This window comes from Leucopleurus acutus, assembly GCF_964270905.1.
Source record: "Leucopleurus acutus genome assembly, chromosome: 4".
Lineage (NCBI taxonomy): Eukaryota > Metazoa > Chordata > Mammalia > Artiodactyla > Delphinidae > Leucopleurus > Leucopleurus acutus.
This window is the reverse complement of record NC_139146.1, coordinates 113,663,615-113,951,972: the sequence shown is the minus strand read 5'-3', so window position 1 is coordinate 113,951,972 and position 288,358 is coordinate 113,663,615. Positions and strand designations below refer to the sequence as shown.

The 288,358-nt window shown below is 36.9% G+C and overlaps 1 protein-coding gene across 1 annotated transcript; it reads left to right on the top strand.

Annotated features, from left to right (window-relative positions):
* Positions 1–56,107: 56,107 nt before the first annotated feature.
* NAA11 (N-alpha-acetyltransferase 11, NatA catalytic subunit) lies at positions 56,108–56,724 on the top strand (the record flags this gene model as incomplete). Its single annotated transcript, XM_082838019.1, is given in 5 exon segments — positions 56,108–56,218; positions 56,222–56,258; positions 56,261–56,514; positions 56,518–56,616; positions 56,620–56,724. Coding segments are annotated over 5 exon segments (606 nt in total).
* Positions 56,725–288,358: the final 231,634 nt, after the last annotated feature.

Here is a 288,358-nt window from a genome sequence, read left to right as displayed (position 1 = left end):
TTGGAGATGAGCAGAATTGACAGCAAGGAGAGAGGCCTAAGGTTACACTAAGAAAAAGCAGAGGGTGAAGCCAAATCCAGCCTCTGTACCCCGACATCGAATTAAATCTCTGACACAGAGTTTTGGGTGAAGTCTAAAGAATAGCTTTATTGCTTTGCCAGGCGAAGGGGGCCACAGAGGGCTAATGCCCTCAAAATTGTGTGTCCCCAAATTGGAGAGGTTAGTGAGAAGCTTTATAGTAATGGTTCAAAGAGGGCATGGTCAGCTCGTGGACATTCTTCTGATTGGTTGGTGGTGAAGTAAGTAGGAGTCAGCATCATCAACCTTCAGGTTCCAACTGATCTGGGGTCTACGTGGAGCATACCACCATTAACCATTAATTTCTTCCACCTAGTGAGGGTTTGTGTCTGCAAAACAGCTCAAATATATTGTTCTATGTATCTCTTGATGGGGAACCAGGACCTTGCCCCAAGGCTGCACTATTGTTTCTCTTGACTGTTTGTTTCTCCTTTGTCTCACATCCTCTCCCTTCCCTAATTAACAAACTGCTTGAGTCTGCCTGTTGGAACTCAGGGACGTTCATGGTGGCTGAATGAAGCCTATTTCCTGTAATCAGAGAAATGGGGGACACAGGCTTTTGTGCTTTTGTGCACAGGAGCCCCATAGGGCCCTGTTCAGTATCAACGGTAAGAACTGGGCAGTTGTGAGCACTTGGTCAGTATGAAATTCATTTTATTTGAATTGCAATGGAAAAATAATTAAGTGAAACTATACAGACTGATGAAATTCAGATGCCTCTATTTTTCAAACTTTTGTTTTTTTATTTTGTTTTGTCTGTGTGTGTGTATGTATGTGGTTTATTTTTTTATTTGTAACTGTAGTTTCTAGTGGAGTTCGACTAAAAAACTGAGAAAAAATGTCTTACTGTATAATTTTTAAAAGACTTTTTTTAAATGTAAAAAATATACTGGCTTATCAAAGCTGGTATACTTGTAAGGTCTATATATCTGGTCCTTTGAGTAGGTACTTGAGTTTGCAATTCCTGGTCTAAGATTGAGGTTGGTTGAGAAAAGAAGGGTCTGTCACTGCTAGAGAAAAGAATCTGTCACTGCTAGAAGTGTGATAGAGTAAGGGGAAAGAAGAAATTAGTGAGGGCCAAGTTGCAATGGATATAAAGTGCTTTTCTGTATGCAACACTGCAAGAACACCGAACAGAAATGTTCCCACTGTATAAGAAAATAATATATTTTGAGAGACTGTGTTGGAGACAACAAGCCCAGTAGAGTCTGTTGCCAACTTCAGTGTACTCTGCAATTCCCTCACGACCATAGTGCTTTACCATCTCCTGTAAGTAACTTGTTCCAGTCCTTCAAACTTGACTAATAATCAGAAAGAAATGTGAAAGAAGGAAAAGGAGGAGTTGGAGAAGGAGAAGAATAAGAAGTAGCAGAAGTGGGGGTCGGACAATAGCATATGTAAAAGCAAATGAAGCACTTACATTAAATGAGAGAATTAGCATAAAGGGCTTAGAACTATGTCTGCAAATAGTAAACATTCACTGTATTAGACATACATCACAAAAGTAATCATCCAAAGAGACACAGAAAATTGTCTGACAAATAATTGCCTACACTCTCAAAGAAATTACAACTGTCTCTCAGAGAGAGCGGGGAGAGAGAAAGAGAAAAAATAAAGAGAGAGAGAGAGATTGCTGCTATGCTCTGTTTGTGTCCCCCCAAAATTCAAATGTTGAAATCTCAATGCCCAATGTGATGGTATTAGGAAGCTACGCCTTTGGTACCTTATATTAGTGCCCTTATAAAAGGGACCCTATAGAACTCTCACTCCTTCCTTTCTGCCACATGAGGATATAGAAAGAAGTTGGCAGTCTTACATCCTAAAAGAGGGCCCTCACCTGACCATGCTGGCATCCTGATCTGGGACTTCCAGTTTCCAGAACTGTGAGAAATAAATTTCTCCTGTTTATAAGCTACCCAGTTTGTGGAATTTTTTTATAGCAGCCTGAACAGACTAAGATATATATCTTATATATACATACCCACACAGAGGAGGGAGCTGAAAAAGGAAACACAATGATACAAAGGACATTACAAAGCAACAAAAAGATTAAAATTTATGAGGCAGAGCTTAAAATAGAAATGAGAGACAAAAATAAACATGACTAGAGACATGAAACTGTGGGAAACACCAAAAACTAGAATAAATGTGACTAAAAAAGGTATTGACACAAAACATGGGTGGGCTTGAAGAGCTCATTCAAAACAAAATTGAAACAAGAAAGCTCTATCATACATGAACTACATTGGAAGCACCAAAAACTAGAATAAACACTAATAAAATAATGTTGGGGACACAAGTAGGCTTGAAGGGAATAGTCTTGAAGAAAGCACTCAAAATTGGCAAGAATAAGAAAATGAAAATGATTGTAAAGTTGATAATAGAAATAAAAATCCATCAATAGGTATCCAACAAATGAATAGTTGGTACCCGAAAAGAAGAGGACAAAAGAAATTAAATAAAAATAAACAAACAAATATATTAATTGTCTTTAAAAAAAAGAATTTAATTTGCTGATAAAACAGCACACAGTGCCCTTAGGACAAACTGATATCTAGTGTTGCATACTGAATTGTGTTTTGGGGAATTTAGTAACCTAAAAGAATAAAGAAGCAAGAGATCTCAATGAAATAAGGAAGCTACCACAATGCTAAACCACAGACTATTAAGCATACCAACCAAACACCGAGAAAGCTTCAATAAGCAGAGGCAGCATGCAAAGAAGCAACACAGCACATTTCTGACCTCAGGCTGGACACAGTTCTTCCCACGATATAAATGTCTCATCCTGAAAGGCATAGCCAATAATCTACCTATCTCTATATCTTTCTATCTATCTATGTATCTACCTACCTACCTACCTACCTATTTATCTTTAAAAATATTCTTCAGTGCTTATTCTTATTGCTATGGTTTACATAGTCACACTCACCTCTTTGGAAAAACATTTTCTTTTTCTTAAGGTAGGGAGGAAAAGTAATACCAACCATTAATTCTACTTATCCTTGTAAAGCGTGACTAAGTGTTATCTGCTAGCATAGTAGTGTCAATTTGTAGGTCTCAGAGCTGTTTCTCATGTGTCAACATGTGGCAGGTAGATCATGAGCTTTCCTGACAAATTACACAGTAACAAATAAACATAACCTTTCCTTTCACTTTGGATGAAATATTACTAATTCAGGGCAACAACACTGATTTCTAATGTTGATCTGAAAATCTGGACTGCAGTTATATGATTTTGATTAACTTTTAAATGATGTGGCATCTGAATTATTTGTTGACAAATTCAATTTGTTTTATAGCTCAAACTTTTCAAAACATGGGACCCATATTCATTACAGTACATCTCATTATAATAAATGAAATTTAAAATCAATATAAGGCAGCTTCAAGACGGTGGAGGAGTGAGATGTGGAGATCGCCTTCCTCCCCACAAATACATCAGAAATACATCTACATGTGGAACAACTCCTACAGAACACCTACTGAATGCTGGCAGAAGACCTCAGACTTCCCAAAAGGCAAGAAACTACCCACGTACCTGGGTAGGGCAAGAGAAAAAAGAAAAAACACAAAAGAATAGGGATGGGACCTGCACCAGTGGGAGGGAGCTGTGAAGGGGGAAAGGTTTCCACACACTAGAAGCCCCTTCGCGGGCGGAGACTGCGGGTGGTGGAGGGGGTAGCTTCAGAGCCGCGGAGGAGAGCGCAGCAACAGGGGTGGAGAGGGCAAAGCGGAGAGATTCCCGCACAGAGGATAAGTGACGACCAGCACTCACCAGCCCGAGAGGCTTGTCTGCTCACCCGCCGGAACGGGCAGGGCTGGGAGCTGAGACTCGGGCTTCGCAGGTTGGATCGCAGGGAGAGGACTGGGGTTGGCGGTGTGAACACAGCCTGAAGGCGGCTAGTGCGCCACAGCTAGCCGGGAGGGAGTCCGGGGAAAAGTCTGGACCTGTCGAAGAGGCAAGAGACTTTTCCTTCCCTCTTTGTTTCCTGGTGCGCGAGGAGAGGAGATTAAGAGCGCTGCTTAAAGGAGCTCCAAGAGACGGGCATGAGCCGCGGCTATCAGCACGGACCCCAGAGACGGGCATGAGACGCTAAGGCTGCTACTGCCGCCACCAAGAAGCCTGTGTGCGAGCACAGGTCACTATCCACACCTCCCCTCCCGGAAGCCTGTGTAGCCCACCACTGCCAGGGTCCCGGGATCCAGGGACAACTTCCCCGGGAGAATGCATGGCGCGCCTCAGGCTGGTGCAACGTCATGCCGGCCTCTGCCTCAGCAGGCTCTCCCTGCACTCCGTACCCCTCCTTCCCGCCCCCCCTCCCCTGCCTTAGTGAGCCAGAGGCCCCTAATCAGCTGCGCCTTTAACCCCGTCCTATATGAGCGAAGAACAGACACCTTCAGGCGACCTACACACAGAGGCGGGGCCAAATCCAAAGCTGAACCCCGAGAGCTGTGCGAACAAGGAAGAGAAAGGGAAATTTCTCCCAGCAGCCTCAGGAGCAGCGGATTAAATCTCCACAATCAACCTGATGTGCCCTGCATCTGTGGAATACATGAATAGACAACGAATCATCCCAAATTAGGGAGGTGGACTTTGGGAGCAATGATATATATATTTTTTGCCTTTTTTCTCTTTCTGTGAGTGTGTATGTATATCTTTCTGTGTGTGATTTTGTCTGTATAGCTTTGCTTTTACCATTTGTCCTAGGATTCTGTCTCTCTGTTATTATTATTTTTTTTTTTAGTATAGTTTTTAGCGCTTGCTATCATTGGATTTGTCTTTTGGTTTGGTTGCTCTCTTTCTTTCTGTTTTTAAATTACTTTTTAATTTTTAATAATTTACTTCTTATTTTAATAACTTTATTTATTTATTTTCTTTCCTTCTTTCTTTTTTCTCCATTTTCTTCTGAACCGTGTGGCTGACAGCTCCGGCTGGGTACCAGGCCTCTGACTCTGAGGTGGGATAGCCAAGTTCAGGACATCGGTCCACCAGACACCTCCCGGCTCCATGTAATATCAAATGGCGAAAGCTCTCCCAGAGATCTCCATCTCAATCAAAGGCCCAGCTCCACGCAAGGACCAGCAGGCTACAGTGCTGGACACCCTATGCCAAACAACTAGCAAGATAGGAACACAACACCACCCATTAGCAGAGAGGCTGCCTAAAATCATAATAAGGTCACAGAAACCCCAAAGCACACCACTGGATGCGGTCCTGCCCACCAGAAAGACAAGATCCAGCCTCATCCTCCAAAACACAGGCACTAGTCCCCTCCACCAGGAAGCCTACACAACCCACTGAAACAACCTTAGCCACTGGGGACAGACACCAAAAACAATGGGAACTACGAACCTACAGCCTGCGAAAAGGAGACCCCAAACACAGTAAGTTAAGCAAAATGAGAAGACAGAGAAACACACAGCAGATGAAGGAACAACGTAAAAACCCACCAGACCAAACAAATGAAGAGGAAATAGGAAGTCTACTTGAAAAAGAATTCAGAGTAATAATAGTAAAGGTGATCCAAAATCTTGAAAATAGAATGGAGAATATACAAGAAACTTTTAATAAGGACTTAGAAGAACTAAAGAGCAAACAAACAATGATGAACAACACAATAAATGAAATTAAAAATTCTCTAGAAAGAATCAATAGCAGAATAACTGAGGCAGAAGAATGGATAAATGACCTGGAAGATAAAATAGTCGAAATAACTACTGCAGAGCAGAATAAAGAAAAAAGAATGAAAAGAATTGAGGACACTCTCAGAGACATCTGGGACAATATTAAATGTACCAACATTCGAATTATAGGGGTCCCAGAAGAAGAGAAAAAGAAAGGAACTGAGAAAATATTTGAAGAGATTATAGTTGAAAACTTTCCTAATATGGGAAAGGAAATAGTTAATCAAGCCCAGGAAGGGCAGAGAGTCCAATACAGGATAAATCCAAGGAGAAACATGCCAAGACACATATTAATCAAACCATCAATAATTAAACACAAAGAAAAAAGATTAATAGCAGCAAGGGAAAAACAACAAATAAAATACAAGGGGATCCCCATAAGGTTAACAGCTGAACTTTCAGCAGAAACTCTGCAAGCTAGAAGGGAGTGGCAGGACATATTTAAAGTGATGAAAGGGAAAAACTTACACCCAAGATTACTCTACCCAGCAAGGAACTCATTCAGATTCGACAGAGAAATTAAAACCTTTACAGACAAGCAAAAGCTTAGAGGATCCAGCACCACCAAGCCAGCTTTACAACAAATGCTAAAGGAACTTTTCTAGGGAGAAAACACAAGAGAGGGAAAAGACCTACAATAACAAACCCAAAACTATTAAGAAAATGGTAATAGGAACATATATACTGATAATTACCTTAAATGTAAATGGATTAAATGCTCCAACGAAAAGACATAGACTGGCTGAATGGTTACAAAAACAAGACCCATATATATGCTGTCTGCAAGAGACCCACTTCAAACATAGGGACACATACAGACTTAAAGTGAGGGGATGGAGAAAGATATTCCATGCAAATGGAAATCAAAAGAAAGCTGCAGTAGCAATTCTCATATGAGACAAAATAGACTTTACAAGAAAGACTATTACAAGAGACAAAGAAGGGCACTACATAATGATCAAGGGATCAATCCAAGAAGAAGATATAACAATTGTAAATATTTATTCACCTAACATAGGAGTACATCAATACATAAGGTAAATGCTAACAGCCATAAAAGGGGAAATCGACAGTAACAAAATCATAGTAGGGGACTTTAACACCCCACTTTCACCAATGGACAGATCATCCAAAATGAAAATAAATAAGGAAACACAAGGTTTAAATGATACATTAAACAAGATGGACTTAATTGATATTTATAGGATATTCCATCCAAAAACAACAGAATACATTTTCTTCTCAAGTGCTCATGGAACATTCTGCAGGATAGTTCATATCTTGGGTCGCAAATCAAACCTTGGTAAGTTTAAGAAAATTGAAATCGTATCAAGTACCTTTTCTGACCACAGAGCTATGAGAGTAGATATCAATTACAGGAAAAAATCTGTAAAAAATACAAACACATGGAGGCTAAACAATACACTACGTAATAACCAAGAGATCACTGAAGAAATCAAACAGGAAATCAAAAAATACCTAGAAACAAGTGACAGTGAAAACACGACGACCCAAAACCTATCAGATGCAACAAAAGCAGTTCGAAGAGGGAAGTTTAGAGCAATACAATCCTACCTCAAGAAACAAGAAACATGTCAAATAAACAACCTAACCTTACACCTAAAGCAATTAATAAAAGAGGAACAAATACCCCCACAGTTAGCAGAAGGAAAGAAATCATAAAGATCAGATAAGAAATAAATGAAAAACAAATGAAGGAAATGATAGCAAAGATCAATAAAACTAAAAGCTGGTTCTTTGGGAAGATAAACAAAATTGATAAACCATTAGCCAGTCTCATCAAAAAAAAAGAGGAAGAAGGCTCAAATCAATAGAATTAGAAATGAAAAAGGAGAAGTAACAACTGACATTGCAGAAATGCAAAGGATCATGAGCGAATACTATAAGCAACTATATGCCAATAAAAGGGACAACCTGGAATAAATGGACAAATTCATAGCAAAACACAACCTTCCAAGACTGAACCAGGATGAAATAGAAAATATAAACAGACCAATCACAAGCACTGACTGAGACTGTGATTAAAAATCTTCCAACAAACTAAGGTCAAGGACCGGATGGCTTCACAGATGAATTCTATCAAACATTTAGAGAAGAGCTAACACCTATCCTTCTCAAACTCTTCCAAAATATAGCAGAGGGAGGGACACTCCCAAACTCATTCTATGAGGCCACCATCACCCTGATACCAAAACCAGACAAAGATGTCACAAAGAAAGAAAACTACAGGCCAATAACACTGATGAATGTAGATGCAAAACTCCTCAGCAAAATACTAGCAAATAGAATCCAATAGCACATTAAAAGGATCATACACCATGATCAAGTGGGGTTTATACCAGGAATGCAAGGATTCTTCAGTATATGAAAATCAATCAATGTGATAAACCATATTAAGAAATTGAAGGAGAAAAACCATATGATCATCTCAATAGATGCAGAAAAAGCTTTTGAACAAAATTCAACACCCATTTATGATAAAAACCCTCCAGAATGTAGGCATAAAGGGAACTTACCTACCTCAACATAATAAAGGCCATATATGACATACCCACAGCCAAACTCATTCTCAATTGTGAAAAACTGAAACCATTTCCACTAAGATCAGGAACAAGCAAGGTTGCCCACCCTCACCACTATTATTCAACATAGTTTTGGAAGTTTTAGCCACAGCAATCAGAGAAGAAAAAGAAATAAAAGGAATCCAAATCAGAAAACAAGAAGTAAAGCTGACACAATAGTATATATAGAGAATCCTAAAGACACTACAAGAAAACTTTTAGAGCTAATCAATGAATTTGGTAAACTAGGAGGATACAAAATTAATGCACAGAAATGTCTGGCATTCTTATACACCAATGATGAAAAATCTGAAAGAGAAATTAAGGAAACACTCCCACTTACCACTTAAACAAAAAGAATAAAATACCTAGGAATAAACCTACGTAAGGGGACAAAAGACCTGTATGTAGGAAACTATAGGACACTGATGAAAGAAATTAACGATGATACAAACAGAGGGAGAGATATACCATGTTCTTGGATGGGAAGAATCAATATTGTGAAAATGACTCTACTACCCAAAGCAATCTACAGATTCAGTGCAATCTCTATCAAACTACCAATGGCATTTTTCACAGAACTAGAACAAAAAATTTCACAATTTGTATGGAAACACAAAAGACTCCGAATAGCCAAAGCAATCTTGAGAAAGAAAAATGGAGCTGGAGGAATCAGGCACCCTGACTTCAGACTATACTACAAAGCTACAGTCATCAAGACAGTATAGTACTGGCACAAAAAGGGAAATACAGATCAATGGAACAGGATAGAAAGCCCAGAGATAAACCCACGCACATATGGTCACCTTACCTTTGATAAAGGAGGCAAGATTATACAATTAGAAAAGACAGCCTCTTCAATAAGTGGTGCTGGGAAAACTGGACAGGTACATGTAAAAGAATGAAATTAGAGCACTCCTTGACACCATACACAAAAATAAACTCAAAATGAATTAAAGACTTAAATGTAAGGCCAAACACTATAAAACTCTTATAGGAAAACACAAGCACAACACTCTATGACATAAATCACAGCAAGATCCTTTTTGACCCACCTCCTAGAGAAATGGAAATAAAAACAAAAATAAACAAATGGGACCTAATGAAACTTCAAAGCTTTTGCACAGCAAAGGAGACCATAAACAAGACGAAAAGACAACTCTCAAAATGGGAGAAAATATTTGCAAATGAAGCACCTGACAAAGGATTAATCTCCAAAATTTACAAGCAGGTCATGCAGCTCAATATCAAAAAGACAAACAACCCAATCCAAATATGGTCAGAAGACCTAAATAGACATTTCTCCAAAGAAGATATACAGATTGCCAACAAACACATGAAAGAATGCTCAACATCACTAATCATTAGAGAAACGCAAATCAAAACTACAGTGTGGCATCATCTCACACCAGTCAGAATGGCCATCATCAAAAAATCTACAAACAATAAATGCTGGAGAGGGTGTGGAGAAAGTGGTACCCTCTTGCACTCTTGGTGGGAATGTAAATTGATACAGCCACTGTGGAGAACAGTATGGAGGTTCTTTAAAAAACTACAAATAGAACTACCCTATGACCCAGCAATCCCACTACTGGCATATACCCTGAGAAAACCATAATTCAGAAAGAGTCATGTACCACAATATTCATTGCAGTTCTATTTACAATAGCCAGGACATGGAAGCAACCTAAGTGTCCATCAAGAGATGAATGGAGAAAGAAGATGTGGCACATATATACAATGGAATATTACTCAGCCATAGAAAGAAACGAATTTGAGTTATTTGTATTGTGGTGGATGGACCTAGAGGTTGTCATACAGAGTGAAGTAAGTCAGAAAGAGAAAAACAAATACCGTATGCTAACACATATATATGGAATCTAAAAAAAAAAAAAAAGAAATGGTTATGAAGAACCTAGGGGCAGGACAGGAATAAAGATGCAGGTGTAGAGAATGGACTTGAGGACTTGGGGAGGGTAAGGGTAAGCTGTGATGAAGTGGGAGAGTGGTATGGACTTATATATACAACCAAATGTAAAATAGATAGCTAGTCGGAAGCAGCCACATAGCACAGGGAGATCAACTCATTGCTTAGTGACCACCTATAGGGGTGGGTTAGGGAGGGTGGGAGGGAGCTGCAAGAGGGAGGAGATATAGGGATATATGTATATGTATAGCTGATTTACTTTGTTATAGATCAGAAACTAACACTCTATTGTCAAGCAATTATACTCCAATAAAGATGTTATAAATAAATAAAATTTTATTTGTATTGAAGGTACTGAAGCAAATGTTAAATAGCCATTAAAAATACTGGTTTTGAAACACTTAATAAAATATATAATGTTCAGGATATAATCATAAGAAGAAAGAAAAATAGATACAAAGTCATATTTATAATATCTCAATTTTAGAAAAAAATATATAATCTATACCTAAAGTAACTCTGACAAGAAATATGTTAGTCTGTTAATTGTGAATATCTCTGGGTTATGAAATTATGGTTGATCTTTAATTTTATTCTTTGTTTTTGTTGAATCTTCTAAGTTGTCGCCATTATACATGGGTTTGATAATAAAGACATAAAATTTTATAAAAAGTGATCTATAGAAGAAAAAAAGGAAAAATATCCCTTGATAATGAAAAAGTTTGGAAGAGTGCCTTAATGCTATAATGGAAATTAGCAAGGTAAAAAGAAAGGTAAATTGATTACTCCATTTCTTTCTTCCAAGATGACACGTGAGCTTCTCTTTAGGCTTTAACGCTCATTAACATTAACCAATCACTTTGTTACTTGACCAGCTAGAAGAATATTCAAGCTCAACGTAAAGATGTGACATGCCTCCTTTAAGTCTGAAAACATAAATGGTAAAATGAATAAAACTAATGAAAATAAACAGAGGAATTATAATTTTTTTATGTTAGCATGTTTTTCCTCTATTACATTTTATCTTTCAGTCTACTGAATAAAATATACTCAGGTAAACTCTTTTTTTTTTTTTTTTGGGGACTACTTTGTACTTATTTATTTATTTATTTACTTATTTATTTTTATTTTTATTTTTTTTAACATCTTTATTGGGGTATAATTGCTTTACAATGGTGTGTTAGTTTCTGCTTTATAACAAAGTGAATCAGTCATACATAAACATATGTTCCCATATGTCTTCCCTGTTGCGTCTCCCTCCCTCCCACCCTCCCTATCCCACCCCTCCAGGCTGTCACAAAGCACCGAGCCAATATCCCTGTGCCATGTGGCTGCTTCCCACTAGCTATCTACCTTACTACGTTTGTTAGTGTGTATATGCCCATGACTCTCTCTCGCCCTGTCACAGCTCACCCTTCCCCCTCCCCATAACCTCAAGTCCGTTCTCTAGGAGGTCTGCGTCTTTATTCCTGCTTTACCCCTAGGTTCTTCATGACATTTTTTTTCTTAAATTCCATATATATGTGTTAGCATACGGTATTTGTCTTTTTCTTTCTGACTTACTTCACTCTGTATGACAGACTCTAGGTCTATCCACCTCATTACAAATAGCTCAATTTCGTTTCTTTTTATGGCTGAGTAATATTCCATTGTATATATGTGCCACATCTTCTTTATCCATTCATCCGATGACGGGCACTTAGGTTGTTTCCATCTCCGGGCTATTGTAAATAGAGCTGCAATGAACATTTTGGTACATGACTCTTTTTGAATTTTGGTTTTCTCAGGGTATATGCCCAGTAGTGGGATTGCTGGGTCATATGGTAGTTCTATTTGTAGTTTTTTAAGGAACCTCCATACTGTTCTCCATAGTGGCTGAACCAATTCACATTCCCACCAGCAGTGCAACAGGGTTCCCTTTTCTCCACACCCTCTCCAGCATTTATTGTTTCTAGATTTTTTGATGATGGCCATTCTGACTGGTGTGAGATGATATCTCATTGTAGTTTTGATTTGCATTTCTCTAATGATTAATGATGTTGAGCATTCTTTCATGTGTTTGTTGGCAGTCTGTATATCTTCTTTGGAGAAATGTCTATTTAGGTCTTCTGCCCATTTTTGGATTGGGTTGTTTGTTTTCTTGTTATTGAGCTGCATGAGCTGCTTGTAAATTTTGGAGATTAATCCTTTGTCGGTTGCTTCATTTGCAAATATTTTCTCCCATTCTGAGGGTTGTCTTTTGGTCCTGTTTATGGTTTCCTTTGCTGTGCAAAAGCTTTGAAGTTTCATTAGGTCCCATTTGTTTATTTTTGTTTTTATTTCCATTACTCTAGGAGGTGGGTCAGAAAGGATCTTGCTGTGATTTATGTCATAGAGTGTTCTGCCTATGTTTTCCTCTAAGAGTTTGATAGTTTCTGGCCTTACATTTAGGTCTTTAATCCATTTTGAGCTTATTTTTGTGTATGGTGTTAGGGAGTGATCTAATCTCATACTTTTACATGTACCTGTCCAGTTTTCCCAGCACCACTTATTGAAGAGGCTGTCCTTTCTCCATTGTACATTACTGCCACCTTTATCAAAGATAAGGTGTCCATATGTGCATGGGTTTATCTCTGGGCTTTCTATCCTGTTCCATTGATCTATCTTTCTGTTTTTGTGCCAGTACCATACCATCTTGATAACTGTAGCTTTGTAGTATAGTCTGAAGTCAGGGAGCCTGATTCCTCCAGTTCCTTCTTTCATTCTCAAGATTGCTTTGGCTATTCGGGGTCTTTTGTGTTTCTATACAAATTGTGAAATTTTTTGTTCTAGTTCTGTGAAAAATGCCAGTGGTAGTTTGATAGGGATTGCATTGAATCTATAGATTGCTTTGGGTAGTAGAGTCATTTTCACAATGTTGATTCTTCCAATCCAAGAACATGGTATATCTCTCCATCTATTTGTATCATCTTTAATTTCTTTCATCAGTGTCTTATAATTTTCTGCATACAGGTCTTTTGTCTCCTTAGGTAGGTTTATTCCTAGATATTTTATTCTTTTTGTTGCAATGGTAAATGGGAGTGTTTTCTTGATTTCACTTTCAGATTTTTCATCATTAGTATATAGGAATGCCAGAGATTTCTGTGCATTAATTTTGTATCCTGCCACTTTACCAAATTCATTGATTAGCTCTAGTAGTTTTCTGGTAGCATCTTTAGGGTTCTCTATGTATAGGAGCATGTCATCTGCAAACAGTGACAGCTTTACTTCTTCTTTTCCGATTTGGATTCCTTTTATTTCCTTTTCTTCTCTGATTGCTGTGGCTAAAACTTCCAAAACAATGTTGAATAATAGTGGTGAGAGTGGGCAACCTTGTCTTGTTCCTGATCTTAGTGGAAATGCTTTCAGTTTTTCACCATTGAGGATGATGTTTGCTGTGGGCTTGTCATATATGGCCTTTATTATGTTGAGGAAAGTTCCCTCTATGCCTACTTTCTGCAGGGTTTTTATCATAAATGGGTGTTGAATTTTGTCAAAAGCTTTCTCTGCATGTATTGAGATGATCATATGGTTTTTCTCCTTCAATTTGTTAATATGGTTTATCACATTGATAGATTTGCGTATATTGAAGAATCCTTGCATTCCTGGAATAAACCCCACTTGATCATGGTGTATGATCCTTTTAATGTGCTGTTGGATTCTGTTTGCTAGTATTTTGTTGAGGATTTTTGCATCTATGTTCATCAGTGATATTGGCCTGTAGTTTTCTTTCTTTGTGACATCCTTGTCTGGTTTTGGTATCAAGGTGATGGTGGCCTTGTAGAAGGAGTTTGGGAGTGGTCCTCCCTCTGCTATATTTTGGAAGAGTTTGAGAAGGATAGGTGTTAGCTCTTCTCTAAATGTTTGATAGAATTCGCCTGTAAAGCCATCTGGTCCTGGGCTTTTCTTTGTTGGAAGGTTTTTAATCACAGTTTCAATTTCAGTGCTTGTGATTGGTCTGTTCATATTTTCTATTTCTTCCTGATTCAGTCTTGGCAGGTTGTGCATTTCTAAGAATTTGTCCATTTCTTCCAGATTGTCCATTTTATTGGCATAGAGTTGCTTGTAGTAATCTCTCATGATCTCTTTTATCTCTGCAGTGTCAGTTGTTACCTCTCCTTTTTCATTTCTAATTCTATTGATTTGAGTCTTCTCCCTTTTTTTCTTGATGAGTCTGGCTAGTGGTTTATCTATTTTGTTTATCTTCTCAAAGAACCAGCTTTTAGTTTTATTGATCTTTGCTATTGTTTCCTTCATTTCTTTTTCATTTATTTCTGATCTGATTTTTATGATTTCTTTCCTTCTGCTAGCTTTGGGGTTTTTTTGTTCTTCTTTCTCTAATTGCTTGAGGTGCAAGGTTAGGTTGTTTATTCGAGATGTTTCCTGCTTCTTAAGGTGGGCTTGTATTGCTATAAACTTCCCCCTTAGAACTGCTTTTGCTGCATCCCACAGGTTTTGGGTCGTTGTGTCTCCATTGTCATTTGTTTCTAGGTATTTTTTGATTTCCTCTTTGATTTCTTCAGTGATATCTTCATTATTAAGTAGTGTATTGTTTAGCCTCCATGTGTTTGTATTTTTTACAGATCTTTTCCTGTAATTGATATCTAGTCTCATGGCGTTGTGGTCAGAAAAGATACTTGATACAATTTCAATTTTCTTAAATTTACCAAGGCTTGATTTGTGACCTAAGATATGATCTATCCTGGAGAATGTTCCATGAGCACTTGAGAAAAATGTGTATTCTGTTGTTTTTGGATGGAGTGTCCTATAAATATCAATTAAGTCCATCTTGTTTAATGTATCATTTAAAGCTTGTGTTTCCTTATTTATTTTCATTTTGGATGATCTGTCCATGGGTGAAAGTGGGGTGTTTAAGTCCCCTACTATGAATGTGTTACTGTCGATTTCCCCTTTTATGGCTGTTAGTATTTGCCTTATGTATTGAGGTGCTCCTATGTTGGGTGCATAAATATTTACAATTGTTATATCTTCTTCTTGGATCGATCCCTTGATCATTATGTAGTGTCCTTCTTTGTCTCTTTTAATAGTCCTTATTTTAAAGTCTATTTTGTCTGATATGAGAATTGCTACTCCAGCTTTCTTTTGATTTCCATTTGCATGGAATATCTTTTTCCATCCCCTTACTTTCAGTCTGTATGTGTCTCTAGGTCTGAAGTGGGTCTCTTGTAGACAGCATATATAAGGGTCTTGTTTTTGTATCCATTCAGCTAATCTGTGTCTTTTGGTGGGAACATTTAGTCCATTTACATTTAAGGTAATTATCGATATGTATGTTCCTATTCCCATTTTCTAAATTGTTTTGGGTTCGTTATTATAGGTCTTTTCCTTCTCTTGTGTTTTTTGCCTAGAAAAGATCCTTTAGCATTTGTTGTAAAGCTGGTTTGGTGGTGCTGAACTCTCTCAGCTTTTGCTTGTCTGTAAAGGTTTTAATTTCTCCATCAAATCTGAATGAGATCCTTGCTGGGTAGAGTAGTCTTGGCTGCATGTTTTTCTCCTTCATCACTTTCAGTATGTCCTGCCACTCCCTTCTGGCTTGTAAGGTTTCTGCTGAGAGATCAGCTGTTAACCTTATGGGGATTCCCTTATGTGTTATTTGTTGTTTTTCCCTTGCTGCTTTTAATATGCTTTCTTTGTATTTAATTTTTGACAGTTTGATTAATATGTGTCTTGGCGTATTTCTCCTTGTATTTATCTTGTATGGGACTCTCTGTGCTTCCTGGACTTGATTAACTATTTCCTTTCCCATGTTAGGGAAGTTTTCAACTATAATCTCTTCAAATATTTTCTCAGTCCCTTTCTTTTTCTCTTCTTCTTCTGGAACCCCTATAATTCGAATGTTGGTGCGTTTAATGTTGTCCCAGAGGTCTCTGAGACTGTCCTCAGTTCTTTTCATTCTTTTTTCTTTATTCTGCTCTGCAGTAGTTATTTCCACTATTTTATCTTCCAGGTCACTTATCCGTTCTTCTGCCTCAGTTATTCTGCTATTGATCCCATCTAGAGTACTTTTAATTTCATTTATTGTGTTGTTCATCGTTGCTTGTTTCATCTTTAGTTCTTCTAGGTTCTTGTTAACTGATTCTTGCATTTTGTCCAATCTATTGTCCATTCTATCTCCAAGATTTCGGATCAACCTTACTATCATTATTCTGAATTCTCTTTCAGGTAGACTGCCTATTTCCTCTTCATTTGTTAGGTCTGGTGCATTTTTATCTTGCTCCTTTATCTGCTGTGTGTTTTTCTGTCTTCTCATTTTGCTTATCTTACTGTGTTTGGGGTCTCCTTTTTGCAGGCTGCAGGTTCGTAGTTCCTCCTGTTTTTGATGTCTGTCTCCAGTGGCTAAGGTTGGTTCAGTGGGTTGTGTAGGCCTCCTGGTGGAGGGGACTAGTGCCTGTGTTGTGGTGGATGAGGCTGGATCTTGTCTCTCTAGTGGGCAGGTTCACGTCTGGTGGTGTGTTTGGGGGTGTCTATGGCCTTATTATGATTTTAGGCAGCCTCTCTGCTAATGGGTGAGGTTGTGTTCCTGTTTTGCTAGTTGTTTGGCATAGGTTTTCCAGCACTGTGGCTTGCTGGTCGTTGAGTGAAGCTGGGTGTTGGTGTTAAGATGGAGGTCTCTGGGAGATTTTCGCCGTTTGATATTATGTGGAGCTGGGAGGTCTCTTGTTGATCAATGTCCTGAAGTTGGCTCTCCTACCTCAGAGGCAGAGCCCTGCCTCCTGGCTGGAGCACCAAAAGCTTTTCATCCACATGGCTCAGGATAAAAGGGAGAAAAAGTAGAGGGAATTAGTAGAAGTATGAGGAAAGAAAGAAGGAAAGGAGGGTAGGAAGGAAGGAAGAAAGAAAGAAAGAAGCAAAGAAGGAAAGAAGGCAAGAAGGAAAGAAAGGAGGGAGGGAGGGAGGGAGGAAGGAAGGAAGGAGGGAAAGAAGGAAAAAAGACAGAAAGAAAGAAGATACAGTAAAAATAAAATAAAGTATAATAAAGTTATTGAATTAAAAAATTCTTATTTAGAAAAAAAAAAAAGGGACGGAAAGAACCTTAGGACAAATGTTGGCAGCAAAGCTATACAGACAAAATCTTACACAGAAGCATACACATACACCCTCACTAAAAGAGGTAAATGGGGAAAAATCCTAAACCTTGCTGTCAGAGACCACCTCCTCAATTTGGGATGATTCGTTGTCTAAAGGAGGGAAGGAAGGACGGAAAGAAAGAAAGAAAGAACGAAGGTAAAGTATAATATTGTTATTAAAATTAATTATTAAGAAAAAAAAATTAAAAAAAAACATGGACGGATAGAACCCTAGGACAAATGGTGGAAGCAAGACTATACAGACAAGATCTCACACAGAAGCATACACATACACATTCACAAAAAGAGGAAAGGGGAAAAAATCATAGATCTTGCTCCTAAAGTCCACTTCCTTAATTTGGGATGATTTGTTGTCTATTCAGGTATTCCACAGATGCAGGGTACATCAAGTTGATTGTGGAGCTTTAATCCGCTGCTTCTGAGGCTGCTGGGAGAGATTTCCCTTTCTCTTCTTTGTTCTCACAGCTCCCAGGGCTAAGCTTTGGATTTGGCCCTGCCACTGCGTGTAGGTCGCTGGAGGGCGTCTGTTTTTTGCTCAGACAGGATGGGGTTAAAAGAGCCGCTGATTGGGGGCTCTGGCGCACTCAGGCCGGCGGGGACGGAGGGGCACAGAGTGCGGGGCGGGCCTGCGGTGGCAAAGGCCGGCGTGACTTTACACCAGCCTGAGGCGCGCTGTGCGCTGTCCCGGGGAAGTTGTCCCTGGATCCCGGGAACCTGGCAGTGGCGGGCTGCACAGGCTCCGCGGAAGAGGGGTGTGGAGAGTGACCTGTGCTCGCACACAGGCCCCTCGGTGGCGGCAGCAGCAGCCTTAACGTCTCCCGCCCACCTCTGGGGTCCGCGCTTTTAGCCGCGGCTTGCGCCCGTCTCTGGATTCCGCGCTTTCAGCCGCGGCTCGCGCCCGTCTCTGGGATCCGCGCTTTCAGCCGCGGCTCGCGCCCGTCTCTGGGGTCCGCGCTTTCAGCTGCGGCTCGCGCCCGTCTCTGGAGTTCCTTTAAGCAGCGTTCTTAAACCCCTCTCCTCACGCCCCAGGAAACAAAGAGGGAAGGAAAAGTCTCCTGCCTCTTCGGCAGGTGCAGGCTTTTTCCCCGGACTCCCTTCCGGCTAGCTGTGGTGCACTAACCCCTTCAGGCTATGTTCAAGCCGCCAACCCCAGTCCTCTCCCTGCGCTCCGGCCTCAGCTCGCAGCCCCGCCCGCCCCGGCGGGTGAGCAGACAAGCCTCTCGGGCTGGTGAGTGCCGGTCGGCACCGATCCTCTGTGCGGGAATCTCACCGCTTTGCCCTCCGCACCCGTTGCTGTGCAGTCCTCCGCAGCTTCGAAGCTCCCCCCTCCGCCTCCCGCAGTCTCCGCCCGCGAAGGGGCTTCCTAGTGTGTGGTAACTTTTCCTCCTTCACAGCTCCCTCCCACTGGTGCAGGTGCCGTCCCTATCCTTTTGTCTCTGTTTTTTCTTTTGCCCTACCCAGGTACATGGGGGGTTTCTTGCCTTTTGGGAGGTCTGAGGTCTTCTGCCAGCCTTCAGTAGGTGTTCTGTAGGAGTTGTTCCACGTGTATATGTATTTCTGGTGTATCTGTGGGGAGGAAGGTGATCTCCGCGTCTTACTCTTCCGCCATCTTCCGCCTTCTCCTCTCAGGTAAACTCTTGTGTTTTCTATATCCTCCAACATTTATGCCATAATTGCTAGTAATAATAACAATACCAATAATAATAATAAACACAGTATGTCTAAAGCAGTTTTGAAATGAAAATCATATTATACAAATTAGTTTTTATTTAATGAACTGACTAGAAATTATTAAATGTAACATATATGGTCTCAGTTGTAACACAAAACATTTAGTAAAGAAATATTTTAGTTCTGAGTTTAAAGTGCCCTAGAATGATAATATAGACATATTAAAATGAGTAAGCCTTCCAAGTTAATAAGACTGTTATTACATTTCCAGGTTTTAGGTAAAAAAGTTGCCTAGCCTCTATTTTTAAGCATTACCAATCCTCACAATTAAAAGAAGAGATAAAATTGGTAGCTGAGGCAAGGGAGAAAAGTTAGCGCCCTGGTGAGTGCTCTATTTATTACTGCCTAATAAGTCAGAATTTGTTACAGTTCCAAAAAGCTCTCTGAGAAGTATTTGATTAGGTATCTGAAAGAAATTCTTTAAAGAAATTATTCTTTAATAATTTGGAGAAAGCATCTAAACTATATTTCTAGTAGGTAAGACACCCTTTAATAATGGTTGTTTTGTTGCTGGACTTGCTTTAGAAAAAGTATATTGAACCATTTCACTGTTAAAACCATATGTGTGTATATATTTTGTTCTTACATGAACTCTTTTCCAGGGAAAGCCTGTACCTTGAAGCATTCTGGTGTGTTTCCAAGGCTCTTGTTCTCAGTCAGAAGCAAAGGTGAGGTCAGTAAGAGAACCTCAACCCACTCAGTATTTGGGTCTTTGTCAGCTATCACCAATGGCATTGTTTATGACAAATGAGGAGCCAGGCTTCCAGCTGAATTTCAGTGCAGTTATTTTTGTTTTAATGTATGTGTGAATCAATTAATCCTGTCATAGAAGGGCATCGTAAACTGTGTGCCAGAGTTAATGAGTCAGCCATTATCACATCATTACACCAGCTGGCATAATGTAGCATGTGTTGTTTGTCATAATATACACTGCCATGCTTAACAACCATTAATTGTTTACACGAGCCGTTGTATTTTTCTTCAAAGAACCTTCAGCGTAATATTTTGAAGTCTTTTTAAGTGAATAACTATTACAGAGAAAAGATATTCTCACTAAGAGAGCCCACAATGTAAGAAACTAAAATGAGGGGAAGACATTTGGAAGACAATGAAAGTCTTGAAGACCTTTCAGATAAAATCTCAATGCTGCAGGCTCAACTAAATCGTTAAGACTGACTTGCAATGCTGATTCAACTACCACTAGAAACGACCCCCTAAATGAAAGGAAAAATAGGGTCTTGAGAAAAAGTTGGTGAGGTGGAACTCCCTATTAGTATGAGTCAATGAGGTTTGTACCCATGATTCAGGTATTACCACCAGGACTTCCTGAGAGAAGATACCATCATGGGTTTATAGTTATTTATTTATTTTTTTAATCATTATAAAAAGCTTGGCTGTTATGGTCTTCTTGGCTGGTGAAAGGCAGCATGTGACCATCACAGTTCAAAGTTATAGTTTACCAGCTTTCTGGGCATTCGTTTTAGGCAACATTTGAGTGTTTTCATTGACCATATGGCTTTCTTCAGCCAAACATAGATACCACAAAATAAAGGTAAAGTTTTCGAAAGAGTCAGAAATAGAAATCACAGTAAACTTTATCTACTTTAACTCAAAACTTATTTTCTCAGTGGAGTTTTGGTTATAGGTTAACAACATCTGATAGCCAAAGAAATTTAAAAGGAACACAAATTTAATAAAACCATGAGTGATTTCACAAGTAAAAAATTAAACTGAATACAAATAAGGAATTAGACCGAATATAAACAAGGAAACAAAAATCTAATAATGTATAACAAAGCACTTTGCAAAGTGTATATGCTACAAGCTACTACAATTATTGCTATAATTGTATTCAGTTTTTTTTTTTTCATTGTTGGTTATGTAACAGTAAAATTGACCACAGAGGCTTTCTCTCTGTTTGGGAAGAACTACTCCTGTTTTTTTGAGAATTTCACTTTCAGGCACTTAGTTTTAGAAATATACATCCCATAATATATATTTTTATTTTTATAAGTGCAAACATGCATGTATCTTTACATTTTGAAGTGGTTTTAAAATAGATAACTAATAAGAACCTGCTGTATAAAAAATAAAATAAAATTCAAAAACAAATAACATTTTGAAGTGGTAGAGCAAGCTTTTTTCTTATCATCTATAGCTGCTACTGTATTTAATCCTCACCTGCATATATTCCTCAGTGACACCGCAGAAGTACTTAAAATAAACAAAGGAAAGCCAATATACAATCATCTATGATTTATTTGGTTGGAGAAATTTTTGTTTGTTTCTAAATTTACATTATTGAAGTATAGTTGATTTACAATGTGTTAATTTCTACTATACAGCAAAGTGATTCAATTATACATATATATACATTATATACATTCTTTTTTTATATTCTTTTCCATTATGGTTTGTCACAAGATATTGAATATAGTTCCCTGTGCTATACAGTAGGACCTTGTTGTTTGTCCATTCTATATATAATAGTTTACATCTGCTAATCACAAACTCCCAATCCATCCCTCCCCAACACCCCCTCTCTCGACAACCACAAGTTTGTTCTTTATGTTTGTGAGTCTATTTCTGTTTCATAGATAAGTTCATTTGTGTCATATTTTAGATTCCACATATAAGTGATATCATATGGTATTTGTCTTCTTTCTGATTTATTTCACTTAGTATGATAACCTCTAGGTCCATCCATGTTGCTGCAAATGGCATTATTTCATTCTTTTTTTATGGCTGAGTAGTATGGTTGGAGAAGTTTTTTCACACTTTAAAGTAAGGAAGACTTACCTATGATGATTATGAAAAATGTAGATTCCCAACGATTCTGATTCAGTTGATATCAATTATATATTAACTGGAACCCAGAATCTATCTTTCAAGAGCTCCCTACATGATTATGATATACTGATAGAGATTTCTAGGGTATAAATAAAGAAATAATAATAACAATAAAGTAGAAATGTGGTAGAAATGAAGGATAATAATAATTTTGAACTTAACAAAACTATAGAACTTCAAAACTATTTTACATTGCATTAAAAATGTCATATTCTGAAATATTAAAAATATTTCAAAACACTATGTTTTTAAAATGTTTTAGTATTGGAGTTTTGATAAACTAATGTATCGAAAATATAAAAAGTAAAAAGGATGCATAATTCCCTTCCATAATTTGATGATCTGAAGTTAGGTAAAAGTATTTCCATAGAGCCCATTTTCTTAGCAACATCAATACTTTCAGAAATTGAGGTGGCGAATAACATTCAAAATAAGTCTATGCTCTCCAATTTATTCTCCAAAAACATCCCGGTGATCTAATTACTACTAGAGATCTTCTAGGATCCATAGAACAAAAGGCGAAATGCGGACGGAACCAAGTGAAACTGCCAGCAGTCGTCTGGTTTTGACCCACAAAAAAATGGTGATTTCATTTAGTTCAACCTATTATCAGTAGTGGAAAATATCTAAACCACATATTGAATCCTGAACTAGAGTCACTAACACTGGAGGCCACACTGACATTTTAAATAGGATAAGCCATGAAAAAAGGATTGATGAAGGCAAATTAGTCCTTTAGCTGCTCCAGATATCTCACACCGTGAGTGAAATAGAAACGGAAATGTGAGCCTTCCCTGGAAATATAACAAAAAAGTTGTAAGACTTGCTTTGGGGCCTTTCCACGTTCTGGTCTTTTGCCTGGAATACCCTTCAGGTCTCAGATTAAATGTCAGTGCTTCAGAGACTTTTTTACCCATCAGATTTAAAGTAAGTCCTCTCCAGCCCATTCTCTCTCACAGAACCTGTTTCTTTTCCCTCCCACCACACATCACAATTTGTGATTATATATTTGTGTCTTTGCTAATATCACAACAGTCTGTCTTCCATATGCTATTCTAAGTTCGAGGAGGACAAGAGTCATGTCTGTAGGTGCACAATAAAAATTTGTTACATGAATTATCTAGTTAAATCTACTTCTTTTTCATTAATATACAAGCATACAAATCCCTGTGGGGTTTTTTTTTTTTTCATTTAAAGAGTTAGGGATATCCCATGTAACTAAATAAACATAATGGAAAGGTAATCTCATTTTCAAAAGTAACTTCAAATAATTAAATTACATGAAAATAACTAAGACGGTCAAAAGAGAAATCACTTTGAAAACTGTTAACGTCATACACCAAATAGTATTATTCTGGTTGGCAAGATATTTTGTCATATTCTACAAACAAGATACTTTACCATCAAAATTCAGACCTATATTAATTTTGAGGAGGTTTTTAGAAGCTTAAAAGAAGCTATCATATTTGACCAAGTAGAAGGGTAAACTTATTGGTTGGAACAGAAAAAATTAAAATTTATTGTTTACACAATTATCAATTGGTTAAAGGGTACTGATTGCCTAGCTCACCTCTTATGGGATACTGCTCTTGGAACATTCTATAATATTGCTAAATACACAATGCTGGAGTGCATGCCAGTCATGAGATTGTAGTTCATATAGCTGCCCTCCTAAAGATTAAACAAATCAGGTATGTTGCACAGATAAAAATAAAAACACATAAAAGAAAGAAAAAATGAAGAAAAGAAAGGAGACAGGGAGGAAGAAAAGGAGGGGAAAAGGGAAGGAAGGCAGGCTCTAGAAATGTATTAGCAGTAAGAAAAATACATTCACAAGTAAATGGTGTCACGTATAATTTGCTGAGAATTATTGAACTAAGATTTCAATATTCATTGAATTCAACAAGAAAAAGAATAATGATCTCAGTGCAGTGAATCTGATGCTTTGTTTTTCTATTTAGGCAGATGGATTTTTTCCAAACTGTTCTAATAACTCTTGCTAACCAATTTTCATCATGGTATATTTCAGTAATCACTGTAGTTCTTCTGACGTGTTTCATAATCACTCCTGCAAATGTTTATGAAAATATTTTTATTGGAGTTCTCAGAAAATCATTACCCTTTTAGAAGGATAGTGAAAAGTTGCTCTGAGCTAGATTAATATCAATTACATGGACATGATAATTTTCAAAAATCCCACCTTCAAGGTAATAAAAGTGGTTTGTAGAATCCTGACCAATAGTCTTATTGCTTCTTTCTTTATGAAGATCACATTTATTAACATACTCAATTGTATCAGTTGAATAAATAGCTAATTTTGTTAACAGGTTATTCATTTACCCAAATAATAAATGTATGAAAACGAACACTAAGAGAAGAAACTTGGAAGCTACAGCACCTGGTAATCATCATCTGTCTGTGGCTATAGGTCACCATAATCAGCACAGGGCTTTTTACCTCCCCTGTGAACTTTGGAATACTAACACACTGAATTCTAACAGACTCTGATACAATTATTTTCTTAATTTTAAACTATGAATAATTCAGTGCCCAGGAAATAAAGTAACCCCCCACTTTGTGTGTGTGTGTGTGAAAAGGTGGAAACAATTTATCTCTCATTCCTGATCACAGGTCACAACTTTGCCTGTGATTTCAAATTGTCTCAAAATCATCACAGAACTCTTTCAACGTCTAATGAATGTAGTGTCTACAACAACAACATTGATGTCATCCCCATCAAGCGCTCCCTTGCCTCCAGATCTGTGCTCTCTCAGTCCCCCTGCCTGGAGTGCTCATCTGTATGTAGCCAGGGCTCCTTCCTCATCTTTCAGGTCTCTGCTGAAATATTACCTTCCCACTAAGGTCTTTTCTGACCACAATAATGAAAGTTGCAAACGACCCCTACTCTCCATCTGCATTCCCAAAATTATTTTTCTCCATGGTGTTTCTTATCATTCAACTCTCTCTGTCTCTTTCTCTCTCTCTCTACTGTGTGTGTGTGTGTATATATATATATATATATATATATATATATATATAGTGTGTTATCTGTCTCTCCTCCACTGGAATGCAAACTTCATGTAAGCAGGGATTTTTTTGACTGGTTGGTTCACTGCTGTTTTCCTAGTGTCTAGCAGATATACAACTAATATTTACTGAATGTATAAATGAATGAATGGATGAAAAATGAATGAACACAAACAGTCAGCAAACAAAATTATACCCTTTGATGACAAAATATAAATGTATGTGAAAGGTATGTATCACAAGCAAGTTTGTGTTATGTTAGGGGGCAGCAAGCAATAATACAAATACATTTGGTGTAGACTGGTTAACACAAGTTTTTATAGAAGGAAAAAGTTTGAAAGTTACAGTTGACCACAGGCAAATTTGAATGCAGATAAAAAGCCAGAAAGAAATTTGCATTTGTTATTCATTATTCAGAATTAATCAGACCTGTGTTAGAGACTCTTTTAAGTATGAAAAAAGTCTAAAAACTAAATACCAATAACCTGCTTAATTAAGAAGTGTTATTAAACTTTAGTATTTATGAATCAAAATTAAAGTGTTATTAGAATTTACTGAACATTTAGTATTCTGCTAAGAAGTCTGGCTGCCACACAGCATTTGGCAATATCACAAAGATCCTACTGTGCATACACATGCAGATAGTTGGAGTTCCCACAATTTCATAGAGAATTCTTTGATTTTGCTTTCAATGAATCATCAGTGTTATTCTTCCTGTTTAGCTATACATTTCTATTACTTTTATCTTCATCATTATCAATTTAGTATCATTTGCACAAATGCTGATACATATGTTTTTTCATAGACAGTCTTTTTGTCCTTTTAGGTTCTTTTTCTGATAATGTTCCATTAAGAGATGTGTTTTATGTATGGACACCAAGGAGGGCAAGTGGTGTTGGACGGGGGGGTGGTGTGATGAATTGGGAGACTGGGATTGACATATATACACTAATATGTATAAAATGGATAACTAATGATAACCTGCTGTATAAAAAAATAAATGAAATAAAATTCAAAAATAAAAAGAGATGTGTTTTAAAAATATGAACCAGTGTTCATCCAAAAACACCATTAAGAGAACAAAAAGGCCACACACAGAGAGGGAAAAGATATTAACACATAAACCCAAGAAAGGACCCATATCTTCAGAATATATAAAGACTTCCTATAAATAAATAAGAAAAATACTGGCAACCCAGTAGAAAAATAGCCAAAAGACTTGTACAGACACTTCAAAAATGGATATCTAAAAGTCCAACAAACATGTGGAGAAGTGTTCAATTTTATTTGTCATCCAAGAAGTGAACATTAGAACCACAATGTGGTACTACTACACACACACCAGAATGGCTAAAATAAAAAAGGCTTCAATATCAAGTGTTGACAAGAATGTGGAGCAATCAGAACTCTCATACATTGCTGGTGAGTGTAAATTTGCATACCTTAGGAAAACTGCTTGGCAGTATCCATTAAAGCTGAACATATGCATACCCATGACTCAGCAAGTCCACTCCTTAGCATAAACCCAGTAGAAATAAATTCAATAAAGTCCTAGCATCTCAGTAACCAGAGCAGATATATACATACCTAACGACCCCTCAGTGTTCATGTTCAGTGACACTTCGTGATTATCATCAAATGTTTTTTTCCCCTCCACTGGAAAGTGGAGTAGTTAGGTCTTTCACTCTGCCTATGTGGTAAAAGAGCTACTTATCGAGGCTACAAATGAAAAGGCTGTGGGTAACTCCAGGGCCCACTTCATGGGTATGCAACCCATACCCTCACATGGGTATGCATACCCATACCCTTCATGGGTATGCAACCCATGGGTATGCAACCCATACCCTCATACCTTCATGGGTATGCAACCCATACCACTTCATGGGTATGCAACCCATACCCTCCATACCCCCAACCCATACTCACTTAGAAGGGCCCTGAACTTGATTTAATGCTCTCCTGTCACCATCTTGAATGTCTTCATAATTTTTAAACAAGGGGCTCATATTTTCATTTTGCGCTGGGCCCTGCAAACTATGTGATAGTCCTAGGTAACTCATTTACCTTTTTTAAGTATATGAAGTGGTCTCCATAGTAGAAATTAAGAAGCAATAAACTTATATTTTGGTAGGAGAGACTTTGTTTAGAAATAATAAAGGCCCAGCAGTTCAGTAAATTAGTGCCTTACATATGGACACTAAAATAGACGCCCCAAAATGAATTGATTTTTAAAAAATGGCAATTTTGAGACAGAAGAGAATAATTATTAGGTAGTTTTTGTGAAAAGATAAGTAATCAAGCCGAACAATATGGCATATGCCTCCTACCTGCACAATTCTAGGATATGTTTCAGTACCTTCCCATTAATTTATCTCAGCACATCAGAAAAACATTTCTACAGAAAATATTACCTTGGGAATGTTGAAAACATGAGTTAAGAGTGTGAATTAGTTCGAAAGCATGAGATTCGCTCATTCATCCATCCGTCCATCCTCTAATCATACATTCATTCTTCCACCCATCTATCCACTCATCCCACTGGCAAAAAAAGGAATACAAACATAAGTCAGACCTGGATTCCATCTGAAAAGAGATACAGCATATCTGTAAGCAAACATCAGATATGACAGCACATATATTCTAAAAGACATTTATTGTTCAGGAAATTCAGAAGAAAGCAATTACTTCAGGGTGGGGAAAATCAGAACTGTCTTTATAGAAAACATCTCTATATTGGGATTTGAAAGCTATATAGGATTTGGATGGGCACAGAATTTTGAAAGATATTTTTCGTTTGTTCTTTCTACAATACCTAACTCAAGTATCAGCTGCTCTAGAAGATTTTTCGTCACTTTTTTCTACCCATTATAGGTAGACTGAGTCTCACAGTTAACTATTAAATGGGATAATTTTAAGGACAAAAAATAAAGAGCTTGTACCTACACATCAAGAATCCAATAAAATGTAATATGCTTAATAGTAATCCAGTAAAAATGAAACAACTGACAAAGGATTAATCTCCAAAATTTACAAGCAGCTCATGCAGCTCAATAACAAAAAAACAAACAACCCAATCCAAAATGGGCAGAAGACCTAAATAGACATTTCTCCAAAGAAGATATACAGACTGCCAACAAACACATGAAAGAATGCTCAACATCATTAATCATTAGAGAAATGCAAATCAAAACTACAATGAGATATCATCTCACACCAGTCAGAATGGCCATCATCCAAAAATCTTGAAACAATAAATGCTGGAGAGGGTGTGGAGAAAAGGGAACCCTCTTGCACTGCTGGTGGGAATGTGATTTGGTTCAGCCACTATGGAGAACAGTATGGAGGTTCCTTAAAAAACTACAAATAGAACTACCATATGACCCAGCAATCCCACTACTGGGCATATACCCTGAGAAAACCAAAATTCAAAAAGAGTCATGTACCAAAATGTTCATTGCAGCTCTATTTACAATAGCCCGGAGATGGAAACAACCTAAGTGCCCATCATCGGATGAATGGATAAAGAAGATGTGGCACATATATACAATGGAATATTACTCAGCCATAAAAAGAAACAAAACTGTGCTATTTGTAATGAGGTGGATAGACCTAGAGTCTGTCATACAGAGTGAAGTAAGAAAGAAAAAGACAAATACCATATGCTAACACATATATATGGAATTTAAGAAGAAAGAAAAATGTCATGAAGAACCTAGGGGTAAGACGGGAATAAAGACACAGACCTACTGGAGAACGGACTTGAGGATATGGGGAGGGGGAAGGGTGAGCTGTGAGAGGGCGAGAGAGAGTCATGGACATATACACACTAACAAACGTAAGGTAGATAGCTAGTGGGAAGTAGCCGTATGGCACAGGGATATCGGCTCGGTGCTTTGTGACCACCTGGAATGGTGGGATAGGGAGGGTGGGAGGGAGGGAGACGCAACAGGGAAGAGATATGGGAACATATGTATATGTATAACTGATTCACTTTGTTATGGGGAAGAAACTAACACACCATTGTAAAGCAGTTATACCCCAATAAAGATGTTAAAAAAAAATTCAATAAATGTCAGGTACTTAACTGAGACCTTCCCCCAAGGTCTTCTTTGGCTTTGAAGTATAGTGTAGTGAATGGTTCAGAATACAGACTCTAGAATTTCAGGTCTGCCTGGGTTTGAACTCCAGCTCCAATTCTTACTAGCTATAAAACAGGGGTAAGTTACTTAACCTCTCATTTCTTCACCTATAACATGGGGTTCATAATATATTTTTTCATACAGGGTATTGTGAGGATTATATGAGTTAATACATTCAAATGATATGTATAATTTTTATTATTATGCTATTTTCCCAGAAACTGTAGTCAGTATTTTATGCATAGTTTATGCACTGTCTAATTTTAGGGACATTGGTAATGATCCTGGTCTTAAAAATCACCTTTTCTTATTCACTTCTTGTTGCCTTAATATCCACCATCATAGATCCATTTCTTTGCTTTAAATCTTGTATGTCTCTTAAAATTAAATTTACAGTTTAAGCTTGAGGGAAGGGATTATGTTTGATTTGTCTTTATGCTTCTCTACCTTCTCCAATTCCTATCATATTTTCCCTACCCTTGCCCCTTATAGACAACCTTAAACAAAATAGCTAAAGTGATCCTATTAAAATGGTGCTTATTGGCTGCCATTGTGAGTCAAAACTTAGTGACTTAAAACAACAATGATTTATTATTTCTCCTGATTCTGTGGGTTGGCTGGGCTGTTCCTCTGATGGTTTCATCTGGGCTTACTCCTGCAGCTGCATTCAGCTGGAGACTTCCAGTTGGGCTGGAAGATCCAAGACAGCCTTACTCACAGGTCTGAGGGTTGGTATAGCTGTTAGTTAGGGAACTTCAGTTTTCCACACATCCTTTCATTCTCCAGTAGTCTAGACTAGCTAGACCACACATGTTGATGAAAGGCGATACAAAATAATGCAGCCATGTTTTTCAATTGATCACAGTCTACCCTCTGATTACAATTATTTCCATTCCTCACACATGCAAAAAAGTTGCTCACCCCTCTCCTCTAACTCTCATCCCATTACTACAGCATCAGGCTCAAACTCCACTATCCCACAATCTGCACTTGGTCTAGATATAGATATGACCCCTTAGCTGCATTCCTTGTGATCCAGAGATCTGCTTACTAAAAAGACAAGTTATTCAAATTATTAAGACATCTGTTTCTTATACAATGGTGAGCTAGAGACAGGAGCACTGCATTAGACACTCCTCTTCATTGAGGAGAATAACAGAAATCACACAGCAGTCCTCATGTATAGCAATCCTGAAATATAGCTGAGCACATACCTCTAGTTCCCAATGGGAACTGACAGATCCAAGATGGCCTCTGGGATGCCTTGGCTCTCCTTCATGTGGCTTCTCATCCTCTAAGACTTTATAGACTGGCTTCAGTACATGGTGATCTCAAGGTAGCAACCAAAGTGAGCAAAAGTAAAAGCTGCCTCTTGAGATTACCTTTGACAATCAAATAATATAATTTGCCAAATTCTATTGGTCAAGCAAGTCACGTAGCCAGCCCAGCTTCAAGGGTGAAGAAAGAGAGTTGTGTTGATTGTGGGCAATTTTCTCTCAGATCTCAACTCACTCTTCTATACTCCAGTTTGTGGTGATAGAGCTGGGTTACAACAGATGATGATATTAGATTTGGTCAGTAGGGGAGAGAGGTTCCTAGGGGGAGACTGCAAAGTGAGAGGAAGAAGGAACTTGCTTCTACCCATTTGGTTAAAAGCACAAGTCCTTCCAATGGCCACAATGGTCTCCTTGCTGTTCTTTGAATATGCTAGTTGTACTCCTGTCTCAGAAACTTTGTTTGCTCTTCCACATGCCCAGAAGAGTCTTCCCCCAGATTTCTAGAGAGCTCACTTCCTACCTCCCCACGTCATCGCTCAAATGTCACTTTCTTATCAAGGCATTCCTTGAATACTTTATTTAAAACTCAGCGAATCTCAACCAAAATCTGGTACTCCTTATCCTCTTTCTTCTTGCGTTTTTTCTATAGCATTATAATCAATATACCATAGCATTCAATATACTTTACAGTTTATTTATTGACTATCTCCACTTCACCTGACCCTAAAATTTAAGTTCCAAGAGGGCAATATATTTTAACTGTTCTGTTCCGTGTTGTCGTACCCAAAATCTAGAGAAGTGCTTGGCATATAATAGATTCTCAATAAATTCATAAATATTTGTCCATTAAGTTTGCTGAAGTAAGATTACTTTGTAGTACATTAAGTCATAAACATTGGAGCACAAATGAGTTTATAAGATCTTTTTCTTAAAACAAGTCAAAGAAGTGAAATAGAGAAGAAATTAAAATATTAAGAATATTAAGTGATGGAGGGAAAAAGGCTACATAAGGGAGCCCCAGAAGAGCTTGGGGAAAGGGGTAAAAAATACAAAAACACTGATCAGCTGTAATCTAATTTGCAAAGCTAGGATGGAGGAGATAGGGAAAGCATCTTGGAGTAGAGGAAAGAACACCAAATTTGGAGTAAACTGTAGACTATCCCAGCTTTTTTTCCCCCAACTTTGCTTCTTACTGTAAACATATTTCTGGGGAAATTATTTAACCTCTCTTGCTCTCAGGTTCTACATTGCTGAATTAAGGAAAATAATTTCTTGTTATTTCCCTCAGAGGATTGATGTGAAAATCAAATGAGATCATGTATGTACATGTACAAATGTTAAAAATGCAGACTGATGATAATGATGACGATGATGTGACCTCTAATAGATGTGACTAGGAGAGCCAGAAAGGCAGGATATGCCAAAGGAGTCCCTAGCAAGCCCTTTGTCAAGAAGAATTGAGGCATAGCCATCTTCAGCTTCAGGGTTACTGGCTCTTCATCTGGAATGCAATTAGAATGATTGGTTTTTAAATCTGTTATGTATTTTGTATGTGTGTGCCATGCCCTTCCCATCGAGTTGGAATTCAACTGTAGTCATGTACCCTATTTAATTAATTTTATTTTACTTCGCATATTTGGAATTAGGGGCTCAGGAATGTCATATGTAAATGTATGCAAAACAGCATGCAAATTGGTAATGAGAGCCAAAAGCCCAGATTTTTTTTTTAAACAGTTATATATCATTAGGGGAAAAAAAAGGTTCTTCTCACAGGCCTACTGTGCTGTAGCTCTTTAAAAGAGTCTTCATTATTTAATCAGAACTTCTGGCTACAAACAATACCAATACAACTTTATATAATATTTCATGTTGGAGAAGCTCGCAAAAATTAGCAACTTTGGTGTATTTGACCTAGTTCTCCTTATTGAACAAACATATTTCTGTACTTTTAAGAAATTAGCTGGAGAAGTCGGCGAAATGGAAATAGGAGGTGAAGTGGCTACTGTCCCTCACACCTGACATGCCATATGTCAAGCCACTACTTCACAAATTTCTGTGAGATGAAATGAGAAAAGCTTTTTGTTTATTTTCCTAATTAAATGAGGTCTAGAGGGAGAGATATCAAATCAGTGGGCTTTTCTGTCCCATTTTAAATAAATGATTTATAGTTAAACCTAGAGTAATTCTATAAAGGCTCTCAATCTCTGAAAATTGTGAAGAATCTGTAATCCTAACTTGCTTTATGCAAGTTAAACTAGTATTTGGAGTATATTGTAATAAATGATCCGTTCTCACAAAGCTCAAATTAGTGCAGGCTTTTGGTACAGGACACACAAAACACTGAATATGATCATAGTCGTAAAAGGAAAGAAATGCCTGAATTCAGAAAAGTCCTTTAAGATGACACATCTTTATTATTTTTTTTTGGCCATACTAAATCCTGTTGTGTTCTGATTACTAGTAAAAGAGGGTTTGTATATCTACTCTAATGTAGATATACATTAGAGTAGATTTCAATATGCTTTTGAAAATTTTTCAAATTACAAAAAACTGGCTTCACATAGCACTTCATAATTTCCCTCATCAAATCCTAAAGACTATATTAAAACATCTGTTTTTGGAATATCTTGCTGACAGTAGAATGCTATACCCCCAGGGGAGTATCTTCATTTTGCATAAAATTTGCATACTCATAAATAAGTTAACATTGGGGGGACAAGTATATCATCTGCAAACAATGCAAGTATTTTGCATATATCCTTTTTATAACTGGATTAGAGCAGAGAAAGACAGATTTTTTGAAAAATAATTTTTTTCTCATTCAATCACATTTTAAATGAGACTGAATTCTTTATAAAGATTTTTCCCTCCCAATATTCTTTATCCTGCCCTCAGAAATGCAAGGTAGCACAAATTGATTCAATATTCAGAAATGAAATATATTGCAGCTGTGTGCAAATAATATTTAAAGTGTGGCATATATGATAAACTCACAAATGGAATTTTATAGTTACATATGCATACCCTGGATTATAAGACGTATGAAGACATATGGAGTAAGGTAGATGTCCATCTTTTTCTCTTATTCTGGCACAAAACAACTTTATACTTAATGCAATCTTGGTAATTTACACACCCTAGTCAAGTACCTAGAAGTGCATTATGAGTTTTTTGTTTAATTAACTGTATGCCTTCAACTCTTTGAGTCTGAAAGGAAACTAACCTTCTCCAAGGTTTATTCTGGTCTCACACTAGCCTGGGGAATAATGGAGCACAATGCAAAAATTACTCCATATAGACAACTGTCAAATCTGTTTGCTACAGAGTCAGCATTATTACATTATTAATGTAGTACATTATTACAGAAGACTATTACTCCAATATAATGACTAGGAACTAGCTCTCTGATTCCCATTAATGCCCAGTTTCACATACTAGGCCAGTGAGAATACAGTAGGTAAGGTTTTGAACGAGTGAGGTTTCAGGAAAGACAGAAGGTGCCTTCACCCAAATTACCTTATACCAACCACTGGATAGTACACAGAGTTACACAGTTAGAACTGTATCTTTTATTTAAGATTCTAACTGTTGTGCAAATAAAAATATTTGGGGGAGGGGTTAACACATAAAGGTATTATCTGTTATTTATAATTTAATGAATGGGCTCTTAACCTGGGACCCCTGTACCATAGACAAGATTTAGAGAAATAGTAAGCCTTCTTAAACTATATGCAAATTTTTGTTTAAATGCATTTGGGTGAATATTTGGAGGAAAAGGACTGATACATTTTTGACATATTCTCCAGGGAGTTCACACACACACACACACACACACACACACACACACACACACACACACACAGGAACAAACACTTCAGTATGAAGTCTTTGAGAACTAGATTGGACAGGGGTCTGGAAAGAAAGAATATAAGGTGCCTGGCAACTAAGCAAGATATCAGGAGTCAAAGTTTCCAGAATTCTGATAGACAAAGAAAGAGGGTACATAAAAATGATACTGAATCCATAGGACCAACTCAATTGGCTACAAAATTTTACTCAATCCAAGCAGAGGCAACATGAATTTACTGGGTCAACTTGCATCCCAAAACCATGGTATTTACCAATACTCTTTTTCTATTTCCATTTTTTAAAAATCTTTCTCCAGAATATTGTTAACACCACTTAAGAAGATCTATATTGGCTCAACCAGAACAATGATTCTGCCAATATCAAGAACTGAGTCTTAAAGGACTGAATCCAGGGCAGTATATATTATCTTTATTAATTAGGATATTTTCCATTGCTTATATCAGAAAACTCAACCCCCAAAAAGAATGTTACAGTATTATTTGAATGAAAAGTCCATCAATAACATCAGACAATAAGCCTTGATCCAGCATGAAAAATTATGTCTCCTCTATCCTGTCAGGTCTGTTTGTCTCCTCTATCCCGTCAGGTCTGTTTATGGCTGCTGCAGCAACCAAAACTGTGTCTCCTTGGTCAGCTCCATCAAGATCTGATTAAGAATAACCAGCAAAATACTTGAGATTAATGGATTGGTTAAGTTATGTCCATCTTGGAATCATTGTAGAGAGAAGGATAAAATATGCTAATTAACTTCACAAAAGGAACTTGGAATGGAATTGTTCTGATCCAAGTATGTGGCTGAGAATAAGGGGAGAATGATCTGTCAAAGCTAAGCTTGTGGTATTTTTACCAGAAAAAAGAAAAAGAGAGTGATAGAGAGACAGAAAGAGAGAGAGAGAGAGAGAGAGAAATATACCACCTATCTAAAACAAAAACAAAAACAAACCAACAAATTTCTAAGAAAATATCCAAGAAAAAAATGAAAGAACACCTCCTAACCAAAGTGTGTTGATGTTCGTAGTCAGAAAAACATCAGGTTCAAACTGAAGAAACAGGGAATTAACCAGATAATAATGTTAAGATCTAGGAACTGGATGGGAGATGGATGGGAGCAAGTCAGCAGGAGAACAAGCAACTTCCTGCGCAATAGCTATGAACCATATTAGAACTGTTTTGGTTTATGATCAGAAGGTATTTGCTGTGTGGTGGGTGAAGGCAGGTTAAAGGTACAGAATCAGGAATTCATTACCTATCTCTCTCCACAAGAAACTCCTATTCCCAACATCATCAAGTTTGTACTTCATTTAAACCTTCCTTTATCGACAGCCTGGCATCAGCAGGAGTGAGCACTGAACTTAGACTCCTCTCCATTCATTCTTTCTTTCCTTGTAATTCCTTTATTTCAAGGTCAGTTTCCCCCAATCTCTCCTCATGGAAGAGGTAACTACTTTGGGACAGTGGGGTTTTTTTTCTAGAAGTATCTACCAAGAATTGCGAAGGGTCTGAGATTTTACTGTACTTGCAATCTAATAAGTTAGCCTACTACAGTTTTATGAATGCTAGCAAAAGCGTCCTGGGTCAAAGATGAAGGATTTGTTTACTCGCAATAACAGCAGTGGTCATAGAACTATTATTTGTGCTGAGCCCCAGTTCCAACAGGGCCACAGAAAAAGGGCCAGATGATATCTGCATGTGCAGTTGGTTGCATTACAGAGAGGAACTCTGAGCTCGGAAAACCCAAATCTTTTACACTGGACAGTAAGCATGTATGCCCACTGCTCTGGAGGAAAATGTTATCTTATCTTCCAAGGCTATTCACTACAGAAACAGTATTTAAATAATAGTCCAGAACAAAAGCAGTCAGTTCCTCTGACCACAAGAGGTGAAGAAACATGAGAGAACCAAGAAGAATTTTCTCCCAGTAATATCCAACTCCTTTCTTCTAAGCAGTGAGTGTACCAAAAATTTTTTTCTAAGAGCCACAGACACCATTCAAGTTTCTGAGTGTTTGACAATCAACTTAGAAATAAGAATGGAGTGGAAAATAAGACAGGTTAGCTAGAATTACTGGGAAATTTCCTAGATCCTGTTGTTAAAATGCAAATAAATATCTCCAGAGGAATGTCATTATAAGAGCTATTAGCTTATAAACAACTATTATAGATATTAAATAAGTGATCTGAATTTGTGAAGCATTTTTACAGCTACTGGTTTATCCTACCTGTACAACAACGCTGCACAGCAAGCAAGTACGCCATTTAACAGCAGAATAAAACTGAGACACAGAGAGGTTAAGCAACTTGTTCAAATATAACCACAGGAGTTATACTTGAATCATTCAATTAAATAGTAACATCATTAGTATATAGCAATCACATCTGCCCCAGAATTACAAATATTTATATATCATTCGACCCTTAATAGATAAACATAAAACTATAAAAAATAATAGGTAAAACTTGAGTGTGAGCTATAATTTTGTGAGGTTTTGGGGGGTTGTATTACAATAGCAACTGCTTCAGAGTAGTATAAAATATTCAAGTGATGGACTCTAGAGTTGTTATTCTGGAGTATATTTCCTGTTTGATAAGAATATCCACAATGTTCTTGTTTAAATTCCCCAATAACTTTAGAAAAGATTACTGATATAAGCGTTATTTTTCGTAAGGGTGCTTCAAACTCCCCCAATTAGAGACATTATTTTAGTGAAGTAACATCTAATAATCTGCCAAATTGAAATCACTTTACAAATGAGGAGACTAATTCTGTTTTTACCATTTAACTATAGGATATTAATCATCTGATGAAACAGAAAGATTTAACAAAATGAGCGTGTTCAAACCATTTGGCAAATATCTGCTAAAGAGAGCAGATAAAAACTCTTCGGTGGAGGGGGGCGAGATGATTTATTTTTAACCTAAAACAAAAGCCAATCACAAAATGTAATAGTGTTGTATTTCTCTTTTATACCTGTAATACAGTAGTAGATCATCAAAAAGGTTAAAGACAATGTAGGCCATGACTTCTTTCAGCTTTTGAGGTGACAACGTGTATTATTTGGCATAATGATGACACAGATCTTCATGTGTATGTCTTCAATAATTCATGTTGCAGCTTGTCTCACTGTGGGGACAGATGTCAGTGAAACCAGTGACAGCCGATCATGCTGATCCCACAGTGACACTGAACCTTGAGTATATGCCCACCAAGTTCGATTGGAGTGAATAAAATATGGGCCAGCAAGTTTGGGTGTAGCTATTCATTTTGTAACTACATGAATGTACATATTTTTATGTATGTATAAAAAAATCTTACTTCCATATAATTTCCTAAAGATTTGGAAATCTTTATAATTTGGACTAGTTATATGTGGAAACATTCCTTACATTTGAATGTCATATATATTAGATCACTTAAAATATACATAGAAAATGTTACTGACAAAATTATTTATTGTTATGTATAGAAATGTATATCTCTCCTACAGCTGATATATAGAATTACCAATTCTATTCTTTTTTAATAACAAATCCAATCACTTTTATTTTTATTTATTTATTTTAATAAATTTATTTATTTATTTTTGGTTGCTTTGGGTCTTTGCTGTGTGCGGGCTTTCTCTAGTTGCAGCAAGCAGGGACCACTCCCCACTGAGGTGTGTGGGCCTCTCATTGCAGTGGCTTCTCTTGTTGCGGAACACGGGCTCTAGGCACGCAGGTTTCAGTAGCTGTGGCATGTGGGCTCAGCAGTTGTGGCTCACAGGCTCTAGAACACAGGCTCAGTAGTTGTGGCGCACGGGCTTAGCTGCTCGGCAGCATGTGGGATCTTCCCGGACCGGGGCTTGAACCTGTGTCCCCTGAATTGGCCGGCAGATTCCCAACCACTGTGCCACCAGGGAAGTCCCTAGAATTACCAGTCTTAATTAATCTTTCATTACTAATTCATGTATAGAATAAATTAATGTGACACATCCAGAAGATTAAACAAGCCTGATGTTTTGTTCTCAAAGACTTATCTTTGTTTCTTACAATGATAAGTATTTTCTTTTAACATTTGGCAGTAATCAAACAACTATCCTAGATACTCTAAAAAAAGTATAAATGTATATCTGTCAGTATCTATGAACATTAATTAGAATATAAAATATAGATTGGTTAGAATATAGAAACAGTCTCCCTGCCCAAAGTTAGTCTAATCGTTATGCCTTAACCCATAACAAGTTTCATAGCAAGGGACTAGAATAAGAGATGTAGCTGGAGCTGTGCAAGTCTATTGTTTTTACTAGTAGCAATAGTAGCTTGACATACTTACCTTCTATTTGTGCATAAAGAAATACAGAGTGAGCAGTTCCAAAGCCTTTTAAGAGTCAAAATATTGTGTCATATTTTTAGATCCCAAGATGAGCTCCATTTATCCATTTCTTGAATAACATTAGGGAAAAATGTCAAGCTCTACTTATAACCTGCAGAATCTTTGATTAACAACTAGAAAATACCATGTGTATGTTTGTATGTGTGGATAAATACGGGTGTGTGTATATATATTACATTTTGAAATATTCAACAGAACAAAACATTCATCTTTATGTTTTTTTGAGTAACACAATATGTTCTGCAATTTTTGACTTGCTCTTAGACATATTGCTTAGCTTTTAGAGTCATTATTCTTGGTAATTTTATTGTTTCAGAGAAGTTCCTGGCTTATTCCTAATGACTTCTCTGATCTGTCCTCTCCCCTCTAAGATCAGTACATTTAGGAAAAGGCATTGATTTTTCATTATACCAGGATTAGATTATTTTCAAGATACACTTGAGTCAGGGAATCTCGTCATTTCTACCATGCATAGTGTTGCCTAACAGTGGGTACCATTTTTCTTTGAAGGTGCATTTACATAAACATTTCTAATCACAGCTCTGTAAAGAGACACGGTATGATAATTCATGACTTTTAGGTAATATGTCATATGAATCTTAACATATGGCATTACACTCTACAGTGGCAATCTTGGCTTCCAAAGGGACCTGGAAAACATCCAGTGAGATGAGAATAAGCCAAACTTGATAGAAAACCGTATCGATGCTAATCCAGGTTTACACCTTTCATTCAGACTCAGAACTCTCCAGCAGATGGTTCAGTGTTGAAGCATTAATGTTAGCAAAATGTCAAAACTATTTTGCTAGACTCCTCAATTGTTCATACAGAGTATTTTTCAAGAGCTGGATATCAAAACAGTATTAATGAATGGTAGCACTAAGGTCTCTGATCTCAAGTCCAGGGTTTTGGTTTCAATTTCCAAAGATAATCTGGCTTTGCTCCCTTGGAATATAGCCAGTCAGCTTTTACAAAGAAAATCAAATTTTAGAAGTTTCTTCCCTGATTCTTTAGCCAACAGTGACATAATCAAAGAAGACAAAGGAATGCAGACCATTTGGCAGATAGCATTATTAGTGCTGCTATATCAATTTAATCATCCAAACAAATGTCATGAAATAGAGGCTCTGAATCAAAATGTCTTATTCTAGGATTTGTGGACATAGAGAAAAAAAAAACAAATGGGCTTGAGAGAGTCCATAAAGCACCTGAATTGAGAGGCGAATATGGATGTGGGTGTTCATATGCATACTTTTCAATGTGCACACCTATTTACTGAATATGCAACGTGAATGAATGCATAGGTGTAACACTCATACTAGGATAAGCAACGGTTTCAGTATGTTACAGAAAGTCAGAATTACATTTATAAAACAAGAATAAATATGTTTGCATCTAGATAAAAGCATATTCAAGCACTAATTGATCACTTAATGCCTATTAGGATATATGCTGTCTTTAATATATTTTTTCTAATATTAAAAAGTATCTTATGAAGTAGGAATTAAGAGCCCTGTTTTGCAGAACTCTAACCACAAATGTCTCAGAGAGAGGTTTATCTGGACCCTCCCAATGGGTAGTCTGGAATTAGCTTTCCTGACTCCAAATTCCACTCTTTTTATTTTACATCACTTTTACTCCTTTAATAATGGTTTCTACCTTAGTGTAAACAGACTACAATCCCAACAGCAAAAGATAGCGTCTATGATAACACACGAAGGTGGATGAATGGATAAAAAAGTTGTGGGGTGTGTGTGTGTATATATATATATACACACACAATAGAATATTAGCCATAAAAAAGAATGAAATCTTGCAATTTGCAGCAACATGAATGTACCTGGAGGGTATTATGCTTAGTGAAATAAGTTAAGACAGAGAAAGACAAATACTGTATGTTTTCACTTACATGTGGAATCTAAAAAGCAAAACAAATGAACAAACATAACAACACAGAAACTGACTCACAGAGAACATAGTAGTGGTTGCCAGAAGGAAGGGCAGCGGGGGATGGGAGAAATAGGTGAAGGGGGTTAAGAGGCACAAACTAGCAGTTAGAAAATAAATAAGTCACAGGGAAGTAATGTACAGCACAGGCAATATAGTCAATAGCATTGTAGTCACTTCGTATGATGTGTAATCTGTAAAAACATTAAATCACTCTTGTACAACTGAAACTAATATAATGTTGTAAGTCAACTCTACTTCAATTAAAAAAAAAAGACATACGAGTAGGAGACCACTTTCAGGTAACATTCCTTCTCTCAAAATTTCTTTATGGAAGTCTAATATCGCTATTATTATCTTCAAGATGAATTTTCCTTTGCAAACTTCTTGTAGCAGCCACTATAGTAGTAACTCAATCAGCATAAATTGATAAAACAGCAATGAGACTTCCCATCACATCTGTTTGAGTCCTGACCATTAGCCCAAGGCAAAGCACGTGAGCACTCCACCCAGGAGCCAGTTCATACCAGGACAGCTATTTGTCATGTTCTTCCGTGAATGTGCTTCTGGTAGTGAGGTCACTGATAGAAAGATACATGTTTAGCCCCTAAGAGGCTAGGCCAGATCAGAACTGAATAATGATCAGTAAAAATTGACCTGAGAGATTTAAGACAGCTGAAAAGATATGTCATGATCAAATTAAGTCAAGCCATTCAGGACTAACCCTGTGAAGAGGACCTGAATCAGTAGGTGCCACTGGTGTGTCATCGCTTAAAGGATTGTCAGGTTGGACTAAACAACATTGTTCCAATTATATAACTCTTATAAAAGTGACTGCTTATAGGTTTTCCTCACTTCCAAACCCTAATTTTACTCTTCTCACTATGTCTTTTATGATTAACCATGGTTTTATTTTCATTTTTGTTCACTATCAATTTCATTGCTGAAGACTGTCCATATTTCTTTAATGTGGTGACAAGAATTCTTTGCTGAATCTAAAAAAAAAACACAAAAAAAACAAACAAGAATGAAACAAGCTAAGAGAATAACACTGTATTCCATTTTTCCATTTAAAATATGTTACAAAACAGCTTTCAGTTTAAAAAATTTTGACAGTGTATATCCAATTTTTCAACTAACAGATGCACATACATAAAATTATATGATTGAAATTCAGTGTCAGGGGCTTTAGTCATTTAGTTTGGGCAAATTCAATGTACTGGTTCATAATATAACTCTTGAAATATCTATTTAATAATGAGAGAGTGGAGTTTCTATGAAATAGTGATATGGAAGTGCGTTTAAAAAGTATATTTATAGTGCATTTAAAAAGGATATTTTTTGTGAATATCTAAGAAAAGAAATTACTATGTTTTATTTTTAAATGAAAAGTGATGTTCTTTTTTCTTTTAAGAAATCAATTCATAAGGAGATTGAGTGAGCAATACGTGGCTATTCAATGAAAGAAGAAACCAAGCCATGTCCTTGGACTCCTAGTTCAGAGTTCTTCATGATAACTTGCATACACCTGCTTATATTAGCTTAGACTTTCTTGCTTGTGTAATGATAATAAAGTGAATGACATCTGTTTTATTCCGTTCAGGCTGCTATAACAGAATAACATAGGATGGGGGGCTCAAACAACAAACATTTATTTCTCACAGTTCTGGAGGCTGAGAAGTCTAAAATCAATGTGCCAGCAGATTCAGCATCTGGGAGGGTCATCTTTTTGGTTTGTGGAGAGCTGCCTTCTCACTGTGTCCTCACATGGGGGAGAGAGAGAGAGAGAGAGAGAGAGAGAGAGAGAGAGAGAGAGAGAGAGAGAGAGGTTTCTCTGCTCTCTCCTTATAAGGACACTAATTCCATCATGAGGATTCTACACTCATTCTCTCATCAAACCTAGCTACTTCCCAAAGGCCTCACCTTCAAATACCATCATACTGGGGGTTAGGGTTTTGTGGGGAGACATTTACTCCACAGCAGTAAAGTGACTGTCATCTAATATATTGTTCTCCAGATAGTACCAAATATATGTCTAAAATATTTTCAAGATAGAGGTGGGTTATGATAATTCTAGGATGGAAATGCAATCCTCCTACAGGGAAACATAGGCTATCCATTGTTCTTACAAATTTAGTGGGATAATTGAGTGTGCGCCACAGAAGCCAAAGACTTTTATCCTTTAATTGACAGAACTACCATATATATCATTTATATAAGAACTAAGATCATCCCAAAAGACAGCAATTTGGGAAATCCAGATTCCTTCAGTATAGTGCAGTAATGAGGCACCCAGAATCAGATGAGCTGGGTCTGAGCTTCATTATCTGAGCTCCAACACTGACTGGGTAACCTTAGGCAAATTACTTGGTCTTTCTCTGTCCAGTTTACCAATCTATAAAACAGAGATAATCACAGGATTTATCTCCAGAGTAAGGATTATATGAGATAACCAAGTAAAGAGCTTAGCACAGCGACAGTGGTAAGCACTCAATAGATGCTACTATGTATTGCTATTTAGATAGGGTGATTCCATCTAACCCAGGAGGCTCGATTTTTAAAATGTGTCAGGGTTAGCTAAGATTCCAGTGTCTTGAGTGGTAGCAGGCATTGTTAATTTTAAGGATCCATTGACCTTAGGGAAATGTGTTTTCCTTACAGACCCAATACAACCACTAACAAATATTACACATGTAATATTTTTAAAGAAAAAAAAGAAAATATATTTTACCTTTAGCTGGACCTTTTGTTCAAGACAAGAGTCTATCAGAAACAATAGCTTTGTTGTAAGACATTTTATTCTAGGAATGGTGGTTTTGAATATTCAGTAGGGCTCCAGGCTAGTGATTTTGTGGTTAGGTTTCCTGTCTTCCAGGAAGCCCTTGACAAAGGTCACAAGCAATTTGCTCGTTCCTCTTATTAAAATAAAGATGGAAAGCATTGATGATAACTCTGCCCAGCAGCTAACTTCATCAGCTGTAGCGGTTTCAACATATGCTTGTGAGATAATGAAAAATATAGCATTAAACACTGTGGCAGATTGAATCTTGTTTCAGGGTAAATATAGTAAGTCATTTTTTTCCCTCTTCATTTCCTCAGAACCTGTTTAGCATTAGACTGTTAATATCATCCCTGATACATGACAAAACCATTGCATAATATACTGCATTTCAGACCAACCTCCATATAAAAGTGAGCAACGGAAAACTATGAACATTAATCGGGCATTCAAAATAATGAAGTGCCTCATGCCAGCCCTCTTTAAAAGCCTTCCACTCTTATAGTTTTGTAGGAATAAACAGTTTTATAAATCTGACACGCTTTTCTGGTCCCACTTAGTGTTATGAAAATGTCATTTTTCTGAGGTACCGTGAATATTACAAGTTTTTAAAGATATATCTTATAGCCAATAGTAAAAATATTCTATGCAATCTTTATGACACAATCGTTTTTTAAAAGCAAGTTTTGAATCTAAAAACAAGTTTATCAATATTGGGAAGGAAGGATTATTTACACTTTAATCTTCAAGGACTAGGAAAATACATATAATGATTTGGGGCAGCAAATATTTTGTTATGGTAAATATTTGCCTGGGGGAATTACAGCTATATGAAGACTATATTTTTTATCCAAAAATAATTAAAAATTACCAATAAAAAATCATGTAACCATTAACTTCAAAGAAAAATCTAATAAATTAACAATGGTTCAATTTGCGCTTGTGTTGAGGAGCATATCTCAGGAAAATTCTTTATACACACAATTCCAAAAAATATCTCATATTAAATTAAAATATGATTTAAGAATGAAAGTATTTACTCATTATATTACGATAAAAACTGAATTAGGAGCTGACATTTTACTGATAGTTATCCTTTGGTTGCTGACTCTAGTAAAATCTGAGTTTGTCCTGCTTTTACATCGCAGTTTTTGTCCCCACTTCATATGCCTTGCTACCAGATGTTGAACATGCTGCCTCTCTTTAGTTGTTTCCATTACATCAGAGGTCAGTCTAAGTTCTTCACTCTGGGTTCTCCCACCTATGCTGTTACCATCATGTTCCCCTTTCAAAAGTGACGTTAGGAAAATCATCTTCCCTCTATTGCCTCTGGTTTACAGAAGCAATAAGTGGCTCAGCTGCAGTAATTGCTTCAGGATCTAATTAAACAAGGAATTGCAGATGCTGTGGATTTTTTTTTTTCTTTCCTAATGATACAAGCAACTGCACGGAGCACATATGTTCCTTTTCTATTCTTTGACAAAGACTGCAGAGAACCTGAACTTGCAACAAGCATGGGATGTGGTATGTTCTTAAGTGTTATTCAAGGTCACATGTTTTTAGAAGTAAAAATAGCAACAATTAACCAAGTGACTTTATGTAATGTAGCCTGAGATTTAATGTCCTTTATTATTTAAAGTTTGAAATTTATCATATGGGTATATTTAGCCCCAATCCACTTTGGATTATGCCTATACAGTCTTTCTTCAGAGCATCTTCCACATGTTTACTTCAGACAATTTTACATTTATCTTTTAATTGTATATTTTTAATAAACTGAAGTATATATGTAACATATATTAAAGCCTTAAAGAATAATAACAAGCAAACACTTGTGAACCCACCACCCAATCTAACAATGATGACATTAGAAATACCATTGACATCTCTCTTTTTTAAGTATTAAATACATTCAATTCAAAATACTGCCCAATTGCCCTTGTGATTTCTTCTTTGACCCATAAGATATTTAGAAATATGCTGTATAGTTTCCAAATATTTGGTTATTTTCCAGTATCTTTTGTTATTTATTTCTGACTTAATTCCATTGTGGTCAGAAATGGAATTGTATAATTTAAATATTCTTAAATGTATTGAGTTGTTTTATGAACCAGAATATGGTTTATTTTGGTAACTGTACCATGTGCACTATAGATTCTGCTATTTGGGGATAAATTATGCCATTAGTTCAATTAGATAGAGTTGGCTGATAGTGCTGTTCAAGTGTTCTATATATTTAGTGATTTTCTGTCTATATGTTTTATCAGTTACTAGAGCAAGACAGTGAAATCTTCAGCTATAATTGAGAACTATTTCTGTTCTATCAGTTTTTGCTTCATGTATTTTGAAGCTCTGTTATTAGTTGCATAAACCTTTGGAAATTGTTCTATCCTGTTGATGAATTGATCTTTTATCATCATGAAATGACCCTCTTTATCTCTGATAAGTAGTTTTGGTATCTAGTAGGTCATGTCCCCACATATTTTTTCTTTTTCTTCAGTGGCATCTTGGTTATTCTGAATCTTTTCATCGTTCATATACATTTAACAATCATCTTGTCAAACTCCTCAAAGTCCCTATTGAGGTTTTGTTAGAATACCCTTGAAATTTTACATCAATTTGTGAAGACAAGGACAAGGACATCCACCCAAAACATATAGTAAGCATCATATTCAATGGCTAAACATTAAAAGCTTTACTTCTAAAATCATAAAGAAAAGATAATGCTTATTATTTCTTCTATTCAACATCATATGGAGGACCTACCCAGCTCAATAAGACATAAAAAGGCAGTACAAAACAGAAGGATTGAAAAGGGGGAAAAGTTGTCATTATTAGTTAAATGACACATTTGTCCACATAGAAAAAATTTTAAAACCTACAAACAAATTACTAAAAACAATAAGATAATCTAGTGAGTTCACTGAATATGATTAATACATAAACGTTTTTAGCAAGAAAGATTTAGTAAATGTAATTTAAAAATAATAATATGAGTGATCTAGGAATAAGTCTAATAAATGATGGACAAGACTTTAATAAAGAAAATTATAAAAATTAATTGAAATATAAATTCTAATTGTTACTGAACATGCATAGAAGAGAAACTCTCTTAATGGTGGCTGCATAGATTAAAACCATTTTGAAACAATTCAGCCAAACTCAGAAGAGTTAGAAAACATATAAAGAACTTCTACAATTACAAGAAAATAAACAAGAGACATATTCAAGATTATTCATTTACGGAATTGTTTATGTGGTAGGCAGAATTCTAAAATGGCCCCCAAGATTTCCACTCTCTGGTATCCTGTATAATGCCCTCACCTTAAGTGTGAGCAGAACTTGTGAATATGATGAGATATAACCTCCACGATTGTTACATTATATGACAGAGTGGATTTCACAGAAGTAATTAAGGTCTCTGATTAGTTGACTTTGAGTTAATCCAAATGAATGTCACTCTCAGTGGGCCTGACCTAATCAGGGAGCCTTGAAAAGAGGTAGAAAAGATTCAAAACTAAAGATATTACTTTTGCTGGCCCTGAATAAGCAAAATGCCATGTTGTGCAACAGTTCACATGCCAGGGAAAGGTGGGTGGACCCTGAAGCTGAGAAAGGTCTGCAGTTGACAGACAGCAAGGAATTGGAGACCTCGGTCTAACAACTACAAAGGACTAAATTCCACAAACAACTGAACTAAACTTGGGAGAGGACCTCTGAGGTGACTGCAGCCCTGACCAACATCTTTATTTTTGCAGTGGGCCTCTGAGGCGACTGCACTGGGCCTCTGAGGCGACTGCAGCCCTGACCAACATCTTTATTTTTGCAGTGGGCCTCTGAGGCGACTGCACTGGGCCTCTGAGGCGACTGCAGCCCTGACCAACATCTTTATTTTTGCTTTAAGAGATCCTAAGAAAACGAGCTGAGCCAGGCTACACCGAGACTCCAGACCCACAAAACTATAACAAATTTGTGCTGTTTTAAGTCTTTGAGTTTGTGGTCATTTGCCATGCAGCAATAGAAAAATAACACAGTTTGTAATAGCAAAAAACAACAAAAAACCTTGAAATAACCCAAATCTCCATGGGTGGCAAATGAATTAATAAATTAATTCTTTGTAGTCATGCAATGTTACACTAGACTATGATAAAATTAAATAAAATATACCAACATGGATGAGTCTCAAAAGCTTGTTGAGCAAAAAAATTGCAAATCGCAAGTATACACACTATGACTTTACTTATATAATTATTAAAATAGGAAAAGTCAAATAATAGGTCATTTAAGGACAGATATTGATGAGGAATGGTTAATATTGTACAAGTCAAGGTTGAGATTACCTCTGGGGGAGAAAGATATTTGAGAGGGTTATAAAAGTGGTTTCAAAGGTATTGGCGTTAGCCTATTTCTTAGGTTCAGCGGTGAGTACATGAGCGTTTATTTTACTATCTACCAAACTCTGCAGATATGTTATAAACACTCTTTTATAATGGAAGATGTATTTCACCATTATGAGTACATAATCCTGTAAAAAGGTCCCCAAATTCTAGAAAGTTAATCTCTTGTCTTCCTAGATTAGAAATTGAATAATAAGTTCATCAAGTGGAAAAAAAATTATGTATGGCTCTCCAACTGCATTTAAATACAGCAACAGCAGTAACAGCCATGGTTGTAGTCATCTCTTCAACCTAATTAGTGATGGCAGTTGAGGCAGATTAGCAAAGTGAGCCAGGAGACTAGTGACCCAGGTGTCGTCTTTCTTCTGTGTTGTGTGCTTTGCATGTTCAATCTGTGCTGTGTTGGGGAAGTGAAGCCGAGAGAAAACCCAAGTGCTAATAACAGTGAGAGAGAAAGACACAGAGGCAGAAAATTGAGGGAGAGAAAAATTTTAAATATGCTTCACATTTCTTGAATTAATTAAAAGTGAATCATAAACCAGTGTTTAACTTACAGCTTGACTGTGGATGAATTATTTATCCAGTTGAAACACACAACCTATGTTCATAACATGAAGCTGTTTTGATTACACATCTTGAATGGTGAATCCGCGAAATTACTGTACTAAGAGCCCTGAGAAACTCCATCAAACCTGAACTCATGATTTTTCCGGATGAAATATTAGAAAGTAAGTCAGTTCTCTGTTTTTACACTAGTTTTTCCAAATCTAATTATGCTTCTCCAAAGCTAGTCCTGAATTTGATGACCACAGTAGCTAAAGCCAATTATTTGACCTAGAGCTATGACGGGAATTACACTTTGCAGTAAGACTTTGTACAGATGTACCCATGTCTCTTGCGCACTCATCACTTATAACAAATGGATGCTAAATCAGGTTTTACAAAGTGTTAATTCTCATAATCAGTTAGAATCACTGTGTATCCCTAAATTATTGGACACTTCTAACCCATTCTACTTTGCGAATTAATTGTAACCTAGAGCTACAGAAATGGTTGTAAACAGGGTGGTACTGTTTATATGTTACTGTTGTGGCTTGAGAAAGATAGCAAATTGTTTGCTACTAAGACTTTTCACTAACACTGAGGAAAAGAGAATCCACCAGTTTTCCCCTTTTGGTGCAAACATTTGAATAATTATTGCTGTTAGGTTAGAAGAAATGATTTTCATTTAGTGAATTTCAATTTACTATCACAGTATAATGTCACCACATCATCCCTCTCCTCTTTGATTCCCACCAGCCCACTCCAACAACAGCCAAATTCATCTGTGCTAGACTAACAGTCACAGAACTTTAGAACTAGAAAAGATTCAAGATATCATGTGGTTCAACCCAACAATAAAACTACATTTGGCATGGTTGTTAAATGAAATTTCTTTTTGAAAGAAACACTAGAAAAACAAAACTGATTTTTCCCCATAGACAATTATTGCAAAGTTTTATTTTCTTGAGTTTGAGAAAGAAGTCACTCTTTAAGCGGCTGAATTCTGTGCGTGCACACACACAAAATAATAATTAAATCAGCTACTTTCAAAGTGACAGGACCATGCAGCATGGAGATTATAAAGCAACAGCATTTATAAATGTTGGCAACTAGTTGCACACCAGGAAACCAAAAGCAATTTATGTAGGAATTTGGCATCCTCAGTTCTCTCTAAAATTCCATGATTAATTTCTCAAGTAGCTTTATTTCTCTCACTTAATCACTCTACTTCTTACTTCATAATATGATGAGAGCATTTGGTTGCATCCAATGCTCCAAAGAGATCATGGAATAAAATATGTCAGTGAGGTTTTTAAAAAGGCTGATTCTGTAACTAACAATGGAACAAATGACAATATTTAAATGGGAAAATGTGAGATAAATTAGTTTTTCCTCTTGTGGTCTTTCAAAACCTAGAGACTATTGTTCCCTTGCTTTTTTGTCATTCCAGTACTACTTTTCTTAATCTAATTATTTTGAAACCTATTCATAATGTCTGCCATTCTGTGTCTGCTGTATTTCCTTCACCTTGCCCCAAATTTTTGTTCTCATCAAGTATATTTATCAGTCAGCACTTTCAGGACTTCAAGATAACTTCTTCCATTAAAAAAATTTATATTTGATAATAATAATAGTCCTTTGCATGAAGCTCTTATATACATTATCCCATTTCATTCTCAAAACAAAGTAGCAGGGTTAATATTTAGATTTCTATCCTCTAGAGGAGAAAAGAAAAATCCCCCAAAAGATAAGTGGTCTGCCCAAGATCACAGCTAAATAAATATTTGAAGCAAGAATGGAAGTCAAACTTCTTTTCACTACGCCCAGCATGATTTCTTAAAGAGCTCTTCTCTTCGGATGAATCAGCTAGTGTCCTCCTCTATTGCCATCTTCACTCCTACTTCTATTTCCATGCAATGATGTTTAGGAGCTTGCATACAAGTTGCTTCTGACACAATACTAACTACCAGTGACTTCTGACAATCTCCAAAACCCTTATAGTGCTTGACTTCCTATTGGTACTTAGAAACAACTGGGACACTTACATGGTAATAATATGGAACTGATGGAACAGGTTTCTGGTACCTCTGCCAGCAGGAATTCAATTAGTCTAAAGAGGTCTTCCCTTCTCATACCTGAGAACAGTGAATCCATGACTGTCTCTGAATATTTTGTCTTATTATCATTCTAGTGGCTGCAGTATTTAGGTTCTGTATGTCAGACCGAGAAAAATAACATACAATTTTAATTTACAATAAAAACATAGTCAATTACTATAATTTCTATCAGTCAGGGACCAGCTAGCCAACCCCTCCAGGTAATTTAAACTGAGGAAATTTAATACATGGGTAATGACTGATGGAAGAGCTGAGAAGCCAACAGGGGATGGTGAAGCAACCAAAAGATTAGCAATGGCAAGAAACCACTACCACTTCTAGGGCTGGAGGGACAAAGGAGAAAGTCTTATTACCAGAGACTAGAAGCCATGATTACCGGGTGGGAAAGCAGAGGCTGTCTCGTGGGGAGCTAAAAGCACAGTGGAAACCAGCCACTGCAGGAAGATGCCACCCAAGGATAAGCTAGTAGGGGAGAAATATCCTGGCTTCTCCCATTCTTCCTCTCTCCCATCTCCCTTCCCCTACCCCCTCCCGGGCCTCCTATGGAGCAAATCTACCTGGAAGCTAGTTGGAAAGTAAGTGTGAGACACATAGTTTATGGGTGAGGAGTTGAAAATGAATATTAGTACAATAGACAATGACCAACTCACTTCCCAGGCATAAAGGAGAAATCTAGAGCTGTAAACTGATTGCTAAATTATGTTCAATTTACTTTTCTTTTATTTAATGAAAATGATCTGCACATCTCTGAGTAGCCTAGACATTATAGCACTTGGTACATAATGTCGTTGGTTAGGGAAAATAATGTTAAGTGTAGAAAGTGATGCAGCATAGGGGCTTCCCTGGTGGCGCAGTGGTTGAGAGTCCGCCTGCCGACGCAGGGGACGCGGGTTTGTGCCCCGGTCTGGGAGGATCCCACATGCCGCGGAGCAGCTGGGCCTGTGAGCCATGGCCGCTGAGCCTGCGCGTCCGGAGCCTGTGCTCCGCAACGGGAGAGGCCACAGCAGTGAGAGGCCCGCGTACCGCAAAAAAAAAAAAAAAAAAAAAAACAAAGTGATGGCAGCATAAGTACCATCATATTTTCTCATTACATACTTTAGCAACAATAATGGATATCATTACATAAAAATATGTACTATAATAATACAATTTATTTGGACTGCATAAAGAAAGGATTTGCTTAGCCTGTCTTAATATATTTACACCTCTAATTACATATCCATTATATAAGCATCCATTCAAGTCCTACTATGAGGCATACAATTTGCTAGTCCTTAGGGAAAAAAACTATTTTCATAAGACAGGGTCATATCCTCAAGAACCAAAGAAGATAGGAATTAAGAATAAAGTAAATGAAACACAAAAAACATAGATATGATTGAGAGGAGCACACAAATAAGAAAGTAATTCATTTTTCCAGGGGGATAGAAGCCAAAAAAGACTACATAAAAAGAGGATATTTGAACCAAATCTGAAAAGATAAGGAAGAATCAAAGCAAATGCTATGTTTCTCTGAAGCCTTCCCAGGCTCTTCTCCCATACACACAATGATCATTACAAGTATTGCTTACATATCACGTTCTGGATCAATTACAATGCTGAATCATCCGTTTACTTCAAGAACATGTTTAAAAAGAATCCCTCACATTTCTATCCACTAGACATTGCAGGAAACCTAGCAGAGATATTCTTAATTTTAAAGATCTTCCAGCATTGCATGCTACGGTGTTACCTTCTTTTTCTGTCATTCCCAATACTGTCCCCTTGCTATCCTAATCCTGCTTGATATATACTACTGAATATTTGATAGCAGTGGATCTTTGTTCTAATTTGTTTTCTTTTCCAGTACAACCCAAGAGCCATATAGACCTGCAATTCACATTGACCCAAATTCCTTGAGACTATATTGAAAGATTTTCTTTGAACTCCCACATTTGGAAAGGGATTTAGATAACATTTTATATATTGGAAACTCTGCCCTTATCCAAGATGTTGATGACCTTCTGTTAGCCACTCCTTCACTGAAAGATGAGATACCTAAATCTTACAACTTGTGTAGACCATATGTTACAAAGCTTCTAAAAATATATATATGGTGATGCCTGTCTCAGATTCATTACTTGGGACATTACATACCTATACCAATAAAAGTGAGGTCATCTTCTAGGATAAAAACCAGTCTCAGGGTCCCAAGGTCCACTTAAATTTCACAAATGTCCACCCACTTGGGCTTAGCTAGCTACAACTTACATAGCATATTGGATATGTTTCTAATCCAAAGCTTCTATTGCAACCAATTTAAACGAACATCCCAGATCCATGACCTTTGTCACAAGAAGCCAAATAGTCTTCTTTTCTTCTTTAAACAAACCTTGTAGAGAACCCTAGCTCTACATCTTCTTGGTAATGATAAGCCTATATATTTTTACATTGTGAGAAAAAAGAAACTATTTTAGGTGTGAACGCAGATTCATGAAAACAGAGAATGGCCCACTCCTTAGTATGAGTCAGTTCTGCCCTGACCTCTCTGACTATAGCTATTCCTCACACAGTCACAGCACTCCTAAAGACACAATCACATTCTAATATTAGCCTAACAAAATATGCAATTTTATTCTCTGCAAACAGAGAAGGCTGGGCTCATATTAAACCCATTCTGTTTGCTCCCATTTCAATGCGAGGGGAGTTTCATAACTGTCTTACAGCCCCTGTCCACTGTTCAAATCCAGTATTAACTTCAAAAACTTTTTTTTTCAAAATTACTGACCTCATATTTTATGTAGATTTGCTCTGTTGGTGGACAGAAAAAAGGTGGGTTTGGAATATGCAGCAACGTGAGAACGTAGAAAATTCTTCTTTGCTGTCTATTCTTGTTTACCCACATGATTGAATGTATAATTTTTGGTCTTATTTATGACTATGGACAATGCAGGAAACAATGAGAGTTCATCACCTCAGTAGGTATAAAAAATGTTTATTTGTTCATTCATTGATGATCTCTTATACATTATTATATAGCTGTCATGAAGTGTTTTGTTCTCTAAAAGACTTAGACATGGAAATGCTTTGGCTCCCACTACAGCCAAAGTAACTGCCATTTTCTCTTTCTGGGTCCAACTAGGTGCCTCTGAAAACTCTTTCTGTTTTGCCTTACTCTAAGATTAGTCCTCAGATTCAGGATTAAACAGAATCAAACAAACAAAACTTACTAATAGGGTGACTCTTTTTCCCAAATTTGTACAGGCCCAAGGATCTTCTTCATCTTTCTTTCATGGCCTATGGAATGAAAAAGGTAAACAAAAGTGATGACAACATAAATGACAGATACATAATTGATATGTGAGTTTTGAGTTTTTCTAAGTTGGTCTATTTTGTCACACCTGCCTCATTTGTCAAGCCTACACTTTAGGAAGTCCAGTAAAGATACACCGTTCTATAGAAGACCACAATGAAATCAAATTCTGATAGTCCCTGCTTTTTAAAGAAGAACCTATAACAGAAGAACCAAATGACTCTCTGGATTAAGCTTTTAGAGCCATGTCATCTCAAAACATATATCCTTGCCCATGGAGTGACGTTTAACATAAAACAGAAATTTCTGAATGGAAATAATACTGGGAAATAACTTTTTCAATGTATAGAGTCAATCAAAACATCAAGGATATAAAGTCTTATCTTAAAAACTTATTAATGAAAACACAACTAAGTGTTAAATTACAACAAAAAATAGTGGCTTTTCAAGCTATGTTACACAAATCACCTGGCGGTAGACTACTTCAGCTAGTAAATAAGTGTGTAACCTTATTGGAAAGAATGCTGCACACATTTTCTACATGAGTTAGAGTATAACCATGACCTAGCTAATGATACAAGAAAAGAGACTATCTAATTACAACAGTTAATTTTGGTGTGTGAGTTTCCAGGTAATGATATGACAGGAAATGGGAAAGGAAGACTGTATAAGATACACAGATAATTTTAAGGCTTACAGTCAGGTTACATGCAAGTGGTACTAATAAAATATGACTTCTTTGCACTATTAAAGAAATACCACATATCTTGCTATATCAAGGTGGTATAAAATTTTTACAATGTATCTAGAAATGCAATTTAGGATTTATGACAAAGGCAAGAATGCAATACAGTGGAGGAAAGGTGGTTTTTTTCAATAAATGGTGCTAGATGGTTAGAATATCCATGGAAGAAAAACAGCTGAACCTCTACCTCACAACATACACAAAAATAAATTCCAACAGATTGCATATGTAAACATAAAATGTAAAACAATAAAGGTTTCTGGAGAAAACATAGAAGAATGTCTCTGTGACCCTGGAGTTAGCAAAGATTTCTTGAACAGGACACAAAAAAGCATTAACCATGAAATGTAAAAAGGCAGACAATTGGACTATGTTAAAATTCCCACTTGGTGTCAGAAATAACCATTAAGAGAATAAAAAGTCCACCAGTAAGGGAAGATGCTATTCACTATAAATATATCTGACAGAGGAGTCATATTCAGAATATATATATTTTAAAAACTCTTAAATATCAATGAGAAAAATACACACAACCCAACAGAAAAATGAACAAAAGACTTGAACAACCACTTCATAAAAAAAGAATTTAGAATGGCTAATAAGCATGTAAAAAAGGTGCTCAACTTCATTAGAGACATGCAAAATAAAACCACAATATAATACTACCATTCTCCCCCACCTCCCCACCTTGGCTAAAATGAAAAAGATGAGAAATACCAAATGTTGATGAAAATGTGCAACAACCATTTTGGAAAATAGCTTGGCAGTATTTACATAAAAGTTGAATATGACGTTATGTTTTGACCCAGTAATTCTAATCCTAGATAAATATGCAGGGGTCAACAAAAACATGCTCCAGAACGTTTCGCTACACTATTCCTACTATTCCTAAATTTAAAATAATACAAATGGCCAACAACAGTCGAATGGGTGAATAAGTTGTCATATGTTTAGGCAATGGAATATCAAACAGGAAAGAGTATAAAGAATTCCCAACTACACACAACAAGGTAGCTGAAACAAGTATCGAGTGGAAAAAAAAAAAAGACACAAAAACAGTGTATGCATTATGATTCCATGTATATAAAGACTGTTAGAAATCTAGGTCACAGTTACTCTTGGGACATGGGGCAAGGAAGACTGGAAGGGGGCAGCAAGGGGGGTTTCTGGGGTCCTCGCAGTGTTCTAGTTCTTGCTCTAAACTCCGGTGACATGGGTTTATACAGTTCGTGAACATTTATACAGATGTATCCAAATTAAAAAGTTACAATTGAAACAAATAAAAGAATAATGACAACAATGGATCAAACGTTGTATTAAAACCATTGAGAGCATAATGAAGTCCACTGTCCCGCCCCCTCAGCCATGCGCGCGCACACTCACAATCAAGTGAAAACCTCATTGGCTGGGACTAGGTGGACACTTCCGGAAGCCATATCTTAGCACCGCCCCTTCTGTCTGCTGGTTATCTTGCCTTCCCGCCATCCAGCTTCCACGCCATCCGGCCTCGCAGCTTCGCCTCCCCTGGACTCAAGCCCCCGAGGCAAACAGTGTCCCTTGTGCTTGGCGGTACCCTCTCTCCCAGTCTCCGCACTCAGAGCCGGCTCGCTACCTGCCACCATTATGAACATCTGCAGTGCTCGGCCAGACGACCTGGTGAAACTGCAGCCCTGCAACCTCCTTTGCCCTCCGGAGAACTACCAGATGAAATACTATTTCTACCATGGCCTTTCCTGACCCCATCTCTCTTACATCGCTGAGGATGAGGACGGAAGACTGTGGGCTACGTCTGGCCAAAATGGAGGAGGATCCAGAAGCTGATGGACCAGGCCTCCCGGGCCATGCTGGAGAACTTTAATGACAAGTATGTGTCCCTGCATGTCAGGAAGAGTAACTGGGCAGCCTTGCATCTCTATTCTAACGCCCTCAACCTTCACGTTAGTGAGGTGGAACCCAAATACTCTGCAGATGGAGAAGATGCTTATGCTATGAAGCCGGGTCTGTCACAGATGGCAGATGAGCTGAGGAGGTAGCTGGAGCTGAAGGAGAAGGGCAGGTATGTTGTGCTGGGCTCCAGGGAGAACCAGGAGGTCCAGGGCAGCACACTTCCTGGTTCCAAAGAGGCCTGTCAATAGAACCTGGACGCTGATGATAGTGGCAGTGACAGCAAGGAATCCAGCGAGTCCATGGAAAGCCCCCGTGCCCAGGACAGCTCAGAAGACTCACACTCCACCTCCTAGAGCCTGCTTAAGGTACGTATTCTCTCTTCCCTGACCACTGCCTATCTCCCCAAAATTCCTGGACCATACCAGGGTCAGCCCAATCCCATCCCATTCTAGCCCTGATGGGTTTCACTGTGAAAGCCACATGTTGACCTTGGGGAGGGGTGTAGAGTGGGCTGGGGGAAACTCATTGCTCACTATTGGCAGTTAATAGGACTCCATGCTGAAAGTAGATTAAATTCAGTAAAAGAAACAAGCATTTATCCTGCCTTTTCAGTATGAATTGTATTTCAGGGTATCCACATAGGCAATGAAAGAAATTTCTTCTTTATAGAATGACAGCTAATAAAGACAGAAAGAACGACAGAATTATAAAATTGCCATTTTGCAACTCTTGAAATAATAGATCTAGCCAATTGTCGTCAATGACTAATACCATTAGGTGAAAGCTGGAGCAGTTTGCAACGATGGATCAGACTGGCAACTCCTGAAGTCACTGGTCAAGTGTAACATCACTATAAAGGAGACAAATATTATGTGCCTCCAAATGCAGTAGGAAGTGCACAGTGAGACCTATGAAATATTCTTGCCAAAAGAAAATTTTGTGTGTATGTATAAAATTTATCTTGAATTCAAACAAGGCCCTAGATCTAACTACCATTTTTATTAAAATAATAATAATGATAATAATAATAGAGGGACATGTTAAGCTACAGTCAGCCATATCCAGAATGAGAGAATTTCTACAGAACAAATGACCTGGTATCTTCAACAAATAAATGTCATTTTTTAAAGAGGGAGGAGGAATTTATCTATTAAACTTTAGAGATATGTTGACCAAACACAACCATTGTGGAGACTGTTTGACTTAAACAAACCAAATATAAGACATTTTGAGATGACCAGGCAAAATTTGAACATGGACTGTATATGCTATTAAGGAATTGTTAATAATTTTGTTAAGTAAGCTAAATGGTATTGTAGTATTATGTTAAAAAAAGTTCTTATCTGTTAGCGATATATATTGAAATAATTAGAGTTGAAAGAATATGAAGCCTAGAATTTAAAATAATCCAGCCAAAAAAAAAAAATACTCTAGGGCTTGCCTGGTGGCGCAGTGGTTGAGAGTCCGCCTGCCGATGCAGGGGACACGGGTTCGTTCCCCGGTCCGGAAAGATCCCACATGCCGCAGAGCGGCTGGGCCCGTGAGCCATGGCCGCTGAGCCTGCGCGTCCGGAGCCTGTGCTCCGCAACGGGAGAGGCCACAACAGTGAGAGGCCCGCGTACCGCAAAAAAAAAAAAAAAAACTCCAGCAAAAAAAGGTCGGGGCAGGGGGAATAGATAAAATAAGAATGACAACATGTATAATTGTTGAAGTTGGGTAATGGGTACTTGGGGGGTTCATTATGCTGTTCTTGACTCTTGAATGTATGAAAATCAACATGAAAAGTCAAAGAACAAAAACAATTATGGTTCTTCCGACTACACCCTAATACTAATACTAAGCAGACACTGAAAAGTAGTTTTAAAAGACTATTTAATTTCCCTTAGGCTCAGTGTAGAAGCTTTAAGTTCCAAACCTACTCACCTTACGCTTACATATGAAAAAGGCAGTGACTTTCTCATAACAAAGTCCAGTCATGAGTGACACACACTGCGTATAATTAAAATAAATGCTGTTTGATTAATTTACTCATTCATAAAAATGTGTATATGCCTGGCATGAGGCTTGGCGCTTGGTATACACCAGTGATTAGGACAGGCTGATGTTTACATTATACAGCATCTTATCTTCGTGGTTATTGGCTTCTCTTCAGTTGTGACACTCTACCTGAGTAAGATTTTAAGAAAATGAAGATAATTGGAGATTGCTTTAACACTGTATAAATATAGTTTTATATATTATATATATAATTTGATGAATTCAAAAGCACTTAATATCTGATACGAGAAACAAAAGTAACTGTCTCCCTAGTAGGGGAAAAGAAAAGAATAAATAATAGTAAGAAAATTATTGTGTGGCAGTTATATTACTGTTATTGAACTTTATTTCTAAGATGAAGGAGTTGTTCCTTGTACTTAGCAAAACTGCCCTTCCATGTTGGTACCCTCTGAGGCATCTTCACTGGCTCCATCTAATCTTTGGTCCTCACGAGTCCCTTCTGGGTCCTTTCCAATCAGAGGCCTCTTCAGGTCTCGGGTGCTCTCTGCCACGTTTGGGCCATTTTGGTAGCAAGGGTATTAGTGTGTCTAGGCTAGTTGTCCTAAAAACTAACCTCCAAACCGCAATAACTTAATACAATAGCAGCTAATTTCTCACATCACAGTCCAATATGAGTCAGCAGTGTGGTGGGGATGTGAAGGAGAGAGGAAAAGAAGGGCCCTCCTCCATGAAATCATTTAGGACACCATCTGTTCCTTAGCCCTCTTTGGCAATCTGGTGAAGCCTAAGGACTCCTCAGAAAATCGTCTTTTAATGGCATGAAAATCTGTGAGATCACAAAGGAAACCAATTTTATTGAAATACTGTTACCAAATTATTTTATAATAAACTTACGTTGTATATGTGCCTTTTTATTAGCATATGTAATAAAAAAATCTAGCAGTGGGTCTAATACTGTTACTTAAAAGCAAATTGAATGTAAATGGTATTTTGAGATACCTCCAACAGCTGTAATATAATATGAAAATACCTGTGATTTGTATTGGTGATAAAGTCACAAGTATGGTAAATATTACTATTCATTGGGGTCTGCATTCATAATTGAAGGAAATGCTAAGTTTCAGTTAGAGGTTAGGGAAGATACAGAGTTATTTTTGTTCCAAATCCAAGTTCATGGTTCTCCTCAATTTGATTAATGGATCCCAGGTTAACCCCTGATTCAATGCTGTTTTCTAGAATCATATGTCCTCTACTGGTTCATATACATCCAGCTTGCAGATAAGGGAAGAAAATACACACAGAGGTTCACATAAGTTTTGAAAGTCAGTCCTATTTCCCTACTAACTGCAGGGGAGGCTAGGTAATGTAGTTTAGCTGTATGCCCAGGAGGAAGAGGAAGGAGTTCTGGTAACCACACAGCTTAGTTTCTGCAACAATGGGAACCATCCTAGTGGTGCTCTGGACTATGCGAAATTCTCCTTGCATGTCCAGCTAGGAGCTTGGGATTACTCTGCTGCCCGCTCTCCATAACATGGCACAGGGAACTCTGTGCAGCTGTCTAAGGCTGTCTGCTTAGTCACATGACACATATGTCTTCTGCTCTTGCACAGACCTCGGCATGGGAAACTGGGATCCTGCCACCTTGCCGCCTGTATACCTCTTGTTAAAGCCTGGAAGAAATGACCCCTTTACTTGGAAATCCCCCAGGTTGTCTAAGGCTTCAGTTACCATCCCTCACCTCCATCCCATTCAATAGGGTATTACTAGGACATACACCTAGCTGCCTGAATGGGAAAAGGCTACTCTGAAGAAAGAAAGAATGGGGGTTAAAAAAAAAAAAAGGTTAATACTACAAAAGTATTATCTTGCCACAACTGTGGCATTCCTCATGTGGAACTGGAGTTAAAATACCTACAGAAGAAAGTCCTGAAAGAAATAACTTTTCATTTTCCCTTATCTTCTTTTGGGTCTGGGCACCAGAGACAGTTAAAGTTAGAAGATTTAGAAGTGATGGTGAGTAGGGCAGCTGGTGAAGGAAACTGGAGGTCTTCATCTACAAAATGCTAATAAAAATCACTAATAACACTATGAGAACACTATGTCATAGGAACTATTCTAGGTACTGTGTATGAATTGTCTCACTTAGTCCTCCTAATTTCCCTCTGAAGTAGGTACTATTACTCCATCTTACAGATGAGAACTGCATGTCATTCAGATAGTGAATGGAGAACAGGGGTGCAAACTCAGATGGTGAGACTCCACCAGAGTGAGCATTAAATGGACAGTGCCTGTAAATTGCTTAGCACAATACCTCACACACACTTATTTATTCTGTAAATTTTAGCTCTTAATATAATCTGTAGCAACTATTTAGGCTCTTTTCTTCTCCACACTAATCAAATGATAGAATGTTGTATGTGAGCAGCAACAGTTTGCAATCTTGGAAGGGAGATGCATCTTAATGATTAAAATAGCTTTCACTGACAAGCTGAAAGTCAAAGCATTCAGCTGAATCAACGCTCGTCAACACCAGAGTTCCTAGGGAGCCATAGCAATGAAGACAGGTCAGTTCAAAACATGCTAGTTGAGGCAGGAATGCCATCAAAGTGATGCTCCTGACAAGACATATGTGGGTGATTAACAACAAAAAAGGGGAAAAAATGCAAAATCTTAGAATTTTCCATTGAGCTGGCAATATTGAGTTAACCAAGGTTACTTCAGTGACTCTCCTTTTTTGGTTTATTCTTTCTGTCGCTAAGCTGTCATCCTAACAAAAAGTTGTTAAATGTTCACATGAGCGTTCACTGAAATAGACTGTTCTTAATTTTACCAGACAACTAATTATAGCTGGAATGATATAATGAAATATGGAAGAAAGTTAGAGACTGACAGGTCTGGTAAATTCCTAGTATAACCTTACCCCAGATATGCCAGAAACCATAGATTTCAAATGTAGCTGCACTGTATGAAGATATAGAGGGGAGGGGGTTGGGAAGAGATAAAATATTGTTTTGAAATACTAATCAGATAGTATCATGTGTTGAATTAATTTATAATCTCCAGTAATGTCACTTTTCAGTCAGTGTATGATGTACATTTAGGATGACTGAAATACCAGCTTTGTCAGAGGTAACTGATAAAAGCAGAGGCTTTTCCTAAATTTTGTACTCTTTCCATGCCAAGGAGCTTTATGGTGGAAGAAGTAAGAAAGAGAAGATAATAACCATTCTTCTGGGAATGGCAGTGGTTCAAAGAGCCTTCCTGAAACATTCTGCAATGCTATTTCTTTAGACTGACATCCTCAGAACATCACAGGAATATTTTTTTAAAGTTGTCATAAAATTCTGTTTTGTTTTCAGAAAGTAATGATAACAACATATTTCTCAGGCTGCTGTTGCCCTCCTTTAAGGAGTCCTAGTAATGTAAAAATTTGTACTTCATAAGCTAATAAGGACCGTAATATTCATATTTTATCTTAATGTCTTAAACATATCAAGGAATATTTACTGAGAAAACTAAAAGAACTATAGAATGTTTGGTTTTCATATAACTTCTTTTGCAGTCCTCTCTTAACAGCATCTGAAACAAATTGAAAAAGGTGATGATAGACTTTATGGCTTATTCTCCCACATCTTATTACTCTTCCATTACAGCAAGTACACTTTTTTAAAAAAACAAGATTTTGTATTATATGCTTCTGAATGTCCTGCAACTTGATTTACTGTTGTTATTCGGAGAACTGACTTCTCTGTAATTAAGATTTTGTACAAAAATGTTTTTTAACTGCTCTGTGCATAACAGTCAACTTTTATTACTTCTGTGTGCATCTGATAGATGGGTAAAGAATGCATGTTTGCAGTTGTAAGGTTCTGTTGTTTTGTTTTGTTTTGTTATGTTTGCAGTTGCTCAGCAATGGGAAGCAATACTGCACTAGCTTTTCTTTAATTTATATATTCCATTTACATATCACACAAAACTTTCTTCCTTATTAAGGATAGGGTCCATGTCCCATTTATCTTTGTTTCCTTAACTCCTGGCACATTATTCATTCATGGTAGGTACTCAGTACATACTCATTGAAAGAAGGAAGGAAGGAAAGAAGGACCCTCCCAAATTACCAATGCAGAATTTAAAAATGGAAAGGAGAGAAAATGTACATACGGTACTACTTCCTATTACCTAATGTAATAAGGACACTTTTAAGTTATGAATAAAGAGACAGTGGGTATTTTGGTTTCATCTCCAGGTCTCACAGAAAGAAAATATAACTTACAGAATTAGACACATTGCATCTAGCTTATCAAGAGCTAAAAAGGCCTTTCATTTCATTAGAATTGAGATAAATTTCTTTTTGAGTGGAGCAGGATGGGATAGAATTTGAAGATGACAAGCAAAAGTATCATGGTGTCTTTAGGTTTAAAATAGGATCTTTGGGGTAGATCTCAGCCTTTCATTGTTCTCCCTCCTCCCCTTTCTCCTGGCAGAAACGGCTTTTAGGTGTTGTTAGAAAAAGTTCATGTGTCCTCATGGCAGGGAGAGGAGAGAGCCCCAGATCCACATGTGGATCTTTGTGTTGTCCACTCAACTCTCACTGGCTTCCATGGAGATATATCTAGTCTAAAGTGGCTATTAATGCCTTGCTGATCTGCTGCCAAACTCTGTCATTGGTTAAACCAGTATTTTATTCTGTCAGAGCCTGTAGCCCTCCTTTGCTCACTTGCTCTCTTTTCACTTCTCAACAGCATTGCAGGTCTTCATGTCTCGGCCACGTCTGCCCTCTGAGCCCTGGCTTAGCCTGTGAGCTCTGCAGCATCTGCTCTGGGGTCGTCTCAAGGAGACCCCAATGGCTTCTCACTGTCAACTCTCAACCTTCCACATGCCCTGCTGGGAATGAAGGAATACGTGGGCACAAGAGCCTGCTGCACAAAAGCCAAGGAAGTTTGAGGCCTTCCATCACAGAACCTTCCTTGGCCTACTCACACCATGCTGCCATTTTATTCTGTTTGTAGTAGTTTGTCTTGCAAGGTTGTCTCTTCCAAGAATGCAGAACAGGAAGCAGGGCAGACTCCTACGCTCCTCTGCTTTCAGTTTTTGCCACTATTTATCTGGGTTTTCATTCTTGAGGGGGTAGTCAGTACCATCAAGTCAGACCTCATGCCCCCTTCATCTTCCTTCTTCATCTTTTCTGGTAGAAGTTTTCTGTTTCCTCTTCCTTTCTCTGGGAACCTGTCCTCTGTCGTGTCCTCCCGTTTCTTGAGGAGGTATTCTCATTCTCCTTCCCAGCGGGAGGAAGTGGTGAGTAAGGGCTTCTACTGTGCAATCAGAACTTGGAGATTTCAAGAAAAGGACAACCAGTAATTAAATTGGAATATCGAATCTGCTTGTTTGTATCAATTTGATTTTTGTTAGTGACATAACTTGCCATTTATTGAGGACCTATAATGTTCAGGCACAATGCTAGGGCCTTTATTAACAATATATTTAATCCTCTCAGCAACCCTCGGAGGTAGGTATTATTATCCCTGTTTTATAGATGGGGAACCTGAAGCTCAAAGAGGCAAAGTAAATATCTAGGATCTGAACCCAAGTTATTTGAATTCAAAGCCAAAGTTCCTTTCACTTTCCTATTGCTACTTTTTGCATTTTATTTATAAAAGTGTGAAAACCATAGCAAAAAAAAAGAGAACCTACTGTTTTAAAATGTTAAGTGTTGACTTAATACATGACAACTATATGTCATTGGTAAATATTTAGATAACCCTCTATTATAATCCTATTTACTATTTTCCCCAGTAAAAATAAGTGAAGACAAAGTGTTTTGACCCCTTTTGACAAAGTGCAGTGAAAGTCACCAGATAAATCCAGAGTTATTATTAATGTTTTTATATTCACTGAATGTGAATTACCATAGTATATAACATTTCTCATGTTTAAATTTTTATGAAAACTAGTGTATATGGTTTTAAGTCAAAGCCCTGACATTAACCATCTTATGACAACAGATAAATCTGTTCTCTGTAATCATAATCAGCCCTGCTAAGCTCTTCTTACAAATCTTCTCTAAGAATGCACTCTAAGAATGCCTACCTAATAGTAAATGATTGCCTGAGGCAGACATAGAAGTTTTTTTCCTACACAATAAGGATTTGCCATTTCCTATGCCAATACAAACCTCTCATCTATCTTTCCATCTTTCCTTTTTAATTTTCTTTCCCAATTCTAAAAGTATTTTATTCCTTCCCCTCAAGCATCTGTTTATCTCTTTATTTTTAAATATAACAGCTTTCTAACATCTGTCTCTAGGGCAGCATAATCTTACTGATGAAATATTCCATGTTTTCCTTGAGCCCTTGTCAATATGTCTTCGTGTTAACAGCTTAGCAGATGGAGAAACAGAAGGAGTAGCCTCAGCTTACCTGAATGATTTCTCTCTAGCACCAGGCACATTACTGTCTCTACTAAACTTGATGATAGGAACTGGAGTAATTGGAAAATAAGAAATGATACCTGACTTTTGCAGTGTTACTTGCTAAAACTGTTGGCTGCTTTTCTGTGTTACTGTTATATCCTTTTTCCCAGTCTCATACCAGGAGAAGACAGAGTTATAGCAGCCTACCTAATTTGGACTGTGCCTACTTAGGTAATGGAAGTAAACAATAATACTAATATTGCTTTGGGCATAAATTAGCATGTTCCCAGTGATTCCAGGGTGATCATGATGATTTAGCAGCAGCAATAGCTTCTGCAGCACTGAAATTGTGGGAGCCTATGATACTGCTTTATGTAATAGCATTGTTCTTTTTACATGGGGCAAATTATTATTATTTTAATGGACTGACCACTTTTTCCTTAAGTACAAACCTAGAGAGGCCACAGCAGGGCTCTGAAGCAAGGATACAGGATAGTTAATGGTGAATACCATTGGACTAGCTGTAGAAAATGACCCACACCCCCTCCTTTACTTGCTGCTTTAAAGAAACTACCTGGGTGGGCTCAGGTCTGTCAGCAAATTGTTCAGAAATATTAATTATCAAGATGCAAAGTTTTCTTTGGCTAATAGAGAGAAACTTGTGAATGAAGTCTGTGAGTTACCTAGTTAGAATCTGTGTGATTTTTCCCTTTAGAGATAAGAACAAGGGACAAACAAGAGGTGATTGTCTGAAAGTAATGGGGTATGTGGATGTGTGGGAAAAGTGGGGAGTGGTGCTGGAAGTTAGTCCAAAGCTGGGAAAATTTGGAAAGGATAAGGACTCTGAAATAGCTCAAAGGAAGTTTTCTCCAGTTTTCACATGCAGATGAGTCATCTGGGGGATCATGTTAAAATGCAGATTTTGTTTCAGTAGGTCGGGGCTGGGGCCTGAGGGTCTACATTTCTAACTAGTTCCTGGACAACGCTGATGTTGCTGGGCTAGGAACCACACTTTGACTAGTAAGGGTCTTAACATTCATCTGCAACCCTGGACCTAGTCGAAAATACCTGTGACTAGCCTTTAGGTCGGTTTGGATTAGAACCTAAATAATTCAGAGTACCATTCTTTTTTTTTTTTTTTTTTTGCGGTACACGGGCCTCTCACTGTTGCGGCCTCTGCCGTTGCGGAGCACAGGCTCCGGACGCGCAGGCTCAGCGGTCATGGTTCACAGGCCTAGCTGCTCCGCGGCATGTGGGTTCTTCCCGGACCGGGGCACGAACCCGCGTCCCCTGCATCGGCAGGCGGACTCTCAACCACTGCGCCACCAGGGAAGCCCTATCCTTCTTTTTTTGCTCCAAGTTCTAGTCAAGCAAACAACAGCTACAATTTGGCAGTAGTGGCATATAGCACAAGCTTGAAGAGTGAGAACACTCACAAGTCACACTGAAATTTTCTTAATTTGTTTCCAGAACAAAAAGCTCCAAAAATTTCAATGTTCAGTTAAGAATCAGACACCAGGCCAGTCTGGAATCACATGCCTTTCTACTCATGTGTCATTAGCTTCTCATATCCCTTCATCATCTGGGTGTTCTGAGTTAGAACTTTTATTAACAGTACTCGGCTAAAAAACTGATGAAACAGACCAAGTGACTTATCACAGCCCCTCTTTATACTTTTTCCTAGACATGAATGCTTCTTGGAAATCTTAAAGGACACAGATCATTTCACTGAGGCATACTTGAAGCGTTATTTAAACAGCTTGGATATAGGAATTGAATTTTGTGAAGTTCTGGAAAAAAAAATCCTTTCAGTAGAAATCATACATATATTGCTTTCCTAACCAAAATTAAGATAGATTTTGCACTTTTGGAGTAAGGTCATCACCTCAACTACATATTATAAAAGCTTACTTAGAGAATACAGTCTTTAGCAAACTGAGCAATTTTCACAAGAGGTGGTTTAATAGAGTGGGATCACAGACCTGACTCCAAAGGCTTAAATTTTAGTCCCAGTTTGGCTTATTACTACCTGGATATCCTCTGGCATTTCAATTTTCTCATATATAAATTAGGGAAAAATAACTTCCATGCCCTCTGGGTCATTGTGTAATGAGACAGTATAAGAAAAACTGCATTGTAATTTGTAAGAAGATGTGTAAATGTTATCTCTAATGTTTTTACTTTGCTAACATTTTTACTTTCAGAGATTTTTATCCCCAAATTCAAACTGGTGCAAAATAACAGTGATCATTTTCTTTTTCATCTCTAGCCATCCTGAAAAAAAAATCAGCTTTTCAGCAATGATGAATGTGTGTGTGTATGAATATTTTAAGGGATGACATATGAAGAAGGGAGTGAATTCCTGTAAATGTAGCAAATCAACTGTCTGTATATTCATTTAAAAAGAAAAGAGGCTTAATAAAAGTTGTTTATCTCTTGCTCTCTATGACCTAGGCATTCATATATAATAAGATTATTCATGTGAATCAAATGTATTTGTTCTCCCATTTGCATGGTTTTAGGTGAAAGAGATTCACCAAAAAAAAAAAAAAAAAAAAGTGACCAAAGTTTTCACATACTCAGAAACTTTAGTAAACTATAGTAGTACATTACCATCTGGCTGATTTTCCATCACCAGAGCCCTAAGCAGTGTTAAGTCCCACAGTCCCTACTTTTATGGCTTAAAGGAGGTACATAAGTTAAACTTTGTTAATAATAGATGTTATAAAGAATTTTGAAAAGTTATGGACTCCCTTATATGAAGAGGCTTCTAGGAAATAAATATTTCTAATTGTTCCTTTGGCATCCAAGACAGTTTTGTGCCTTGGTAAATAAGTGTGCCCTGCTTAGTGAGATTCCCAGTGAGTGAGAGATAGGCCTTTCTTTAAAAAGTGGCAGAATGATTAGTGCGAAGGAAAGTTGAGAAAGAAGAACCAACACCACAGAAGGCTCTTAGGCAGATCAGTCTAGGAAGACGTACATTTGGAAGTTGAAGATACAGATTTTGAGCCCCTTAAAATTTGCCCATCCTGTATATCCCTTGTAAAGTACTGAAGTATGAAAAACAAAGATCCATGATATATTTTCTACCACTTCATACATGTTCTTTAATTTTATTCTCTTCCTTATAATTGGGGGAATCAGAGGGGGCAGGGTGGATAGATTATTTTATATCCAGTAAGCATCTAAGGCTCAAGTATCACAGCTTTTGTGTGCCTAGTTGATTAGCATCTTTGTCTCAACTGTTTCAAGTTAATGGGTGGTAATGTTACATAGGGGTTAAGCCCGTACATTCTAGGTTATACGTGGAGTCTCTGAAGCACCTGCTTTAGAAATATTTAAATAATTGCATATACCCTGCTTTATAAGGATGACAACCATGTCAAAATGATACATTCATGAAATAACCTCATAGTCATTTGTCAGCTGATGGTAGAAATCCAGAGTCAGAGTTAGAAAATCAGTTTAGGAGTGAGAGTGTCAGCTGTTACAAAGTTAAATATTGTTTATGAAATTTGTCTTAGGTCCACTCTTATCCTTGTCCAGAAAAAATATAGATCATTTCTTTGATTACTGATTAGAATTTTATTTGGGCATTGAAAGGAAGTAGTTTCAGAATAATTGGACATCCTGAATAAAAAAAGAAGGCTGTATTTGTACTTTAAAATTATGTATACCAGTACAATTCTAATTGGAAAACATTTTGGTCACTTATGTTAAAAAACAAGTTCCTGTCTTTGATGAGGAAAAAACATTATAGTGGCTTATCATAGAATGTAAAGCTTTTAGAATCCCTCTGTAATTCATGGCTTATCCCTGAGAATTCAGAGCTTTATAAATTATAAACATTTTCCAGGACAGGGTACACACTGTCTTATGTCAGACGGGGCAAGGCTAAGCCAAGGGCATAAATGAATTTTCACTTTTTCACCCTGAATTCTTCCTCCATCCCTGATACCCAGTATTCTATTACTCTTTTCTGGCTTAAGTTGTACACCCCTAACCTATGCCAGAATTCCTTCAAAATAACCTACACTCAGATCACTTTTTTAATACCTTTTCCCTTTCTGTCCCCACTTCCTGTAGATAGATGGATGGATAGACAGATACCTAGATAGATAGATAGATAGATGATAGGTAGATAGATCGATCCTACATCATAGCTGGTAATAAGCATTTTTTAAAATGCACACAAAATTATTCATAACTGGCAGGATTGCTCCTCTAAAGAATATTTATATTTAACTCAAATGAATCTCAGGTAGGATAAACCTGCTTCATCAATATTCTTATCCTGTCTATTGGAGGATCTAAACTAGGGCTCCATGGGGTGTCCTGCCACCTTGGACCACAGTTTTCAAAGGAAAGAGCGAATGCATTTCTTATCTATGAGCAAATGAAGGCATAGAGTACTACGAAGCAATGTTTGCTTTTAAGACCTGAAACTTTCTTTTCTTTATGTTTCCTCCAATTCTTTTTTATTCTTTCTCCCACATCTTCAACAATATTAATGTCCCAATTTATACACCCATAAAATACGAATAATTGTAGGGTTGCTCTAAGGACTATAAAGTTGTTGCAAGGGTTAAGTAAGATAATTCATGTAAATTATGCACCCATCCAGAAAATAGTAGGTGCACAATAAATATTGGTTCCAGTTACTTCCCTTCTAATTGGTGAGTAAACATTTTAATAAAGCTAATAATTCTAATACAGAGCTTTACATTTGAATATCGTTTTATGCAAAAAATTATTTAGTGATCATAAACTGTTTCTGTCTTCTCAGTGTCTTCTCCATTCTCTTCAGATTTATCTCTGAGTGTGCTCAAGTAAAAGCATGAATGAATGAAATGAAAGGATTCACAGAAGAAGAATAATTGAACCAATGAAGATTATACAAAATCCCACTTTATATCAAATAATGGTAAAACAAGAATCCTTTACGATCAAAGAATAAATGTTATTTTAAGAAGAAACACTCCAGTGCAGTTCTGCATCAATAGTAAAGTACTTCTATTTTCCCTCTGTTTTCAAATCTAAATCCAAATAATATTATCCTAATATTTCCTTGCACAAAAGGTAAAATAAGAGATACAAATAACTAAGAACACTTAGCAAATCTCTTAATCAAGATGTGTTTCTCCAAATATAATAACAAAAATTCATTTAAAGTAAGAAAGTATGATGACCAGTGAAAACCAGGACATTGCAAACCCGGTTTTCACTTTAGAAATAAAACTAAAATAATATTTGAAATGTTTTAAAAATACAGTAAAATGTGGTTGTCATAGGTGTTTATGCTTTTTGAAAGGGGAAAAATTGACTACCATTTCATTCTTTGTGCGGAACAGTCTGTTTTGTCTGTTAAACAAAAAATAAATGAGCAATAATCTCCAAGAAATCATCTTGACCAGCATTAATGACTAGTGTGATAGTTAAGAGCCCGAGGCATAGCCAGAGGCCATTAAGGCTCTTGGGGGGGGGGAAGTTGGGGGATTGTGGTTTACCGGTAATTAACCATAGTTATGAATCAAAACTTCCTAAGAGATAAAAGTTAATCTGGATTATTCTATCTGTGTCTGTCTTTTCATGCACCCCTCCCCCACCTTTTTTAGCAAATAGGAAAAGAGGATGCTGCCATCATTTCACAAACCAGGTTGGATTGGCAATAATTCATTTAATGAAACAGGGACACTCAGGGGACCAATTAATGCCTTTTCAAGCTTAGACTAGACAACTATAAGAGCCACTTTAAAAAAAAAAACAACAAACTCAGTCTAACACATTAGTTGATTGTTGGTAAACTGAAACTCAATCATGAGATCATAAGGATTTTTTGGAGCTTTTTTTTTTTTTCAGTTTTTAATCCTATCTCAGTAAAGGTAAATACATAAGGATTATAAATAAACAAATCTGAAGTAATATAGATTGGGGGAACCTCAAGAGGGTCAGGAGATAATGAAGATTATACCTCAATATTGGGATTATGAATGTTAGTTCTTTATTTCAATAAAAGTGGATAGAGATCTTTCATATCAGGGACACGGCTTAGCTGTAAGGACAAAGTAATCTTCTGGGAATTATGCATACAGGCTTGACATCATTTTTATTGGATGGCTGATGAACTGGAAAACTCCAGGATAGCCAAGCTTTAATTTGTAATCTTAATTTTCATATAAATCGGTACATTTCAGGGGGAGGGAGCGGGGGGATGTGGGGGACTTTGATGCTTGCTAGCCTTGTGGTAATAAGACAGCGCTGGAGCGCGGGCTGCAGTACTAACTCATCCAGTATCTGAGTCTGTCTTTTCCTCTATCCATCTGTCTTCCATCTTTACATCTATCATTTAAAGAAATTTACAGCCTGCAAATACCAGAGAAGCTAATGTTAGTGCAATCTTCCCTCCACCTTCTCTTGGAATGATCTATAGTAATCTACTTATCACAGACATGCACACTATAATGTACAATAATTTAATCTTCAGCCAGGAAAATGACTGCAGTTGTTTTCCAAGCATGCAATTATAAGGTTTTTTCCTTCTTTTTATCTTTTTTAAAGGCTATAGGGCATGAGAGAACACTGGTTTCCCTTCACAAAACAATTATCTTGATGCTTCCCATATATACTTTCACATCCATAGGATTACACAGGGGCAAAGTTATCAAACTAGAACATAGTAGTGATTTATTTGGTCACACAGAAACTGGGCCCATATATTTCCAATATGGAATGCAGATGCCTTTCACATTGTAAAAGAAGTAAAGTACTATTGAATAGAATATTTTAGAAATATATCAATACAATAGAATTTTCTCTCTAGACTGTTCTGGTCTTTTACATCATAAGTAAAATTGAATCTTCATGCAAAATTGTTATAATCGAAGACTATCTGAGTTGAACTGACCATAGAAAATAAGAGGGGAAATTATTTGTTCACAAGCACATATTTTTTCTCTCCCTTCAAGTAATGTTTCTACAGCCTTTCAATCTAAAAATTGTAACTTGTCCTTTTGTTATTTTCTTATTGTCCTACAGCTACCTTACTTCCTGGACCAAAATTAATATGCCTTAACATTGACCACTTTCTTTCTACATGCCTTGCCTCCTTTTGCAGAAATGCTGCTATACGTCTTGTCTCTGATTAGGCTAGAATGATGCAAATCTTAATCAACTAATTAATCCATCCATCCATCTATCCACTGTGTCAAGCACTGTACAGAGTGATAGATATACTCAGGATATACAGTATTTTATCTTAAGGAATTCATGACTTAGTAGGGAGATAGACTTGTAACAAAAACAAACAAACAAACAACCAAAAAAATAGAGAAGGCTTCCAGGAAGAAGTGACACTGGGGCTGAGATTTAAAGGTATGAAGAGGTTAGCAAAGCAAAGATAGTGACGGACAAAATGGGATAGTACAACATTTGTAAAGGCAGAGCAAATGAAAGGGACTTTGACACATAATGTAGGAATGGAGTTCACAAGCATTTACAAAAATGAATGAGTCTACTGAGGTATAACTTGGTAAATGGTAAGAGCCTCAAAGTAAAAGATACAATCTTCAGTTGAAGATGTGAATCTCTAATATCACATCCATTAGCATTTACCTGAACAACTTCAATGACTGGAAATTCATTACAATGAAAGACAGCTGAATTTATTTTCAAAATTCTAATATTTAGGATAGTCCTAAATTTTCTAATTTTTTAGAACTAGAAAACATATTACATATACCTACACCAAAGCTAATGTGACTACCACCACTGCCAAGTGCCAAGTATAGCAAGTTGATCACGTTGTATCCCTTCTCTCATGGAGGGTATAGCAATTTGCCTTTATAGAAATACAAGCTTATTCTGGATATGAATTTACGTTCTAGGCTACAGCACTTCTGCCAATACCATTATTTGCTAACTTAAAGAATGCCTTATTCATTGCCACATAAAGCTACACAAACAAGGAACCCATTTTACAACAAAGGAAATGTAGCAATGGGCTCATGCCTGTGGAATCACTGGTCTTATGCTATGCCTCATCTTCTAGAAATGTCTGCTATAAAACAACAATAACTGAACTGAAAGCTCAGTGGTATTCAACCTTGAGAATTTGGGAAACTTTCTGTATGCCTTAAACTAGGAGTCAGTGTATAGTGTTATGTCTCCAACTGTCAGCATGTACAGGTTTGGGAGCCAGGAGGTGGGGTGGTAGTGAGCCCTCTCATACTGTGCCTGATAACCCACTTAAGCAATTTCTGCTTGTCAAGCCTGATGTCTTGGCTCAGTGGGTTTAGTGGTCCTAGTGTTCTAGAGAGGAATATTTATACCAGGTGTATTAAATTGGAACCTGTGACTGTCCCTGGCCGTTTCGGGTTCCTCTTGCTTCTAAACCAGCAAACCATTTTGAACAGGATGATTGCTGCTATCTTCCAGAAGGAAAATTGGGTTGTTGTCACATACTCAGGCAAAGAAGACTATGTCTAGAACCTAGGAGTTTCACTGAGACACATCTTAGTACTCTCTTGCTTAAAAGTACTGTCCCCAAACTGCGGTAACTTAATGACTTAGATCCTATGGGCATAAAGGTTTGGGTCATCTTCAGGTAAAGCACTCAACTAGCTGAGGATCAGCAGAGGGAAAGGGGAGCATAGTGTACGGGTGTGGCTTAGTGTGGCTAAGATATACTGCTCTATACCGTGGAAGGCTGACCTCTATTGATCACCTTAACTGGATTCCTTTGCCCTTTAGTTTCCAGCTGGGATGGGTCAATGCGACCAAGTAGAAAGAGAAAAAGAGAACAGGATACCTAGCCCGCAGCTCTTCTTCCCCAGCCACAATTTGGAGGGTTGATCTATTTCCTCTACCTACGGCAACTGCTCTTGTCCAGCAGATACTCTCCCATGAGTGCTTCTTTCTTCATATTCTGGTAGTACCTTCCTCCCCTTGTCCCTTCTGTCCCAGGAATGGTAGTGTCTTCCTGATGTTGCTACATCATCCCTCGTTCATCTCTTTTGTTCTTCTCAGGCTTTTATAATCAGACACTCATTTAACTCTCTTCAGTCACCCCCTTTTTTTTAAAATTTTAACTTTATTTTGGAGTATAGTTGATTTACAGTGTTGTGTTACAGCAAAGGGAATCAGTTAAACATATACATATATCCATTCTTTCTCAGATTCTTCTCCCATATAGGTTATTACAGAATATTGAGTAGAGTCCCCTGTGCTATACAGTAGATCCTTGTTGATTATCTGTTTTATATATCATAGTGTATATACGTTAACTCCAAACTCCTAATTTATCCCTCCCTCCCTTTGGTAACCATAAGTTTGTTTTCAAAGTCTGTGAGTCTGTTTCTGTTTTGTAAATAAGTTCATTTGTATGACTGTTTTAGATTCCACGTGTAAGGGATATCATATGATATTTGTCTTTCTCTGTCTTCAGTCACCCTTTTGAGTGTGTCATCTGTTCCCTGACTCCACCAAAATCAATCCGTCTTTATATCTCTACATATCCTTATATCTCCATTACTTTATCAGCTTTAAATAATATTGCTATCCATCGTATGATACAAAGAGATCAGCATATTTATTCCACCTTTTACTGCTCTCCCTCTCATTGCCTCACTTTTGTTGGATATATAATTTCTATATTGTCCAATTTTTAACATTTACATTCTAATCTTTACCATAATTCTCACACTATGATCTTAGTTCCAGGGACAGTGGATTCAATTCTCATAATCAGTCCTTTCCTGTAGTTTCTCCATTCATCAAAGGAAGGCTGAAGTTGAAAAAACTCGAAAAACTATATTCCTTGAACTCTTACATATTCAAAATTGTTGCTTTGATGTTGAACTGCAGTTGGTCTAGTTATAAAGATTCTTGAGTCACTCTTTTTTCAAGCCTAAATTGGCACTGATTGTTCCACAGTATTGAGTATTGATATAGAGAAGTCTGAGGTTATCCTGCATTTTTTTCCCCCTTAAGTCTCTTGATCTTTTTATCTGGATGCAGACTACATGTCAATATATATTGAAACTATGAAACTTAACTAGGATGGATTTTGGTGTTGATCATTCTCTCACTTTTTCTCTTGGATATGGCATGTGTATCCCATCTATAGATTCAAGTCTTTTATTTTTGGTAAGTTATCTTGGGTTATATCTTTAAATACGTGTTTGGTTACATTATTTTGGTTCTCTTTGACCATGACACTGATTTGCCTGTCTTCCATATCTATTCTTTTCTCTCTTGCCTTTTTAAACTATATTTATTCTGATATCATATTACATCTTTTCTAATTCCTACCATTAATTGTGCCTTTGTTTTCAGAAGAACCTATTTTCCTTTGTGCTTCTTCCAATCTGGCTCATTTCTATAGTATTTAATTTTCTTCCTTCTACTTCATTTCTGGGTTTTGCCAGTATCATCATCTTAGTTAGGATCTTTGCAGAAAATAGACGGCACACTCAAACTGAAGAGAATTAATAAAGGGATTGTATACAAAGGTGAAAGCAGATGTAGGGAACTCACAAGAGTTAGTGCAGTACCCCCTTGGGGGCCGCTGTTACTGACTGTAGGTCTGAAGGGGCAAAGGGAGGGAGTGGTAACTAGAATCCAAAGAGAGAGCCATTTAAAAGCCTCTCCTTCCTGAACCTCTGCTTTTCTTGATATTTCCATGGTGGAGAATGGGGCCCCACGACAGGTCCATAACTAGGACTGCAATCTCGTGTGCATTGGCATTTTCTAACACTGCTTCTGTGGCACACACCCAGCCTGGGCCCTGTGGCCACAGCGCTGCTTCACATGAAGTTTAGCTGCCCAGATGGAGACGCAGAGGAGCTGCTGCCTTCCTGGGCAGGGACCCTGGGAACAGGACACTCAGGGTTAAGGCAGATTGCAGAGGTGATCTGAACTGTGGCCTCCAGCAGCACCTTGAGCTTTCTTTTTGTAATCCAGAAGAAATAAAAAGTAACATCCTTCAATAAAAGAAAAAAGCCTCTCCTTCCTTAGTCAAGCGATGTTACCAGCCCAGCATGACCCCAGAGGGGGACCCAAGGGAATAACTTGACCTCTTCTCCCCCTCCATTCTTCTGCTAGTACTCTCAGTTGGCCAAGGCCAACTAGAAGCTAGAAAACCTTTGAATAGTTTAGAGGTCAGCCTCCTGGGGAGCAGATCAGGGTGGAGAAGAGTAAGGAGTGTATCTAGAGGGGCATCTTTCCTGAGCTCTTCTGCTCTACTGTGTCCATTTCTGTTTCAGTTATAATTGTCTCATTAAGGGTTTTTAGTAATTCTTGATGACATATGTGGTTGTAATTTTTATCTCCGTGCTATATTTTTCTTGGTGACTATTCATCATCTGATATTTGCTTTTCCTATTTCTTTACCTCTTTTTTCCCCCGTAATAGCTTTGTTTAAAGCCTCTGCTTGTTCCTGTCACGATCACTCATCTTTTAAATGAGCAACCTCCCCATCAGCCATTTGAAGAAGCTTTGGGTGGCAGAGTGGATAAGACTGTGTTGCAGGCTCCCAGCAATTCTGCTAATGACAGAATTGCCTGTGCGCCTGAGTGATTTTAGCTATTATATCTTCCCTGCTGACAAACTGCAGCACTCTTAATGACATAAAGTGTCTCTCCTCCTTTTTCCTACAACCAGAGGTTACTTTCTGAAAATACGGATTGTTCAGGTGATTCCTCAGTTGACTCTGACTTCCAAGTATCCAGAGATGTTCCCTATTCCCGATGTTGTGAATAAAATATGCATTATTTTATATTTCACTGTAGCATACTTTTTTGAGAGATTTGCGTAGAGCTTTTGCTGAGCTCTGTCACTATGCGGGTCCTCTCTTTCCACATTCATCTGTCCCAGTTGGCCTTTATTGCTCTTGGCAGATCCTTTTTTTTGCTTACTTTGCTATGATTGTTTGGAGGTTTCATATATTTCCCAGTCCCATCAGAGATCAAGTTTGCATTAATTTTTCTCTTCTTTCTTTTTTGGCTTTTGGAGGATTTCTTATAAAAGAATTCATAGACCTCACTCCATCATTTTCAAACCAGAAATCACACGTACCCCTTTGATCCTCCAACAAACACATATGTAAAGAACACATGAGGCTCATGTTCTACCATGTAAAAGAAAAACTCCCTAGCCAAAGCTAAAAATGTATAACTCATTAAACATAGAACATTTTCCAAGTGCCGAGTATATCTAAATGACTCTGGTTTAAGATTTCTCCCATGGTTTAGAGGTGTTTTCATTTTTCAAAGATAAGTCATCTGTTCCTAAGCCTGTTTTTCTTTATTTGTGTTCCAAAGTCCTCCTAGCTGCAGTCTCCTGAAATGTCAAAATACTACCTTCAGAGCAGAAAATAGATTCTCCCAGTCATATCTTATCCTCTTATCCTCCAAAGCTCCCAATTTGCCAGTGAAGTAACATAAAAGTTAAAGATAAATTCTGTGACTGTAATCCCAATTGGGAGGCACACTCATCTCTTAAACAGTTCTGTCAACTTGGATTTATCTTCATGGAAGGCATATAAAGCATCGTTTACATAAATAACGTGGAGCTTTGAGTTGGACAAATACCAGGGATGAGTAACTGCCCTGGAGTAGACCTATTAAATCAATCACTGGGGCTCAGACAATCAGAAAAGCATTGACTATAGCCATACAAAACCTGATCACAACATAATCTTCCTCTGCTTCTTGATGAGGTAACAAAATATGCTGTGTTCATTGAACAGCTGCTTTCATAAGGAGAGCAATAATGAAAAAAATCTCCCAGAACCTTTAGTACTTGCACATGGAAACAAGACTTCCAGTGAGAAAATTAAAATGCCAACAAGATTTATACTTACCTATGTAGATGTCCTACGATCGTAGACATGTTCCATTACTTTTAAAGTGCAAGAAGGAGAAACAATGTCATTTTTTAAAGTACTGTTATTGAAATATAAAAGTAATAGGCATGGTTCCTATTATGGGCTGAATTATGCAACCCCCCTGGCCCCATGCAATTCATATGTTGAAGTTCTAACCGATAGTACCTCAGGATAAGACTCTATTTAGACACAGGCTCTTTAAAGAGGTAATTAAGTTAAAATGAGGTCATTAAAATTGGCCCTAATCAATATGACTGAGCCCTAATCCTTATAAGAAAATGAGATTAGAACACAGACACACATAGAGGGAAGGCCGTGTGAATATACATGGCTATCTGCAAGCCATGAAGAGAGACCTTAGAAGAAACCAACCCCAAAGACACCTTAATTTTAGACTTCTAGCTCCAAAACTGTGAGAAAATAAATTTCCCTTGTTTAAGCTACCCAGTCAGTGCTACTTTGGTGTGGCAGCCCTAGCAAACACACTTCTCTTTCTCTTTTAAAGGTAAATAAGGAAATGAAGATATAGAGGCCCAAAGTTAAGCCATCTCTACCATGCTCAGACAAAATTCTGACACTTGGTGTAAACATCCAGTTTTTCAGTGGTTACGTATGGAAATCAATGTTCCCTTAATTGCTTAAACTTTGGCTGTGAATATTCTCCCATCACACTCTCTCTATTAAGAAGAGTGAAATGTCACATAACTAGTTGGAAAGGGGCTTGCCAGAGCTGCATACAGAAAGCATGAAACCATATTCTACATAGAAAAATCTGTTACAAATGAGTTAACTGAAGGAGACATTAAGTAGTATCTGCTAATTGATTTCAGAGTGGGTATAAAGAAGAGATATGTGTAAATTACTAGCGAAAAAATAATGGAAACTAGCTTCTCAAGAATTACAGGGTTATGACATTTCAGATTTTTTTAATAGTACCTACAAAATAAGGAAAAAGGCCTAGTTTGAGATCCTCTTACTAAAGATGACATTTTTTTTCTTCTTCAAACATTCTACCCTGCTAAGTGTCCTTATAATGAACAAATAAATAATAATATCACATCTCCTTGCTTCTGCGTTTATATGAAAAGCTTCCCCATTTCACTGCTTCCTAGCAAATGAGAGCAAGAAGTGAAATAAAGTCTTTGGGAAGCCGGACATCACTCACACGAAACAAACATGGGCTGGCATCCTGCTTAGACTCACATCTTAGGAAGAGGGCCCCGTTCACTTGCTCCATGCTGGCTTTTCTGGAAGATGTGAACAATCTTTCAAATGACTTGGAAAATTTTAGGCACATCAAACTCTACTGAATCTAGATCTCAGAAAACCCAAAATGAACTAATGACCACGTGACAGTAGCAGTTTCATTTTAGGAAATATATGGAATATAAACAAAATTTTTAAAAAGCAGTATGATAATAATGGCCTTATTTTCCAAGATTTCTTGGACTAATCTTTAAGACCTATGTCAAATGTTTTATCCCAGTTATTAAGCACCATTTCATTTCATGCATCATGGGGGAGGGGTGTCTCTTTGAAGATTAACTCCACCCATGGTAGTGCTGACGTATCTGGACATGTGTCAGATGTGATCCAGAAAGGACAGGGGTCAGTCCCAGCAGCTGGATAGAGAGATGCCAACCTGGTGACAGTGTCTTAGTGCAGCCTGCTGGGGCCGGGGGCCAGTGCGGGGAGGAAGAAAAGTATGCTCTTTATTCCTAGGCTTCTATTCACCTATGTCTGTTCCCCGTCACAGGAGGCCTTGGCTCTCAACATTACACCTTTTTATTGACAGAGTACTTTTAATTTGCACCCAGGTAGGTATAGTACACTCATTATATTAGGGTGAGGGGCTCAGAAGGGGCTCCTAAGTCAGTCTTAAAATTTGCCTGAAACCAGACCTCCTCTGTCACTCTCTAGGCTCAGGTGCTGTGCTGACTCCAAGTCTCTCACAAACATACTTTCTAGGGAAGATAACCATATAAGAACCCCAAACCAGGATATTTTTGAGAATGAAATAGGGCACTAAAAGTAGTTAAAATTATTTAATTTCTTCAAAATATGTATAGTAACTTACAATTTGGCTTTATTATGTTGGCTGTCCCAATGAAATATTTCTATTAACAGCCCTTTTCAAAAATAAAATTTGTGCTAAAAATAACATATCTGTACATTGAAGCAAAATTAAAATGTCTCTTTATAGATTATCTAAAAATTCAAAAGTAAACGGGTAATCCCTCCCTTTGCTACAACATGGATGGGCCTTGAGGGTATTATGGTGAGTAGAATAAGTCAGAGAAATACATACAAAAACTGTATGATCTCACTTATATGTGAAATCTAAAAAACTGAATTCATAGAACCACAGAACAGATTGGTGGCTACCATAGGTAGGGATTGGGGGTGGGGGAAATGGAAGAAGGTGGTAAAAAAAAAAAAGATAATTATTCTTGGCTCATATTCACATTCTTTAGCTAGTTTCTTAGCTGTATCTGGCTCTAACACTGTGTCACTGGCAGTTCTCTGAAGGATGTATTTTTTCAATATTGTATTATTTTTAATCTTTTAATAAAATTGCCTGAAAATTTCTCTAAAATTGCATTTTATGATTAATAAAATTAAAATTTGTTGACACTCAACTGACTCCTCTGTAGACTATAATATTTTTAGTTGGGAAAATACTATCTACAGGTATTGAGGCTCTTAATAAGATCGAGGAAATTCTGCTAAATAGAGGATATCCTCAATTTTAATTGCATCGAAGTATATAAATACCTCACCCCCCCCCCAAATATTTTAACAATTAAAAGACAAAAGAGACACAGAACAGGAAAAATAAATGACAGATGAAGAACTCTCACTACAAAAAATATGTCATGATATATATATCTGGAAAAGACAATAATTTGAAAAGACGTATGCACCCCAAATGTTCATAGCAGCACTATTTACAATAGCCAAGACATGGAAGCAACCTAAGTGTCCATCAAAAGATGAATGGATAAAGAAGATGTGATACACACACATACACACACACACACACACACACACACACACACACACACACCCTGAATCACCTTGCTGCATACCTGAAACTAATACAATATTGTAAATCAACTATACTTCAATTTAAAAAAGAACGAAAGAAAAATATGCCACGAAGCAGAAGAAGATTATGGCCAAATATGTCAACATGAATTTTTAAAAATCAATAAAATGAACATATCTTAAAAACAAAAGCATAATGTAGAGATAAAAGAGCTCAGGGAAGATCTGAAGATTTTCCTCTCAGACTGGGCCATCTAGGTTCATTAGAGACATCCTAATCATTTTGGTCCTTAAAGTGAAAAGGTCTGCATTATCATACTCATACTCCTAGAAGGCTACTTGGTTTCTATGCAAATCTTCCAACTTACTCCCAGCAAGTTGTAAGCCTATCAAGGAATATGAAAGAGGTATCATTCATTATCCTAATCAAAAGATTATCAATTATATTCTCCCCCAAAACAATAGAGGAAGCATTATTGACTTAATTCTAAAATGTCATCCAAATGGTTTTTCTCAGACCAAAATCTGTCTGCTACAAAAGCCTTCCTGAGTTCACTAGTAGAGACAGAACAGCTAGCTATATTTCAATGGCCATCTTCTCCTTTTCCTTTCCCGTTAAATTAAGTCCCACCTCAACAAGCCCACCACTATTATTATCTTTTGCATCATCACTGATTAATAAAGGTCAAGAAGAAATGATGAGATTTGCATCTGAAAATAAACTTTGAAAATAGTGACTTTGCAATGTTTTTCCAATGATATATGTCATGTTTCCAATGATAGTAAAAACTAACCTGTAAATTTACCTCTCTTGTTTCCTTACCAATTAGGGATGATTTTGCATGCTTTTAAAAAATATGTTGGTGCATATGAAAAAAGCTTTGAGAAAACAGGACTGAAAAGAGAAGAATGTGCACAAATAAAGAAGTCAAGATGGCAAACATATTACTTTGGGTATATTTTAAGTACCTATAACAAAAGGTCCTATATTTCAATGGCTTAAACAAAACAGAATTTTATTTCTTTCTTAGTTAAAGGTCTGGGTGTGCATTTCCAGGCTAGTGGGGAAGTTCCTTCTCTACAGAGCTCGTTACTCTTCCATTTCCTAGAATATTCTTCTCTGCACTGGATAAGGTTGGATCTAGTCCAAATTCTAGCTTGTAAGAAGGGAGAAAGAGAAGACGTGGCAGGCAAGCAATTTCTTCTTTAAATCATGTTACTTGGAAGTTACACATAACACTTATTATGTCGATGCCATATATACGGCATATGAAATATATGGCATATGAAATATGTGTGTATATTTATATACACACATGCAATACAAATAAATATACTAAACATATAATGATATATACATTATATATATATTTATATAATCTCAGATGATGCAGTGACACAACTGAAATGAGACTGGGTTATGGTGTTGCAAAGCACTTGAGTGTTTTTATAAAAAATATACTTAAAATTTGTCAGATTAACGTTGGTCATCAACTGCTTTTCCTTTCTTTTTTTGGCCTACCACCATTTTTTTTTTTTTTTTTTTTTTGCGGTACGCGGGCCTCTCACTGTTGTGGCCTCTCCCGTTGCGGAGCACAGGCTCCGGACGCGCAGGCCCAGCGGCCATGGCTCACGGGCCCAGCCGCTCCGCGGCATGTGGGATCTTCCCGGATCGGGGCACGAACCCGCATCCCCTGCATCGGCAGGCGGACTCTCAACCACTGCGCCACCAGGGAAGCCCTGGCCTACCACCATTTTGATTGTTTTGTGGATTTTTAGCATTTGCAACCCAAACTGAACAGGAATAAGTCAGTCATATTCTCTTGAATAACTATCTTGTCACATCAGAGTACTAACAGCACTTCCCACAGAACAGGAAATCAGTACATTTGGGGAGCCTGACAAAGAATGGATAGAGAGATGGAAAGATATTTCAATATGATCTCAGGGGCCATGCCAGTTCAATTCTACATGGAATTCCTTTTATGTGATATCTTTCCTTATACAGTTACAGGTGAGTTTTAAAATACAGATACTAAATGAAATAGAAGAAAGATACAACATTGAACAACAACAAAACTCATTGATAAGCATGCTGCTTAGATCTTTTGTGAAAATTTCATCAAGTTATTAAAAGCAGACATCTGCAATATAATTTCAAGACATTCTACTTATATGGTGTCAACTTATATTAAAGTGCATATTTCAAAGCAAAACTCTGATGCTCTTGTAGCCCACATACACATTCATACTCTCAACATATTCCATATGTTGGTTTGTAAAATTACATATGTACTTCTACTAGTACAAGGCCAAATAAACCAACTTGATAGATTGAGAGGAAATTAGTTCAGCCAATCTTTAATTTTTCTCTACTTCTGCTACATATAGAAGCATCTTAGCATCTGCCATTTTCCAAAGAAATTAGAGACTGCTTAAAGTGAGACTGCCTCCCATTACAGACAAATTAATTTTAAGCCTCTTAGAATACAGGAAGTCATGGAATGATAATTAACTACTATTGAAAAGGGTATCTTTGTCTTACAAAGTAGAATCAAATTTACATATACATTGTGGGTTATTATAGAATGGTCCTTAGACTCAACTGCTTTCTGCTTTGTCCCTCAGCTAGCTGGAGCCCTCATGCCTGCTAAGCCCCAGGTTGGAGCTCTTCTGCTTTTCCACTGGTGCCCACTTTATCACCACTCTGTGCAGAAATATTTTTAACTTATTTTACTGTCCTTTTAAAGACCTGGAGCAGAGGATCTAAAAGTGGATTCTAGAATTAAGAAATGAGCCTGAGGTGAAACTTTCTTTGGTTAATCTGCATTACAATTTATTTGAATTCTGGTAGGAATTGACATATTAGTCAATATTAATCAATAAACCAATTTTTATAATGATCAAATGTGTAAGCTGATGCAGGTTCAATGAAGGATACAAATATAAGAAATAGCACCAGGACTTCCCTCGTGGTCCAGTGGTTAAGACTCTGTGCTCCCAATGCATGGGGCCCAGGTTCAATCCCTGGTCGGGAAACTAGATCTCACCATGCCGCACCTAAAGACCTGGCGCAGCCAAATAAATAAATAAATATTAAAAAGAAAAGAAAAAAATAGCACCAACCCTTAAGGAATTTATAAATTAACTGAAATAAGAAAGGGAGAAAAATATTTAATAGCAAAATGGGGTATATGGTAAGTAACTAATGACAAGTACAGGTAATCAATATTTTAGGAACTCAGACACAGGGAAGATCACTATGCAGAGGACTATTCTAGGAAGTCATGGTGGAAATGCAACAGAGCTGAGCAGATTCCATCAAGGCAAAGAGGAAAGTGGAAAGAAATACTTTAAAGTAAAAAAAAAAATGTTGGGGGAGAATATTCTGGTCAAATTCTTCAGCCATCTTTCTTAAAACTCATCCACAATCATAATATCAGTTAACATTGATAATTGATTGATAACACTGAGTGCTTATTCTGTGCCAGGCATTTTCAAGGATTATTTCATTGAACTAAAAACACACTTCTGATATGGATGTCAAGATAATTTTACTTTATTGATAAGCATAATGATGCCTATGTCATTTATTGATTCGTTTAAGGTGACAAAGGTAATGGATGGCCGAAACAGGATACAAACCATGTCTTCCATGCTTACCCATGTAATATAGTGGCATTCTTCTTGCAATGTTATTGGAATCCACCACCCCTTCCTTCTCACTTCTACTTCCGGTGATTACCTTTTAGGCCCTTATCATAACCCACATGAACTGCTATTACAACGTACTTAAAGTGTGGCTTCCCTAATTTTAATATCTGTTTCTCCATTTTATCCTTCATAATGCCCATCCATGTTCTAATCATTTACTCCCTGTTCAAAACATTTTAGGGGCTCCCATTGTTTTAAACAGACACATACACACACATGCACATGCACACAATTAAAACAACCCTTTAATGGCCTCATAGAACTCCAATTTACCTTTCCATACTTTGCCTTCCCTACTGCTAATTCTATTTCATATCAGATTCATGCATGTAGTTGCTTGTCTTTCCCACTAGATTTCTAAAACTTAAGGACAGAAGCAATGACTTCTCCTCCTCCTTTCTTCTTTAGCTTCTAGTGAAATTCCAAGCATATGGTGGACATGGAACAAATGTTTGTTTATTTGAATTTTGCTGAACCAGCAGGTTGTAAGCACAGTGAGCAGCCTGTGTGACTGGAGCAGGTGGGATGTGAAAGGAACAAGTGACAAAGTGGCAAGGTAGGTAGACAAAATTGTAGGGGTACCTTGAACATCAGTGTGAGAAGCTTGGACTGTAACTTGAAGTGCTGTTTGTGCTGAAACATGTTTTGAAGTAGACAGCAAGTATAAAAGCCAATTTCATAGTATCGCTCCCTCTGTAGCCATTCTTTCTTTCCACACACAATCACGGGCACATATTTTGCACACCACCTTAGAAAAATCATCTGCCTGCATCTTTCAGGGGAAACAGTTCTTAATGTCATTCCATGTCATTATCACAACTTCCCCAAATAGTTCTATTCTCTCAGTGTCTGGGAGTCCTTGCTCCTCTGGGCATCAATGCCTCATTTAAGAAGGTAGATTGCCATTAGTAGCCTAACTGGACATGTTGAAGCATGACATCTCCATCACCTGAAAGTGCATGGGACAACCAAGCTGAACCACACCATGGCTTGGCAGTGGTGGCTGGTTCAGCAGTGCTGATTCAGACTTATTAGCACCTGGCCCTTGTGGTCTCCATTGCTAATGAAATTATACCTGGAATATCACAGAGTCACATCCAGAGGTTAGAGTTACCCTCTCTTGAGGAAGAAGCATGCCCTGGTATCCACAATCTGAGAGTAGGATCCTTCCCGGCTAAGGTCCTGGCTAAGGTCACAATGCTAATGTTGACAGAGTTGCTTCCTTTGAAATTCTTTACCCATCAAATGGGAAACAATACTTAGCCAAGATATCTGACAGTTTTTGTTTTGTTTTGTTTTTGTTTTTTGGAGGGAGAGAGTGTCAACTGATATAACGGATATCAAAAAAGTTAAAGTATAAACCAAGATTCAACGTAAGGAAGCGAATTTTTATAACCAATCTCCATGACAACTGTTAGTCAGAGTTTGATTAAAAGTTCAAACCATAGTTACAACGTATGCTTACCGCCCTTTTCAGTCTTTTTCTGTTGGACAAATCACTGAAGGTCTGTGAAAAGTTAACCTGATGCCATTTGGAAACTTCCAAAGTCCTTTATCCTGTTGTTATAAAACTTTTCATCTTTCAAAAATCTAGTGAAGCAACATTATATAGAGGACAGGGCTCAGGACTGAGCATAAGCAATTGCAAGGATTAGGTTTTGGCATTCGGGAAGTGTCTTAACTTCACCATGCCTCAGTTTTCTTATTGATAAAATAAGGCAAGTAATGAAATCATTGCAAGTGTCTCTTCCTGCTATAAAGTTTAATGATCTGTGATAGCAAATTTCTCAAAATAGATCTCAAGAAAGAAAAATGATAAATATTTGGTGGTAGTCTAACAGTTATACCCATGGATTTTCTTGTTTGTTTCATTGTCAGTTCTTAATAAAGACGAGGAAGATATAATTCATCTCAAGAGGTTTATAAGCTAGCAAGAAGGAAGGAAAGCTTTTTTAAAAATGAAAAGATAAAAGCATTCAATATAAAGCAGAATGTAGTAAAGTACTAGTAGAGATCAAAAGTGGGAAGAAATACAGCCAAAGGAAATCATTGAGTATAACATGTCACTAAAGTGTTAACAAATGATCTGAGCCTTGAAGAATCAATAGCTGTAATCATAGATGGAGAATTAGATGAGGATGAAAATCTCACAAGAACACAGCAGCAAAGGAAAAACATTCAATAGTCAATGGATGGGGATCAATGTGAAATCTCAGGGCATTCTATGACAACACTGAGTAGTACAATTTGGCATACTGAATGCATGGACAGGGCTGTGGAAGGTAAGAATGAAGGGAGGCTACGACAAAGAACAGAGAGCCTGGAATGCCAGACGCAAGAGTTCAAAAGTAATAAGGATCCATGGTGATTTTTGAGCAAGGGAATGAAGTGAAAAGTTTAAAACTGTACTTTAAACTGGTATCAATTGAAGACTGAATGGGGGAAATTAATGAGGAGCTCTTACCCAGATAAAAAGGGACAAGATGTGGGTTTGGCTGCAGAGATGAGAACTTAGTGAAGTGAAGTGAAATGAAATAAAAGGAAGGACATTCTAGAGCTCAAAAGTATTCAGTTTTACACATATTCTGTAAGTGCCTGCTACGTATTGGGCACTGATTACCAAGGTGTGGGCATACAAAGATGAACAATACATGGTCCTCTCTCTCAAGGACCATGTATGAATATAGCTTATTGGTTAAAAGGATGGCCACCAGAAGCTGAAGCCTGGCTTCATACTGAGAAACTGTGTGGCCCTGGGAAAGTTGCTTAATATCCCTGTGCCCTGGTTTCCTTATCTGTAAAATGGGGATAGTTAGCAACATTCCTCAAGGCATTATTGTGATGGTTAAGTGAGTTAATATATGGTACTCAAAACACTGCCAGCCACAGAATAAAAATGCAATATAGAGCTATTTCTACTTCCACATAAAATTACAAAAAATAATTAATTCCAGAAGAAGGAATTTTGATTAAGGAAAGAAATCTCAAATAGCAGAAAAGAAAAAGGGGTCTCTTAAAAGTGGCTTTTAATAATCTGTCTAGAAATATTAGCTCAGCTCAAGATTGAGTACAAGCAACTAGAGCTTTCATCTAATGCAATAATTTAAAGACATTCCTCTCTCAGAGGAATAGAACTCTCAGAGCAGAAGAAAAAATTACGTATTTCATATTAAATCAATAACAAGATTTCAGGGTTGTAATAATCAATCTGTTCTGCATTACTTTATCAATGATGGGGATAGAAAATATTATGAGAAGCATAATACTTTATCCTCGACTATCTAGTTTTTCTTAGTTATCTTTTTTGTTTAAACAAGAAAGATCTTTTACAACTGAAGATTATATACACTATTTATAGAATATCTAACATTTCAAATATGCTTTTTTCTCTCGTGTCCCCTTCTACACTATCTGACTGGCTTGCCTCTTTCTCAATCCTGAAAATCTTGAATTTACCCAGGGAACCTGGAAAATTGGAGTGACAGATTCCCAGTGTTTAACACTGGGGATATTATGATTTTAGGCAATAAACTAACTCCTGAGAGTTTAAGTGTCCTTCCTTACGTGTCTGAAACTAAACACTGAAATACTGTTGTAAGCATCATGATCAAAGCTGCTTCTTTATGTTAGCATTTATTTTAGCTTTCATCGTCAAAGATTATCCATTTCAAACTGAACATTCCTTAGTCACCAATCTCTCCTGAAAGCCTGTAATCCTGAAACAAATTTTCTAAGCAGGATGGAGTTAAATAAAATAATTCGTTTTCTAGGACTTGGAACATTTGTCCTAGTTTCACACCTTATGCTGCAACTCAGTTACTGCTTGAAAGGCAAAGCGTGCAGCCAGAAAGCAAGTTCCAACCTCACTTCTTCTTTCTCTTATACCTCCTGAGCCCTTCAACAGCAGATTCACTGACATGCCTGTATGCTTTAGAGTCAAGCACTATTTGGAGGAAGTCAAAATCAAAGACCCGGAGACAGATGCTTGATTTACATTCAGACTCTGTTTCAGACCTTGTCTACTATAGTTTTTATAAGCCCCTTTATTGTTTGAGAAATAATCCTCAAAATAGCTTCAGTGATGCAAAGTAAATTTATTCACACACCAAATATTTATTAAGTACCTACTATATGCACATCACTGAAATCGATACAGAATGGGGTAAGGGGATGGGGAGAGAAGAGTGAGGGATGAATTTTACAAAAAGAGTCAATAAGAAGCTTTTTCTTTGAGGAGTTCAGAATCTAGTTGAAAACACAAACAAGAGTACACAAACTGTCCATCCCTAGAAAACTATGAACTGTAATTTTTCACTTCAGCTTCATTTTTATCTTTCAGATGCACTGAAATGTTTATATTTAAATTTTAAATCCTCTTTCATTAAGGATAGAGAGTAATGTCTGATTTCTTTATAAGAAGAAGCTGGGTAAAAGCATCTGAAGCTGCCAGACATAAACAAAGGAGAGGGGTCTTTCCTGTAAATATCAGAAATTGAAGAGATGAAATGAAGTTCATTTTTTTTTAAAATAAAGAATGGTTACTTGCTGGTTTGCATTTAGACATGTTTGTAAACGTCCCCATTTTCTACTTGCTAAAATTCAATTTGGGTGTGTACTGTCTCTACCTTTATTTAGCAATGTATATATAAACTTCAAAACTTCCCCAGTCCCAGATGCAGGAAAATCGGGGTTGTTTGGGTATAGTTTTCACAACTAAATTCTTCTTCACCCTATATGTCTGTTCCTCAAGTGTAGGGAGAGATCAAAGGGAAACTACGTGGTAATAAGTCCAAAGAGATGGGTCACAGGCTAAACCTTAGCAACATGGCACAGGGACTGTGCTTAAAATCTAGGAATGTAGAACCTATATCTGGAATTTCTATATTAAAAAAGGAAGTTTGTACAGGAGAGAAAAATGTACCAGTTGCTTACTCAATTTCTCATTTGGTCTTTACCATATTCTCATTAGATTGAGTTTAATTTGTTTTACATAACTTCTGGGTAGGCCAGAAACTAGACGTATGACCATGTAAACACACTTAGTATAGTGTGTAAGAGCATGGAATGGAACCAGACTTCCCAGGTTTGGACCACGGTTCTGCCATTTACCAGTCATCAGCTTCAACAATTTTCTTCACCTATCTGCATCTTAGTTTCTTCATCTATATAATGAAAATAATGGTATCAACCTCATAAGGCTGCTGTGAGGATTAACTGAGTTGACATATGTAAAGGGTTTAGAGCACTGTCTGTCACATTCTAAGCATCTCTAAGATGTTGCTATTCCTATACTATTATCCCTTAAAATAACACCAGGAACCCCTACTGCATCTTCCTACTTTCCATAACCATTTTTTTAGAAACAAACAAAAAAAGTCAGTACTTTTTTTTTAAGTTTAAAGTACCAAAGTAACCAATTTTTTATATCCAATTTCTATGACCAAACCAGCTACCAATATTTCTCTTTACCATAGTTCAAATTAGGTCTACACTTCAGTAGTCTCAACTTTGCAAGATGTCAAAATAGGGAATACAAAACTCGGTGCTAAGGACACTTTCACTCTTATTTTTGTAACAGTTTATATTAAGTATTAATATTTTAAACTCTTGATAAAATTGTGCTTTTTCCCCTTTCTTCCATCAATACAGCCAACATACTTTCTTTTGTCTATTTATACATAAGGGAATCAGTGAATAACTAGAGAAATTTAACACTCTTCCTCTAAACTCTAAACATAAAATCTTTTTAATCAAAACAGGTTAATCCTGGCTTTGGAATCAGAGAAATCATATTAAAATGCATACACTATGATTCATTCAAAACCTGAATACAGCAATATATAATCCTATAAAGCCACAGAGCTTTTAGATCAAGGCAAAAAAGGTAAATCAAACCTGAAAATGAATGGATTAGCAGAAACAGGAGCATTACTGTAATATAGAGAAGCAGATTTTGTCAAATCTTGCTTTCTAATTCCCATCTGGAAAAGCCTTGCTCCGCAAATGAACAGGTTTGAAGGAATGCCTTTAACATCTGTAAAGTTAAAAAGCATCAAGAATTGGAATGGGCTTAATCCCCCATTCCACAGCAGGTATTTTATATACAGTCATAAGAAGTGATGAAAGTCAGACACAGATGGACAAATTGGTAGATTTAATCAGATTGATCCTCTACTCCTTGTTTAGTCTACCCTGTTTTAGCTTCAACTCGCTTGGGTTAACTAAAGTTGATGGTCAGATATGTAAGGTATAAAGCCAGGTCAAAAATCAGGGTTGAAGTGTCAAATGATAACCTATTTCAACTCCATGAACCGCCGAAGACAGAAAGTTTTTATTTATAGTTTTGTGTGTATCATTGTGCGTAACAGTCTATATTAAATTGAGTCTATGAAATGGGCCTTGTGTTTGACCCGCTGAGATTCTGAAATGACAGGAAGAGACTGTGTGTCGAAGAATTGATAGGGGTGGAGGAGCCAAAGTCAGCAGAGGTAGTAGACGTGAGATTTAGTGGTTTAAAACACTGGTTAATTAGGATGCCTAAAATGTTCTTTGGAGCAGCAGACACATTTAGTTGCTCTGAAATCCATTCTGTGTTCACAGCTCCAGCTGTTAAGTGTTCATTTCTTTTCCCACATGGTTGTATGAAGATAGAGGAAGGAAGATGAAATTTATAATTACATATCAAATAGCAGTATTGGTGTCACAAGAAATTGGTTTTAAAAATGATGCATATCTATAAACTTATCCCAAGTATTTTGGGGGCTGTTTTTGCTGCAAATTATTTACCATTACTCTGTCCTATTACGAATCTATAGAAAAACTTGTAAATATGCTGGAAAATGTCTCATCAGTACCACTAAGCATATTATTATCTATGGCTGGTTTCTTTATATAGTGCAGTATATGCTCTTGCAAAGTAAACCAAAAACTTGGATAATGTTAGAACTAATACTACTTGAAATGGTACTATTTTCTTTTGTTTCTCCATTCATATACTAAAATATTTTTCGAGCTGAGTACTGTGTGTGATGTGTTTCTAATATCTAACCCACTATATATGCATATTAGTTGTCGATAATATTACTCTTCCATAGTGGTAGAAATATCTTAAAGTTAAGGGCACCATAATCAAATAAAGATTTATACTCAGAGAAGATAAAAAATACCTTGTTTTGTTTTGTCTCTTATTCACGCAAATAAGATAAAATTTTTCCTTAATCTCCCGTCTTCATTAAATCTTAGTTTCAGTATAAAAAAAATCTGCAAACTCCATATGCAGCATACCTCTCTTTCTCTTCTGACCTCAATCCCCACAATCATAAAACACATGAAACTTTAAAACTGAATTATTTCTTACCATATGGGATCTGAGAATAAGATCAAACCCAACCTAGACAAATGCCATGCAGCAAGTCGACAACTGTTCCTGGAGTCCTGGGCAATGCCTGGGAGAGTGCCTGCCAGGGCCTACTGTTTTCAAACGAGTTTCATTTCTCTAACAATTTAAATCTGCCAAGAGAAAACCGAGACAATCAAGCTTTGTGCCAAAAAGCCCCAAGCTTAAGCTAGAGATGTATCCTCTCTTTAGCCTGCTGATGAGAGAGGGAGCAGAGAGAGAGGAAAGGATAAAGATTCAAAATGAGTAGGACAGAGGCTCAAGGATGCGTTTGGAATGCCACAACAGGACAATTTCTGGCCCTAATTACGTTCCTTTGTGGAGCTTCATATCTAGAATAGAGAATACCTTCGTCCTTTCTCTTTACCAACTCCCGTTACATTTGGGGTTGAATGTTGTCTGGAATATATCTTCTTCTCATCTCCCATCTTAGCCCTGCCAGAACTGTGTCCACAGAGAGACATTCTATCAGAGAGGCTGCTCCCTGCTGGTCCAATTTCAGAACAATGTCTTGGTGCCAAGGGAAGTTTCCCAAGGAAGACAACATTGCCCTGCTCTCCGTTTTCTGCCTTTTTCCTTCTTTATATTGCCTCAAACTCACCCACAAAAAGGAGGTTAACAAGCAAGTCAAACTGTCGTAGGATTCCAGTTTGTGAGCAGAGGAGAGAAAATGAGAGGGCTACTGGTAGCTTCCTACACTAGAGAGCCATATGCACTGAGAAAGGGTGAGAACCTCCTTTGCCAACCTGACACCAGCCTTCCTGGCACCTCATGTTTGAGAAATGAGACCCACTGTTTCTTACCACAGGTCCAGGTGGTAAAAATCCATAGTTTATCCAAGCAGGCACCTTCAGTCGTAATACTAAAATGACACTAAACTGAGATAAAATGTAGTTGTTGTAAGTGTACAAATAAGCTACAATATGTGCTATTTTGAGGTACAATATTTTCACAGTCACAAGTTATCTTCCTTGTTTTCTATAGTAGCTGAAATATGATCTTTTGATTCATACTGTTCTGGATTCAAATGTCAGCTTCCCACCAACAAGCTATGCGACTTTAGACAATTTATTTATAAATTGTCTGAGTTTGGGCTCCATTATTTTTAAAAGGGACATAAAAAACTTATTTCGCAGGGTAATTGTGAGGATAAAATATGAGATGATTGATTAAAGCACACAGAATTGTTGCAAAGTTATTACTAATAGCTGGTAAGCACTCAGTAAATGATGGCTATTAGTTTTCAATTTGGGATAAAAATATAATATTAAATGATCTTGCTTATTTTGGTCTTAAGGTAATCGCTGCAAATAGTTTGCTTTTGAAATTCTTTCAGGAGATTTTCTCTCAATCATCTTCAATTAATCCTGGAAAATCCATTACTTACTACATGACATCAGAGTAAAGAAGAGCTTTAAAAATCACAATTGAGAGTGAATTTGAAACAGACGCTGTGTTGGGAGTAAACTGAGATGACCCTTCTGGAGGATAATTTGGTAATACCTGTAAAGCAGTCAGAATTCCATTTCTAGAGATGCGTCCAAAAGGCATGATCAAGATATAGCTCTAATGATGGTCACCGCAATTTTCTAAAAACATTGGAAAGCATCTGTATGCACCTGCAGAAGATTGCTTACATACATTATGCTATATCCAGTGAAGCATTATGTATCCATTAAAAATTTTGTAGAAAAAATTGAATCATCTAAAGGAATAATCACATAGTAAGTGAAAAGACACACTGGAAAACATTATAGTATTCCATTAAAAATATATACATTTCCTAGAGAAAAAATATTGAAAGAATACACACCAAAAGATTAACATCTTTATAGCAGCACAAATGGTGTCTTTGGTTTTGCTTTTCTGCAATTTAAATTGTTTTTTGTGGAACATGTATTGGTTAGTAATTTAAAAATAATGTAAATGAATTTGCTTGAGTTCTAAATTTTTCTACTTCATTGAAAATTTGGAAATGTAAATAATGCTGCCCATATACCCAAGCATAAGTCCACACATACTTACCCACACATATTTATTCATATTTCTCCCAAAATGCCAGTATATTGATATACATTTTGCTTGCATAGAGAGGCATACTTTCAGTGATAAATGAAGAAGTCCTAATTTCTCATAGAAAGATCCTGTGTTTCTTCAAATATTCCTTTAAAACCCAATTTTAAACCCTATTTAAGAAATAGTTTCAGAATATCTTTTCATGCCTCTTCCTTGTAAAGTCTTGAAATGCTGCTGACCTTGCATAATAATTTTTCCCTTACAACATATTAATTATCGTTCTGGCACCTCTGGCCTACTCATGAAATCAATGAGGTGTGAAATGCCTCTGTGCAGAGTAATATTTCATATTTGGTACTTTACGTATTAATTACTTTTCTGTTTTTGCTAATCCAGTCAGAAAAAAAAATAACCTACTTCATTTTATAATGAACTGTCAATGAGAAAAACAGGAAAACAGCAAACAAGTCACATTTGCTGACCTATTGAAAGCTGCTCAACCCTTCTTATTGTCACGGCATCTTCTTATGTAAGCCTGCTGCTTACTAAGCGAAGGTCCTTCTCATAGCAGTGACTGGCTTTTGTGCTGAAAAGAACAGATGTGAAGTCTGAGAAACAAGTAATTTAAGTCATACCTCACTGTTTTGAGCCTGAAATCCAAAATAAAATCCCAAAAGTCCAATTCAATGTCAACAAAAGAAGGTACACAGAGTGCTATTCAAAAATTTAAGCGATAAAGAGGCATGGACATATATACACTACCAAACGTAAGGTAGATAGCTAGTGGGAAGCAGCCGCATAGCACAGGGAGATCAGCTCGGTGCTTTGTGACCGCCTGGAGGGGTGGGATAGGGAGGGTGGGAGGGAGGGAGACGCAAGCGGGAAGAGATATGGGAATATATGTATATATATAACTGATTCATTTTGTTGTGAAGCTGAAACTAACATACCATTGTAAAGCAATTATACTCCAATAAAGATGTTAAAAAAAATTTAATAATTTGCCAAATTATAATCTGCAAAGAGAAAAAAATATGGGAAGATGCTAGTGTATTAAAATTGTATTTAGTTGCCATTTCAGCTGCTCAACAGTTAAAATATAAATCAGTTTGACAATCTGAAAGCAGCAGTTTTAATCCTGAATTCTAAGAGCTTGTATGCTCTCTCTCTCTTGCTCTAATGCCAGCCATTCAGCCTGAACAAAAAAATTCAGGTGTGACATTTCTTGATTCAGGAGCTGTGTTAAGCAGTTATAAAGTCACTGTAATTTACAGCGAAGAATAAAACTAACCTAAGAGACCTCAGCCCTAATTTGCTAAAACTTATTACACCTCATTGGCCACTGAATAGCCAAAAGAAGAAAAAAGAATAAAAAAAACTTATCTGAATAAGAAACTTTACTAGCATTAGCTTAATGAGAAATGATTGGCTTAAAATTGCTCTGGCTACATCAATGGTTCACTTTAACACTATTTATGGTGTTATGATTTCCTATTTCCTGAGTTACATAAAAGCCAAAGCAGTTACTGAAACAATACTAATGAGTCGATAGATGTTTTCAGATGTCTGTTTGACTCCTGAGTCTAGTTAAATGTCTCAGTATGACGAATTTAGTTCTCTACTGAATATCCCAGCTGTTGAATGGATTTGCTAAGAAAATACATGTGTACAATTATCTTAAGCTATAGAGACTTTGAGACTATAGATATACCAGTTGTGTTGATTTCATTCACCTATTACTTTATAATGCTATGAACATGCTACACAGATGACCAAATGAACAGGCTACCTTAATAACTCTTGTGAATGACATCCCACAACTCTGCAAAGGAGAATGCACTACCTGGACTTTGCAACATTTTCAATGCATGTTTTCAATGAGAATCTTCTGCTGCACTATGTATTTCCTTTTGCCAGAGTAATTTGGGTAATGCTAAAGACATGGGATAAACTCACAGTCAGAATGTTACTATGTAAAAGAAAAGTAGCAAGTGGCTGGTTTACCCTAAATTAGCATTGTTGGTCCAAAATACTGCTAAACATTCTCAAAAATTAATCCATAATGGTATATTTGGTGAGGTGACTTATTTCCCCACAATATTCTAAAACTTCCATTGCGCATGAACAGGTATGTAATACATAGTCTTTGTAGTACAAAACAACCATAGACATTGATATTTAGACTAGAAAAGAAACAAAGTTCTAAAGAGTGATTTGGGTGAATCACACATTTTTACACCTGTACCAATCAGTTGCAATATCACATGACTTCTGAGATTTTCAGATCTGATAACTTTCCAAAATATGGGTCAGATACTAAAAACCATATCTGTAGCTTAAGAGGAAAGAAACATTCAAAGGTATTAAATACAGACAAAATCTATCCAATACTTCAGAATATCTACAAAAACTTTCCGTAAGAAATAGATAAAATAAACAAAGCAAACCCCCCTTCACCTTATCACCAACCCCAGCCTCATCACTCAAGAGGTTGGTGTGTATTTGCTTTCCATTTTAGGTTGCTTACTCATTTCACAACTGGTATGTTGGTACAGCTAATTCAATTATGAAAAAAAATCATACATATGTTATATATATAATGTACATATATATTACGATGATTTTAAATAAGTTTAAAAGCAAATCATTTCTTGCCTTTATTTAGTTTGTAGAGTTAAATTGAGTTGATCTGAGCATTATTAAAGAAAACAAGCAACATATGTTCTGCTTAGAACACAGTATAACTTCAGAATAAAATCAGAGGACTATTGAATAGAAAGAGGCCAAAGGTTAATGTTAGGAAGAAGAAATCACTTCTCATAAATTGTTGGCTTATAAAAATAAAAGGCTAACCCTTTTCTTTTGTCCAAGGTATAATTGTCCATCCCTGCTACTACCCATGGCAGTTACATAATACACTGCTGGGAGGAAAAAATGGAATATTTGAATGCCCAAGGATGCATGTAGTATCATTCTACCAAAGCTTCCAGCGCTGAATTGTTTGTATTATTAATACCCTCTGAAATTTACTATAGTGACTAATTTGCCATAGCCACTGGACAGAAATCATGTAGCATGATTTACACTACTACAAAATCTTTACTAACTTGGGCACCATAAATTTGATCATTTAATAATTTAGTGCTAAATCTCTTCTTTTAATGAAAGGAGAGTGATCATGATTATTATTAATGCTATTTTTAGTTAGTTTTAAATTATGCCATTATGATAAAACATTCTACTTAATTTAATATTTCAAATCAAAATTAATTTCCAAAGTCTTTAATTCTAGTCAGTCTGCATAATTACAAGGTATTGTAATACTCTTGCAATTGAATCTCTAAAGTACATTTAACAATAGAGAATGTTAAGTGGATATCTTATTTAGATATTGCAGCTTAGTGCTGGTCTTGGTTCTTCAGAATTCTAACAGGCAGCATTCTAATTAAGAAATTAAAAATCTCTTTTATTCTTGAGAAGAGATAAACAAGGGATAAAGTTCTTTATAACATATTCTGATAAAAACACTGCATCATTTTAAAGTGCTGTGTTATGACAGTTAACATATCACCTCAAATGCTCTCTTGTGCCATATTCTTCCAATTTACAGCATCTGATGAATGGAAAGTGAATTTTGGCATTTTGTGGAGAGTGGTAGTTATTCCACATGTTGACAGGTGTTACTGTAAAAGCAACTTGCAACTTAAGACCACCATCTACTGGCTCTGCCCAATGTTGCAAAAGCTATCAGTGTAATATGCAACTGATTCTAAACGCGCCTGACTGAAAAATCTACACTCTTGCAAAGAATTTATTAAACTGGTCATCTACCTCCTAATCAATACTTTCATATGCAATTTGCACATTCTTAAAGGCATTCACCATTCCTCAAGAAAATCACTAGAATCTGTTGTTATATGTTGTTACCTATGGTGATTAACTGCAGGCATTTTTTCACATAATGAACCTGATACTCCTACCTGGACTTGATTGATAGACAAAATTGATGACCTGCCATAGATGAAGACACTCTATGACAGTCAGGATTCTATTCAGAACCAACTAGAAAGATATTTTGTTAACGAGGCCCCTTTATACTAATTCATATTGCGTTTCACTACTTTGGTGGGATACTACTGCCAGGACATGGACATGAAATTGTAACCTAGGGTTACAACTTTCTCTGGAACCTTTTAAAGTACTCTGATTAGTGATTTCCAGAGCTAGATAAAAGTTGAGTTAAATTTCCTAAGAGCTTCTTCCTTAGCTCTGTTCCCTCTGAACTGAACTCTTCTGATTTTAAGTTTAGGGACAAAGCATTACATTTACGAAAGCTTTGTTTCTTTCAAGCACTATCCCCCCACCTATCCAGGAAAAGGTCATTCCTTGCTTTCCGAGTCCTTCAAATCACATCATTCATTCATTCAACAAATATTGGTTAAGGGCCCTTGGCTCTGTGGCAGTTAATGGGGATGCACTGGTTCACTATAATTCCAATGAACTTAACTGAAGATTAAATATATATATATTTATATGCTCCCTGGTTCCACAAAGAAATGAAATATGCCACTGTAACTAATTTTCTAGTCCTGATACTAAAAATACCTTTTTAGATTTTGCAAAATTATGTATCGCCCTCCCCAATTTCCACCATTTGAAAGATATGCATAGCTAGTGAGGCCACTTTTGATCACAAACAGATGAAGTGACTACAAGGCTATTCTAAGCCCTCTGTTCTTCCACAGATCCTGTGAAGTTTGCATACACCCATGGTGATTTTCTACATTTTTGTGATTTTTTTCCACCATTTTTCCAGTACCCAGATTTGAAATTGTGTCTCAGCTATTTTGATTAAAATAGGAGCAATGAGACAAATTCCATCTTTCCAATGCTAAAGCTACCAGTTTACCAGAACCTCTGTCATTTCTGCCTTCCTGCCAGTTTCAATGGAAGATAGGCCCCTCCTATCAAAAGTCAGGTCTCCACTGCATCCTTCACACCTCAGCCCTGGGATTTTCGAAACATTTCTTCCAGCAATGAGAACTCTCTTTACATTGCATTATCAGTTTTCCCATCTCCGTTGGATCATTCTCATTAGTATACAAAGAACCTTTAGTTTTGTGCATTTAAAAAATCTTAACGTTCTGCTCTCCACTACCCCATTTACCACCCCCTTCACAGCAAAATTTCTTGAAAAAGTTGTCTATAGTCTCTGCCTCTCTTGCATCACCTCCCGTTTTTTCCTCATCCTGGTCCAGAAAGCAGGCTTTCTGCCGTCATCCACTGAGCTTGCACATTAAGATCACCAATGATTTGCGTGTTTTCACACCCAACAGTAATATTTCTGTTCTCATCTTTATAGACCTCTCAGGAGCATCAGACCACTCCGTCCTGGAAAGCCTCTCTGTTTTTGACTCTAAGATACTTCACTCTGCTCATTTTCCCTCTGTCCTTCCTGGCCATTCCTTTGATGACTCCTTATTCTCAGATAGACCTAAATGTTGGAAAGCCTCAGAATTTGGAGCTGGTTCTTTAGTGATACCCTCTCACCAGGTGATTTCTTTCATCCAGTCCCATGGCTTTAAGGATTATCTATATTTCCAGTGATTCTGAGGTTTATTTCTCTAGCCTGGAACTTTACCTATATCTGACTTTTAGATCTAATTGACCTCTTGATAGCTCCATTTGTATTTCTAACATGCTTCTCGTTAACATACACAAAACAAAACTTCCGAGACCTGCAAAATCTCTCATGTTTTTTAACATGTCAATACATAGAACCATAATCTACACAGTTACTCAAGCAAATATTTAGAAATCCTTTCCTTTCTTCTCCTTCCTACATCTAATCCATCAGCAAGCCTTGTCAATTCTACCTCTAAAATATCTCCTGAATCCATGAACCCCATCTCCATAGCTACTATTGGCTTCTAACATATTGCTTGGCTCCTATTCTTGACATAACTACAATTCCTTTTTCACACATTAGCCAGAGTGACTTTCTTTAAAAACAGAATTGCTATCATACAACTGCTCTATTTAAACCTTCCAAATTAAACCCCCTAACCCTGGCATTCAGTGCTCTGTATAAAGCGGGCTCTGTTTACTGCTGTGTCCTCATCTCTTTATACTCTTTGCCCACTACTTGCCTTCTTCGGGTTCTTCAAGCACGCCCAGTTCATTCTTTCCTTGGAGTTTTTGTACTTGCTGGTCCCTTTGCTGGGACACTTGCCCTCAAATCTTTAGATGGTTGGTTCCTTCCCTTCATTCAGATATCTGTATATGTGTCAATTCCTCAGAGAGGTCTTTCTAGAGTATTCAGTCTAGATAAACAGAGCCTAATCCTTCTCTATCACTGTACTCTTTTATTTTCATCATAGCGTTTATTGCCACCTGATATTGTCTGTTTATTTATTTGCTTATGGTCAGTTCACTCTCAGTAGAATGTGTACTCCATGGAAACAAAGAACTTGTCTGCCTTGTTCACCACAGCATCCCTAGGAGATAGAACAGTGCATGACATATGGTAGATGCTCAATAAATGTTTGTGGAATTAGTAGATAAATCACTAATTGTTTAAGTAACAGCCCTGGATTTTTCCCGAAAAATCACAGTCACATCGAGTGAGGCCAAGTTCTGACAACTCTTAGTCTATGCTATCTATTTATTTACCTATTCTCTTCTTCAGCTGAACCCTCCTCTCCCATCCAGTAGCACCAGGGATTTGGTTTAGGCAGGAAGGCCAGGGATATATCCTATTACCTGGGAAGTCCTGGGTTATCTCCTCTGAGACCTTGCTGGCTAACACCACGGAAGGTAATATGGTTCTGAGATAAGCAGATATAAAACAGGTTTACAACACATTTTCAGATTAATTAACTCATTTGAGCAGGTGATTTATCCAAAATATTCTCTTAGGCACAGAGAGAGACTCAGAAGCTCCGGCTGGCAGTGGATTCTCAGAGCCAAGATTGGTCATCATAGCAAAGTGATGGCTTGGAGTTGAGACACTGACAGTGCCATCTTCTAATCTATTATATAATTAACTTAGTTATTACATTTGTTTTTAATTGTCTGTCACTCCCACTAGAATATACACTCCTCAAGATCAGAGGTTTTTACACCTTATTCCCTGATGTGTACCCCAAGTCTCTATAATAGTGTCTGGCACATAGCAGGAGCTCAACACATATTTGTTGAAAAAGTGAGAGGATGAGAAATCCAAAAGAGCATCCTAGGGTTCAGGAGGCTCAGCAACTACAAGGACAGTCTCTATAGCATCAAATCCACGTGGAGTAGGCAACAAAGAGGTGAAGCCAGGAGAGATTTCCTGAGATCTTGGAACTGAGAGGCAAGGACCAGTTTTTAAGGCATCTGGCCTTAAAAATTGTTTTGTGTATATACAAAATAGGGAAGGCATTATTCTCCTTTCTAGATGAGGACATAAATTGGATGAGTCATACTCTCCAGGTTACATGGCAAGCAAATTGAAGGGCTAAATCGAGAACCAAGGATTTAGGCAAAATTTAGTCCAGTTCAGATAAACATTGACGAGAGCCAGCTGGATTTATGTTATAACTCTGGCTCCATCACTCACTAACTCTGTGACCTAAGGCCAGTTACACATTCACTCTAAGCCTCAGTTTCTCAATTGCTAAATGAGAATAATGGTAGTGCATATCTCCTAGATCTACGAGGAGAATTAAGTAAGAAAATTCATGCAAAGTACTTGGTTCAGTGTCCAGCACATAGTACGTAACCACATTACTGTTATAATCATCATCACTGGTATTTTTTTATCATCAAACATTTATTGAGAACCTACTATAAAGGATACTAAGGATATAAATATCAATAAGATGCAATTTTCAGCTTTCAAGTAGCTGACAGTCTAGACCTCAAGCAGATACATTAAAAACAATGAGATATGAATGGTAGTGAAAGGACCAAAAAACAACACAGGGAAAACATCACTATTATGCCCTGAGAGGTCCAGAGGCTTCCTAGCAGAGATAATTGGAGAGACATCCATAGGTTTATCTAGGAGTTTTTCAGGCAAAGAAACATGAACAGGGCATTGTCATCAAAGAAAACGGTATGAACAAAGACATACACACAGAGTGATTACAAGCAGTTTTGGGAACAAATTTAAAAATAGAGAAAGCGAAAGATGGGGTTGAAGAAGTAGAAACTGGGTAATTCAGGGCCTCGTATGTGAGGAAACTTGAACCTTCTTTTGGCAGTGGGAACTAATAGGATGTGTTTAAGAAATAATACAGTGTGATCAGATGCTCACTGACTAGATCACTGGCAACTGAGTGGAAGATGAATTTGAAGAGGACAAGAATAGGAATAGGGATTTCATTGGAGGGTTATTACAAGAGTTCAAGTGAGAGACAAGGGACAAAAATAAGGCAGTGGAGAGGAGAGATGTCAAAGAAAAAATATGAATCCCTAGAACTGGTTAATTGGATAGAGTTCAGGTTGCAGTTGACAGAGGAGATAGTCATGGGGAGTCCAAGAAATAGAAACAAAAGAAAGGGAAGCTTCTGCTGGCCAAATTCTTTCCAGAGAAACTTGCAAATAAATCACTCCAGAACACCTGGTGAGACAGAGTTCATTTTCAGCTGTTCTCCCGGGGTTTGTCTCTTTCTTCATGATGGTTGCAGATATGTTTTTGAGAACTTGCCAGTCTCTATTGACTCCTTCTGTCTTTTTTAGTCAAACTTTGCATTTTAAATGCATTCTCCTTACAAGCAAGAACAAGATCAAAAGAGCAAGATTTCCAAGTAGAAGCCAAAAGATTGAAAGTCATTCTTGTTTTTAATTAATTACTGTAAAATGGATTCGATGCCCTAACTCTCAGTTCCTATAGCTGATAAACGGGAATAGTGAAATCCATGCCTTTCCTTCCTGCAAACAATTGAGCAAGACATTGATGGACTTTTAACAACAGAAAAAAAAAAAAAAAGCATTAAAATATTCTAGTCCTTTTTAAAATAGCAAATGTATTGTCAAGGTGATTAAGCATTGGTTTAAGGTCTCCTCCCCCTATATTGTAAGGTTCCTAAACATAATTAACAAGCATTTGTTAGTATCTAACAGAATGTCAGACTTACTGTAAATTTAGCATATTGCTGCAGCACATCCTTTTAAGTCCTAAATCACCTAGCTCTGAGGATCTTCGCATTTTTCTTGAAACCCTTTCACTTCTCCTTTCAAACATCTCAATTTTATAATCCTTGTCCATAGTAAACTAGAACCCTGATCTATTTTCACAATTCTAGATTTTGATTGTACACTTAGATTTCAGGATAATCTGCTATCTTTACGCAAACATCAAATATAAATTCTAAATCAATAGAATGTGCATAAAAATCAATGTAACTTTGCAAGGTCTCTGTCCTATTCTTATTCATTTTACTAGTATATATAACAAAAGAGGAGCTGATTATATAGTTGTTAAGTGAATGAGTGAAAATATTATCTTACCCTAAGATAAAGTCTCTGTCTGGTAGACTATCATTCCTAAAATGATACTCAACTTGTAGAAAAAGTATTGCTTCAATTTTCCCCTTTCTTATGACAGAGTTCGTTCAAATTCTTCATCTCCTCTCCCTATAAGAAATATCTGTCTTCCTCAGAAATCTCCACCATGAAACTATATACTGTGACAATTGTACTCAGGCACAGAACTTGGTCTCTATCTTTTCCAAATGATGAGCCACAGAGATAATACTATATTTCAACTTGACAGTGTGTGTGTGTACTATGTAACTTAATGAGCACCAGTAAGGAGAAATCTACAGAAATCTCTGTGAGAAAAGAGTATTAGAATATCATTACTTAACAAATCTAGCAACGAAATTCTTCTAAGTAACTATTATCTACCCTGTAGGTAGCTACTTACACATTCCTGTTTCTTTCAAACCGTCAAAAACTAGGACCTGACATAGTATCTAGGACCCGTCATAGGTCCTAGTTCTCAGTCTTTGGGAAACTAGCACATAGCTCTTTCCCAGAAAGCAAAATAAAAGGGAAATAAACTATGTTAAGTTTCTTCTATGTACTGGGCTGCAGGTTAAATACTTTTATGAATATTACATAAAGCTGTGATCACTATGAGAGTAGCCATCCTCGAATGTTCCACTCAAGGCTCTGAGCCTAGTAGTGCCAAACACATAGTAGATGTCCAATAACAATCATAGCTACGATGGCTGGGTACTTAACTATTCACTGTTCACTGTTCTAAGCACTTCTCATATACTAATCATTTGACTCTCACGGCCATGCTATAGGGTAGGTATTATATCCATTTTATAGATGAGAAAACTGAGAGTAAGAGAGGTTAAGCAACTTGCCCAGAGTCACATAGGTAGCAGAGCTGGGATGCAAACTGGCCCCCATGCTTCCTCACTGTGTTAGACCTATCAGATGAACAAATCAACACTGTTTCCTTTAGGAACTGGTGACTGTTTATATTGACATAGTTCTGAGACTGATGCAAATGTACTTTCCCAGACCTATAGTGCTTGCCTTCTGTTGCACAGATAAAGCAGTAAGTTTCCCCTCTTGCTTTGTAAATCCCAGGTAAAAGCTCTTTCTCCCACACTTCACCTCTTGTTCTTCACAGCTCAGTACTAATCATCAGCCCATAATGCAGTGTAGAATTGCCAACACCATCCCCATGATGTAGTTATTTCCAGTTGGCACTTGGGAGCAGTGAGGATAGGAGGCATTACTCATAGCCAAGAGTACAGATGTTTCTAATTGCTTTCCATTACCAAGAATAACAGCTGTTTACATCTATCAGCAAATAATTCACAAGAGCTCCAGACTATTAAGATAACACACCCCACCTGGTCACCATCACAAGTTGTCAAGGCCAAGATAAAGGCTGCCAGAATCCCCTTCTGCATCTCTGTTCATCAACTGACAGCATGTGTCACCTTCAGATATCCTTATGCTACCCCACAAGCTCTGGCTTCTTGGTGGCCTGACACATCAAATGGACATATGGATTCTTCATGGCTTTGCAGTAAATGTTTTATGGTTATCTTGCAGCCACGGGCAGCTGAAACTGAGGAGCAAGGGACTTGCAAATAACCTGATGAAAGAATTTTTGCACTCTTTTTCACAGAAGCGGAAGAAGTGTTCTGCTTAGAGGAGTTTCGCAGCGGCAATGTACTTAACTTCCTTTAACGCACCAACACGTTGCATTGGGTGATAGATTATGCAGTTCAGTAGCATCCCAGGGACCTGGCCACATGCTTGGATATAATCCCCCAAATGGACACACAATGTTAACAGTTCAGTGAACTTTATGACACAGTTTTATCGGGCACAAAAGAATACAAGCGTTACAACACATCATAGATATTTGGAGTTGAAAAGACCGATAGTACCTCCTTGCCAATGCAACATTGATCCCTACTGTATAGTTTTTTTGTTTTTTTGGTTTTTTTCCAGCCTAAAGTGACTCGGGCAATTGGTCTCTACTATTTTTTCTTTCCTATGGAGACTACAGCAGGGTCTAATACAACTTTCTATGTTCCAGCTGCCTCTGAATTTATGTCTAAAATTGTCTTTCCACACATTCAAGCATAGTTTTATTTAATGCATGGATTTTTTTTAACCTACAAAAATAATAGAGTATCATCTATCTAAAACTACATGAGTATCCACAAAACCATGTACACGGAAACATTTCCTTATCGCTGTGGTAGCTTGTTTCCAAAGCTAGCTATCAATTCCTCCCTTCCTTGTACTTGTATGTCATTTCCCCATCAAAAGGTGAAATCTCTGGAGTCCTTTGAAACTGGAGTGGTCTCTGATTTGCTTTGACCAGTAGAACATGCCAGAAGTGATACTTTGCCAGTTCTGGGCCTCATTCTTAAGAAGACTGGTAGTTTCTGTTTCCCTCATCTTGAAACGTTTGCTCTGAGGGAAGTACATGGGAGAATCCTTACTACCCTGAGACTTCCATGCTGTAAGGAAGCCCAAGGTAGCCATATGGAGGGGTTGTATGGAGAGAAAACGATAACAGCCTCTCCCCAGATGTTCCAGACACCCCAGACCAGGTGCCAGACGTGCGAACAAATGAACAACCTGGACAGGCCAGGAGCCCAGCCATCCCAACCATCACTAGCTGTTCAAGCCATCCTAGCTGAGTCTCTAAATACTATGCAGTGGAGACAGACTGTCCTTGAATCACTGACCTACAGAATTGTAAGAATAATAAAAGGTTTTTGTTTTTAAATGTTAGATAGCAGCTGGTCACTGGAAGTGGATCGCAGCTCCCACCCCACTTTCCATGAATCTCTGATACTTCTTTAGCATCATTCCACAGCACTGCTGACACAACCCGCAAGAGAAAAACCCCAGTCTGAAATCATACACAATAAACACCACTGTAGTTTCTAATCAAAAGAAACATGAAGAAGGGAAGAAAGGTAAGGGCTCAAAATGCATCTTACTCCTTTTCTCATCTAGTCCATGTCTCATTCCATTATCAGTGAGGGCTTTATTCTACCATTTTGCCTAAAAAATAAGCAGTTATATAGTTTAGGTTTCTGCCACTGCATGGGATATTAATTCAAATCACTGTACCTAGTTTTTTAATCTAAATATATATCCAACAGAATGGATTGAATTAGAATAAAATCATCACTCCTTTCCAGGAAATGTGGTTCTTTTAGTAAAACTCCTACAAATTTTGAAAACTGTACAGATTCTCTTTTGAAAACATCAATTATAAGTCTGTAGCTGCTACTGGGAAAAGAGCTAGTTTTGAAGCCTTAAGTAGTGCTTGTACTACTTACAAAGATGTTGCTTTTACAACACAGACTTATGTATATAGCATATATAATATACATAAGTGTGTATACACACAAATATATATAAATTTTGGTGAGGAATGGTTATAATATACATTAACAAACGCGTGGCATTCTTCCAGCCACTTTACATCTGCTTAATGGTCATGAAAAAAGTACTGCATTAGAACACAGATACTCTGAATTTTCCAGCCTCCCTACCACATTCTCTACCTAATTCTCAGAAGGCTGGCATGACATTTTGAGTTTGCATTCATTTCTAATATTTATTATTCTAATATAGTCTTCCTGTATTTTCTTACCTTACTTATTGCTTACACTTTGAGACGCTCAAAGTAAAGATATTCAAGATGTACAATCACTTAAGTTTTCCTTTTAAAACTGCAAAACGGTCCCAATTTTTTACACTGCAGTAAAACACAGAGCTTTCACTCACCAACAGCCCAATCTTAAGAGTACAATGAAAAATTCTTCTCAAGGATAACCTTGGACAGGGTTGTAAAGCAGAGGAAGGTCAGCATCCTTGACCTTCGTCATTCATTTTCTCATAACTTTTCCCTCAATCTCTCATTCACACTAAAGTGATCCGTAAAAGATATAATGGAATTAGAGTTTTAATTTCTGACAAGGACTTTGTAAATGTGTACTTTATAAATGCCTGAAATGATACTATAAAAGTTATTGTTTATTCTATTGATACATGAGGACAGCTTTGAGTTTGTATCGCAGATTTTTTAAAAAATTATTTTGAAATGCTTTTAGACTCCCTGAAAGTTTCAAAAACAATACAAAGAGTCCTTCGAACCTTTCACTCAGATTCACCAACGCTCCACAGATTCTGAAGTTTCCCTTTTCCATTGTCCATATTAAAACACCATAAGATAAGTATATTCTTAATAAACATGACAAAGTTGCTCTCACATTTGTCTTCAAGGGCTCCATGAAGACTGCTAATTATTAATTAGATTTCAAGTTGAATGATTCTAATATAGTACTGGTGAACATACTTGTTTCCAGGCTGGCATGATATGGCATGCAAGTTGGCATGCAGTGTTATATGAACATATGGCAGGCAGAAGCTGCTGTTTTCTCCTAGGAAACAGCAACGGAAACGTCAGCTCCCACAGTATTGAAGACACACACCCCAAAACTCCTCAGTGCTGTTGAGGGCTTAGTGCACATGCCATTTCCCAGTCACCGGGATGGGGACATATACCCCTCACGTGGTGTCATGCCAGCAACCAGAGGTACCGAAAGTCTGTTTCCCCCAGAAGAGAAGGATGCAGAACCAGAAGTTCTCCCTGAAGCTGTTGTGTCAGAGTACAGCCCCAGGCTTTCTATTTGTAGTTATGCTATTTCATCCTCAAGAAATTTCTACCTGGGAAAACCACAAGCATTCAAATAGTTTAGCCCTTTGCCTCCCAGCAAGGATGTGCTTACAGATAACGGGATCTGTAAGGATCTACCTCTTCATTATACAGTTGAAAAAACCAGTAATATTCTATGACTTGTCCAAGCATTTAGTGCAGATGAACGTTTAAGGCTTTCAGCATTTTTAGAATTCCACTGCTAAAGCGGTTTATCCTTTATTATTAGTCTTTCCCCAAGTGTAATGACCTTCACCCTCTGAAAATTCATCCAACTTTCACGTAAATCTCTACCACTGAAATTCGTTTTCTTCATTCTGTTCTCTGTGGCAAGAAAGCACATTTGGTTGTAATAAACTTGCATTTTTTTGAAGTCTATTATTAGATTTTTCACAGCTTTCTCTTAGTCAAAATACATAGTGTTTCTTCAGGAAGAAGGTTGTGATATAGGTCTATGTTTTGATTATTTATATCTACTCAAAGGATTCCTATTTGCTTAAATGTATAAGCTTGCTAATATGTGGCCAAATTATTCCCATTCTAGCAATTCTACCATAAAATTTAACAAAACATGCTTTTTGTCTTTCAATGTGCTTTTTCTTTAAACAGTTTGAAATTTATCATTTGGTAGAATATGTTATTCCAAACGACTTTACTGGTTTAATAGAATAATTCCTCATTGAAAGACTGAAAGCCTAATTACACTCTTAGTAAATATACACTTTCCTTCCTCTTGGTCCCTACTTTCTGCTCCCAAAGGAAGTGGTGACTCAACAGAGGTAATAGAATGGGAAGGGAGGGATCCTCTGTGGTCTTCCTGCAGCCTGGAAATGAAAACTCCTTGCACTAGTTATCGGAAAAATTCCCCAGGTGCCTTCGACTGAAAGAAGATATCTTTAAAAATTCTCCTTTCTCCACACAAAAGGATTCTTGAGTGTTGGGAGTGTAAAACTGTCCATTTCTCTGTGAACTCGGCGCACATCCAACTGCAAGAGAGCACAGGATCTCAGGTGCCTGATCACTGCCACTGAGCACCTCAGTTTCTTTTGTTTCTCTTCAGGCAATCCTGTGAGCATTTGGTTTTTATTGCTGCAGTTGTCATTATTCGATGTTTCCATGTGATTTGGTATTTTTCCAGGGGGCAGAGTCCCCATCAGGACACGTGCCAGGCAGAGCAGAATGCCATTATGTGGAGAACTGTGGCTGCTGCGAGCTGCCTCTATCGCAGGGGATTTCTCTCTGCGAGTGCCGATCGTAATGGATTCCTTCACTAAATGACTTTGGATGAGCAGGGCTGTGGCAGAGCCCCTGCAAGTCCCACACTCTGTTATAAAACTGAATGCCCGTGTAATGGACACTCAGGAGAAGTGGGGATGTGAGGGCAGGTGGGTGGGAGAGAGTCACGTCTAAAAGGCACAGACAACAACACTGGACACAGGGAGCAGAGGAATGTGAGCTTGTGGCCAAGTTTGCCCAACAGGCAAAAGGACCAAGAGTGGACCCAACTAATTCCAGGACTAAAGATAATTTTTAAAAGGATTTTAATCATAATAATCATAATCTAGAGGGGAGAAACAAACAATTAACAAACAAACACAAAATGTTTTAATAGGTAGGTGAAAAGTGCTCTATAAAGAAAAACAAAGCAGGGGTAGGGGATAGAGAATGATGTAGGGGGATTAGTGTTGTTTTGTAAAACCTGGTCAGGAAATGCCCCTTGATAAGTTGAAATGAGCTGAAATCTGATGCGATGAGGGAGCAAGCCCTGCATATAACTGGAAGAAGCATTTCAGGCAGAAGGAACAGTAAATGCAAAGGCCCTGAGGTAGGCGTGCAATGGCCGCCAAGCAGGAAAGGGTTCAGTGTGTGCAGGAACAACAGCAAGACACCCCCTGTGGGTGGAAGGAAATAAGCTAGAGGGAGGGGAATGGGGTGAGTCTTAGTGGGAGCAGGGGGCCAGTAGTCCAGCTTAATAATTTGAAGTATTTTTCTGAGTGAAAGGGGTACCAGTGGAGGGTTCTGAGCGGAAGACTGGCTTATCTGACCTAGGTTTTAAAAGAAACCACTCTGTTGTCATGTGGTGAGAAGACTGTAAGGGAGCAAAAATGGAAGCAAGAATACCAGTTCGGAGGTTACTGACGAAATCCAGAAGAGAAGTGATGGTGTGTTGGAGTAGCAGAAGTAGGGGAAGATGGTCAGACTTGAAATATAAATTGAAGGTAAAGCCAACAGGGTTTGCTGATAAACTGGACACAGGGTTTAAGGAAAGGAGAGGAGTAAAGATGACCCCAGAGATTTTAACTCAAGCAGCTGGAAGTATGGGATTCCTGTTTATTGAGATGTGGAAGGCTGGGAGAAGAAAAGATTTGGGGGAGAAAAGGAGCCTACTTTAGATATTTTAAGTTTGAAATGTCGGTTAGATGTTCAGACAGAAGCTGAATAGGCAACTAGATACATGAATATGCAGTTTGGGATTCAGAGAGGCTCTATCAATGGGATCCAGTAATGAGAAGGAAGCTGGGGCGGGGGTCTCATCGGCCTAGAGATGGTCAGCAAAGCCATGGAGCCGGATGAGATCACCTAGAAAGTGGGTACAGATTAGAAAAAGTTCAAAGACTGAGTCCTGAAGCAACCTCGCATTTAGAGAAAGGTAAGAATGGTCCATCAAAGGAGATTGATGTGAAGTGGCCAGTGAGGCAAGAAAAACAAGAAAAATGCTGCTCCACTAAGCACAGAAAACATTTCACGGGGCATGAGGAGTAAATAATGGTGCCAAAAGCTGATGATAGATTAAGAAATACAAGAAACAAGAATGAAACATTGGATGCGGCCATGTGAAGATTATTGGTGAGCTTGACAAAGTCAGGTATTTTGGGGTGGTGTGGATAAGCCTCACTGAAATGGCGTAAAGACAATAGGAAGAAAGTATGTGGTAGACGGTGAGAACAGACAAGTCTTTCAAGTAGTTTTGCTGTAAAAGGAGCAGAGAAACAGAGTGGGAGACGAAGGGGAATGGCAGGTTAAGGGAAGTTTCCTTTAACATGGGAGTTGGTACAGCTTATTTGTATAATGATGGAAATGATACAGATTTAAAGAAAAATTTTATGTTCTGAGAGGGAGCAATTGCTGGAGAGACATTCTCAAGGGAAACAAGATCAAATGCAGTGTTTCTCAAACTATCTGGTGATGAAAAACCATGTCTTCCCCTCAACCTGTCAAAGTCCAAAGTTTTTATAAAATACAATACAAAAATTATTAGAATCATGAAATAAGAAAACACAGTCACGTTATATACAACACCAATTTTTAAAATTCTGAGATTCAAAAGACATAAAATCAACCCTGTCAAATTGTTACAAAAGTTTCTATACATTTATTCTCTATTTCTGTACTTGTGTCCTCACACATGGTTAACAGTTACCAGTCCATAACCAGCAGCAGCCCATTGTTTGTACTTTAAATAGGGCTGATCTAGTGCACAGGACAACGTGTTGACTTAAATAAGAGAAGGGACAGTACATCCTTGGAACGTTGGCAAGGCAGAGTCTATGGGCTCAGATGAGGTTAGAAGAGTAGACTTCTGGGAGGATGCGGAGGTTGTTTTCTGTTGGTTTCTGGTTCGTCCGTGAAGATAGAGAGAGGGTGAATATGGGGTATGGGTGTTGGAGAATTGAAGAGAGAAGATTATAAAGTACCTAGAAGAATGAGAGTATAACTTGGTTCAGGAAATCTAGTAGGAATCTCAAATAGCATTAAAGACTTACTTGAGATTTTGGGGTCATGAATTTAAAGTTAGCCCAGTTGATATTGCTGTATATATATTTTTTTCAGCCACATATGTATGCCCTCTTGGGTGCAGGGGTAGAATAGGAGAATGGCTACATTTAACCACAGTCAGAGAGAGTGACAGAGAGAAGACAAGGGAGGAAAAAGTGCTTTTCTGGTAACATCTCTCAGCTAAATAAATAAATTCGTTCTCCTACAATCCTGCTGCCGCTACTCATATAAAAACACTCACTGTTAAGCTTCATATTTGCTGTAATAATCCCCTAAATGATTTTTCTTTGCCACTGTATCCTGCATATTGTAATCACATTAATCTTGTTAGAACTCTACATTCATGATCTCATTCAGTTAGCCCAAGAACTCATGGTGCTTCCTTTTTGCTCTAGATACAAATTCTACCTGCCATTTAAGACCTCCTAGAGATTATACTTTCATTTTCTTGAGCACACATGGGGTCAATCCTTGAAGTCATTGCTCATTGTTAATTTCCCTGTCTCATATATGTACATACACACACATACACATGCACCAACATATGCAGAGACCCCAGAGGAATGATTTTCCTGTTCTGCATGTCATCCATATCCTATACTTTCTTCAAGACTGTAGAAATAATTTTTCAATTTAATAAACTTTTATTGAATGGCTACTAGTCACTGCTCTACAAAAAAAGCAATAAAAATACCATGATTTTCCTTGCTCTCTTTTTGATCCAGACAAATTGCTCTTTCCCTTGTCTGAAAGTTTACAGTATTTATAGTTTATAACATGGATATATATATATATATATATATATATATATGTATATATGTATATAGTGACTATATCTTAGGTATTCTCTAGCTGTTTTATTTATTTAAATCTTGTCGTCCCTGTTACTGTGAAAGTTTCTAAAGGCTAGAGACAGTCTGATGTTTCTTTTATATCCTTAGCATGGTGCTAGATACAGAATACTCATTTAATAAATACTTGGTAACTTTATAATCTTACTGGAAGCTTGGAACTGCATGTCTTTGAAATAGTGGAGTTCACAGAATGTCTAACAGTTATGCCCTTTAGAACACGTTTACTTTACCAGTTAGAGTGTATTTATTAACAGAAACTCAACTAACAATGACTTAAATACACATAGCTTGTTTTTTATTAAATAAAAGTTCATAAAAAATTAGTACTTATAATTGATTCATCTACTCAAGAACACAGACTCCACCATCATTTTGTCCTTGGTTTTCTCACTTCTTGGTAGCAAGCCTCATTTAAAGAAAGGATGCAGAACTGGAGAATATTTGCAAGAGACAGAGACTTCTCCTTACTGTTGAACAGCAGCAAAATGTTTCTCACAAGCTTCTCAAATTCCCCCTACATTTCACTAGCCATTATCCAGTCACATCGCCACCCACAGCTACAAGTGAAACTAGAAAAGTGGCTATTTAGATTTCTTCAACCTCCAAGGTAAGAGGTAGCATAGGGAATTAAGAATAATTATATTAACCAAATAATTGTTTGTTTATAACATTAGTCTAGCTCATTTCTTCCAAGCAAACGCATTCATTCTTTGTACAGCTCTCCAACTCTAAAACATCACACTATGCTATATTTCATACATGGAACTCCTTTTCTCCTCATGTTTAATAAGTTTATCCTCCTATGATTTTCAGCAGGGGTTCTGGTTCTTCTTCTTATCCACTAACATAATTGGAAATTGTACTGCTGGTCACTTGTTTATCCAGTTTCAGGCACTCAAATATTATTAGGATTGCTGAAAGCCTGGACATGAATCCATGACGCTGCCATCTGTATCAACTTTCAGTTCATACCGTTAGATTCAAAGATTTTGGGTTCATCTCAGATACCCACTTGTCTCTAACTTATTAATAGCTTTTTGCAAATAAAAAGAGAAGGTGGGGTGTCACCTGGAAACACCAGATTATAGATTAGCAAGTGGGTTTCTAAGCTATAGTATTTTTCAGAGCATTTATGTGCTAATATCCCATCTGCTCTCCAAGAGGGGTATATAGCATGCAGTGCTTTTTAATAAGTTTAACATGATTTATTTGTTATTATTAACGTTTAGAATGATTTATTTTTTCAGAGAGCATTTTTTAGAACCAATATTTGAAGGAAAAACCTTTCAGGATGCTGCTCTAGATATTTTTATACACTTGGATGCTATTCAAGAGCTAAGGACTCAGGACCTTAAGTGACTTAATATGACATAGAACACAATTATAAATGCCTAGGTTCAACCCCTGTCCCCATATTTTCCCCAAAAGCCTATCTTCTTCAAATTTGAACTTTTAAATGATTATCTATTCCCCAGCTGATCCATACACAAGTTTCTAGTACCGAATATCAGCATCTTGTGCCCCTATCCTAGTCTATCCCTATCTCCTCTCCTACATCAGTGATACAAATTAATGTGAAAGTCATGACCATCTGAGCTTTTCCATTCCACTGACTCTTACATTATTTTATGTATATAGTTACTTGGAAAGTATAGGGAATATGGTGTAATACAACTTTCTAAAGATGTACACTGTTTCCCAATGAAATAGTAGAATCATAGAAGGTTTTTCAGAGGTCATTTGGTCTCACATTCAGCCAAAACAACACCTGAAGCATCCAAGGCAGATGGCTGCCTGGCCCAAGGGTGTCCAGCCAGCTTGAATATAGAAGTCAAAATTTACCAGTGTCATCAACAAAAGGCTGTATTAAAAAAAAAGTAATAACTTGGCTATTTTTTTATGCCTTTGTTAGAGAGATCTTTGTTGGATTTCTTTGTTAGAGAACCTTCAAATGTCCCAGTGTCATTTTAGTTTAGCACTTTTAAAAGATACTTATTCAAATCAATATAGCCCAAAGGCCAAAGAGGATCCACCATTGGTTTTTATAGCAGCACAGAAGTAATAGTTAGAAAAGACTTAATAAAAATAATTTAAATGAGTGATTTGCTAGTTTTAAAGGTGCTCTCTAAAACACTGCATCTTTTTTTTTTTAATCCCAGTACTCTTAGCCAAGTAAAAAAAAAGCATTTTAGAAATGGAAAAACTAAATTTCAGTGAGTATACATAACTTCCCAAAAGTCAAAGAGATTAATAGGTACATCATCAGGATTTCAACTCCAGTTTTCTGGATGGAGTTGAGTTTCTCCTTCCCTCTTGATAGAGGTTATTTTCAAGCCTTCTATGTTCAAGTAGCTTCTCTTCCTTAGTCTCAATCAATGTTCAGAAGAGATGAAAATCAGCTGGCTATAATCCTGAATATGCTTTCCTAGCCCAGAGGATGGATAGTAGGTGTAGTAGGTGTTTACACAGCCAAAACAGAAACTTTATGTATATTATAATCTAATGTCCAAATTCATCCTACTTTACCCTACAGGGATGGCCTAGTCATGTGTTAATCAAGCGTTCCTAGCTGGAATTTGGATATTCAGGAAGCTGATTTAAAAGCTTTGTATTCTGGAGAAATGGCAACAATGATGGCAGCATAATTTTTGCATCTTACAAGATCTCCATATAAAAACATGGTAAAACAAAAACCAAAGGACAATTACAACAAAACTAAGTGTCAGAGTGTCCCAATTAACCTCAAAATAAAAGTGGATGAGGACAAATCACCAGCAGCCACAATATTTGTGTTTTTCTGGTATCCGTGCAGAAGAAAGCAGAAGGAAATAATAGGATGCCTGATGGACCTCAGATTACGATAACCCCAAAATACCAAACACATATTCACTGGAAAGTAAAATGAGCCACACTGACACAGCATCTAAAATTGTAAATGGATCTGACCAGTCCAATAGAGGGTGAATCTAATGAGCGTGCAGTAAGGTATAAAGAATCTGTTGCACTCTGGGCCCTATGAACTCTGAAAAATGACCCATTAGATCTCCCTTCTGGAAAAGTCCCCATACTGAGAAGAAACTTCTTGGAGTATAATAAGCTTCATTCAAACAACCAAAACGACTAGAGAAACATCACCACAAAGACTTGTGATGAGCATTAAATATACAGTTACCGGTAGAACTAAGATTAAATGAAAAGTAAAAGAGAATATATAATGTAATGGTTACATGCTCTGTCAATATAGTAATAGTACAACTCTAAAACATGGGGCAAAAATGGGAGGGTATATGCAAAAGAAATTTAACACAAATAATTACAGTGAGATAAAAGGGATAGTATTGTTTTCTGAGACTGCCATGTACATACTGCTGGAAGAGCAAATGGGTAATTTTTGGATATTCTAGCTCTATCTTCCTCTGTGAACTTGAAAATTAGGATTGGAAACAGGTGTCTCCTCATAGAATTATTCTAGCTAATTTGTAAACATAAAATAGAATTAAAACTGTGCTACTAATATGATAGTCAATAGTCATATGTGTCTATAGAGCACATGAAATTTGGCTATTCCAAATTAAGATGTGCTGTAAATGTGAATACACAGCAGATTTCAAAATTTAGTACAAAAAGAGAATGTAAAGTATGTCATTAATAATTTTTGTTTTGATTGCATATTGAAGTAATAGTTTATATATTGTTTTAATTAAATATATACATTTATATATACACATATAGTATATTAAAATTAATTTTACAAGTTACTATTAACTTTTTTGACATGGCTATAAGAATATTTATAATTACAGAAAGCTGGCCAAGATGTCAAAGTAGGAAGACTCTGAACTCATCTTCTCCATGGACACACCAAAATTATAACTACTTACAGAGCAACTATTTATGGAAATAACTTAAAGACTAACAGAAAAGATTTTCCACAACTTAAGATGTAAAGACAGAACCACAACAAGATGGGCAGGAGGGACAGAGACATAGTACAGTTAGGACCTGCATACCTGGTCTGTGACCCACAAATGGGAGGAGTATCACAATCGTAGAGGTCCTTCCCCAGGAGCAAGAGATCAGAGCCCCACATCAAACTCCCCAGTCTGAAGGTCTTTCACTGGAAAGACAAGCCCACAGAATATCTGGCTTTGAAACCAGCAGGGTTTATGTTTGGGAGGGCAGGAGGGCTATAGGAAACAGAGACACCACTCTTAAATGGCTTGCACAAAACCTTACATGCTGTGAGCACCAGCACATAGACAGTAGTTTGAAAGGAGCCTAGGATAGCCCCTCTTGCTGATCTTGGAGAGGCAGGAGGCAGCTAGGAGCTCTCGTGGGAATGGAGATGCTGGTGGCAGTCATTTTGGGGAGCTTATTCTACTGCAATAACTCTGGCACTGGGAAGTGCCATTCTGGAATTCTCCTTCTAGCTTATTAGCACTGGGGATCCAGCCCTGCCCACCAGTGGGATGGCACCACTCCAAGTCCCCCAGACCATGCAGTCAACTGTGCAAGAAGCCTACGCTGCTCTCCAGTGGGCCAGCATCCACCACACAAGGCAAGATCTCACAGCCAACCAGAATGGGGGTGAGCCCTGCCTACCAGCACACCAACAGTAGTCAGCCCCACTGCAGTAGAAGGGCATACACAGCCCACATGGGGGCACTGCTGGCTCTGGTGACCCGTGGGAAGCATGCTACTGTGCCCCATAGAACATCTCCTACATAAAGCTACTTCTTTAAGATCAGGAAACATAGACAACTTTCTTAACACACAGAAATACGCACAGAGAACTGGGTAAAGTGAGGAGATGAAGGAATATATTCTAAACAAAGGAACAAAACATAATCTCTGAAAAAGACCTAAATGAAGTGGAAATAAGCAATCTACCCAGTAAAGAGTTTAAGGTAATGATCCTAAAGATGCTCACCAAACTTGGAAGAAGAACAGATCAACACAGTGAGAATTTCAACAGAGTCAGAAAAGACAAAGAAGAACCAAACAGAGCTGAAGAATACAATAACTGAAATTAAAAAAAAAAAAAAAGAAATACACTAGAAGGAATCAACAGTAGATTAGATGATACACAAGATTGGCTCAGAAAACTGGAAGACAGAGTAGTGGAAATCACCTAAGCTGAACAGAAAAAAAAAAATTCTGAGGGTAGATTAAGAGACTTTTGGTACAACATTAAGCATATTAACATTTTCATTATAGGGGTCCCAGAAGGAGAAGGAAGAGAGAAAGGGGCAGAAAACTTATCTGAAGAAATAATACCTGAAAATTTCCCTAACCTGTGGAAGGAAACAGACATCTTGGTTCAGGAAAAAGAGAGAGTCCCAGACAGATGAACCCAAAGAGTTTAATACCAAGACACATGATTAAGACAATAAAAATTAAAGATAAAGAGAGAATATTAGAAGCAGAAAGAGAAAATTAACTAGTTACATATAAGGGAACTTCCATAAGAGTATCAGCTGACTTTTCAGCAGAAACACTGCAGGCCAGAAGGGAGCGGCACAATATATTTAAAGTGATGAACGGACAAAACCTACAGCCAAGAATACTCTACCTGGCAAAGCTATCATTCAGATTTGAAGGAGAGATAAAGAGTCTTACAGACAAGCAAATGCTGAAAGAGTTCAGCACCATTAAACCAGCTTTAAAAGAAATGTTAAAGGGACTTCTCTAAGTAGAAATGAAAAGGCCACAACTAGAAATATGGAAATTATAAAAGAAAAAATCTCACTGGTAAAGGCAGACATACAGTAAATCAACCACTTATAAAGCTAGTAGGAAGGTTAAAAGGCAAAAGTAGTAAAATTATCTATACCCACAATAAGTAATTAAGGGATACACAAAACAAACAGATGTAAAATATGGCATCAAAAACATTAAACCTGAGGGAGGGGACATAAAAATATATGGTGGTTAGAATGTATTTGAATTTAAGAGATCAACAACTTAAAATAAGCACATTTATATAAGTTGTTATATATGAACCTCATCATAACCACAAACAAAAAGTATAATAGATACACACAGAAAAAAAGAGAAAGGGATCCAAACATAACTCTAAAGATAGTCATCAAATCACAATGGAAGGTAGCAAAAGAAGGAACGAAAAAGAACTACAAAAACAACCAGAAAACAATTAACAAAATGGCAATAAGTACATACCTATCAATAATTACTTTAAAGGTAGATGGATCAAATGCTCCAAGAAAAAGACATGGAGTAACTGAATGGATAAAAAAAAAAAAGATCAATATACATTCTGCCTACAAGAGACCTACTTCATATCTAGAGACACATACAGACTGAAAGTGAAGGGATGGAAAAAGGTATTCCAAGCAACCAGAAATAAAAAGAAAGCTGGCATAGCAATCCCTATATCAGACAAAATAGACATTAAAACAAAGACTGTAACAAGAGACACAGAAGGACATTACATAATGACAAAGGGATCAATTCAAAATAAGATATAACAAGTGTAAGTTTATATGTACCCAACATAGAAATACCAAAAACATAAAGAAAATATTGACAAACATAAAGGGAGAAATTGGCAGTAATATAATAATAGTAGGGGACTTTAACACTACACTTATATTAATGGGAAGATCATCCAGACAGAAAATCAGTAAGGAAACACAGGCCTTAAATAACACATTATGCCAGATTAAATTAATAGATACATACAGAACATTCCATCGAAAAATAGCAGAATACACATTCTTTTCAATTGTAAATGTCTCCAGGATAGACCACATGCTAGGCCAGAAAACAAGTCTCAATAAATTTAAGAACATTTAAATCATATCAAGCATCTTTTCCCACAACACTATGAGACTAGAAATCAACTCCAAGGAGAAAACTGCAAAAAAATACAAACAGGTGAACACTAAACAATATGCTACTACACAACCAATGGGTCACTGAAAAACTCAAAGAGAAAATTTAAAAAATACCCGGAGACAAAAGAAAATGGAAACAGAATGATCCAAAATCTATGGGATGCAACAAAAGTAGTTCTAAGAGGGACGTTTATAACAATACACGCCTACAGAAAGAAACAAGAAAAATCTCAAATCAACAACCTAACCTTACACCATTAGGAACCAGAAAAAGAAGAATAAACAAAAGCAAAAGTGAGTAGAATGAAAAAAAATATATATCAGAGCATAAATAAATAAAACAGAGACTCAAAAACATAGAAAAGATCAATGAAACTGAGCTGGTTCTTTGAAAAGATAAACAAAACTAATAAACCCTTAGCCAGACTCATCAAGAAAGAAAAAGAAAGGGCCCAAATCAATAAAATCAGAAATGAAAGCAGAGAAGTTACAACCAACACCACAAAAATACAAAGGATCATAAGATTACTATGAACAATTATATGGAAATAAGACGAAAAACCTAAAAGAAATAAATTCTTAGAAACATACAATCTCCCAAGACTAAATCAGAAATAGAAAATGTGAACAGACGAATTGCCAGTAATGAAACTGAATAATTTAAAAACTCCCAACAAACAAAAGTCCAGGACCAGATGGCTTCACGGGTGAATTCTACCAAACATTTAAAGAGGAGTCAACACCTATTCCTCTCAAACTATCCCCAAAAAATTGAATAGAACACAATGCATTTGAACTCATTCTACAAGGCCATCATCACCCTGATATGAAAACCAGACAAAGATATCACAAAAAAAGAAAATTACAGGCCAATATATAATTGATGAATATAGGTGCAAAAATCCTCAACAAAATATAAGTAAACCAAATTCAACAATACATTAAAAGGCTCATACACCATGATCAAATGGGGTTTATGCCAGAGATAAAAGGATTATTCAATATCCTCAAATCAGTCAATGTGATACACCATATCAAAAAAATTGAAGAATAAAAATCATATGATCATCTCAATAAAAAAAGCTTTTGACAAAATTCAGCATCATTTATGAAAAAAACACTCAACAGACCCACTAAGATCATGTGACTTTTCTGTACTGTTAAACTTCTTTGTAATAAAATGAGAGGAAAAAAACATTCAAAAAAGTGAGTAGAGAGGGAACATACCTCAACTTAATAAAGGCCGTATATGACAAACCCACAGCCAACGCCATGCTCAATGGTGAAAAGCTGAAAGCATTTCTTTTAACATCAGGAACAAGACAAGGATGCCCACTCTCACTACTTTTATTCAACTTGAGTATTGGAAGTCCTAGTCACAGCAATCAGAAAAAAGAAAGAAAGAAAGAAAGAAAGAAAAGAAAGAAAAGAAATTCAAATTGGAAAGGAAGAAGTAAAACTGTCCCTGTTTGCAGATGACATGATACTATATATAGAAAATCCTAAAGATGATACCAAAAAACTATTAGAACTAATAAATGAATTCAGTAAAATTACAGGATACAAAATCAATATGCAAATATCTAATGCATTTCTGTACACTAACAAGTATCTGTCAGAAAGAGAAATTAAGAAAACAGTTCCATTTACAACTGTATCAAAAGGAATAAAACACACAGTAATAAACCTAAACAAGGAGGTGAAACATTGTACTATAAAACTATAAGACAATGATGAAAGAAAATGAAAACATTACAAACAAATGGAAAGAAATATTGTGCTCATGGACTGGAAGAATTAATACTGTTAAAATGACCATACCACCCAAGGCAATGTACAGATTCAGTACAATTCATATCAAAATACCAAAGGCATTTTTCACAGAACTAGAACAAAGAATTCTAGAATTTGTATAGAAACACAAAGGACCCCGAATAGCCAATATAATATTGAGAAAGAAGAACAAAACTGGAGGTATCATGCTCCCTAATTTCAAACTATACTACACAGCTACAGTTATCAAAACAGTATGGTACTGGCACAAAAACAAAAACATAGATCAATGGAACAGAATAGACAGTCCAGAAACAAAGCCATACTATGTGGTCAATTAATCTCTGACAAAAGAGGCAAAAATATACAATGGGGTAAAGACAGCATCTTCAATAAATGATGTTGGGAAAAACTGGACAGCTACATGCAAAAGAATCAAACTGTACAACTTTATCACACCATATACAAAATAAACTGAAAATGGATTAATGACTTAAATGTAAGACCTGAAACCATAAAACTCCTAGAAGAAAACAGGCAGTGTGCTCTTTTGACATCAACCTTAGCAATAGTTCTTTTTGGATTTGTCTATTCAGGCAAGGGAAGTAAAAGCAAAAATAAACAAATGAAACTACATCAAACTACAAAGCTTTTGCACAGTGAAGGAAACCATCAATAAAATGAAAAGGCCAATTGCTGAATAGGAGAAGTTATTAGCAAATGATATGACTGATAAGGGGTTGATATCCAAAATATACAAAGAACTTATACAACTCAACATCAAAAAAACAAATAACCAGATTAAAAAACAGAGGACCTGAATAGATATTTTTTCCAAAGAAGATATATAGATGACAAAAAGGCACATGAAAAGATGCTCAACATCACTAATCATCAGGCAAATGCAAATCAAAACCACAATGAGATATCACCTCACATCTGTCAGAATGTCCATAATCAAAAAGACAACAAATAACAAGTGTTGGCCAGGATGTGGAGAAAAGGGAATCCTGGTGCACTGTTGGTGGGATTGTAAATTGGTGAAGCCACTATGGAAAATGGTGTGGAGTTTCCTCAAAAAATTAAAAATAGAACTACCATATGATCCAGCAATTTCACTTCTGCATTTACCCAAAGAAAACAAAAACAACAACTCAAAAAGATATATGCAACCAATATCCACTGCAGCATTATTTACAATAGCCAAAAAAGGGAAGTAACCTAAGTGTCCATCAATAGATGAATAGATAAAGAAGATATGGCATATATACAGAATGGAATATTAGCCATGCCCAAAACATGACACCTTGTTATTTGTGACAACATGGAAGGATCTAGAGGGTATTATTCTAGGTGAAATAAGTCAGAGAAAGACAAAAACCATATGATCTCACTTATATGTGGAATCTAAAACACAGAACAAATGAACAAACATAAACCAAACAGAATCAGAGTCATAGATACAGAGAACAAACAGGTGGTTGCCAGAAGGGTCATGGGGTATGTATGCATCTTTAGTAAATAATTGCCAAATAGCTTTCCAAAATATCTGAAATTTATCCTCCCACCAGCAGTGTATGAGGGTTCTAGTCACTCTATATCTTTACCTTTTTATTTTAGCCAAAATGACATTGTACTGTGAAGTTAATTTGCATTTCCTGCTGGAAATCAATTTGAGCACCTTTTCATATGTTCATTGGCCTGTGGATATCCTCAGTTAGTGAAGTGCTTGTCAAAGTTTTTTCTCATTTTGTAATGGGTTATCTTCCTTTTTTCTATTAATTTTGAAGAGTCTTTTCCTTTGTTGGTTATAGGTTTTGAGATTATTTTATCCCATTCTGTGGCTTATATTTTCATTTCATTTCTTATATTTTGATAAACAGAAGTACGTACTTTAATATAGTCTTTGGTGCATTTTTTTAAAAAGCTTTTCTTAACTCAAGATCTTTATGGCCTTCCTTTTATCTGACTTGCCTTTCTCACAAATCATATGTGATAAAGGATACAGAAGTGATTTCTAAAGAATTAAGCAGTTACCATTGGTTACTATAATTTACAATGACTATGCTTAATGAACTTCAGAGTCATATAGACCACAGTTAATATCTCACCTCTGCCACTTAGTATATGAGTGAATTTAAGCAAGTGATTATTTCTCTGGTCCTCAGTTTCCTAATCAATGAAATAATAATAGAATCTAACTGATAGGGTTATTGTAAAGATTAAATTACACAGTGCAGATAAAGTACTTTACATGGCAGCTGGCTATGGTAAGCTAAATGTCACTTATTATTTTCTTATAACAATGGTAGAACTGTAGGTGAACAAGAGAAGATGGAGCCTAAAAGTCTTGATTCCCAGTAATAGTAAATTTCTTTAGGAAGAAAAAAACAATGAATTATTTTGTGCCCAGAATACTTTCATTTTTATTATTGATATTGATCCCTTTTTTCTTTTATATTCTCCATTGTTTTCTACTTGAATTAAAATAAAATTATTGACCAAAACATAAATCTAAAAATTCTGGAAATTTTTATATTTAGATGTTATAAAATAGAGTTTTTATACAAAACAATCTTAAATTCAATCCCAACTTTGAAAAACATTACAGTTCAACCTGGCAAACTCTATCTTCTCTATGAAGTTGACTTATTCAAGTTGGTTCTTTTATTTTCTCTGCTGGGTCCCTAGAGCTGTGGTTTTGAAGTAAGACATATGTGGGTTTGATTTCCTGTTCCTCCACTCACACCTTAATTTCCTTATTTTAAAATGGGGTAATAACTCCTATCGCTCAGATTTATCATTTAAGAATTTGAGGTAAGATATATAAAGAACCTAATATGATACCTGACAAGCGTTAAGTGTACAATAAGCAGTGACTATTAGTCTTGTGGACTCCAAACCATGAATCTCTCAAATTTCAAAGCAGTTTGAAATGCAGTATTCTATTTATATTTACTCCTGGTCAACAGTAATTTATTCTGAAAAATATTAAATAATTAAAAATTAAATTAAATTAAAAAAAATTAAATTAAATTAATTAAAAAATTAAAATTAAATTAAATTAAATTAAATTAAAATTAAATTAAAATTTAAATTAAAATAAAATTTAAATTAAAATAAATAAAATAAATAAAATAAATAAATAAATAAATAAAAATAAATTAAATTAAAATAAATAAAATAAAATAAATAAAATTAAATTTAAAATAAAATAAAATTAAATTAAATTAAATTAAATTAAAAAAAAATTAAATTAAAAATACATTAAATAAACTGCCAAACATTATGATTTGGCAAAACCATATGGTTGAATTTAGAGTTCTGAAGTCAAACTTCTTGGATTTGAAACTCAGCTCTGCCCTTTATTTGCTGTGTAAACTTCCTTAATTTCTCCATCCCTCAATGTCCTCATGTGTAAAATGGTGACAATACCAACTTAAGAAATTAAATGAGTTAGTATTTGTAAAGCAGTTAGTACAGTGCCTGTCATAAAATAATCTCTATATAAATGTTTGACTAATATAAGTAGAATATATGTCACTTGGAAATATATTTTATCAATTTGTTCCTTCTACGAAAAAGGTCAAAGTCTTTTTAATATTCCTCTAAAGTCCCATTAATCCTAAAATAGTGTTATGTATCTCACTATAAATTAAACAAACATTTGTTGAATAGTGAATACATTTCAGGCCCTATGGTATCTCTCAAGGGAGCTAAGACATATAGACAAGTATTTACAAATATGATAATGGTCTACCTTGCTCTTTAGACCTTTTCATTTTAATTTTCACTCTTAGATGGTGCTAAGGCTAACTTAGAATGAAAGTTTAACAACTACAAAAGAAAATCTATATATTTTTATTGACACCGAGGATGTAAAAGGAACTGAGGAAATAGTTGAAAGCATCCTTGATAGGTATGAAAATGTTTTTTTCCTCCTTATGGATTATGACAAGCTACAAAGGACCCTTTTGTGATGGACAGAAGATAGATAAACAGAAATACTTCCCTCTTGAAAAATGTCTGTACAATCTAAAACAATTAATCTTGCCAGAGTCAGTCAGCTCCGATGGTGCTGCCTGGCATGGGCCATTTGTCAAAGCCCACCAATCTATCACACAGGACCAGACACACTGTTTGGCAGGTCGGCCACTCCTGCCACATGCCTAGATGCCTGGGAATCTGTGTTAGGCAGAGCAAGCCATGGGAAGTTATTTATGTTTGCCTTAAAAGAGGGAATCTGGAGCTATTCATATTCAATGCTATTGATTCTAATGAAGATGTCAACAGAAAACTACCTCTTCTCCTGATACAAAGCTCATCTATTTTGACAAATAGAAGTCTGACAATGTGTCCTCCTCTCAAACTCAAAAGCCTACCCATGACAGATCATTCTTGTCAGCATATTTTCTAATATCTCTCAGTTTAAAAAAATAAATAAAACACTTATTAGAGTTGACATCTCCTATAACTACCGTCCCTATTTTTTAAAAGTATTTCTTCACTTCCCATTTCTTCTTGAATATTCTCTTGTCAGACTTTCATTCCTCCATTGGAATGACTTACGTTAAGGTCACCAACAACATATTTCTTGCCATGCCCAATAACCAAACTTTAGTTCTCCTTCCTCTCTCTGTCAAACACTTTCACTTCACTTATAGAAAAGTAACCGGTTTTCCTCCTACTTCACTGTCCACTTCTTCTAAATCTCCTTTGCTGGTTTTTCTTCTTCTTTTTCACTGCTAGACATTGGAGTGCTCTAGAACTCAGTCTACTGAGTTCTATATCTGCCATTCATTCAACAGACATATACTGAGGTCTTATGGTTTAGTACTATTGGAAGTAGCCTAATGAAGCAGAACTGGTGGGATTTCAGTGAACTTGCCTCAAAGAGAAGACAATAAGTATGCAAGAAATGCCAAGCTGAATAAGACAGAAAAGATAGTTGCCCTCATGGAGCTTATAGTTTAGTCATGAGGGGAAGGGTGGAAACATGCAATTAAAAAATAAAAGAACAAGATAGTTTGAAAGATTAAATTACTTCCCAATTACCCATTTTTCAAACATTATTGATGTAAGTGTGTCTGAAGGGGAAGGGACATGAACCATATATTTTCTGTTTTAGTTTCCCTAACAATTTTGTCATGATCTTTTAAAGATAATGGTAAAGGGAACACCATCTCCATGGTTTCTTCATCTTCTTTGAAGCTTCCTAGGCATGAATAACCATCAAGGCAGCCCTTTTCCAACTGAGACCATGATATAACAGTGGAGGTGTCCTGCAGTCTTCAGAACCTGAGAATATCTTTCATGGTGGGTTGTGCTGCTGGGCTTTCTTTCAATCACTTGTACATCAGAAAGAGGCCTGCATTAATCTCGGACCACTGCCCAGAGATTTCCAACTTGATCAAATTCCATAAAATGACTTGGGTAACCAACCTAAAAAAATTTGACCCCTGAAGTTCATGATTAGAGGAAATCCCATCATTAAGTAGGTCTAGTAAGCAGCAGGATTCCTTAAACTATCCAAAGCCTAACTCTTATCTATAATTAAAATGGCTAAAGGGAATTTTAACCTTCTTTCTCACCTAAAAACCATCTCATAGGTCAGCAGTAACCCATCCTGGTGGCTCCTATAATGTGAATACTTTAACTACCATGTAGTCTATAGTTCTACTGTATCCCTGACATATGGTTCATATTCAAGGGTAAAAATTGAATCCCAAATTGAATAATATGCACTAAGACATCTGGAATAAAATCTCCTAGACATACAAAATTTCTTCCAAATCTTACAGGTAGGTAGTGTATTGGTCATGACAGAATGATGAGACACAAAGTAATTTCAACAGGGACAGTTTAATACAAGGATTATAAACATAATTAAGTACAATGGGATAAAAATGCTAGAAAATACTCTGGGGCTGAGGGACAATACTCAATGAAGGACTAAATTTAGAAGAGGATCCTCTAAATCTGAGTTCAGACCTCATCAGAGAAGGTATTGTTGGAAACCACTGAATCCCAGAGAAGTTCACTGAGTTTTCCCAGGTCAGATGGAACCATGATTGCTAGATAATCAGGAAACATCCCTCTAGGTTTCAAGTGAGCTGAAGTTGGCACACAAGTAACTGCAGACAGAACTGTCAAGCCAGAAATACCTTCCCGAGTACAGGTGGGCTGAGACTGCCAGGCAGGGAACTATGGTTGGAACTAACAAGCAGGAAATGTCACTCCAAGGTGCAGGTGAACCACTGTTGTGAAATATGACTCCTGGAGTGTTTACAAAACTTACTGGACTCTACCCTTGTGGGTGCCTATGTAACTTGCCAAGAAGCCATCCACAAGACTGCCATTGAAGCTCAACGGGAATGAGTACCACTAGATGTCTCCCATATGTGCCACTGGCAGCCAGGCATTAGGAGCAAGAAGAAGCATCTGGAGGACGTTAGAACCAGGGAGGGAAGCCCCCTTCTTCCTGCAATGTTCCTCTACTCTACTGACAAATTTTAACATTATATCTGCTGCAAAAGATAAATGCTTATAGGCTTCATCTCCATTTTTCAAAGCAGGCAATGAAGGGCAGATTTGGAGCTGAGAAGCAAAAATTGATCATTGTCACAGACCATCAGACCACCTCTTTGGCTACTCAGTCTCCATATGCACCCTTCTAACACATTTGAACTTCCATACAACAATAATACAACTCTATATTTTCACCTAACGAGATTCAGCTCTCCTACTTACAAGTGATGAATTTTTACCCTTTCCCCAAAACAAGGAGAGGCATACTCCTAACAGTCATCATATCCATTGCTGGACTTATCAATTATTCCTCAACTTCTGTCATAATTCCACTAAATATGCTGTTACTTAAAGACTAAATTATAATCTCCACTGACTATTATATGAAATTAAATGGAAAGAAGAGAGAAGGAAATGGTCAGTATATAAAAATACTACAAGCAAAGAAAATATATAAAGATACTATGGTCCTTGTTTCTGCAACTGGCCATTAGACTATAGCTGATATCGGATGATTTCTTTCACTATCCATTCCATATCTGCATATTTGCCTTGCCCTTAGCCAGAACCTCTGCTGGTTACAGTTCTTTACCTGGTAGAGTAATCTAAACTTCTATTCCCAAAGAGTCTGAGTCCTCAATCATCCTGCCTTTTTGTGGTTGCTGTAGTTTTCCACTGAATTTTACTACTGAACATGAAAGTACTAAGAGACACCCCAGAATTCACTCACCCCAGAGTGAATTTCAAACACTGTCCTCTTTATCGTCATTGTGTAGAAGCAACCAAATTTCCCCTTGATACTTGGAATCAATCACCCCAACCAGAAAAGTAACACCCATTTTTCTTTTGACCTATTTTTTTCAGTAGATTAAGAATCCCCAAATAATCAAGTGGCACTCTCATCTTCCAATTCAGGGGAATCATTATTATACCCCCAAATGGAAGTATTTCCCACCCCTCACCCCTAAACCTCAACCCCTTTGGTGATTAAGATCTACAAAGAAGCATAGCTCAAAGTTTCAGGGACAGGAAGCAAAACTTCTGTGAGTAGGTTATGTGTTATTTTGAGAAGAGCACTGCAAATCTATCCCTTGTTTCCCAGACCCATGTGTTCTGGCTATAAAAAAGACAGCCTCATATAATGGTCTTTGAATGCATATACTGCATCATGTAAAACAGAACCCCATCCTTTCAGGATATAGTCTCCCAACTCACACCATAACTGACTGGTGTAGTAAGCCATTTCACCTTGCAACTGGGCCAGCCACTTCTGAGTGATGTCAGTTGTGGTAAGGTCAGTTAATTCCATTAGCATGAACCCATCATTACATTTCTTTTGCTTTCAAATGAGCCCTTGCCCAGACACAATCCTGTATGTAATGCCATGAAGAGGACAAGTCATTATGTTAGTCCAGTGCTGGAAGAAACTTTACAGGCAGGAAAGGCAAATCTATATTCAAAATATGTCTATTCCAAGAGACAAATCTCTGCCCCTTCAGGATGGAAGACATACAATGTAATTAATCTGCCACCAAGGGTATAGCTGGTAACCATGAGAAATTGTACCATATCAAGGGCTCAATGTTGCTCTCTGCGAACAGCAGATTAGGTACTCAACAATTGTATTCATCACGTCAGCCTTGGTAAGGGGACACCATGACGCTGAGCCCATGCATAGCCTCCATCTCTGATATCGTAGCTACTTTGTTCATGGACCCATTAAACAAGCAGTGGAGCAGCTGGGGAAAGAAGCTGACTGACCACTATAGAACATGTCATCTTGTCCACCTGACTATTAAGATGGATGCACTTTGGTGGATATTAACACTGGAAACAAATATCTTCACAGTTGTGCCCATTCCAAGAAGACCATCAGACTTTCTTGTCACCAATCTTCCTTTCCTATGCCTTCCAAGTCCCTGATCATCTAGTCCAGACATTAACAATATTGGTACTTCTGGCTATCTCTCACTCAAGACAGAGTAGACAACCAGAATAGGTTCATGAAATGTTAATGATGCGTACAAATTGCATTTCTACAAAGTGAATAACATTCTTTACTGAATCCAGCTGTGAGACTCCCTAGATTTATTTCGTACTACCTGACTCCCAGGTCTTGTGTACTTGATCAATGGAATCCTGGCAGCTGCCACTGTCACGTTTAACTTAATACCACTCTCTCAATCTTCCCCAGAGTGGGGTCTGGACTTAGGCAGATCTCTATGGCCCCTGTCATGGAAGAAAGCACAGCAAGCTTACCTGTTCCTGTACAACTAAACCAGATCACCCTAAGAGATGTATGGCCTGGATTTCCCCAGCAGATGCCCAAATGGCCAGGTAACACAACCCAGAAGCATAATGACACGTGTCCATGGCATGAATTTTTACCAAGAGAGATACAGGAGCAACTAGGAGCTGACAAATAAACCTATTCCTTTTCTCCTTTTGATCATTATTCTAAGGAACAGGGATTCCAGACATCATCTCAGAAGACAAATCCGCTCATGACTGAACAGCTGGCCATGTTTTTTTTGAGTCTGTAGCTAACTAGTTAACAAACGATTTTTTTTGCTTTCCTTCCTCCGCATCTCATTTCCCTTTTTCCTTCACTCTTATTACTTGGGGTTGCACTCCCCAACAGCACATCAGCTTTGTCTCAAGCTCTGCTTTCTAGGTAACCTGGGCTAATACACATCATAATACTCTAGGTGATCTTAATGGGAAATTGAGATGAGTTTTTTGTAATGTCCTTAATACATCTTCCCCATGTTCTCTGTTTCCTATATGACATTTCCATACATTAGTTTTATTTAATGTATGGCCATCCAAGTTGTGCTTTGAAATCTCATTCCACAATTTATTTCAAGTTTTAAGTGACAATAATTTTTAAATTATAGCATACCTTCCCATCAGAGCTTTAGTGGGCTATAAGAAGAGGAAGGAATTCACAGAAAATCTCAGTTAAATAACATGGATTATCATATTTTTTTTAACTCAGAAAACATTTTAACAGCCAAAATAACATGGCTTTATGGCATTTAACAAACAACTGCTCTTCACCAGTAATCCCACTGGCTTTAACCACTGGTATTTATTGGATGGCTAAAGACAATACTGAAATTGTGCTTCTTTTGGCCAACAAATGGAAAACCCAGATGCCAAGGTGAAAAAGATTTGTTCTTTGGTAGTAGCTACAGCAGCTGTCTACTTGGCATATTCCTTAGAAAGCTCTGAAGTTGCCTAGGATACAGACTTCATAAACTGGAATCCTGCAGAGCCCTTAAAAAGATGTTTTTTAAGTGCAAACTCCATATAGACATTAAATTGGCAATACAGCTTCTATCTTACGCATATATGATAAATTGATTTGTTGATCTCTGGAAACAGGGAGTATAATACTCCAAATTATGGCACCAAAAAACTGCACATATTTTGTCATGACAAGGAAAATGGGACTACACATGAAGTTTGGAAGTAAAGATTTGAGGATCATATTCTTGAACCAGCTTTTCTGCAATGCTTAGACCTAAGTTTCTGTTTTCACTAATCTTCAATCATCATATAAAACTGACCTCAGTAATTGCTATAGTTTAAAACGCAAATAGAAATCAGAACAATCATAACTACAACATATTATAAAACACTGTCATAATGAAGAAGATTATCTACTTAAGTAAAAGGTGATAGGTGGCAGTGTTTAAATCATTGGATTCTATATTTAAGATGGGTGAGGGCTTTCCTGGTGGCGCAGTGGTTGAGAGTCCGCCTGCCGATGCAGGGGACACGGGTTCGTGACCCGGTCTGGGAAGATCCCACGTGCCGCGGAGCAGCTGGGCCTGTGAGCTGTGGCCGCTGAGCCTGCGCGTCCGGAGCCTGTGCTCCCCAACAGGAGAGGCCACAACAGTGAGAGGCCCGCGTACCGCAAAAACATAAACAAATTTAAGATGGGTGAGTTTGTGGTATATAAATTATATTATACGTCACTAAAAACATTTTTTAAAAGAAAAATAAAATTACAGGTTATTGTCAAGAAAAGAGCACCCTCCTCCGAAGGTCTGAAATTCCACAGCTGTTCCCTAACCACTGACAACTGGCTGTCTCTAGAAATCTAACTACACTTGCATATTACTCTGTGAAGCAGCAGCTAGACGTGAGGGCATTCAGCTTACTGCTTACCTTACCATCCTTCTCACTTGGCAGTAATCACTAGAACCATCATGCCTTTAACCTCCATTGCCGATCAGATGTCCCTCTGGTATCTGGTAGATTTTAGCTATAAACAAAAGGCACGTTTACATGTGCCTTTTGCTTATAGGTACATGACCCAATTTAGGCAGCCCAAGTCTCACCATTTTAGAACAGTGGAATATGCTAATAGCCACTCCCTTCGGAAAGAATATTGCATGTACCCTAAGAAAAGGGAAATACTGAGGCAGGCAGATTGATGGTATTTTACCCAGAAGAAAGAGACCTTTGAAAGTTTGCCAGGCTTTGAGGAAGGGTCAGCCAGAGAACCACCAAAGGAGGCAGCCCGCCCATCTTCCTGTCAACAACACTTAGCACGCTGAGCTGTTTTATCAGACAGATGGCGGACCAGGCACCATTATGACCAATACAGTGTCAACACTTGTGCAGAAGGGTCCCAATGGCTGTGAAGCTCCTCTGCCACCTCAGACACGGTTCTGTTTGTGTGGCCCTTTACAATTTTGCTGCATGGATTCTCTGTTCCCAATGGCAGGAAGGAAACATTGTAGGGGAACTTCAATATTCAACTTTGAATACTTTCACTCAGGTTTAATGAAAGAATTCTGCCCTATCAAAGGTCTACTGGTAGTATTATTACCAGCAATGATACAATTACAATTTTAATTAAATCATAAAATGTTCTTCAAATTAAAATTTTTCAAATATATATTGCCCTTCTGTTTGATGTATCATTTCTTTAAAATTTAAATATCAGTGTTAAGATGGATTTTAAGGGGGATTTGAGGGGGAAAAGTCTATTTTTCCCCATAAAATGAACTTTGTAAGTGATTTCAATTGATATTAGAGATCCTTCTAAATTAAGGTGGAGATTCATGATTTTTATCTGAAGCATATTTACATTCATAGATTAGAGTCACCAAAAGAAGTACTTTTCAATTTTTATGATACTTAAAAACCCCAAAAATATGTGAAATAGTGGTCAGTGGAATGGAATATGTATATCTGGACTTCTTTTTAAGCTGAGAAACACAAAGAGGCTTAGTGAAAAAAGGTTATAATACCTGTAATAATTTATCAATACTTTCTCTTTGCATCAGATAGAACAAATATAAACTGTTAACCAAAGAAAGATGCATTCTTATAAGATTTGTATAATTATGATAAATAGGTTGTAAAATTAATCTATAAAAACTATTTAACAACAATAAATGAACCAAGTACTAGAAGTATCCTCTTTGCATAAATGTTAGTATTTCTGGAAATAGTAAACTTTTAAATAGGAGTGTTATAAAGGGATCAAGCTGGAGACTAACTTGAGACAAGCACTTCATAACGTCAGTTCTATTCCTGAATCATGGAACTATGATCTATCTATGTGATCCAATTATCACGCATTTATTTCTTTACAATCAGATAAATCCGGAGTATAGGCATATACCTAAGGTTTTCCAAACAATGTGTGGTGAAATTGTTGGCCTAGAGTTCTGTTTGCCCCAAACTGTAACTATCCTGTCACCACTCTCAACAAAAGGGAACTCTTCACCCTACATTAGGTTCACATTCAAAAGAGGAAAACATCATTCTTTCTCAACCTAGTATAACCTATTCAAAAGCATTAACAAAATATTGGACAGGTAAATATCTCTTATGCAGAGTCACTAAGGTAGCCATTGGACCAATTCCTTTAGATAATTGGTTTGATATGGGTATTTGCTTACATAGATTGGATTCAGATTTTTTTTTTTTATTTTCAAGCTGAAGCTGTTTTCATTCACACTTGGGGTCCTCCATCTGTCGATAAAGCCTGTTAGCTCACCACCTCACTGGCTCTGAGGTGCTAGTTTTCCATCTGGTAAAGCCCTAAAGAGAACCCCAGAGTCAGAGAAGCATGAATCCTGTGGGTGCTCTCAACTCCGGGGCTTATGTCCCCAGAGAGGTGGATTCTCTTTGAGAGCCTGTAAATGTTAAGAAGCAATAAAAATCCGAATATGTGCATGGCTTCTCGTATGCCAGAAAAGACACCTAGTGGCAATCCAGGCAAAACACTGAGATAAGCTATTTTAAAAAGTCAGCCCCTGGTACCCTCCCACTTTCCTTTTGTTGTTCCTGTCTCTCTTCGTGGCTACATTTCACTATTTGCTAATGAACAAGGAAGCATAATGTAGATATTGACATACTGTCTCATAGTGTTATGTGATAAATTAAGAGTAGTTAGGAAACTGGGATAAAAGAAAACTAATGGCTGAAATAAAAAGATGACTGAAGGGTATTTCTCAAAAAGATGTGCCATAAAATCCTACACTTTTACAAAAAGTGAGTCCTAAACTGAACACTAAGTACCTTAGAAGTTTGTTTGAAGAGAAAAAGTTCATGATTAATGATATTCATAAGATTTTTTAAAACTATTCAATTGATTTGAAAAAATCAGATTTATTCCTGGCACTGAGATTTGAAAGAATTTTTTTCTCATCATTCTTACTAAAAAAGACAGTGCCTGATATAGAGAATAAATCCTTAATGATATCCATCTAGTAACTGCAACAAGTTTCTTGGGGCTATTTCTAATAATGACCTTCAGTAAACTAATAGCAAAGCTTTGAGGTATGGTTCGACAAAAGCAAAACAATGTGACCTAAATTCACAGCTTTTTACTGTCTGCATTAACCCAAAAATAAAAGTGTCAGTGAGTTTGAATTTACACTGCCTGGAAAATGGCTGGACTGTAGTTCTTTTTCTTGGCCAATTAAATGTAGACCCATATGCCTTGATAATTGTCCATCCTGGGAGTGATTAGGGTTGATATCATTTTAGGAAATGGGAAGACTAACAGGATATTGCTTAAATAGAAAGCCACTTAAATTTCTTGGGAATAGGCCATGGGGCAAGGAATTAACTCTTACAGGACCAAAACTTTTCTAAAATAATTTATAATTCTGGGTCTAATCCAGATAGACATAGATAGATCTAGCTTATAGATATATTTAAAATCAAAGCCCCAACTTCATATAGCAAAAGATAAACCTGAAATCATGTTATCCTGCAAAGATCTTAAAGAAAGCATCACCTGACACAAACAGCAAACTCAATTTATTGGTTTTACAGTTTTCTCTTTCCTGCCAAAGTTTTCCTGAAACAAACAACTAACTCTTGTTGACACAAAAGGTCTCAGTTCTCATATCTGTTTCTCAGCTCTGTGTTCTTCTGTGCTGGGCCTACTCCCAGGTGGACTTCCCCATTCTGGTGACAAGATGCCCACCAGTAACCCCAGGAATATATTCTACCAACTAAGCAACACCAATTAAGAGAGAGTGCACCTCCCTTAATAGTAATAGCAAAAGCCATGGGCCTAATCCTGATTGGTCCAGCTTAAATCAAATGCCCATCATGAGTCTATCACAGTGACCAGATGGATAAAATATACTTATTAGCCAGTTCTGACTCATGTGCCTATACTTGAAATTAAAAATGAGGGAGAAGGTCATCGCATCTTAATGTCATACACCAGGGGTCAGCAAACTAAGGCCCACAAGTCAGCTACCTGCTTTTGTGAGTAAAGTTTTACTGGAACACAGCCATGTCTATTTGCTCATGTATTGTCTATGTCTGCTTTCCTGCTACAATGCTATAATTGAGTAGTTGCAACAGAGAACACATAGCCTGCAAAACCTAAACTATTTACTATCTGACCCTTTAAGAAAAAGTTTGCTGACCCCTCACATCGACCAAAAATGGGAAGGAGTGGTTCTCACAAGAAAAACAAGGGATTCCCATTTTTTAAAAAAAGGATGAAATAAATACTGGAGAGACAAAATCAATACTACACCTCCAAGACAAACTGACTGCAAAAGACATCCCCTCATAACTAAATTAATTGAACGGATCACATAGATTTTGGAGGAGGGCATCTTACACAACAGTATCTGATTTTCAAAGATTATCTTCTAAAGTCACCTTAATTAGTGACAGTGCAGCCATTCCATAAATACATGGAAGGAGGCTTAACTTCCTATTCTCAAGGGAGGCTGCAGAAAAACACTTGAATCCAACTCATTAAACGTGGTATTAAGCACCCAAGTTTAGGGCTTCCCTGGTGGCGCAGTGGCTGAGAGTCCGCCTGCCAATGCAGGGGACACGAGTTCATGCCCCGGTCCGGGAAGATTCCACATGCCGTGGAGCGGCTGGGCCCGTGAGCCATGGCCGCTGAGCCTGCGCGTCCGCAGCCTGTGCTCCGAAACGGGAGAGGCCCCAACAGTGAGAGGCCCTCGTACCGCAAAAAAAAAAAAAAAAAAAAAAGCACGCAAGTTTAAAAAAACAAGGAAAGAAGATTCTTTGCTGATAATAGCTAAGACCAGGTAATGATGACTTAGACACATGGCAGACACCATTCTAGGTATTTTATATACTCTCATCTCATTTAATCCCCACCATCAACTCTGTGAGGTTAGGTATTATTATCACCATTTTACAAATAAAGCTCAAAGAGGACAAGGAACTTACCTTGGCCATAAAAGTTACAGTGGCAGAACTAGTTCAGAACCCATGCTCCCTCTCAGTGACACATGTGACACTGTCTTCCTTGTGAGAAACAAAAAGTAATTCACGGTGAGGCTAATGGAGCATGAATCAATCCAGTGTTGGTTATTCTACCGCTCTGCTCAGTTATATTCCCATGGCAGTTGTCAAGCATTCAAGGAATCTTGGGACTGTCACATATTATATAAAAGTCTCTCTAACAGATGTTATCCTCAAGAATAAATTCTCATTTCATATGATAGGTCAGAAGGATCTAGGTGTTTATATGAGTCATCTGGCTCATAACTTAGTAGTAGTTGTGGATAGAAAACTACACTGAAATACTGGAGAATTAGATTCCTTTCTTCACTTTGCCTGGTACATGCTACAGAAATGTGAAAGCCAACTATTATTTTTGACGTGTGGATGAAACTTTAGAAGCTTCTGAAGAATGTTGTAAACATTACCATAGAAAAGAAACCTGGGTACTTATGGAAAGCATTCTTCATCACAGCACAATTTTAGAAATAGAAAACAGATCTAAGAAGAGTTGTGAAAAATGCAACAGCTGCTTTGGAGCTAAAAGAAAAATTTCAAATGTACAATCACTACTTTAGTGACTTTTTAAAAAAATATTTTTTATTATGGAAATTTTCAAACATATATAAAAGTAGAGAATTGTGGTTTATACCATGTACCCTGTCCTAGATTAAACAATCATCAAGGCACGTCCAATCTTGTTTTATTTATACTCTCAACAACACCCCACTCCCACTGGATTACGTTAAACTTCAGATATCATATCATGTGATCTATGAATTCTTCAAAATCTATCTCTAAAAGTTAACTCTTCAAAAATTCCCTGGCGGTCCAGTGTTTAGGACTCAGCACTTTCACTGAGGTGGCCCAGGATCAATCCCTGGTCAGGGAACTAAGATCCTGCAAGCCGTGTGGAGCAGCCAAAAAAAACAAAACTCTCTCTTTTTTTTTTAAAGGAATCACAGTAGGGCTTCCCTGGTGGCGCAGTGGTTGACAGTCCACCTGCCGATGCTGGGGACGCGGGTTCGTGCCCCGGTCCGGGAAGATCCCACATGCCGCGGAGCGGCTGGGCCCGTGAGCCATGGCCGCTGAGCCTGCGCGTCCGGAGCCTGCGCTCCGCAATGGGAGGGGCCGCAACAGTGAGAGGCCCGCGTACCAGAAAAAAAAAAAAAAAGGAATCACAATAGCATTATCATACCTGAAAAAATTAACAATAAATTCTTAATGTTCCTAAATAGCTATTTATTGTTCAAATATCCCTGATGTATTTCATACACATATACATGTGATTTGTCCTAGAAAATATTCCACATTCAGGATTTTGTGGAATGCATTCCCATGGTGTTATTTAACACTCCTTTTTGCCTTTTATTTCCTGAAAAATGGGTAGTGGATCTAAATGCTTGATCAGGCTTATATTTAATTGTTTTTTGGCAATAATAAATCATAAAAATTATATGTTTTACCTCCCTACTGTATCTCATTAGTAGGCACATTATCTGGTTGTCTCTCTTTTCATAATGTTAAAAGATTGATGAATTGGTTTAGATGTTGTCAACATGACTCATCCACTTGAAAGTATGGGATCACATTTACAGGTAGATACAAACCTCCAAGAAACAAGCTGACATTTTCAAAAAGGAGTAAAGCATTTTTTGGAAAAGATTGCCTTCCTACTACCAGCTATGCTGGTCTACAGTCTTCCAACATGGGATTTGGTTGCCAATATTCTGAGATGAAGAGTTAAAAAGCCCGAGGTCCCCTACTGGAAGTAAGTAGGGAGGGCAACTTCTCTGGAATATCCTTTGTAGAATTATGAAGGCAATGAAGTTCAATGCCAGTGTCTTCGCCATTAGCAATTCCCTCTATGTTACCAATCTTCTCCTCCATTATTTCACCAAAGGGAAGTTGCTAATTTTACCTATTTATACGACTAGTACTATGCCAGACCAACAGGCTTGTTTTTCTAGAATGATTAGTCTCCCTTGTAAAAGTATACAAGGAGCCAGTTATGCTAGTGGCCCTAGCTGCTCTCTAGGTCACTTTGTTGAAAGGTATTTCTGGAACAGTTGATAAGTATAGTCATTATGCTAGGCTCTGACTAAGGCACAACCCTCATTTCATACAGTGTTTTAGAGAATATACATATTAACTGAGAAATTAAATAAAGAATTGAAATGTGTCAAGTGTTGCTAAGAAAGTAGAGAGTGTTATGATAATACACAATGGGAATCTCTGTTGCAATTCTGGGAGTAAAGGAAGCTTTTTCTGGGAAACACAATTCCTGAAGGAAGAGTAGAACAGTGGAACTGGTACAATTAAATAATTTTTCCAACTCCAATGAGTCTCTAAGTTCTCAAACAATCACTCTATTAAGATTCTTATCTTACATGGCCCTAATATTCAGGTCCAGAAGAAGTTATATTTAACATTGCATAGGAAACCTCCAAAACCTCCTAAGTTTTTTTGCACATAAAATTTATTATAAACAATGCCAATGTCAGGACATCAGTCCTTGTCATAAACTCCAAAATGGCATTCTGGTCTCTCTGATAGCTTCTTCTCAAAAAAGCCAACATCGTTTTGAACAATCATTTATAAGCAATTAGTATAGTGCTTGTGTACTGTAGGCACCATAGGTTAGGAGAAAACCATGCACATGGATTATACTGGAGAATTTTCTGTACAATCTTTTGAAAAATATAGACCAGGTACCAGGAAATGTAGGTAGACTCTTGATTTGTTGCACAGCTGGACTTTCAGTTTGACAGAATGATGTAATGGTTAAAAGCAAATAAGAGGACCTGAGTTCAGCTGCTACTTACAAACTCTGGGACCTTAAGGAAGTTACATGATATCTCTACGTCCCACTTCTTGTGACAAAGTATAATAATAAGAGCTTCTCCAAAGGATTGTAGTGAAGGTTAGATGAGATGACGTATCCAAAGTCTTGATATCATGCAGGTACATGGCAAGCAATATTAAAGATTAGCTACTATTATTACTAATAAATGCAGACCAAAAGATCTTTTAAACTGTGAAGGACAGATATAGTGCTGAGTTAAAGCAGAGTTAAGTATTTGGTCTAATATTAAACAGCATTTTTAATAGTTCATTGAATGATGCTAACTCTTGCGTGTGTTTATGATAATGTTGGGCACGTTACCTAACCTCTTAGAGCCTCATTTCCTCATCTATATAACAGATATACTAGGATCTTCCTTAAAGGATAGATACATCAGTCAAATAGTCCAAAAATAGACCCACAAATATTTGCTCAATTGATTTTTTACAAAAGAATAAAGGTAATTCAAATGGAGAAAGGAGAGGCTTCTGAATAAATGGTGCTGGAACAACTGAACGTCCATATGCAAAAAACAAAATATTAAACCGTTTCTCACACTGTACAAAAAATTAACTCAAAATATTCATAGATCAAACATAAAATTTAAAAGTATGACACTTCTAGAAAAAGACAGGGGAAGGCCATTGTGATCTTGGGTTAAGCGAAGACTTCTTACATACAATACCAAATGTACAATCCATATAAGAAAATATTGATATATTGGGCTCCATGAAAAACAAAATGTCTACTCTGTTTAAGACACTTTTAAAAAATTAAAATAAAAACCAAAGATTAGGAGAAAATGTTTGCAAATCATATATCTGATGAAAGACATGTATTCAGCCTATATAAAGAAGTCTCAAAACTTAAGAAAATGAACACCCCAAATGAAAAATGGGCAAATGATTTAAGATAACAGTTCACCGAAGAAGACATACAAATGGCAACTAAGCACATGAAAAGATGTTCAAAAATCATTAACCATTAGGGAAATGCAAATTGGAACCACAACGAGATACTACTACACACCTACTAGAATGTCTAAAATCAAAAAGCCTGATAATACCAAGTGCTGACAAGAATGTGAAGTAACTAGCAACTCTCATACATGCTGGTGAGAATGCAAGATGGTGCAGCCATTTTGGAAAAGTTCAGTAGTTTCTTATATGGTTAATCAAAGATATATTTACCATATAACCCACTAATCCCACTCCTGGGTGTTTACCCTAGAGAAATAAAAACTTGTGTTCTCACAAAAACCTGTATATGAATGTTTATAGGAACTTTATTCATAATTGCCAAAACCTTAATTATAACCAAAATGCCCTCAGATTGGTAAATGGATGAAACAACTATGGTACATCCACGCAACGGAGTAACTATTCAGCAATACAAAGGCGTGAACTACTGAAACACACAATAACTTGGGCAAGAGAGCTGAGAACACCTTAAGGAATGGTGGGACTACAGGATGGAGAACCTCGGTCCACGAATGATCTCATGAGGCAGAGCTGCTTATTCACCCCGATTACCTGCTCTCCTCAGACTGTTTTGTAGAAAAAAAGAAACTGTTATCTTGTTTGAATCACCATATTTTTGGTCACTTTATTACAGGTAGTTTATCCCACACAATAAAAATTTTTTTGGATAGTTAATGTTAGGATTTTGCTGAACAAAACCTGAAATATGTGGCATTCACTTAGTGGTCAGGATGTCAATGGCAAAACACACACACAGACAGATTTTATAGACTTAGAGGTTGGTAACCACTGTTATGCTACGGTAAGAAATTTTGTAAAATTGTCACATGAACTAACTTGAAAGGATATCACTTCCCCAGAGAACCTATACCACAGGGGCAAGCACATGGAAAGAGCCAGAACATAAGTATACCTTCTGACTTGACTGCACCTTGATATTTTTAATAAGACACTATAAGAGAGAGATGGATTGACAACGCAGCAGTTGCAAGTAGCTCTTTTAAGGGAGACCACCCTATGCCTGCAGCCTATAATCTATACTAACTAGCAGCCATTAACTTGGAGTCTTGTTTAGTTGGAAAAGCTTACTAGTACTCACCAAAGAGCAGGCAATAAGACTCCAGACCTCCTTCAGTCTTCTTCCATTAAACCCATTAAGTCCTCTAGACCAGAAAATGGAAGCCAGCCCAGTGGCAGAGAGAAGATGAATTGTATTACCTTCTCTCTCAAGCTTATTATTTCTGAGGATGTCAAGGTAGCTACCCAAAGCTGTGATTCTTACCCACAAAATTGATGAACTCTGTTCATTTCAGGCTCTCTCCACTGTCCCACCCTAGTCCATGTTTCCATCATCGCCTGCCAAGAATACTAAGAACCTTAAAACTGGATTTCCTGCTCCACACCTGCCACTCAGTGCTTGGCATTACAGCCACAGTGAGATTTTAAATAAAGTAAATTTAATCATGGTACATCTGTCTAAAAGATCAGAGCTCTTCAAGTGTATTAGAAAAAAAGACCAAAACCTTAATCAGGGCCTATGAGGCCTTATAAAACATAACTCCAACAACTACCTCTTCAGAATTTTTTTTTTTTTTTTTTTTTTTTTGCGGTGCGCGGGCCTCTCACTGTTGTGGCGTCTCCCGTTGCGGAGCACAGGCTCCGGACGCGCAGGCTCAGCGGCCATGGCTCACGGGCCCAGCCGCTCCGTGGCATGTGGGATCTTCCCGGACCGGGTCACGAACCCGTGTTCCCTGCATCGGCAGGCAGACTCTCAACCACTGCGCCACCAGGGAAGCCCCTGAATACTATTTCATATATAGACTTTTGACCCATGTAAATCTTTTTACACAGTCAAAACATAAATTTGAATAAAAAAGCAATCCCCCAAACTGGAAGCAAATAAATCTTACTGTTCATGTACTCAAATGAATAACCTAATCATGCAGAATATTATTCCAAGCAACTTTTGAGTGTAATACTCTGGCTATACCCACTAAGTGGGATACAATCTATAAAGAAAACAACAACTCATAGAGAAATCTTTAACTTGATTTAGATGCAATATTGGTATTATAATTTAGAAACCATTGTATGTATATTAAAAACTATTTTATATACATTAAAACCATTTTATGTATATTATACAAAAAGGCAATTAAATATGTTAATGCTATTAGGTAACAATACTTTCAGCATAAATATTATATATATGTATATCATATATGATAATCTAAAAAGCTAAGACACACTATAATATTAAAATTGAAGAGGAAATATTATTTGGAATTCAACACATGTGTGCACACACACACACATGTACACCCCAGCTATTCCACTGAAAAGTCATAGAAGTAATGACGTTCCTGTAGCAATGAGCGTAACAGCCCATATCTTGATCTTAGGCTCCTTGGAACAATGGTTGATTTCAGATCTAGGACAAGGAAAGTACAAGGTGAGCCTAAGATTATTTTATTATGCCAGAAAGCAAGGAAATGTTCAAAAACTAATGGGACTTTGATTAGATATGGTTTGAAAACAACGTTTTCTAAAAAAAGTTACTTTGAACAATTGGAAAAATTTGAATACAGAATGGATATCATTATTCATTTGTTAATGATATGCATATTTAGGAAAATACCTTATTTTTCAAAATACAGGATGAAATATTCAGGGATGGAATGTTATAATGCATGTGACATTTTCAAATGATTCAGAAAAATATATAATATACATAATAATGTACAGATAAAACATACAATGGCAAAAAATAATATTTAGAGTTACTGAAAGTGAATGTTGGTTATATGTGTGATCATTGTACTAATCTTCCAACTTTTCAGTACGTTTGACATTTCCATATTTAAAAGATGGAAAAAATTATGTCAATGCATATCTTATAGAGCAAAGAACAGGAAATGGAGCTGACACTCCCCTAAGGTCCATTTAAGTCCTCTGATTCTACAATAAGAGAAAAGGAGATTGGGAGTAGTAGTTATAGAGAATAAAAGAAAAACGGAGGGATTAAAAAACAGCTTCCTATATGTCAGTATCATAACAGCTTGCTCATTAGATTAGTGTGATTACTTCTTTATTAGGCCTTATTTGAGCTGTCATCTGGTATCAATTAGGTCAGTTAGAGTCTGTCAGGTCTACCGGAGGGAAATGGAGCAAGGTCCATCATGGCGTGAGGATGGCGTAATTAAAGAAATGGAAGTAATGGCTACTCTTCATTTAACCCTCATCCAATCAACCAAGGCCATATTGGCCATCCACTCATGTTGAATGCTAAAGATGTGGAAGGAGGGAAAAGATACTGCCAAAACAGTTTTAAAAATCTCATTTCAACCATGAAATCAAATCAAATCATTAGTGAGGTGATGAGTTACAAATAAAATACACTGAAATATCATTGTAGAGACTTTAAAAGGGGCACAATTCATTGTAAATCCGTTCCCTAATGATTTAATTCTATACATATGTGTATATGTTATACATCATGTGTATGTACGTGTGTGTATGTATATACACATAATTCTGAACCAAGTATATACACATAATTCTGAACCAAAAAATAGAAAGAATAAGGGGAAATAAAGATGAGCCTGTGAATATTTTACTAGAGTGCAAAAATTTTGCTTAGGTAGTCTAGAATTTTAAAAAAAGCATTTTAAGCACACTAGTTCAATTGAGCATATAGCTCCCCTCAGCCTTGAAGAATCTAAGCAAAATCTTGAGACCAAAATTGTGGCTGTGTTGAAAATCTTTCCAAAAAATTTAAGTCAGGTTCATTTTATTCAATTTCAGCTCAGTCGTAAAGGGAACAGAGGAAGCATGGAAGACACAAAAATCCAATTTAGTCTAAGCACTAAAATATTAGAAAATAGCAGGAGTGAGTTTTGGATAATTAGTCCAAAAAACTGAACTATGGTGAAATTCCATTTATATACCCTGATAGGTAATGAGGGGTTTGGACCAATAGTTATCATGTATGACATACATGGATTACCAATTTTTAATACATCTTAGTCTTATTAATATTTAAATTACACTTAATTATTACTCCCAACTACACAAATCCTCCTTTCATGATTCAGAAAGCTTGAAGGACTTCAGAGTTTTATTGCACATATAGAGATTGAGCTAAATATATAGTTATCATACACGATAGTGTCTAAGTTGTTTTTGCAACACAAAAATTGATGAGAACTTGTCATTTTTTTCTTTCATAAAAACAGGATATAAAATTGGAGAATGTGGAGGTCAGAAGCACATTGTGTTTATTTAGGTTTCATTGGTAGTCTGGATTGCAAATTAATGAGTTTCTATCTGAGTGAAGATGCGTGACATTGATCTGTTCTCTGACACTGGTGCTGCCATGTAAGTAGCTCTTTGACTTGTCTTGCACAAGTCACTTAATATTTCTGGGCCTCTGTTTTATCATTTATGAAATGAAGATAGTACATATTACCAAATAATACCTAAATCACTAGTCAGCTTTAAATTTCGTACCTTTTATGACTTAGTTACCTCTCTCTAAAGTCATTCACCCTTAACAGGAAGGAATTAGATAGGCAGGTGCCAAGGAAAGCAAAAGTGGTATCAGATTCTTATACGCATCCCTTCTTCCCTTCTTCTCCTTACTTGCTTCTCTTTTTTTAAGACTAACACATTATGGCCTAATTTAACTAATAACATCACCTACAATGTAGGATATTATGGTAATTACATTATCCTATCAAATTTTCTAGATTGTCACAGAATTGCAGGTCATATTTCACATGTTAATTTCATAAGTTTCTTATTATCAATAGATATCTACCAATGACATCACTGTACTAATAACACCCTAATTAGTTCTAGCTCAAGTGTAATTATGCTATAATAAAGCTTTCCCTTATCATAATTCATGTGCTTATGGGTTTCCTTTGACCATCCTAAAGTTCTGATAAAATATTGCTTAAATCTTTGAACCTTAAGAATCTGTTATTGTTGGACACAAAATAAAAGGGAAGATAAAAGGTTATAAAGCTTAGTTCTAAACCTTGGTTCTTTGTTCATGCAGTACTTTCCCTGTTTACTCTGTCAAATGATAGTCGTAGATGAAAGCCTTAACCCTACACTTTTGGGAAAAAAATTAGACAATTGCCAATATTAACACCTCAACTCCAATTCTATGGCAAAGGGACCATGCTGTTCAATCGCAGGTGCTCTTCCACAGCTTTTCATCCAGAGTTTGGTAGGCAGTAGCTTTCCACCGCCTTCCAAGTGAGCCCAGGGAAGCCAGTTCACTAGGGCTCCCTGCAGTTCTAACAGAACATGTACAAGTTGATCTGTATCCCAATGTCTGCCATTGGGGCTCTATGAAAATGCAGCCTCACTAATAGAAGCACAATATGCAAGATGCCAGTGCATCTCTGTGATTTACAATATGTCAATGTGCAAGCCCAATGAAGAGGTTTGTTGTCTACCATAAAACCAGATGGATGTAAGCAGTGATTAGAAGCAATTAACTCCGCTCAGCACTAAATAACTTTCCATCATTAATGTACATTTTTCCACCTCATTAGAGTTATAGAGGGGAGCACGAGGTAAGGAACACTCGATCTGAATTTCAGATACGCATATGTTTGGAGGAAAAACCCCACAAATTTGCAAGGAAAACAGACTACATGTTAATAAAAGCCTTGTTTTGAAGTCATTTTTGTTCCATCAATACTGGCATGGGCACATACTCAATTTTACCAGCCATCCACCAGGACTTAGGTGAATATGAAATACATGAAGCTAAGGTCTGGTAAGAAACACAGCAGTTACCAAAAAATAAGCGACAACAGACATAGATTTTTTTTCTCTGTTTTGCTTCTAATATAATAATAGTAGCTTTCAATGACTGGTAATATAACTTGAGGATAAATCTAGAAAATACCAAATTGATTATCTAAGATAGAAGAGTTTTCTAATTGATAGCATTAATTAAAAAATAAACTATGCCTCCAAAAAATTCACCAACTTCTTAAAATATTGTAGGAAATCTTCTAGGTTACATGTTTACAATGCAATATTAAATGAATAAAGAAGATACACACTGATCTCAAATATATTAAAAACAAACTCAAGGAAAATATTAGAAATAAATAAACTAAAATAGTATTAATGAATATTCTAGATAATAGGATTCTGGATGAATTTTTTTCCTTTACTAGTCCTATTCATATTTTCAACTTTTCTGTACTATACAATTATTTATTCATTTATCTCTTACCTTGCTCCCTAAAAGATTGGACATAGCGTAAATAGAAAAAATAATTGCATTAATAGGTGTTGTATTTTGTGTGTATAAATGACTATAAAGGAGTAGTAAAGCAGAGTGGTTAAGAACATGTGATTAGTGTATACTTATTTCCCTTTGTTGACTCTGAAGGAATAATACTTATTGTTTATCAAAGTTAGTGATATTTTTCTTCTTAAAGTGAATTTTTTGAATGATACCAATAGCTAATGTGTATAGCACTTGTTCTTTAGCAAGTATTGTTGTAACTATTTTATACATATTCACTCATTTAATCCTCACTCAATAATCCTATGAAGTAAGGGCTGTAATAATAAATAATCCCAACATGGTTAATCTAAAGCTATCAATGATTTGTCAACCAGGTTGCAAAATTCCTGAAAATGTAACAATCAGCTCAAGAAAACCAGTACAAGTCAGTTCCTGCACATTACTGTTTATTAAAGGCCTATCTCCATGTTTTGCAGAGTGGGCACTCCATAAACAGCGGAAACATCAACAGCTCTGTTTCTAAAATGATGTCTTCATGTTGTGGCAGACACCAGTGATTGTCTCCCAATATCCAGCCTCTATATTTTTTCCTCATTTCTTCTTCCTAAAAGAACTTGATTGTGCGTGATGTCTGATCCTTCTCCCACCCCAGAGGGGACATCCTGATGTATCAAAGCCAGGGAGAGTCCAGCCTTTGCCTGATGTTGTTATTAGTCAAAAATGGGTATGTGGGGCTTCCCTGGTGGCGCAGTGGTTGAGAGTCCACCTGCCGATGCAGGGGACACAGGTTCATGCCCCGGTCTGGGAAGATCCCACATGCCACGGAGCGGCTAGGCCCGTGAGCCATGGCCACTGAGCCTGCGCGTCTGGAGCCTGTGCTCCGCAACGGGAGAGACCACAACAGTGAAAGGCCCGCATACGGCAAAAAAAAAAAAAAAAAAAAAAAGTAAAAATGGGTATGTGACTTAAGCTGGCCTAAACAGACTAAAGAGAAGACTATAACATAACACCATAAAACTCCTAGAAGACAACATAGGAAAAATATTTTCGGACATATATCTTAGCAATATTTTCTTATATCAGTCTCCCAAGGCAAAACAAATAAGCAAAAATAAACAAATGGGACCTAATCAAAGTTAAAACTGTTTGCACAGAATAGGAAACCATCAACAAAACGAAAAGTCACCCTACAGAATGGGAGAAAATATTTGCAAACAGTGTGACTGACAAGGGATTAATCTCCAAAATATACAAACAGCTCACACAGCTAACTATAGAAAAAAAAAAAAATCAAAAAATGGGCAGAAGATCTAAATAGACATTTCTCCAAAGAAGATATACAGATGGTCAAAAGGCACATGAAAAGATGCTCAACGTTGCTAATTATTAAAGAAATGAAAATCAAAACTACAACGAGGTATCACCTCACACTGGTCAGAATGCCCATCATGAAAATATGTACAAATAATAAATGCTGGAGAGGATGTGGAGAAAAGGGAACCCTCCTACACTGCTGGTGGGAATGTAAATTGGTGCAGCCATTATGGAGAACAGTATGGAGGTTCCTTAAACTAAAAATAGAGCTACCATATAAGCCTACAACCCCCCTCCTGGACATATATCAAGAGAAAAGATACATGCACCCCAATGTTCCTTGCAGCACTATATACAATAGGCAAGACATGGAAGCAACCTAAATGTCCATCGATAGATAAATGGATAAAGATGATGTGGTGTGGTATATGTATACAATGGAATATTACTCAGCCATAAAAAAAATGAAATAATACCATTTGTGGCAACGTGGATGGACCTCGAGATTATCATACTAAGTGAAGTAAGTCAGAGAGAGAAAGAAAAATATCATATGATATTGCTTGTATGTGGAATCTAAAAAAACATGATACAAATGAACTTATATACAAAACAGAAATAGAATCACAGACACAGAAAACAAAATTATGGATATCAAAGGGGAAAGGCGAGGGTTAAAATTAGGAGTATGAGATTAACAGATACAAACTACTATACATAAAATAGTAAAGCAACAATGATTTACTGAATAGCACAGGGAACTATATTCAATATCTTATAATAACCTATAATGAAAAATAATGTGAAAAAATGTACACATCTGAATCACTTTGCTGTACACCTGAAACTAACACAATATTGTAAATCAACTATACTTCAATTAAAAACAAAAGAATAGATACTCCACACTTTGAGAAGCATATTTCTAACACTCCTGTTGCTTGTGAATAGAAAATCACGTAATGACTTGTCTGATGGCTAAAGCCAAGTCATCTTGAAACCAGGAGTGGAATGATATTTAGGATGAAGCTGAGGCTGAGACAGGCTAAGAGAAACAAGACAATAGGACCCCTTGATACCATCTTCGGATCACTCATCTCTACCAAATCTCAGGTGAGATTATCAATGCCATCACTATCCAAGCAGGTGGAGCTGGAGTTTTCTTTTAATTGAAGCCAAAAGCATCTAAACGAATACAGGCTTAAACTTAGCTACACACAATCAACTGTATGATGCATCTAGTTTATAAGCTCAAACCAGGCTTACCTATCTGTATATAAAACCTAAAAGCTTTCTACAAATTTTACATTTTCTGGTTTTGGTGTCAATGGGTCTTGTGAGGAGAGTGGTAAAGGAGGTAGAGGTGGAAGAAAAACAGCATTATCTTCCTTGCACTCAGTCAAGGAGAGTCACATAGAGGAGAATGAATGTGAAAATACCTTTAAAGGAGGAAAACAATGCTAAGGGATAGTGGGAAGCTAATGCTTGCATAAGAAATACTGCCTGAGAAGGTGTACAGTTGGAACTGGGTAGAACTAGTTATTGCAAGCATATCAAAAACAAGTGGGGAAGTGAAAAATAAAAGGAATTCTATGCACTGACCCTTCTCTAATTTAAAACCAACATAACAGGGCTTCCCTGGTGGCGCAGTGGTTGAGAGTCCGCCTGCCGATGCAGGAGACACGGGTTCGTGCCCCGGTCCGGGAGGATCCCACATGCCGCGGAGCGGCTGGGCCCGTGAGCCATGGCCGCTGAGCCTGCGCGTCCGGAGCCTGTGCTCCGCAACGGGAGAGGCCACAACAGTGAGAGGCCCGTGTACCGCAAAAAAAACAACAACAACAACATAACATAGAAAATAAATAGCTGGATCATGTTTAGAAAGATTAGCAGAAAAATGACCTCCCCTCTCACACTATATCTCAGCATATAAGCTGTACAATATTCAACTATATTAAAAACATAAAAATAAATCAGAGTTTAACTAGGCTTTAATCTTATGAAGTTCTGGTACATAAAATCAAGCCATATAAAATCTAAAACAAAAGCTTGCTTTCCTACCATAGTATGCATGTAATGGGGTAGTTTATGCTGTTGAAACTTCAGGTGTTAATTTTAAGGAAAAGGGCTTTGCAATTATGAATTTACAAATACAGTTGACCCTTGGACAATGCGTGGGTTAGGAGCGCCGACACTCCAAGGATTCAAAAATCCGCCTATAACTTTACAGTTGGCCATCCATATTTGTGGTTCCACGTTCGCAGATTCAGCGGAGGATCACATAGTCCCACAGTACGCATTTACTGAAAAAAATTCACGTGTAAGTGGACCCATGCAGTTCAAACTCGTGTTGTTCAAGGGTCAACTGTAATTTCAAAATGGCAGTCAGACCATACCACAGTCTCAAATCACTAGATGAGCACTGATCGTTGGTATCCTAACGAAAGCTAAATCTGCCACAAATCACATATACTGGTCGCTTTTGCCATCTGTTGATGCACTTCTGGCCCATACACACTGCCTGCCTGTGAGTATTTTCAGCACAGAGCTGAATGACTGAACGCCAAAGCTCTTACTTCATTAATACTCCTGTGTGTCCCACAAGTACAGTCGTCTCCCTGTGCTTTTGCCAGTTGCCAAAATTAGTTAGCGTGATAACCCCATCCTATACCTCTGTAATTGTGATAATAATTAACCAGTATACTTTTTAAAATACCCTGGAATCTACGTATAAGTGAATGTCTAGTTTTTGTGTAGAGTACTGTATATGGTGGTACAAAGAATGAAGAAAACAGCATACAATGTAGTCTCTGTCCCAAGAAGTTTATAATTTAATTGTGAAGATAAGATTTATGGACAAAATAAAACATTATAAGGCACTATACAAATCATAATATTCAAGAAAGACAGAAATTCCTTGTCTGCCTAGACTTCAGTCTATAATCAGCCTCACCTCTTATAACCCAGGGACCAAGCACAAAAAGTTTTTATCACATTGTACATTTCAAGGCCTTTACAAGAGGGGAAGCTTTGAGCCCTCACTGGAGATTATTTCCTATTTTTATAATGTCCTAACAAATTAGACTACATAATTCAAGCAGACAATTGATTTAAGAGTGACAAAATAGACCTTGGGATAAATAATGGCCCAGAGCAAAAAAAGAAAAAGAAAAACTTTAATAATAGGGGAATACTCCTACACATTTCAGTGGCACCTAAGAGCACTATGTTTTACTAATAAAAATTATTGTTCATAATGATGACCCTGAATCCTCAAGAAAGTGTGAAATTAGAGTAATCTGCTTAAGATGGCAAGGAGGCATATAAAATTACCTTTGAAAATGTTTCATTCAAAATAGCTAAGTTGTAGTGCTTATGATCTGCTATCCAGAATTTCTTATGCTCCCACTTTTAAGATAGCAGAGGTTTCGCAGTACATTTTTGTTCTAGAAAATTCCAGGGAGACACCTGGCATTGGCAGTCTTTTTAAGCTTATGAGAACAGCTCTCATGAGTGGGAAAAAAAAAAGTTGACGTTTCTTTTTGTAATGTTTTTCAGGATGAAGTGTTTATAAACTCACACCTTTGGTGATGTTTACCAAGTGGTGATAAGAAGATGGTCAATTCTAGACCCATTAAAATGGACTGCATTCTAAGGAATTTTTACCTTGCTTCTTTTTTTCTGCAAAGTGAGCCATTCAGGCATCGCATCTTCTGAAATTTCCTTGCCTCTTTCAGGGAAGCATATTGGGGCAGAGCTTGCCAGCTGTCTGCTCCCTTTGCCTTCTGCTGCCATTATCCTGAGGTACCGCCCCACCTTCTGGCCCTCCAGCTTGTGGCGGGTGGGGAATAGAGAGGAGAACAGAACTCTTGCTGCCTCAGACATGCGTAGCACAGTGAAAAGAGCAGAAGGATATATATCTATCCATATATTTGTCTCTCTATACACAGACATCTATAGACTGATAGTGCGAGTGTGTGCATGTACATGCATGTGAATCCACACGCCCAGTGCCAGAATATCTATATGTGTATATACACAGTATATATTCCATATGCTCTTTCTTTCTGCAGCACACATATGCAGCTGGGAATAACTACTGTGAAAAAAAATTACATACTTACCAAAGACAAATTATCAAGCCGAAACAAGAATATATGGAACTTAGCTATTATAAATTCTTCTCATCTGCTGCTGCCTTTATTAAAATATGCTTACACAGTTTAAGAAAGTATCTAGCACTGCACGTTGCATACATATCGAAAGACTTTCTTTTCCTAAATCTCATGTTTTAACTGCTCGGCCAATGTCATTGTGCTGGCTCTGGACTGACAACTAATGTAGTCAAGAGGTTTAAAAAAGCACAATAAACACCTAATGCTTTATATGATGGTTTGTATGATGGAATGAGCAAAAAGCACAGGATAGTATGAGCGGGAAACAGATGAGAGGCTTCAATAATAGACAACTGCAGGTAATGATGACTATGTGCAAGTCACTGGATCGAAGCCCCTGGCACACACTGTGTCATTTAATCCTCAGCATGGCCCCATGTGCTTGGCACCATTACTCTCACCATTTTCAAGATGGAAACTGGAGCTTAGAGAGATTAAGTAACTGACCTGAGCGGCCAGGATCCCACCAGTGTGTCTGTCTCCAGAGCCTGTTTTCTTTAACTATCACTTTGGGCTGCCTCTTGCCCAGGGTAAATGAAAACATCTCACATATATACAAGCATATGTTATGAATATAGGAATTGAAAAGTTTATGATACTAGTCTGGGTAGTGGAAGTTAGAACCTCCTTTTAGATTCTCTTATATCATTCCTTTACTGTAGTAACTGATAATATTCATGACTCACAGTTTGATCAACCAATGTAATCTAAACTGGGTCATTGGGGGTTCAGTAACAATAAGTCTGATATAAAATTTTAACTTAAATAAAAAAAATAATTCCAAGTATGCAATCTTAAATAAGCACTGAAATAGTAAAATCCCTATTTTTTCCTGATGATATGTTAACTTTTACAATAATGGTTTATTGGCTCAGAAAAACAACAATAAGCCAAATTTCTTCCTAGTGCTTGTGTCAGTCTCAGGGGAGTTGGGCTGCATATTCAGTGGATGCATCAGTGTACAATACATTGAATATGCCTTCAGTGGCCTGAAAATACAGGTGATTAAGCATGCATAGGCCAAGTGACAAATGGCAGCTATCCCAACCATTTCTCAATGAAGACTTCTTGTTTAGGAATTTATAAGAGAGCAGTCACTTAGTAAGATCTATCACCCACTTCAAAGGCTTCAATTATTCATCTCACTAACACGTTGAGCTCAGTTCTCCTTGGTGTCTAAATTGCTTCCTGATATTAATTTAAGAGTTTAAGGAGGGATCCTAACTCATTTAAGCTACCTGGTACTGTTAAGACTTGTAAAATATATTTCAGGAAATGGTACCATTTAGGCAACATTTTCAAAAAATTGTTCAACCCACAAACTTCTCACCAGCCTGTCCATTTACAAACTTCGGGAATAAGGCATATAGCCATTTAGTACATTATCCTTGCAATTATACAATTGTACAGTATTATCAGGAAAAATTTATGCAAGCCTGAAAATTATGTTCCAGAAGCAAAGGACAGTTTTGCAGAGGTTATATAGATAATTTGTTAAGGTCACTGACAATTTACTGATCCCTAGATTTGGGGGGGGGGGTGTTATTGTTGTTACATAAAATCCAAATTATTAGTTTTATCTATGATTCCTTAGTTTTTTAAAGCTCACAATCTAGAAGGAATTTCTATAGAGAGGTATAACCCTATATAGCACATTTAATATGTGAAATATGTACAACCTTATGCAGATGTGACTATTACTTTAGTTATTATAAAATATTAAGTTGTAAAACTATGGATATTGATGTAGGAACAAAACTGAGTTTAAAAAACATAGTCTAGAATTACTTCCTGGGCTTAATCTCTTTTTTTATGGAGGCAAGGTGACGTCTCATCAAGACCAAGTTTGGTTTTAGAGGCTTTAATTTTACATATGAGCTAAAAACAACAGGTGTGAAAATCATGGGTATCTGCTTCAGCCAGAAATGCAGAATAGCTCTACTTTAAGTCATTCACAGAATATTTCCTTCACAGAAAATAGAACTTTGAACTCTCAAATAATACTATTTTTAAAACTAACATTTATTATTTATTATGTTCCACCCTAGCAGCTAAGTCCTATGGTAGTTTCTTTTAAAATATTACCACATTTAATTCTTACAACAATCTTATGAGAGAGCTAATACTATTCTATTTTTCAGATGAGGAAACTGAGGCTTAAGAGAGTTTAAATAGCTTTCTGGAAATGGCTCAGTAAGAGGCCAAGCAGGAAGAAAAACCAGGATGTCTAATTCCAAAACTGAAGCTTTTGATCACCTTGATATTCTGCCACTCCTGTCCAATTCTTACTGGAAGCCAAGTTTTGCAAACTTTATTTAATGAAGTTTCCTGAAGGACTGGTCATGCAGTTCTTTTATTTCTTTAAATATTCTGATTTCAAACTCCATCAGTATGTTATGTTTAAAAGCCATAATTTTACCTTTGTACAATTACTTGAAAAGGAATTACGCTTCAATGGTTGACACCAACCTACACTGAGGATCCTTATTAGAAGCAGGCATATAAAATTCATTATTGCATTATAGAGAAGTTGTTGAAAACATCATCAGCCCCACCAAAACAGAATCCTTTTTTGTTTTTTAAATGGAAAGTTATGTTTTTTTATTACTTTACAAAACAATGTCATTGTAGAAAAATTGGAATATAGTATGAAAAAGGAAGAAAGCTATTTAAAACCCTCATAAATCCCCACCATTCAGTGGCCAATGATAACTCTTTGAGTATGACTTCTTTGGCTAATTTTCTATGCTAATATATTAAAAAGCATGTTAGGTATAGTGGTCTACTTGGGCTGCTATAAGAAAATGCCACAGACTGGTGGCTTAAACAACAGAAATTTATTTTCTCACAGTTTTTCAGGATGGAAGTCCCAGATCAAGGTGCTAGCAAGGTTGTTTTCTGGTGAGGCCAGTCTTGCTGGCTTTCAGACAGCCTCCTTGCTGTGTCCTCACATGGCCTTTTCCTCTGTGTGCACACACTGCAGTGCAGAGGTAGGGGTGTGGATGGGACACATCTCTGGCATCTCTTTTTCTTATTAATATACCATACCCATCCTATCGGATTAGGGCCTCACACTCATCACTTCATTTAACCTTAATTACCTCCTTAAAGGCCCTGTCTTCAAATGTAGTCACACTGGGGATTAGGGCTTTAACTTATAAATTTCAGGGGGAAAAAAAAAATTGCAGGGGGGCCACACAATTGAATCCATAACATTAGGTATAAAACAATACTTTACATATTGTTTTGCAACCTGAATTTGCTCTAATCAGTGTAATGTGAACATCTTAGCATGTCAAGAAATATCTATCTATAGTTTCATTGTTATTCTGATATATGAGATGTCCCATAATTTATTAAAAGAAAACCTTCATTGTTGAGTCTTGAGAATACTTGAATTTTCCTTATTATAAAAAATATTGCTATGAGCTTTTTTGCAGCTACCAAATCTTTGACTACATCTTGGATTTCCGGATGATACATTTCTAGTAGAAGAATTGCTGAGTCAGATGGTAAGTGAACTATTAAAACTTTCTTCATGTATTGCAAAAATGCCTTTCAAAAAATGTATATCAGTTTACATACTCAACAGCAGTGCTTGAGACTGCTGGTTTCCTGAATCCTCACAAAAAAGTATATTATTTTGGTTTTTTGCAATTTGACATATAAAAAAACTGACTTCTGCTTGATGTTTCAACCTGCATTTCTATTATTTCTAATAAGATCGGGGTTTTTAAAATGTTTTTAATCGTTTGTATTTCTTCTTTTAAGGTTTGCCTGTTCATGTCCCTTACCTCTTTTCTATTAGAGGACTCATCTTTTTGTCATTAAAATACATGAGAACTATTAACCCTTTTAGTATCACATCTATTTCATTTTCCCAGTTTGTTTGCTTTTTATTTTATGTGTAGTGTTTTCTGGTATTTTAAATATTTCAATCACACTATCAGAAAAAGTTTACTTCTCCAAGATAACAGTGATTTTTGTCTTATGGACACTATACATTATGTAATTGATTTTGTTTTTCTTTCCTCTGACTACAAGTAAGGTTAGAAACAAACATATAACCTACCTCTAACAACTATGGAAAATATGAAGTGGGTGCACTTCTATAGGTTAATCTAGTCCTTCACTATTTTCTTATATTTATTTCCGTTCATCAAAGTTTCCTCAACTGTTTATGATACTTTTATAGTATGTGTGCTACAAGATGCTTCAAATGACTTCAAAGTTTAGAATACACTCATTTGACTACCTTTAATAATTGAGTCAAATAGTCATCATTTGCTCAAATACAATAAATAAGAGAGTAAATCAACTTTAGTTGTGGATCTTTTTCTTTTCTTTTTTGAGACCTGGATATTTTTCCATGGTTTATAAACTGGTTTGAAGATAATTCTGGAAGCAAAGCTCTAAAATTGTTAATGCTAACATCATTGGAATAGTTAGGAACTCCCCCCCAAAATTAGCCCCAATAGATACAACTTTCAAAATATTTGTTTAAAATATTATACATCAACAAATAAATTTGTCTTGCAATACATATATGAATGTTTTCAACATACCTACATTCTACATGCATAAAAAGTCCAATGAAGTTGAATAGAGAAATTCTTAGTTGATTTAACTAATAAGAGGCTATATTAAATAGCATACTAGATGATTGTATGGCTCTAAGAAAAACTTAGCCATAGAAACCAGTTTTAGTTTTCAACTGTTTTAAATGCAACACTGCAATGTATATAGATGATGACCAATATATATATATATAAACTTCTATAAACCTAAATCTCTTAGAAATATTCCTACATATTAATAAACAAGTCTAGTTGTTTACCAGTTCACATTGTAGTTCTGGATGATTTTTGTTTTCTTTACGTTAACCTAATAGCCAATAAAGAGATTTTGTGAAGATGAATTCCATTTTACGTTCACATAAAACCAAAAACCTGAAGTCCAGTTGAGGAAAACATTATAGAACTCAGGGAAGGGCAAATACTACCAACACATCACAGGATTCACCTGTTTGAAGTGTAGTAAGAACAAAGATAGTAGAAAGGGCACAATAGGTTGAAGTTATTACTTTAATAAGCTTGTAATAGTGGACATTAGGAAACATGTCTAAATAACTCAATAACCACTTGAAAGTGTTTATATATTCATCATTCATTCTATGTCTATGAAATTGAGCCTAAATTTAGGAGTAATATTTTAGAGAACTGAAAGTCTCAAATGGAATATTTACATGAATTAGCTGAGGAGGGCTGGTGAGAAGGATTTTAACTACAAAAGCAAACAAAAGAAAAAAAAAACTAACTAGAATCATCTATAGATTCAACCACATAAAAATTAAAAAGTCCTACACACTAAAAATGTAAACAACATCCAAAATAACAGGGGGAACTAAAAAAAATAATAATCTTCCACATATATACCAGGTAAAGGATTATTACCTTTAATATAAAACAGAGCTCTGACAAATAGTGTGAAAACATTAGTATCCTAGTAGAAAAATTGTCAAAAGACAAAATCTGACAATTCATGGGGAAAGTAAAATAAATATGAACAGGCGAACAATGGTAATTAAAGTAACTGTAAATTAAAACAAGATTCTATGCTTTATTTATCAATACTCAATACTGTTGAAAAATAATTGAAATCGGCTATTTCATTTACTGCTGATAAATTTGATGTGGTATTTCTATAAAGCAGTTTTATTTCATGTACAAAGAACCTTTCAAAGAAGTCTGTGGTCCTTGATATATCAATACTATTCCTAAGAATCTAAGATTTGCCCAAATTGTTCTAGAAAGATATTTTTACAGCATTACTTGTAATGGTTAAAATTTGGGAACAATGTATATGTCTAATGGGTAAATGAATTAAAGAACAGTGATGCATTATTTTTTAAAACATTTAAAAACCTTATTTTCAAGGAATATCATGAAACAGAAAAAAGCTAAAGAAATCTTTAAAAGAATATGAAATTCTACAAATGGTCTGAAGCCAATTTGTAAAACAAATGTTTCAAATTTAATATAAAATTCTATACACATACATACAAATATACATATATTTATTACACACACTTATTACAGATCTATTTACATGTATTTTTGAATTGGGACTTTGACTTCCTGAAAACAACAAGGTACAGTGGAAAACAACTTTGTCATGAACTAGAAAGAAAATGAAACCAAGGATTTCACAGTGAGTTGCATGGATAAAAGATTTATGAAGGATGGAAGACTCTAACTGCAAGAACAGGAGGAATCAATGATAAGAAAACTCAATTTATGGGCAAGCCATTTTTGTAATTGTTTGAGTTGCTCTCAGCCTTAGGGTCTCTAATTATGAGTTCTACGCACTTCCTCGCATGAAACATTTGACTTCTCCTATGGCTCTTATATGGAGAAAAACTTCCCTGAATATTCTCCTAATATCTGTTCTCCCAAATAACTCCTGCTTATGCTTCAGGTCTTTAAAATCACTTCCTTCTGAAAGCCAAAGATCTGTCCTGAACAGGCCAAGTCCCCCGTTTATACAATATCATCACACTTTTGCGCTTTGTTGTTGCCCTTAACACAAATGTAGTTAAACAATTAAGTAGATGATTGGTTGCTTAATGCCTTCTTCCTTCTTCCTCAGAACCTAAGTTCTATGAGTGTGGGGACCAGCTCCATCTAGTTCACCACTCTGTCCCCAAGGCCCAGCAAGTAATAGGTAGCATATTACAATGTGCCAGTTACCCTCTAGCATTTTAAGTGTATTAACTCAGTTTATCTTCACAACAATCCTATGAGGGAGATACTAAAATCACCCTCATCTAAAGAGGAGGAAACTGAGGCACAAAGTCCCAAGGTCATACAACTAGTAAGTGATGGGGCCAGGATTCAAACTCAGGTAGCCTAGCATTCTTAACCATGACCTAAGCCTCCTAGTTCAGGTACCCCATGAATATTTGAATGAATATTTAGAGAAATGAATGAGGGAATATATTAGCAATAAAATGTGTATCTGCTGTGAATTAAGCACCACAGAGACATGTCCTGTAACAGCTGTAGCTCATCATGTCATGGTCACCTGACCATAATAGATGCATCGGACTCCAATCCTATAATGGAAACACCAAGAACAAAGCTCCACGGACATTCTCATTAGAAATTCAATTATAATGATTTTTTAGAATATTAGACTATTTGAGGCTTTCAATTTCAATGATAGGAATCTGAAATTAAAAGATCTGGAGTAAAGGCATAAATGGTTTTATGATACATATATGCATCCACTCTAATTATAACAACTGACCCACCAAAAAGCTCTCCTTTTTTTGCATGCTCTTATTTCCTGTTGAAATCAGCTTTGAAAGAGGGTCTGTAATTGCAAAGAAGTTGTGCAGAATAAACAAGCCATTATTATAATGAGGATGATTCTTGCTAAGGATTATTTTTAAAAGCCAAATTATAGATCCCAGTCTAAATTGTATCTGTTTTTTTTTTTTTTTTTTGTCACTTGCTTTCACATTTGGTTCTTATTTGCATTTTGCCCGGCCCTCTAGTTAGAGCACAAGTTCACAGAGCCCCTTCTGAAGCTATAATGAGCTTAGGTAATAACCACCACATAATTGTGTTCAACTGCATACAAGTGTTTACTTTTTACTGTTGTGCGTCTGCCTCCGAGATTTTTGAGATGTAATTATGCATTGCAAAATTTGCAAGTTGCCAACCTTGCTTCGACTATTTTTGCTATGTTTCACATTTAAACTGCTTAAGTGTATAAGTAGAGGTATAAAACAGCCAGGTTTTCCAGACTAGAAAATTACTGTTGCTTAAATGGCAGAATTTCTGCTCTGTGGTTTCCTATTTCCATGCTTTGCCTCAGCTACATATCTTTTTAACCATCTGTTTCTTTCTGGCTACCGGTGACAGGGAGGCAAGCAACTGTATCTACATTACTATGTGGTTTGACATCTGGTATCTAAATTCAGCCACGGTATTTGTGAATTGTTTAAATATAAGATCATATTAGTTACACTTGCAGATCCCTCTTCATTAACATCTTCAACCCTGCTTATAGGCTAGAATTGCATGCCATTTCCCTCAGAGAAAGAATATGCATGTTCTCCTGCAGGTTGTATAGAATCTGGGTATGTGAATATGAAATTTTTTAAGTAGCAAAAATACATTACATATGAATTAAAATTGTAAATTTCAGATATGTGAGAGGGAAGTTCAACAGACATCACAATGTGCATAGGCTTTCAAGTATTCCCAAGAGTGCTCTTGAACGAATTTAAAAACTCTGTTGAAATGGTGATTATGACATATACGTATCTTACTGGACAAAATACTGCTGGTCCAGGATCATTTGGAAAATTATGCTGTACTTTCTTCTCTTCCCCTTGTGGCTTAAATTGTGCATTTGGGAAATAACTAACTAGTGTTAGGGTACAGTAGGATGCCCCAGAGCTCAGTAGAGACCAAGAGAAAATAAATTGAGAAATTAAAACAATGGATTTGGTCTTATTAGCACCACTCACGACACAGTTAACAAATAACAGTCGTGATCTTTTCATAATCTGTTCATTCTTCTTACTAGTTATTGATTTCCATGCTCAATTAAGACCACTTGACAATTCAAGTGAGCCAGGAGCAATTCAGCTGGAAAGAATAATTCTGCATTAAAAATAATCTCAGGGCTTCCCTGGTGGTGCAGTGGTTGGGAGTCCGCCTGCCGGTGCAGGGGACACGGGGTCGTGCCCCGGTCCGGGAAGATCCCACGTGCTGCGGAACGTCTGGGCCCGTGAGCCATGGCCGCTGAGCCTGCGCGTCCGGAGCCTGTGCTCCACGGCGGGAGAGGCCAGGGCAGTGAGAGGCCTGCGTACCACAAAAAAAAAAAAAAAAGAAAAGAAAAGAAAAAAAAAATCTCAGAAAAAGAAGCATGATTTTGGTAGTGTTCTCTGGGGCATAAGAGGAGAGACAGGAAACTGATCCTCCCCTCCCCTCACCTGTGAAGGAGGCATAGATTCTACCTGGACCATGAGAAGCCTCTTAAAACGAGTCCCTTTTCATTTCTCGCTTCTCTGCTCTCTTACTCTCTTAAAGAGGTATACCATAATCTTGTGATTATCATTGTAGAAAGCAGACGTGACATCCATTTAACAAACTGCCTGAGAAATACTACTTTGCAGGTCTATGGAAACATTATTTAAAAATCAAACCAAAGTAAACCAGCAGCATATATACCAGTCCCTTCAGCTGAAACTCTAAATTCCCTTTAAATTTGCTTAAAGGTGTTGTAATTACCCTGCATAATCTCTCCTATCTAACCACCTACACTCTTTATCAGCCTACAGAAATTAAATTCATCTTTTATGACTCAGTTCAAGTATCACTTCACCTATTCTTGACGCTCCCATAATAGGTGCTTTAATAGGTGCTTTGATACAGCTCTTCTTTGTACTCTGAAATACCTGTATTATACTGCATAGTCCTCTATCAAAGTCCTTATGAAAGTGTGTTTAGATCATTGGCTTGCAAAACAGTGCCAGCCAGCTGCTGCCATAACAAGGCAATATAACAAACCCAACAATACCAGTGGCATAGAACAATAGCATTTATTTTACTCACAGACCCATGGGTCAGCTGTGTACTCTGTTCCAAGTGTTTCATGTATTGTCCAGGCTAGGTAGCAGAAGACAAGTGGAAGCTCTTCTTAAGGTAATGGAATGACAAAGGCATAAGAGAGCAAGCAGAATTGTGTAAGGCCTCCTAAGCCTTGGCTCAAGACTATCACTTTTTTCCATATATCATTGGCAAAGCAAGTCACGTGGCCAAGTCCAAAGTCAAAAGAGGCGTACAATTCACGCATTATGAGGCCATGGTAAGGAAGTGGAGGCAAGGAGGGAGTGAAAACATTAGGGCCAATAATTCAATCTACCACAGTGCTAGTACAGCAAATGTCACACATTCAATATTGATTTGTTGGATGAATGAATGAATAAACCGAAAATATTCAGAATAAATCCAAAGTTGTCAAAATAAAATATACCTTTAAAATAACTAGAACTACCATATGACCCAGCAGTCCCACTACTGGGCATATACCCTGAGAAAACCATAATTCAAAAAGACACATGCACCCCAATGTTCATTGCAGCACTATTTACAATAGCCAGGATATGGAAGCAACCTAAATGCCCGTCGACAGACAAATAGATAAAGAAGATGTGGTACATATACACAATGAAATATTACTCAGCTATTAAAAGGAACAAAATTGGGTCATTTGCAGAGTTGTGGATGGACCTAGAGACTGTCATACAGAGTGAAGTAAGTCAGAAAGAGAAAAACAAATATTGTATAATATTGCTTATATGTGGAATCTAGAAAAATGGTACAGATGAACCTATTTGCAAAGCAGAAATAGAGACACAGACGTAGAGAACAAACATATGGACACCAAGGGGGGAAAGAGGGGGTGGGATGAATTGGGAGATTGGGATTGACATGTATACATACACTGCCATGTATGGAATAGATAACTAGTGAGAGCCTATTGTATAGTGCAGGGAACTCTACTCGATGCTCTGTGGTGACCTGGATGGGAGGGAAATCCGAAAGGGAGGGGATATGTGTAATATGTGTATACATATGGCTGATTCACTTCGCTGTACAGCAGAAACAGCACAACATTGTGAAGCAACTATACCCTAATTTAAAAAAAAATTATATATATATATATATCTCCTGGTGTTTAAATCCTCCTTACTAAGCTTTGAGTTATCCATTTAACCTTATTTGGACTTAAGTACCTATATTAGTTTCCGATTGTGGCTGTAATAATTGCCACAAATTTAGTGGCTTAACACATAATTATTATCTCACAATTATCTGAAGATCATAAGTCTGAAATGGGTCTCACTGGGCTACAATCAAAGTGTTGGAAAGATTATATTCCTTTAGGAGACTCTGGGAGAGAATTCATTTTCTTGCCTTTTCAGCTTCTAAAGGCTGCCCACATTCCTTGGTTCATGGTCCCCTTCCATCTTTAATCAAGTCTTTTTCACATCACATCACTCTGACGCTTTTCTGCCTTCCTCTTACACTTTTACAGGACTTTTTTTTTTTTTTTTTTTTTTTTTTTTTTGCGGTACGCGGGCCTCTCACTGTTGCGGCCTCTCCTGTTGCAGAGCACAGGCTCCGGATGCGCAGGTTCAGTGGCCATGGCTCACAGGCCCAGCCGCTCCGCGGCATGTGGGATCTTCCCGGACTGGGGCACGAACCCGTGTCCCCTGCATCGGCAGGCGGACTCTCAACCACTGCGCCACCAGGGAAGCCCAAGGACTCTTTTGATTACATTAGCTCAGTCAGAAAATCCAGAATAATCTCCTTATTTTAAATTCAGCTAATTAGCAACCTTAATTCAATCTACAACCTTCATTTCCCTTTGTCAGATAACCCAACACATTCAAAAGTTCCAAGGAGTAGAATGTGGACATCTTAAGGTAGGGGGAGGGGAGGAGACAAGAACAGCTATTTTATTTACCACATGGCTACAACATATTATAATAGAAAAAGCACAGATCCAGGAAATAGGTTTAGTTTGAGTCCTAGGACTAGCCAGAAATAGTAAATTGGACAAGTTCCTTCAAATTTCAATCATTTCTGATGAAATGAAAAGTTGTCCTAGCTGATCTCTAAGGCTCCTTCAAACTCAAATTCCCTTGATTCTATGAATATAGTACATCTAATTAAACCTGAGTGTTAGAAGAGATTAAAGCCTAATTCATCATCATAAAAAAAAAAAGAGGTAAAAGCTTAGCAGTATTATGGGAACACAGAGGAGGGCCATTAATAATTCTCTCTGGGTGGCTATAGGAGGCTTCATGGAGGACATGAAATCAGAGCTTATATGCCCCTGGGGTGTAAGAACAAAGGCATTCTGGGCATAGAAACCAATGTAGAGGGCACAGGGGTTGAAAGGGCATCGGCTACGTAAGATATGGGGCGTCTAGAGAATGGAGAGAAATTCCATGTGGACAGAGCATAAAGGTGCAGGACAAGAGGATGGAAGTATAGAGTCAGGCCAAATTGTGGTGCCTTCTGTAGGCAAAGGAGACACCAGTAACTTTTTTTTTTTTTATTCAGCAAAGGAATGACATAATAGGTTTTGTATGTTTTATAAAGAATGCAGGAATAATGATTTACTTAAAGATCTAAAAAGCCAAAAAAAAATTTTAAGAAGAGAGAGAATAAAGCGTTCTTTAAGCTTACTATTGTTTTTCATGAGTAAAAACATCCATTTGTTTAGAATAAAAACATATTTCAAACTCTATTTAAAAATAGAATTATATAAACGGAGTAAGATTACCCATATAAATAAGGTTTAGAGAATTAAATAAACTTTCAACCCCACTCAAAGTGACCACTGGCTGTATTTACTAACCTCTTATTGACAAATCTTTCTTGAGAGTCTAATCCTATAGGTTCTTGTTTATTTCCTGCTATTTAGTAAGTTAGCAGAGCCCAAAGCTCCGGGATATTTAATTGACAATTTAATTAACATTATCTTATCCTGATCAGAAGCACAGAGATCTTGAATGATCAGAATGTATTATTCCTATTAAATTTCTTACTTTTATCTACCAAAGAAGTGTTCAGGTAAGACAGGAGTCTTTTCTTCCTTGTCTCTGCTTCCTTGTAGTTTTTCCAATGTGCAAATCTTGCTATGAATTGCCTTCCTCCCATTTGAAACTCCCTGATGTTTCTCATGGTGAGTCTCTCTCACCCCACGTCAGAGTGGAGTCCATGATGGAGTCACTCAGGACACTCTTGAGACAAACCATCTGGATTCAAACCTGACTCCATCACTTACTTGTGCAATATTAAGTTCCTTAACTACTCTATGTCTTAGTTTCTCCATCTGTACAATAGGGATAAAAATAATACATATTACAAAGGGTTGTTATAAGCATCTGGTGAGTTACTATCTGTAAAGTACTTAGAAAACAGGCATCATATAAGTGTTTATCAAATAGATACTCCAGATCATCAGGTATGTGAGACAGACTAACTCCATACTTCCTTAAGCCCCTAGCTTAAAATTTTCTGATCCTTTCAGCAGAACATAATCTTAATTGAATACATGTGCCACCTAAGGCCTTTCAAAAAGTGGCCTTTTACTTGCTTTCTAACCTCATTCCTCATCCCTCTCTCCACTCCCTCCGCCTAAGCTTCCAGAGTCACACTATTAAATCGCACATTCATCCTTAGAGACCCACTCTGAACCTTCAGTGTCACATCACGCAGACAGACTTTCTTAACTCACTCATCACACTATGCTGTAATTATTTCTTTACAGGCATGGTCCTCTTACTAAAGTGCTAATTCCTCCAGGAGAAGAACTGAGTCTTTGGGGCTTATCTCCAATGTCTGGCACAGAACTGTAGCAGCATGATTAATTTATGGGTAAATGTTGAATGGATGAAGCCATCACTATTCTGATTCTTGCCATCAGGCCATTAAGGTTAAGTTATTAACAGTTTAATCTGTGCTTTTAGAGTAAAAAATGAAAGAAAGCAGAATGCGGTGAATGTTTTAAACTGCCATACCCCATTTGTTATCTGAAATTTTATTCTTGTATTTGAAAGTCTCTTCAAGTACTGGTTGTTGTGGGTTTTTTTTTTAATGATTTAATATGTTAGGCCAAATACAAATAAGATGTTTAATTTAAAATAGTTTTGCAAAGTCTCATCTTTGTAATCCAGAAAGAGTAAAAACTTCTTTCTTTGTAAACACATTCAATTTTGTTCTTTAGGTTTGCAATTCAGAGAGGAAGCGCCTTCAAGTTTCTTTTATGTTTGAAACTGGGTTTTACCCAAAATTATGAAATACCAGTATCAACAGGACAAATGATAAATAATTTATGTTTAAGTATGTTTATTAAGTACTTTGATATGCTTCATGTATGATAATTTGTGTGTCTTATGCTACCCATGTCAATTACAGCATCCAGCTCACTTGAAACCTTTTATAATTCTCTGCAAGTCTTCCACACTTTACCCAGTTATAGCTACCTCTACTGCTCTCATTTAGGCTCCTGTATCACCACCACTCCTCTCTTCAACTCATAAAGTCCTTGCTCCATTGATTATTTCTCCTCTTTTCTGTATCTTCAGACTTACCCTTTCCATTAACTCCTGCCTCTCAACAAATTTTGTCTTAGTTTGGGACCCTTAGAAGTAGACCCTTAGACAAGGAGTCAACTACAAGTATTTTATTGGGGAGGCAATCCCAGGAAACAGGGAGGGGAATGGCAATATGACCCTTTTTACAGTGCAGATGACAACTGGTCTTCTTGCTTCCGGTCTTGGGCCCCTCCCATCCACTGCTCTCACTGCTACCAGAATAATCTTTCTGAAATATTTAATCATCTCCTGCATAATATCCTCCATGTTTCCCATCACCTACCAGTTATAAGTCAAGCTGATCTGAAAGACCCTTCCTAACCTGCCTCTGCCTGTCTTTCCAGGTATGTGTCCTGCTATTTCCTCATTAAGCTCTATGGAAGTTCTCTAATAAGCCATCATCCTTTTTTTTTTTTTGAGGTACGTGGGCCTCTCACTGTTGGGGCCTCTCCCGTTGCGGAGCACAGGCTCCGGACGCGCAGGCTCAGCGGCCATGGCTCACGGGCCCAGCCGCTCCACGGCACATGGGATCCTCCCGGACCAGGGCACGAACCCATGTCCCCTGCATCGGCAGGCGGACCCTCAACCACTGTGCCACCAGGGAAGCCCCACGTCACTCTTTTATTTCCCCTACTTCTTCAAATATCTTCAGGCCAACTTATGACCAGTCCCCACCACACTTTCATGCCTAAACCCAAGCTCATTGTATTGTCATTGTTTATCGCAGGTTATATGTCTCCCAACGTCAATATTGTGAAAGACTACATGAAAACAAGCTTTCAATTAACAATTACTGAACTACCACAAGTGCAAAACTACAGGGATGAAGAAGACACAGACCTGTCTCAAAGAGTTTTTATTTTGAAAGGGAAGTATTTGGGGGGCAGAAAAATTTTCCCTTTTTCTCTTTTAGGTTCTTTAGCTGGTCTAAAAATTAATTTAACATAGACAGATTAACAGGAGAAAAACAAATTTCCCACTTACAGAAGCCCCATAAAAATATGATACTTCCCCCAGCAGTCTGGTCATTGAGGCCTATGTACCATCCTACGTTAAGGAGAAGAGGGGAGGGGTCTGGGGCTTCCAATGGGAGGAAGGCAATTCATAGGAAGATGAGAAGGGTAGATGTATGGTAAACAAGTGTTCGCCATGCCATGTGGAGAAGTCTTTCTGCTATAAAAAAGTTACCTCTGGTAAAAGCTGTCTCTGGTACACGTCCCCTATCTAAATTATTTTAGGCAGTTAAGGGGAGGTAAAAAGCTCTTCCTGAATCTGCTAGGCCTTGATTTTCTTCAGCTTGACATAATCCACATGTGCCAAAGTGGCACATTCAGGGCTGACATATTCTGCTCCCTATCAGTATGAATAGAGACAACTTTAAACCCAGGTGTAGAGCTATTCGTTTTATAAACGCGATATATAGTTACACAGTTGTAGGAGTTCACAGTAGGGAGAGAGGACTTGTGGCCAGAAGATTTTACTTTCCCAAACTGTACCTCATGTTGGTCTTTTCCAATTTTGACTTTCTCTTAAGTACTCAAAAGTCCCCTCTTCAGAAGAAAATATCTTTATTCAGGATTCATTAAACATTTCTTGAGAATCTATGCAAAATAAAATGTGCCAAGAGACTAATCATAGGAACAATAGTAAGTTATGTTTTCACCACTTTTAGATCTTAAACGGTAAAAGTTTTCATTATTAATGACTGTATGTTTTCAACAGAAGTTTGTGCCTCTGTATTTCTATTTTAACACTCTTTTCGCCTCCCCTTAAAGACAATTCATTTTCTTTGTTTTATATGTAGCTTGCCATTTTAATAACAAGTCTGTAGCATTCGAAATAAGACTGAATACCTAGACTAATTTTAGATGAACAAAAGGGTGGGGAGGAAACAGATCCAAAGAAAGGGGAGAAAATTCATTACAAGTGAAACATAATCCATATTTAACACTGAGTTCTTTTTGGTTAATGCATTTTCTCACAAGTTATTTCTCAGTATCAACTACTAGAAGCCAGTTCAACTTGCTAAACGCATGAATGGTCTGCACTTTAAATACTGGAGGTTAGGAAAACAAACACATCTTAAAAATCCTTCCCAATAAACACAAAGAAAAACTGAATGCCATCAATGACACAGCTGGAAATACAGACCTTCTATACTTAATAGAAATTGTTAACGTTTTACACCTCAAGAATAACTATCACGCTCAGCATTTCAACAAGCCACAGTCAGTGAGAAGAACTAAAATGTTACTTTTCTCTAAGCAGCATTTTTGTATTCCTTATTTGTCTTGAATAATATGAAATGCTGCATTTATCCTGTAATGCCTGTGAACTGAGTCATTAAATAAATGACTGCAGCCCTGGGCAGCAGTGGGCCATGACACTCACAATGCAAATTCAGCTGGATGGATAAGCCTGGCATAGGACACCCTCATTGGGATGTTCATTAGCTTCACTTTACAGCTGTCAGAAATGATATCTGTTATTCAGCCCGACCCAGGCTCTGAGAAAGAATCCTATGGCGACTGATGGTAAAACATGCAAAATGATTTGAGAAAAAGCAAACCTACTGGAAAAGCTGACGAACCAAATGGTATAAATAAATAAATAAATATCATTACTTCTTAGAGGATTAAAATGTAATAATAAAAATAATAATTACAGATCAGAGCCAGACAAAGGAAACGCATTCAACTTTACCTGAAAGAGTTCTGTGACAGTTTATTATACTAGTCCCCAAATCGTACATTTGTTTCTAAGCCTGCACTGGACGCCCATGAGTTACTCAAGTATATAAATATGTCTGCTCTCATTATGCTCCTCTGGCATTATTTTATGTATTTCAATGCTCAGGGGAAGTTAGGGGCCTCTCAGATACTCCCAGGTATTCCAGATAATTTAGGGGCTTTGAGGAAAGAGAAGGTACAGCCTTACATAATAGAAGCTGACTTGTTACTGGCACTCAGCAGCCCACCAAGACCTCTCCATCCTTGGAACTCCTATAAAAATTTTATCTGCACTTGACGAAATCTGTCACTTAGTCATCTTATCTTTCTTATCATTTGTATTTCCTCTTCCCCATTAGAATTACAATTTTGGTACAAATGAGAATGTGCCTCTTTCTTTCTCTGGTTCAGTGTTTAAAATAGTGTTGTGCACTGATGATTGGTTTTTAATAAGTAGTTGTTTAAAATCTTTAATAAGTAGTTGTTCAAAGTATGAAAAACAATGATGATGCCAGATTGGCAATCCTGGTGTCCACAGTTCTTCATCTACAAGGAGGCCATCTCGCCCCCAAAGACTTTATTTACACTGTTAAATGTAAAAGAAGGGTTACCCTGTCATCTGCTGAATTAAATATCAATATTTCTGTTAACAGAAAGAATCTTGCCAACAGCTTAGAACTCCGGAGTCATTCTAAAGTATTTCTGTCCTCAGAAATATTTAGATTCCTATTTGGATTCACCTTCAACACACAATGTCACTACCATGCTGGCCAAACTCAACAGGTATTTTGATAGTATATTCATAGTCTTTTAAAAGAAATTTCAAAGGGGAGAGGGAGGAAAGAGAGCATCTTTAAAAATGCGTGGGCTTGTAGTATTTTCAGTTCAATGTTTCCTGAACAGCAAATGACCTGAAATATCTCCACATGGATCATATGAAACCTTTAACAAGACATTTCTCAAGAAAATGGCACCCCAGAAACACATACATGTGTGAGGACACACACACCACTCACACACAAAACAGTTTTTAATAGCCAAGGGCACTTTGGCACAATGTGGGGCAGTGGTTGTCAACATAAACAGATGGTCAAAGAAGTGGGCAAACACTTTGAGTGAACTAGTTCCATAAATGAAGTTTTTTATTTCATTTTAAATGCCATACTTACTTAACCAGCTTTCAGACAAGATGATACACGTAGCCAGTTGGAAAGAGTTCCCTGCCAGGCTTCTGTGTTTTTATGACAAAATTAAAAGTCCACAGATGGAATAACTCAAAGCTAATTCTTACAGAGTTTGTTTAGTTAGAATGGGGGGGGGGGGAAGGAGAATACCATATTGCTTCAAATGAAAGCCACATCTACAAAATGGGAGATTTTTAATTGGGGAGGAAAGAGTAGAAACATCTTTTTAAAGAAACAGCAAGTCTGTTTTTTAAACGAGTAGAATTATTTATCCATTAAAATAGCAACCACCCCCAAAGAGTTTGAGGATCGTTTAAAAAATTCCTGATTCCAAACCCAATCTCCAAACATGTCAGCATCCTCTCAACCAGTTCTTTGAAAAATATCAGTTTGCCACTTCAGCTGCCTTCTAAATATATATAGTCTTCCCATCATGACTTCACTAGTCATTAAATTTCAAAACCCCAGAGAAAGAGTCCTGCATGTGAATTATGGGAAGAAAGGTGCTGTCTGAGAGGAAATGTAGAGGAGGCCAGCTGTCTTGGCATTGTGCGTTCTGTGAAAGATTTGCAACTGTGTTAGAGTACTTAGCTGGCTCCTTTAATGAGGAAATGAAATAGAACTGATGTTTGGCCAAACATGGTGACCCATGTACAAAAGCATGAAATGTATACAGTACTGCCCACTGGAGAAAAAAGAGAAGAAAAAGAGAGAACCCCAAATGAAGGAAAAACCATGACAAATGGAATATGTTCCCCGATCTTCCAATTAAAAAACAAACTTAGGCATGTAAAATTCAATTACAGTAAGTCCCCTACATACGAACCTTCAAGCTGCGAACTTTCAAAGATGCAAACGTGTGTTCGTATCTCCAATCACGTAACATAGTTCACGTGCCTGGCGTACACTGTCACGTGTGTGCATCCTCTACAAGTGGTTGTGCTTTTGTGTACTTTACTGTACAGTACTGTATAGCGTACGGTAGTACAGTATCTTTATTTCAAGCCCAGGATGTCTGCAAGCAAGCGTAAAAGAAGCAGTGATGTAGCTGGTACTGCTAAGAAGCTCCAAGTGATAATGATGGAAACAGAAACAAATGTGAAAATAATTGAGAGAGTGGAGTGACAAGAGGAAGAAGAAGTAACTGAAAAACCGAAGAGATTCACGATGCAGGAAATGGCGCGGGGATTTTCTTTATGTGAAGAGGCACTGTTAGTTTTTGAGGCACAGGACCAGAATGTAGACTGGTACATGAAGCCTGCAGCAGCCATTCAGAATGCAATCCAGTGCTACCATGTCATCTATGACGAGAATAAAAGAGCTACTACCCAGACATCTATGGGTCATTTTCTCAAGAGGGTAGATAGAATAGAATCCAGCAAGGAACCAGAACCTGTGCCATCCACGTCAGGCGTGAGTGAAACTGCAGCTCGCCCTCCGTCTCCTATTGCTGAGGATCTCTCAGCTCTACCATCCCCCACCCCCTCTCCCTCCTCCAGTCGGTAACTCTTCTTGCCTGTTCACTCGATGCCAGCCCCTGGATGCCAGCTGTTGTACTTACTATTGTACTTTTCAAGGTACTGTACCGTGAGATTAAAAATGTTTTCTTTATTTTTTATGTTTGTTTTTTAGGTATTATTTGTGTGAAAAGTATTATAAACCTATTACAGTACAGTACTATCAACATATAGCCAATTGTGTTAGTTGGGTACCTAAGCTAACTTTGTTGGACTTACGAACAAATTGGACTTACAAATGTGCTCTCAGAACAGAACTTGTTCATATGTAGGGGACTTATTGCACAAAAACTAAATTCTACAAAGAAATTTTACCTAGTTTATTTTCAATGTAATAAATACCTACTCAGAAGTCTCAAAGTAAATTTTAAAAAGACATAATCAATAAAATAATTGGGTCTACAAAATACAAAAGAAATTGTTTTCATTTTTTGCCAATTAACTGATTTGACTTAATATAATTAACTTGCTAGTTTCAGGTAAATCTAAGTGTCTACAATGTATGTATACAGGAAGTAAACTTACATATCAGCTTCTATTTCTCTTCTAGAAATATATGTACTTATTTCCACAAAAGACGTTTTTCACTGCCAAAGGTGAGGGGAGAAGAATTATTAACGAAAAACTATGTACAACATTTGCTAGAAACAGCTGATCTTCCAGAAGACCACTCTGCTCTCCCAGACTCATGGAGCCTGAGCAAGCCAACCAACGCATAAATTAAGACCATAAGAAAACACAGTGGATCTTTTTTCGCTACTTGGCATCCAGCAATTAAAGCCAGGGGTTCTCAAGTGTTTCATACTCACAAGAGATCTAAGTGAACGGAACAGACCGAATCCCTAGTTCTATATTATTCACTGAAGGATTCACCTGTGACTTCAATTTCTTTGAGGAGAAAACTGGCCTTGTTATCTGATATTCCCTGTTTTTCATCTGATTACCTTTTATTTTAGAAATTATTTTTAAGTGACTTTATTTCCTCTAGGCTACTTCCCATATGAATCCCAGGCAGCATCTTTGTGGCTACTTGCCACAGTTTAAAAACTTCTCTGTCATTAAAAAAGGGCTGTTTCTTCAATATTTACTTACCATTTAAGGAAATCACCACAGGACTACCTGAAAATTAGCACTTCTCTCAATACAATATGAACTTCACCAAAATAAGTTGCAGTATTTCACTTCCTATTTGAAGTGTTCTGCAGACATTAGTTTGCCAGGAAAGGCAGACTTTGGATATGTTTTGATTGTTAAAGAAGCATCAAGTCTTTATGTTAAAGAAACATGAGGTCTTTAACTGAAAGAAGGCATCTCTGGTTTGACGTGGCTCTTAATAGAAATGTAGATGATATAGAGAATGTGAAAGCCAGTATTTTGGATGCTTAGAAGTAAATTTTGTTGTCCAGGTAGAGCAGATTTTAAACTGTGAGTGTCAAAACTTTGTACACCACTGTTTCTACAGTCCAGAACAGGGCTTGGCACATAGTAGAAGCTCAATAAATATTTGTTGAATATTGATTAAATAAATGAATCCAAAGGATTTAATAAAAATATTATACTATAAAATCATAGTTTATATTTGGCTCTAAGACGTTTTGGCAGTTAAGCAGATAATAGAGAAATTATTTAGCTTCTGTCTATAGAGTTGCTATTGGCACCAGTTATTGAAAAGCGCTTTATTACTCTGTCTCAGCATAAATGTATCCATTAGAATGATGAGTGAAGTGCTCATTAGTCAACCTGAATACTAAAAGTGGTGGAGGTCACCTCACTCAAAGCCTGACCTTTCCAAACATTTTGCTTCTTAAAAAGAAAAAAATAGACAACATTTCCCTCCCTAATCTTCCCTCTTTGATCCTCTGGTTAATTGGGGAATAAATCTCTCTTTTAACTTTGCCAAATACTGCAGAATATTTTCAGTAAATGTCACCATAAATTGAAAGCAACACTAACATGGTAGATGTGTTTCATTTTCTGATCACGTGTGACAAACTCAGTCTTTGCTCTTGTGCTTCCCTATTAGTATTGATTTTCCAAGTTGATAACGGATGGCAGAAAAAGACTCATTTAAACATTCTCACCCTTTGGCCTTACCACGAGCTTAATTGTTGCCATGAATGCATGATGGAGAATTTTTTAATACCTTAAAAATAAAAATGTATGCTACTCGTCGATTGTGTTGTGCCCTTGTTATCCTTATAGTTAATATTGCAGAAATAATGAATTTAACATGCTGGTGAAGCAAGGGAAAACCAATAGGTGATCACTAATCTCCTTTACCCGTAGGACAATTTCTGTCCCAGCAGTTATGACTTTGGATACATCATTTAACTTCTCTGATCCTTGATTTTATCTCTAAAAATGGGATATTACATAGCTCATGGAATTTCTTAAGAATTAATTCAGAAAATATAGGAAATTACCTCACTGAAGATACGTTTAAGTATTTCCATCCAGAGATTTTGGAGTATGTGGCAAAATGATGAGAGTATCAGTAGATGAGCTTTAACAAAAGAAGTACATTTTAGAAAATGAATCCTGTTCTAGGCACAGATTGAAGTGGCCAAATCACTCACACCAACTTCAACTCCACATTTTATCGTAAAATTAGTATCATCTTAAGTGTTTTAACATTTTTCCTCTTCAAAAGCAGGCAAAACAAGAGGACACAGAATCAGGAGCAGGTTACATAGCTTCAAATCAGAAGCACAAGGTCAGAGACTAATAAACTACAGGACTGTTAACCAAGAAACTTAACTATAATGGGCCCCTGGAGTAAAATTCCCCCTTAATGGAAACCACCTTATGGTCTTTCAGTCTCCTTCCTGTTCACTATAGTCAATCATGACCAAAGCATGTATAATTTCTTCCTGGAACTTTCTAACAAGTGAAAGAAAATCACTCAGAAGCGGACTTAACTTTCTACTGCAAGACTTCAGGCGAGGGCACAGGGTCCACCAGCCGCCTGACCGCTGGGCCACCCACCCACACAGCCTGCTCAGGGCCAGTGCTCAGACCACAGCAAAGTCCCGATGTGAGCCATAGTGGGTACCTCCCCGGCAACCTCGTCTTCATTTTTACCTAGGAGAAAACTGAGGACCAGAGAAGCGGGCACAGGTTGTCAGGGACAGAATCTGGACACAAGGGCACAGCCTCCATAGCAAGAAGGAATACCTTCCAGGCAAGCAGCAAAGAATTCTGATTTCATTCACCTGTAATATGGGATAAAGCAGGTTATATAAACTGTAAATTTCTGAACTCATAATGTTATACCTTTAGAGAAAATATATGAGGTCCATATCTAACCCTTTATCACATTTTATAATTCTTTTATTAGCATAGCACACCTCACTTTTTTTAAAGGGTCACGTTTATGTTTTTATTCTTTTGCCTGAAGCAACAAACTCCATTCTTTCATTTTCAACAAGTTAAAGAACATATACCCACTCAAAATCATTATGAAATACCTCATCATCTTTTATGGGGAAGTACTATGTTCTTGTTATTGCATTTGCCCTGGGTTTCTTCTTGGTACAAAATGAAACAACTGTTTCCTTCCATTTCCTGGGAAGCATTTTTTAATTATGAAAACCTCAGTATTTTGTCTCATTCTCCTACCTTACCCAGGAGACTCTAAAGGATTAGACCACTGTGGGGTCATACAGAGAACAGTAAACAATGGCTTGGCTTTGCTAATATGGTATTTGAAACCATTGTGTATATTTCTGGACTACCTTTGAAGAATAACACCCCTTACTAGAGCTCTACAAAGAATGTAATACAGCTTTAGAAAGAATATATTACTGATTACTGAATGTAGTCAGTAATATGACAAAATGTAAATACACTTCAAGGCAAATATTCTTGGATCACTGCCTTAAAACTACTTTACCAAATTTTATTTTTAACATTCAGAGTTCTGGCACCGAAAAGAGTGGCTAAACAACTTTCCCAATGTCGAGCTGGAGAATTTTTCTCTTCTCCTAAGTAACTGTTACAGATGACTGCTATTTCTCTACCAAAAATGACTCTAAAGCAAAAAACCAAAAAACAAGCAAACACCAAGAATATGGAATACGACATGTGAAAAAATTCAAAATCTTGTACTTTTAAAACCATGAAATAAATATCATGAGTTTTTAAATTTGTTTGAATGATCATATCATATTTATCTTTACATAAAACCTGTTAGTGGTTTCCACTTGCATTTAGGGTAAAACCCTAATGCCTGCCACAGTCATGATGATCTGAACACTGAAAGCCCAAACTCATTCCACTCTCTCCCTCTAGCTCTATATGCTCCAATCTCATCAGCCTTCTTTCAGTTTCAGGAATTCCCCAAGGTCTTTTCTGCTGAGGGCTTTCACACACACTCATCTTTCTTCCTGGAATGATTTCTTTCATCCTTTGCATGGCAGTCTCCTCAACCTTCACACTGCAGCATAAACTTCAAATCAGAAAGACCTTTCCTGATCTGCCAATCTAAAGTCAACCCCACAACTACTCTAAAGTTTTTCTCTCTCTCAGCACTTCATTCTTTTGTTTCATAGCACTCATTACAAAGTACACGCATGTGTGCGTTTGTGGGTATTGTTTATTGTGCATCTTCCCCACTGGCCTTGAAGTCCCATGAGAGCAGGGACCATGCTTCTGTGTATAAAACAATATGCCCAGTACCTAGCACAATACGTAAAGTGCACGGGAAGCACTCCATAAATATTTGTTGGATGAACAGAAGCTCTCCATGACCTATGATTATCCTTCATAATATATTTCTCCAGAATATTTGAGATAGGTCATCATTTGAACTATTCTCTAGGCCTTTTATCAACTTAGTAAAATGAACATTTGAAAATATCCAATAACTAATTTAGTAATACTCATATTCTGTGAAGAAGTTAAATATCCTGAATTTAACATCTGTATCATCATGTTTTCCAAAACCACACAATTGATGAAGAGTACTTGCCACTTCCCTAAAACATATATCTGACTCACATCATCCATTTTGCAAGCGAAAAATGTCTGTGATTCAAAGATATGCCTGACCATTAAATAGGGACAAAACTAAGAATAAAATAACTTTTAAGTATAGTCAACTTTCTGGGCCATGACAACTAGCAAAGGGGGTTTAAAATTCACTGGAAACTTTAAATTAGAAATATCTCTAAATATTATTGTTCAAAAGATGTATTAATCCATTTGTCTCTAGTTTTGCTCAATTTTACTTCTCATGTTTAACTCAGATGTTGATAATATCTCCCATCTATAAGGACAATCAGATCAGAGCAGATGAGAAATGTTTCCCAAAGTTATTAATCCTCCCCGCATGATATTAACAACTATATCTGTAGTGCTTTTATCTGGTTATTAGCACAGTTCTATGAAATCTGGTCCCAGGTAGAATAAGACAAGGAGTAAACTTTTCTTCTTGTCTCATTTGTGGGAAATTATTTTTCCCAGGAAGCTAAACTGCCTCTAGAGATAATTTACTTCAAAGGAACAGTTACTACCAAGAAGATACACCCTAAATCTCAACTTTCTACAGTATAATCTGACCTGTTATTATTATTACTAAAAAATATAAAAGTATCATGGGATATAAAACAGAAGTAGGCTTGGTACAAACCCACTTAAGAGAAACAATTAAGTTAACTTTAAATTTCATACTATTAATATTAACAGTACTCCTCAAATGAGCTCATGACTGTACACTCTCTAAGAACAGTAGAACACTGGGCTTCCATTATCAACTTACATGTGAAAAAACATTTTCTTCCCCCCAAATACACAATTTCTTCTTCAGCTTGATTATTTCTTTTCATGTTTGTGTCATCCTTCTTGGGGTAAAGTAGTAAAGGAAGAGGGTCTCACAGCTCAGTAAAGAAAGAACAAAGGAGGGAGGGGCCCAGGAAGTAACAGGTGAGGGACCCTCATCCGGACCCAGGTCCATCACTGGCTCAGATACTCCCAAAGGAAAAATAAAATTCAATTAAAATTCAACATTCAAATAAAATGTCGTTCACCCTCAAAGCATTATGCGCTGAAGACAAAGTTTATTCCAATTATAGACACTCTATGAAACGACTTGGTAAAAAATAAAAATTCACACACACACACACACATACACTCAACAGTGTTGATATTTTGTAATTCAAAAAAATTAAAATAAGCTCTATCTTTGCAACAGCCTAATTTCTTAATTGAAGACAGAGATTAAAATTACTATTTGAGTGACTATATAATGGGCCTTACAGATGTCCACTGATACAGGAAGACTCCCCCCAAAGTACAATAGAATACCAGGTACAATAGAGAACTCAACAGAGAACTTCCTAACTGTGCAAACTTCCTGATCATACACGTATAGTAAGAGTCTATAATCAAAACTAAAATGTAAACTCTTGTCCTTGGTATGTTTATGGGAAATAAAATAATTGTCTTGCCCAGAAACTTTCTGAGCTTTTGTAAACTTCCCAAGTGATATCTTATTAAGAGTGTTGCTTATATAACATTAATATGTGCACTATAGGGCTTCCCTGGTGGCGCAGTGGTTGAGAGTCTGCCTGCCGATGCAGGGGACGCGGGTTCGTGCCCCGGTCCGGGAGGATCCCACATGCCTTGGAGCGGCTGGGCCCGTGAGCCATGGCCGCTGAGCCTGCGCGTCCGGAGCCTGTGCTCCGCACCGAGAGAGGCCACAACTGTGAGAGGCCTGCGTACCACAAAAAAAAAAAAAAAATATGTGCACTATGATGGTTAATTATTTGTGTCAACTTGACTGTGCCACAGTACCCAGATATTTGGTCAAACATTATTCAGATGTTTCTGTGAAGGTGTTTCTGCATAAGATGATCATTTACAATGGTGGCTTTTGGGTCAAATAGATTAGTCCCCGTTATTGAGTGGGCCTCATCCAAGCAGTTGAAGGCTTTAATAGAACAAAGACTGACCTCTCCCTAGAAAGAAGGAATTCTGCCAGCAGAGCCTTTGGACTCAACTCTTCCCTGAGTCTCTAGGCTGCCAGCCTCCCTACCAGATTTGGGACTCACCAAGCCGCCACAATCACATGTACCAATTCCTTAAAATAAATCTCTTTATAGGCACATATCCTATTGGTTCTGTTTCTTTGGAGAACCGTGAATAATACATACACAAACACAAAAAGCAATCCATTAACATTTATTTTTAGATCTATTTTTATAACTGACGTTTGACATTATCTCCATATTACCATTTAATAACACTTCAGCTTCACAAAGACTTGAAGTAAAAATCAGGAGGCTCTGGAGAGCCACATGTTTATTTATTTATGAAACCAGTTGGTGGGGACAAGATTTTTCATCTAATTCCTTTTCATTTTATTTGTGGTAAAATCAGTTCATGTGGACCTAATCTATCCAAAAGGCAGACGGCTCCTGCACCTTGTAAGGAAAGACCCCATAAAGGATGGACAAAGCAGCTCTGTAGTGAGAACATTTTCCTTCTAGCTCCTCCATTAAATACAGCAGCAAAAGCAGCTGGAATTAAGGGAAAGGACAACTCTAGCATCCAGTAAGAGCCTTAGATATAGTTTCTATTGTCAGGCAAAATGTCATTGGCTGAATTCACGTGAACTCACATTACATTCCATATATAAAAAGGAGCGAGAGAAAAATCATAAGAGAGGAATAACAGTGGAGCTGATTTTTTACAGCAGTTACCTCTGAAAAAGCTGCAGGCACAGTCTATTGAACATTGTGGTCAGAACTCCCAGCTTCAAGGTCTCCATGTCACAGATGGTTTATCAGGAGAAAAATGATAATGGCTGAAAACTGCATGGGTTTTTATTGTTAATGGGGGCAAGGAAAGGAACAGACTGATATACCGCAAATAATGAAAATACCATTCTCTTTGCTATACAGCACAAATGAAACAAACTGCTAACTTCAGGTACAATCGTTGAAATGAGAAGTTTTACGATTTTAAGGACAAAGGAAGAAAAAGACCTGCCTCTTATCCCCACAACTCTCCATATCTGTGATTTCTAAGGCTACTTCATTAATGTGTCATTACTAAGGGAAAAGGAAAGAGCATGATGACTTGGGAATTTCTCTTAATGCCTCTTGATGCACACGATCAACCATCTTTGGCTCCTTTTACTGCCAGTAGACATGTATCAGTTGAGAACATTACGTAATTTGGCACATAAATTATTTGATGCCAAAAGGTATTTACAATGACCATAAGAACAAAATAAGAATGCACATGTATTTTTGTTAGGGGGTATTCAGGGCTCACCTTTCTTCAAAACTGACCATAGTCAATAATTTTAAAGGCACAATTTCTGTCCAGAATTAAGCAGCAAACTGTCCCAGAAAACCCTAATGGGCAGTGTGTGACTTCTTAATACCCAGAGGATCATCTGCCAGCAATTACGTGCTTCAACAAGAAATTATTTTTCCCTTTCTTTCAAGAAGAATCTATTTGTCTTAATTTAAAGAAATTGAGTCATTCTATTTGTTTGAATACTCCTTACATGCTGGGCGGTGGGGGGGAAGGGAGAGACAATAGATGGTTCCTTTTTTACATTATTTGCATTGGGATAAAAGGTTTATTTCAGCTCTTCTGTCTGTCTGAGTTCCTGGATACCTTCTGCTTTTATGGAAATTATCACACACACATTGTTTACATGGTGATTAATGTGATTTTTCCCTTATTTAGAATCCACAGATGTTTTATACCATTTTTGTTAATGTACATCTTGATTTATGTCATACTTGATGTTTCAAAGCTAAGGAGGCAAGAGCTAAATGAGCTGATACCTTAGTTGTAATTCCATTCATGGTAAATTTTGCCCCTAAAGCGGCCTGGAGTTTTTAAATACAAACATTTACATTCCTTCTTCTGGTCTTTATATAGAATTGGCTGGTAAATTGTAAGGAAAATGAACCACAGGGACCAACCTTCGTTCTCTCTACCTGAGACTTTCAATTGTTCTCAGTGATCCACACACAGGATCCTTACATGGGCCCTCAAAGATGTGAGGACCCAGGGAACGTACGAATAGCATTAGGAAACTGTTTTCCCACCTTTTCTCACGTCACCCTCGTAAGAAATACCTTAGCATCAGGAATGTGTTGCATTTAAGGAACATGTAAGCAGATATTTGAAAATGTCCCAGTTCTTCATTTTCTTTGAAAAGATTTCAACTAACTTTTCTTTAAAACCTTATGATTTTATCTCAAAATCATTTTCTATCCAATCTACACTGTTCATTAGAGATTCCCTCCATTTCTAAAGAATTTGTTATCCACACAAGCTTTTGAGCACCTGACTAAATGCTGAGAAGGAATCAGAGAGAACAAGAGGTGTGAAGCACAAGCCCCCAGGACTGGCCAGACAGGTCAGGGGACGAGGAGCCTTCCTCCTCCTGCATGTCTTGGGTCTCCTTTACCCACCTACCTCCTGCAAGTGCTGTGACCCCAGACCACCAGCTCCAGGGTAGCTCTAGGGCATTACTGTCATTTCCAACTTCCTAAACTTCAACAGCTCTTTCTAGCTCCAGGGGAAGCCTAGGCATCAAGGCCTAGCAAAAATCTCACTTGATCATATAAATAACACAGTTCTTATTATTCCAAGTAAATATGAATAAAGCTAAGCTTGTCTTCCCATTGTCCTCAGAGCAGCCTTACTAATGCCCACCTCCTTGCCTTTGTCCCTGCTCCCTCCCCTCCCCACCCTCATCCCCCCACTAGGATACCTTCTCCCGTTTCCTATATGTTCTCAGCAGTCTCATTCTTCTTCTTCTTTTTTTTAAATAAATTTGTTTATTTTTATTTTATCTTTGGCTGCACTGGGTCTTTGTTGCTGTGCACGGGCTTTCTCTAGTTGCGGCGAGCGGGGGCTACTCTTCGTTGCATTGTGTGGGCTTCTCATTGCGGTGGCTTCTCTTGTTGTGGAGCATGGGCTCTAGGGCGCACAGGCTTCAGTAGTTGTGGCTCACGGGCTCAGTAGTTGTGGCTTGCGGGCTCTAGAGTGCAGGCTCAGTAGTTGTGGCGCACGGGCTTAGTTGATCCGCGGCATATGGGATCTACCCGGACCAGGGCTCAAACCCATGTCCCCTGAATTGGCAGGTGGATTCTTAACCCCTGAACCACCAGAGAAGTCCCCGTCTCTTTCTTCTTGATGACCTCAAGCTCTCATTTTCTGTGATGTTTTCCCAAATGATTGCAGCCAGCAGTGACTGTTCCCTTTCCAAACTCCTGGAGACTTTATTTTCTGTTCGACTTGTCTGGGTTCTTAATCATATACGCAGTAGTTTATTAGATAAATATTTATTGAATATCTACTATATACCAGGTACCGCTCTATGTCTTAGAGATGAAATGGTGAACAAGACAAACTTATCCAGTTCCAGTACACTTCACATACATTTATCCATCTCCCAGGGAGATTATAAAATGTGAGGCTGACCAAGGAGTATCACATCACCCTTTTATTAGCCCTGACAGAGTGTAGCTCAATTCATAGTTTTGACTGAATGGTTGGAGACCCACTGCAGCAGACCAATGTTACCTGTACTCCTCACTCTTCTTGTCCCATTCTTCTCACAGTGCTGTTACTTTGCCTTTTCATCTAACCCTTAGGTGTTGGGACTCAAGCAGCCTAAACCCAGATTGGGAGTTGAAACCACAGTCTTTTTTTACATTTTTAAAGACTGTTTTTTCCTTTTTAACATCTTTATTGGAGTATAATTGCTTTACAATGGTGTGTTAGTTTCTGCTTTATAACAAAGTGAATCAGCTATACATATGCATATATCCCCGTATCTCCTCCCTCTTGCATCTCCCTCACACCCATCTAGGTGGTCACAAAGCACCAAGCTGATCTCCCTGTGCTATGTGGCTGCTTCCCACTAGCTATCTTTTTTACATTTGGTAGTGTATATATGACCATGACACTCTCGCACTTCGTCCCAGCTTACCTTTCCCCCTCCTTGTGTCCTCAAGTCCATTCGCTATGTCTGCATCTTTATTCCTGTCTGGCCCTTAGGTTCTTCAGAACCTTTTTTTTTTTTTTTAGATTCCATATATATGTGTTAGCATATAGTATTTCCTTTTCTCTTTCTGAGTTACTTCACTCTGTATGACAGACTCTAGGTCCATCCACCTCACTCCAAATGACCCAATTTCGTTTCTTTTTATGGCTGAGTAATATTCCATTGTATATATGTGCCACATCTTCTTTCTCCATTCATCTGTTGATGGGCATTTAGGTTGCTTCCATGCCCTAGCTATTGTAAATAGAGCTGCAATGAACATTGTGGTACATGACCCTTTTTGAATTATGGTTTTCTCAGGGTATATTCCCAGTAGTGGGATTGCTGGGTTGTATGGTAGTTCTATTTTTAGTTTTTAAGGACCCCCCCATACTGTTCTCCATAGTGGCTGTATCAACTTACATTCCCACTGACAGTGCAAGAGGGTTCCCTTTTCTCCACACCCTCTTCAGAATTTATTGTTTGTAGGTTTTTTGAGGATGGACATTCTGACCTGTATGAGGTGATACCTCATTGTAGTTTTGATTTGCATTTCTCTAATGATTAGTGATGTTGAGCATCCTTTCATGTGTTTGTTGGCAATTTCTTTGGAGAAATGTCTGTTTAGGTCTTATGACCATTTATGGATTGGGTTGTTTGTTTTTTTGATATTGAACTGTATGAGCTGCTTGTATATTTTGGAGATTAATCCTTTGTCAGGTGCTTCATTTGCAAATATTTTCTCCCGTTCTGAGGGTTGTCTTCTAGTCTTGTTTATGTTTTCCTTTGCTGTGCAAAAGCTTTTAAGTTTCATTAGGTCCCATTTGTTTATTTTTGTTTTTATTTCCATTACTCTAGGAGGTGGGTCAAAAAGGATCTTGCTGTGGTTTATGTCATAGAGTGTTCTGCCTATGGTTTCCTCTAAGAGTTTGATAGTGTCTGGCCTTACATTTAGGTCCTTAATCCATTTTGAGTTTCATTTTGTGTATGGTGTTAGGGAGTGTTCTAATTTCATTCTTTTACATGTAGCTGTCCAGTTTTCCCAGCACCACTTATTGAAGAGGCTGTCTTTTCTCCATTGTATATCCTTGCCTCCTTTATCAAAAATAAGGTGACCATGTGTGCATGGGTTTATATCTGGGCTTTCTATCCTGTTCCATTGATCTATATTTCTGTTTTTGTGACAGTACCATACTGTCTTGATTACTTTAGCTTTGTAGTATAGTCTGAAGTCTGGGAGCCTGATTCCTCCAGGTCCGTTTTTCTTTCTCAAGGTTGCTGTGGCTATTCAGGATCTTTTGTGTTTCCATACAAATTGTGAAATTTTTTGTTCTCGTTCTGTGAAAAATGCCATTGGTAGTTTGATAGGGATTGCATTGAATCTGTAAATTGCTTTGGGTAGTATAGTCATTTTCACAATGTTGATTCTTCCAATCCAAGAACATGGTATATCTGTCCATCTGTTGGTATCACCTTTAATTTCTTTCATCAGTGTCTTATAGTTTTCTGCATACAAGTCTTTTGTCCCCTTAGGTAGGTTTATTCCTTTTGTTGCAATGGTAAATGAGAGTGTTTCCTTAATTTCTCTTTCAGATTTTTCATTGTTAGTGTATAGGGATGCAAGAGATTTCTGTGCATTAATTTCGTATCCTGCTACTTTACCAAATTCATTGATTAGCTCTAGTAGTTTTCTGGTACTGCCTTTAGGATTCTCTGCATATAGTATCATGTCATCTGCAAACAGTGACAGTTTTACTTCTTTTCTGATTTGGATTCCTTTTATTTCTGTTTCTTCTCTGATTGCTGTGGCTAAAACTTCCAAAACTATGTTGAATAACAGTGGTGAGAGTGGACAACCTTGTCTTTCTCCTGATCTTAGAGGAAATGGTTTCAGTTCTGCACCATTGAGAACGATGTTGGCTGTGGGTTTGTCATATATGGCCTTTATTATGTTGAGGAAAGTTCCCTCTATACCTACTTTCTGCAGGGTTTTTATCATAAATGGGTGTTGAATTTTGCCGAAAGCTTTTTCTGCGTCTGTTGAGATGATCATATAGTTTTTCTCCTTCATTTTGTTAATATTGTCTATCACATTGATTGATTTGCGTATATTGAAGAATCCTTGCATTCCTGGAATAAACCCCACTTGATCATGGTGTATGATCCTTTTAATATGCTGTTGGATTCTGTTTGCTAGTATTTTGTTGAGGATTTTTGTATCTACATTCATCCGTGATATTGGCCTGTAGTTTTCTTTCTTGTGACATCTTTGTCTGGTTTTGTTATCAGGGTGTTGGTGGCTTCGTAGAATGAGTTTAGGAGTGTTCCTCCCTCTGCTCTATTTTGGAAGAGTTTGAGAAGGATAGGTATTAGCTCTTCTCTAAATGTTTGATAGAATTCACCTGTGAAGCCATCTGGTCCTGGGCTTTTGTTTGTAGGAAGATTTTTAATCACAGTCTCAATGTCAGTGCTTCTGATTGGTCTGTTTATATTTTCTATTTCTTCCTCATTCAGTCTCGGAAGGTTGTGCTTTTCTAAGAATTTGTCCATTTCTTCCAGGTGTTCCATTTTATTGGCTTATAGTTGCTAGTAGTAATCTCTCATGATCTTTTGTATTTCTGCAGTGTCAGTTGTTACTCCCCACCTGTTTCATAATTACACGAACCAAAAATACAATACATTGTTCTGTCTCCTACTGGAGAAAAAAAAGATACCTACTCTCTTCAAAATCTCCTATTCTTTTCACCCACAAAAGTATATCCACCCGGCTTGCTAAAGTTTCTATATTGGTATACTTTCCACATCTAATGTGAGCTAAGAGAGCAGGAAGTGTGGTCGTGTGGATGAAGAAGAATGGAATGTGAAATCAGGAGACAGCAGTTCTGGTTGAAGTCCTGCCAAACTTGAGTTATTTAAGTTCCTTGTGCCTCAGCTTTCTTAACTGTAAAATAAGGGTTGAACAGGATTGCCCCCAATGTCCCTTCCAAATCTACTAGTACTATAATTACTTTATGACTGCTACTCTATTTCTCTACAATTATTATGAAACTGCCCAACTGTTTCTGATTTATGGTTTTCAGTCTCAGGAAACAAGAGTGAATCAGGGTGGTATTTTTGGTTTTGTTTGGTGTGGTTTTATATACCTTTAAATATCCTTCCTAAATAATTAATTGAATACTATTTCTAAGTAAAAATGTAATGAATATCAACTGGTAATAAAGTTGATGATTATGTTTGTCAAGGTTCTCAGAAAAAAAGGACCAACATGATGGATGGATGGATGGATGGATGCCCATTCTCTCCCTGCTTCCACATTAAGTTTCTCTGAAACCCTTACTTCTTGCACATAATTCTGTCATGACTTTGGGCACAAAGTCATGGATGGATGGATGATAGATAGGTAGATAGATTATAGAGTCACAGAGACTGAGAAGTCCCTCAATCTGCTGTCTGCAAGCTGGAGAATGAGGAAATCTAGTGGTGTAATTCAGAGTCCAGAGGCCCAAGAACCAGGAGCACTGATGTGCGAAAGCAGGAGAAGGTGGACATCCCAGCTCAAGCAAAGAGGGTAAATTAGCCCTTTCTCTTCCTTTTTGTTCTACTCAAGCCCTCAACAGATTAGATCATGCCCATCCACATTGGTGAGGATTATCTTCTTTGCTCAGTCTACCTGTTAAAATGCTGATCTCTTCTGGAAACACCCTCACAGACACGTTCCCAAACAATGTTTTGCCAGCTATCTGTACATCCCTTAACCCAGTCAAGTTGACACATAAAACCAACCATCACAATTACTGTGTTTGTATTAGTTCATATGCTTAGATTCATCAATACTTAGAGATTTATTTGGTCTGAACAAGTGACATTAATCAATGTCCTAAGTTTGGCATTCGGGGTAAGGAGCACTCTTCCTAAAAGAGTGAAAAATATTGGACTTTCAACCTCCTCATTTTTAAAAACTCTTCAAAAGTATACCCCAGAAAGACTTCTATTACCACTTCTTCAGAGTACCGAAGATGTTTAATAACTTGGACTGGAACTTTCTAAATCAGTACAGAGCAAACTGTTATGTGTGAAGGCCAAATAGGCAGAACTTGGGAATCATGTTTGATTCCTCTTTCTCTCTACCCCACACTCAATCTGTTGGCAAATTCCAATGGTTCTATCTTCCACACATAGTCTGAGCACATCTCACCACTTCCACAGTTGCCCCATGATTCAAGCCACAGTAATCTCTCCCCTGGATTTTTGCAATACCTTCCTTGCCTTATCTCCAGTCTTATACCCCTAGGGTTTGGTCTCAATACCACAGACAGTTACCCTTTAAAAATATAAGTCCTATCATGTCACTCCTCTACCCGTCTAGTTTTTGGCTCACAAAAGTTGCCCTCACTCTAACAGCTGGCTTACAATGATGCTTCAGGTTTTCAGGTATCAATGTCAACTGAAACTTTGAGAGCAACAGTGCTTAAGATGTCTGGGTACTCTCTCCCATTTACCCAGTATAGAGCTACTCAAGTAAATTGCCACCCATCTCTTTTGAGAAGGACTGGGGGAGTCATTACCATGCTTCACTCTGGGGATATAGCATCTCCTTCAGTCAATGCATTCTGGGTCTGTCAACAGGCTCAGATCTAGAACTGGGTAAGGGATTGTACATATTTATTGGGGTAACTGCCCTCAGCCTCTTGGTCATGCATCCCTCGTATCTTTTGATTATGTAAATTAAGTAGTACCCTTGTTATCTGCCCACTTATTCTACCTTTATGTACACTGTGGTGAATGTGGAGATACCTCTTAGATCCCCTTTAAAGAAGGACTTGTTGTTCCAGCTCCTGAGTTAAGTCAGTGGGCAGACTTCAGGCATCCTTTAACTTTGCCATCAATGGCAGTAATTATGTCCATTCATGTTCTGATGATTATGTGCTACTACCTGGCCTCTGTTGTTCTGGAGTCCTATTATCCCCATTGCTGTCAGTGAGTCCAGTTCACAAGGGCATCTCCTCCTTTCAGCCCTGTGCTACAGAGGGCAGCCACCACTGAACTTCTAAGTGATGCTGCTACCCTTCTCATTAGTATATCATCAGTCTCTCTCATGGGTCACAGTCTTCTGCTGGGTTTCCAGTCTTACATAAGCTATCTACTCTAGCATGCACACACAGCCTTTTTACTTCTGAAAGCTCTCTGCCAATAGCCCTTCTGGGAGAAGCAGTCCTTCAGCCAAAGGAGGATCTGTGGGGTCCATCATAATATCACTTTCAACACTTAAGATTACAATGCTAGTGAATGATAACCTGAGTTTGGAGCCCAGGTAGGCAGCTTGACTCAGAATTCATGCCCCTTACCACTATTTAGGAATATCTGACTTGTAGCTGCATAGAGACATTTCTAGTCTTTCATCCTGAAGTTAAATAAGGGTCTTTGGGGGAGACTAGAAGAACCAGGGTCATTCTTCACTAGTGTGTATCAGTGCTCCTAAATCTAGGGTAGGGCAAAGGACATGTGTGGCTGGAAAAAGCTGCTGTGGGTAATTCTAATAACCTTTGTTCTTGCCAGAGTTGAGAATCCCTTGTGTAGATGAAGGAGAAGATGTCAAGGGAACATTCTGGAAATAAGCTTTGAGTGTTGTTGATTTCAGTCATGTGTTTAAAATAGAGCTCATCTGGGGAATTCCCTGTCGGTCCAGTGGTTAGGACTCTGTGCTTCCATTGCTGGTGGCACAGGATCAATCCTTGGTCGGGGAACTAAGATCTCAAAAGCTGCGTGGAACAGCCAAAAAATAAAAGAAACAAAATAAAATAGAGCTCATCTGTGTGGGCAACCAGACACTTGGAAAAACAGCCACAAAATAAGTAGCTCCTTGGCCTCTGTAGGAAAGTGTTTAAAGCATGTAATTAAATTGCCAAATGTATTCTAAGATAAAACTAATTTTTTTCCCTAAAATAGGTTAATATATAGTTTTGCAACACAACAAGCTGTCTTATTAATTTAAAAATTATATATAGTTTCAAGAGTGATTCAAGGAAATTGTTCCAATGTGAGGCAATGGATCTTGTGAGGGAAAATGTATTATTAAGAGATAGCATTTTCTCACTAATTAATTTCATTTCATACTCTATAGAGCAGTCATCAAATCATTAAAAACACTACTCTCCCTATGTTCAAATGATAAAACCATAGATTATGACTCAGAATGAAGGAATTTAAACTCAAGGCAAAACTTCCAAGCTCCTAATTTCATACCTTTTTCTGCCAATTATATTACTTTCTAAATTTGATAGTGTTCCCATTCTTCTCAGTGTCCTAAATTTCTGAACCTGATCAACTTTCTACACCCACAAAGAGAAAACAATAGAAATAAATGAGAAAACAAATAATGAATGCATATTTACTAGACATTCTATGTGCTAGTCTCACATAGAATGTCCAAGAAGTAGATCAGCCAAATGCTATTTATATTACTTTTTGTAATTCATTTTGGCTAATAGCATTTTATAGTAGATTTGACTTTTTAATCATCATTTGCTAAGTATTCCTAAATACACATTCCAGAACCAGGAAAGAGGCAATCTAAGATGAAACATTGATCATGGATAAGGCACAAAGTAAATAATCCATGAATGGATAGTAACATTTTCACTAAAAGTACAAGATCTATGTTTCCTCATCCAATAATGATGCTATGTTTACATTAAAATAATCCTTGTTTTCATTCCAAATTCATATTAAATGCTTCAGTACCTGTACCTCCCCCTTCATGGATTTTACTATACGATAACTATAAAACTGTTTGTCTACTTGCTCACATTTTATCTACAATCTAGAGTCTAGATTGTAAATATCTAGATATTTAGCTATCAAGAATACAGAGACTATTTCCAGTGCCAAGCATTACACCAGTCACACAATAGGAACATAACAGATATTTATAGACTGAATGAACGCATCAACTCTAAAAGAATGTTTCATAGCTTAGGTTTCAGTGAATGCTATACTACTTAAATATTACTTTACAGAACAATCTCAATTAGTCAGTGAAACGTTTTTCTTGTATTTACCCAAAATAATGGTGGGTTCCTTTTCCTGAATAAGATTACTTTAAAAAAAAAATAAAGAATTAAAAAAAAAAAAACCTCCTACTAGAAGTCTCATAGATCACAGCTTCCTGAGGGAAGAACAGGAAAAGGAGAGCCTGGTAATTATAAAGCAAAAGTTCTGTGCCTTATTTTCTTGAAAAGACAAATTTCCTCAAGTTTTCCTGATGTTTTTCTGGGCCTTCACATCCAAACTTTCTACCAGTTACAAAAAGACTTCCTTCATACAATCAGTCCCTGGCACTGGGCCAAAATGCCAAGTCCTGTCAGATCTCAGGGTCTCTGAACATACTAGTCTCTGCCCCAACACTCCTCTCCCAGCTCTTCTTCATTCTTCATGTCTCAGCTTAAATGTGTCTCCTTAAAGAGGCCCTTCCTGGATGTTCTCTCTCAGTGGTTCCTCATGGATTTTTCATTTCACAGCACATAATATAATTTATGACTATAAATTCTCTCATGTGTATTTTTGTTTACTATCTGTTCCTCACCCACATCTGACTGTAACTTCCATGACAACAGAGGCCACATTTGTCTCATTTATCTGTGGACCTCCGGCACCCAGTGCAATAGCCAATACACAGTAAACACTCAAAAAGACTTGAATTAAATTTTAAAAAATGATAGATATATTTAATATTATTTGTATTATACTTATTTCTGTGATTCTAAGCATGTGATTTCAGCTTTTCATATTCTATATTGTCTTTGCTAGATTACACCTTCATATTCATAGAACAATATAAACTAATGACAGTAATAATGATAACATTGTGATACAAAATATCCTGAAAACTTTTTAAGCTGAAAATGAAAACGATGTTTCATGTAGTATTAACACCAGTAAGTGTTAATGTGCTCTAAATTAGAAAAACTGATCATTCATATCTGTACCTCTTTCAGAACTAAGACACTCCATTCTCAATGTTATTCTCAGAAATGGTTTGGTTCCTATTATCTATGGCTATATAATAAACCACCTCAAACCCTAGTAGCTTAAGACAACATTTATTTTTCTCACAGATCTACAATCTGAGCAGGGTTAGACCAGGAGAGATTGTCTATGCCCCACTCAGTTTCATCTGAGTGACTTAAAGGCTGGGTCTAGAATCACCTGAAGACTTGTTCATTCACTTATCTGCCACCTGGGCTGAGAAGACTCCATAGCTTGAGGCTGGAGGAATGGAGCTCCTCAATCATCTCTCTCTAACCCAAGGTAATCTCCTCATGGCCTCTCCAGCATGACATCTTCAGCATAGCTGGTCTTCTTACTTACACTTTGGTTTAGGGATACCAAGGTATGTGTCCTGAGAGAGAGCCATGTGGAAGCAGGACGGGCAATGTAATTTTTGGGACCCAGTACAAATTGAAAAATGCAGGGCCCCTTATTCAAAAAATACTAAAAATTTCAAGACAGGAACAAGAGAGCATTAAACCAAATGTGGGGCTTTTCTGAGTGCAGGGCCCTGTGCAACTGCATAGGTCACAGGCCCATGACGCTGGCCGTGATAGAAGCCATATTGTATTCCATTATCCAGCATCCCTCAGCACCACTTCTGATGCATTCTGCACTGAGGCAGTCACAAAGGCCCACCCAAGTTCAAGAGAAAGAGAAATAACTCCACATCTTGTTGGGAGTGACCATGTTCTGGAAGAGCATGTAGGGTTGGAAAGGTGGCCATTTCCGAAAATACAGTCCACCACAAGTTTTCTATAAAAGACTGGCTCACCGTTGGAGAATGGAAACGTATCAAACTTGGAAAATTCATAGTGACAACCATAATAGCCACCACATATTTAGGGAACTTCTTCTATGTGGGGTGCTGACTGAGCACTTCAGAGACATCACCTCATTTAATCCTCCCGATTCCCCACTTAATCCGTACAGTGCTATTAGCACCCCTGTTGAAGAGCTGATATCACAGAGAGGTGGAAAGATCATACAGTGAATAAGTAAGAGAACAGGGAATTGATCCCGGTCTGATGCCAAGAGAGCTTATCACTCTTCAGTGTTGTTGAAGTTAATTTCCCAAGAGGCAAATCCTGACAGGACTATGCTCTTCCCCTGTTTCCTACCACCAGATGATTCTCTAAGGGTTAGTTATAGTGGGCACCTAATAGGTTGTCTTCATAGCTCACAGCTTCCCTATCTCTGGTGACTCTCTGTCACTCCATCCTCATACTGCATGTGTTCATATGACTGATTCCAATGTCCTGGTTATATGGGAAAATAACTGAGGCAGAGTTCCACCCCTAGAAGGGAGGCAGGAAGAAAGAGAGGAAGACAGATAAAGATCAGTTGACTTGGTCTATCTTCAAGGTCTGCACCTGAAATATACAAAGCAGGGCACTATGTGCAGCTCTATTTTCCATCCTGTGTTCTGAGGAAAATAGAGTAGATTTATAGAAAAAGAAAAGAAGTAAGTGAGTAGAGAGCAGTAAGACGTGTGAGAGAGTGATACTACTAACAATATGCATATCAATTTTCTCAGACTATTCTTTTTTTTTTTTTTTTTTTTGCGGTACGCAGGCCTCTCACTGTTGTGGCCTCTCCCGTTGCGGAGCACAGGCTCCAGACATGCATGCTCAGCGGCCATGGCTCACGGGCCCAGCCGCTCCGTGGCATGTGGGATATTCCCGGACGGGGGCACGAACCTGCGTCCCCTGCATCAGCAGGCGGACTCTCAACCACTGCGCCACCTGGGAAGCCCCCTCAGACTATTCTTGAGGCCCCAAGATCCTGATCCTGAGATAACAACATGTCATTAGGATACACTTTCATGTTTTGCTACTGTTGGCCTAAGCAGTTCTTCATTATTTGAAAGCAAAATAACCCTAACACATACAGGTAAAACACCAGCTTGCCTCAACTAATAGAGGGCAAATTCTAGAAATAGCCAATGGGCTTACCACAGAAAAAGATAAAAAATAAGATTATAGTTTTTCAAGGGCTCTATAAACTACGGAGGCAAATCCAAGTTATGTTGTTTAGGGAATACGTAAAAGCTGAAAGATTCTATGTATAACAGTAAGATGAAATAGACACCTCACGGCCACTATTAGGGGAAAAAAAGCACATTCGAGCCAATCAATCTAAGCTGTTTTAGTCTACCTTCAGAATTTTAAAGAAAAATCTTTACCTCTGCAAGAGGGATTTTCCTCCAGTATCTCCAGTTCATTTAGAGGTGAGGTGAGAAAATGAATTATATATATTTTAAATTTCTCCCAGTTTTTGAAAAGAAAAACATTTGGTGAAATCTGCTTCTCTGCCCTCCCTCAGCAGACTCACTTCAATTACTGAGTCATTATCCAATTCCACCTATAATTCATAGTAGCTTTGGCATCACTGGAGAAGCATTCCAGCATGTATCAACAGTGCTTCCTCCAAGTTCTATGCAAAGGGCGGATAGCAGGAGGAGCTGTACTTCTGTCTGAAGAGCTTCGCTCCCCTTCTCTCATGCTTCTCCACCCACCCAGGGCCTCCATCTTCTTCATTTGGGGAGCAATTTCCCAAGCCTGCAGTTTAGGGTGGAGGGGATGGGAGGAGGGGATTCTGGTGAACAGCTGGGGCCTATCACTTCTCATTGCAGGTCTTGGGGAGATATGGTTGACAGAGTGATGCACAGAGCCTGTCCCAGTTAATGACTTCACCATTCTCCATCATTATCCCCATCATTAGAAAATTAGGAGGACAGAAGGTATTTACTGTAAACCTGCCACCTCCCAAGGAGAGATAAATAGAAACTGATAAATGGGCTCTTCTGGTGCTGTTCGTCTATTAACCTTCTGCTTCCCCGCTCTGGCATATGCATGCCACCCTGCCATTTATATCCAGTAATTGGCATGGCAGCGGGCAATACAATCATACCTTTACTGTGAGCGTTCCCTCCGTGCGGTGGGCCTGCACAAGCTCACAATTACATTCATAATGATGCTTTGCTAAACAGTCCAGTTAGAAGACATTAGGCAGTTGTTCCCCAGCCATCACACCAGCATCCCACATCCATTCGGAGCTTAACTCTTCACTAGCCTGGGCACCGACTGCCTGCCTTGCTGGTCTTTTTGTTCTCATTGCATGCATGCCAACCTATTCATTAAAGGTATACTCTTTGTTTTTCTTTTGGTTTTTTAAAGCTCCTCTTTTTTTTTTTTTTTTACATCCTTATTGGAGTATAATTGCTTTACAATGGTGTGTTAGTTTCTGCTTTATAACAAAGTGAATCAGTTATACATATACATATGTTCCCATATCTCTTCCCTCTTGCGTCTCCCTCCCTCCCACCCTCCCTATCCCACCCTTCTAGGTGGTCACAAAGCAAAGAGCTGATCTCCCTGTGCTATGCGGCTGCTTCCCACTTAAAGCTCCTCTTTCTTAAGTCTGTGTTCCTGGGGAGCAAAGGCACAGCCAGCCTATGAATGGCTTGAAACTGCCTCATCTGGCTGACTGCCTGGCGTGAGGGCAGGACGGTGTTTCATCCATGTTGTGGTCCCTGGCGACCACCCGGGGGCGATGCCCCTCATTTGTCACCAGTTGAGAGCCAAGCTGTTTTTCAGTTTTTTCTAAGGACATTTTGTGTTCTTTAGTGCATTCCTAGGTGATGAGGGGGAGAAAGAATGCATCCATTCAATTTTGTTCTCTGTATGATAATAGAGCAAAAGGAGCATAATGACCATGGTGTCCGATATTAGGAAGAGTGTCAATGTGCATCCACGCAGACTCTCAGGGATCTTGAAGGAGACGCATCCCAGGAGATCCTGAAAGAGTTGACGGAAAACTGAGGCCTACAAAGAGAGCCACCTCATTCTGTTATCCCTCTGCTCACACTGTGGCTGCGGAACGAACATTTGGTCTCTGCTGCTCTGACCTATTTCTTTCCCAAGTCACATTCCAGTGTTTACTCTGAAGACTTTGCAACAGTGACTGCAGCGGGCGGACTGGTTCACAGGATGAAACATGAAAAGCAAAGATGAATAATCTCTCAGAAACACAGGGCAGATTCTATGAAATGAATCAAGCTGGTCCTAAACGTGGCCCTGGGTCAGGGGGCGGGGGGCAGATAAAAAGACAGTTGCAAGCGGGGAGGCGAGGTTGGAGAGAGGTAATATCAGCAAAGATAAAAAGCAATAAAAAGACCAACAAGAAGAAAATGACATGACAATCTTATTACTCGTGTTCAGGAACCATAGCCTCTCTGTCAGAAAAATACCAGATCACCCATTTGAGAACTTCATAAAACTAAATGATCAATAGATTATAGCTCTGGCCCTCCTTCCACACAGCGTAAAGCAAATAATAATATCTCCAATAAACGTAACAAATAGGGCAATCTTTCGCATTTCCTGCAGACCCCTGACAGAACATGCTACAGGATCTTTTAATTTCCTCTTCAGGATACTAAGCAGCTTGCCAGACTCCCAGTGAAGCACAGCCTCTCCAGCTGTCTTCCAAGCATCCACCTTTAAATACAGATTCTGGATATAAGCTGGGCAGCCTTGCACTCACGGAGGCCTTCATTCCACAGAAATACCTGGGGGCAGAGCCTCTGTCAGTCAGCATTAACTAAAACTCTCCAGGTGCCGGCACCAGCACACACCTCTAGTATAATGATAAATAATGTTTCTCATGATGAGCCGGAGACAGATGAAGAGATTGATGTGAATTCTGCCTCTTCTTCAATATTCCTTATTTCTATCCACCTTTACATCTTTACCAAGCCCTCTTACATTATCTTTTATGATTCACAACAAAGTCCAGGGCAGTCATCAAGAGATGATATCAGCATGTAAAGCAATGATGTGAGAAAACTTCTTCACAAAAACAAACTCTACACAAAAACAAACTCAAAATGGCTTAAAGATTTAAATATAAGACATGACACCATAAAACTCCTAGAAGAGAACATAGACAAAACACTCTCTGACATAAATGTTTTCTTAGGTCACTCTCCCAAGACAATAGAAATAAAAGCAAAAATAACAAAATGGGATCTAATCAAACTTATAAGCTTTTGCACAGCAAAGGAAAACATCAACAAAACAAAAAGACAACCTATGGACTGGGAGAAAATATCGATATTTGCAAACGATGTGACCAACAAGGACTTAATTTCCAAAATACACAAACAGCTCATACAATTCAATAACAACAACAACAAAAACAACGCAACCAAAAATGGGCAGAAGACCTAAATATACATTTCTCCAAAGAAGACATACAAATGGCCAATAGGCATATGAAAAGGTGATCAACTCCACTAATTATTAGAGAAATACAAATCAAAACTACAACAAGGTATCACCTCACACCAGTCAGAATGGCCATCACCAAAAAGTCTACAAATAATAAATGCTGGAGAGATGTGGAGAAAAGGGAACCCTCCTACAAGGTTGGTGGGAATGTAAATTGGTGCAGCCACTATGGAAAACAGTATGGAGGTTCCTCAAAAAACTCAAAATAGAATTGCCATATGATCCAGCAATCCCACTCCTGGGCTCACATCTGGAGAAAATGTTAATTCGAAAATACACTTGTATCCCAATGTTCACAGCAACATTATTTTCAATAGCCAAGGCATGGAAGCAACCTAAAAGTCCATCAGCAGATGATTGCATAAAGAAGATGTGGGGTATATGTATATACACACACACACTGGACTACTACTCAGCCATAAAAAAGAATGAAATCATGTCATTTGCAGCAACATGGATGGATCTAGAGATTATCATACAAAGTAAAGAAAGTCAAAGACAAATATCATATGATATCACTTATATGTGGAATCTAAAATATGATACAAACAAACTTATTTATAAAACAGAAACAGACTCACAGACATAGAAAACAAACATGGTTACCGAAGAGGAAGTGGGAGAGGGGTAAATTAGGAGTTTGGGATTAGCAGACACAAACTACTGTATATAAAATAGATAAAAAATGAGGTCTTATTATATAGCACAGGGAATTATATTCAATATTCTGTAGTAAACCATAATGGAAAAAAATATGAAAAAGAATATATATATACATTCATATACACATATGTGTGTGTGTGTGTGTGTGTGTGTAACTGAATCACTTTGCTGTACACTAGAAACTAACACAACATTGTAAATCAACTATACTTCAAAAAATAAAAAAAAGAGAGAGATGATATTAGTATCCCTATTGTACAGCTATAGAAACTAAGACTCAGAAAGGGCAAGTGACCTTCCCAGCTCACGTAGCTAGGACCAGAGTCTTCCTTCCTCTTCACGGCCACCGTGTTCCCAACTCTAGCAGGCACCATTCACATCGTCTTCTATGTTAACAGCACTCCTACAGGTGGGTGACAAAGCTGCCCTAAAAAAGTAGCATGATATAGTGGAAATAGAAAGGGCTTTGGAATCAAGGACCTGATTTGCCATCGACTAGCTGCATTACCCCAGATAATTTTTAAATTTCTGTGAATTTTAGTTTCCTCATCTGTGAAATGGAGTGATGATAATAACAATCCCAACAGCATAAATATATTGTATTATATATGACAAATTATGAAAAACACTTCTGGGACTTCCCTGGTGGCACAGTGGATAAGACTCCATGCTCACAATGCAGGGGGCCCAGGCTCGATCCCTGGTCAGGGAACTAGATCCCACATGCATGCCACAACTAAGAGTTCACATGCCACAACTAAGAAGCCCGCCTGCCACAACTAAGACCCTGCACAACCAAATAAATAAATAAATATTTTTTAAAAAACCCTAAGTGTTGTCAATTAGGTAAAGCATTAGAACAAAAAGGAATTGAAAGAAAGAAAGAAAGAAAGAAAGAAAGAAAGAAAGAAAGAAAGAAAGAAAGAAAGAAAGGGAATAGGAAGGAAGAAAGGAAGAAAGAAAGAAAAACACTTCTTAGAGCATTTCGTTCTCTGTCTTTCCCCTCCCCTTCTATGATATAAAAACTTTACCATGTTGCCTCTTTAGTCTAGTAAAAGTTTAATGTAAATATGTTTTGCAATATTCTAGCTCTTAGGAAACCAGCAAACTATATAACATAATGGTGACTCTCCTTTTAAGTAGAATAAAATTAACCAGAATGTTTCATTCCTTTGCCATGCCAGATGAACATACATAAAGGTGTTATAGGCTCTGACTAAAGGATTAGTTAAAATCAAGGGATATTTTGCACAGTATAAAATAAAAATACAACATAAGACATTTTATAATTCTTCTGACACCCCAACTACAAGGAATTTCTCTCTGACTTTTCTTCTCTTTAGTACTCGTTTATCACCATGAGAGCTATAAGTTTTCTTTCTCAAGAGTATCCTTGCCATTCATCTCTCTTCTTCCATGTCAAGAGGTTTATTAATCCCAATTTCCAGCACTGACAGCTGACAATTCTAAGAAATCCAGTTTTTTATTAAGCAGGAAAACCATTTAGTTCTCTGGGATTTATTAAAAAAAATTAATAAACAGAAACCTCAATTACGTAGATTTGGGAGACCAGTTGGGGGACCTCTCATGCTCAGTGACGATAGCCCAGTCCTATAGGAAGAAGAAAGACTCCTTTTCTTTCTTGGCAAGAACTCAGCCAATGAAAAGCCACAGACTCTCTGTTTACCTCTCAACTTCCTTTTCCTCTCTATAAAAGTGTTCTCCTTCCCTTACTGAGCAGGAACTTGCATGTGGTGCATGCACCATGGTTGCAGACCCTGACCTGCAATTCTCTGCTGATCCCAAATAATGATTCTTTTTGCTGGGGAAATAACTGGCAGTCTATTTGTTTCAGGTCAACAGATTCAACCCTCACCTTTCAGACCATACTCAGGCTCTCTTCATTTGGGATTCTCATTTGGGCAAATTACCAACTTCCCCCATCCACAAGCTTTTGGAAATACAGTTGAACCTTGAACGAGGTGGGGGTTAGGAGCACTGACTCTCCATGCAGTTGAAAATCTGTTTGTAACTTACAGTCAACCCTCCATATCTGTGGTTCCTCCTTATATGCAGATCTTCCATATCTGTGGTTCCACATCTGCAGATTCAACTAAACAAGGATAATATAGTATTATAGTGTTTACTATTGAAAAAAATTTTGTGTATAAGTGTACCTGCCCAGTTCAAGCCTGTGTTGCTTAAGGGTCAACTGTACATGGGAGTAATTTCTAGTTGTCAAAATGATAGGAGCCAAGCTCAGCAAGAGAGCAGGATACAAGATCAATATACAAAAATCAATTGTATTTCCACATAGTAGCAATAAACATTCTGAAAATAAATAAGGAAAACAATTCCATTTATGATAGCATCAAAAAGAGTAAAATACTTAGGAAAAAATTTAGCAAAGGACATGCAAGACGTGTACTAAAAAACTACAAAACGCCATTGAAGGAAACTAAAGAAGAACTAAGTAAAAGGGACGATATTACATGTTCATGAATTGAAAGACAACATTTTTAAGATGAAAATACTCCCCAATGTGATATACAGATTCAACACAATACCTATTAACATTTCAACCTCCTGTTTTGCAGACATGGATATGCTGACCCTAAAATTCACATGGAAATGCAAGGAACCCAGAATAGCCAAAATAACTTCTAAAAAGAATGAATTTGGAGGACTCATACTTCCTGATTTCAAAACTTATTACAAAGTCACGGTAATCAAGACAGTGTGCTGCTGACATAAAAATAGTCATATAGATCAGTGGAATAGAATTTAGATCCAGACATAACCCCCTAAATTTAAGGTTAATAGATTTTTAACAAGGGTGTCAGGACCCTTGAATGAGAAAGAATAGTCTTCTCAAAATGATGTTGGGACCACTGGATATCTGTATTAAAAATATAAAGTTAGATCCCTACCTCACAATATATAAAACAAACAAACAAACAAAACCTCAAATGAATCACAGAACTAAATGTAAGACCTAAAAGTATAAAACTCTTAGAATAAAACATAAGAGTAAATCTTTGTAACCTTGGATTAAACAGTTATCTCTTAGATATGACACCAAACACACAAGCAAAAAAAAAAAAGAAAATATAAATCAAACTTCATCAAGATTAAAAACTTTTATACTTCATGAACAATCAAGAAAGTGCCCTTGATAAGTCCCACAGAATGGGAGAAAATATCTGTTGATTATATATCTGATAAATGGGCTTGTAGTCATAATATATAAAGAACTCTTACAGCTCAAAAGTAAAAAATAACACAATTGAGAGATGGGTAAAAGACCTGAATAGACTTTTCTCCAAAGAAGATATACAAACAGCAATAAGCATGCGAAAAGATGTTCAAAATCATTGGTCATTAGGGAAATACAAATCAAATCTACAATTAGATACCACTTCACACCCCCTAAGATGGTTTTAAAAGAAAAAATAGGTAATAACAAGTGTTGGTGAGCATGTGGAGAAATTGGAACCACATACGTTGCTAATGGTGTAAAATGGTGCAGCCACCATAGAAAAAGAGTCTGATAGCATTTCATAAAGTTAAATACAGAATGTTACCATATAACCCAGTAATTTCGCTCCTAAGTATACCCTAGAGAAATGGAAACATGTGTCCCCATAAAAAATTGTACACAAATGTTCATAGCAGCAGTAATTCTAATAGCTAAAAAGTAGAAACTATCCAAATATCCATCAACCGACAAATGAATAAACAAAATGTGGTATATCCATATAATGGAATAATAATTGGCAGTCAAAAGGAATGAAGTACTGATACATGTTGAAACACGGATGAACCTTGAAAACATGCTAAGTGAAAGAAGCCAGTCACAAAATGCCACATATTATATGGTTACACTTATATGAAATGTCCAGAAAAAGGCGTATCTATATATAGCAGATTAGTGGATTCTAGGGAAGGGAGGGAGAAGAAATGGGGAGTGATGAAAATATTCTGGAAATAGGTAGTTGTGATGGTTGCAAAACTTTGTGAATATACTATCAATAAAAACACTGAATTGAACACTTTAAATGGGTGATGTTTATAGTATGTGAATCTCAATAAAGCTGTATTTTTTAAAATAATACAAATCTACTACTGGCAGTTTAGGCAGGGATCAAGTATGCTAGATGTTCTGAAATATCATGAGCGTCCTGTTCAATGGATTTTTTTTAATGAAACACTATTGGCATTTATTTCTGAGTCATTTATTTCAGACCTAAATACTGCTTTTTTTTTCTTATTATCACAGTTATGAAAAGTCAGTGTTCTAGGGTAGAAAAGGTACCAATAAAGAAACCAAAAGATTTGGATACTAGTCTGAGCTTAACTACCAGGTAAGTAATTTCACTTCCCTGGGCCCCTTTCATTATCTAACAGATGAAGGATGTGATGGTTACTGTTATCTGTCAACTGGTCTGGGCCACAGTGACCAGTTATGTGGTCAAACATTATTCTGGATATTTCTGTAAGGGTGTTTTTGGATGAGATTAACATTTAAATCAGTAAACTCTGAGTAAAGCAGATTTCCCTCCATAATCTGGGTAGACCTCATCCATCCATTTAAAGGTCTCAATAGAGCAAAACTGTGACCTTCCTCAAACAAGAGAAAATTCTGCCAGCAAATGTCCTTTGGACTTGAACTGCAAGTTCAGGAGCCAGTAATGGCTCTTCCTGGGTCTCTAGCCTGCCAGCCCACTCTGCAGATTTTGGACTTGGCATTCTCCATAAGCACATGGGCCAATTCCTTCATATAAATCTCTTTGCACATACATAAACACACACACAAACACACGCCCTATTTGTTCTGTTTCTCTGGAGAAACCTAATATAAAAAAATATGCCTTAAACATCTAAGGTGTCTTCCATCTCCAGCAATATCAGCCTTTGAAACAATATGGGTATTAAAAGCTGCAGGTGCTTCCAGAGCATTTTCAAAGTTCCAACTGACCTTATCAATTCCACTGAGAAAAGATAGTATTTGGTAAGTGCCTACAGAAATAATACTTACATTGACTCACCTACCTTATAACTGTCCTCTAAAGCTGAGAATGGAATACAATGGTCCCTACAAATCTATGTGATCAGAATATAAAAACATATATTTATATTGCATAAGGATAGCCAGACCTAAAAATATTAGGTGTAGGTGGAGTTTATTTTTATTTTTGGTTCCCCCCCCCGTTTTCAGTATACTTTGTATATTTTAATGACAGAAATGCAGGCACTGAGGCAAGACAGTGAATGTGACATTTGGAGAAAAAGGATCAACCCAGAACGCCTGGCACAATAGCATGTATGCAACCATTCACTTTGCCTATGATTAAAACAAGCCTAGGTACCCTTTCTAGATACCCTAGAAACAGAACTCATCAGTCTTCATCTATCATAAACGCTAAATTCTCATTTTTAAAATATGGTGAATTCTATGTTATTCTGTGACTGACTATTCAGATGTGTATTATTCAGAGCTTTTCATTTTCTTTTTTTCTGACAACATGAGTTTTTACCATTTGACAGATCATTTGTACCTCCACCAACTTTTCTACATTCATTACGGTCTCTCGCAAAAGATTTGGTGAAAGAGGCAGTTGATGCAAATGAGAGTTTTAGATTCTCTACACTCTCCCTTTCTACCAGGACCATGGATAATCAAGAATTTGACTGTGCAAAAAGGAGAGAATGCACTTAGGCATTAGGTAAGGACAGCTTCACGCATAAAAGCGCTAGGAATGCCTTAGAGGGAGTTATCAAGTAAGGAGGAGCAACTGTGAAATAAGATGACATTTTCTTGTTAATGTTACCTGATGCTTTCTGAAATGCCTTAAGAGAAATGATCACAAAAAATTTATAGCCATAATTCATCAACCCATTTCACAGGAGGGAAACACATTCACTGAGGTGCTTTGCCTAAAGGACATATGGTGATTTAGTGGAGATGTCAGGAATCATTCCATTCAGAAAGTGTGTAATTAAAGCCTGCTAAATTCCAGATATAGTTCCAGGCAGGCACTGAGGATATGAAGATGGTAAGACACAGCTCCCACTTATATTTTAGTGGTGAGACAAATAAATAAGTATTTGTTCTTTTTAATTACAGACTCTATTTCACTTTTAGTGTTCAAATTATCTCTTTCTTCTTGACTCAGTTTTGGCAGTCTGTATGTTTCTAGAAACTTGTCCATTTCTTCTAAGTTGTCCAATATGTTGGCACATAACTGTTTATAGTATTCTCTTAGGACTTTTTTGTATTTTTGCAGTACTGGATGTGATTTCTCCTCTTTCACATTTTGTTTATTTGGGCCCTCTGTTTTTTCTTCTTGGTGAGCTTGGCTAGAGGTTTGTCAATTTTGTTTATCTTTTAAAAAACAGTGCTTGGTTTTATTGATCTTTTCCAGTGTTTTTTTATCTCTACTTTATTTATTTCCTCTCTGATCTTTATTATTTCCTTCCTTCTGCTGACTTTAGGTTTTGTTTGTTCTTTATGTAATTCTTTTGGTGGTTTAGGTTGTTTGAGATATTTCTTATTTCTTGAGGAAGGCCTGTATTTCTATGAACTTCCCTCTTAGAACTGCTTTTGCTGCATCCCACAGATTTTGTGAGGTTGAGTTTTCATTGTTGTTTGTCAGGTATTTTCTGATTTCTTCTTTAATTTACTGAGCCATTGGGATTTTTTTTAGTAGCATGTCATTTAACCTCCATGTGATTTTTTTCTTCCCATTTTTCTTTCCCTGTTTGATTTCTAGTTTCTTACTGTTGTGGTCAGAAAAGATGCTTGAAATAATTTCTGTCCTCTTAAATTTGTTGAGGCTTGTTTTGTATCCTAGCATGTGATCTATCCTAGAGAATGTTCTGTGAATGCTTGAAAAGAATGTATATTCTGGGTTTTTTGATGTAGTATCAATTAAGTCCAACTGGTCTATTGTGCCATTTAGGATCTCTGTTGCCTTACTGATTTTCTGTCTGGAAGGTCTGTCAATTGATGTCAGTGGGGTGTTAAAGTCTCCTATTATTATTGTATTGTATTCTTAATTTCTCGTTTTATGCATGTATTTGTTTTATATATTTAGGTGCTCCTATACTGGGTACATATATCATAACGAGTATAATATCCTCTTCTTGTAGTGATCTCTTTATCATTACATAGTGTCCTTCTTTGTCTTTCTTTATGAACTTTGTTTTAAAGTCTATTTTGTCTGATATGTGAATTGTTACCCTGCTTTCTTGTATTTTCCATTTGCATGAAACATCTTTTTCTGTCCCTTCACTTTCAATCTATGTGTGTCTTTCATCCCGAAGTGAGTCTCAGGGAAACGTAATTTTAGGCAGAAATAAGGACATGAACGAAAACTTGAAGGATTAGGAGAACTTGATGTTTAAGGACAACTATAAGCAGCTCCATATCCTGGATACTGAAGTGTGAATCATGTACAATCAGGCAATGAGAAAGGAAGCATAAGTCAGTCATGGAATTAACTTAATTACCTTTGCTATGAAGCCTGAGCTGGATCCAATAAATGATGAGAAGCCATTGAAGAATTTTAACTGTGAGTAGTGTGGTTACATTTGTGTTTTAAATATATCATTCCAAATAGATATGGTGAGTGGGTATGAAAGGTAGGGAAGATGATCTGAACAAGGGAAATCTGTTGAAACTATTAAGAAAGCTAAGATGAGAAGATCTTAGATAAACATAAGAAAGTCAGGTGAGGGGCTTCCCTGGTGGTGCAGTGGTTGAGAGTTTGCCTGCCGATGCAGGGGACACGGGTTCGTGCCCCGGTCCGGGAGGATCCCACGTGCCATGGAGCAGCTGGGCCCGTGAACCATGGCGCGCGTACGGAGCCTATGCTCTACAACGGGAGAGGCCACAACAGTGAGAGGCCCGCATACCGCAAAAAAGTCAGGTGAGGGGAAAGGGAAAGACTTGAGAAACATTTACAAGACAAAGTGTCAGGATTGCTGAACACTTGAATATAGTAGGAGAGGCAAAGCAAAGACTATAATTGCTTCTAGGATTCTAGGCAGGAAATAGATCAAGTAAGACGTGAAGGAGACTTGGTGGGTGATGAGTTCAGTATTGGCATGTTGAGACCATCCAAGGAGAGAGAACAAGCATGCATTTTCCTATTCAAGTGAAAATCAGGTTAAATTAGAGCTGGTGATATACATATGTGAATCATCAGCATAGTAGATCACACTATAAGAGTGAATGAAATACCCAAGGAGACAGCATAAAATGCTTGTTCTCAATGCTAGCTGCATACTAGAAGCAACTGAAAAGGTACTCATGCCCAAGCATACCTCAGACCACTTAAATCAGAATTTATGGAGGTGTAGCCAGAGTCTGGAATTACTGTGGAAGTGAAAAATAAAGGTGGGCCCAAGGCTGCAAGTCCATGAAGAAAACCAAAAAGAAATGGTCAGAAGCAAGCACATGAAGAGAACCAGAAAAAAGAAAATCTGTCACTACATTCTTACTCCCAATTGTATTCACTACGACAGAATGAATATGACATAATCATTGTTTTAAAAATAAATATTGTGATACACTATCATTTCAAAAATCCTTGACCGCCACAAGAGCATCCTACTTCAAGAGTTCACATTCTATTTCACCAATACAGAATCAATTAACTGGCTATGCCCCATTATAAAAAATGTGTTCCCAGGGCTTCCCTGGTGGCGCAGTGGTTGAGAGTCTGTCTGCCTATGCAGGGGACACGGGGTCGTGCCCCGGTCCGGGAGGATCCCACATGCCGCAGAGCGGCTGGGCCCGTGAGCCATGGCCACTGAGCCTGCGCGTCCGGAGCCTGTGCTCCGCAATGGGAGAGGCCACAACAGTGGGAGGCCCGCGTACCGAAAAAAAAAAAAAAAAAATGTGTTCCCAAAAGTTTCATTTCCTTTAAAGCATGATGATGCACATATTATTTTAATTGATCAGGTATGTTCAATAATTATAAGAGTTCTGAGATAGTTTTGGAACAAACAATATTTTGGAACAAACACTATTCTTCTTGAGGATTTATCTCTTTAGCTATTTTATTTTCTTGTGTTTTTCTTAAAAGGCTGTTAGTTGAGGGTGGGATAGAACTTGAATACATTACTGATGGAAATTTAAAAGTTAATGTACCTACTTATATTTACAATATTCAACACCCAAGGTAAATATGGCATGTTTGTTCCCCAAAATTATATTATTGTTTTATTGATAGAGGCAATATAAATACACTCCTTTTTAGATGCAGCTGAGAATGTGATTATGACCTCTAACAATGGTAATTTGAATATTAATTCCCATCCATTTCAGCAACTGGCAGTGTCCACCAATTACAGCATTACCTGCCCAGCAGTTGCAGCGGCAAAAAGCAGAATTAGTGTATAAGCTACTGTCACTCACCTGAAACTTTACAGTTCTAATTAGTGAGCCAGTAAGGCTGTCAACAAATAAATGCCCCAGGATTGGCCTGCAAAGACAGCATTTCCCAACCCTTCCCCAGACTCACTCATCCAGCATTGTTATGTCATATCTTCCTAGTTGAAAATTCTGTCTCAAAGAAAACTCTTTATTTTGGCTTTTGGCAACATTCCTTAACAAGAAAGGAGAACAGTGGACAGACAGATCCTCTGAGCCCACCTGCAGTCTGTAGAAAAATTGTTTCATAATCCTTTTTACTTTTATTTCTATACAACCAGCTTTTGCAAATTCTGATAGTGTAGTTACTTTTTTGCTCAATTATTGTACTATAACAATTTTGAGAACTTTATATGTGCCAGACACTTGGCCAGGTATTGGGGATATACAGATGAGTAGTAGAAAAAGATTCCTGCTGTAAGACAGCAAGCCACTCCATTCAAAATGGGGAGATAAACAGATTAGCAGTCAATTAATAAATCAAAGAAAACTATCATAGTGATAGATTTTAGGACATGAGTTAGAATAGAATCATGGGATTGAGAGTGAGTGGGAAGCTACTTTGGATTTGGTAGCTAGGAAAGGCTACTCTGATACTATTTGAGATAAATCATGCATGATGGGATGGAATCAACATCCAAAGGCTACAAAGAAGAGTATTCTAGTAAGAGGGTGCAAAAGCCTAAGGGCAAGAATGAATGAAAAACTTTACACGTTTGAGGAAAAGGAAAAGGCCATTGTGGAACACAGTGAGCAAGGGTAAGACTAGTCCAAGGAGAGATCACAGACACGGACAAAGGCCAAAGCACGTATGGCTTTGTAAACCACGGTAACGAGTTTGGATTTTATTCAAAGTACAATGAGACAAGATCAGGTGTGCAGGGTGGTATGGCCATAGACTTACTCAGCCATAAAATGGAACGAAATTGGGTCATTTGTTGAGACATGGATGGACCTAGAGACTGTCATACAGAGTGAAGTAAGTCAGAAACAGAAAAACAAATATCATTATTAATGCATATATGTGGAATCTGAAAAAACTGGTATAGATGATCTTATTTACAAAGCAGAAATAAGAGACACAGATGTAGAGAAGAAACGTATGGATACCAAGGGGGTAAGGGGGAGGTGGGATGAATTGGGAGATTGGGATTTACATATATACCCTATTGATACTATTAATAAAATAGATTACTAATGAGAACCTACTGTATAGCACAGGGAACTCTACTCAATGCTCTGTGGTGACCTAAATGGAAGGAAATCCAAAAAAGAGGGGATATATGTATATGTATTGCTGATTCACTTTGCCGTACAGTAGAAACTAACACAATATTGTAAAGCAACTATACTCCAATAAAAAAAAATTTTTAAAGTACAATGAGATGTCACTGGAGGGGTTTAAATTGATTTAAGTTTTTAAAAGACTACTTACTCTGGTCCCTGTATAAGGAATGGATTATAATCCTTGAGAAATTCTTACACATTTGCAGCAAGAACATGAACAAGAATGCTCATAGCAAGATTGTTCGGAATAGCAAAAATTGGAAATAGGCCTAATTTTCTTCAGAAGTAGAATAATAAATCGATTTTGTGACAGTCTTACCATAGACTACTATATACATAGTAATGGAAATGACTGGACTACAGTGAGACATATCCACATGGGTGAATCAAAACATAATTATGAGTGGAAAAGCAAATTAGAGAATATTATATATAGAATTATTCCATTTATATAGAATTCAAAAGCATATACAAACTAAACAACTATTTTTAGGATATATATATATATATGATGAAAAAATAAAGTCAAGGTAAACTGCAGACACACCTAAGGTGACCCCTAATGAGTCACACCATTGTATAATCCTCCCCTGCAGTATGAGCGGAATCTATGAGTATGGGCAAAGGTGATGCGATGTCACCCCTGTAATCACACTACATTGTGTAAGACTCCATATTAGCCAGCTAGAGTAAGACATTCTCCCACTGGCCCTGAGGTAAGCTGACATGCTGTGGGAAGGCCTATGATAAAGTTTGCATGGTAAACAACATTCAGGAGCTGAGAGCAACTCCAGGACAACGGTCAGCAAGGAAACAAGAGCCTCAGTCCTATAACCACAAAAAGATGAATTCTGCCAACAGCCTGAGGGAGCTAGAAGGGATATTTCCCCAGGTGAGTCTCTGATGAATGCAGTGCAACTGACACCTTAACTGCAGCCTTGGGAGACCGAGCAGAGGACCCAGCTAAGCCAATGCCTGCACCTCTGGAACACACAAACTGTAAGATAATAAAAGTGTGCTGTTTTAAGCCACAAAGTTTGGTAATTTGTTATGGAGTAATAGAAATCTAATAAAGAAATAATAAACCCCAAATTTGGAATAGTGGTTACCTCTGGGGGAGGTGGGATAGGGGATATAATCCATGAAAGTCACAGTGTGGACCTCAAAGATATTGCTCATATGCTCTTTCCACTTTTTATATATGCATACCCCCTGGGCTTTACAGATAGTCTATTCTTCCTTTCTTAAGTATAAAATATGTTTCTAGTCAACTATATTTTAGCCTTAAATTCTATTTTATCAAAATTAAAATTGTTACCCCAGCTTTCCCTTGGTTCATACTTACCTACATATCCTTTCCCATGCTTTTCTTTTCAACATTATCTTGACATTGTTTAAAATTGGTACTCTAGTAGAGAATGTTGTTAAATATTTTAAATCAAATCTTAGAGTCTCTGTCTTTAATTGGCTAAGTTAACCCATTTGTTTTTGGGTTTTTTTTTGTGGTACGTGGGCCTCTCACTGTTGTGGCCTCTCCCGTTGCGGAGCACAGGTTCCGGACGCGCAGGCTCAGTGGCCATGGCTCACGGGCCCAGCCGCTCCGCGGCACGTGGGATCTTCCCGGACCGGGGCACGAACCCGTGTCCCCTGCATCGGCAGGCGGACTCTCAACCACTGTGCCACCAGGGAAGCCCAACCCATTTGTTTTTATTGTAAGTTCTATTATTTTAGAACATAATACAGCTATTATTTAAAAAAATATTTTCCATTTTCTGTATTTTTCTTTGCTTTGCTTTTCTCCATTCTTGCTTTCCATCAGATTGAGTGTTCTTATTCTGTTTATGTCAGATTTTCTATATGTGCTCTTATGATGGATGGATTTAACTTAGAACCAATTTAATTTTCTTCCTAATAAAACAAGTGCTACAGCATGCTGGCATGTTCATTTGGTCTCCTCCAGCATATTATGTTAATTTTTTTCTATAATTTTAGTTCTAAGTTCTAAAATTTCCCCAGAGCTGAGGAAGGAATCCAGCAGCCCATGTTGGTTTGCCATTTTGTTAGGAAAAGAAATTTTACATTACAATATTTAGACATGTTCCATTTCTTAAGCTATGTGGCAGGTACAGGAGTTTTGTTTTATTACTAGCCTTTAGGCTTTATGTGTATGTCATATAATACTTTGTATTAATCATCTATTTCATTATTTTTTTTAAGTAAAAAAGGAGTGCCTGGCTCAGGCAGATATTTAGTGTTAGTAAATTAAAAAGTAGAATATAAAGAACTAAGTGATTATTCTTTTGATCACTGTTTCATAAATGCTCTGGTAACACTAACTACTAAGAAATTATTACAACAGATAAGACGGATCTTGCCCAGCCTTTCCTTTTTTACGTAGAACCAGTGAGCTTTCTATCACATCACTCATTCCATGCCACTGTCAGTTAGTTCATAAAAAGTGTATCTGTTTATCCCAAGCATCCTTAGCCACTTCAAGCATGTTGCTTTTAATGAAGCACTTGTTACATACAAATGGTTATTAATGGGAAGGGTGTAAAAAATAATTTAGCAGAACCCACAATGGGCTTATCTTCTAACAATGGGTGGTAGATATGCTTACAAATAATTATAGAAGATTGGTTGTAATCAATGCAAAAAGAGGGTATAAATAGATGACTAGGAAATGAGAGGAGAAAGCTTAATAAAGATTTCCAACTGATCCTCTGAGGAAGGGAAGAATTGGGACTTCTTAAATAAATGTGTTCTTCTCTCTCCTCTGGGCCTTCATAAACACTATTTTAACTGCACATACACTCTTATGCATCCTCTTAGCCTAACTCTCACTCATCCTTAGATTCTCAGCTTTGTTGTCATGTCTTTCAGGGATACTTCCATCCAGCCCCACACCTTTACTTCTCTGAGCCTGCGTTCAGCACCTTTCCTATGTGCGTACCCCAAAATCTGGTAAGTGAACTCTGTTATGACTTTTATCATAGTCTATTTTATATAAAAATTAACTGTTTATTTACAAAATGGAATGCTTCTGTGGATGCTAAATTGTTAGCTAGAGATTTGCCGGTCTAACTGTGCGAATTATTTGTATTGGGGGAAAAAAGACTTCTGAGAAGAAATTTTTTTTAGCAGGAAGAGGAAAGTGGGAAATGAAGAACAGAATGTGTATCTCTTCTCCAGCCTGTCCCCAGGCACTGGATCTGACAGAACTTTGTGAGCCTTGGGGCACAAGCAGCTCTTCTTGGGAGGTGACAAAGCACGACATACAGGTAGGGCTTAGATCATGTTTTATATTTTGCTGAAGAACAGTGTGTCATACCAGCTTAATGGCAACATGGTGGTGGCTCAAGGATTTTGCAGGGTTGAGAATATGAGAAATTGAACACTGGTCAGGTGGCATTCAGTGACTGCATAGACACCAGGCACCTAACAGTGATGGCATAGGCACCAGACAGAAATGCCTTTTCAGTAACCCAAAGGAGAACACAAAAGGATCCTGTGAGCACATATGAGACACCCTTGGGAATTCTCAGGTAACTCAGGAGGCTTAGAAGGAGAACTGAGGTCTCCAAGTTATGTAGGTTTGAAGCAAAAAGCCTCATGCCAAATTCAGGCATTAAGGGTAATGCAACTTCATTTGCATCTAAGAGATGGTAAGTCTGGAGATTTTTGTAGGAGTCTTTCTACATCCCCTACAATACTGTGATTTCTTGCGAGTAGGTACTGTGCCTTGTTCACTGTGGGGTTCCTAGAATTTGGCACAATATCTGACATATACTACATGTTCATTACAAAATTACTCTATTAACTAAATGAATCATGAGTAGTATCAGACCTGAAAAGTGTTTCTTCTAATCGCTCTAATTGTTTCTTTTTACCACTGTATTGAACTGATTCCTGATTTCCTTCATAAAAGATGTTTCAAATGAGCCTTTGAAGAAGTGTGGAATTTGTGCTTCTTAAAGTGTGGAATTTGTGCTTCTTGTGTTCTTCCCTCTCATATTCAGCTTTCATAAATGTTATTTTAGCTGCATATACACTCCCCTGAGTCCTCCTACCCTGGCTAATTCCCACTTATGCTAGTGATTCACAGGTATCTATTTGCAAGAATTATTTGTATTGGAGAAAAGACCTATTTTGTATGGGTGACTCAGTTTCACGTGGGTGAAGTTGCGAAGGGATAAAAGTAAGTGAAACTTTCAAACATTCTTCTCGGTCTGTTTCAAACCACATCCATTAAAATACAGTATTATCTGGTAAGAACAGATAGGTTTTCAAACAAATACAATCAATCGCTAGTGTAATTTGGTCCATTTGAAATTGTGGACGAAGAATTTTCTCTGTAATGTCCCCCAAACAGTACTATTTCAGAATCAGTCCCTGCTCCATGAGTATTACCTCCTTACATTTAGATTACAGGATTACCTAAAAATGTCTCCATATTTCATATGCTGCATTAGATGTTTTCTAAATAACAAGATAAATTTAGAGTGTAATATGGAAGTAAAGGCTGGTGTGTTTTTAGCAGCATTTTCACTTAGAAGGCTGAATCTCTGTGTTGTGGTGAGAAATCAAATCTAATGTCAAAACCTCCTTTTAAGAGAACATGATTTTTCACAGTGATGAGAGAGAGCAACCAAACTTATTTTTAAATTAACTGACTGCTCTCATGTGTCATTAAATAGTATGTATAGATGGTGGAATACATGAAGGTTACACTCTTGCCCCAAAGAGGTAAATCAAACAAGTGGAGAGAATTACACAGCTTTCACAAGCTTATATGTACCTGCTACAGAGTTGCCCATGGAATGTCAGGGCTCCTGGATGGTTTAGATATATGTCTTCCCTAAGGGGTATATTTGAAATTTTATGTAAAAAGCTATATGGCACGAATAACAAGCTAGACTTTTGAACCTCCACTGTCAAAAAGAGCAATACACTGTGAATATGACAACGGATATTTGGCAGTGTAATGGGAAATAAGTGCTCCCAAATAAAAATTTTTAAAAATTTTTGACTAAAATGAAATAAAACTTTTTCATTAAAAATTTACATAATAAAACTAAAAATAGATTATGGGAATAATGGGATTCTTGACACTTTCAGCTAGAGTTGGGTATCTGACTGTCTTATAGAAAAGATATCCTTTGTGTCCTATTTGTACCCTCTCCATCCTCTCGCAATCCATGAGACATGCCTTATTTTAGCAGGCTCCTAACCAGAAAGTCAAAATATTAAGAAATCAGTTATAAAGGGAGGTGACTCATTTGACAATATTTGCATTACACTTCCCACTGAGCAAGAAGCTTAAGGAAGGATTCTAGTAACTTAGAAATAACATGTTTTTGGAGAAAGTCAAATGAGAGTTCAAGTAGAACTCATCTGTTCAGGCAACTGCTACACAATTTGATTCTTATAGCCTGTTTAAAAAATGTATGTCCAGGGCTTCCCTGGTGGCACAGTGGTTGGGGGTCCGCCTGCCGATGTGGGGGACGCGGGCTCGTGCCCCGGTCCGGGGGGATCCCGCATGCCGCGGAGCGGCTGGGCCTGTGAGCCATGGCCGCTGGGCCTGTGCGTCCGGAGCCTGTGCTCCACGGCGGGAGAGGCCACAGCAGTGAGAGGCTTGCGTACCACAAAAAAAAAAAAAAAAAAAATGTATGTCCATATTTTACTTATAGCAAGGTATGATGCTTGGGTGAAAGAAACTTGCCATTTCTTTTTGTTTTCCAAATCTATGCTTTCACCCTCTAAAGTCTACAGGAATTCCAATCAATCATTCTTTGGGGGTACCTTTCATGTTTCTAGGGTCACAGAGTCATAAAAACTTAGATGTATCACAGGAAAAGTCTCTTGGTCTATAACCAACTTTACTTTTTCTTCATATGGTGTTTCAATGCTTGTTCATACACTGATTTATTCTTCATGGAGGAACTGTTGTTATTACAGAATTATTATGATCTTCTTTGTTTTAACATCTCTGATCATAATTTTAAAAGATAGTAGACTTGTTTTCAGTAATTATGTAATTAGTGCCATTATTGTATTTGCAAATGCTGACATTTTTTTATTAATGAAAAAGTAGGAGGAAGAGGAGAAGAAAAGATGGAGAGGGAGGAACAGAAGGAAGGAAATAAATAAACATGAGTAAACATACCCACTACCTTTTATTTGGTTCAATGTGGGTCTTAAAAACTTTCATAATAGAAACTCTCAAAGAGAGAACACTTAAGAGGACATAATTTCTAGGACTAGTACAGTAAGTCAAAGTTCCAGATTAGCTGCTGTGTGAACCTTGAAATAAGAATAAAATGGGTTATAGTGTTAAGAGTTTCTTTTTTTAACATGAGTAAGGAAGCATGTAAATAATACCTAAAACTCAAGACTTTGTATTAAATATAATTTTTATATGGGTTGAAAATTATATTAATTATTGGTAGAACACTGGATGCTTTGAAAGTGTTGAAAGTAATTATTATTGACATGTATAGAGAAAATATCCAGTATATAGATTTTATGTGCTTTTTAAAAATAGCCTGATTAACTTGGTAAATTATTTATAAAACTTTACAATGTGAAGAAAGGACTTATGTCATTATTTAAACTCTGTTATAAAATACCTACAAATGCAACACAGATAGAAATATTGTCAGTAAAAAATTCCTAATAGTAAAGGATTTTATCACGAATCTTTTTGTAAATTCAAGATGAGTGTTGTTGAATTGTATGAATTGCTAATAAATCAGATTTGCTCATTAGATTGAATCCACAAGTTTCTTTGATATCAAGTCATGACTTTCCACTTTTAATAAAATTCAGAGGAAAAAAATTAGTTAGCTTTTTATCTATTGTATTTCCATCAGCCTCATGTGTCAATAGCCACATTCACAGTTCTTTTTAGTCTTATTTCTTAAAATTGCTGTACTTTTTTGCTTTCCCATATTCTTTCAACTTAATTATTGGTTATCTTTAGCCTATCAAGCTTTGGGTGGAAAGCCATACCCCTGAATCATTTTGTCCATTTCTAATGGTTAAAGGGTATTACACCCCCAATTAGAAGTTTACTTTGAGACATCTTAATCCATTCAGAGGTTGTAAGCAATTTAAACAGCCATATACCTTAATTTGACTGCTGTTACTAGGCTGAATTTTAACCATCCCTTGTAACTTAAAATCCTTCCCAGTTTTATATTTTACTGGTTGGAGTTCATAAACAGTTGCCTCTTCGATTCTATAAGACCTTGAATTCATGTACTCTATTTCCATTCATTTCTACTTTCAAGCTAATTCTTTTCTGTCTTGTCTATTTCATATAATTCCTTATCAAATGCAGCCACCATCAAGGAACACACACTAGTAAAGCTTTGTTTTTTAACAACTTGCCCTAGAGCTACAAGTTCATTAGGTACATTATCTTGTTTTCACATCTTCATAAACAACTTTACTAAATATTTTGCCACCACATAACACAGACTGCCATGCTTTCAGCATCCAAAAATAGTTTCTTCATTGCCTTCCACCAGAAAGCTAAGCCAGTGTTGCATATTTCAGATTTATGATGACATCTCCCTTGGGTAACAATTTTTGCATCTGTCAGAAAAGGCTAGAATACACTGCAGTAACAAACAAAAAGCATATGGCTTATCACATAAAAGTCCATTTCATGTTCAGGGAGATTCAGAAATAGCTCTGTTCATCACAGTCTCTCAAGGACCCAAAATAATAGAGATTTAAATTTGACAGACACATTGAAGATTTCTGCCACAGGCAAAAAGTAACAAGGCAAACCATGCACAGGTTCTTAAGATTTTCACAAGGAAATGATACCTATCACTAGCCTAGATCAAGTTACATGGTTACACCTATTATCAAGAGGACAGGTAAATGCTGTCTTACTGTGCATGCAGAAAGGAGAGCTAGAAATATTTGGTGATCTACAATAATAACTTCCATGGGTATCTGAAAGAGAAGGGCAGCATTAAATAACTGTTTGCTTCTTGTGATTACTATTGTAATTTTGTCAATGCAATACTTACAAATTATGTAAATATGAAAGAAGTGAAATAATAAAACAATACTGAATTCCTCCAGTATAAGATGCTCGTTATTAACTTGAATTGTCAAATCAAATCACAAGTTCAGAACAATAAACAAAAAACTTAATTACAAGGGTTTTTTTTTTTGAATTATTAATATACCCCCACTTCTCTGTCTAAAACATAATGATAGTCAATGATGTGGAAGAACAAAATATATCAAATCATTTACTGAACAAAAATGAGGTAGATTGTTTCTATATAATTCTTTCAAATATTATTTAGAATAACTTCAGATAATATATTATGACTTACACAGCATTCAATCAGTAACTTAATTACAAATATATAAGCATATTCTTTAGTGTTTCACAAATAATATACTGTACAGGGTAGTAATTGCTTGTATGTATCTTTTATCTATTTCTCTGAAGATAATAATTCACAAAGTAATGTGCAACTAACTAATCTCAAATTTTTGAGGGCTCCTCACTGTGTCATTTTTAATAGATATACTGGCAATAAATTCTTTACTTATTTGAACTATTGGACTTGAAAACAATAGGCATACTATAGCTACATGAGGCAAACAAATACTTAAAATTATTTTTAAAATCTTACATTACCATATCTAAGTCTTGCTTGAAAAAATATCTTAAAATTCTAACAAATTAAAATTAAAGAGCAGAATATCTATATCTTAAATTTTAAAAGGTTTTTTTTTTTTTTTTTTTTGTGGTATGCGGGCCTCTCACTGTCGTGGCCTCTCCCGTTGCAGAGCACAGGCTCCGGACGCGCAGGCTCAGCGGCCATGGCTCACGGGCCCAGCCGCTCCGCGGCATGTGGGATCCTCCCAGACCGGGGCACGAACCCGTGTCCCCTGCATCGGCAGGCGGACTCTCAACCACTGCGCCACCAGGGAAGCCCTAAAAGGTTTTATATAAAAAGAAAGAAATGTTTAAGCAGGGGAAAATTTCAAGCAATAGTAGTTAATTTTCTTCAAAAACAACAAAAATAAAAAATGTATATTATATATTTAGCCAGCTGGTGAAGAAATAAAATATCTATACCTTTTTAAGCAGTCTCCTTAAAAAATTTACATCAAATGAAGTGCTCAGGTTTAGGAACTTAAGTGAACTGGCCTCTCTTCATCTATTGTAATTAGAGTAATTTGGAGAAAGATAAAACAAACATAGACTTTTTAGTCAATATTCCCAAGGCCTTGGAGTTAGTTCTCTGGACATGAAAAGTAAAGGCCCTGCCCACAAGAAGTTTATGTCTAGATGAGTAAATGAGACCTGAAAATGCAACCAAGAATAAAAATAAGAATAAGATGCTGCTTAGAAATATATTTGAAATAAAGAATAGAAAAACCAAATATTATAGAATAATTTTTAGAGGAAGACCAAAGATACTAGGCTGTATGTACCTGAGAAAATAAAGTGGGGAATTTGGCAACTAATCCAAACTCTAAACTCTGTTCTGAGTAACTAAATTCAAATAAACTTTTACTTCAATTTCTAGTTTTTTACTCTAACTTATTTTTGGAAAGAATTGTAATTCAAAATGTTTTTAATTGCATAGACTTAGCTGATTTAAAAATATGAAATTTAAAAGAGACACATGATATTTAAGTAATCACTTTTGAGACTTGATGAATGTGGGATACATTGTATCTCTACTTCATTCCAAATAACAGGAAAAAAGGATAAATAAAAAATTTCTGGAAAACAATAAAAGATGCCAAAAGAGAAAGAAATACTGAACATTTTGAAGATAGAAACAAGATATTCCTGAATTAACAGAGAAATAACACCATAGAACACCATCATTTATGACAATGCTGGAGAGGGTAAATGGTTGTGGAGTGACATTGTCAGTTAAACATGCCACAGATAATATTTATAAGAATTGGATAAAATAAAGAACAATTATTTAAATATGCCATAAAACATTCAAAAGCAGACAGAGCAGGAAGAGAGTTTATAGATTTTTTAAAAACTGTAACTGAAAGGAAAATGAATTTGACTTTATGACTTTTTGGTAACAACCCCCACAGCTACAGAAAATGATGTAGAGAAAAACCATAGGCACACAGAGTAAAAGTGCCAGATACCAGAGTTCAGTGCAGGGAAAGCATCTACAATTGTAAATGGGAAATCCTGACGCTGAGAGAAGCAAGGAAATAGATCAAAATTCAGAGTATAAATTATCCAAATATCTGGATGACACTATGGTAAAATACAGGAAGAGACCAAAGAAAAATAACCTCTTGAAAGGTAAAACTATACAGAATCTGAGCCTAATGCTTTTCCCAGCAAAATACATTCCCCAACTATGTATAGTTTGGTCACTGAAAGGTCAAAGTGTCAGAGTAGAAAGCCCAAAGATGGCAAAGCATCCGGAATTTAAGGAGGAATCCATAAAATTAGCTAGATGAGTTCATTAGCAGATATTTACATGGCTGAAAAAGAGAATCAGTGAACTTAAAATAGATCAATAAAAATTCTCTAATCCAAAGAACAGAGGAAAAAAGAACAGATCCTCTGAAATAGTCTAATGTGCACATATTTGGAATTCCAGAAAGAAAGGAGAGAGACAAAGAGGCAGAAGAAATTCGAAAGAATATTAACTAGAAATTTACAAATTTGGTAGAAAATACTAATTTACAGATCCAGAAAGGTCAACAAATAACAATCAAGATAAATAAAAAGAAATATATACCTAGACACATCAGAGACAAACTGTTATGAGCAAAAGATAAAGAGACAATCTTGAAAGAAACCAGAGCAAAACATTTCAAGAGGTTTGGAGAAAGTGAGAGTACCACAAAATTTGATGACTGACTTCTCATCAGAAACTATGAAAGTCAGAAGACATTGGGATTGCATGTTCAAAGCTCTAAAGGATAAAAAATTATTTACAGCAAAGCTATACTTCAAAAATGAAAGCAAATTAAGAACATTTTAAGATAAAAAATTAGAGAAACTGTCAGGAACAGATATGCAGTATAATAAATGCTACAGGGAGTTGTTCAATTTGAAAGTAAATGAAGTAGATGACAACTCAGATCTATAAGAAAGAATGAAGAGCATCAGAAATAGTAAAAGTATGGGTAAATATAAAACTACTTTTTCTTTCCTCTTTATTTTTTTGTAAGCTATATAAGTATATAAGGGAAAAAATTATTACGTGTTATTTGTCACTTTGTTGGGTAAATAGATATGTTCATGACAATTGTCTTAAGAAGGGGGAGAAAATGGAAATACATACTGTTATAAGGCTCCCATATTTTAAAAGAAGTAATTTTAAATTATCTCCAAGTAGACTGAATAGGTATAAACTATATATTTAACCTTTACAGCAACCACTAAAACATGCAGAAATATAAATAAAAAGCTAGCAGAGGTATGAAAATAGAATTTTTAAATTTATTTAATTTTTAAAAGACAAAAAAAATGAAAGAGAAGAAAAACTTCAATAAGAAAAATTTCAAATGGATCGTAAAAAAGCAGATCTAAATGCAGTCATATCAACAATTACATGAAATGTAAAGGACTTGAATCAATAGGCAGAGACTGCCATATGGATATAAATGAACTGTCTTCTACATATAAAACCTTAAAAAGAAAACACAAATACTGAAAGTGAAAGCTGTCTAAATGTTTATCTGTAAACAACAAAAACAACAATATTGATATAAGAAATAAACTTGAAGACTAGTGGTATTTTTAGAGATAGAGAGGAATATTTCATCATTTAAAAGTCAACATATCAAGAAGATAAAACAAGGACTTCCCTGGCGGTCCAGTGGCTAAGACTCTGTGCTCCCAATTCAGTGGGCCCGGGTTCAATCTCTGGTCAGGGAACTAGATCCCACATGCTGCAACTAAGAGTTCACATGCTGCAACTAAAGATCCTGCATGTTGCAACAAAGATCCCGTGTGCTGCAACTAAGACCCACTGCAGCCATAAATAAATAAATAAATAAATAAAATATTTTTAAAAAAAGATAAAACAATTATAAATATACTTGACCCAGTTAAAGAGGTTCAAAATATAGGAAGCAAAAACTGGAAAAAAAAAAGAAAAAGGAAAAACTACAATCTCAGTTGGGCACTTTAACACACATTTCTCAGCAATTAATAGAACAACCAGCAAAACCATCTATAATAATGTAGATCTGAACAACACTGTCATTCATCTTAATCTACATGACATTTAAACAACATTTTAATGCCACAACTTCACATTACATAGTCTTTTCAATGCACATGGAATAGTAATCAAGATGGATCATATGCTGGACCATAAAATTAGTCTCAATATAGTTTAAAAGATGGAAATCTTAGACTATTTTCTCTGGCCAAAACTTAAATTAGAAATCAGCAAAAATAAAATATCTAGAAAAACCAAAATATTTTCAAGTTAAATATCTTACTTCTAAGTAACCCTCAAATCAAGGAAGAAATCACAAAGGATCACAAAATATTAGAAAATATTTTGAAGTGGACAATATGAATGTGCAACAAATCAATATTTGAGAAATGCAGCTAAAGCAGTGTTCAGAGAGAAATTTATACATAACACGCTTAAGTATTAGAAAAAAGAAAAGGTTTAGATCAAATTTTAGATCAAGGATTCAGCTACTACACTAAGAAACTAGAAAAAAAGGAAATTTAACCCAATGTGATGAGTTTAGGGAATAAGAGTAGAAGTCAATTAAATATAAAACAGAATTAGAGAAATATCAATGAAGCCAAAAGCTGATCTTTCAAAAGATAAATAAAATTGAATAATTCTATCCAGATTTATCAGGAAAGAGACAACATTCAAACTACAGATGTCAAAAATGAACAATGGGTCATAACTAAATACTTTATCAATATTAAAAGGATGAGGGAACTTTAAGGTCAACTTTATCTTAATAAATTCAACTTAGATAAAATGGACACATAGTTTGAAAGACACTATCAAAGTTCACCCAAGAGTATGTAATCTAAAACACCTGGATCTATGAAAATTCTAAATGACCTTTCCACAATAAAAAACAACAGGCCCATATACATTTATACCTTCCTGGGTGAATTCTACCTAACACTTAAAGAAAACAAGTAAACATACACAAAATTCTTCCAGAAAATGGAAGGAGGGTGGGGGAAGAACATTTCCCAATTCATTTTATGAAGTCAGAATTATCCTGATAACAAAATCAGATAAAGACATTATTTTAAAAAATATATTCTTCATGAAAATAGATGTAAAAAATATTTTAAAGATTTAACAAATCAAATCCAGAAATATATGAAATGAATAATATATCATGACTAAGTGGGTTTTATCCCAAGAAAACAAGGTTGGTTTAGCATTTAAAAATCTATTAACTTAATTCAATATATTTCCAGGTTTAAAAAGGGATGAATAAAAACAACCTGATAAAAGTGAACACCTATTCATGATTTAAAAATCTCAGAAAACTAGGAAAAGAAGATATAAGGGGCTTCTACAAAAACCTACAATGTCAAAATTAACTTCCCCAAGAATCAGGAACAAAGCAAAGATGTTTGCTCTCATCCATTCTATTCAACATTGTTTTAGAGATACTAGCTAGTACAATAAGGAAAGGAAAAGACATAAAATGCACATGAATTGGAAAAGAAGAAAATAAAATTTATACCTGCTCAGACAACCTGATCATAAGTGGAGAAAATCTTAAGGAATGTACAAAAAGCTACTTACTAGTGTTAAAATTAAACACAAAATGGAGACCAGACTTGAGAATTCCCTGAGCAGAAAAAAACATTTAAGCCACATAAGCAAAACTAAATCTAGCTTATTACATGAACACAAGTGAAACTTAACTTAGGGTTATTTCTTGTAAATGCCTCTGATAGTCACAAAGAAACTTAAGCCATCTTCTTAAAAATGGTATGAGACAGAGATAGCCTCATCCACCAAAGGGAGACAGAAGAACTACAATCCTGCAGCCTGTGGAACAAAAGCCACATTCACAGAAAGAGACACAAGATGGAAAGGCAGAGGGCTATGTACCAGATGAAAGAACAAGATAAAACCCCAGAAAAACAACTAAAAGAAGTGGTGATAGGCAACCTTCCAGAAAAAGAATTCAGAATAATGATAGTGAAGATGACCCAGGACCTCGGAAAAAGAATGGAGGCAAAGATCGAGAAGATGCAAGAAATGTTTAACGAAGACCTAGAAGAATTAAAGAACAAACAGAGATGAACAATACAATAACTGAAATTAAGACCACACTAGAAGGAATCAATAGCAGAATAACTGAGGCAGTACAACAGATAAGCGACCTGGAAGACAGAATGGTGGAATTCACTGCTGCAGAACAGAATAAAGAAAAAAGAATGAAAACAAATGAAGACAGCCTAAGAGACCTCTGGGACAACATTACATGCAACAACATTCGCATTATAGGTGTCCCAGAAGGAGAAGAGAGAGAGAAAGGACCAGAGAAAATATTTGAAGAGATTACAGTCGAAAACTTCCCTAACATGGAAAAGGAAATAGCCACCCAAGTCCAGGAAGTGCAGAGAGTCCCATACGGGATAAACCCAAGGAGAAACACGCCGAGACACATAGTAATCAAATTGGCAAAAATTAAAGACAGAGAAAAATTATTGAAAGCAGCAAGGGAAAAACAACAAATAACATACAAGGGAACTCCCATAAGGTTAACAGCTGATTTCTCAGCAGAAACTCTACAAGCCAGAAGGGAGTGGCATGATATACTTAAAGTGATGAAAAGGAAGAACCTACAACCAAGATTACTCTACCCAGCAAGGATCTCATTCAGATTCGATGGAGAAATCAAAAGCTTTACAGACAAGCAAAAGCTAAGAGAATTCAGCACCACCAAACCAGCTCTACAACAAATGCTAAAGGAACTTTTCTAAGTGGGAAACACAAGAGAAGAAAAGGACCTACAAAAACAAACCCAAGGGCTTCCCTGGTGGCGCAGTGGTTGAGAGTCAGCCTGCCGATGCAGGGAACACGGGTTCATGCCCCGGTCCGGAAAGATCCCACATGTCGAGGAACGGCTGGGCCCGTGAGCCATGGCCGCTGAGCCTGCACGTCCAGAGCCTGTGCTCTTTAACAAGAGAGGCCGCGATAGTGAGAGGCCCGTGCACCACAATGAAGAGTGGCCCCCACTTGCCGCAACTAGAGAAAGCCCTCACACAGAAATGAAGACCCAACACAGCCAAAAATAAATTAATTAATTAAAAAAAAAAAAACCTAAAGAAGAAATACATGGCAAATATCTAAAAAAAGAAAAAAAAAAGAAAAGAAAACCCGAAGTTAGTAGAAGGAAAGAAATCATGAAGATCAGAGCAGAAATAAAAGAAATAGAAACAAAGAAAACAATAGCAAAGATCAATAAAACTAAAAGCTGGTTCTTTGAGAAGATAAACAAAATTGATAAACCATTAGCCAGACTCATCAAGAAAAAGAGACAGAGGACTCAAATCAATAAAATTAGAAATGAAAAAGGAGAAGTTACAACAGACACCGCAGACATACAAAGCATCTTAAGAGACTACTACAAGCAACTCTAAGCCAATAAAATGGACAACCTGGAAGAAATGGACAAATTCTTATAAAGGTATAATCTTCCAAGACTGAACCAGGAAGAAATAGAAAATATGAACAGACAAATCACATGTAATGAAATTGAAACTGTGATTAAAAATCTTCCAGCAAACAAAAGTCCAGGACCAGATGGCTTCACAGGTGAATTCTATCAAACATTTAGAGAAGACCTAACACCCATCCTTCTCAAACTCTTCCAAAAAATTGCAGAGGAAGGAACACTCCCAAACTCATTGTATAAGGCCACCATCACCCTGACACTAAAACGAGACAAAGGTACTACAAAAAAAGAAAATTACAGACCAATATCACTGATGAATATAGATGCAAAAATCCCCAACAAAATACTAGCAAACAGAATCCAAACACATTAAAAGGATCATAGGGCTTCCCTGGTGGCACAGTGGTTGAGAGTCTGCCTGCCGATGCAGGGGATACAGGTTTGTGCCGTGGTCTGGGAAGATCCCACATGCCATGGAGCGGCTGGGCCCGTGAGCCATGGCCGCTGAGCCTGTGCATCTGGAGCCTGTACTCCACAATGGGAGACGCCACAACAGTGAGAGGCCCGCGTACTATAAAATAAAATAAAATAAAATTTTAAAAAAAGGATCATACACCATGATCAAGTGGGATTTATCCCAGGGATGCAAGGATTCTTCAATATACGCAAATCAATCAATATGATACACCATATTAACAAACTGAAGAGTAAAAACCATATGATCATCTCAATAGATGTAGAAAAAGCTTTTGAAAAAATTCGACACCAATTTATGATAAAAACTCTCCAGTAAGTGGGCATAGAGGGAACCTATCTCAACATAATAAAGGCCATATATGACAAACTCACAGCAACATCATTCTCAATGGTGAAAAACTGAAAGCATTTCCTCTAAGATCAGGAACAAGACAAGGATGTCCACTCTCACCACTATTATTCAACATAGTTTTGGAATTCCTAGTCATGGCAATCAGAAAAGAAAAAGAAATAAAAGGAATACAAGTTGGAAAAGAAGACGGAAAACTGTCACTGCAGATGACATGATACTATACATAGAGAATCCTAAAGATGCCACCAGAAAACTACTAGAGCTAATCAATGAATTTGGTAAAGTTGCAAGACACAAAATTAATGCACAGACACCTCTTGCATTCCTATACACTAATGATGAAAAATCTGAAAGAGAAATTAAGGAAACACTCCCATTTACCACTGCAACAAAAAAAATGAAATATCTAGGAATAAACCTATCTAGGGAGACAAAAGACCTGTACGCAGAAAACTATAAGACACTGATGAAAGAAATTAAAGATGATACCAACAGATGGAGATGAATACCAATTAAAGATGATACCATGTTCTTGGATTGGAAGAATCAATATTGTGAAAATGACTATAATACCGAAAGCAATCTACAGTTTCAATGCAATCCCTATCAAACTATCAATGGCATTTTTTATGGAAGTAGAACAAAAAAATCTTAAAATTTCTATGGAGACACAAAAGACCCCAAATAGCCAAAGCAGTCTTGAGAGAAAAAAATGGAGCTGGAGGAATCAGACTCCCTGACTTCAGACTATACACTAAAAGCTAGAGTAATCAAGACAATATGGTGCTGGCAGAAAAACAGAAACATAGATCAATGGAACAAGATAGAAAGCCCAGAGATAAACCCACGCACCTGTGGTCAACTAATCTATGACAAAGGAGGCAAGGATATACAATGGAGAAAAGACAGTCTCTTCCATAAGTGGTGCTGGGAAACCTGGACAGCTACATGTAAAAGAATGAAATTAGAACACTCCCTAACAGCATACACAAAAATAAACTCAAAATGAATTCGAGACCTAAATCTAAGACCAGACACTATAAAACTCTGAGGAAAACATAGGAAGAATACTCTGATGTAAATCACAGCAAGATCTTTTTTGATCCACCTCCTAGAGTAATGGAAATAAAATCAAAAATAAACAATTGGGACCTAATGAAACTTCAAAGCTTTCGCACAGCAAAGGAAACCATAAACAAGACGAAAAGACAACCCTCAGAATGGGAGAAAATATTTGCAAACGAATCAATGGACAAAGGATTAATCTCCAAAATATATAAACAGCTCATGTAGGTCAATATTAAAAAAACAAACAACTCAATCCAAAAATGGGCAGAAGATCTAAATAGACATTTCTCCAAAGAAGACATACAGATGGCCAAGAGGCACATGAAAAGCTGCTAAACATCACTAATTATTAGAGAAATGCAAATCAAAACTACAGTGAGGTATCACCTCACACCAGTTAGAATGGGCATCATCAGAAAATCTACAAACAACAAATGCTAGAGAGGGTGTGGAGAAATGGGAACCCTCTTGCACTGTTGGTGGGAATGTAAATTGATACAGCCACTATTGAGAACAGTATGGAGATTCCTTAAAAAACTAAGAATAGAACTACCATATGATCCAGCAATCCCACTACTGGGCATATACCCAGAGAAAACCATAATTCAAAAAGGCACATGCACCCCAATGTTCATTGCAGCACTATTTACAATAGCCAGGTCATGGAAGCAACCTAAATGCCCATTGACAGATGAATGGATTAAGAAGATGTGGTACGTATATACAATGGAATATTACTCAGCCATAAAAAGGAACGAAACTGGGTCATTTGTTGAGACGTGGATGGATCTAGAGACTGTCATACAGAGTGAAGTAAGTCAGAAAGAGAAAAACAAATATCGTATATTAACGCATATATGTGGATCCTAGAAAAATGGTACAGAAGAACCGGTTTGCAGGGCAGAAATTGAGACACAGATGTAGAGAACAAACGTATGGACACCAAGGGGGATAAGCCGCGGAGGGGGGGTGGTGGTGGTGTGATGAATTGGGCGATTGGGATTGACATGTGACACTGATGTGTATAAAATTGATGACTAATAAGAACCTGTTGTATAAAAAACTAAATTAAATAAAATGAAAAAATTAGAAAAAAGAAAGTAGTTATTTGGCAACTATGAAAAAATAATTATTTCAGACAAGCATCATCAATAGATGCTAATAGGGGCTTCCCTGGTGGCGCAGTGGTTGAGAGTCCGCCTGCCGATGCAGGGGACGCGTGTTCGTTCCCCGGTCCAGGATCCCACATGCCGCAGAGCGGCTGGGCCCGTGAGCCATGGCCGCTGAGCCTGCGTGTCCCGAGCCTGTGCTCCGCAACAGGAGAGGCCACAGCAGTGAGAGGCCCGCGTACAGCAAAAAAAAAAAAAAAAAAGATTCTAATATTAATGGATGAAAGTTTGGTGAGGAACAGGATACTTACATGGTCTCAAACATCTCTCCACAAATACTCATTAGTTACTTATTTTTTAATAAGTACAAAATACTTTTACAAAAGAAAAGCTTGGCAGAAATCACCTTAATCAAGTAATCAAAGTGTGCATCACCAGTAATGGTAAATCTTAGCAGAGTGTACCTCTTGGTATTATAAACTGAAAATAAAAGAACAATCATTTCTGTTATATTCCTGCTTAATATTTATAACCTAAATTTAATCAAGAAGAAATCTCAGACTAACCTAAATGAGGGGCATTCTACAAAGTAACTGGCCCATACTTTTCAAATATGTCAAGGTCATAAAATACAGGAAAAGCCTAAGGAACTGTTCCAGACCGAAGGAGACTTAAGAGACATGAAAACTAACTGCAACACGATTCTCAACTGGATCCTGAACCTCCAAAGAATATAATTGAAACAAAAGGTGAAATTTGAGTGGGGTATGTGGATTAGATGGTGGAATTATAGTAATGCTAATTTCCTGATTTTTGATGGTTATACTATGTTCATGTGGGGAAATGCCCTTGTTTTTAGGAAATAAACAGTGAAATACTGAGGCTATATCTGCAACAATTTCAAATGGTCCAGAAATAAACAATAATAAGGATACATAATAGAGAATGAGGGAAATATGATAAAATGTTAATATTGTGGAAGTTGAGTTTGTTGTGCTTTTCTTGCAACCTTTCTATAAGTTGGAAATAATTTCCAAATAAAACATTTTTAAAAGGAGAGAGTATGTGCTGAATGCATTAAAAAAGATATTGTAAAAGCTTACTAGCCAAATAAATGACAAGACATAGAAAACAGAATAGGGGGTCTCATACAAAATTACCATTTTTACCACAATGTTTGTATTCTTCAAGTTTTGGGGAGCACCAGAAATGAATACTCGTGTGAAAGACTAAAGAATACAAATTATTACAAAGTGTAAGGTGAAGAACACTGAGCTAGAAATTAGGAGCCCTGAGGTTTAAATCTCTGACAATCTCCAGCCTAGTGCCTCGGGATAGCTGTTTACTTTCCTGAGCCTCAAGCTTACGTAGTTATAAAGTGAGTGATTAAACCATAAAGTCCCTTTTATTTCTAAAATTCTATGATTCAGCTTCCTCCAATTGATGGTTTAAACCAAATTACTATGACCTAAGTATCAACTAAATATTTGACTAAGCACAAATCAATGATAAAGTTTGTTGGACTACTATTTTCAGATGATCTTGAATTTATTTGATAATATGGGGGAAAATCTAAAAGCACTTTCATATGTAAAAGTGTAAAAATCAAAAGCACTTTCAAATGTATATATTTGGTTGTTTTAGATTAAAAATTCTTCACCATTTCTTAACATATGATAGAAGAATCATGGCCTGAGTTGAATTCCAATAATTGCCTGAATCAAATATCTGGAGAAGTGATTATCAAATTGGTCACATTTTCCTTCTTTAACCCTTTAGTGCACTTCGTGTTCAATTAGCATACCCGATTAGGAAATTACACTAACAAACTCATGGGTTCATCATTCAGATGACTCAGTAAACCTCTCACCCTTGCCAGCCATCTGACATATGCTCATCATTAGTCACAAGGTCAATTGAGTGACCACGTATGGATTTATCATTGCAAATTCATCACCAATAGAAAAATAATTCACAAAGCACATCCAATCCGCGGTGGGCTAGTGACATCATTTTTCTGTATGAACACAGAAGATCAAATTAAGTTTCTGGTGCTCTTACCATATGCTATTAATCTCAAACTCCTCCTCTTTGACTTCATAATCGGCTCAAATTTTAAATCCCTGACAATACCGTTGTGCCTTTTAGACATAAACACCTCCTTAGCTTTGTTACTCTTTTAAGCAGAATTGGGAGGCAAAATATCTAAAGTGCATGTGCTTCTAGTTCTCCCACACTTGTAACCTAGGAGAAGGCGCTCACCTTTTCAATCATCCCTGTGTTGTTGTGTCGGCAATGCAATACACAAAGACACTGCTGTGAGATAAATACTTTTGACTGATCATAATAGCAATATGTTCATCACATTTTCACAAGTCCAATAACTTCCATAAAGCTGAATTTTCAAGTAGGATGTTCATGTGTTCAAAAGTACATTTTAAAAGCTTACTAGCCAAAGAAATGAAGAAACAAACATGTGGTTTGACACTCACTCTGAATCTTCAAATAGTGATCTCACTGAAATGCACCCTTCTGAATGTGACTAACTATTGGGAATCAGAAGGCAATGTATTTACATGAAGTAGCTCCCTAATACCTTATATCCTTATGGTAATGGAAATCCAAAGCAAAACCTTTACCTAGAAGGAATGCACCTCTAAAAGAAGCCCAGACTCTGGAAACTTGTGGAGCCCTGAGATGAACAGAGGATGATTTGGTAATTGGTTATATGGGATACAGTTCAAATGGTTTGGGTTCTCATTCCCACTCTGTCAGAAGAACGCCAAGAGACAAGCACATACAAAAGGAAAGATCTCATTCTGCTTGAATATTACATTAACCTATGAGCACCACTGCTCCCTTGGTCAGCTTTTTCAGGGCTTGCTGGCACGTCAGCACTGCTGACCTGGTAGGTCTGATTATGAATGATCAATGTGCCTATTTGCAATAAAACTCTTTGCACAGATCTGGACCCTCAGCCCTTATTCAGTCATGCAGATAATAACGGCAGTTCAAGGCACTTGCCCATAACGCCAAGCTTCATTAAACAAAGGGAATGTCACCAAAAGTCCCTTTAACTGTCTTTTTGCTGCTAGGTAGGGAAAAATTGGCCATTCTGAGAAAATGGAATTTACAGTGTTAATAAAATAAAGATTTGTATATCGCTGTGCTCTACTTTGCACATCTTTCTTGAGTTTCTGGGGTTAAAATCCACCTCTTCAGTGGGGAGCAGAGTGAGAAATGTGAACAAAGGATGCTGTGTGCCTGAGGTCAGATTCTGCTTCAGAGGAAATATTTCAATGGAATTTTCAGGCCTGTGACAGGGAATGGGGTGTTGCCACTCCTCCTCATTCATTACAGATACAACTAGTGTTAGGCTGGTGTCTCAAAGGTTTGGAGGTGGGGGAGCTCCAGAGGAGTGCAGCGTGGACTTGAAAAGAGGGTCCCTCTGTGGTGCATTGAGGCATGATGAAGTCTGTCCACTTGCTAGTCTCTGGAAGGGTGTGAAGTTTGGATTACTCATTTTCTCAGGCAAAATATGTTAACAAGTCACTGTTGTTTGAGGAAAGTGTCAGCTATAGAAGTTCTAATAAGAGATGGTCATCTAAGACACAGTCCCCTGTGTATCACCTTCTTACTCATGCTCCTCCCATGAACTCACACTCCACACCTTTGGCATCACTGCCACATCCCCTCAATACATATATTAGTTTCCCTAACTGTTTAGAACACCCATTCACCTTTTTTCATAGTCCTCTCCTTAACATAAAACCAGGATTTCAGGACATCCTTAATTTTTTTTTTCTGCTTGAATAACCTGCTATGATTTAAAACTCATAGGGGAATGCGGTATTGAACGTCAAAATAATCATAGTCAAAGTCTGGGTTCCTTTACAATCAACTAAATGGCTATTTCTGCATAATAACTGGTATTTGCACTTCAACTCTTAGGTAATACCAATTCAGGAAAATTGAGAACAAGGGAACCCTTGTGCACTGTTGGTGGGAAATGTAAATTGGTGCAGCCACTATGGAAAAGAGTATGGAGGTTCCTTTAAAAATTAAAAATAGAGCTACCAATGATTCAGCAATTCTACTTCTGGGTATTTTTCCAAAGAAAATGAAAACATTAACTCGAAAAGTTATATGCACCCTCATGTTCACTGCAGCATTATTTACAATAGCAAGATATGGAAGCAACCTAAGTGTCCATCAATGGATGAATGAATAAAGAAAAGGTAGTGTGTATATATATATATATATATATATATATATATATATATATATATATAATGGAACATTATTCAGCCATAAAAAATAATTAATGCCATTTACAACAACATGGATGGACCTTGAAGACATTATACTAAATGAAATAAGTCAGAGAAAGACAAATATTGTACAATCTCACTTATATGTAAAATCTTACACACACAAAAGAGATACAGAGAACAGAATGCTGGTTGCCAGAGGTGTGGATTAGGGAGTGGGCGAAATGAGTAAAGGCAGCCAAAAGGTATAAACTTTCAATTATAAAATAAATAAGTGATGGGGAGGCAACATACAGCATGGTAACTATAGTTAATAATACCGTATTGCATATTTGAAAATTGTTAAGAGAGTAGATCTTCAAAGTTCTCAAATTTTTGTTACTATGTATGATGACAAATGTTAACTAGACTTATTACGGTGATCATTTTGCAATATACACATATATGGAATCATTATGTTGCATAGGTGAAACTAACATAATGCCAATTACAATTCAATTTTAAAAAAAGAAAAACAATGGACAAATGAGAAATTATTCTGTGCGATGAATAAACACAGTCACAAAACTTAGATAAATTAGGCTCCAAATAAAACACCTTTCCACAGAAAGATTTTTGTCCTCAAGTGTTTGGAAATATTTTTTCCTGTTTTGACCCATAAAAAGTAGACCTAAGGTCGGAGGTATACGTACATGGCCATGGTAGAACCTAATAAGACTAGTTGTTTTGTTCCAATTCACTACTAAATGCTAAGGAAAAATAGACCATCAAGTTTTCATGCCCATTCAGAAGTTGACTGGTGAGCAACTTACACACAGCAGTGGTCTGCAGAGGAGCCCTCTTTGCAAGCAAACAGCTTTCCCTTCTGAATCCTTCTCAAACTTTTAAAACTGTATGAGTCTCTCTGCTCATTCAAAGCCCAACACTTATTTATGCCCGCAAGTCACCTTGCAACAATTTTGTACGGGAAGGGAAATGTGGAAACGGTCCAAAAAAGAGTAGAGAAGGAGGTGGTTTGATTAATTTCAGTGGTAATGAAATTAAAAGTACAGAGGAATAATATTCCCAAGATACCCTCCTGAAAAAAAGATGCCACACAAAGAATAACTGAAGGACCTGAATATGATTGGCTCAAAGGAAAAACTAAGGGAAGACTTCAGAGTTACATTCAAACATTTGAAGTTTATCTGCAGATGGGGTATGGAGATTTGCTCTGTGTTTATCTGAAGGTCAGAAATGGGATTAATGGGTGAAAGTTGTCAAGTAGGAGATTTTGTTTCAACCTAAAAACAAGAACTTTTGAATCACAAAAACTACCAAACTATGGCTTGCTCAGGAGGTCATGTACTCCCTATGTCTATTTATGAGAGACACTTTAGGAGGCATTACTGGAATGGGTGAGAGATTATTCTTAGATGATTTTTAAAAATACTTCAAACTTTAAGAATTCTATAACTCCATGATGAGGCAGGGGCTAAGAAAGTTTGTGAAGTAAACCAACAAAAAACACAACTAGCATTATTTACTACCCTAATGTCATCTTCAAGGCAGACTTGAGTCCCGTTTGGCATTCTCAGTAGGGCATACATCTCTCTTAACCAGTAAGATGATATGAACCTTAATTTCATGAAAATTAACTAATTTTGCTTAAAGAAACTTGAAGAAAAATCAAGAAATGACAGAGTACTATTCTGTAAAGTGATTCCATCTATGGAAACTCCCTGTGGCATTAAGATGTCCAGGTTTAAGTTACACAGTTTCTTGGTGTTTTGGAATAGTTTGATCATCTCAATTCAGTTTGGATGAGAGAAGCTCACTGTTCTCATTTTAAAGCTCAGGGATAAGATATTCTTAATACATCCTTCTCTTTCCTCCCACACTCTTCCAAGACATGAGAAGCTTCTGCCCAATACCGTCTATTCAAACTGAAAGACTAACTGAGCTATTCAAAGATCCCTCCCAGGCACTTAGAGCTTTGTGCTATTGTCCAGCTGTATAATGCTCTGGTGAAGTCTGTGGTTCAGTCTGTTCTAATACACCTCCCACCAGCTGGAATACATGCCTTTAGCATTACAGTCTCTTTTCCATTATTTTTAATCCAGGCCATTTGGGGTTTGTTCTGTTTTGTTTTGGACAGTATTATTATGTCCTTGGCTTCCAGTATTGGGGTTTTTTTCAGTACATTTCTACTAGAATATAAATGTTTGTAGATGAAATTGCTCCTATATGGTAGGTAGGAACCCTTCATATTTTTGTCTTTTTGTATTTTCCATTGCATTTGGCATAATGCCTTGCACACAATAGATGTTTTTTTTCCTGCCCAAGAAAGTGTTGCCTGAAAAAGACAATGCTGAAATGATGACATTTATAAAATATCATACACTGAAATAATCTTTTGATACTTTTCATTCATTTCAACAGTAATTGACCAATTTACTATTGAATTCTATTAAGAGATTTAAAGTACCTGATCATCTACAATATAAAATCAACAACCTTAGTTTTCCAGAGTGAAAGAGGAAGAAAATTGGAGTGAAAAGAGTAAAATCAGTTTTTGAGCAATTTCATGATTTCCCTATATGAACACTATATCACTGAGTCACTAAATATTTTCAACAAAAAGAAGACTTAGCAACTAACAAGTCCAACTTCCTGAAGTGAAAGACAGACTATTATACGTTAGGGAAATGATTTGTTTTGTTGTTAAACAAGAGGACCAAACTCTTGGCTAGATTTTTAAAAAGCAAAGGTGAGGCAGGGGCTTAGGGGTTGGGGAAGAGATATAAAAGGGCAAGGCCTTTCTTCTCTTTCTCAGAGAGTCCAGTAGATGTTGACAGTCCCCCTTGGCATAGCCAGAGTTCTGCTGTGGTGGAGTTTGCTTAGTGGGTAACAGATAATAATGATTTATGGAGGACAATTACTACCAATTATCTTGTTTCCGTCTAGAAGAGGAAACTTCCACTCTATTCCCCAGGGAGCAAACCATGGAAGAGGTACTCAGGCTCTCCCTCAACTCACTCCTCTCGTGGAAGAAAGACTGATCTAATTGATAAATCTGGGAGAAGTAATGAAGGCCATTCAGCTCAGCATCTTCTGGGTCCCTCTCTTTCAGATCTTGCTTGACTGAATAATGCAAGCTTTTGGGCCTCTTCTCCCATGTGATAGTTTAAGAGCTCAAGACCTACCCCTGCAAGGAGCAGCCTACAGTTCTAAAGAGAGAAGAAAGGTTAAAATCGAGTGATATATTAGCAAGACCTCTCTGGCCATAAATCTAAAGTAATATTCACTAATTCAGTTGTTAGAAGTAATAAGGATTTCTATTTGTCTGACTCCCACGTCCTATCTCACAGTTGTTTCAGTATTTGCAAGAAAAAAGATAACAGAAGAGAAAAAGTCTCAATTTTTAAGCTCATGCATTAAAGAACTATATTTGTAAGCTATCCTTTAAAATTATAATGATTTTAAAGCCAACATGGAAAATTATTAGATAACTCAGCCTCTAAGTTTTCAATATTAAAATAATCTGTATTCAATTTTTATACTGTTCCTTTTAGTAAAACAGAAAAATTTGAACTGTTACAGCAAAACTTGGTATCCATTTCTTGTGAAGGAAATTTATATTTGCCAGTATATTAAATGTATATATAAATTTATAATTTGGGGCTTTGGACAGTAGAACTATCTTATCAGTTTATTTATGCTAGCCTCATAATGAACACTATTTCTCTTGCTGTGGGTGACATTATTCCCAGATACACCACATCTGAAACATAACCATATACTTAATCATCATATCAAATAGTATTTTTGGATGGCTTTAAAATATTTTCACTTATATTCTTCTATTCAACCCTTTCAACAGCACCATAATTTGAGTAGTACAAATAGTTTTATCTACATTTTAATGAAAAAATTCACAGAGAGATTATGTGACTTCTTGAAGTTACCCAACCAGTAGTAAAAAAAGCTGATACTAGTACCCAAGTGTCCTGTCTCCTATTCCTACACAATTTTTGTGTATTTATTATATTGTCATCATATTACAAACTTATAAGGGCAGTATTAATTGCAGGTGACTAAAATGGTATGATTTGTTCTTTGTTTGGCTTCTAAGAGCATATTAATTCAATGTAATTAAAGATATTTGTTGAGTATCTAGCACATGGTTTAGCAAATAACTCCAACAACAGTAATAGTAATGGAAAGCTCTAAATGTGTTAGGATAGGAGAATGAATGGATAGCTGGATGGATGAATTAAAGGATGGATAAATATGCAATTAGCACAAAAATAAAAGAACAAGCTTTAACTCCTAAGGAGGACAGATGTAGTAATACACAAATAGTTAGAATTCATGTTGATACGTGGTATAACAGAGACAAGTACATTGTTCTAGGAGAACAAGAGACAGAACAAATCATTGTGCCACGTTTTGAGATTATTCTATAACTGTTGCACCATAGACCCATTGAAATGTTCTTTATGTGGTAAAGAAGAGAATTGGAAGTAATGAAGCATGAAAGGCCCATTGTCAGAATTTTTCAAAGAAAGATACCTTAGAATCCATGAAAATCAACAAAGAATCTAGGAATTTGAAACCCCAAAGAACTTAAATGAAAAGCCCAGCCTTACATGTTTTTATTAAAGCAGTGACATCCAGATGGGGTGGAGGGCAGAAGGAAGACACGTAACATCAATGTGCATGTATTTTTAGTAGTAAAAGAAAGCACTGAACCAAGGCACTAACCAGACACATTTCTAACCTTGACATGAGTTGCTGATGAAATGGTCCTTAGGATAAACAGCACAATTGGCCTTATTTTGACCTGAGTCAGCAGGAGCTTTTAGCAGTTCTATCCTGTAAATGTCCTCTGGAACAAGAACAGAACACACTGTTCAAGTTGCTCAAACAGAGCTGGTGGGTCAGTAACTGACACAAGGGAACTTAGGTAGAGGCAGAACAGGGAGAGGATCTCTTTCAGAAGTGCTGAGCGTTAAGGGCATTTAACAGAGTGAAAGGGAACTATTCTGGGAAAAACAATATCTGAATCCAAAATACTTCGGCAATTTAATCAAATATGCTGCTTAAGGAAAAAGCAGTCTGCACCCCAACACCTACTGGACCTAATGGACTCTGAAATGTTGTTTCAGAATTAATCAAGTCATTTAAAATCATAGCTGCAGTCTCCATTCACTACTCCTGTGCATAAATGTGCTGATCCCAATACTAATCCATGTCGGGTGACTTGAGCAATATATCATCATAATTGCCATTTTAGGGCTGCAAATTGGAGTTAAAATAACCAGATGCAAAAGAGATGGCCATATCATACTCTCAAGATGGATCTTCAAAGTTCAAGGAGAGTTCAAGCATGGAAGAGGCAATAGAAAGGGGTCAAGTGTAAGGGGATTGTTCATGTTCAGGAGGAATTAACTTTACAAATACTTTGTTTCGGAGGTGGTAATTGTCCCATCTTACAGTTATTCATACCTCATTTACTCGTTGCATTCTTCTCAAGCATTTAATGAAACGAATTTGATTTTGACAAAATATTCCGTTTCAAAATTGCCATTAATTTTCAAGATTTTTTTTATTCTCTGCTAAATTATCTGTTTTAAAGGGATAGAGACTAAATTTGGGAAATCTAATATTTCCCTAGCTAATCTTCTAGCAAGAGTCCATGTCAGTTTCAGATATTTCCTTCCTAGCTTAGTCAATTAAATCACTGAACTAAAAAAAGTCACCAACATCACAAACATCCCGAACTCAAAAGACCAGGAAAGAGTTCTGTCCCATGCGAGTAAAATGAAGGCAGTTTTCTAGCTTATCTGTCACAATTTCTCACTTACTCTTTGCTTTGGTTAAATCACCATTCCCCTGATATCTTTAAAATAAATCAGTGTAAAAAGGAAGCACAATATACTACCTCTATTTCAAACTCCAAACTTGTTAACATAGCGCTCAAGGGCCTTCACAATCTGGAGCCAACCAATCTGTTTAACACCTCTTTTTTTCATAAGCCCTTGTACTCCAGCTTCTGCCACAACAAATGGCTCATTGTAATTCAAAGAAGAAGGCTTGTTTAAACCTCCAACCTTTTCAAATGTTCTTTTCTCGATATGACTTATTTCTCTTCTCTCTTCCTCTAGCTAGTACACTTACAGTCATTCTTTAATACCCAGCTGAAATGTCACTGTCCTTGCTTGACTAGCCATTCCAATACAGGGCAGTTAGATTTTTTTTTTTTTTTTTTTTGCTCTCCCATAGTGAAGAATGCAAGCCTCCACTGCAATCACTTATCACAACATATTATACAAATGTTCTTTGATATTTTCTTTGTGTCTGTCACCTTCAATTACATTATGAGGTAATAGAGTAAATATACTGATTTTCATAATTGTTGGAATAATACCTTAAATGTAGATAAAAGCAATTTTCAAAATTATAAAGCAATATTAAAATTGGAGTTGTTTTGCTATTATGATTTCTCAAAGCGCACAATATATCACAACATATCATAGATATTTCTTTGGGTCTAATCTAGCAACCATCAGGATAGGGTGGATAAAATATTTGAAGAAATAATGGTCAAAATTTTTAAAAATTTGATGAAAATTTCAACCTTCCATTCTAAGAGAGTTGATTAAACACAAGGAAAATAAATACAAAAACCACATCAAGGCATATCATAATTAAATTGCTGAAAACTAATATTAAAGAAAAAATTATAAATGCAGCCACTGAAAAAGAACATGTTACGTAAAACAGGGAACAAAGATAAGAATAACTTCAAATGTTAAAAACAATGCAGTCCAAAAGATAATGCAATGACATTTTTAAAGTGCTGAAAGAAAAAACATGGTAAAACTAGAATTCTATATCTGGGAATAACTTCTTCAAAAAAGACGGTTAAAAAATGTGCTACAAGGATATATTGTACAACACAGGGAATATAGCTAATATTTAATAATAGCTGTAAATGCAGTATAACCTTTAAAATTATGAATCACTATATTGTACACCTGTAACTTATGTAATATTGTACATCAACTATACCTCAATAAATAAATAAATAAGTAAAATACAAGGAAACAAAGAAGGAAAAAGTATACTTTAGGAAAAACTAAACCTCAGAGAAATATTTGCATCAGACTTCTATTAAAGAAATGTTAAAGTAATTAATTCTTCAGGCTAAAGAAAAATAAAACCACATAGAAATTCAACATACACAAGGGAACCTATGCATGCCAATATGGTAAATATGTGGTAAATCTAGTAAATATTTTAGTCATTTTTAAAGTTTCCTTAAGAAATAATTAAATATTTTTAAATAATAATAACAGTATTTTGAAGTTTATAACATGGGAAAAAAATATCACAACAATATAACAAAGGACTGGAGGAGAGAAATGGAAGTATACAGCTCTAAGATTATTACAATATGCATAAAATGGTATAATATTATCTGAATGTAAATTATAATAAGGTAAATTATGCATAAACTAAGTGAAATAAAACATACATTGCTAATACAAAATATATTTAATACAAATATATACAAAATTGCTAATACAAAAATATATCTAAGAACAAACACTACAAAATACTCCTTAGTTCCCTGTGCTATACAGTAGATCCTTGTTGGTTACTTTATATATAGTAGTGTGTATGCTTTAATCCCAAACTCCTAATTTATCCCTCCACCCACTTTCCTCTTTGGTAACTAGAAGTCTGTTTTCTATATCTGTGGGTCTATATCTGTCTTGTATATAAGTTCATTTGTATCATTTTTAAAGATTCCATATATAAGCAATATCATATGATATTTGTCTTTCTCTGTCTGGCTTACTTCACTTAGTATGTTGATTTCCAGGTCCATCCATGTTGCTGCAAATGGCATTATTTCATCATTTATTATGGCTGAGTAATATTCCATTGTAAATATATACCACATATTCTTTATCCATTCGTCTGTCAGTGGACATTTAGGTTGCTTCCATATCTTGGCTATTATAAGTAGTGCTGTAATGAACATTAGAGTGCATGTATTTTTTTTGCTATTGTTTCTCCAGATATATGCCTAGGAGTAGGATTGCAGGATCATATGGTAGTTCTAGTTTTAGTTTTTTAAGGAACCTTCATACTATTCTCCACAATGACTGTACCAACTTACATTCCCACCAATGGTGTAGGAGGGTTCCTTTTTCTCCACACCCTCTCCAATATGTATGGAAACACAAAAGACCCTGAAGAGTCAAAGCAATCTTGAGAAAGAAAAACAGAGGTGGAGGAATCAGACTCTCTGACTTCAGACTATACTAAAAAGCTACAGTCATCAAAACAGTGTGGTACTGTCACAAAAACAGAAATATAGATCGATGGAACAGTATAGAAAGCCCAGAAATAAACCCACGCACCTATGGTCAATTAATCTACAACAAAGGAGGAAAGAATATATAATGGAGAAAAGATAGTCTTCTCAATAAATGGTGCTGGGAAAACTGGACAACTACATGTAAAAGAGTGAAATTAGAACATTCTTTAAAACCATACACAGAAATAAGCTAAAATGGATTAAAGACCTAAATGTAAGACTGGATACTATAAAACTCCTAGAGGAAAACATAGGCAGAACACCCTTTGATATAAATTGCAGCAATATCCTTTTGGATCTGTCTCCTGGAGTAATGGAAATAAAAACAAAAATTTAAAAAGGGGCCTCATTAAACTTAAAAGCTTTTGAACAGCAAAGGAAAACATAAACAAAATGAAAAGACAATCTACAGAATGGGAGAAAATATTTGCAAATGATGAGACTGACAAGGGATTAATCTCCAAAATATACAAACAGCTCATACAGCTCAATATAAAAACAAACAACCCAATCATAATGGTATTAAATTAGAAATCAATAAAAAATATCTGGAAATGCCCCAATATTTTGAAATTAAAAAACACTTTTCTGAAAAACCCATGGATCAAATAAGAAAGCAAAAAGTAAAATTAAAAACGATTTGACCTGATAGAAAAAAATATACAATACATCAAAATTTGTGGGATGCAACTAAAGCTGTGCTTAAAGGAAATTTATTGGTTTAATTGCTTATGTTGAAAAAGAAGAGTTTTCAACATAAAATAAATGATCTGAAAGTTCCACCTTAAGAAGCTACAATCAAACAGAATATTAACTATAAAATATTAGAATAAAGGAAATAATATTGATATGTTAAGTCAATTAACATATAAGTGAAAAACAGTAGACAAAAAGTAGAAAACAAAAGCTGGTTCTCTGAAAAAAAAATTGAAAAACCTCTAATTAGACTAATCAAGGAAAAAAGGAGAGAACAAACAAGTAAATTCAGCAATTTATGTGAAAAGAGCAAATTACTTGAAAGACAGAAATTACTAACACTGACACAAACCATCCCTACATCTAGTATGGAAATTAAATTTGGAAATAAAAACTTTCTCACAAAGAAAACTGTAAGCCCAAATAGCTTTACTAGTTGAAATCTAGCAAATAGTTAAGGAAGAAATAATTCTAATGCTACAAAAAATATCTTAGAAAATAAAGAAGGAGAGAATGCTTCCAAACTCGTTCTAAATGGCCAGCATTACTTTGATACCAAACCAGACAAAGACATAACAAAAATAGGTCGCCAGTAACTCTCATGAACATAGATGCAAAAAAGAATCTTAATATAATATTAACAAATGATATCCAGCAACATTGAAAAAGTTAATGCATAATAACCAAGTAAGGTTTATCCAAAGAATGTAAAGATGGTTTAACATTTGAAAATCAATTTACTTAACCAAACTAGGGCATTAAGGAGAAAAATGATATAGTCATCTCAATAGATACAGAAAATCAATTTGACAAAAATCTATACCCAATTATGTTAAAAACTATCAACAAACTGGGAATAGAAGAAACTTCTTCAACCTGATAAAGGATACATATAAAAAACCTATAAGTAATATCATAGTAGAGAAAGATTGAACACTTTCTCCCTAAAATGGGAAAGAAGTCATGGATATTCCCTCTCACTACTCCTATTTAATACTTTCCCTACCCTACCAACTGCACTGACATAGGAAAACAAAGTAAAACAACACAAAAAGCACACAGAGTGGAAAGGAAGAAGTAAAATTGTCTCTACATGTGATTGTGTACATAGACAACCCTACAGAATCTGGAGAAAACTAACAGAACTAATAAGTGATTTTAACAGTCACAATATAGAAGGTCTGTATACAAAAATCACCTGTATATCTAAATACTTGCAGCAAACAATTGGAAAATATGATTTTAAAAATTCAATTTATAATAGCATTAAAATATGAATTACTTAAAAAAATATGAATTACTTAATGGTAAATTTAACAAAATATATGAACTACCTGTACAGTGACAACAACAGAAACATTGCTAAGAGAAATTAATGAAAATTTAAAAAAAAATTTTAAAGGGGGAAAATATACTATGATCGTGGATTATATATTCAATATTTTAAGATGTAAATCATCCCCAAACTGATCTACACATTTGACAGAATCCCAGACAAAATTCCATCAGTGCTATTTTGTGGAAATTCACATATTTATTCTAAAAATTATAAAAAGACAAAGAATCTAGAACACTCAACACAATTCTGAAAAAGAACAGAGGTGAAAGACATATACTACCTCATTTCAAGATTCACTGTAAAGTTATCAAGAATCAATACAGTGATACTGACATAATGTACAATGGAACAGAATAGTTAGCCTAGAAAAACAGCCACATCTGAACTGATTTTCAACCCCAGTGTCTAAGTAATTTGATTGAAAGGGATAGTCCATTCAACAAATATTGCTAGAACAACTTAATATCAAAAGGTGGAAAAGTGAACCACATCTATTATGTGATACAAATTTTAACCTAAAATGTATTTTAAACTTAAACATAAAAGTTAAAGTTATAAAACTTCTAAAAGAAAATATAGGAGAAATTCTTCATGATCTTTATGGTCAGGTTTTCTTAGATAGGACACAAAGTATTATTAAATAAAAACTTGATAAACTGGACTACATCAATATTAAAACTTTTGGCATTAAAAGTTTTCCAAGATATAAAAGAATTTTTAAAACACAACACTAAGAAAATGAATTAACCAATTTTTTTAAATGGGAAAAAAATTGACAAGACATATCATAAAGTAGCTATATGAATGGCTTATAAGGACATGAAAAGATGCTCAATAGTACTGATGCTTCTGGTCAAAATGGAGTTTCCAAAACTGGACAGATAAGTGAAACAATGGTTCTCAAGACATTGGAAATCAAGCAATGGGAAATCAGCTAACCTAACGAGTTTAACCTGATGATAGCCCCAACGTAGGGAGAAAATGTCCAGGCCATGGTACATAGCAGGGGGAATCAACTAGAATGCAAAAGTCTCCCTGAATTGAAGACAAAGTTGTTAAGTCTGTGGAGGTCAATACAGCCAGACTTTGTAGGGCAGAGTATCAAAGAGAAGAGAACTGTGAAGACAGAGTATTCTAGAAATCTGAGGGTCTCCCCTGAATATTCAGAAATTATTACAAGAAACTACTAAAAACTGGAGAGAAAACACCAAGAAGCATTAGAAAGAACAATCCCTTAGGCACACACAGAGCCAGAATTAATGTTTGTTCAAATCTGACAGAGTGTAAAGCCTCATACTTCATGGTGAATGAATCAGTAGAGTATCCAGAAGTGTTTTCTCTCAGTAGTGCGGCAAGTAAGCCACTGACTAAATTGTGTTATGGTCATGTTTGTCAAAGCTTAAGAGCAAGAACTGAAAGAATCAAGCTGTTTTCAAGTACCACAACATAAATGCACAAATATTTGGAAATACTTACAGGACTGCAAAACATCCAGAATCTGACAAGTTAAAATTCACAATGTCTGGCATCAGATTAAAAATTAAAAGTCATGCAAAGAAATGATCATAATGAAAAAACTCAATAAATTGAATCCAAAACAAATATGACACAAATAATAGCATATACAAACATATTAAAATTATTATAACTGTATTCAATATGTTCAAGAAGCTAGAGAAAAACTTGACATGTTAAGTAGAGATATGGAAGATAAATTCTTTAAAAGGACCCAAATTGCATTTCTAGAGGTGAAAACAATGTCTGAAATGAAAATACAATTGGTGGGATTAACAGAGTAGGTATTGCCAAAGAAGAGAGTAGTGAGCTTGAAGACATAGGCAAGAAAAGAAAAAGTTATCCAAAAGTACTAGTACTAGAACTAAACATTACTCATACTAAACAAGAAGTAAATCATATCACTTGAAGATAGACTGGGATAAGCCAAAAATATATACTATAAACACCAATGCAACTATGAAAATAACACAACAAAGAGTTATAAGTAACAATAAAACAAAGGCAATAAATTTGAATCATTAAATAATCTCTATTAAAGTAAAAGAAAGCAGAGGAGAAGGGGAAAGGGAAAAAAAATAATGAACGGGGAAAAAAAAAGCAAAATAGCAGAATTAACCATATCAATGCAATGACCTAGGACCTAAACATTACAATAGCAAAGATTGGCAAATTAGACAGAAAAAGACCCAACTACATGCTTCTCACAAGAAATACCTTGTATATATAAAGATACACTAGGTTGAAAGTAAAAGGATAAGAAAAAATATACCAGGATGACACTAATCAAAGGCATGCTGAAGTGGTTCTATTAATATCAAAGTAAATTTCAGAGCAAACAATATCACCAGGGATAAAAAAAAGATCATTCTACAATGACAAAGAAGTCTATTCATTCAAAGGACACACCTATCCTAAACATTTATTAACCTAATAACAGAGTTGCAAACACAAAAACTGATAGAACTGCAAGGAAAAATAGGCAATTCTACAATTACAGAAGGAGATTTCAACTCTCCTCTTTCAATAATTGATAGAACAAGTAGACAGAAAATCATTAAGGATACAGAAGATGAACACTATAAACAAAATTGGTGTACTTAGCATTAATAGAGCACTCCACCTAAAAATAGCAGAATATGCCTTCTTTTCAAGTGCACATGGATCATTTACAAGTCATATAAGATATACTGTCTAATCACAAACAGATTAAATTAGAAATGTATAAAAGAAAAATATCTGGAAAACTCTCAAATAACAAACTTCATGGGTCAAAGAAGAAATCAAAAGAGAAACTATAAAGTATTTTGAATTGAATGAGAATGAAAAATACAATATCAAAATCTATGGGATGTTTCTAAGGCAGTACTTGGAGGGAAATATATAGCACTAAATGTCTATTAAAATAGAAGGTTTCAAATCAATGACCTCAAGTTCCTCAGTAAAGGAAGAGCAAATTAAAACCAAAGTAATTTAAAATAAATAATAAAAATCAGAGCAGATATCAATTGAAAAGAAAACAGAAAATCAATGCTTTTCAAAGTGCTTCTTTAGGAAGACCAATAAAATTAATAAATCTCTAACAAGACTAATGGGAAACAAAAAAGAGATACCACAAATTGCTAGTGTCAGGAATGATAGAATCAACTTCACTGCAGATTCTGCACATATTAAAAGGATAATAAGGGAATAGTAATAATAACTTTATTCCAGTGGATTTGACATCTTAGATTAAATGGATAAATTCCTTGAAAGGCACAACCTACTAAAGCTTCCTCAAGGAAAAACAGATAATCCCAATATTACAATATCAATTAAGAATGGAATTTTTAGTTAAAAACCTTGACACTAAAATATCACCCATCCAGATGGCTTCACTGAGGAATTTTAACAAATATTTTAAAAGGAAATAATTCCAATTCTATATAAACTCTTCCAGAAACCTGAAGAGGAATACATATTCCTAAACATATTGTGTAAGGCCAGCATTTCGTTAATACCAAAACCAAAAAACTGTACTTCAAGAAAAGAATAATATAGACCAATATCCTTCATGAACACAGACCCAAAAATCCTTAATAAAATTTTAGCAAATAAAATCCATCAATATATAAATACACCATGAGAGACTAGAGTTTATCCTAGTAAAGCAAGTTTGTTTTAAACTTTGAAAATCAATGTAATTCATCATATTCATAGAATAAAAAAGAAAAATTATATCATATTTCAATACATGCAGAAAAACTATTTGACAAGCTCTAACATTTATTCCTAACAAAAACTCTCAGCAAACTAGTGTAAAAGGGAACTACCTCAACCTGACAGAGGGCATCTATGAAAAACCTGTAGCTAAAACTTTAAATAATGGTGAAAGACTGAATGGTTTCCCTCTAAGATCAAGATCAAGGCAAGAAGTCCACTGTACAAAACTGTACTAGAGGTTCTAACCAGTGAAATAAGGCAATAAAAATAAATTAAAAGCATAGACTGTAAAGGAAGAAGCATTGTCCTTATTCACAGACAATATGACCAACCATGTAGAAAGTCAATGGAATCTTTAATAATAAAATTAAGTGAGTTTAGTATTAAAGGTTGAAGGATACAAGATCGATACACAAAAAACAACTGTATTTATGTCCACTCACAATGATCAAAGGGAAATTAATATAAATACACAATATAATTTACAAAAGCATCAAAAATATAAATACTTAGGGGAAATCTGAAAAAAGATGTATATAACCTGTATACTGAACATAAAATATTGCTGAGAGAAATTAAAGAAGACTTAAATAAGTGGGAAAATTCACTGTATTCATGGATCAAAAGATCCAATATCATTAAGATGTCAATTCTGCCAAAATTTATTTATAACACAATCCCAATCAAAATCCTAGCAAAGTCTCTTGTAAAAATTGACCAGCTCATTTCAAATTCATTTAGAAATACAGAGGACCTAAGACAGTCAAAACAACATTGAAAAAGACCAAGTACAAAGGACTAATATAGTACCTGAAACTTATCATAATGTGATAACACTGAAGAAAGTGATTATAGACAAACAGATAAACGCAAGGGAATACAGAGTCCAGAAATAGACCCACATATATATGGTTCTATAATTTTTGACAAATACACAGAGGCAATTCAGTGGAAAGGATAATCTTTTCAACAAATGATGCTGAAACAATTTAATATCCATATGCATAAAAACAAAAGAATATGCCTCCAAATCTTGAATCTTGTACAAAAATTAGTTCACAATGGATCATAGATATCAACATAAAACTACAAAACTTCTAGAGGAAAATAAGAGAATATCTTTCTAAGCTTGAGTTATGCAAAGAATTTTTAGCTATGACACTAAAAGCACAATCCATAATGAGAAAAATTGATAAATTAGATTTCAAGAAAATTTTAAATTTCTGCTCTGCCTAAGACAGCATTAAGAGAGTGAAAAGACAGACCACAGACAAAGAGAAAATATTTGCAAATCGTATAATTATATTCAAAATATAAACATAACTCACAACACTCCATACTAAGAAAACAAGCAAGCGATTGTTTTAACGGGCAAAAGATTTGAACAACCAGCTCACCGAAGAGATACAAATTGCAAATTAGTACATGAATAGATGCTCAATATCATTAGTCACCAGGGAAATGCAAAGCAAAACTACCATATGATACCACTCTACATCTATTTGAATACTGAAATTAAAGAGACTAATCTTTCCAAGTCTTGGTGAGGAGGCAAAGCAATTGGAATTTTCATTTACTGTTGATGGGAATGTATAATAGTAACCACTTTGGAAAACTGTATGCAGTTTCTTAAAATGTTAAACATATACATAACTCATGACCTAGCCATTGTGCTCCTATGTATTTACCAAAATGAAAGAATATGTCTATTCAAAGATTTAAATACAAATGTTCATAGCAATTTTATTTGTACAGCTAAAGAGTAGAAACAGTCCATATGCCAATCAACACGTGAATGGAGAAATACAATGTGATATATATCCACACAGTGGAATGCTGCTTAGTGTTAAAAAGGGGATAAACTATTATATACACAACAACACTGATGAAAATTGAAATAATTATGCTAAGTGAAAGAAGATAAACAAGAGTACATAATATACGGTTCTATTTATATAAAATTCTAGAATTTTCAAACTATTTATAATAACAGAAAATAGATGGGGGTTGGGAGGAGAAAAGAGAGGAATTTCAAAGGGGCACAATGAAAGTTTTTAGATATGGATATGTACATTATCTTGATTACATGATGGTTTCACAAATGTTTACATATGTTAAAACCTACCAAACTGTACCCTTGCAATATGTATAGTTTATTATACCAATTAAGCCTCAGAAGAGTTGGTTTAAAAATATTCAACCTTCTTAATCATCAGAGAAATACACTTTAAAACCAAAATGAGGTATCACTACACACTCACTAGAATGTCTAAATAAGTATAATAGTACCAAGTGTTGGTGATGATATGTAGCCACTAGAACCATCATATATTGCTCTGAGAACCTAAATGTTACAATCACTTTAGAAACCAGTTTGACAATTTCTTTAAAAAGGTAAATGTACACCTATCATGTGACCTAGGAATTACACTCATATGTGGAAATAAGTGTTTACACAAAGACTTCTTCTCAAATATTCATAGAAACCTTATTTGAAATAGCCTCAAACTACAAACATCCCAAATGCACACATCAACATGGGAATGGATAAAGAAATTATGGTATGCCATAAAATGTAATACTACTCAGCAGTAAAATGGAACTAGCTACTTATAGGTACAATGACATGTTAGAATCTCTAAAAAATTATGCCACATGAAGGAAACCAAACCAAAAATAGTACATACGAATGACACCACTTTATGAAATTCCGGTACAAGCAAAACTAGTTTATAGCGATGTAAAGTAGATCAGAAGTTGCTTGCAGCAGCCAGGGATGTAGGTATCATCTAAAAGAGGGTAAAAGGGAACTTACTGGTGTGATGGAGCTGTTTGATATCTCAGCCCTGATGTGGTCATGCATATGTTTGTCAAAACTCATCACAATTTAAAAAGGGTGAATTTATTGTATCTAAGTATGCTTCAATAAAATTGATTTTAAAATAATTTTCACAAATCAACTATTTTCTAGGAAAATATACACTACCAAAATTAAAGATGTAGGAAACTTGAATAAAGTAATTGCTATGGAAGAAATTAAATCTGTGAACAATTTTATGAAACTGAAACCTTTAAGATACTGAAAACTTTACAAGAAAATATAGTAAATGACCAAAATGGAGGACAAAGAATTTTAGAAAATCAGAAAAAAGGATACTTTTAGGTTTCCAAAGATTTAATTTCCACAGACAGTTTTATGGTTAAATTCTTTCAATCTTTTGAGGAATTGATCATGTATGTTCCATAGCAGAGGAAAACAGAATTCATTTAATGATGTCTATAAGAACGATAAAATTAAAACTGATAAGATACCAAATCCATGTAAAACTATGGAACAAAACTCTACACTGATCAAATAAGATGACTTAAAAGAATTCAAAGATGGTTCAATATATTATATTGTTTCATCCACAAATAAGCAAAAACAGAAAAACTATATATTCTCCTAAATCAATGGCCAAAAAAGCATTTGATAAAGAGATAAAGTTCTAACTTAAACATTTTAAACTAAAATTAAACAGCTTATTTATTAACATGTTGAAGAAGTAAATTGTAAATTAAAGATGTCATTTTACATAATGGAAAAACAGTAAAAATGTTCCCATTCAAGTTAAGAACATATAAGGATACAGCTTATAAACACTGTCATGGAAATTCTAATCAGTGCAATGCTACAAGAAAAGTAAGTAAGAGGTATGAATACCAGAAAGGCAGAAACAAACAAACCTTTTTGGAGTATAACATGTGTTAAAGAAAACACCAATAGAGTCACTAGAAAAATGTATGAAAGCAATAAAAGAGTTCAATAAGATGGTCACTTATCAACTACATATACTAACATTCAAGGGTTTTCCAACATATCAACAGAAACCACTTTAAAACATCCTATGTTCAGTAGTAATGAAAAATATTAAATACCTAGAAATAACTTTAACAAGATATATGTGGAACTCATAAAAGTTTAAAAGTTTCCTGAGGAAAATATTAAAATAATTAATTAAATATGCATGGATAGCAAGGCTGGATTTTTACAGTGTTTAAATTTTTCCATATTAAATTATAAATATAATCTAATTTTTAAAAATCTCCATGTGGTGTCTTATTTTTGTTTTGCACACTGTATTTTGTTTTGTTTTTTGGAACTTGAAAAAATTGTTCTAAAGATCATATGAAGTAACAAACTTTCAAAACTAGCTAAATTTTTTTAAAAAAGAGTAATAATAATGAATATGTTCAGTGATGGAAAACAATAATTTAGATATTTTTTTTGTATGATAATAGACAAATTAATGAAACCAAAAGCCCAGAAACAGATGAAAATACACATGCACTTAATAAATTAAAAAGGTAGAAGTTTAAGTTGTTGGGAGGGAAAGGTGAGTACCACATAGATAAGCAGTCAAGAAATAGTTCTGGTTTTATCTGCTATTTGGATAAAATAAAGTTAGAGCAGTTAATTTTACGTGCACTGAAGAAGTAAATGTAATAATGTAAACATAATATTACCAGAAAAATATGTAGGTAGACATTTATCTGATTTCCAGTTGGAAAAATGGATAGTTGTGACCAAGTAAAAATTGAAAACTTCTACATGTCAACGTTACCTAAACCAAAATATAAAGGAAAGTAACAATTTAAGAAATACTCTAGTACATATCATGAATAAAGGGTTAACATATTACTTAGCTCTGACAAGTTAATTAACAAATACATTCACACTGAGAGGATGAAAAAGGAGAACATTCCATTCATTCAAAAAGAAATCCAAGTAGACAAAAAATATAAAAATATTCAAACTTATTAGTGATGAGTGAAATAAAACATCAAATTGACAATATGTGTCTTTCCCAGTTGGATAACATTTGTCTCCTATCACAATGGCAAAACTTTTAAATAATAATACCAGTATTAGTAAGAGTATCAATTTTTATATCCTGCTGGTAGGAATATATACTGACATATTCTTTTAATATTCCAATTGAGCAACATAAACTACAAAATATAAATAATTTCATATTCTTCGAGCTCCATCAGACTTGCACATTTTTGTTTATGGATGTGCATTATCCCTGTGTTTATAGTAGTGACTAAGTGGAAACAACCTAGATACCCTAGATCATAGTACACTAATAATGATAAATACTGGTAGACCAAAAGAAGTCATGTTGCAGAAGAGCATATGTTCATGAAAATATTCAAATATTATACTGAATACTATATTTGGTATGATTCCAAAATTATGAAGATATATGCCTGGGGCAAAAAGAAAAAAAAAAAACCTTGACGTCCACCAAAATTTTATGTATTTCTTTCTGTGTGCTAAGGCTAAAGGTGACTGTACTTTTCTTCTCACTTTTCCAACACTTCTTACATTTTTTATACTAAATAATTACTTTTATAAACAGAAATTATTTTTTATGATTATAAAAGTAATTTTTCTCTTCCTTTTAGTCAAAAGATTGCACCAAACATCCTTCCTGGCTCCAGCCAGTTTGTGATGTCCCCTCCGTCTGCTTCTCCTCACACCCTGGGCAGGACATAAATCTGTCTCCCCATCTACGTTGGGAACTCTGTGAGGGAAAGGGCTGTGACCTATGCACTGAGGCACCCCATGAGTGCTGAGAGGCTGAAACAGACCGGCAGAAGAGACAAAAGTCAATGCAGGAAATGAAGAGGGGTACTAGAAGAGAGTTGGGGTAGGAGAAGTAGATTTTTACCCCACCTTACCCCCAAAAGCATAGGTAACTATAAACATATATTATGTTTGCCTTCTTTTTCTCCCTCCACCTGTATAAGAATAAGAGCCAGTTATGTTTCCCAATCACTTAGTACTACTTATAACACTGGTACTCAGACCACACCTTTCACAGCCACATGGACTCTATTATATTTAACTACACCAGTTCTAATCCCTTGATAGTAAGAGGCAGCAGAGTACAATGATAAAGAAGAAGCTCTTTGGGGTCAGAATTTCTGGGGCAAATGCTGGCTCCACCTCTTATTAGCTATATAACCTTGAACGAATTGCTTAAGTTCTCTGTGCCTGTTTCCCCGTGTAGTGGGTTGGCCAAAAAGTTCTTACAGAAAAACCCGAATGAACTTTTCGGCCAACCCAATATAATAAGGTTGTTATTAGGATTCAGTGAGTTTCTACGTGTGGTAGCCTATAATAAAGGGCTACATATGGTGCTGGTAAAGTGAAAACATAAAGACTGTATTACCCAGGACACGTAGCAGATATACTTTTTGGTTAATATCTATTGCAGACATGACGCCAGAATCAGTGAGTCCTTTGTCAGACATGTGTATGGTTGACTATCCTGTCCTGACAAAGTATTCATAATCATTCATTGAAAAAACATACTTAAGAAATTAATCCAAATAGATTTTCGAGGCTTTCAGTTTTCACATAAGCACTAAAAAGTCAACCTCATTCTTGCTGTAACTTGCTTTAGATGCCAAATCCGAACAACACAGGAAACTACTAATAGATGTTATTCCAATGAGAGATTTTTACAGTTAACATCTAATCATTCTTCATCGAAGTACGACTTCATCAAACTACAACTTGACTATTCTTTTCAGCTCCATAACTCCAACAAATGACAGTTTAAGATTGTAGACATAAACAGTTAAAGACTTCTTTCTAGTTCCTTTCTTCTACAATGTATTTGCAAACTTATAATTTCTAAATTCATTCAACTATAAAGATCAAAGAGAGGTGGCAGATTTCCATGTCTGATGCTTGCACCTGCTCTGCCTCCTTTGTGGGTTCATGTTTGTGTATGTGTGTGTGTGTGACCAACGGGTCCTGTTTGTCAATAGAGAAACAGTGTTTAGAGGAAAACCTGGTGTGAAAACTGGGTCAGAGGCACAAAATGACATGTTTATGCAAGGCACAAACTGTTGTTTTATCTAACCTGCAAGATTTTGTTTGTCTTTCCAGCCTCAGTGGAATCTATTCAATATTAAATGCCAAAAAAGCCCCCTATGACACTGTGGAAAACTCATCCTATCTCAATAGTGGCAGAATCAGTGGCTCAGAGAAGCCCAAATGGGCCAAGGTAAAGCATGACAGCTGCAGCTGCAAAAGAGAGGGAGAAAGACAGAGAGAGGGGATGCACTTCCTTTCTCTAAGTGCAAAGAGCCAGCAATGGCTCCTAAACACAGCCGACCCTTCTGGCAACGCTTCTGCATATAAGGTGTGCAAAACAGTTGCCTGTCGGCTTATTTTAAAAAAAAATTGAAAGCAAAATTAAGTGAGCCTCTGAAGGGAAGGAAAAAAAAAAGACATTTAATTACGTCATAGAGCTAAGGAAATAAGAGGTTTCCAGTTCCACCTCTATTGCTAAATCAAATTTAATGTTAAAACGAGAATTGTCAATTTCAACGTCAAAAGAGTTCCATTCACTACGGGTTTGTTTTTCCCACTTTGAATCTATTATGGATGTTGGGTTTTATGCCTTCTGAAGAAAACTTTAAGTTTAGAGTGAAACTAGCCCTATATATAAACATATTTCAAAATAAGAATATGTAGGAAAATCCCCAAGTGTCTAAGATTTCCTAAATACTGTCATTAATTATAACATACTGGGCAGCCACCAGACACATAGAACTATTCCAGGAACAACGTAATGAGATTTGACAGGTGTCTCCAAACAAAAATCAAGCATAGGGTTTAAATATTTCAGGTAAACCTTCTACTTTTTCTTCCCTAAATTACCCCAATTATCACATCAACTGTTCACTTATATTTGTGATGACAACTCAAATTGTACAGTTTGAACTAAGGTACCAGGAAATCTCCTTTTGGAATAAAAAAAGAAAAACAAATGAATAAAAATAAAAAACCTCTACCATTAGCTACACCATCACCACCTCCAACAGTTTCGTAAGAAGAACAAAAATACTAATATCAATAAGTAATGGTATTTAAGATCCAATGTCTTTAAAAATTCTAAACATGTTATGGATATCACGACAGAATGGAAGTGGATTGGTTATTACGAATTTCTCTGAAATTCCTAGTTATAATTGAGACCATCTTATTAAAAGGATGCTAACTAATTGCAATATCTTTGTAATATCTTAGAAGAAATTAAAAGTCAACATTATTGATGTAAGTATTCATATCCATGTGCTCCTATTCTTTGCTTTTTTGAGACGTGGTGAGTTTAGGGAGAATTTCCCGATGCCACTTTCAGGCACATTTGATCTCCTAGAGAGGAATCTGTATTATACCTCCATGAGGCATGTCTGTGGGGATGGAAGAGAGGGCAAGAGGGTGACTTGAGATAATCATGGCTAAAATGTTTTATTTGCACATGATAATTTCTCCTTTCATAAATATCAGCAAATATGCTTCTCTCCCCTCTCCCTCTCCCTTTCTCTCAGGATATCAGGCAGATAAGAGTTATCAGTAAAGGTCATCTTCAATTTCTGTACAGAAATGATCTGTCTCTGGTATGTAATAAACATTTATCCACGCCTTTATTAGCTATATTGAAGCTGACAGTTCTGTTAAACCATTTTCTTTCATTTTGCTAGGTCATGACGGTTAATGCTGCTAAAAAATCTCATCACTGCTTTTGATCACTGTATTGTCTTCCCTGTATTATCAGAAGTTTTTGAAGGTAAGCACTGGCTGGAATGACTTATTATAGTTACAGCCCGTTGAGTCTCTGTTGTTTTTTTTTTTTCCTCTTTTCCTCACAATAAAAAAGAAAAGGAATGCAAAGAATAAATTTTCCTCAGAAGGTTCTATTTAGTTGCTTAGACGACATATTCAGTCAACTCTCAATTATCCACAGTAAAAGGGAACTAAAGTACCAAATGTAAATGAAAACCACACATAATCCAAAATCTTCATTTTGGCTAAATATTTTACCAGGGTATTCTCAGGATCTAAAAAGACAACTTCACATTTTACTCAAATCCCTTTCTCATCTCCAGGGGTCAGTTCTCAGGAAGTAGCCAGATGAAGCAAAAGCAAAAGCAAGAAGAAAACATCCCCAGACAACTGATGTGTGCAACGGAAAAACATGATGGAGGGTGCAGTTGCACCTGGGCCTCTCCACCTTTCTTTCATCCATGCCACATAAGCTCTTCTCTCGTTCAAAGAAATGTGTAAGAAATGTCTGCTTTTGAGAAATGAAAAACAACAAAATAGCCATGAAAATATCTGCCTTTGTTAATGGATTAAAGATCTTATAAAACTTGCCAAACGAAGGTTGGTTGTCAATTTCAAGGAAATACAGTTCAGGCAGATTAAGAAATAAACTTTCTAAAAATTCCAACACATTTCTTTTCAGTTAAACAACTATTTATTGAGTTCTTATTGCATGCCAGGCACTATGGGAAATTCTGGTAATACAAAAATATGAACGACTCATTTCAGCTCTCATGTAGCTCATAAGGAAGAAGTCACAAAAATAGATATTTAAAATTGACAGAGTAATATTAAAGCACAGAGAAGAAGCATCTTCCCCAGCTAGGGTGATCACACCGAATCTTGAAGGGCCAGCACAGTTATCCAGGTGAAGAAGCAAGAGTCGGGGGAAGGGCAGGGAATAGTGTGAGCAAAGGCACAGTTGTGTGACCCAGTTTTGTGTATTCACAGAACTGCTGGGATCTCCAGGTTGTCAGCACAGCAATCATAATCACGGGGGATGAGAAAGGGAAGGAAAAGGCAATTGATGAAACTGGAAACCTGGGAAAGTTCAAATCTTTGGAGGCTGTGTAAGAAACTTAAATTAATAGTCCTTCCAAGATCATTTACATGCAATAAAGTAACCACCAACATGACCCTCAATTCCAATACCTATTTATTCTTTCTTTTAGTTAGTCAATAACATTTTTTAGCATTTATTACATGCCAGGCACTGTTCTAGGTGCCAGTAGTACAGTGGGGAACAGAACCACGTCCTGGACTCATGGTGTGTTCATTCTGATGGGGAGAGAAAGACACAAAACAACAACAAAAACAACAAATTACGTCAGGCAGTGGTAATATGTCAAAGCCTATTTATTAGTATTTTTCTTTTGGCTGCACTACATGGCATATGGGATCTTAGCTCCCCGACCACAGATCAAACCCATGCCCCCTGCAATGGAAGCGTGGAGTCTTAACCACTGGACTGCCAGGGAAGTCCCTCAAAGCCTATTTAAACTCTAGTCTCTAAAAATAAAGTAAGGCTGAATAAAGACGATAGGGATGTGAGGTGAGGGAACGGGGAGCGTGGTGAGCTGTTTCATATAGAACAGTCAAGGCAAGTACTCCCTGAGATGGTGATATTTGACCAAAGACCTAAAGGAAATGTACTTGAGGGAATTGCTTTTAAAGCAGAGCTGATCACACAAGGAGAGATCCTGCAAGGAGAGTGCACTTGGCAAGCTGAAAGGAAAGCAAAGGGGCCAGTTTGGAGAAGAGAAGGTCGGGGAAGAGGGATGTAATGCAGAGAGGTGCAGATTACTACTGCGTGCAGGGCTTTTCAAAGTTTTTGAATCATAATCTTAAATAATACATTTTACATAGTGACAAATATATGTGTTTTAGAGAGAGAGATTGAAATACAGATATTTTTAAAGTTTCAGGAAACAATATTATGTGCAATACGCTCTGCTCTTTTCAATCCTACTTCATCTTTTAAGAAGTTCTGGTCACAATTCATTTAATTTATCTTTTAACCTATTAACAGGTCACACACACAGTGGGGAAAACACTGAAGCAGGGTCATGCAGTCTAGTTTAAAAAAAAAAAGTGTTCTTTTTAAGGTACCCAAGACCTAGCCCAGTGCCAGGCACACAGGCATCCTAATACTGTTTGTTGAATGAATGCATGAATGAATGAATGAATGAAAATAATTAGAAGTTATTTACAAGGCTCAAAGTCTGAAGACTTCAAATTAGGCATTTCAATTCCAAAACAAAACTCTAATAACTGCATGATCTTCAGATCATTGCTAGTGGACAGAATGTACTCAGAATTTAACAGAAATCAATGTCAGTCACTTCTAAAAGTGGACAAAGTTTTCTCAAAAAGGTCATTTACTGGAGGTAAGAGGAGAGTCCTTACAATTTATTTTTTCATTTTCTGGAATCCAAATTATTTTTTCTGAATAAAATATAATAAAGATTGGGCTTCCCTGGTGGCGCAGTGGTTGAGAGTCCGCCTGCCGATGCAGGGGACACAGGTTCGTGCCCCAGTCCGGGAAGATCCCACATGCCGCAGAGCGGCTGGGCCCGTGAGCCATGCGTCTGGAGCCTGTGCTCTGCAACGGGAGAGGCCACAACAGTGAGAGGCCCACATACCGCAAAAAAAAAAAAATATATATATATATATATATATATATATAAAATTAAGATAAAGTAAGTTGAGAGAATGTCCCTAATGATATTAATTGCTGTTTTCACGGAAATTGATTTCTTCTTACCCTAATGTGACTTCCAACAGAGGATTACAAAATCTTTAGATACAAGTGTGATAATGTGCCAGAATTTCTGACTAGCACTTTTGTTTTTTTTTAAAGAATTGTATGTGAAGGGAACAACATTCCTCATGAAGTTAGCTGTGTATGTTTTCTTTCTTTTTTTAATTGAAATATAGTTGATTTACAATGTTGTGTTAGTTTCAGGTGTACAGCACAGTGATTCAATTATATATATGTATATGTGTGTGTGTGTGTGTGTGTGTGTGCATATTCTTTTTCAGATTCTTTTCTCTTATAGGTTATTACAAAATATTGAGTATAGTTCCCTGTGCTATACTGTAGGTCCTTGCTGGTTATCTACTTTATATACAGTCGTGTGTATTGTTTTGTAAAAGAACTAGTTCAGAAAATCTTATCTTTATTCTATAGAATAATAAGAACTGCTAAAATTTACACAGTGCCAGGCTCTGTTTTAAGCATTTTGCATATAAATATTAATTCATTAAATCCTAACAATAGCCCTATGGGAGAAGTACAGTTACTATCCCTAAAACTGGAAACTGAGGCACAGAGAGAGAAAACAACTTACCATGTGCCATGCACTGCAACATCCTATTTAATCTACATAACAGTCTTATTTTAAAAATAACGTAACTGAGGCATAGGGAGGTATAAGTTGCTTCTGTCACAACTACTAATTGGTGGAGCTGGGACTGAGTCCAGGGCAATCAGCTTCAGAGTCCACACCCCTGGAGGCCATGTCATTCTGCCTCCTTTAGCTGTAATGTCTGGGCCAAGTCAGCACTGTAAAATACAATGATGCCAAGTGAGACTTTAAGGAAATTGTGAGCTCCTCAGGAGAAACCAGTGGCCCTGCTATATATATTCAGCATCAATCATTAGATGACAATTTTAATATCCTTACCACCAAGGACTTAGCAAATGTAACTTATGGAAATTTTATCTTATACTTTCCCCATCAAATTCTCTACTAGAACTTTTAAATTACCTTGAGCCTGAATTAATTCAAGTATTAATGGCTCTCTGCATTTGTTTTTTATTTTGTTTTGTTTTGTTTTTCCTTCCTTCTTACTTCCCTGAGACCCAAGTTTGGACCACTGTGCCTTTAAAAATTAAAAATGCAAATATTACATGGGATAGTCTATGTGTCTATTTTACATCTCACTTTTAAAATTGATGATTATATAATTTTGGGTGTTCATAGAGAGATGTAGCCATCCAGACACATGTATATATCAGTATTTATAGCTATTAAAAAGGAAGAATTTCCCTTAAGCTTTCCTTCAGCTGTTTGCTTGTCCAGCACTTTATACACACACATACAAGGAAAGAGTAGGGTGTTTCCCTTGATGGTCTGCTCCTTAACCTAAACTACATTCTTTGTCATCATGATAACAATTATATCATTGTTCAGGACACATTTCCTAAAGAGCCTTTGTTCTCCATAGGGACTCAGCTTAAATATACCAATAATAATAATTCATGGTCAAATGCTCTATCACCCCAACTTGGAAATGAAAGTTGGTAATGATAACTCTTTTCACCATTCTGAGTACAAATGGAAACAATAGAAGTGCACAGAATACCACAGTGCCCTCTGACCTTCATGCGTGAGGTCACAGGACTCCAAAACAAGAAGTAAGACCCTTGTGGTCATGGGAATCTTAAAGCGACATTTCAAACCACAACCTGGCATTTCTTAATGAGTTCACATTCTTAAACTCTGCTCCAGGGTATGGGCAAAAGAAAACCATCCCTTTTTCAACTGGTAAAGCCTTCAAACTCCTAAAATAAATTCAGCAACTGAAAAAAAATAAGTCACTGAAATATCCACCTTCCCGAGGTGATGTGGTATTTTAAGCCAGACATTTTTCTGTGAGAGCTTCCCACTGTTTGGATCGTAATGAATAAAAACAAAGCACCAAATGCTTAACAGCTCTACTAATATTTCTTGTTCTTTTCAAAAGTAGGTCTTGGAGACAACCCATGATAATCAAAAACCACATGGTGGTCAGGTTGCCCTAATTTGACACTACACTCTGCTACATCCATAACCTTGGATAAGCCCAATTTCACAGTCTAAATCAGTTTTACAAAGAAGAAAGTGTATTCATCTTTTCCTTTCCTTTTCTCTCTTAGAAATACCCTAGAGCTCACCATAACAACTACCCTCCAAATGTTTGTTATAGTACGATGTTACGGTATAAAAATATCACAAAATCTTTCATGCGATACAGATGAAGACAAATCCTCCTTATAGTATATTCTGTACCATACTATGCCAAGATATAGCTGAGCTCATGCATCTATTTTCAAATGATAATGTCTTAAAGACCTCAGGAAGGTTATCTCCTGCATTGATAGCAGGAAAAATACAAGAGCAGGAATTACATGAAAGAATAATCTGTCTCTTCTACTTAGTATCTTTAACATGACAGCTTCACATCCTGATACTGAGCAGAAATTTAGAAAAAAAGTTAAATCCACTGAAGAAAAAAAAGAAAAAGAAAAAAGTGTATCCAGCCACAAAGTATAAAACAAACAGAACGGGGCATCAGCATGTGGCAAGTCCAATATAGCTAGTCTCCATCACTCAGAGGGTATGTCGTCCCTCATTTTCAGGAAGAGACAAGGAGTCAATAAGAAGAAAAACTACTGATCTACCAACAAGTTTAATACAATCTTGAAGTAAATTCTGTTCAAAACCCAGAAGCCTCCCTCCGTGTAATAGTTAAATTACTGACTCCCATGCAAAACAAAAATCCTGCCCTTAGGCCATTATCAGCATGATCCTTTATTTGAAGTCTTACAGGCTGTTCAAGGGACAACCCTGATCGTTTGGCCAAAGGGAAACAACACATCGAGTAGCTCAATACAGGCCAAGCAAAATGGAGCCTCCCAGTGTGAGAATATTAAATTATTATGGCTGCAACAGGGGGCCCAATTGTTAGTGGCCCACTCCCACTTATGGCCTTGCTCCTCTCTTCCCCGCAGTGAGTGTACATTGTCATACCTAATATCCAAATGCTTTGATAATAATAAGGTTGTCAAGATAATAGCAGGAAACTTTCAGTAGAAACTCCACTTTCAAAAGCCAGCCGTGTTGTCCCTATGGTTCTTCCTAAGAAGATGCCTTCAAAAAGCAAATTTTTTCCCATTCAAAGATCAGAACAAGGCTCCTATTATATGTAAATACACACACACACAGGGTCTACGTTTAGGAGAACAAATGTACATCAGCAAGTCAGTACTGCAAATGATCAAGAGAAAGAATGCTATGGGAGAGAGAGTGCCCAAGAAAACTGGCAGGATAAGAAACAGGGCAGCAGAATAGGACGAACCTTTCTTAATCTAACATTCTGTTTGGGGCAGGGAGGGTGTTTTTCCCCTATCCAAGAGATTTAAGTGGATGCATGAAGGAGGCAAGATCTTAAATCAGGGAATAGCTCGCCCATATGGGCATTATTGATGGCACCTTGTTAGAAGAAGCAGTTTGGGTTTCTTTATCTCCTTTCATTTGCACAACATTCCAATCAATAGACCCAGTGAGGTGGGGTGTAATGCGGTTTTTTGGAAGAACACTAGTATTGTTCACATGTTCAATATCTGTGCTTCTTAAGGTTGATTCAGGAAACCTTGCCCTTTTGTCCCAATAAAATAATGGCTTTAAGGAAATGCTACCCTTTGGCTTTCTTTCCTCAGTCAATGCTATTTGGTCTACAGCCATTTTAAATAAAAAGTTTCAATGGATTGAAAAAAAGCAGCAGCTGGAGACTAAAGCCCTGCAGGTGGCTGCTGATAAATACAGTATTGTAACTTGCTGGCATGAGCCCTCTCAAAGTGTTCTGAATACAGGTCAAAAGGCTTGACAAATTCAGAAGTCAATTTTAAATTATAATCTACATGCAAGTAAATTTTACCCATGCCACCCATAAGGAGTTCTTTTTTCTTTCCCTGGTTACATAGGAAGAGATAGAATTTCATTCACATTTTACATAGAATTATATCTGTGTATTCATTTGTGTCACGGAAATGCATAGTTATTCCAGGGATTTTCCAGCTTAAAACAATGGCAGCCATTTTTTTTAAGAAGGGATAACCTATTTTTTTAACTATATATATATGAGAACATCCTTTAAGTACACTTTTTCTCCTTGGGGCTAGCAGGTTGTCTTAAACCATGGGAAGAAACGCACTATAGAAAGATAAAGAACTGCTTATTTCCACTTTGACATCATTTGGGACCAGCAGGTACTCTTCCTCTATTCGTCTCATTTGGCCACATTTGCTCTATGGCTCTTTGTCCTCTAGCACTTAAGTTTCTCATTTTCACAGAATTAATTAGTAATTGCCTGTATATTTCTTCAGAAGTATTGTCTTTTTCTTATATTTGCCCTATCTCCATATTTAAGTTTTAGATTTCCCAACATCAAGGATCAGGTCTTTATCGACTTTTGGCATCTCCCCAAAGCAAGCCTTTCTCTATTCAATGTGAATGTTTAATAAAAATAATCGACAGTTTATAAAGAAGAAATAAGATCTAAGAAGGCTATAGAACAACTTCCTAACGTGGTCTTTTTTTGTTTTTTTTTTTTTTTTTTTGCAGAAATGTAGTCAGAGGAGGAGAGCTATGTTATATAATTTTGAAGTGTTTGGTTTTTAAATGAAGATTATGTTTTATAATAAAATCACAATAAAATAAAATAATTTTTAAAGAAAAAAGAAGGAAGATCTGAAGAAGCACATTAGCTCTCACCTTGAGTGATCCAATTCAAATACACTATCACTTTATTAATCAACAGCACAAATGAGGTGCAGAGATGGAGATGAAAAATTTTTATAGACCTTGCTGCAATGTGGGAAATGAGGAGTATATATCTTCTAATCTGAACCTTGACTTAACCTATGCAACTAGAGAAAAGAAATGGTATTTCCTAAAAGGAAATGGAATATCATCTCACCATCCTCCATCTACTAATATTAGGATTCATTCATTCAACAGATTTTTTTTGAACATCTACTCTATGCCAGGCATTTTTCTGGGCACTGAAGATACACCAGTGAATAAAATAGGTAAATATCACTATCATCACTGAATTACATTCTAGTTTGGGTAAACAGACACTAAACAAGAAAATCTTGAATAGGTCATGTGGTGATAAGTACCTTGGGAAAAAAAACAGAGAAGGGAAATTGGGATTCATTGGGTGGTAAGGACGGTTGCAGCTTCACAGACAAGGCAGACATAGAGGGAGATGACATGAGAGAGGTAGGATGGACCAGAACGCATAGGGACCAGTGTGCCCTATGTGTTAATAAGCTTGGATTCTTTTTTAAGTAGTAAAAGAACTCACTGGATACCTTTAGGCAGCAAATAATGGGATCTTATTTCCACTTGAGAAAAATCATTCTGTGGCATGAGAGAAGTCGTACAAGAATAGAGACCGGAAGAGGTCCAGGTTGGAAATAGAAGTTTGAGAAACAACACAGTTAAAATGTATTTATATAAAAATAGGATGTATATATATAACTGAATCACTTTGCTGTGCAAGAGAAATTCACACAGCATTGTAAATCAACTATACATCAATAAAAACATTTTTAAAATAAATAAAAATAAAAATGCATTTAAAGTCATGGGACTGCCTGAGACCACCTCAAGAAAAAGAATACACTGAGTAGAAAGGAGGGCTGAGAACAGAACCTGTGAATGTATAAAGGTCTCAAAGAGGAAGCAGTTGGGATTTGTCTGACACCCTGGCTCTCAAGCCAATGAACCTAATACTCACGTAGGAGAAGCCTCCATACCTGGATGCTGCCTATGAAACAAAAGCCCCCTTCCCATCTGTGTGGAGCTGAAGCAAGAATGGCATGGATAATGCTTTTCCAGTGCTAATATTTGCACTGATGAGACACCGCGGACAGGGAATACATGCTTGGGTTTCTTGACCCAAGAGAGTCTGGTGATTCTTAGGTGAAAGGCTAGATCAGATGTTCTGTATGAAGAAGATGGACTCAAAGGGCTCAGAGACACAAGTAGGAGTAGGAAGAGAAGGATAATTATGAAGGGAAGAAAAGAGGCAAGAGAGAGGAGGAGAAGGGAAGAGCAGAAAAGAAAACCAGCACTAATTTCAGAAAAGAGTATGGCTTAAGGGCAATGTTATGTCACAGGGTATACAGTAGGTGATTTTTGGTGGTATGTAGATTCTGAAAAATATTTATGTATCTTATAGTTATCTTTTGGCAATTAAATTGATTATTTTTGTTTTACACTTCTAGGAGTGAGATAACATTTCCTATTTTAAAAAATTTATTCAAGGAAAAAATAGGAAATCAGTTTAAGGGAAAAAATATACTAAGTTCTTAATCTCCAGAATCCCCAGATCTCTCATCAATACAATGAGATATAACCTGTCTTTCAAGGCTGCTATGATAACTAGCAATAAGGGTATATCTAGTACAATGCCTGGCAGGCTCTCAATAATAATTAACAAATATTATTACTATTACTATTTTAAGTACCTAGCATGTGCCAAGTGTAATAAAAATTATTTTATTAATGGAAACATAGAAAAGTAAAAAAATAAAGGCAAAACAAATCTGGAGAAACAATCATATTACAAGATTTAGCAAAAAGAAAAGAGTGAGGTGGTCATTAGTGATAGTGAATTAAAGCAAAAATTGAAGTTAGAAAATAAAAAGTTGATTAGAAGAAATTAGGGTGGGACTTCCCTGGTGGTTCAGTGGTTAAGAATCCACCTGCTAATGCAGTGGACACGGGTTCAATCCCTAGTCCAGGAAGATCCCACATGCCACGGAGCAACTAAGCCCGTGCGCCACAACTACTGAGCCTGCGCATCACAACTTCTGAAGCCTGCACACCCTAGAGCCCATGGGCCACAACTACTAAGTCCACGCACTGCAACTACTGAAGCCCGTGTGCCCTAGGGCCTGAGTGCCACAACTACTGAGCCCATGCACTGCAACTACTGAAGCCTGCATGCTCTAGGGCCCGCGTGCCTCAACTACTGAGCCCATGTGCTGCAACTACTGAAGCCCACGTGCCTAGAGCCCATGCTCTGCAACAAGAGAAGCCACCACAATGAGAAGTCCGTGCACAGCAACAAAGAGTAGCCCCCTCTCACTGCAACTAGAGAAAGCCTGTGAGCAGCAACAAAGATCCAATGCAACCAAAAAAATAAATAAAATTTTTTTTTTTTTAAAAAGAAGAAACTAGGGAGATAGGAATAAAACTCGGAGTCCGGTACTGTAGAAAACAAGATGGTGGCCTGATTTTGAGATGGAGCTGAAGGACCCAAGGTGAGGCTCGACTCATCAGGTTGCTAAGCAAAGAAGAGAAGAGGGTCTTGACCTGGAGACCATGGTGGGCTTGGGAGTGGGCCTGAAACCACTAAAACTGGGTGGTGAAATATTATGTATGCAAGTATAGGAGCAAGCATTTTTCTAAATAGAGGGTCCATGTCTCCCATCAGATTTTCAGAGTTCTGTGGCCTCAAATTTTTAAGTATTTATGACTGAGCTAGATCTATTAGTCAACTGAAAACATCTGGAAGCTGTTTTTCTATATAGGTGCTATTCCAAGTTTGCCAAGTATTGGAATGGTGTTGTACTTAAAAAGCCTGGGGAAGAGGGGCCAAGTGTTGAGCTGAACCCATAATGGGCAAGTCCCAGATTCATCACCATTATTTTCCAAAGTGGATTTCTGTTAAGCTATGGTCAGACCTGCTCCAGGCCTGATGGACAGAGAAGCAATCAGTATATGAAAACATGTAGCTATAGCATGGCAAGATATTCCTTAGATGACAATGACATTGATCCTTGAACAGTGACATTCTAAGCATTAGAGATGGCAGTGAGCATGCCCTTCTGAGATCCTGCCTCCACCAGGTGGCCTTGACCACCAAACTCTTGGATGTACCTCTGGAGGAAATGGGGAGACCAAGGGGAACTATATTCAGGCACTCATCCACCTAATCTCATTGCTCCGTTTGCACTGCTTCTTTCCTGGTTCAATAATCAACTGAAATTACCAGCAACCTTAAACCAAATCTAAGTCATCTTCAAACTAGCCCTTCCTTAGGGAACAGAGTCAGCCAGCCCCAAGCAGCTCTTTGGAGACTGCACTCGATCTATTTTATCACAACTTAGTACTCTCATAAATATTTCATAAATATCTGTAATTCTAAAAGCAAACTTAGAGTTTAGCACTTCAGCTGAAAAATCAATAGCAGTTATTTCAATAATTGTAGCTCATTCTGAAAAAGATTTTCTTTGTTAATTTCTCTAAACAGAGAAGCAAAAGAAAATGGGTCTCCCAAAAAGAGAGGCCAATTCAAGGGAAAAATGTAAATTCCAGAATATACTTTCAAATATCTGTCTTTCCTAACTATTCCTAAACATTTATAAAATTTCCCCCTACTATATTTTACATGTTTTAAAGGTGAGAAAAAAAAAATGAGGAAGAATGTGTTTCCCATGGTTGAAAGGATGCCACAATGCAAGTTCTACTAGGAACTCACCGGAAACTCCTCAGTAACAAAGATTTTGAGCACCAAGAGAAATTACAAAATAAAACAATTAAAAATGGATCCACCAAATAAATTAATAAATAAATAATTCAACCAATAATGACTTTAAGTGTTGATTTTTTTCAAATGGAGGCTCAGCTTCCATTTCTATTAAAAAAAAAAAAAAGATGCTTTCCTGGCTAAGGTAAACAACAGTAACCAAAAACCCCACAAAACCATATTTACTTAAGGTCAGCATGACTAGCTCTTGAAATTCTGGTTTCTCGAAGATGAAGATCCCTACCTCAAGAACTAAGAGAAAGAGAATCCCAGCAGACATTGTTAGCGTATTTTTTAAGAACTTTAGTTTTGTATATAAATGTGACTTTCTCATCTTAGAACATACATTTTTCTCTCAATTTGTTCAGTTTACAGCTAAGAACAAAACAGGAGGTCAAGTATAGTAATGGGTAAGAAAAGTATAAAGGAATATATTTCACAGTGACAAATCAAGCAGATATTTAGAGTCACATACATATCAATTCTTCTTAGGGGAATATAAAACAGTGACATTTTCCATTAGCAATTTTCTTCCACCCAGGTGGAGCACTTAGGAAACACTAGTACTTGGTAACCTACAGTGAAATGCACATTGGAGGTGTGTCCTCCGCTGAAAGGAGTCTCCTTTCTTTCTCTGAAGTTACTCTTTCACAGAGCTGAGGGGAGGCTCAGAGAGGTGCAGTGTGGGACAGAGAAAGGGAAAAAACCCTTTCTTCACACTCGTGCTGCTCTGAATGCGGACCATCTGTGCCCCCAGCTGGAGCACCGGCAATGGTCTGGCACTTGAACCACACCATATTTACAGATCTAAACACAAATGGCTACTGCCTGATTGTTTCATGATTCATTAGTCAGACAAGCTCTCCTCTCCCGCCAGCACAGCTGTTACAGAGTAAACCTTTGTCACTTAATAGGCCTGATTATTACTTTCCATCAAAGGTATTGATCTGTGTCACCTCTACTTAAGGGAAAGGGGGAGAAGAAAATGGGGGAATAAAATGTATCAGGAAAACAGGAACATGAAGAAGAAGGAGGGCAAGAGAGGGACTTTAGATGGGATGAGTGACACTGGCTTCCTCCCTTGCTCTCTCCTGTGTGACCTGGATATCTGGATCCGTGTCTTTGGCTGCCGGCCGTAACTGACTTTCTCAGAAAGGGGAGCCGTACCTCACACAGTGTGCAGCCCTGAGCCCCCAGACCACTGCGGTCACGGACCCTGACCACACAGATCACTGTTCAATGACGGGCACACGGTGAACTGAACCAGAGATCGGTATCAATTAATGAGCCAAGCCAGTGTGCAGATCAAGTACAGGCTCCAGAGGGAATTTTTATAGCTCCTTTAATTATCTCCTTTTGTTTAACAAATAAAGTGAAGCTATAACCCTAGGCTGTTCCCTGACCGTGAGGCACAGCGTCCGCCCAGGTGGAGAGGTGCTCCTGTCTAGCTACCAGGCAGGCACGGCAGGGCAGAGCGCCGGCTGGGTATGCTGAATGCCAGCTTGGCACCCTGGCCAGTGCTCTGCTTCTCTCTCACCTCTTTTTACCACTTTCCTCACTTCTTCCTTTCTTCCAGAAACCCAAAGGAACAAAAAGTGAGAGGATTTCCTAGGAGGGGAAAGACAAAGAAAGGCTATCAGAAATTACACCGACTCAGTAAAAACCAAGGTAAAGACTCCCACCAACATTACCACCGAAGCAAGAATTTTAGAAAAGGAGACCAGAGATCATCTATCTAATCTTCGGATTTGCCTATAAGCAAAGGAAGCCCAGACAGGTTTAGAAGCTTCTTCCTACTACACTGTTTTTTGGGTGGGACAGCTGAGTCTAAAAGAAAAGTCCTCTGCTAACCTATTCAGAGCTCTTTCCATTCCACCAGCCAGCCCTCCAATACCAAAATCTCAACTCAGACAGGGATTGTTTTAACTAATATTTTGCCTCCTACAGCCTGATAGAAGATTAGATCATAAAAGAATGAGACCTTTGATCAGAACTTGTGGAATCATCCTCAATACAGTCACACTTTTGTAAACTATATCCATATCATAGAAGAACAGTATTTTACTTTATATAGTACACATATGTGTATGCATAGATATCACACACAAGTAACCCAGTGCATGCATCCATGCAAATGGGCCTTGCTCTTACAACCACTTAACAGCTCCAGTCCTCTGAGATTCCAGCATAGGCTGGCTGCCTTCCCTTTGTCTCCATAACACTCACTGTAATTGTTACCCAAATCTAGTATATTAATGAGATCTTTATTATTCCTTTTCCCCATGTCACCCTCCAATTGCAAGCACATGTCATTCCAGTTCACAAAAGGTCAACAGCCTTGCTAAGCCCATACTGTTTGTTTTCTGGTGCTCAGCATAGGTGATGGATTGACAAGCCTAGACACTGGGACCCTCCATTGAGTGACCGTCAGTCGAAGCAAGAGACAATGTCCACCCCGCCAATTCAGTCCATTCAGAATTAAAGGGGATGGGCAGAACTTGGTTTGCTTAAGTTCCTTTCTTAAGGTACTGCTAATGAGTAGAGCACTGAGAAATATCTGAATGGGCTGGGGCCCTAGGGAGCTGAACAAGCCCATTTCATACTTATTTTATTCTCAGTAGGCCCTTGGCCAAGGGTAGGATGCTAATGGCTTGAGATCGCTTCTGACTCAGCCCAGATTTTAATCAGCAAACTGGCAATGCAAGACCCCTTGTCCCATTTCCATGTCTATAGTTCTCCAGGTGGTTTAATTGTTCCACTTGATATCCATGTCCAGGGCCATCTAGTCATCTCCCCTTCCTCATTCCCAGTTACCAAATGGCATTGGGAAATTTTACTGGTCGGAGCAGCATGTTAATGAAGCATGCAGTGTATGTTTGGGTCCTCATAAAAAAGAAGTTTAACAGAAATCATAACCTTAATTCTTCTATATAAAACAGAAATCAGATTTGGAAGCAAATGAAATCTTAATGATAGCCAACTTTCAGCTTTTGAGCTTTCCAAACCAGAGTTTCTTTTTGTAAGTTATGTCTATCAGTTGACAGGACCAATATGATTTTACATGGGCACAGTTTGGCAACCAGGAACTCCACATAATTTACTGCACTTGAAATTCATATAAAGAGAAAGCTGTCAGCAAGTAGAAACTGATTAAAATAAAGGGCATTTGTTCTTAACAGGGGAGGAAAATCAGCTTATAGCCATAAAAAAGAAACTGATTGGCAAGAACTCATGTGAAAATGCCAAAGTATTAAAAACACACTTTGTTGTTTTCTCTATTTATGTTCCACCTGATAATTTGATTTTGAATCTAAATACGCATTTCCCCCAGCAAATCAACAAAAACGGACCTTACCTAGAAATCTAGGTATGGTGACAAACAGCATTTGAAAGTAACCTCTAAAACAAAATCCTGAAAATTGTTTCAAATATACGACAGATGGTTTGTTATGCCTTAACAAATTTTGGTGAGGCAGGAAGAATAGGTATACTATCTCAGTTTCATAGACAAGACACTGATGTGTTGAGAGGTCAAGGATAGAGAAATATCATCAAACAATGTTTATAAAGCTCTTACATGTGGGGAGCCACTGTCTGGAATGCAAAAGAGCTACTGTTTATAATGCCAAGAAGACCTATAAGATGGTGCAAAGAAAAATGACCTGAGTTCAAGGTCTTACCCACAGCTTTGTCTTTGGGGAAAGCCTGAGAGAAAATCCACTTTCTGGCATCCAGTGGTGTTCACGTGTTCTGGAGGTAGCCACGCAAAACGAACCCTAAGTCTGAGTACTTTCTATAAAAGTAAAACAAAACATATATGTGCGGTTAATTAAAACGCGCCTTTAAAAATAGGCATAACACTTGTTCTTATAGAGGTACATTATTTAAGTAAATATACATGGAAGAGCTGGGACTAAAACCCAAAAAAATACATACAGCAGATTGCAATAAAAACTTACGGTTGTATTTAGTTACGTACATATTTTAATTTGGTGCATGCAACCAAAGCCAACAGTACTCAGGGCTGGATAATTGTTCTTTCTTGCTCCTAAAAATGGCAACACCAAAGTATGTTCTAGGAAATGCCTTTTTCGTTAAATATGTTTTCTTTATTTTTTCTATATTTTATAGGGTGAATGCTCACAGAAATTTTTAAAAGGCACTGTATTTATATTTCTCATTTCTAAGTTTAAAACTCATCATGGTGCATCCTGAAATGTCTCTAGTCAATGTGGTACAAATCTGGATTGTAAAATAATAAATAAATAAATAAATAGATGAGGAATAGCCAACACTTATGACTCACTATGTGACAATCGTGCATCTTCTAACTCATTTAATCATCAGAATACCCTATAAATTAAGTTCTATTATTATCCAGATTTTACAGATGAGTAAACTGAGTCACAGAGAGATTAAATAACCTGCCCTACAGCATACAGTTGATAAGCAGCAGAGCTGGAATTCAAAATCAGGCTGTCTGGCTCCCAAGTCCATGCTGTTAAACTAAAATTTACAAATAAAGCTAACTCTACAGAGGGAGAGAAAGGAAAAAGGAGGGAAGAGGAAAGAAGGAAGGAAAAGAGAGAGAGAGAAGGGAAGGAAGGGGGGGAGGGAAGGGAGGGAGAAGAATAGAAATCTTTAAAAAATTGAATCAAAAGAAAAAGAGAGGGAGGATTAATTTGCCTTTATAAGGCAATGGGAAATTTTGAAAAAATTCTCTTGAGGAATTAAAGGAAGTCTTTTTTGACAACTGGAACAGGTTTTTTTGAAAGGAAGGAGGAAGCGGGGGTGGGAGTTTGATGCCAATTGAACCCCGCTATGACCTTGGTGGAGGAGAAATGACTGCAGATTCAGTCCTTCTGTGCCAGATCTCAGGGCCTCCCTTCCAGGAATGCATCCATCTGCCCCAGCATCCTGAACATTTCAAACACTGCTCCTCCCCACTTGGACTTAAGAAGATGTCAAGGGATAAGACACCCGGAAACCTAAAATACAGGCCTAGTGATGCATGGTCACTTGGCAACGGTGGGGTGTACTTAGCTTCATGCCAACGAATGGAGCCTGCTTTCTTGCCAGCAGCCCAGACATTAAGCAAACAGACAACACAGCAGAAGCAGGGGCACAGAAGCAGAAGGGATCTGTCCAGCAGGGGAGAAATCTTCTACACATTCACGGAAAAAATGCAGAAGATAAGAAGAACAGATTATCAATGACGGTAGCAGCGGGATGTTTGTGATGAGAGAAAGTACTTGTAACTCAGCGATAATGTGGACCATATTAAGTGGGCACAGAAATATCATGTAATGATATGTCACTTAATGAATGCTTGGAGGAGTAGCCCACAAAAATAAGCAGAGATGCCAGTCTGTTTTATGGACTTAGGCAGAGCTAGAAATGAAGGTCATCAGAAACCTTATGCCTGAGAGTTTTGTGATTTGAAGGAGATGAGGGTTTGTTCTATTTTCTTTTCTTTATTTTTTTTCTTTGATACATTAGCCCCCTTTGGGTAGCCTCCCCTGGTGTTTAGAGAGTAGAAACAACGATTTGATAGGCCAGGTGGCCTTATTTGGAACCTTTGCCAGATAGCTTAGTGCAGGTATTTGCAAGTAAAGCTTGTCAAATAAATTATGACTCTGAACTTCTAGATAGTGATGTTTTGTGGTAAATGGATCAGAATGTTGAGTATGGTGTAAATAATTAGCATAGTTACCATTCAGTGAATGCCTACATGTGCTTTTGGGGCATGGGCTAAGTGCTTTAATCCTCACAACAATCTTGAGGGAAGTGCTGTTGCCCCTATTTTACAGAAAAGAAAACTGAGACTTATACTGGTTACAGGAGCAAAGCCAGGATTCCACTCCAGGTCTGTGTTTCTCCAAAGTCCCTGCTCACAAAAGATGTTACCTTTAGAAATGTCACCAGGAATATTAAAGTAACTACACTCCAACCAGCAGGCCTGAGGTCTACCATCAGCACACCCTTGGCTCACTGGCACATGTGACTGCTTAAGCCTTCAACTCTTTGAAAAAGCAGGAATATGACGACAATGCAGCAATAGGAGTAGTGCAAAGAGCATTAGACAAAATTTGAAAAGAGTTGGTTTTTGGACTTGACTCTGCTTCTAATTCTCAGTTTCCTTGGGCATGTTCTTAAGCCCTCTGAATCCCTACAAAATAATGGCAAAGAGACCTGCCAGATGATTCAATGAAATTATGAAGCAGGAATGCACTTTTTTTTTTTTTTTTTTTTTTGCGGTATGTGGGCCTCTCACTGTTGTGGCCTCTCCCGTTGCGGAGCACAGGCTCTGGACGCGCAGGCTCAGCGGCCATGGCTCACAGGCCCAGCCGCTCCGCAGCATGTGGGATCCTCCCGGACCCGGGCACGAACACGCGCCCCCTGCATCGGCAGGCGGACTCTCAACCACTGCGCCACCAGGGAAGGCCGGGAATGCACTTTTTAAACCTCTATATATGCAACACTCAGATTATAACTCGGGTTTACGCAGCCTCAACCGCTGAAATGGAGATCAGTGTTTCCCCTTTATCACTCCTTGTCCTCAAACAGCAGCCACAGATACTAGATGCTGCCATGAGAAACATTCTCCGAATGCTAGAAATTGTGCAGGATGAGCCTGAGCAAAACGACCATGAATTGGGTGTCAGGCCGGCACCAGGGCAAAGACAGAAAAGAAATCGGTGGTTCTTGAAGTGCTCTGTGCCACTAACAAAGGGCAGAAAGGGATGAATATTTCCCTATTTTCTTAATGCGTGTTGTTGAGATTGGCATGTGATGAATGCAGGAAAATCAAATCCTACTGCCTTCTGACTGCACCATTATACAGAATGTGAATATTGCATAAATCTATGAGGTATTCAAAAATACACAGACCTATCAAAATTCTGTTTTTGCCTCTACTTGCAAAATTATTCCATCTTTCTTCCTAGAAAGCGGCAAAGTCAGGACTCTTACTAGATCTTATGGCTCCATATCCTTTGAAATTGCATTTAAAAGTAGTTCCAAAATCCTCAGATTTCTACCAATGTAATTTAGAATTTTTATGGATTTAACTTTTTGAATTAGGAACTCTTAAAAATCTGATAAAAGCCATGGATCCTTTCCTTAGATAAAGGGACACACACACACACACACACACACACACACACACACACACACACAACACGGGACTGTACAATAAGAAGCCCATCCACGGGCCCCTCAGGGTTTATGGACCCCCAAGGTGAGAACTCCCAGAGCTCACACCTTGTTGTGCACGTTAATACACTGCATACACTGCACAGCTCTGCTTGGCCAAGGGGTGAAGTAGGGACTGAACTCCAATCCCCATACCACTGACTAAGCCATGTTGTATCTGCCCAGAGTGGGTGCTGTGTTCTAATTTGTGCAAAGGGGCCAAATAGTCACAGCACTGTCCTGGGACCAGCTCGCACCAGCTATCAAGCTGAACCCTTTGTGTGTGTCTCCTCCCAACTCCATGTTCAGTGACAGTCATGTTGATAGCTTGAAATCAGCCACGGTGTGAATATTTACACCAAGGAAATTAGTAAACTCTGCAAAGAAAAGCTGTCCCCAACAAGAGAGCCCGTTGTTGAAGATTTACTGGCATATCACTGCATATGGGCTAGTAGAGACCCTGAAAACCTCTGTCCTGTATTATGTAGATTTGAAATGAAAAGCAGAAAACACAATTTAAAACCACATCCCAGTTTCCTTTCGGCCTGTACTAATTGTTTCTAGGACAAGGATATGTGGGGCCTGACTTGTTTTGAGCACAGACTTCACAGCTAACAGTTGCTGAAGAAGGTATTCACAGAGGGCTGCTGGAAAAACTCGTTCCCATTCGATCCCAGGTGGGTCTAAAGACAGCATCCCAAGCTATAAACCTATGTTTTAAACATCGCAGCACTGAGAGCAGTAACTGCCATAGAACCATTAAGAAAACAAAACTAATGATGGTTGCAAAATAAGTTTTAAGATAAGGATTAAAAGTAAGAACTGATGCAGAAAGTAAATCTAAAGTCCCAATCCTCCTTGCAATGCCAGGGAAGAAAATCCTTGGCCATAACAGGCATAAATTGTTGTGGACTGATGTCAGGTTTCTTCTGTAGGCTTTTTGAAGAACTGCTCTTTACAACTGAGCTCTGTCTTGAGCTGATTCTCTTAGGAAGGAAAAAATAAAAAAGTCAGGTCAAACGACTGATTCCAGTTTTGAATTACAGAGGGCTATTGATTTTTCATTAAGGTTCCTGTGCGGCTCTCAAGAGGAGGGAGAAAGAGAGGAAAGTAACTCATTGATCAGAGCGGAGGGCCATGTTCATTTATTGGCTTCCTGCCACATCCCATTATTCCGATTCTAAATGTATATTGAAGTCAGTTTATTTTCATCATTGCCTCCTGTCACCAGAAACGTCTCCCAGTAACTATTAGTTTAATCATCCTTCTCTCACAATGGTAATGAGTGATAATATCCAACATGATCCTGAATTCGTGAATGTTATTCATTGGATTACAGCGTTGCTCCCCCCAAGGCTCTAGTTAAGAGTCTGTCAGCATTTTAATAGTCTAAAAAAACCACATAAATAGCTTGAAGACTTTTTAAAACGTATTTTAATTTTTTTTTAAAAAACCTGCAGCATTTTTACCACTGTTACTAAAAAAAAAAAAAAAAAAAAAAAAAAAAAAAGGAGCTTCCCTGCTTTCCTGGAAGATCCATGGTTTTCGATCCAACAATGATGGTAATTTTAGAGAATGCATGAAACCTACCCAAATCAGGTATCATATATCTACCAAAGCCACTGGAACCCAATCTAGAGAACCATCAAGCACATGCAGAATAAATCAGGCATTCCACTTAGCACCCTCATTTCATTTGCAGAAACAATCATCAATTTGTCTGTACTGTCTTGTCTCACACTTGAACCTCTGCTTTACATAGTAGCAAACTGAGGTTCCAAAAGACTGAACCACTCAGGATCACCCAACAACATGGCACGGTGGGGAACAGAACCCACATTCCCTGGTTTCCGTATCACTATTTGTTCCACAACAACATGCTGCCATTTTAATAATCTATCCTCTCAATTCATGCGATATTTATAATGCATAAAAATCAGAAGCTGACTTTAATATCAAATCCTAGAAATGCTGTTAATGACCTTTGCTTTTTCTCATCTAGAGATAGGACCACATTTCCCATTAAGCGCTATCTCACATCTAGGTAGAGTTAATAGCTGCCCACATTATGTGAGTGCCTACTCACCCCCCAAGAGTTCTCAATCTCAATCTCAACCCCTCCAGATCATCTGTCAAGGGGCTCATGTACATTAACGTTTCTCAGTGAATTTTCCTAACACCCAGTGAGAGGTGGGAGGAATGTTCCCATTTTATAGATGATCTGGCAAAGGCTACAGCGGAAATAATTTACAGAGCCAGGACTCAGAGTCAGGCCTTATCGTTAACGAGGTCTCTTTCCACGACACCACAGCTCCCTCTGGTGCCAAAATTGACAGTGGGAACTACTATAAACAACTATGGAAAAACTATTTAAAAGTAGTACACCAATAAATCGAGCTGGAAAATATCATAGAAAAAAATCCCATTCAGAGTAGCAAATAAGAACATAAAATGCCTACAAATAATGATGACAAAAAAGTGTGATATGACTAAAACTAGACAACTTTACTGAAAATGTAAAATAATATCTAACTAAACAAAGAGACAAAAAATATTTTAAATGTTCTTTCCAGTGGGATATTTTGGAGAAAAAAGCATGATAAAATTATTCTAAAACTCCTCTGGATGAGCAAACTATACAAACACAAAAGGTTTTTTGAAAAATAAAAACAATGAAAGGGCACTCACTCCATCAAACATCAAAATGTAGTTTAAAACTTATTTAAAACAAATTGAGAACCTGTGCAAAAATCAACAGACAGATCAATGGAACGAATTAATTGGCCATGAAACAGACTATAACATATACAGTGAATAAAACATTAAATAATCAGAGGAAAATTTATATATTTGAAAAAATTAAATTTGATACACATTGTACAAAGTACACTGAAATGTATTTCAGATGAATTAAGGAGTTAAATGATTCATTAAATTCTATAAAACAGAAGGAAAACAGACATAAATATTTAACTTATGAAAGTATTTTATCAGTATAAAACCTGCAAAATTATCACGGAAAAATAGATTTTACTGTATTAAAATATAAAATGTCTATTCAAACATCACAAACTAAAAAAATTAGAGATTCAAGTCACACACACGCAAAAAAAAAACGTTCTACCTCACTAGTATTCAAAATCACCAATTAAAATAACATCATAACATTTTATCTACAGAATAGACAAAACTTTTATTTATTTATTTAATTTATTTATTTTAACATCTTTATTGGAGTATAATTGCTTTACAATGGTGTGTTAGTTTCTGCTTTATAACAAAGTGAATCAGCTATACGAATACATATATCCCCATATCTCCTCTGTCTTGCGTCTCCCTCCCACCCACCCTCCCTATACCACCCCTCTAGGTAGTCACAGAGCACCGAGCTGACCTCCCTATGCTATGTGGCTGCTTCCCACTAGCTATCTATTTTACGTTTGGTAGTGAATATATGTCCATGCCACTCTCTCATTTTGTGTCAGCTTACCCTTCCCCCTCCCCATGTCCTCAAGTCCATTCTCTAGTAGGTCTGCGTCTTTATTCCCATCCTGCCCCTAGGTTCTTCATGACCCTTTGTTTTTTTAGATTCCATATACATGTGCTAACATACGGTATTTGTTTTTCTTTCTGACTTACTTCACTCTGAATGACAGACTCTAGGTCCATCCACCTCACTATAAATAACTCAATTTCGTTTCTTTTTATGGCTGAGTAATATTCCATAGTATATATGTGCCACATCTTCTTTCTCCATTCATCTGTCGATGGACACATAGGTTGCTTCCATATCCTGGCGATTGTAAATAGAGCTACAATGAACATTGTGGCACATGACTCTTTTTGAATTATGGTTTTCTCAGGGTATATGCCCAGTAGTGGGATTGCTGGGTCGTACGGTAGTTCTATTTTTAGTTTATTAAGGAACCTCCATACTGTTCTCCATAGTGGCTGTGTCAATTTACATTCCCACCAACAGTGCAAGAGGTTTCCCTATTCTCCACACCCTCTCCATCACTTATTGTTTGTAGATGTTTTGATGATGGCCATTCTGACTGGTGTGAGATGGTATCTCACTGTAGTTTTGATTTGCATTTCTCTAATGATTAACGATGTTGAGCATTCTTTCATGTGTTTGTTGGCAATCTGTATATCTTCTTTGGAGAAATGTCTATTTAGGTCTTCTGACCATTTTTGGATTGGGTTGTTTGTTTTTTTGTTATTGAGCTGCATGAGCTGCTTGTAAATTTTGATGATTAATCCTTTGTCAGTTGCTTCATTTGCAAATATTTTCTCCCATTCTGAGGGTTGTATTTTGGTCTTATTTATGGTTCCCTTTGCTGTGCAAAAGCTTTTATGTTTCATTAGGTCCCATTTGTTTATCTTTGTTTTTATTTCCATTTCTCTAGGAGCTGGATCAAAAGGGATCTTGCTATGATTTATGTCATAGAGTGTTCTGCCTATGTTTTCCTCTAAGAGTTTGATAGTGTCTGGCCTTACATTTAGGTCCTTAATCCATTTTGAGTTTCATTTTGTGTATGGTGTTAAGGAGTGTTCTAATTTCATTCTTTTACATGTAGCTGTCCAGTTTTCCCAGCACCACTTATTGAAGAGACTGTCTTTTCTCCATTGTATATTCTTGCCTCCTTTATCAAGATAAGGTGACCATATGTGCATGGGTTTATCTCTGGACTTTCTATCCTGTTCCATTGATTTATATTTCTGTTTTTGTGACAGTACCACACTGTCTTGATTATTGTAGCTTTGTAGTATAGTGTGAAGTCAGAAAGCCTGATTCCTCTAGCTCCATTTTTCTTTCTCAAGATTCCATTGGCTATTTGGGGTCTTTTTGTTTCCATACAAATTGTGAAATTTTGACAAAACTGTTTTAGATAATACTAATCAACGTTCTAGTGAGACAGATACTATCACACTACTGATGGGAGAGTAAATTGGTAACCTTCCCAAAAAGAAATATACCATTATGTTTCTAGAGCCTTTAAAATATTTTGAGAACTTGTGGCCCAGAAATTGTATTTCTAGAAATCTGGCCCAAGGAAATGACCAGATATGTTTCTAAATAAGAATTTGTATAGAAATGTCATAGATAGGAACCAAAAAATGGGAAATAATCTAAACAAAAATAAAGGAAAATTTTAATTGGGTGAACCATATAATAAAGTAGTTTAATGTTTTTTAATGTGGTGTATCACATTGATTAATTTGTGTATATTGAAGAATCCTTGCATTCCTGGGATAAACCCCACTTGATCATGGTGTATGATCCTTTTAATGTGCTGTTGGATTCTGTTTTGCTAGTATTTTGTTGAGGATTTTTGCATCTATGTTCATCAGCGAAATTGGCCTGTAGTTTTCTTTCTTTGTGACATCCTTGTCTGGTTTTGGTATCAGGGTGATGGTGGCCTCATAGAATGAGTTTGGGAGTATTCCTCCCTCTGCTATACTTTGGAAGAGTTTGAGAAGGATAGGTGTTAGCTCTTCTCTAAATGTTTGATAGAATTTGCCTGTGAAGCCATCTGGTCCTGGGCTTTTATTTGTTGGAAGATTTTTAATCACAGTTTCAATTTCAGTGCTTGTGTTTGGTCTTTCATATTTTCTATTTCTTCCTGATTCGGTCTTGGCAGATTGTGCATTTCTAAGAATTTGTCCAATTCTTCCAGGTTGTCCATTTTATTGGCATAGAGTTGCTTGTAGTAATCCCTCATGATCTTTTGTATTTCTGCAGTGTCAGTTGTTACTTCTCCTTTTTCATTTCTAATTCTATTGATTTGAGTGTTCTCCCTTTTTTTCTTGATGAGTCTGGCTAATGGTTTATCAATTTTGTTTATCTTCTCAAAGAACGAGCTTTTAGTTTCACTGATCTTTGCTATTGTTTCCTTCATTTCTTTTTCATTTATTTCTGAGCTGATCTTTATGATTTCTTTCCTTCTGCTAAATTTGGGGGGTTTTTGTTCTTTCTCTAATTGCTTTAGGTATAAGGTTAGGTTGGTTATTTGAGATGTTTCTTGTTTCTTGAAGTAGGACTGTATTGCTATAAACTTCCATCTTAGAACTGCTTTTGCTGCATCCCATAGGTTTTGGGTCGTCGTGTTTTCATTGTCATTTTTTTCTAGGTATATTTTGATTTTCTTTTTGATTTCTTCAGTGATCTCTTGGTTACTAAGTAGTGTATTGTTTAACCTCCATGTGTTTGTATTTTTTACAGATTTTTTTCCTGTAATTGATATCTAGTCTCATAGTGTTGTGGTCAGAAAAGATACTTGATATGATTTCAATTTTCTTAAATTTACCAAGACTTGATTTCTGACCGAAGATATGATCTATTCTGGAGAATTTTCCATGAGCACTTGAGAAGAAAGTGTATTCTGTTGTTTTTGGATGGAATGTCCTTTAAATATCAATTAAATCCATCTTGTTTAATGTATCATTTAAAGCTTGTGTTTCCTTATTTATGTTCATTTTGGTTGATCTCTCCATTGTTGAAAGTGGGATGTTAAAGTCTGCTACTATTATTGTGTTACTGTTGATTTCCCCTTTTATGGCTGTTAGCATTTGCCTTATGTATTGAGGTGCTCCTATGTTGGGTGTGTAAACATTTACAATTGTTATGTCTTCTTCTTGGATTAATCCCTTGATCATTATGTAGTGTCCTTCTTTGTGTCTTGTAATAGTCTTTTTTCAAAGTCTATTTTGTCTGACATGAGAACTGCTACTCCAGCTTTCTTTTGATTCCATTTGCATGGAATATCTTTCTTTCCTCTCACTTTCAGCCTGTATGTGTCCCTAGGTCTGAAGTGGGTCTCTTGTAGACAGCATATACATGGGTCTTGTTTTTGTATCCATTCAGCCAGTCTATGTCTTCTGGTTGGAGCACTTAATCCATTTACATTTAAGGTAATTATCTATATGTATGTTCTTATTACCATTTTTTTAATTTGGGGGGGGGGGGTTGTTTTGTAGGTCTTTTCCTTCTCTTGTTTTTCCTGTCTAGAGAAGTTTCTTTAGCATTTGTTGTAAGGCTGGTTTGGTGGTGCTGAATTCTCATAGCTTTTGCTTGTCTGTAAAGCTTTTGATTTCTCCATCAAATCTCAATGAGATCCTTGCTGGGTAGAGTAATTTTGGTTGTTAGGTTTTTTCCTTTCATCACTTTAACTATGTCCTACCATTCCCTTGTGGCTTTCAGAGTTTCTGCTGAAAGACCAGCTGTTAACCTTATTGGGATTCCCTTGTATATTATTTGTTGCTTTTCCCTTGCTGCTTTTAATATTTTTTCTTTGTATTTAATTTCTGATAGTTTGATTAATATGTGTCTTGGTGTATTTCTCCTTGGATCTACCCTGTGTGGGACTCTCTGTGCTTCCTGGACTTGACTGATTATTTCCTTTCCCATGTTAGGGAAGTTTTCCACTATAGTCTCTTCAAATATTTTCTCAGTCCCTTTCTTTTTCTCTTCTTCTCCAGGCACCCCTATAATTCCAATGTTGGTGCATTTAATGTTGTCCCAGAGGTCTCTGAGACCGTCCTCAATTCTTTTCATTCTTTTTCCTTTTCAACTGTGTGGTAGTTATTTCCACTATTTTATCTTCCAGGCCACTTATCCATTCTTCTTCTTCAGTTATTCTGCTATTGATTCCTTCTAGAGAATTTTTAATTTCATCTACTGTGTTGTTCATCGTTGTTTGTTTGCTCTTTAGTTCTTCTAGGTCCTTGTTAAATGTTTCTTGTATTTTCTCCATTCTATGTTTAAGATTCTGGACCATCTTTACTATTACTACTCTGAATTCTTTTTGAGGTAGACTTCCTATTTCCTCTTCATTTGTTTGGTGATGGGTTTTTACCTTACTCCTTCATCTACTGCATATTTCTCTGTCTTCTCATATTACTGAACTTACTGTGTTTTCGGGTCTCCTTTTTGCAGACTGCAGGTTCGTACTTCCCGTTGTTTTTGGTGTCTGCCCCTAGTGGATGAGGTTGGTTCAGTGGGTTGTGTAGGCTTTCTGGTGGAACGGACTGGTGCCTGTATTCTGGTGGGTGAGCCTTGATCTTGTCTTGCTGGTGCTGCTGGGCAGGGCCACGTCTGGTGGTGTGTTTTGGAGTGTCTGTGAACTTAGTATGATTTTAGGCAGCCTCTCTGCTGATGGGTGTGGCTGTGTTCCTGTCTTGCTATTTGTTTGACATGGGGTGTCCAGCACTGGAGCTTGCTCGCTTTTGCGTGGAGCGGGGTCTTAGCCTTGAGATAGAGGTCTCTGGGAGAGCTCTCGCCGTTTCATAATACGTGGGTCCAGGAGGTCTCTGGTGGTCCAATATCCTGAACTCAGCTCTCCCACCTCGGAGGCTCAGGCCTGACACCAGGCACCAAGACCCTGTCAGCCATATGGAAACCACAAGGAAGAATCTGCAGCTGCACCGTGGATGAAAATTTGCGGAGGGGTGAGAGTTTGAATCATCTGAGCAGGGACAAAGCACCAAACATTCCAAGAACTGTTTTTCAAGATGCAGACTGCAGATCACCTACCCAGCAATCACCTGGTTGCATCTTCTTCTTGCTGATCCTCTCTCACTTCCTTGGGGTTTGACGTGTGTGTAGAAGGTGTGACATGCTTGTGCTCTTTGGCTTTTCTGGATTCTTCTTGGCAGCCACACTTGGATTCCACAGCTCCAGACTACTGGTTTATTATCAAGGGTACAACCCAGGAACAGTCAGCCAAATGGAAGAGATGCACAGGGCAAGGTGTATGAAGTTTCCACGTTCTCTCTAGGATGCCACCCTCCCACTACCTCCACATAGTCAACCCAGCTGCTCACCCTGTTGGCATATAATTGATTTCTTCCTCTGTTTTCCATATATTCTGAAATATTTTTATATGTTAAATTTTTGTAATAAATAGATTTTTAACAACAGTTAAAAAAGAAACTTTTTTCATAATCTCCATAAATTATTGACCTAATTTTTTTTAATTGAAGTATAGTTGATTTACAATGTTGTGTTAATTTCTGCTATACAGCAAAGCAATTCAGTTACACATATATACATTTTCCTTTATATTCTTTTCCATTATGGTTTATCACAGGATACTGAATATAGTTCCCTGTGCTATACAGTAAAACCTTGTTGTTTATCCACCCATAAATTATTTAATTAAGCAAAATAGGTATTTAGATTAATGAGAACTTAAAGTAAGATTTAGCACAGTAATACTCAAATTAGATAATCAATGTGCATGTAATTAAAACTGGTTGTAGAGAGTGTTTATGTGCAACATCCATGCTCAAAAAATTCCTCCAAATTTCTCTAAACTATAAATAAATTCCAACTTAACCCACTGCATAAATTGTATACTTATGACTCAGTGATAATATTAATACTCCCTCCCCCAAAACGCTTATTTGTAGCCTGGATAATGGTTTCTTTCTGCACACTATATGATACTTGGTTCCATTAGAGTTAAAAAATATTCCATGAAAAATTAGGACTTAGATATTGCTATAGCATCCCCTTTTTAAAGTTTCTGTTAAGAAAGGAAGAATAGCTAGAATCCTGAGGCAACAAAACTTACTGAAATGAATTAGAGAATGGAAACCCTGCACTTAACATTTCAATCCCCAATCTGTGCTTGTGTTAGGTCATTTAACGTCTCTGAGTCTCAGTTCCATATCCATAATTTGGAGGGGAAAATAATTTATCAGAACTGCTGTAAGGACTAGAGATATTGTAAAGCATCATCATTAAAGTAATAGTTTACTATTCTATGTATTTTCTGTATATTATCTCATGTAAATGTTAAAACAATCCTATTCTTTTCTCCATTTAAAAAGTTAGGAAACTGAGGTACAAAGAGATTAAACAACTTAGCCAAGGGCACATGCCAAGCAGATCTGAGATTGAAACCTGGGCAGTCTGACTCCAGAGGCTCAATGCTAAATCACTACACCAACCTATGCTGTTAAAAGTAGTAATTGTTGCTTTTGTTACGACTTGCATCAACAATGCTGCTTATCAAAGAGGTCCTTATCTGTTCAATTTTCTCACAAGCAATGCTGTTTTATATTTATTTTCAACTCAGACAGAACAAGAATATCATAAATATGTGTGAATTGGTTAAAAATAACTCCTTAAATGGTTAAAAGTCTTACAAATATAAATCCAGAAGTGATTGTACCTTACAGTTCAAGGTAAAAAAGAATGGCTGATGTAAATTGTGCCAGTACACCATCAACATAAACCATCAGGGCACTATATATTACTGAGCAGCCTCCACTCTGTACATATATCTTGACACAAGCAGTGCTTTTGACACCAATCACTTCCTGAGATAAAATACAGTTTGTAGGGGAATAATTTCAGCACCACGTAAAATGGCACCCTCCCACAAAAGAAACATTCATTTTCATACCAAAAAACATGCTCACAGTGTTGAGTAATATAGTCAGCAAACACAAAATAAATGTAGTTCTGTATTTCCTCCTAAATTGCTATATTTAGTCTCATTTTCCAACCTAAATATTAATTTCTTATCCACAACAGAAAGTGAATATTAAGAATCAGCTGGTTCTCAAACCTTGAGATAACTGTATATTTTCTCTATGCTCTTTTTCTCCTTGAGATTCATTGGAATTTCCTGGCCGAAATAAACCATGACTCTAAACAATAGATATGATGCTGCTTACTGGCAACAAATAAATTATTTCATTATATAGTATCTCTCTCTCTCCTGCTCCCCTAACAAGCCCTAGATGGATAATAGGCACCTAATATTTGTTGCCCAATCTAAAAAAGCTTTTCATAGTCAGTGCATTTAACACACCCTGTGACTAACATCAAGACTGATGTATTTTCATCTTGTATAACACTCATCACGTGGCATATTTCAGACTTCTAAGAACTTCACAAACCATAAAGGCATATATTATTGCCATCCAAACACCACCAAGAGGAAACATGTAGTTAGAAAATGGTTTTCACAAATAGAAAATGATTTTTGCATATTTTAAAATCTTAATTTAGTTCCATTAAGGTTAAAAAATTCCAAGAGAAATTAGAACTTTTATGCTTTCTCATGTTGCTCCCTCTTTCAAGTTTCTCTGAAAAAAAGAACAATAATAACTCTAATCCTGAGGCAACAAAAATTTAGTGAAATGAATCAGATCATGGGAGCCAATCAGATCTAATTCAATAGTCAATCAAATTTGTCAGTAATTTTTTTAATGTTATTCATTACCACAGGCCGTATTGGCGGAGCTGAGACCAAACTACAAATAACTGTTGGATTTTAGCAGTCTGTTACTCTGATGTACTTTAAAAATGAAAGTGATGGGGGCTTCCCTGGTGGCGCAGTGGTTGAGAGTCCACCTGCCGATGCAGGGGACACGGGTTCGTGCCCCGGTCTGGGAAGATCCCGCATGCCGCGGAGCGGCTGGGCCCGTGAGCCATGGCTGCTAAGCCTGCGCGTCCGGAGCCTGTGCTCCGCAACGGGAGAGGCCACAACAGTGAGAGGCCCGCGTACCGCAAAAAAAAAAAAGAAAGTGATGGGCCTATTATTTCCATACCTGTCTCATCCTAAGACATGCACATAGGTAAAGCCAAATCAGATCAACTCTGACCACTGATCATATTGCTACGATTTACAGTATCAATCACAACAGTTATGCATTTGAAGTCAATGAATATTGAGAAGCGGGGGGCCAGCAAGGAGAGACATACTTTTAATATTTATTAATATCAGAAATTATTCTCAGCCTTAATCCTTGTAGACCTTGCCTCAAAATAAGAAGCCATGTTGATTCACATAGTTTTCCCAGGGGAAAAACAAAAATTACCAACATTAGAACATGATTTCATACTCCACCAGACCAGGAAAGGATAAGAACAGATTAGAAGAGAAGGGAGTTACAAAACAACCAGAAAGTCTGACTTTATGACTAGCTTATGGCGCATATATAGTTGAAAAAAAACTACTAACTTTTTAAAGAGAGGGCTTTGGAGCACACCATTTACTGTATAACCAAGAATCTGACTGGCTTTTGTCCTTGTTCCTGGGAGGGAGACTCTAAATCCTTGGAATTTCCTGAGGAAAAGGAGTGTCTTTGTTATTTACACACTCTTTGACTCATACTTGAGTTTATGCTAATTAAGTGACTCACTTAGGATCCTAGATAGATTGAGGATGAAGGCTGATTATGTTACTAGATGACTGGGGCTTTGATCTGTGATATCTGCCTGACATCCCAGTCTCTAGGGTCTGGAGACTGAGTTCAATTATGTGGAAAATCATTCAACCAGCCATGCCTACATAATGAAACCCCAATAAAAACTATCAGCACCAAAGCTTGAGGGACCTTCCTGATTGGTGAATGCATTCGTGTGGGAGGAGTTTCATGCACCCTGATCCCATGGGGAGAGAGCATGGAAATTCTACATTCAGAACCCTCCCAGAGCCAGCCCTATGTGTCTCTACATTTGGCTGGTCCTGATTTATATCCTTGATAATAAAACTTAATCATTAGTGTAGCTCTTTCCTGAGTTCTGGGAGTTATTCTAGCAAATTATTGAATCTGAAGGAGGGGTTGTGGGAATGCCCTAGATTTGTAGCCAGTTGTTCAGATGTGCAGGAGGCCTGGGGACCCCCAAATTTCAGCTGGCATCTAAAGGGAGGATAGTCTTACTGGGGACCATGCCCTTAAAACTGTGGTGTCTGATGCTAACTTTGTGTGGTTAGTATCAGAACCGTACTGCAGTACACCACTGAATGTCCCCAGCAGGTATCTAAATGCCTACACGTTTTTTTGCTTTAAACTTGTTAAGGAAAACCCAAGGACAGTATATCAACTATCATAGCTGTACAACTGGAGCATGACAGAAGGGAGAATAAAACCCAACACTCCAAGGCTATTCTTCTACCCATAAAGATAGAATGCCTTGCCACACATCATGGAATCATTCATGTTTCTATCAGCCCAATTTCAATATCCAAAAAATAGATTGGCAATGTTCTATCACAACCCTGAAAGACATCAAGTTTGATACTTACCTCTAAAGAAGATTGTAACACTGTTCCTAAAGAAATTTGAGAGTAAATAATATAGTTTCCAACTTCCCATTTCACTAAAATATGGATGGGTATGTCTGCTTACTAGAAAAAAAATATCTTTTTCATTACCTGGAATTCTTTGGACATATCCACTTCACCTCAGATTTGTAGACATTTTCTTCTTCTTGATTTCATTTTCTAACACCAGCAATATAAAACAGCCTGAAACTTAATATTCGTACCACAGATGAATTCTAAATATAAGTCGAATTTATAATCTAGCCCATTAGATTTTATGTAATGGCTTTGCAAACAGAGGCATAATACAAACAAGAATATAGGCAAAATGAATTACATCATCATGAAATTTCTTCCATTTTCTTTGGATTTACCTCTTGCAACATTGTTTTCTTTTCTTTTGAAAGGCAAACTATATTAAAAGCTAAGAATGTGGTTTAATGATTCTGGGTGTTACCTTGGATCATAACATAAAGCTATCTACTCTATACCAAAATATAATCAATACTCAACTCTTCCTCCCATTAGAAATTACTCTTTTATTTTTGCCATGTGATTCCTTTATGTAAAAATTTTCTGAATTTTTCATTCTTTGTTATTCATAAATTTCTTTCTAAAAGAAAACCCATGTATAAAAGGCTTTTTATCTGGTAAGAGAATAATAGAATTACTAAAAAATCTCAGAAAAGAACAAAAAAATATTAAATGATTTACTCAAAGTCATGCCACTAGTGAGGTTAGTAAGTGCCAGAATCTGAGATATTTTTTTTTGCAAGATTTGGGGCTATTTCTACTACATTACTTCTGCTTCCATCACTGGTATTGCAGTCAGTAATTTCAAGAGCTGTTTAGAAGGAAGAAATTACAGAATTCACTCACTTAGAGTAAAAGTAAAGTAATGAAATACTGCCTTATTCAACTTTTCATTTTGACCATTTTCAAATAAGTATAACTTAATGGTAAGACTTGTCAAGTCTTATATGATGTAGAAAAAAGGTGGAAAGATACCCACCAAGTTACTGATGATGAAAAGTCATATTGGTGAATGGAAAAGTCATACTGGGGAATGTTTTACTTAGAATATTTTTGTAACATCTGGATCTTGCTTTTGTAATTATGTCAACATTGAAACTCAAACACTAGACTTCTGAAAAACTTTTTGCTCTTTTTAAACTTTTTAAGTTATTTTCAATAATTTCCAAAACCGAACATAGATGCAAAAATCCTCAACAAAATAAGAGAAAACAGAAGCCAACAGCACATTAAAAGGATCATACGCCATGATCAAGTAGGGTTTATCCCAGCAATACAAGAATTCTTCAATATACACAAATCAATCAATGTGATAAACCATGTTAACAAAATGAAGGAGAAAAACCATATGATCATCTCAATAGATTCATAAAAGCTTCTGACAAAATTCAACATCCATTTATGATAAAAACCCTGCAGAAAGTAGGCATTCAGGGAACCTACCTCAAGATAATAAAGGCCATATATGACAAACCCACAGCCAATATCATCCTCAATGGTGAAAAACTGAAAGCATTTCCACTAAGATCAGGAACAAGACAAGGTTGCCCACTCTCACCACTCTTATTCAACATAGTTTTGGAAGTTTTGGCCACAGCAATCAGAGAAGAAAAGGAAATAAAAGGAATCCAAATCAGAAAAGAAGAAGTAAAGCTGTCACTGTTTGCAGATGACATGATACTATACATAGAGAATCCTAAAGATGCTAAGAGAAAACTACTAGAGCTAATCAATGAATTTGGTAGAGTAGCAGTATACAAAATCAATGCACAGAAATCTCTTGCATCCCTATATACTAACAATGAAAAATCTGAAAGAGAAATTAAGGAAACACTCCCATTTACCATTGCAAGAAAAAGAATATAAACCTACCTAAGGAGATAAAAGACCTGTATGCAGAAAACTATAAGACACTGATGAAAGAAATTAAAGATGATACAAACAGATGGAGAGATATACCATGTTTTTCTATTGGAAGAATCAACATTGTGAAAATGACTATACTACCCAAAGCAATCTACAGGTTCAATGCAATCCCTATCAAACTACCAATGGCATTTTTTACAGAACTAGAACAAAAAATTTCACAATTTGTATGGAAACACAAAAGACCCCGAATTACCAAAGCAATCTTGAGAAGGAAAAACAGAGCTGGAGGAATCAGGCTCCCTGACTTCAGACTATACTACAAAGCTACAGTAATCAAGACAGTATGGTACTGGCACAAAAACAGAAATATAGATCAATGGAACAGGATAGAAAGCCCAGAGATAAACCCATGCACATATGGTCACCCTATCTTTGATAAAGGAGGCAAGAATATACAATGGAGAAAAGACAGCCTCTTCAATAAGTGGTGCTGGGAAAACTGGACAGCTACATGTAGAAGAATGAAATTAGAACACTTCCTAATATCATACACAAAAATAAACTCAAAACGGATTAAAGACCTAAATGTAAGGCCAGACACTATAACCCTTAGAGGAAAACATAGGAAGAACACTCTTTGACATAAATCACAGCAAGACCCTTTTTGACCCACCTCCTAGAGAAATGGAAGTAAAAACAAAAATAAACAAATGGGACCTAATGAAACTTAAAACTTTTGCACAGCAACGGAAAACAATAACAAGATGAAAAGACAACTCTCAGAATGGGAGAAAATATTTGCAAACAAAGCAAAGGACAAAGGATTAATCTCCAAAATATACAAGCAGCTCAATATCAAAAAGCAAACAACCCAATCCAAAAATGGGCAGAAGACCTAAATCGACATTTCTCCAAAGAAGATGTACAGATTCCCAACAAACATATGAAAGGTTGCTCAACATCACTCGTCATCAGAGAAGTGCAAATCAAAACTACAATGAGGTATCACCTCACACCAGTCAGAATGGCCATCATCAAAAAATCTACAAACAATAAATGCTGGAGAGTGTATGGAGAAAAGGGTACCCTCTTGCACTGCTGGTGGGAATGTAAATTGATACAGCCACTATGGAGAACAGTATGGGGGTTCCTTAAAAACTAAAAATAGAACTACCATATGACCCAGCAATCCCACTACTGGGCATATACCCTGAGAAAACCATAATTCAAAAAGAGTCACGTGCCACAATGTTCACTGTAGCACTATTTACAATAGCCAGGACATGGAAGCAACCTAAGTGTCCATGGACAGATGAATGGATAAAGAAGATGTGGCACATATATACAATGCAATATTACTCAGCCATAAAAAGAAATGAAAATGAGTTATTTGTAGTGAAGTGGATGGACGTAGAGTCTGTCATATAGAGTGAAGTAAGTTAGAAAGAGAAAAACAAATACCGTATGCTAACACATATATATGGAATCTAAAAAAAAAAAAATGGTTTTGACAAACCTAGGGGCAGGACAGGAATAAAGACACAGA